Genomic DNA, 257,684 nt, shown 5'->3' with positions numbered 1-257,684 from the left:
AACGAGGCTTCGGTGGCAAACATCTAGGATTTGGTAAAGTTTGCAGAAAATCATTGTCATGTTTTACCAGACAAAGGGCAGGAACCTTCTGGGTATTTGGGAACAGCTGTGTAAATACTGTCATTGCTCAGAATATGGGGAGGGAGGGCGAGTTCTGCACATTAAGGCAAATATTTTAGTAAATGGGTTCCAGCTGGCAGTTTCCCATTCTTTCCATTTGACTTGCTGTGATAAAGCCTGGCATTGTCTGCAGCCCCACAGCCGTGGGGCCTCCAGTTCCCCATGGCTTAGTTCTGACTGTGTGGCTACCATGGGTGGCTGCCGCGTTTCGTGGCCGCGCTCCAAGCATCTCCCACCGCACATCCCTGCCTTCACAGTTGCTTGCTCAAACAGGGCATGCAGAGCAAGTGGTGCAGCCTGCGCTGGTTATGTGGCTGGTCTGTTCGTTTAGCGTTGGAAGTTGCACCCTGGAGGAACGGTTCTTTGTGCAGATGGCAAGAATCCCATTTCTTTGGGGGTGGATCTGGGGGTGGTTTCGTGGTGTTTTGCTTTTGACTGTGCTAGGCATGCAGCTCGCAGTCAGTTCTGCGTTGTCGGGGGCTACCTGCCCTCCGACCAGCCGAGGCTGCTGGCCACCAGGCTTTATTTCTCCTCGTGAAGGTCGCGGGTTGCTGCAGGTGCCTTGCTCCGAGCCTGGCAGAGGCGCCTGCTCGACGCCTTCTCTTTCTGAGAAGCTGCAACCGGTGGAAACCCGATGGAGCTCCTCTGCGGGAGGAGGATGTTGGGGTGCAGGGACAGGTGCTGACAGCTCCTCGCCACCCATCACAGCCTGGCAGCGACCTCGGACGCGGCACAGCGCTCACAAATTTGGGCTACAACCCAGGTAAGGCCTGAGGGAAGGGAAGGGTGCACGCCACGGGCAGCCAGAGCCGGGCCCCTCGGCCCTGCCTTTCCCCTCAGCATCCCCGAGCTGTCCCCGGGCCCCGCGGGTGCCTTTGGGGCGTCCCCGGGTGCCCTTGGGGCGCCCCCGGGTGCCTTTGACTGCCTTTGGGCTGCCCTCTGCGCTGTCCGCCATGACGCCCCGACCTTCCCAACATGGCGCCGCCGCCGGGACGCCCGCCCCCCCCTCCGCCATTGGCCGGCGGCCGCGACGGTGCGCTGCGATTGGCTGCGGGCGGGGGGCGGAGCGCGGCGGGTGTGTGGCGGAAGGCGGCGGGGCGGCCGGGGATGTGGAGAGCGGGCATGGCCGCCGGGGAAGGGCTGGGCCCGGCGCTGCGCGCCGTCACCGAGCGGGTGCAGCAGGCGGCGGCGCGGAGGCCGCAGGTGAGGGGCCGCGGGTCGGGGGGGAAGCGCCCCCCGCCGGGGTAGGCCCGCCCGTCATGGCGGCAAGGCCTCCGTCGCCATGGAGACGGGCCCGCATCGCCGGGGCAGGCCCTGGTTGCCATGGTGACGGGGCCTGCACCTCCACGGGACCCCCCCCCGGGCCTAACGGGACCCCCCCGGGCAGTGACGGGACCCCCGTGCCCCCTCCGCCGTGTCCCCGGGCCCTGGCGGCCTGTCCGTGGGGCTGGGGGCCTGGGGGACAATGTGGGAGGCTCGGGGACCCCCCCTCGCCCTCTGGGACCCCCCCCCCTTACCCCCCGCTCCCCCAGGGCCTCCCGGACGTGCAGCCGCGGCTGGTGGCCGTCAGCAAGACGAAGCCCGCCGAGATGGTGATGGACGCCTACAGCCACGGGCAGCGCAGCTTCGGGGAGAACTACGTGAGTGTGCCGGGCTTCGCTGGGGCCCCGGCGCTGTGCTTGCCGGGGCGCACGCGGCCCCAGGAGCCCCGCTTCCAGCGAGGTTGCTCCTACGGCGTGATCTTCTCTGGTGTGATCTTAACAAGAGGTTGTCTTGGGTTCTCCTAGGTTCAGGAGTTGCTAGAAAAGGCATCGGACTCCAGAGTAAGTTGACAGTTTCTTAAGCATTCTCTCCCCTTGCATAGTTGTGTCCTGAGGGCTGTTCAAAGTCCTGGCTTTTCTTAGGGAGTTTGTTATGGAGGTGGTTTGATCCTGCTGCTGAAAAAACACCGTGCCTAGCAAGGGAAACAAAACCCGTGTCTGGTAAACAAAAGAAGAAGACTGGATGTCTGGTGTTTTGTTTGTGGGCAAACAGGGACTACATAGGGGAAGGGGGAATTGTCATTCAAACCTAACTGTTCCTCTCTGCTTCCAGATTTTATCTTCTTGCCCGGAGATTAAGTGGCACTTTATTGGCCATCTGCAGAAAAATAATGTCAACAAGTTGATCGGTAAGCTCTGTTTATCTCTGTTTGACCCCACAGGCAGTATTCTTCCAACGTTCAAATAATAACCACCTTTCTCACCTATTAGTACTAATGATTGCAAGCTAGCAAGAAACGCCAATTAGCGAATGAAACAATGTGATACTGCCCCATTTTTCAGTCCTGATTCAGTCTGTTTGCTATCTCTTGCTGTAGTCTACTGCTAGCTGTGCACAATTGTAAATACCTTTGCTCGTGTGTCGCACAGGCAGCCCAAAGCCTCTGTGTTTTCTCTGTAGCTGTCCCTAACCTGTTCATGTTGGAAACGGTGGATTCTGTGAAGCTGGCAGACAGAGTCAACAGCTCATGGCAGAAGAAGGGGTCACCTCAGAGGCTGAAAGTCATGGTGCAAGTTAACACTAGTGGAGAGGACAGTAAGTGGCGGACGCTTTTTCTGATGACACACACGTTTGTCTCACTGACTCGATAGAAGAAACAACTTGAGTGAGATTTGTTGGTTTGTGCTCTTAAGGAGTTTCTCTGTGCTAAAATGAAACTTCACCATCAGTTAGCTTCTGCCTGGCTATGGGGAGGGGAGTTTTCTGGCAGAGCTTGGCTCAAATCACCCCACTTTTTGCCAGGTAAGCATGGCCTGCCTCCCAGAGACACCGCAGCCGCTGTGGAGCATGTCATCAACAAGTGTCCAAGCCTGGAATTCGTGGGGCTGATGACAATTGGCAGCGTCGGACATGACCTTAGCAAGGGGCCAAATCCTGACTTCCAGGTAAGATTTTCTAGAAGAAACTGTCAGCTGTTGGCTGGCCTCCCATTACAGTCAGGATACGAGTCTGACTGTAGATTACCGACAGAAATGCACACCTGGCTCAGGGCAGTACAGACCCGTGCAGCGTCAGTGTTAATGAAGGTGTTGGGCTCCTTTCTGCAGAGGTCAAGGTGCATGTTTATTTTTGGTCTCATCTTTTCTGTGAAGCTGTAGCCAGGATATTGGCAGGGGCACATCAGGTGGCAATTTTTATCCTAAATCCTCTGGTCCTGCTTTCAGATGAGGTTTCTGTCAGCCTTTTTTGCACGCTCTGTGTACGGGGCTGCGCCAGGCAGAGGAACTGGGTCTCTGTTCCTTGTCTGTCATGCTGGTGTGATAATTGGTTGTCTTCAAAGGATGTGTAGGCTTGTAGGTGCACACATTGTCAGCAGCGCAGCCTGTAATGGGGAATCTCCGGTGCTCTCTTAGTGCTGCAGAGCACGCCTCAGCAGGAAATGTGGGAACTTTGCCTCCTGTATGAAGGAGACTGCAAAGAAAGCCAGAAATTGTTAGCCGTGAAACCTTGGAACTGAGCTGGTGTGGCTGTCATCAAATGTGTGATCCTGTCTTTCCTCTTTTCTCCCAGGTGCTGCTGTCTTTGCGGCAGGAAGTGTGTGAGAAGCTGAATCTCCCCATTGAGAAGGTGGAGCTGAGCATGGGCATGTCCACAGACTTCCAGCATGCAGTAAGTCCCGCTCCCTTCTGTGCTCCTCTCGGGAGCCAAGCTACCCTCAGCAGCAGCAGGCATCCAGGTGTTCAGCCCAGGCGTCCTCTGCTTGGATGGAGGTCCCGGTGGTGCTGTTCCACGAAGAACAGCTCTCCTGGTCCTGGGATACCTTTCCGGGGATCAGAATAGACCCTGGCTGTAGCTGCAGATGGCGAATACACGGGGAGCTGTCCTTCTGTGGCGTGGGGAGCGTTGAGACTGGTTGCAGACTGCACTGACGGGCGGGTGGCAGCCTGCTCTGAACTCCTCCTTTCTGTCTCCTTTCCTAGATAGAGGTTGGATCCACAAACGTCAGGATTGGAAGCACTATTTTTGGAGAGCGAGATTATTCCAACAAAGCAGATGGTGGCAAGGCCCCGGGTGAAACTAAAGGAAAAACAGAGGCCTCAGCAGCACAGGGCCGCTAGGTGGGAAAGTGGCCTCGACAGAGGACAGATGATCAGAGACCTCACACTATGCATTCTTACCTCCCTCCTCGTCAGCACCTGATCGTGACGGTGAGAGGGAATTCCTCATAGCAGAACAGAGGCCAGAAATGCCTCGTAACTTATTGTGATTATAGAGTACCCATAGAAACTGGAAATTTTTATTACCGACAAATGATAAGAAAATTGAAGGTTGAAAGTGACTGTGTAGTATCTTGGCTACTTCGGGCTCCTTTTGGATAACTAGGTTGAAGAAACTAAATATTTGTCAGGATGGAGATGCTAATGAGCAAGACGTATCCGCAGCAGCGTCAGTGATTTCGTTGTTGCTGAGGACTAAATTCTTCGTTAAGCAAATTGCAGTGTTGCGAGAGACCTATAAATGTTTCCTCACCCCCAGTAAAAGTTTTGCACGTGGTTGCTATTGAGCAATGCTTGCAGAGGAACTACGTGACAGAGACATGCCGTAACACTTAGTGGCACTGAGTGATGCCGGAGAGATGACATCCATTTAAACGGCAGATGAACAACAAGCACATGTGGATGGAGGAAGAATGCAGTCGCCAGCGTGAGTTCATGGCCTCATGTTTTGGACGCAGATTGCGACCGTCTTCTCGTCTGACGTTCGTATTTGTTCTCTCAGACTGACACTGCTAACTCTTCCCGTCAGTTACATGTCTGCTCAGACCTTCTGGGATGCTTTCAACCTTTCCCTTCCCCCTCGTGAAGTGTGGCTGGGAGTTATTTTCGTCCTGCGTAGTAGTTCTTGACACCGTGTGTTCTGTTTGGTCAAAGCGGGGCTTTTCTACGAGCTCCTTGGTCTCCTGGCTTGCTGTTGCTTCCCAAGGCAAGTCACGTAACCATTTGGTGCCACCGCCACCCCGTCCACATCTGTGTGAGGACAGCAACAGCCTGCTCATCTGAGGGCAGCAGCGAGGTTTGCTAGAAGTCCTTTGGGAAAGGTACTTCAGAAAGTAAAGTAGTAGTATTCCGCTGGGTTCTGGGTTCCTGAAATAAATCCTCTCACCGCCGACAGTTTCTAGACCACATCTTACTGCGTGAAGTGCTGGTCTGGCCTTCGCGTCTCCTGGAGGAGGGGACAGGGCTCTCCTCGTAACCGTTTCTTCAAGGTGTGAGTAGAAGCTCCTGCATTATGTCACGTGCTGTTTGGCCAGCGGTGGCTGCGGCAAGTCTCTTGTAACGTGTGTTACAACTACATTTTCTGGGCTTTTGTGTACTGCCAAGAGGAGGAGACTTTGGTTGCCAGCAGAAACATCCTTCCCAGGCTTATCTGTGTGTGTGTGTGTGGTTAAAGCTAGCTGTTGGGTTTTACTTTGACTATAAATGCTGAATGTAAATGAACAGAGTAAAGCACCAACCTGTCACGGCCACACGGCTTAGCAGCCACATGCGGCTGGAGCTGCCCTCCGTGGAACTGCGCCATGTGTTGTCTCATAGCTTGTTAATAAAAAGTGGTGAGTTTGAATACCATCTGTGCCAACTATAAAGCTATTAAAGATGCTATTTTTACGTTCTGGCGTGGTGAATAAATGCCCCGAGAGTTGCTGAAGCCTTGCCCTAACCTGGAGTTACTGTCTGGTGAGACTCGGTTGTCTCCGGAGGGAGGGAGGGAGGGCGGTGGATTGAACGACAGCTGGAACAGAGCTGGCAAAGGGAGGGGAGGCTGATCTGGAGGGGAAAACATTGCTGTGCTGGGCGAGAGGCGAGATGCAGTGAGCTGTTTCTGGAGGAGCCCTCTGGGTGGCACTGCTCCCCAGCACCGGGGCACCGCGCCGGGTCCACCGAGCCAGGGCCAGCAGCTGCTCTCCTCGTGGGGCAGGTACGGCTCGGTAATTAGCCTTCCAATTAACCATTTTCCATCTGACGGTTGAATTTAATCCCTTCCTCTTCCAATTAACCATTTTCCGTCTGACGGTTGAATTTAATCCCTTCCTCTTCCACCTCTTTCTCTGCGGAATTTCAGCACGGGTGAAGCACGCTGGCCAGAGGTCTGCCCGCAAACTTCACAGCATTAAAAGCTTTGTTTGTTTTGCAGAATGAGCTCAGGATACGCGTTCTTCCATCCGAATTTGACTGAACTGTGCACAGACAGCCAGTGTCCCTGCAGCGTTTGTTTGCTAGAGAAGCGCTACTTTTAAGGCGTTGGCTAAACAAGAGGGCTTCACCGTGACAGTTCTTCCTGCTGGAGCGCAGAAGAGTGGGATGGTTTTATGCAGAACATCTGTGGGAACTGTCTGGTTTATGGCTCAGCCTCCTGCTTTTCCTCTCTCAGGCGTTTTGTGCTTATTTCCTGAGCTGAAACTGAACACCAGCCACGCTTAATGAAGTAGTTAAGGTAAGCGTTCACGGGTGGCTGTGTGGCAGGGCAGGATTTGTCCTGGCTTCCGTGCCCTGGAGGTCCGACAGCCCAGCGGTTCTGTAGGAGCAGGCCGGCTCTCAGAAGTGTGTGGTCCTCTGCTTTTCCCATCCGTTACGTGCCGTCTGCTAAAGACGTCGAGAGCTCCCCCGGGCTTTGATGCTGGCCTCCTGCACAAGCCCTCTGCGGCTCCCGAGAGCCGTGCCGCGCGGTGCTGTGAGGCTCCCAGCTGCGGGACGTCCCCTCTCCTGCAGCCGGGCTGCGCAGGTGGCCAGCGGGACGGGGCTGGGTGCACTGCCCCAACAGCCGCGCCGGCTGCAGCTGCAGCGCTCCGACAAGGCGCTGAGGAGGAGAGGAGCACGGCGCAGCTTCTGCTGCCTCGCTCTGCAGCTGTTTCTCTCGCCCCATCCCACTTCCAGCAGGCCTTTTTTTTTTTTTTTTCTGAGCACGTCACGTCTGAGAGCTTTGCCTCGCTCCTCGTGTGGCCAAGCCTCGCTGAGGTAGGTGCAGCAGCCGCAGGTGCCTTCTGCGCCTCCTCCGTCCTCAGCGCCCGCCTGCACTCCCGCTCGCCCTCCTCGGGCACGCGGTGCCTGCCCACGAGGGCACGGAGCCACGGTGCTGGTGCCACCAGATGCCCACCAGGGCAGCACAGGGCACAGACCCCCCCACTCCTCCTGCAGAGGTCACCCAGCAGCTGGTCACGGGAGCAGAGCCAGCAAGGTGCAGATTCAGGCTCCCAGCCCGTTATTGAGCGGCTCCCCGGCTCGTAGGGGCAACGTCACTGTCAAAGTTTGCCTCGGAAGAACACGTCCAGAAGGCAAAGGCTCGGTTGTGGCCGGAGGGACCCCTCCTCGTGACTTCGCAGCCACCGCAGCGGGCAGAGAACCTGGCCGTGCCCAGCCCCTGCAGTGCCGGGTGGGCTGGGGGCCGGCCGCGCGCCCCCGAGGGTCCCCAGCACCGCGGGGCAGCGCCGGCAGGCGAGCAGGACTGCACATCTGCTGGGGAGGAACTCATCCCCGGGGATTTGAGGAACATCTGTGCGTTGGCTGCCTCTAAAAGGAATAAAGCTGCAGATGATCCTGGGCCGGGGCAGCGCGCGGCCGCTTCTCCTTTCATGGCTCTCAGTGAGCTGAGCGTCTGAGGCCGGCCGCGGGGAAGCGGCGGTGCCGCAGCAGCAGCCCCCCCCTGCTAGAGGCAGGAGGTAAGAGTCCCGGCACTGTTCGCTTCCCCTCTTCCACCGAGCCAGCCGTGATTTATTTTTTACCGGATAACATCTCATGTGCCGCAGAGGATCTGGCCGGGAGCTGCCCTCCCTGCCGAGCAGCGGGCTGCGCCTCCCGCAGCAGATGCGCAGGGGAAGCGCTGGGTGCGAGGCCAGCTCCGCGAGGGGAGGGCCTGGAGGTGCATGCGAGCTGTCTGCTCGCCCTGTGCGGCGCTCGATGCGATGGCCAGGCCCGCTCGGGGACCTGCAAATCCCCGCGTGACGGCCGAGCACCGCGTCGCCATGCCCCTGCTGTCTCTCCGCTCCTGCTGCGATTTGGGGTGCGCTGGCCCCGAGCTCGCTTCCAGGGACGGCGCTGCTGGAACTCGCACCCTGCGGCTACCCCGTGGCTGGGAGAAGGAGCCAGGGCTCCTCGAGCTCGTCGCTGCCCCATCTCCCGCGCAGCTTTGGCCCAGGGGAGCTCTGGGCCACAGGGCTGCACCCAAAGGAGCACCCACTGGGGCTGTCCTGGGCAGGTGAGGGTCCGGAGGCGTCTGGGAGCCGCTCGCGTCCCGGCCCCGCAGCCCGCTGCAGCCCTTCAAAGTGGGAAGCGTGTTTATTTCTTGGATATCGGGTTTCCGGCAGGAAGGCCGGCAACTGCCAAGGTTTTTATTGGATCCCAGTGAAAGGAATTTCGAGCCCCGTGCTTGTTGTCTTTCCCCGCGCCTGCGGTGGACGGGGAGCGTTTCTGCCCCCCGAGCGGGAGCCAGGGGTGCGGGGTTTGGCACCGGCACGTCCTTAACGTTGGGTTGGAATCGGATGCCGCCTCGTCTCCCTGGCAGGAGGCGTCGGAAGGGATCGGGGCTGGGGGGCTCCGGGGAGGCGTCGAGAGGGGCTGGAAGGGGTTGAAAGAACCCGAGCTCCGTAGGGCCCGAGCCACGTGGGACGCGTTGCTTGAGCTCAGCGGCGATGGGGCTGAGCATTTCGCATTTGTTATTGGTTTGGACAAGGTTTTGACTGTTCTTGGAGGTAACTTTATAGGGGATTAAGATTCTGAGGACCACGTACAGTGGCTTGATTGCTTCAATGTGCTGTGGAGACAGCTCCAGAGCCCTGATTGTCCTCGGATGCTTCCAGCACTGACCAGTATCCTGCCGGGCTCGAGATCTGTGCCAAGTCCCGTCCCGTCCACGCACAAGGAACTCTTAGATTAATGCCGGGGTTTTCCAGGGCCCTTCCAGCCACGGTTATGGAGTCCCTGCCCTCAGAAAGGGGCACGAGGCCTGCTCTGGGTCTGGGTCAGAGCTGCGCTCGGTGAGAGCAGGCGTGCAAGTCCCGGCCTCGCTGCGGAGGAGCCACGTGCGAGCTGCTGCGGTCTCGCTCGGCCCGTCTCGCAAAGAGGCGCAGAAATTTGGGGTCCTGCTGCCAGCCCCGTGCCCTGGTGGGTGCCGAGGCGGCTCTGTGCGGTGCCTCCCGGGGCCGTCGCGCACGCTGCAGTTCCCGGAGAGAAGCGTCTCTCCTTGCGGGGCTCGCTGCAGCGGCAGAATGTCGCCCGGGACTGCAGCCCACTGTGTTGGGATCTGGTGCACGCGGACGGGGTGCAGCAGCCTCTGTCCCGCGGTGGGGACACCCAGGGAGCGGGCTTCAGACCCCGGGCTGGTCTGCTGCGGGAGGAGGAGGGAAGGGCCCGGTGCCTTCTGCGGGGTTTGAGCGGGAGGCAGGACGAGGCAGGGCTCCCTGTTTTTGGGGGGAGTCAAGAGAAAGAGACTATTCCTCCTGTTCGCCGCAGCCAGCTCCGCACACGCACAGGATCCCGGGGCGGATGCTGGGCGCAGGCGGTTTCCTGTTGCTCTTCCAGTTTCAGCTGCAGGGTCCGGGACCAGCATCCTGCGGCGCTCAGCACCGCAGGGTCATTTCTGCGGTGGAAATTCTGCTCAGTGGAAAGAAAACAAAAGGGAGGGGGGAGGGACACGTGGGTCCGCTGCGCGGTTCTGCTTTACCGGCGAGTCGGTGCCAAGCTCCCACAGCCGGGGCTCGCGTTGTGCTCTCGGGGGGACCCGAGGAGCCTCCGCTCGCCGCTGCCGTGCGGGAGGCGCTGGGGCAGGGCTGAGCGTGGCTACGGGCGGGTTGGGAAAACGAGGCCACCGCTGGCTAAACCGCTCGCGAACTGCGCAGGAACCTCGACTGCTCATGCTCCCAAAAACAAAAACGCATGTGGAAGCAGCTTGGGAGTGTGTGCTGACGAGCATCTCCTCTTCCCACCGCCCACCGCCGCAGCAAGACGTATTTATTTAGAGAAAGGAGTCGATTTCTCTTCTCACTCAGGAACTGTTGGTCCTGGAGAGAAACTGCATTCCCCGAGCCCCGTCCTGTCTTCTTTCCATGACCCTCTTCCTCTGCTCCCTGGCGCGGGTGTCCCGAAGGCTTCATCGCGTGCTTTTGATCCCTTCTCATTAAAACTGCAGCGAGCCGTGTCCGGGGAGGAGATGGGCCCTGGGAGGAGAGGGAGCTGGGGGCAGAGCAAGAGGCAGCGGGGACAGGGGAGGGGGAGCAGGAAGGAAAATATTGAGCTTAGCGTGAAAACCACCGGAGCAAGCAGAGCCTTAAAGCAAGCGGGGCCGAGCGTTCGCCGCAGAGCGGGGCCAGGAGGGAGGCACACGCGGTGTCTGCAGGACTTCGGGCAGGGGCGACCGGGGTAGTGCAGGGGTCGGGGGGCTGGCGAGGGGGGTCGCAGAGCCCCCCCCGGGCAGGGGGACGAGTGGGGCTGCAGCACCCTGTGCTCGTCACCCCTGGGTCACAGCAGGGGCTGTACGGACAGGGGGGGGCTCTGTGTGCCCAGGGCTCCAGCTGTCCCTTCCCCACCCTGCCCAGGGCTCCAGCCCTGTCCCTCCCCACCAGTACCCAGCTCTCCAGCTCCGTCCCCTCCCCACCGGTACCCAGGGCTCCAGCCCTGTCCCCTCCCCACCACCGCCCGAGGCTCCAGCTCTGTCCCTTCCCCACTGCTTCCCGGTGCTCTGACTCTGTCCTTCCCCACTGCTGCCCAGGGCTCCGGCTCCATCCCTTCCCTACCCTGCCCAGGGCTCCAGCCCTGTCCCTCCCCACCGGTACCCAGGGCTCCAGTCCTGCCCCTCCCCACCACCGCCCGAGGCTCCAGCTCTGTCCCTTCCCCACTGCTTCCCGGTGCTCTGACTCTGTCCTTCCCCACTGCTGCCCAGGGCTCCGGCTCCATCCCTTCCCCACCCTGCCCAGGTCTCCAGCCCTGTCCCTCCCCACCGGTACCCAGGGCTCCAGCCCTGCCCCTCCCCACCCTGCCCAGGGCTCCGTCTCTCTCTTCGGAGCGCCCCTCGCCCTCCGGGCGCAGGACGAGGACGGGGCTCTCCCCTCTTCCCCCCGGCCCCCATCCCCGCTCCCCCCCGGGGCTCCGGGCGCCCTCCCGGCTCCGCGGCCGGGGCGGGCCGGGGGCGGCGCGGGGGCGGGCCGGGGGAGGCGCCGGGGCCGGCGGCGGAGGGCGGCGAGCGGGGGAGGCGCCGCCGGAGCCGCCCCGGGGAGCGGGGCGGCGGCGGCGGCGGGCGCGGAACCGGAGCCCGGTGCCCGGTGCCGGGGCCATGCGGGGCCGGTGGAGGGGGACGGCGGCGGCGGCGCTGGCGCTGCTGCTGCTGCTGGCGGCGGGCGGTGGGGGGCCGGCGGCGGCGTCGCGGGGCTGTCCGGTGCAGAGCCTGGGCTGCAAGTGCGCGGCGGAGCGGCACAAGGCGAGCGGCCCCCCCGCGCCCCGCCGCCGGGTGCTGTGCAGCGGAGGGGGGCTCCCGGCGCCGCCCGAGCCGCGGCTCCTGCCCGACGGCACCGCCACGCTGTGAGTACCGGGGGGAAAAGGGGCGCCGGGTCCCCGCGGGGGGGGGAGGGAGGAGGGGGGGACCCCCGGAGCGACCCCCGGAGCTGCCCCGCCCGGTGCCCCGGGGTGGATGCTGGGGGGGAAGGAAGAAGAGGAGGAGGAGGGGGACGAAGGGAGCGGAGCGGGGGCCAGGCGCGGGGGCACCCCGAGCCGTGGGGTGCCCGTGGCCCCCCACCCGTGGCCCCCCGAGTCCCGGCCGCGTCCGCCCCCTCGTGCGCCCACCCTCGCCCCGCGGCGCCGCGCTGCGCTCCTGCCCTGCTGCCCTCCTGCTCTCCTCCTCTGCCTCCCTGCTGGCTCCCTGCTGCCCTCCTTGCCCAGATGTGCCCCGACAGAAGCCCTTTTTCCTGCCCCGGGTAGCCCCGGGCTCGCGGCACCGCGAGCTCCGAGGGGAGCCGGGCCGGGCGGGGGGCTCCCGCCGCTCCCCTGCGCAGCGCTGGCTGCTTCGAGCTCCGGGGGAGGATGTTGTTGTTTGAAAGCGGCTGCTTTTGCTGGAAACGTTTGCTGAGAAGCAGCGAGGGGGCTCTGGCTTTGTGCAGGGGTCTGCAGCCGTCGCCTGCTTCCTAAAAACTCAGCGCGGGGAGCTTTGGGGCTCTGGGCAGGCGCTGGCAGCCTGCGCGCCTCCTCGCTGCGGCGGCGGGTCACGGTGTTTATTTATAACTCCAGAGGAGATGTTTGAATTAAAATCTGGCTTGGAGGGCAGGGACGGCACAGCCGCTGCAGAGGGGGACGTCGCTTTTGCCCAGAGCCTTGTCCCTGGGGGAGCCGGGGCTCCGGCTGCCACCTCCTGCCCCTCGGCAGGGTCTGGGGAGCACTGCGGTGCGGTGAGCTCGGGGCCGGGAGCTGCGGTGCTCGTGGTCCCGTCCGCTCTCGCACCCCCTTGGCCACGTTTTTGTCCCATCAGAGCCGGGCGCTCCCGGTTTCAAGGAGGCTCCTGGTCCCACGTGTGCCACTGGAGAGGCTTCGCTTTGGGGCGGCGATGTTCGTTTTGTGACCGTCGGGGGGCCGTGATGGTGACCCACCGCAGCGCACGTGCAGCGTGGTTGTGAAACGCGGCTGTGCCGTGCGGGCACCGTGAGCGTGCTCTGAAACACAACAGTCGTAATAAAAGCGTGAGGCATCCCGAAGCGGCAGGAGTGACGTTCGTGCAGGGCCTCGCCTTCGTGCTGGGAGGCTGCAGGGGCGCGTGGAGGCTGGGCTCCGTGCTCGTGCTCTCTCTCGCGCTGGCTCTGCTCTGCATTTCTCTCTCCCTAGGGCCCTCTGACGTGTCGGCCTATTGGAAATACCTGTGGGCACTTCAGAGCCCTTTGCCAGCTCGTGTTTGGGAAAAGTGTCTGCCTCGGTGCCTGCTCTTGGGCTTTCTTCAGCGGGAGCGAACGCGATGGCACTGCCCAGCGCGAGTCCAGTGCCTGGCGTGGCTCCCGGTGGGCGCTGCGGGCTGCACCCTGCGGCGTTGGGGCCGAGAGGGAAGGGGATTTTTGGAGGCGCCGTGCCAGGAGGGCGGTCACGGGGCTGGGGTGACAGTGCAGCAGCATTAGGGCATTACACGATCCCACTAAAACGTGACATGAAACCTACAGGCGTAGGCAGAAACCTACAAATATGTGGTGACCCTGGGCTCTGCTCTCTCGCAGTAAACATGATTTATTCTAAACCCTTTCCAGATGGGACAATCAAAACCAGAGGCTCCGGGTTCGCGAGTGTCTCCTGGAGCCACTGGGGTGCGGGCAGGAGAGGAGGAGGCGGCGTGGCCCGGGCTGCACGCGCCTCGGGGACGTCCTGCCGGGGACAGCCGCCTCCCGCGACCCCGGCTCCGAGCAGGGCTCCCGCGCGCCCCAGGGATGCTCGGCGTCGGCGCTGCCCCGGCCACGGGCAGCACACCCGGGCATGTTCGGTGCAGGGTAATGCTCCGGAACAGCCCCGGCTCCAGGCTTCATCCGGTCCGGCCTGGAAGCAGGAATGCGTCCGCGCTAATGAGCGGCGCTAATTCCGCGCGCGAGAGGAGGACGTTCCCGGCGGGAGGAGGTCTGCGCCGCGCATCTCTCGCTCTGCCTCGCTTTTGTTTTTTTTCCCACACTCTCGGTTTACTTCTTTATTTATCTTTGATTATTAGGCCTGCCCTGAGGAATCCAAGGCTGCCTCAGCGGCAGCTGCTGCTGATTTACCCCCCTGTGACCGAGAAGCGCTGGCTGGCAGCGCGGCCAGCACGGGGCGGGGGGCGCTGGGCACGGCCACGGCTCCGCTGATGGTTTCGCTCCCGCTCCGGCCTCTCCTGTGCTGCCCTGGTTGGGGACGTGGCTGTTTTCCAGTCACCGCTCCTTGTCCCTTCCCTCGGCCCCTCGTGGGGGTGTCTGCTTTGCAGGGAGGTAAAACCAGAGATGCTGGGCTGGAGAATTAACTCCGTGTGGGGCAGCCGTGGTGGCAGGAGCCCTGCCTGGGTGCCCCAGGGGCTGCACCGGCCTGGGAGCAGGGTGCTGGGCACCGGCTGCCCTCATCCATCCCAGCTGTGGGTGCCTAACAAGACAGGACGCTGCGCTTCTTGCCTAAACGTCAGCAGGCAGCGCCCCACAGGTCTGCAGTCTTACCAAGAAACACCTCGGGGATGGGATGCTGCAGGTACGGAGCCCCCTGCCCACACCGTTACAGGGAAGAGGCCTCCCTCGTGGCCGGGCTGCTGCTTTGCTCCGGTGCTCCCCGGGAACACGTGTGGGGTTCAGCAGGCGGGATGTTCTTCATCCTGACGCCCCCGTGCAACCTGAGCAAACGTGCGTGTGCTCTGCCACCCGGGGAGGAGGGAACGGCGCCGACCTCCCCAGCTCGTCCCCTTTGTGACTTGGTGCCCGCGGAGCTGCGTGCGGCTGTGCCGGCCTCGGACCTGCCTCCATCCCGTCGTGGTGCTCCCTGCGCATCCCGCTCCGTCGGGGCCCCCAGTTTGGGGCCGGGGCATTTGGCATCCCGGGGCGCTGCGGTGGCCGCACATCATGCCCTGCAGCCCCGGACGTCCCTGCGGTGTGGCAGCAAGGGGCTGGGGCTGTGCAGACGTGCACTAACGAGGTTTAACGCCCTCCCCCCGGCTGACCCCGTGCTAATAGCCTCATGGAAAGAGCGCCGCGTCCCTCCCCAGGCCCAGATAGCCGCCCGGGCCACGGCCAGCCCCGCTGTCACACGGGCAGGAGCCCAAACCTCTTCCAGATGTGGAATCCCAGCACAGGCCTCATTTATGTGCACAGCTTGATTGCACTAAATTACAGATTGTCTGCAGGGAATAGAGGGCTTTGACTTACGACCAATTTCCAGTTCTACTTGAACTCCCCTCTCCAAGGCCTGTTTGTCCTGAGCCCCGCAGATGGTTTCTTTCTGAAACCTTTTTCAGCCGTTTATTCGATATTTATTGGGCAGGTTTTTTGTTTTTTTTTTCTTCCTTCCTCCCCCCCCAAATTTTTGTTGCCCTCCTTGAAGCGGTGGGGGCCTGGGGGACCCCACGGTGTCCGTGCAGGTGACGGCGAGGGGAGCTGCCCAGCGCCTCGCAGCATCCCAGCCCTGCCGCTGCCGGCGAGTCCAGGCTCTGCTGCAGCCTCGATTCACTGGGAGGGGGAAAGAAAAAAAAAAAAAGAAAAAGAGGGAGGCTTCTGGCATTTGCAATGTGGAGAGGGCTTGGAGACGTGAACCGCGGAGGCGCAGATGCTCCCATGGCTGCGAGCAGGGAGGTTGGAGGGAGCTGCCCCTCGCCGGAGCGCGTCGGGCTGCTTCAGGGGGCTCAGTGCAGGCTCTCGCCCTCCCCGTGTGCCCCCCGCCCCGCAGGCCGCACTCACACCGCTCCAGCTCTGGCTGCTTCACCCTCTGGGGCTTATTTTTCCTGCGCTAACAAAAGCCGAGGGTTGGGACAATAATTTTCACCGTCCGAAATAGCCCGGCGTGACGTTGCAGGGAGGGAAGAGCACCTCGCCGGCCGGGGGCCCCCGCTCCGCTCCTCCTGAAATCCCTGCGAACGCCGAGCTCTGCGCAGGGCACAGCCTCCGCCGTATCTGCTGCGAGCATATGCTTTAAATTAATGCACTCGGAGAGCAAAGCATAGCTGGCCCTCCCCGCCCCCACGGCCGTCACCCCGTTATTAACCTCCGCGCCGCTCGCGTTTCCCTCTCTGCTGCGCGCCCGGCCGCGGGGAGCGACGTCTCCTGCCTCCTTTTTTGGTTGGGTACATAGGAAGTTTATTGTTTCAGCAGCCCAGTTTCTGGAGCCATTATTTATCCAAGTGGATTCCAGCACGCTTGAAAAAACAATCTTATTTTTTTCGCTTTTGGCTCCTCTTTTTGAGATGAGGGGGGGAGAAAAAAAAAAAAAAAGAAGGAAGAAGGAAGAGGGCTTCCTCCATCGCCGCGCCTGCGGGCTCTGGGTGCCCCCAACACCCAGCGGGCTGGGGACAGGATGCGGGACCCCGGGCGGAGGCTGAGCCCCTCGGGGGTGGGAGGGTGCTCCCCAGTGGGACCCCGCCGCCCCCTCCCTGCTCTTTGCGTTTGACTCCACGCCCTGGTTTGTAATCCCCGCATTGTCCAGGGGGCTTTTCCAGCCGCCGCTCAATTAGCCGATTATTGTGCCCCTTGGCAGGGTGTCCCACGTCGGTGTGGGGTCGTCCCACGTCGGTGTGGGGTCGTCCCACGTCGGTGGTGTGTTTCGGGGCACGATGCAGCCGTTCAGCTGCGGAGCCACTGGTGCTGCCGCGGAGGGATGGGGACTGCAGCCTTTGGGGCAGGAGGATGCTGGAGAGGCGCGAGGGCGTTAAGGTTTTTGTGTGAGCACGATGTGCCCGGTGCTTTGCATCGCTCCTGTGCTGGGCACGTGGCTGCGGTGCGCTCAGAGCTGTTTAAGCCCAGGTTTCGGGGTGTCTCCTGCCTCGGCGTCTGCCTGCGCGCCCTGCTCGGAGGTGAAGAGTCCCAGCCTGGGCTGGAGCCAACGCAAAGCTCTTGAGGAGCAAAGCTGTGCTTTCATGGCCTGCCAAGCCCCGCAGACAGCTGGGACATGGGGGGACCGTGTCCCCCCTGCGCCGCTGGCCACGAGGAACTCGGCGAGCATCGGCCGCGGGGCGGGGGGATTGCCCCAAATCCCGTGCCAGGGCTGGGCCCCCCCCCCGGTGCCGTCAGCCGCAGGGCGAGCGCTCCAACGGGTCACCCGCTGCTTCGCCCTCCCGCCGCCTCCTCCCCTCGCTGGAATAAGGAGGGGAATTTCTTGCAGCCAAACAAACCCAGGAACATCTGTAGCGCTCCGCGTCCTGCCTCCAGACAGCAGCGGAAACCCTGAAATAGCCCTCGGCCCGGCACCCTCCTGCCGGCCTCGTGCGCCTTCGTCCCATCGCGTCCGGGGGGGGTCTCGGTTAATGTGGTGCCACCGGGTGCTGCGGGGACCCCCGCACGCTGCTGTGTCACCGCAAACGTGGGGGCCACGGGGTGCCCTGGAGCCTGGTGGGGCTCCCTGAGCAAAACCAAACCGTCGCAGAGCACAATATCTGCAAAAATCAGTGAAAGCAAAATAAAAGCGCGTTTGCGGACGTCGGTTGTAGCAGGGCAGCACAACTGGGCTGGCTTCTGCGGGACAGGGAAAACAAGAACGAGGGTGGCTAGCCGGAAAATTTTCCTCAGGAAGCAAGTTTTCAATCAAATCGTTATTATAATTGCAAATTTCATGCGCCAAATATTCAGTTTGGTCGAGGGCCTCGTTTCCTTCACGAAGCGAGGACAATGCGCCCAGCAGCAGAGCGCCCAGCCTGGTGTTTGTGTTCGGACCCCTGGGTTTTGGGGAGGGGTTTGGGCTTGTTTTAGTGGTTTCCCTTCATCGTGGGAGAGCTGAGACTCTGCTTCTGTGGCAGCCCCGGCTCCGAGCAGGTGTCGGGGGTCTCGTGCGGGCAGGGGGCGAGTGCCCGCGGTGCGGGGAGATCATCGTGCCGTGCCCACGTCCCCCCGTTACTCATCGGCTGCGTTTTGGGGACTCTTCTGCTCCGTGACTCTGGTCTCACGCATAGGTGCTGGTGGATGTGTTTCATGCCCAGGGAACCCAGCTGAAGGGTGGGGGGTCCCCAAATGCGCTCGCTCCACCGGGCAGAGCCTGGTGGGCGAGGGGAGGGCGCCCCCGCCCCACCTCTGCCTTCCCGGCCGTGAGCGCAGCCGGCCCGCAGCCTGGCTGCAGATCACACAGGATGCTGATTTCATCTTGGCCTGCCTGCGCCTCGCCTTTTAAGGAGGGGAGTTTTGTTTTTATGGCAGAAGCCTCGAAGGTCCCAGGGGTCCGGAGAACAAAGCGAGCATCTCCTGGCGCGGGGGCTCTCTCCGGGGGGCTGCGTTGGCCCGGGTGGGCTCGGGTCCTGCCTGGGGCTGTGTTCCCAGCGGTGCTGAGCTCCCACTGTGCAGGCACCCGTCCTCCTGCTCCCCGTGCTTCAGCCCTGGTTGTAACCCCTGGCCAAAGCTGCGCCCTCGGGACGTGGAGCACGCGGCAGAGGGGACCTGAGCCCCGGGGTGCTGGTGCACGCACAGTGTGTTTCAGCAGGGCTGGTCCTGAGCGGGGGATATCTGCTGCCCCATCCCTGCTTTATCGGGCAGCCCCCGAGACGTCCCCATGCGCACAGCCCGCGGAGGCTTTGCTGGGTTGTGAAATCCGCTACTGCTGGAATTAAAACCTTCTGGAGCCGCTGGGGCCAGCCCGTCCCTGAGCAACAGCCCCTGGCTGACGTTGTGGCGAGGGGCTGCGGCGCGCCGTGCCCCGGGAGCGGTGCTGCTGGTCCCTCTGCCAGCCCATCTGGCCGGTTTTCTGGGGCTACCAGTGTGGACTGGAACCAGTGCTGGCGGCTGCTGCAGGGGCTCTGCTGGGGGGAGCTGGGCACAGGGGCACGGGGCTGGGCACCGCGTGGGTGCTTGGGGCTGCAGTGCTGGGGAGGAGATGGTGAGATGTGGCCCCATCGCTGCCACGTGTGGAAGCAATTTGGTGGCCCAGGACGGCCGGACGCTTCCTCTCCCCACGGCCGGCAGGGTCACGGGGCCCTGCGGACACGGCGGTGCCCGGTGGCAGCTCCTCCTTAGCGCAGGATGCGGCCCCATCCCGCCGTGCGCTGCAGGGCAGGGAGTGGGATGGGGGCTGAGCCTGAGGGGGGTTTCAACAACGGCCCCCCGGGAGCTGGGGAGCCTCAGGGTCCTGGCCACAACGTGGGAACGGGGCCAAGGAAACCCGGATGCCGGCGTCCGCCCGCTCGCTGGGTTTTTGGAGGAGGGCGGCCGGAGCACGGGGCCAGGCCTGCCCGCAGCACACAGCCGCCATTCAGCCCCGCTGCAGAAACCGCCCGTGTGTAAACAGCCCCGGCGCGGCCGTCAATGAGCCCTTTTTCCTGCTCCTCTCCCCCGGACGCCGTGTCCAGGGCGCCCTCCCCGCCGCGTTTTTCTCCCTCTGCCTCTCACCGGTGCGCGCCGCGGGGCTGGCGGGGAGCGAGGCGCGGGGCAGCGGGGTCGGGGGTGCCCGGCGCCATCCGAGCACCTCAGTGAGCTCCGAGTGCTCGTGGGGAAGAGCTGGGGGAGCCCCAGGGGGTCCCCTGCAGGCCCTCGGTGCAGGTTTTGGGGGGATCACCCCCATGTGCAGGTCCATGCGCAGGAGGCCAGGCAGGTGATGGGAGCGAAGCGGCAAGAGCCGGCACGGCCCTGGGGACCTCCAGCCCGGTGCCACCATGGCGCAGACCACGGCACGGTGTCCCCACGAGGGTGCAGGGCTGTTGTGTCACCAGCTGGCCCTAAAAAACCTGTCCCCGAGTCACCAGCACCTTACCATGGGTCCATTTTTTCCCGCTCCCCCCCCCAACCCGCGGGCGCTCGGCACGCGCGGCGGCTCTGTGGCAGGTCGAATAACGGCACCGTCCCTGTCCCCCTCCCTGTGCTCTCTTCCCCACAGGCTCTTGAGCAACAACAAGATCACGGTGCTGGAGAACGGCTCCTTCTTCGGGCTGCGGGCTCTGGAGAAGCTGTGAGTGCCCGGGGGGCTGGGGCAGGACGGGGGGGTGGGCCGAGGGCGGGCAGGAGCCTGGTGCCAGCAGCGCAGCTTGGGCCACGCTCCCAAAATCGCTGCGGGACGCTCCCGGGGTGCTCCGGTGGGGCCGGGCGCTGCCCCCCCGGGCGCTGGGTTTGCCACCGGCACCCGCGGGCGTCCCCGGGTCCCTGGGAGCTGCGTCGGGGCGGGAGGCACCGGGGGGGGGGGGGGGGGGGGCACGCTCTGTGGGGGCCGGTATGAAAAGCGGCATTGTCCCCCCGAACAAAGTCAACTTTCTTATCTCTCCATGAAAGGCATCTCTATGGTGGGAGCCGTAATAAGGGGAGATTTATGGCCCCCATATGGATTTGATCTGTAGGTATGCAGAAGGGACGGGCGCACTGAGGGCGTTTTGTTCCCCGCAGCGGCCCGTCGAGGGGCTCGCGCATTCCCGAGCCAAATGGGGCCCGCGGGGCTGGGGTGGCCCCGGGTCCGGGGGGGGCTCCTGCTCTGGGGACAGCTCAAGGGTCCCTGTCCCTTCACGGGAGGGTGGTGGCCCCGCTGCCGGGTCCCTGCGGGGCATCGTGCCCCCGTCATCCCTGGGGATGTGCCCTACAGCACGCGGTGCCAGGGACGTCCCCCTCCCCATGCGGCTCCTTTGGGGAGCCACCCGAGGGTCTCGCCGGGGCGGCGGCAGCTCCCCAGGGACCAGCACAGCCTGGATCTCGTTAGCCTGAACAAGGAAGCATTTATTAACGTGAATCTTGTTCGAGTTACACGGCGTGCACCTGCCCCAGCCAGCAGCAGAGCCCAGCTGCTTCGCCAGGGCGCGGGGGCACGATGCGTGGCACTGGGGTGAGCTGTGCCTTTGGGCTGCGTTAGGGTGCGTGCGTGGTGCCTGGTGCTGGGGCCCATACGGGATTTTTAAAGCCACGGAAATCCCCACGGCGCTGTTCTGGGGCTTAGTCCGAAGCAGTTGGTTTGGGGACCCACGTTTCCCTGCCTGAGTCCCTGTAATCCCCCACAGCCGAGTCCCCCCCCCCGCTGTGGTTCGAAGCGTGGGGTCACATCCTTCCTCCCTCCCTCCCTCCCTCCTCCTGGCACCGAGCTCTCATTAACGGGCGGATTAACGTGCGCGGGCAGGGAGCAGCCCAGGCCGCTGCGGGCACGGTGCGCCCCAGGAGGGGACGTGGCAGGGCCGGGGGCAGCTCCCCGTGGGGACCCCAGCTCTGCAGCCCCTGGGCACCGGAGGGCTCCTCAACACCTCCGTGCTCCGGGAGCCCCGAGCAAGCAGCCAGCCCGGTGTAACCTCCCCTCGCCTCCGCTGCACCAAACCCTGCTCGGAGCGGGGTGGGTTGGCCGAGGGCCGCGCTCCCCCCGTCCCTCGGGCCGGCCAGCGTCACGCCGCGCCTCGCCTGATTGCCCCCGACAGCAGCCCTAATTGTTCTCATCGGGTCGGTGCGGGGCCGCGGCACAGACGTGCCCCGTGGAGGGGCTGCGCTGGCACGGCGGGGACGTGGTGGGGGCTCCAGGGGTCCCCCCCCACTTTGCTCCTGGGGCTCCGGGGCCCCGTGCCCGCTGCTGGGACCTGGTGCGATGCGGCCGTCGGGGCCGAGCTGTTCCCAGGGTCCCCGAGCCGCCTCCGCGGCATGCAGGGGAGCCCCACGGGCAGCGCCCCTCGGGGCTGGCAGCTCGGCATCTCCACTGATGTGTAACGGCCTAATGAGATTAATGAGGGCGAGCGGGGCCGGTATGCAGCCGGGGCCGCCCTCATTAGCGCAGCCCCGCTTGGGAGCGCCCTGCCCCACGCCGGGGCCGCTGCTTTCCCCGCGCAGGGCTTGGGGCTGGGCCAGGATGGGTCCCTTGCCTGCCCCATCCCGGGCTGCGGCTTTTGGGGTGGCCCCGAGCTCGGCCGGGTGACAGCAGCCACCACGGCGACGGCAGCCCCGGGGGGAAGGCAGCCAGGAGAGGTGGGCGCTGCTGGGGGCGAGCCCCTCTCCTGCGCTGAGCGGCTCTGGAGCGAGGGGCGCCCAGGAGCAAAGTGGCTTTCAGGGTAAATCAATCCCGTGCTCTGTAAACAGCAGCTGGGGAGCACGGCTGAAAGCCGCTATTAACGTCCCGTGCATGAAAGCACCGGGAAAGGTCCAAGAAATCCTAAGGTGCTGCACAGACGCGGCATGCGGGGAGGAGAAACAGGACCCAGCTCTGCTTGGTGCCGCAAGCACGGGGCCGTGGGCCCGGGGGGATTCCCGGGGTGTCGGTGCTGTGGGGAGGGAGTCTGTCCGTCCGTCCGTCTGCACGGGGCTGCGAGCAGCCCTCTGTTTGTGCTGTGCCGCCTGTGCAGCTGCGGGCTCAGCCCCGTGCTCACACAGCAGTGGGGGTCCTGGCGCACACACGGCGATGGGGTCCCGGTGCACGCGTGGTGCCGCTCCCAGCTCTCGCGCCTTCAGCCCGTCTCCGTGCCGGGCAGGGGGAGGAAGGGGCTCAGGACCAGCGGGAATGCCAAGGCAAACAAACGCGGTGCGGGGAGAGGATTTGCAGATTATCGCAAATCTGCAGCAGCAGCCCAGGGCCTGGCCAGCGGGGATGAAGAGGAGGAGGGCTCCCTGACGGGCCGGCTGCAAGCCCCGGTCCCTGCTGGGTGCCGTCCCTCACCGGGGGGGGCCCCGGCTGCATGCTGGCCAGAGCTGGGGCTGCTTCATTTTGGCAGTGTTTGGGGCCGGCCTGCTGCGTCCCCCCTGCTGCTGCGGGCTGTGCCTGGCTGGCTGTGTGGGGCCGGTGTCCTGGGGTCGGGCGGCTGGGGTGTGTTTGGGGACGGGCGCGGGCGGCGGTGCAGGTGAGGGGAGCTGTTCCTTCAGCACCTGCCTCACCTGAGCCGCCCTGCACGCCCCTGAACTCCTCTCGCATGCTCCTGCACACCCCTTACACTCCCCTGGCACCCATCCTGCAGCCAGTCGGAGCTGGGCCGACGTCCCCGCACGCCGGTGGGACGCTTTTGTTCACGCCAGGCTGGGGGTGCCGCGGCCGAGCGTGCCACCCCACCGCTGGGTCCCCGCCGCGGGGGCAGCCGCCCCGTGCCGGCGCACGCCTGGAACGTGTCTGATCAGATGCACGCCTCCAATCAGGCCCACGACCCAAACGAGCTTCCTCGGGGCTGCGGAGCCCGGGTGAGGCCGTGCAGACAGTGCGGCGTGCGCTCATCCCGCGTGCGGGCGATAACGCGCCCGGGATAAGGCTGCTCCGGAGACAGCTCTGCGGGAGGGGACGGCGGCCGTGGGGCGTGTGGGGCTCCGTTGCGTCCCCCCGAGGAGCCCCTCTCTGCTCCGGGAGGGTGGCGGCAGCAGCAGCGTGGCCGTGGTGTGGTGACAGCAGCGTGGCCGTGCCGGCAGCTCGCGTGGCCGTGTTCTCCGGGCGGTAATTCCCTTGCAATGCGAACCCAGCGACGCTTTCCTCCTGGCCGTGGCTCCCGGCCGGGAGCGGAGCTGCGGGGCCGCTCTGGAGGCTGCTGGCGGGAGCCAGGGCTGTGCCGGGCGCGAGGCCAGGCGGGCAGGAGGAAGAGGAGGGGTTTGGCGAGCGCTGCTGGAGGAACGGGACGTGCTCACACTCCACAGAGCTGCGCGGGGATGGGGCAGGATGATGGCACAGGTCCCCCCCAGCCACGCACCCTGAGGCCTGTGCCCGTCTCCCCGCAGGGACCTCAAGAACAACCTGATCAGCACGGTGCAGCCCGGCGCCTTCCTCGGCCTCCCCGAGCTCAAGCGCCTGTAAGTGCCTGCGAGGGCTGCCCAGGGGGGCCGGGGGCAGCGGGGTGTCCCCAGCGCTGATGTCCCCTCTGCTTGCCTTGCAGGGACCTCTCCAACAACCGCATCGGCTGCCTGAGCGCCAGCGTCTTCCAGGGGCTCTCCAGCCTCCTGCGGCTGTAAGTGGCACCCTGGGGCTCCCGGCCAGCCCCGTTCCTCGCTCTCTGAGAGGCCACCGAGTGCCAGCCGAAAGCCACCGTGCCCTCTGCGCTGGGCATCGGGTGGTGGGGGCCCCGTGTCAGCGGGCTGTGGCAGGGGGCTCAGACTCCTGGGTCCCCTCCCGGTGTCTGGGGCACAGCCCAGAGCCCCGCCTGGAGCAGTGGGTGACACCAGGAGCCTCAGCCCATGGCGAGGGGCCTGGGTTTCCAGAGGTGTCCATGGGGTCCCGGTGCCCTCCACGCCACCTTCCTTTCCTGTCTTGCAGCAACATGTCAGGGAACATTTTCTCCAGCCTCCCACCCGGTGTCTTCGACGAGCTCCCCTCGCTGAAAGTCGTGTGAGTACGCAGCCCGTGCCACCACATCCGTCCCCGTGCCCAGGTGCACACCCAGCACCGGCCGCGAGCGCAGGGTGCATCCCCTCCTCCTGCCGCGTGCACGGCCGCGCCGCCGCCGCCGCCTCCAGCCGGGGCGCCCGTGACGCCGGCCCTTGCAGGGACTTCGCCACCGAGTACCTGACGTGCGACTGCAACCTGCGCTGGGTGCTGCCCTGGGCCCGCAACCGCTCGGCGCAGATCTCGGACCGCACGCTGTGCGTCTACCCCCGGCACGTGCACGCGGTCCCGCTGCGCGGCGCGCGCGACAGCCAGCTGCGCTGCGGTGAGCGGGGGCCGGGGCGCGGGCGGGCGGCGCGGCCGGGGCTTGGGGGGGGGGGCTCACCCGGCCGCCTGTGTCCCCCCCGCAGCGGGCGCCCCGGAGCTGCACACCCACCACCTCATCCCGTCGCTGCGCCAGGTGGTTTTCCAGGGCGACCGGCTGCCCTTCCAGTGCACCGCCACCTACCTGGACAACAGCACCCAGATCCGCTGGTACCACAACCGCGAGCCAGTGGAGGAGGACGAGCGCACGGGCGTCATCGTGGAGGAGAGCCTCATCCACGACTGCACCTTCATCACCAGGTCGGGACGGGGATGGGGGCACCGGAGGTGGGGGGGGGGGCTCGCTGGTTTGAGGGTGCCGAGCGCCGTGGGTGGGACATGGGTGGCACGTCCCCTCTGCCCGCAGCGAGCTCATCCTCTCCAACATCCACGTCTCCGCCAACGGCGAGTGGGAGTGCGCCGTCTCCACCTCCCAGGGCAACGTCAGCAAGAAGGTGGAGATCGTGGTGCTGGAGACCTCCGCGTCCTACTGCCCGGCCGAGAGGGTCACCAACAACCGCGGGGACTTCAGGTAGGGACCGGCGGCGGCGTGGCCACGGGGGACGGGGCTGTGTGTCGCGCAGAGCCTCCCTGTCCCCCTGTGTGCGGTGCGTGCCGGGGCAGGGGGCTCGCCGCGGGCAGGGGCCCGCAGGTGACCGGGCGTCTGGTAGCAATTAGCGGCCGCGGGGAGCGCGAGCGCCTTTGAAGGGCTTCCCGTGCCGGCAGCGCAGCCCGGCTCCAGCAGCAGAGGTGTTGGAATTTCTCTGGCACGAGACGAAAGGCTCCGGGCGCCCGCCGTAACCTCAGCGGGGCCGTTACGGAATATAAATTACTGGTACAGTCAATGTGGCTTAAATTAACGGTGCCCCCCCCCGCCTTTTCTGTGCCGAGCCGAGCAGGATTTGGGATTAGGGGGGACGGCAGCTTTCTGGGGAGCGTCGCCCCGCAGTCACGGTGTCTCTGCGTGTCCAGGTGGCCCCGCACCTTGGCGGGCATCACCGCCTACCAGTCGTGCCTGCAGTACCCCTTCGCCTCGGGGCCGGCCAGCGGGGGCCCGGCGGCGGAGAAGCAGGCGTCCCGGCGCTGCGACCGCGCGGGGCGCTGGGAGGAGGGCGACTACTCCCACTGCCTCTACACCAACGACATCACCCGCGTGCTCTACACTTTCGTGCTGGTGAGCCGGGGGCTCGGACCCGCGGTGTTTGCCCGGGGATGGGTCGGGCACAGCCGGTGACCGTTTCCCCCCCCCCCCCCCGCAGATGCCCATCAACGCCTCCAACGCCCTGACCCTGGCCCACCAGCTGCGCGTCTACACGGCCGAGGCTGCCAACTTCTCGGACATGGTTGATGTCCTCTACGTGGCCCAGATGATAGAGAAGTTTATTGGCTACGTGGACCAGATCAAGCAGGTAACGCCGCTCCTGTCCCCTGCCTTCCCCAGCCCTGCTGGGTGCTTTTTTGGGGGGGGGTAAAAGCGTGAATTGGGGTGTTTGCTGCTGGGGATGGCTGAACGGGAGCGAACCGCGGCTGATGCCGCCCGCTCTCCTCGCAGCTCACGGACGTGATCGTGGAGATGGCCAGCAACATCATGCTGGTGGACGACCACATCCTGTGGATGTCGCAGAAGGAGGAGAAGGCGTGCACCAGCATCGTGCGCTCCCTGGAGAAGATCGCCGCGCACACGCTCAGCAGCAACTCCCAGCACATGGCGGTGGTGAGCCTGGCCGGAGTGCGGGCGGGGGGCTCTGCCCGTGCCGGGGGGGGGGGGGTCTCTGCCCGTGCCGGGGCTGACGGCTGCCCTGTGCCCGGCAGAACTCACGCAACATCGCCTTCGAGGCGTACGTGGTGAAGCCCGAGAGCTACGTGGGGCTGAGCTGCGTGGCTTTCCAGCGGCAGGACGGGGGTCCCGCCGGGCGCAGCCCCCCGGCTGAGCGGGTGGCCGAGCCCCAGCCCGACCAGCAGCTGCGGCTGCGCTGCACCACGGGGCGCCCCAACGTCTCCCTGACCAGCTTCCACATCAAGGTACGGGTCACCTGGGGGCCGGGGGGGGGGGCGGGCCTCGGGAGGGGCTGGCCGGTGCTCACCGGTGCCCGTGCGCCCCGCAGAACAGCATCGCCCTGGCCTCCATCCAGCTGCCGCCCAGCCTCTTCGCCAGCCCCGTCCCGCCGGCCCCGCTGGCCGACTGCAAGCTGCAGCTGCTGGTCTTCCGCAACGGGAAGCTCTTCTGCAGCACCGGCAACTCCTCACGCCTGGCGGACGACGGCAAGCGCCGCAGCGTGGCCACGCCGGTCATCTATGCCGGGACGTGTAAGGGCCGCGCGTCAATGGGGCTGCGGGTCGCTGGGATGGGGGCTCCTGGGGTGCTTTCCCTGCTGCTCCTGCAGAGCAGAGCCATCTCTGGGGGGCGGCTGCGCTCCTGAAGGGGGTCCTCCTGGGGAGGTGGTGACAACAGAGGGGTGGCAACGTGCCCGCGTGGTGGTCCCCAGTGTCCGTCCCTTGGGGTGCAGGCAGAGGGGTGTCTGGTGCTTCTTGTCCTGCTCACTCTGTTCCTCCCCCATCGCAGACGGCTGCGGCGTCGGAAACCTGACGGAGCCGGTGGCCGTGTCGCTGCGGCACCCCGGGGAGGGCGCGGACCCCGTGGCCGCCTACTGGAACTTCGAGGTGCTGGGGGGCATGGGGGGCTGGAGCGCCGAGGGCTGCCAGCTGGCCGCCCGGGAGCCCAACGTCACCTCCCTGCACTGCCGGCACCTCAGCAACGTGGCCGTGCTCATGGTAGGTGGGGGAGAAGGGGGCTGGGGCCGGGGCCGCGCGGAGCGGGATCTGACGGGCTGCGGGGCGCCCTGCAGGAGCTGAGCGGTTTCCCCAGCGAGGCGCGGGGCCCCGTGGAGGTGCTGCACCCGGCCATGTACACCTGCACGGCCGTGCTGCTGCTCTGCCTCTTCACCACCATCATCACCTACATCGTCAACCACGGGTGAGCGTTTGGAGCCGGCCTCGGCCACGAGTGGCGGGGCCGTGCCTGCGTGGGCAGCCGGGGCGGGGGGGCTCCCTGCTCCCTGCTGGTGTGTGCAGCGCCTGCCCAGCCCGCTGGGGACAGCCTCTCCAGCCTCACCGCTGCCCTTCTGCTCTCTTCCAGCACCATCCACATCACGCGCAAGTGCTGGCACATGCTGCTTAACCTCTGCTTCCACATCGCCATGACGTCCGCCGTGTTCGCGGGGGGCATCACCCTCACCGGCTACCTGATCGTCTGCCAGGCGGTACGTGCCTCCGCGACGGGCTCACCGCAGGGGAACACGGGCACATCCGCAGCGTCCCCCCCCTCCCCGTGCCGACCGTAGCGCCTCGTCCCGCAGGTCGGCATCATTTTGCACTACTCCTCCCTGTCCACGCTGCTGTGGATGGCGGTGAAGGCCCGGGTGCTGTACAAGGAGGTGACCTGGAGGGCGCCCCGGCAGCCGGACGGGGACGCGGCGCAGCCGGCCCCTCGGCCCATGCTACGGTACCGATGTCCCCTTGCCCCAGCCTTGCGGGGCAGCAGCAGCAGCAGCGCTGCCCCTGCCCCTGTCCCGACCGCCTGCTGGGACCCCCGGGCTGGGCAGGATCGGCTCCTGTTTGTCCAGAAGCCGCCGCCCAGCCCGCGTCCCCATGCCCGGTGCCGGTGTGCGGTGACCTCCTCCCTCCCCTCGCAGGTTCTACCTGATCGCCGGCGGCATCCCGCTCATCATCTGCGGCATCACGGCAGCCGTCAACATCCACAACTACCACGACAACAACCCCTAGTAGGTGGCCTGCCGCTCCCCGCCTTCCTCCCTCGCGCTGGGCGAGGGGAGCCGGCGGCGCGGGGAACCTGGGCACGTTTGGGAGGGGTTGGTGGGGTCTTCCCTGGGGGCTCTCCATTTATTGGGAAAATTATTGAGACGTGGAGGCAGGTCTCGGGGCACGGCTGCAGCCACCACGAGGAGGGTGCTGAGCACCGAGGTGCCGCGGTGCACGGCCACAGCTCTGCTGACGGAAAACCCTTCTCTCCCTCACAGCTGCTGGCTGGTGTGGCGGCCCAGCCTGGGCGCTTTCTACGTCCCCGTGGCCTTCATTCTGCTCGTCACCTGGATGTATTTCCTCTGCGCCGGGCTCAACCTCCAGTGCCGGCCTTCCCCCGAGAAAGAAGTCCCCGAGCCGCTGGAGACGCCGCCGAGGCTGGGGGGCGGTGGTGGCGACCTCCTGACGGACTCGGGGTCCATCTCGGTCACGCTGAACTCGGGGCCCTCCTGCCCCGAGGCGGACGGCGTCTACTCCTTGAAAGTGCAGCTCTGGGCGCTGGTCACCACGCACGCCTTGTACGTCGCCCTGTGGACGTTCGGGGCCGTGGCCGTGTCCCAGCGCTGGTACCTGAACGTCATCTTCAGCTGCCTCTACGGGGTCACGGCCGTGGCGCTGGGGCTCTTCATCTTCGTCCACCACTGCGTGCGGCGCCGGGACGTGCTCAGCTCCTGGTTCTCCTGCTGCCCCTCCTACAGGGACGCGCTGCCCATGCAGGCGTACGTCCACCCCGGCGCGGCGGCGGCCTTGGGCGGCTCGCAGGTCTTCATCGGGTGCGACCCGGAGGCGGCCCGCTCCGCAGGGTCGTCCTCCTCGCCCAGCAGCGCCGGCTCGGCCGCGGGCCGCTGCAAGCTCACCAACCTGCACGCGGCCCAGAGCCAGGCCGAGGCCCGGCCGGCCTCCTACGAGGAGCCGGAGCCCGACGGCAAGAGCGGTGCGGCGGGCCGGCACGCCAGCAACCTCCACGGGCGCAGGAACCACAAGGGCAGAACTAAGCAGTACCGGGAAGGGAAGCACCACCGCTTGAAAATGCTGCGGGGCCCTTCCTCGGAGCAGCCCTCCAGCGAGAGCGGGAGCATCCACAACAGCCACTCGGAGAGCTACCACAGCAGCAGGAACAGCCCCCTGAACGTCGGCCGCGCGGGGCCGCGGCCCCCGGCCCCCCAGGAAGGGGAGACGGCGCCGAGCCAGTCAGAAGGCAGCGACGGCGGGCGGCGGGCCCCCGACTTCGCCGAGGCGCGGCGGAGGAGCGCCAGCAGGGACAACCTGCGGCAGGCCGGCGCCGTGGAGAAGGAGGCGAAGCGGCGGTCCTACCCGCTCAACGTGGCCAGCCACAACGGCGGCCTCAAGGGCAGCAAGTACGACGTCAACCTCGCCAGCGCCGACAGCGTGGCCGGGATGAGGACCGGCCTCTGGAAGAGCGAAACCACGGTGTAAGGGAGGGGAAGGACCCGACGGCCGCGGCGCTGGAGCGCGTTCCTCCTCGGGCGGCTCCGGGAACCGCGGCCGGAGCTGCCGGGGGCGTCCTCGCGGGGCTGCGAGCGTCGCCACGTGCACTACGCGGGACCGGGCGCGCGGCCCACGGCTCTCGCTCGCCCGCCGGGCGGAGGGCGACGCCGGGCCCATCCGTCCCAGGGAGGCCCCGGCCTTCCGCAGCACTGGTCTCGAGGTGAAAGGCAAGCGTTGCTCTTCAGCAGCCTGAATGGCAGCCGTGCCTTCATCGCTCCTGCAAGTCACTTCGGACTGACCCTAAATGCTATTTTATAATATACAGAGGAAACAAATGTCTATTTTTCAAATTTCTATATTATTGAATGTATATATGTATAGACAGAGCCGTAACTGACGCGAGTGCCTCTGTGTTACCTACCAGTGTTCTCCATGGGGCGAGCGTGCCCCCGGGGGTTTTGGCAATAGTCCGCTCGTGCCACGACTGCAATATTCCCACCGGGGCCGAGGGGACCACGCCAGGGGCCCTTTACGTAAGACGCCATCCTGCAGACGCTTGCACGGCCCCAGCCTAGGCGAGCTTTGTTCCGAACGAGTCAGCTAGAAGCATCTCAGTTGGAAATGTTTTTACCTGCAATCCTTTTTATCCGTGTGTTCTTAAGAGACAGTATTTAGCCCTGTGGGTTACTCAGTTGCCAAAGTGAAAGCCATATTTCAAAGCAAGCACAAGGTAAGAGAAGCCGCCGTTCCAAGAAAAGGCAGTACCTGCACAGTTTGGATGCCAGACGTGAAAATCACTGCAAGGAAGTGCCCCCAGCCCCTCCCAGGGGTAACCTGTGCAAAGTGGGGGCTGGTGGAGCAGCACCACTGCCCAGCCGCCAGACGAACGCGGCTCCTCCGTCGCCTCCAGCAAACCAAAGAGCCCAACCCTGGGCACAGACACCAGAGCAGGTCCTCAGCCTTACCCCAGCTGTGCACACGCGGAAGATACCATGCTCTGCTCTTACGTAGCCAAAAAAAAAAACCCAGGCAGCCCCATAATTAACGGCCTCGCAGTCTGTCCTGTGTAAGACAGGAGGAAAGAGCGCTGCGGAGGCAGGGGCTGCTCCTGGGAGAGGCGGGAGAGCGATGCCCGTGGTGGTGGCAGGGAGAGGTTAGTGAGGGAGATGTTTCGGTGGTGGTCGGGCCCTTCCTGTGGACCACTGGCGTGGGATGTCCAAAGGGCCGGGACTTGGCTGAGCACTTACTTTTCCCCATTTGAGAACAAGTCCCCCTTTCCTAGCATGCAAACAGAAGAGCCGTACTTGCTGCAGGAGGCTCTAGGAGCGTTCCCACATCACGTCTGGGGTTGCTTACGGGTGTCCTAGAAGGAGAGGAGGCGGTTTACCCCGCAGCCAGGCCGGCAGCCCCCACGCCTGCTCTAGCGCAGCGCGGGCACCAGCAGAGCCTTACCGCAGGGCTGAGCCGGGGCCGTGCTGCACCCGCACGGTGCTGAGCCCAGTCGCCGTGCGACCTGTGCCATCTGCAGCCTCCCTGTGCCTCAGTCTTTGTGCATGCAGATGGGTTTAACGATCTTTGCCTACCTCCCACGGGGTCACAGGGATCAGCAAGGGACTGAGAAGCGCTTAGGAGGCGCACAGGCCAGTCCTCCGTGTACACCGGGGGCAAGGGGACCGCGGGATCCGGAAGGTGGTGGAGTCAAAAGCACTTACTGGCAGAATTTTCTCCCCTTCAGAACTAGCTCCTCTCTCGTTGGACCCCCTCGTCCCGCAGGGCTGGATTACCGCTGGGTTCGCTGCAGTTCTGCCACACTTCTCTGACCAACCGCCTGCTTAAAAACATGTTTTATTGTGCCTGGTATTTAATACAATTTAAATCCTTATGTCAATACGCAGCCTACATGGTCTTGCTGATGCTGAGTTGTTATATACGCTTGCTGCACTGTGACAGTATTATATAAAAAGCTTTGTATTATTAATTACACTTTTTTTTTGTCTGTTTACATTACAAGCAAATGACATATCAACAGAGAGCTTCCTGCAATATACGTGGGGGAGGGAGGGGAAAATATGCCAAAGAAATGTCTTTAAAGGGGTCTTTTGCATTTTTATATAAATAGAATGTTTCTGGCAGATATGTTTTGTTTAATATATTAAAGATTTGCAAACCTGCCAAGATTTACTGTTATTTCTCGCAGCCTTTGCGTTCAAACACAAAACAGCCCGCTAGGCACACAGGGGTCACCGTTCCACCGGGTTGTGCAATGCTTCGAAATGAACAGCCAGCATCGTTCCACTCACACGATCCAGAGCTCTACCTTTGCCACAGATTTCCAGCAGCTTCCCGCTGCTTATTGAGCCGAGGCTGGGTAGTTTTTCCCTGACGCGAGCCAGGCTGAGTTTCCCAGGGGATGGCTGTAATCCCTAAACCTGGCAGTCCCAGAAAGCCCCAAGAGCCTCCTTGCGCGGCTCCGTGCAGACCCCGGGCAAGCGCCGCACGCTGTTTGGCAAGGGGGGCGCCGTGCTCAGAGCTGCGTTAGCCTGGGAGCGTGGGGCAGCAAAGGAAGCGAGCCCCTCCGCCTGCTCCCAAACCCTGCCTGCCATCGGCTGAAGGAGGTGAAGCACAGAACCTGAGACCACCCCTGGAAAAGCTGGAGCAAAGCTCCAGAAACCCACGGAAAAGCTCCGGAAACCCACTGCTAACCGCGGTGCTGGAAACCTCCACCTCACCCTGCACGTCGCGCCCGCTGTGACCGAGGGACGGGCAGCACCTCTCTCTCTCTGCCCGCCAAAGCACAAAAATCACCGCAGCAGCTTCACACTGCCACCGACAGGCACGAATGGGGCAGAGACCGACTGCCGCACCGGGTCCTCCTCACCCCGACTGCTGCGGGGCCTGGGACGTGCAAGCCAAAGCCACTGGCTCCAAGCACATCCGCTAGCTCCGGCCACATATCAGCGAGGAACCAAAAAACAGGCGGCCAACTTCAGGACGAATCCAGCTGCAGCACGACTCGGGAGCGAGCCTGTCCCTCCGAGGACCAGCCCAGCAGCCGCCAGCCCTCGCTGCCGTGCTCCCTGCAAAGCCAAGGGGCTGCCTGCCCACCTGCTTCTGCAGGAAGGACGCGGGGCTGGGCTGGGCTGGGCCAGGCTGGGCTGGGCTGGCTCTCCCCGGCACGCCAACATCACCTCCTTACCTCTGTGTTAGCGCACACTCACCCGTGGCACCTGCCCCACAACACCTGGATTAACCAAAACGCATTTTACCAGAGGCTACAAAGAGAGAGAGAGTCAAGAACCCATTCCTTGCACCTGTACTTCTGTATTTAACAAAATATAACAAAACCCAAAGCAGGAGGAGCTCTTTAAAAGACCCGTTTTGGTCCGGAACACAATCAGGACACACCCTGCTCCCCCCAGTCCACAGACAATTGTCCCTGCAGCGTACGGCGGCGCTCTTACCACCAGGTTTTATGGTTTGGTCCCAGCCATGGTGCTCTGGTGGCACTGTCCTCCAGGCCGTCCCGGTGACGGCCGTCCTCACTGCCACGCCTTGGCCTTCCTGAAGGCACGGATCTCCTGCGGGCCCCTCAGGTACTGCTCTATCTCGCTGTCAGAGATGGGCTCGTCCCCAGTGAGGGCAGCGTCCGACTCGCTCGGGGCTGCTGTCCGCAGCCTCTTCCTTGGCTTGATGAGGCAGGGCGGCAGCAAGGGCCTCCGGCTGCTGTCACACTTGTGTTTCCCTCCCGAAGGGCAGCCTTCCTCCTCCTGTCCTGCCCCCGCTGCTGCTGGAGGAGGGCCAGTGGATCCCTCGCCCCGGGCTTCCACGCGCTGCTCCTCTGCACCCTCCAGGCAGAAGGCGTTTTTCAGCAGGACAAGCCGGTGCTGCAGCAGGTCCCCGAGGTGCTTGACCACCGTCCTCTTGTCCAAGCCGAACACCCTCAGCCAAGCGAGCTGGGACGCCATCCTCAGGAGGATCTCGTGGAGCTCCTTCAGCCTCAGGTGCGCGGGCGGAGGCAGGTCGGTGCCCGCCACCTTGCAGAAGCGCGCCAAGGTGCAGGCGAGGCGGGCGGCGGGCCGCAGCGACTGCCACGACAGGAACGCCGCGGCCGTGATGATGGGCACGGGGTGCCGGCCCGTGACCAGCCACGTCTCGCTGGCCAGCTCCACCACCTGCAGCGTCCGGGCCACCATCCGCTCCTTGTCCTCCGCAAACGGGGCAGGGACGTCCTCCACGCGCTGGAACAGGCGGAAGCTGGAAGAGGACGGAGCCCACCGCTAGCACCAGCGCAGGGAAGCCTCAGACCTGGCCGCAGCGCCAAGGCTCGGGTGGTGCCTGACTCCCAGGGCCGGGAGCAGGCCAAGGGAATGCTTTTTCACAAGCCCCGCGTAACGGGACAGGTCGCCCTGTGTCTGACTACAGCCTTCCACCCCCGGCTGCATTTTAGAGGCTTTTGCACGCCATCGGTGTCAAATGCCCAATGCTGAACTGGCAGGATGGCAGGGCCCCCGTTACCTGCTGAGGTGCGTCTTCACCAGATCCGCCAGGCTCAGCGCTGGCACGGAGATGCCGAGCTCCTTCTGCACGCTCAGGTAGACGCTGGCGAACAGCTCCTGCTTGGCGTAAAGCAGGGAGCAGATCGTGCCCATCGTCAGCGGCCAGCTGTGCTGCCGGCAGGTCACGAAGACGCAGCAGCCCCCCAGGAGCTCCTTCTTCTCCAGGCTGACCAGGTGGAAGGCGGGGTGCTGCAGCGCTCTCTGGAAGTATGACACGGCCGTTTCCTCAAACACTGACGGGAGCTGGAGGACTTTACAGAGATCCTGGACCCGCCGGATCCCTGCGAGGAGACACCGCTTTTACGATCAGCTCATGCAGCTCCTTACCTGCGTATTCATCCCTCCTCAACATTACTGTGCAACCGGTATTCACCCGGCCCCAGGCAAGGACACGAGGACTTTTCCCCCTGACCCCGAGTGCAGGTACAGCGGTTTGCTTCAGGCAGGCACCAGCCGGACGCAGAACTAACTGCTGCCCTCGTTTAGTGCCAGTCCCCACAGGCTCTTACCATTCCAGAGAGCAACAGAAATGCATTGACAAACTGCAGCAAAGCAGAAAGCAGCAAAAGAGAATCAACGTGTACGAATGAAGCCGACCGGCACGCTCTTACCTCGCTGCATGCAGCGGCTCAGCTCCTCTTTCTGGCCGGTGCTCTGGGAATAGGCCACCTCTGAAAAACAGCAACTGTTAGGGCAGATAAACTGGACGGCCACAGTGCCAGATTTCAATTTTCACAATCAACAATCCTTTGAGGCCACTAAACAAGACCTGGTGGCAGAGGTTGAATGACGTTAAGGAGCAGGATCCCCTTTAGGCCACTGCCCCTCTACAACAGCAGCAGCAAACGGCCTGGTGGCTACGCCAGGGCACTTACAGGTGGTTCGGATGCCAAAAAGCCGCACACCGTGCGTGTTCGTGTGCGTTCCGCGTGTCCCGGGCCCAGCACCTGACCCCAAAGTCCCCTTAATCTTAATTTTTAACAAGAAAACCTGGCGCTGGTCTCTGGCTTGGGGAGGGAGGGGGGAAGCTGGGCTTAATCCTGGCAGCACCCAGCGCAGCTCCTGCCAGGCAGGGCACCGAGAGCGCTGGAACTGCGCGGGTTACATTGCACGGAATCATTAAACAGCACGGAGCAATTCAATCGCAGGGGGCACAGAGGCAGCCGCCGCCGCTGTCAACGCCAGGGGCTGTTCGGGCAGCGCCCCGCTGCCGGGCCCGGCCGAGGACGGCCCCGAGCGGCCTCCCCGGGGGCTCGCAGGCCCCGCAGCGCCCGGGACCGGGCCTGGCGGGGCCGGGCCGCACCTCGCAGGTGCTGCTCCTCGGTGTAGGTGGTGGTGAGCAGCCCCTCGGCCAGCACGCAGCCGCAGGCGGCGCACACCAGCTGCTGCTGGGCGTAGTGCGCGTCCTCCACCAGCGCGGCCGAGCCGCACTCGGGGCACCGGCCCCGGCCCCGCTCCGCCATGGCCCCGCCGCCGCCGCCGCCTCCGCCGCCTCCGCCCGGGTCCGTCCCGCCGCCGGCCCCGGCGCCCGCCCGGCCCCGCTCCGCGCGTTCCGGCCCCGAGCGTTCCGCCCGCAGGGAGGGGGCCGTGAGGGGGGGGGGGGCTGACAGGGCGGGAAGCCAAAACCCGTGAATAAACACAAAAAAACAGCACAATAAACACACACGCAGACAAAAACACACACGCAAAAACACACACAACATCACCAACCCCCCCCAAAAAAACACAAAACACCCCAGAAAGCACCCCCCAAAAAACCACAAAACACCCCAGAAAGCACCCCCCAAAAAAACACAAAACACCCCAAAAAGCACCCCAAAAAAAAACACAAAAAACACCACAAAAAATCACAAAAAAACACAAAGAACACACCCCCCCAAAAAAAAACACAACCCCAAAAACACACATCCCCCCAAAAAACACACAACAAAACCCACCAAGACCTTCCCCACCAAGGCCTCGTCACCCACAACTCATCGTTTGTGGGGCTCCAGGGGCACGAGGCGCTGCCTTCTCCTCCTCTGGCCCCCAGCCCCTCAGACAGGGGCTCCCCCATGGCCGAGGCCCTCCGTGTCCCCCCCCCACCTTTCATCATGGCCCCAGAACGGGCGCGAGGCCACTCAGGGCTCCTGAGCGCAGGTCTCAGGGTAAATGGCCCTCGAGACAGCGGGAGGCTGATTACCACCAGGTCTCTCTCCATCAGGGCCCGCAATTGCGGGGCCATTACAATTAGGGGCCGCATTGTTGGCACTGGGGCAATTTACCAGGCTGCCGGCCAAGAACCTTTTGCACATTTTTTGCTTCACAGAAAGTCTCAATTCGCGTGATGGCGATGAGCTTGTCGATCAGGTTCCCCCGCCCCATGAGGTGTTTACCATGAACTTCCTGCACAGATAGCTCACAGGGATGGAGCTAGCCCCAAAATACCTGGAGGGTGAGGAGTTTCGGGCAGCAGAGCTTGTCACGAGGAAAGGGTGAGGTCCTGGGGCTGCAGCACCGAGGACTAGTTTCATTTTGCAGGTCACTGATGCACAACCACTGCATTTTCAACCTGTTCTCCATACACACAATGTGCTCCAAAGCACATCCACCCGCCCCACACTTCTGCGAGTTACTGTGGAGGTCAAAGCAGCCCACAGCGTGCACAGAAAACCACAAGCATCTCGCACTTCAGTTAGAAGTTACCAAGAGATCAGACAACTGAGGGGCACAAATAAAACCCTCAGGAAGGCTGCAAGAGGCAAAGGCACCTACTGAGCAGCACCCAGACATCCCCCAGCTCTCCGTGTTTCAGTACTCTTTGACACTGCTGTTTGAGGAAACAAAGTGATCAGGACACTGGAATTAAGATATCTTTTATTTTAGTGTTCCATGAAACCAAAGGGCATTTAAAAACAAACAGCAACCCAGGCTAAAAGCAGACAGTATTATGAACAGGGAAAAAATATATTCAAATCCTTCAATAATAAAATAATAAAACAATACACTTGATTCTTAGGCCCCTTAAAAGTCAGCGTGAAGCACCCTGCTGAACATAAAATGCCTGTCCCCTTATGCCAAAGAAAGGCTTTAAATAGTATTTAATAGTATTGCTGATAAAAGACTGAGGTACGAGATTTGTGCTGTGTTTTCACAGCTCTGGAAGTAGAAGCGTGGCTTGCACAGGACCGCCACCCTGCAGCAAGGCCTGCGACCACAGGAGATAACCACCCAAGGTGCAAAAGCCAGACAACCCGAGGCCCACCTTAATGGACAAAGTTGAAACTAGCAAAAGGCTACTGAGAGAGGATATTACAAGTTTTAAGGCTCCGTCTCTAAGGAGACTATTATTAGCATATCTTACCATTTTGTCTGTGTGTATACAACCTCGAGATACATATTCTTGCCAAAAGGAATGCATGTAATCAATCCACCGTAAGAACTTCATGAGATCCGTACTCCAAGAGCATTATACGCAGCATCACAGTGACTTCAGCAGCCACACGGTAGTACCCTTATTCTTTTAAAAGAAGGACAGCAAAAACCAAGCCAAGTCTTCCTTAACATGTGTCCAGTTATGACTACCAGTAATACCATTTTTGATTTTGAACTTTATGCCACTGTTCAAAGGCACTACTGGTTTTTCTGATTGAAGTAGAAAACCAGAAAGTTGTGGAAAAAAGTCTAGAAGACAAATTTATTCATGAGGTATAGGCAACCACTTCTTTCCAGAGATCCACTGAGGCACAAGGAAGAAACTGAAATTATTTCTTCATCTTCCTCATTATTTCAAGGCACGAGAAGCAGCATCAATTTCCAGTAATGCCAACCAGCACCGCTCAAAATTAAAACCATCACTCAAGACCTGAAGATGCCACTAAGAATTTGTTTCAGACCCTTCATTCACAGAAGAGGGTACAGTAAAGAAGTACCTGAAGTCTTAAAAGACTCCTAACACTTAAACCAAAAAGGCTTGTTTCAAATCGAGCTTCCCATGAAGGAGAGCTCTGTCAGAAAAGATTCAATTGCTAGGCCAGACTTTGGTAGTTAGCCAGTTTACAGTAACAAAATGTAATTAACGGCATTTTTTGAATTTTCCAATAAATGTGTACATCTCTAGGCAAATATATTAAACTACTCTTCACTACAAAAACACAGTATTTAAGAAGTCTCCAGTAGTTTTCAGTGTTTTATGAAACCAGTAAGAAGACTACCACTAAGAGGTTAATAGTTAATCCAGCTAGTCCCTCATTAAAGTGCTTTACTGTAGGAAAATTGCCTTAGAAACTCACCCCTTTCGAGCTACGTCTGGAGTGACTAAATAGATTACCTCAATTTCAGAAGGCAGAAGCATTTACTTTGGTTCTCTGCTGCTCACTCTTTTGATATTTCAACTTTCTTCTAAACTTCTCATGGACTCTCACAACCCTGATTGATCTAAGAGCTGCAAAGACACATCTGACTTGTTATCTTTGGCAAGAGCTCGCCACAAAAAGGCCACATTTAACTTTCAGTGGAGGAAGCCTGTTGTGGCTGCTTGACAGTGCTATGCTGTTATTTTCTGCCTGATGAGATGGGGAGAACATACCTGTCTCTACTGAGCTGCAAAGAAGCCACAAACTAAGGAAGCAGACCGAGGTATCTGATTGTCTTGCAAAACCAGTACTCTTTTTCAGCTACATAAATTTTCATGCCATTGCGAGCTTCAAGTCACAAAGAAAACCAAATCAGATTTGAGCACTAGAATTTTAACTGTTCCCGTCCCAAGGGGAGGGCAATTTGGTTCTTTTGATAGCTGCGTAACAAATATAAGAAAGCGTTAAGACTGATCACCTCAGAAGGTTGTTCCAAGGTAAGCACCAGCTCCAAAATCCAAGGCACTTAGATTCACTAAACTGCAACAGTATAATACCAAAATTATCACTGAGCTTTCATACAGCAAGTGACACAGGCCACACACGTGTACAGTGAAATCCATCCCTATTTAAGAATAGGGAACAGAAACCAGATGTACCTTTGCCTTCTTCCTTCTCTGAACAAGCTTTGAATCGGGAATTTGAAGCCTCTAGGAGAACAACTTCCAATTTAAGGTACCTTCAGCCCAAATGCACTACTACTACTTATTCCTATGGTAGATAAACTACCATGACATCTCAGTGTTTCCTTGACCAAAAACCACCTGTAAACCTTCCCCTTGGAGAACTGCTTTGAAACCATATTTACATTGTGTCATTAATTTAGCTTTGTTCCTTACTTTCCAGTCCATGGTTTAAATTGCATTCCACTTTTAGGGCCTTAATTGCTTTTAAAGTACAGCTCACGCAGCCCTGTTCTGAGGCTTACATCTTTGGACTTCTCCAGTGTAGTTATTCAAAACAAAGAAAAAAAAATCAAATCCTCAAGCTCTACTGTACAAGATTTTATATTGCACTATAACTTAAGACGTGGACAGAGGAGTAATTGATCTATCAAAGCAGCTACAAAACTGAACTATGAAAAAATCTTCATAAAGGATCAGCAATGCCGGCAAGGAAAACATATCAAAGAAAACCTTCTTCCTTCCTATCGCAATCATCCTTTGGACTAGATGCCTGAACAAATCTTCCCAAATAATGGAAAAAGACCAAAAAAAATAAATATGGTAAGTTGATTCTACTTCTGGACTCCCTGTAGAAGACCTGATGTAACCACTAACCAAAGCGATAGTTGCTCAAGGCAGAAACAGGAAAGAGGTCATTTTGTGTGGGCAGCACAACCGGTACCACCTACTTCACATTGTCTCCTTATTAATCAAACTCTGCTGGCGGGAATTCAGTTCTTTGTTCAACGTCCAGAGAGCTTTTACATCTTTCCAGCTTTTCTGTTTCCCGAAGTTGAAACACGAAGAATGTTTGGGGTTTCTTCCATGACTCTGACAAGCAAGTTATCGATGTAGTCTTCAAGCTCCCGCACCTGGAGATCCTTCTTGCTAATCGTATCCTTCTGTTTCAAGACCAGCTGGATCAGCTCATCGTGTGTAAGCTGAGCATAAGCATAGGCAGGATCTGAAGGATCGTATTTCTTCAAGAGAAGAAAGGCAGGGTTATTACAGATATACAGGCATTGCAAACTAGCAACTGAATGCTATCTGGTAGCTGGTGTGGGGAGCTGAGGCACCAATGAACAGTTACGCACAGCATTTGCAGAAACACAGCTGCTTCTCAGAAGAATTACTGTGCTTTTTAAAGGTAAGCTCCATCCAAATGGCATTTCAGAACATTGATCATTAAGCTTTATGACTGCGCAGAGCAGGCTGCCCAGACCCAAGCCGTGAAAAAACATGAGGCTGGCAGGCAAGGCCAGGCCAGACGAGCTCTCTGCAATAAAGCACCGTCGGGCCATTATCAAACCCAGCCCAGAGAACTTCACACACAACACTGTACATTCATGCACTTGCAGAACGCAGAACAGCTTTTTAATCTTTTTTGGGGGAAAGAGAACAAGTACTTTGGAGTAGGTGCGTAATACTTCACTTACAGCACAGAGCCAATTTACAGAGCCTACCAAGTCTCCTCCAAAACAGAAGGCAGGCTCAGAGAGTGTCAGCCGTTACAGAAAGCAACCGGGCAATTGCTTTTAGCATAAAGGCTTTGCATAATGTCAGTTCTATAATTCAACTCTCTGCTGCAATTTATGCTGAAAGAATGTCATGCTGACTCTAGGCAACAGCCCATCCAGCTTAGTGAAGGTGCACGGAAGTTAGAGCCATGCACCACCAACTACAAGAAAAAGCATTTTGACAAGCACGGGGAGAGCTACTGTTTAAAATCTAGCTAAGACTTGGGCAGTCAAATTCAGGTTAAAGAGCACAAGCCACCCAGTTAGGTCTTGCCATTTCACTCTTATTGTAGAGAACACATCACAAACAGCTTCTCTGAGAAGTCTGCTTCTAACTCTTAAGCAAACTAGACAAATACTTGGCAGCTTCTGCCAATTCAGTCCAAACAGTCTCTGATGCAAGACCAGCCCAGACGTTTCTGTTGCAGGGAGTACTCATTCAACAGGCTCCAGTGACTGCAACGTTGAGCCTAACTTCGTTTGCGGAAGCAGAGCACCAGACCAGAATACCAGCCACAAGTTTTCAATTCAATGAAAACAGCAACACGTCAGTTTAAATTGTGCAAATAAAACCTGTTCTTCTTTTCCACTTAACACCAGAAGGAGGCACTACAGCATTCGCTTCAGAGGTCTCCTGAGACAAAGATTATGCAAAAAATCACTTTAAATCCGAGTGATTATGCAAGCTGCACAGCTCTGCTTTTAGGAACCAGCCCTGCTCCAACAGCAGGCACCTGGTCTCGCAAAGGGCACAGGGTATTCACGCAACACGCTGCAAGGCAACAGCCACCCTGAGGGTACTTTTTCCCTCCTCCTCAGCTTTAAGAGCCACATACTTACTTTGGGGTGAAAAGAAGCTTTGGGGACTAATCAGGCTTGCATACAAACAGTGACTAATTTGTCCAATCTTTCTGGCTGATCCGAGTTACGCAGCTCCTACACGTCACGAACACGACTACGTGCCAAGGTAGCGCAGGCAGTGAGTCACCCGTCCCTCCTCCTGCAGCGACCGCATCGCTCAGACACATCCCGCTCGCCTCTGGGGAGTCGGACAGCACCCCTAAATCCTCTCCACGGAGAAACCCCCACTCAAACAAGAGCTGCCGATTCTAGCACTGACAAGTTCGCAAGCACAAAGACTGTCCCCACCCCTGGGGACCGCTAAAAGGAAACTTCGTGTTCCCCATGTCTGAGCACAACCACTCTTCTGCTTGGGACACACGACAGGAGCCCAGAGAAACTATCCTGAATCTGAAACTCTGATCAGTTTGCTGCTTAAACTTGGGTTTGAAGCGCCACGTTCCTCCATACCTTTACGTTCATCTCAATCAGCTTTTCATTCATAGTGCTGATGACATTCAGGTTTTTACTTTGAGACTTATTTGCCGTGGCATTCATTGGCTTCACAGGATGGAGTCTGTAACATGAAAAAGGCTCACGTTATTCAGGCAGTAGGTATAATACTAGCACTACACAGATCTGCAGAGGCAAAACAAATACAGCAAGAAATCAGGGAAAATTCCTACCCTACTCAGTCTCTAAGATAAGGCATTTCTGTCTCAGCCGAAGGTGTTTTATAAGTACACTCCAGTTCCTTCTGTTATCTTTATTGACTTAAGGCATTGGAGATAAAGAAACAGTAACAAGGGAAAAAATATCTTGAACAGTGTCATAAAAGAAAAGCAAGGTCAGTCTGCACGAGCAGGCAGTGCACAGCAGCGGTTATTCTGCTCTGTTGTGCACTGGCATTTGAGCCTGGCATTCTTACCGAGAACATAGTCACGGTTCTTGCAAAATATCAAATGCTTCTACTACCCTGTGACGAGCACGTCACATCTTATCCAATCTTAGTTTGCGCCATAAGCTGCCAAAATGTGTCATCCTCAATTGCTCAAGCAGGATTCATTTTGCCAGCTTTAACAGAGGAAGAAAATTGTACTTTGTATCTCAGCACGTGCCAACCCAGAAGCGTCCTACGCTCTAGACGGAGCTCTGCAGATGAAAGCACCGAGGGCTGACAGGGCAGCAGCGCGATTCCTCGGGCAGCAGCACCCCAACCCACGGGAGGAGCAGCTCCGGGAAGCAGCCACATGCTCCTGGGAGCTGGGTTTTAGCTGCATCGCTGGCTGCAATTTACTTTGGGGCTCAGGAGCCCGATTCCAATATACGAGAGAGTATCCCAGTTTATCAGGCTTCCTGCAACTGCTCTCCCATTTCTGAAAAGGATCATTCCCAGTCTGTTTCTCAAATTTGGTTAAACGACCCCATTTCTTAAAACGTGACCGTGTTTCCCCAGCAGTTTTCCTGCGGGGCAGCACTGTTACGAACGGCAGGCCCCCTCAAGTGCTGTCAGCATCCTCCATGGACGCTCCGAGTTTTCTGGTGCCGTCTGCTAAGTTACAGCAACGACCCTACGCTAGCACCGCAGGGCTCAGGCACCGACAACCCACGGGACAGAGGTTCAGGCTGCACAATGCTATGTCACTAAAAAGAACAATGATTTCTGCAGCTGGAGAGACAGAGCTGTGCCGACAAAAGCAAGGCTCACACCAGCACTGAGATACTTTCTGCGCGTTTCCCATATTCTCACCTGTGCTTAGGAGACACGGTTTCACCACCCTGCTGAGTTTGGTTAGGATACGTTTCAGAGGGTGAAACCCATGCCTGAAGAAGCTTCTTCTTGCCAGAAATTCCTGCTTTATCTGCGAAGCCCTCTGCTGTTGGCTTTTTCGGAGACTCTGCTCTATGACTTGGGGTGTCAGAGGAGAAGGAGCGAAAGGCAGAGCAGGGCTGTGAAGAACTTGACAGAGAGGAAGAGGAAACAGAAGGCTCAGAGAAGTCACTCTCCGCACGCTCCTCAGCATCAGCACCTATTTTTAACTCCTGTGTCTCAAAACAACCACTGCGCTCCCTGGAATGAGATGCCGTACGTAGGCCTGAGTCAGCTCTCTGGTTATTGACACCGCGCACATGCACCCTCGCAGGTGGCGTACAAACACCAGGAGCATTTCCTCCTCCCGGAGCCGCCAGCGTTGCTGCGGCTGCAGCAGAAGTACCAGGGCTCTCTTTCAGTTCCTCGTGCAGAGGCACTGCACCTACAGACAGCTTCCCAGCCTCCAGACCATTTTCATCACCTGCAGCAACACCGCAGTTCCCCTGACAGTCACCCAGCAGCTCGTCATCGGAGCCTCCCTCTGGGATAACTGGAAGACTGGGCAGCTTCACACCATGGTCTGCAGTAACCGGAACAGCAGACCTCAGATTTGTGAGACGGTCGAATAAATCATCCTCACCCTCGGTTTTTAAACGCCTGTTACTGCTGTCAGCTCTGAGCTTTAGTGCTGGAGTAAGAGCTGTCAGTGAGCCACTCGGGGGGAGGCATCCACGAGCATCTGAGGGTTTCTCGTTATGCAATGAGAGCCCACGCACGGATTGCACACCCTCAGCTGACGAAGGCACGTCACTTAACTCATCGGTTTGAGAAACCGGTGGGCACTTCTTCAGTGTTAAAGACAGCCGTGGTGCTGGCTTCGGTGTGACCGACGCCTCGCTGCCAGCCCTTCCCGCATCGGCCTCCCGAAGGGGCTGCGTGCAAGCTCCCGGGGCTGGTTTCGTACGTTCTGCTTGAGAAAATGAGTCATTTTGGTCAAATGGAGACGCCCGGGGCTCTAACGTGGGTGTGCATTCCTCCCTTCTCTTTTCACTTAAGATCTCCTGCTTCTCATTTAGCTCTCTCGCAGAGGAAGGCGGCCGTTCAGCTCCGTTCCCTGGTAAGAGGCTCTTACTACACTCTGAGAGAGATGCGGAGCGTTTGCCACCCTTCGGGCAGGGCTCGGTATTCGCACTGCCTATTTCCACACCGTCCTGAGCAGCGGCCTCGCTGTTCTGGATGGGATTTGTGCTGCCCCTAGAGAGCTTTGACGATGGGCAGCTCTCTGCCCCCAGCCTGTCAGCAAGCCCTGCTCCGCTCCCTGCAGTGTCTGCGTCTGTGGGTAGCACCCCCCTGGGATCAGAGGGCTGCTTCTCGTGGTGCTGCCCACCCAAACCCTCGTCCCCTGTCGGAACGGGCTGCGACTCCCCGAGCAGAAAGGACACGCATTTCCTAGCCACTACGTCTGCCTGGACCTGCGTGGAATCACACTGCTTCTCTGGAGCCAGACCGGGACCGACAGAGAGAGCGCCGAGAGGATTTGACACAGCCCTTACGTTACTAGTCACAGCCGCGTCTGAAGAGCCCCCTGAAGCGGTAAGCACAGAGCGTTTCAGATCAGCGGGGTGCGCAGCGGAGGAACGGCCTGCGTCACGGGGAGGGCAGAAAGGGGGAGAACCGGCCACAGCTCGGGAACCTGGCACGCCTGGTCCCCCTCCTCCAAGCTGGGACACAAAGGGGTTATGGCCATTGAGGTGGCGACCCGAAGGGAGGGAAGGCGCAGGCGGAGAAGAGGCAGCCCAGGAAGCAGGCGTAGCAGAGCTTTCGGGACCCTGCCCCCAGTCAGAAGCGAAAGGATTATTGCCACTACCAGACGCCTGCCTGGGAAGGGGAGCTTTGGGAACGGGGGCTGCGGGACGGTGCGGCAAATGGGCAGCGTGCTCCGAGTCCAGCGCCGGGGACGCCCTCTCCCAGGTGGGGCTGAAGGGGTTCTTGCCACTCAAAAGCTCTGCAGTGAGAGGAGGAGGGAGAGATGCAGAAGAACCAGTAATGCTTCCAGAGCCTGGCACGGTGACTTTCTGTCCCGTTTTAGAAATAAAGGGATTATTTTCACTACTGATACGGTGTACAGAAAGAAAAGCGGGAAGGGAGTCAGGTGCAAGAGTAGGAAGCGTGGCTTTGGTTTCCTCCTGTGCGGGCACGCCCAGTCTGCAAAAGGGACAAAAAACTCGCATGTACGTCACTCGCAGATGCAACACGAGGCGGGAGCAGACAAGCTTTAGCACCAGCCTCCATCAACGCCTAACACTGGAGACAAATTACACTGCAAGAGACTTAAGAGCCTGCCTAATAGACTTAACATACTTGAATGCACCTTCGCAAAACGCTCCATTATGTCGGAACACTTCTGCTGTAGTTTGCACAAGCAGCGCTGCGAAGCAGACATCGCAGCAATGATCTCATCTGATGCACCCCAAGCAATTTTGTTAGTAGGGCACTTCATATGCAAGATGCTTAAGCGTGAAGCAGCACTGAAGATAGGGTGGGAGGAGGACGCAGAACAGCCTTATTAGTAAAATGAATACATTTACACACGTATTTAGACATATATATATAAATATATATATGAAACCACATACATAATTACACGAGCAGAATTTCCGAAAAAGCCTTGTGTATAAATGCCACAAACGTACTTCGTGTTGCTGTGAACAACGCCAAAAGCAGAAGGGCTCCAAGGTTAACTCCTCTGAAGATCGTAGCAAAACAGAAGGGAGAAGTAGAGATGTTAGAACTGGTATTTCAGCCCCTGGGTATGTTTCAAGCCACACAGCTCTGAGAGAAGAATGTTAGTTTGTGCAAGAGATCCAGCAAGAAGAATTACCCCTGCAGCATCTGAAAAGATGCCTGCACCCAGAAAACCAGCATTTTTGGCGTTGCTTAAAGGGAACAGCCCTACATCATCCACTTTTCGTACTGAGAAAGACCTCAAAGTTATTATTTGGGTCCGGCACCTAGCTCAAAGCCATCGGGTACCCCCAGAGTAACACAGTTCTGCTGCGTGCAGCACACCAAGTCCCCAGGTGCTGCTCTGCGGTAGGAAGCTGTCTAGTTAAAGCCTACAACCACTGCGCGCTGCTATCGATAGCAACATCTGAGGCAAGCACGACTGACCTGGGTTTCACAGCTTTGGTCTTCGCTGGTGCAGCAGCCTTTTCAGGTTTCGGCTCTTCCTCAAAAGGGTTGAGTGGTTGTTTATTCGTGGGGACTTCTTCTAGGTGACTGTCTTCTGGAGGATTTCCTCTGCTTAAGTCTGCTGAAAACTCAAGACGTTTGGCCTCCTGTTCACTTTTCTCTTCTGCAGCCTTGGTTTCCTCTTCCTTCGGAGTCCTCTCTGGAATTCTTTCAGCGTCACTGGTTTTCACTGCTTCCTTCTTCCCTGTGACCAGGGAAAGCAAGGCAGACTTTTTGTGGTCCGTTTTTTTGGTCTCTTTAATGATCTCGACGGTCAGGGGAGTGCTGGTTTCCAGGTTCTCTTCACTGCTAAGCAATTTGTACGACGGCAAAGTCATGGATTTAAAGGTCTCCAGGGATGCAGACCCAGACAAAGCATTGCTGGGAGACGTTCTGCCCACCTCTTCAGGTCCTTTAGCAGACCTGGAAGACAGGTTCTCTTCTGAAGCAAAGAGCTGCTTCCTCCTGAAGTTGAGAGGAGAGGGGGAAGACGCTGGAGTGTTGTCCTTCAGTGCGCTCTCCTCCATATAAACGTGACTGCCATTGATACACAGGCTGGACTTGGAGACCGGATCGTTTTTGGATTTAAGGCCACTGAATAAGGAGAGCCCTTCTTTCTTGGTGTTGCTAGTGGTTATTTGGTTTAGTTGCCTGTTGTCCAAAGTTGCTGTTTTACGAGATTTAAATACTGGAGAAGGGGACTTCTCTTCCAGGGCATTTCCAAAGGCTCCTGCAAAACAACAATGGGGAGAAATTCAAGATCTAAGAACACCTCTTACGCTGCCTGCCGACAGCCTCAGTGCTTCACAGCTCACTAACTGGGCACAGCAACAGACACCAGTGTGACTACACTGCTGCTTCCACGTCCCCCAGGTCCCTTAGCACCGTCCGCCCTCGGCAGGCAGGATCACACGAGCCTTCCAGTGGCCCAAAAACACTGCAGATGCTTACTACCGAACGCTTTGCCCACGGTTTCTAAGCTACCCCAAGGTAAGCTCAGCTGTCCGTGTCTAGCATCCTGTACACTTACACACCACCGTGGGCAGAAGTGACTTGCTATGGATTTGTTCATTACGAACGCTCTGAGGAGCGTGAAAAGTGCAAGCAAGCCTTTGGGGAAAGGCCTCACGCTTCATCTACTCACTTTCTGAGGTTGGAGAGGTCTCCGATTCCTCGTCATCCCACTGCGACTGAAAGTCGCTGGGCCGCAGCCTGACCCGCTCGGCCCCGGGCTGAGGCGTAGGCAGGACGGACATGGACTGGGAGAGGGAAGTCTTCTTCAGGCCAGGTTTGGAAAACAGGGTTTTGAACTTTGATTTCTTCTTCTCCTTCTCGGCTGACTCATCTTCGCTATCAGCTGGGGAGTGAGTCGTGCTGGGAACGATCTCCGATGCCGTGTCAGAGAGCCCGCTGCTCCTCTTCCCCTTGAGCTTGTCTTTGATCTTGCCAAACGGAGAGCGAGACTTGTCTTTCATGGACAAATCAAACATGCTGGCTGTCATGTTGCTCCTCATGAACTGGATATCCACTTCAATCTCCCCTCTCTCCTTTTCCTTTTTCCCCGGTTTGGAGCGAAGCTTGTACCACCTGCCAAACCAAGGAGATCTGTTTTAGCAACAAGCTCTCGAGACTCACAAATAGTTTAAAACAACAGAGGACGTCCATGTTTTAAGAACCTGAAATGTCTACGTGTAGAGAAAAAGAAAAACCTTTAATCTTACAACTACGTCACAGTCCTATAACCCCAGATACCACAGGAAAACAGTTCTTACTGCAAACAGAAAAAGCGAAATCTGTGATATTAGTGAAATTTGTTTTAATAAACTAAAACCAGAAAGGGTTAAAAACCCACACAACATGGAATTCACGTAGGTCAGCTCAGCCACTTTTTTTTTTTTTGTACTTTCCTCTGCCTTCCTGAAATTCACAGAGATTAAAGCTTTGAAGTGGGTGCTACAGGAGCCTCAGAGAGGTGACACTGGTACCAGAGAGCTTACGCACACAGCCCACACCCTCATACCTTTCATTCCAACTTCGTCTCAGCTGCTATCTTAATGCTTCTTAAGCTAAGGAACCCCTAATCAACGCAACGAGAACCAAAACAAGCATTACAGAACTTCTGGGGATTTCCACAACTCCGCGGCAGCAATTGCATTGAACCAGCCAGGTTTGCTACGGACGGAGCCTTATCCCTTTCTGACACCGAGCCTGGAACAGGAACGCACCGCGAGCGGCGAGCGCTCAGGGAAACCAGGCTGCCAAACCAGCGCCTGCCTGCCACGACTCCGGTTGCTCAATTACCGCCCCGTACGTCCTCCTCAGCGACATCCATGGCATGTTAGTGCCAGGGAAGAAATATTATCAGCTGCATACCAACGTGGGGGGGGTTGTTGGTTTTGGTTTGGTTTTTTGCCTGTTCCAAGAGCCACAGACTTGCTGACTCCACCGGCCTGATAGGGAAGGACGCGTGGAAAACGCTGGCTTCGACTCCACACAGCTGGTAAATGGAAACGAAGGAACAGAACCGGATCGTGCAACCCGGCCTCTCCAGCAAATTTGCACTTCAAAACCCTGATTGTGCGCTGGAAGCAACGAAAGAGAACGGGAAAAAGCCATTTTCTTCAGAAAAAAGAGACCAGAAGGGCGTTAGCTGAAGAGGGGCTCAGAAGCCTGCTGCGGAGGACGGCGTGAGAGGGACGCGGAGGCGCGAGCAGCACGCGCGGTCAGTGCTCAGACTCCAGGGTACAGGACAGCAGCAGCGGCACCACGCAGTGCTATGAGGGTTGGGTTTCCAGAAAATGTGATGTTTTTTCAGGTTCATCCTGCCCCAAGTCCCGCAGCGACGGCTGGCGCCTTCCTATCAGCACCAGCCTGGCAACTGCCGCGCTCGATCCAGGCACAGCAGGGCACGCACGAGCCTTTTGCCCTCCACACGAGCCGTGGCTGGGCCCTTTTGTCCTGCCTCGCGATCTTTCCAGGCGCACGCCTGCGTTTCTACAGCGCCCGTGCTGTCCTGCGCAGCCTCCCAGGGGCAACGAGGGCCCTGTCTGAAAGGCAAACAAAGGGAAAACTACGTGCTCAGCAAAAGGCAGCCCAACGCGCCGCTGTTCCTGAGGAGCACGCCACCACATCCACTTCAGTTTGAGCAGGGAGAGTAAATCATTTACCGGCAAACCCACCCAAAACCAGAGGCAAACTTTAACTTCTCACTCTAGCTGCAAACAGCCAACATTTTCAAGCCTCGGCACACAAGGAGGGACCACCCCACGTGCTGCGAGTAAACCCTGCGTTCACAGCAGGGCGTAAGCTTCTCTCAGCCCCCAGGCAAAGAGAACCGGCGTAATTCACGTAGCAAAGCTCTGCCTGAGCTGTCTGCTGCGTTTCGGCTCCTCTTCAGTAGCGCTAGGAGTGGCTTTTGGATTGAAAGTCTGATTAACCGCATTTAGGACATTAGTGCCCACCTTTCCATCACCACGCTTCATTTCCAGAAGACACCAGCCCTTCGCTGCTGCATGTCACCACAGCATCGAAGTGATGATGGAAGAAACGAGCTTCACGCAGGAAACTGAGGGCAGGGGGGAGGCTAACGACTGGAAACACCGCAAGTTTCCCCAGAAGCACCGAAGTTACACCTTTCCACAATTCTCCTTGGGCCCAGACGTGAAGGAACCAGCCTGAGAGAACCCCCTCGCTGACCCCTGGTGACTGCGGGCACCCAGCCTCGCAGCGTAAACACATCAGGGCTTGACACCAGCCCCACAGCCCTTAATGACAGCCACGCTGTAATTAGGGCTTCACAAGCGGCCACGGCTTTGTTAAGAAGCAGATCCTGGCTTCGGTAGCGAATAAACACCAAACACCGGCTCCTCGGGTGGGTGAGGAGGTGGGGGTGACTCACGGGCTGCCTCCCGGCGCTGCCGGCTCCCGGCGCGGCGCTCTCGGTGAGCACCCCGGGGATTTCAGGGCACCACACCACTGTTTATGTTCCAAGGTGCAAGCGCGACACGGGTCTGGCACTCGGTGTTCAAGGAGAAGTCTTCCAGCTCGGTGCCTTGCAGCCAGCGGGGAAATGAACCCAAACAGCGCCGAGCTACCTGCTCCTACACGCCACCAGGCTCCGCTAAGCATTTATTAAGAAAAATACGCAAACGGTTGGCAGCGCAGGGCTCTCATTCTCTGCCCGAGCAAGGGGGCATTTCAAACACATTAAGCTTCCTCAGACAACTTCATTGGCCCCAGCGTAAATCGCTCGCACCGGCACGTAAATATTTAAAAAGGAGAAACCTGAGCACGGGGCAGCAGCGCCTGGAAAGGCACCGGGAGCCTTCCCCTGGGCCAAACCCCCACCTGGGGGTCACCCTGTGCAGGGCATGAGGGGCTCCCCCCCGAGCCCCCGCTGCTCCCCGCCTCTCTGTTCTGGGACCACCACCCACAGCCTGCTCCCCTAAGGTCCCCAAAGCCCCTCAGGGCCTACTGAGGGCCCCCCTCAACCTCTGGGAGCCCCCAGCTCCCCTCCAGGACCTCCCAAACCCCCCTTCCCAACCCCTCAGGGCCCCCTAAAGCCCCCCCACCAAACCCTTATCGGGCTCCTCAGCCCCACTGAGGCCCCCTAAAGTCCCTCCCCAACCCCTCAGGGTCCCCCCAGCTCTGCTCAGGGTCCCCCAAAGCCCCCCCTAATCCCTCAGCTCTGCTCAGGGCCCCCCAAAGTCCTCCTCCAACCCCCCAGAGCTCTGCAAAGCCCCCCTCTCAACCCCTCAGGACCCCCCAGCTTTGCTCAGGGCCCCTCAAAGCCCCCTCAGGCCCCCCCCAAAGTTCTCCCTCAAGCCCCCAGAGCCCCCTCAAGTCCCCCCCAACCCCTCAGGACCCCCCCATGTCCCCTCAGGGGCTCCTCAGCTCCACTGAGGCCCCCCAAAGCCCCTCCCCAACCCCTCATGACCCCCCAGCTCCTCTCAGGACCCCCCCATGTCCCCTCAGGAACCCCCCCAACCCCTCAGGAACCCCCCAGCTCCCATCAGGACCCCTCCCCCCCCAATCCCTCAGGGGCTCCTCAGCTCCACTGACGTCCCCCCAAAGCCCCTCCCCAACCCCCCAGGACCCCTCCATGTCCCCTCAGGACCCCCCCCATGTCACCTCAGGACCCACAAAGTCCCTCCCCAACCCCTCATAACCCCCCAGCTCTACTCAGGACCCCCCCATGTCCCCTCAGGAACCCCCCCAGCTCCCATCAAGACCCCCCCCCCCCAATCCCTCAGGACACCCCCCAACCCTTCAGGGGCTCCTCAGCTCCACGGAGGCCCCCCAAAGTCCCTCCCCAACCCCTCAGCCCCCCTCCATCTCCCCTCAGGCCCCCCCAGCTCCTCTCAGGACCCACCCCAACCCCTCAGGACCCCCCCATCTCCCCTCAGGGGCTCCTCAGCTCCACGGAGGCCCCCCCAAAGCCCCTCCCCAACCCCTCAGGACCCCTCCATGTCCCCTCAGGCCCCCCCCCATCTCCCCACCTGGTGTGCCGGCGGCCGCCGTCCCCCCGGAGCGCCGCCAGGTCGACCTCGGCGCGGCCCAGGAACTTGTCGACGCCGACGAGGGCGCGGTGCAGCACGGTGAGGCGCAGGGCGGCGGCGGCGGCGGCCCGCGGCGGCAGCTCGAAGGTGGCCTCCTGGCGCCACTCGGGCCGGCCCTGGCAGCGCTCGGCCACCGACGTGGAGAACTTGTCCCGGCCCAGCGCCATCACCGCGTACGCGTCGCTGCCGCCCGCCGCCGCCTTGGCCCGCAGCCCCCGCGCCCGCAGCACCGTCACCTGCACGTGCGTGGGCGCCCAGCCCGGCGCCGCCATGGTGAGGGGAGAGGGGCCGGGGGGGGAGCCGGCGGGGAGCGGGGGGACCGGGATGGGGGGGGGGGGGGCGGGGGGGGAACCGGGAGCGGGGGGACCGGGAGCGAGCGGCGCCGCCGGAGCCGCCCCGAGCGCTGCCGGCCCCGCCCCGCCCCTCTCGCGAGAGGGAATGGAGGGGGCGGGGCGGAGGGGGCGGGGTTTGGGATGGGTGGGCGGGGCTTGGGGAGTGGGCGGGGCCTGGGAGTGGGCGGGGCCTGGGGAGTGGGCGGGGCCTGGGGAGTGGGCGGGGCCTGGGGAGGGGGCGGGGCCTGGGGAGGGGGCGGGGCCTGGGGAGGGGGCGGGAAGGGGAGGGGGGAGTGAGTGTGAGTACGGGGGGGGTGTACGGGGGGGGTGTGAATGCACGTGTGCACAAGTGTGTGTGCACGTGTGTGTGTGCACAGGTGAGTGTGAGTACGGGGGGGTGTGTACAGGTGTGTGTGTGTGTACGGGGGGGTGTGTACAGGTGAGCGTGAGTACGGGGGGGTGTGAATGCACGTGTGCAGGTGTGCACAAGTGTGTTTGCACAGGTGTGTGTGCACAGGTGTGTGTGTGTGTACGGGGGGGTATACAGGTGAGCGTGAGTACAGGGGGGGTGTGAATGCACGTGTGCACGTGTGCACAAGTGTGTGTGCACAGGTGTGTGTACACAGGTGTGTGTGTGTACGGCGGGGTGTACAGGTGAGTGTGAGTACGGGGGGGTGTGAATGCACGTGTGCAGGTGTGCACGTGTGTGTGTGCACAGGTAGGGCTGTGCAAGCGTGCGTGCGTGTGCATGGGGCTGTGTATGTACAGGTCTGGGTGTGGACAGGTGTGCACATGTACAGGGGTGTGCACGGGGGGTGTGTGTACAGGTGAGGATGAGTACATGTGTGTGTGCAGGTGTGTGTGTGTGCAGGTGTGTGTGTGTGTGCAGGTGTGTGTACAGGTGTGCGTGCATGCACATCTGAATGTACGCACAAGTGTGAGTATGTGTGCGCGTGTAGGGGTGTGTGTGTGTGTGCGTGCACGGGGCTGTGTATGTACAGGTGTGGGTGTGCACACGTACAGGGGTGTGCACAGGGGCGTGCATGTGTGTGCGTGCAGGGCTGCGAGTGTGTGCACACCGGGGTGCTTGGGTGGGAAGCACACCTGGGTGTGCACAGGGGTGGGCGTGCAGCGGTGTGTGCCTGTACAGATTTGTGTGTGTGCGCGTACAGGCACAGGTGTGCACAGGTCACATCTGTTCACACATCTGTGTACCGGTGTGTGTGTGCTGTCCCCCCCCCACCCCCCCCCCACCTCTGCCACCCCTGCTGCCAGGAGAGGCTCAGGCTGAGCCCCCCCCTCCTCCTCCTCCCCCTCCCCACCCATGGGTGCAGACCCCCACCTACGTCCCCAGCCCACCCCCCACCCCCAGGGCCTCACCCCTCCATCCCAGCCCCCCTCCCCCCCCCCGGCATTCCCCTGTGCCCCCCCCCGGCTGCACCCACGGCCCCCTGCCCGCACCCAGGGGGGACGGGCGCTGGGGACCCCCCCCCTGCACCACCCCACTGCTGGGGGTGGGCACGGCACGGTGGGGGCAGTCGGTGTGGAAAGGGGCTGTGGGGGGCTGCTGGGGGCTGTGGGGGCTGTGGGGGCTGCGGGGGGCTGCTGGGGGCTACGGGGGGCTGTGGGGGGCTGCAGGGGGCTGCGGGGGGCTGCTGGGGGCTGTGGGGGGGGCTGAGGGGTCCATCAGCGATAAGAGGCGCGGGCACACGATGCGCCATCACCGCGCTGCCGATGAGGCCGGGCGCACGCGGACACGCAGCAGATCGCACCCGGGGGGCGGTGGGCGAAGGGGGGGTGGGGGGAGGCAGGAGGAGGTCGGCGTGCCTTGGGGGGGGGGGAACGGGGCTCAGCCCGCTTCCCAGAACCGGCCGTGGGTTAACCCGGGTGTGCTTAACGTGGGGCAGCGGGTGGGGGGGGGACCCCCGGTGTCCCCTCCGGCAGCAAAGGGCAGAGCCGGGGGGGCTCCCAGCACAGCCCCCGGGGCGGGGGGGGGGGGGCTCCAAGCTCCGGCTGGGTCACCCCGTTGCTGTCTCCTGGCCCGCTTTGAGGTTACCCGAAAAGCACGGGCGTCCCTCGGAAAACAATCTCGCAGGAGAATTTCCGTTTCCAGCGCCCGGAACGGATTTAATGCAGGCCACGCGACGCGCCTGACGGGGGGCACCGAACCGCCGCCCCCGGAGCTCGCCGCAGCTGGATGCGGGCCCCATTTTCTTGGTTAATTCACAATAATGACGTGCTTGCGGCCCCAAAGCCAAGCACGAAGCTCCCCGGGCACTTTGTCCTGCCGGAGCCCCGTTGCCCACCCCAGCCCCGTCCCCCCCCTATTTCCCCGGGTACCCCGCAGCCACCGGGACCGGACTCCCCGGCGCTGGGCGCACAGACCTTGGGGCGGCACCGGCGGAGATCCCGGGCGCACGGGGGTTGGGGGGGGAGCCGTGCCAGGGGTGACACCTCGCCCCCACCACGGGGAAGGATCGGTCCCCACGCGGACGGGACGGGACGAGCGTCGGGGACCCCACGGCAGCGCATCGGCGGGGAAACCTCTGGTGGACGCGGCGACGGGTGGGGGCGCGGGGGGCGGCCGGGGCGCGGGCCCTCAGAGCACGACGCTGGCGGCCGCGCAGTTGTTGGCGGGGAGGATGCGGTGCTCGCAGGCGAACATCTTCCTGAGCTCGCCACGGAAGCGGTCGTGCAGCCAGGCGTAGAGGAAGGGGTTGCAGCAGGAGGAGCTCATGGCGAACCAGTGGCACAGCAGCTGGATGAGCAGGAAGTAGTGCTTGTCGATGAGGCTGATGTCGATGTCCCGGATGACGTTGAAGACGTGGATGGGCAGCCAGCAGACCCCGAAGGCCGCCACCACCAGCACGATGAGGCGGAAGATCTTCCTCTTCCTCAGGCGGTCGAACTCGGCCTGGCTCTGCGTGGGGTGCCCGGGCACCACGCGGTTCCTCAGCTTCACCGAGATGCACAGGTAGGAGAGGGAGACGGCGGAGAGCGGCAGGATGTAGGTGAGGATCAGGGTGCTGTAGGCGTAGGCCAGGCGCTGCGCCTCCTTCTCCATCCAGAACTCCTCGCAGATGGCGAAGCCCTGCTGCCGGAACTCCACGTGGTAGGTGTGCGCCACCGCCGGGGCCACCAGCGCGCAGGACAGCAGCCAGATGCCCCCCACCACGTAGACGCAGCTGGTGACCGAGATGCGCTTCTTCAGGGGGTGCACGGTGGCGTAGTACCTGTGGGGACGGGGGGGGGGGAGCCCCCCCCCAACCACTCGTGGGATGGGGCTGGATGGGGCCGGGGGCGGCGGCGTCCCCCTGCCCTGCCAAGGGTGGCTCGTGTGGTTTTGGGGGAGCAGGGCTCAGCACCCCAGCACCCCTCCCATAGAGCGTCTCTGGCTGCAGGGCTGCAGGTGGCACCAAGCAAATAACCCCCCCAATTAATCCCCTTCTTCCCCCTCCCCTGCGCGCCCCCCACTCCTCTCCCGAGTGCCTGCATTCGGGGAGCTCCCCGCTCACTGCACTCGGCAGCAATAATGGGATTTCACAGCTCCCTCGCTCTGCCCTTGGTAGCAGCCCCGCATCTGCGAGTCCTGGTGATGCCGAGACCGAACCCCTCAGCTGGACGCAGCGCTGAGCACCGGGGACACAGCGCTGAGCACCGGGGGCACAGAGCTGAGCACCGGGGCTGTGCCCCACAGGAGCTCAGCAGAGCCCGGCGGAGCTGCGGCAAAGCCGAGCCACAGCCGGAGGGCTTGGGCCGAAACCATCGCTTGGTGTAAATGCCAAGGCTGCTGTACGAAGGGGGTGAGGGCGGTGTGATTTCGTGGGTGCCTGTTTAGTGGGAAAAACACCGGCGAATTGGTCTTCTCACCCCAAAAAAAAGCAGCTTTGTTGAAGCGTAAAAGAACAGTGCAAACACTCCTGGCCGCTTAACACCACCACCAAGGGAAGCTTAGCTCACAAACACTCAAAGTTTTCTCGGCTATTCTAGCTGAATCTCCCCTGCTTTCGCCTTCCCCACTTCAGCCCCTTCTCGCCCTCCAGCCAGCAGCAGGGGAATCCTCCTGAAGGGCTCCGAGCCTCTCCTGGTGCTGCCGCTCCGGGCTCTGCCTGCCTCGCTCCGTCCCCGCAGGGCCTGAGGCTGCTTTTATGGCACGACGTATCTATGGAAACTCCGGTTTTCTAAAACAGCCCCCCTGCCACGTCCTGCCCATGCCCATTGCCGGAGGCACAAGCGCTCTCCATCCAGCTGCCAGGCCACGAGGTAATCCTGACGCAAATTTACACAGCGTAGTATGAAAACCTGGGAGAAAAACCGCGGCGGGGGAGGCAGGAGGCTCGCGTTTCCAAACCCAGGCACCCCAGGGAAGGCAGCGCCCAGCCTGAGCCCGCAGCAGGGGCAGGGTTTGTCCAGACAGAGCCCCCCGGATGCCAACCCCCAGGAAAGGTGTGCGTAGTCCGGTAAAGCTTGCCCACTGCCTGATGCGGACCAGCGGAGGAGCTGGAACGTCCCCGGCGGAGTTAATACCACAAGTGTGAACGCACCAAACTTCAGCAGGCTGCCGCGGGACCTGCCAGAGCCCGGACCCCCCCCTCGCCGCCCCCTGCGCCCACCTCACCTGTCCACCGCGATGGCCGTGAGCGTGAAGACGGAGACGTAGACGGTCATGGGCTGCATGAGGAACACGAAGTAGCACAAAAACTTCCCGAAGACCCAGCCCTGGGGGTTGAAGGCGTAGGCCAGGGTGAAGGGCACGCAGGTGGCGCACATCAGCATGTCCGAGAAGGCCAGGTTCCCGATGAAGAAGTTGGTGACGTTGTGCATCTTCTTGGACTTGCAGATGACGTAGAGGAGCAGGTAGTTGCCGAAGATGCCGACGAGGACGACGAGGGCGTAGCAGGGGATGATGAGGGGCTTGAAGGACTGGATGAGCTGCACCCCGGTGAACTGCGCGCTGGCGTTGGGGCGGTTCTGCAGGACGAGCTCGTAGGCGGTGGCGTTGGCCCCGTCCCCGCTGGCCTCCATGGCCCCTTCGACCCTAACCAGCTCCCTGGGACGTCCTGGCCCCCCAAAAGCCGGCGGTCGCAGGGTTCAGGTGGCCGTGGGGCGCATCCTGCTCCTCATCACGGCCGTGCCACCCCGCAGGATCCTGCCCCACGCCAGGGTGGGAGCCGGGGGGCTCCCCGGGGCGGTGGCTCCTCGCTGCAGCTCCCTGGAAAATCGGAAACGAGGGTCAGAAAAGAGGCGACGCCGGCAAACAGCCCCCTAGGAGAGGCAGCACAGGGTTAAACAGCGCCCACGGCTCTGTGGAGAGAAGGGAAAGGGGGAAAAGCGGCAGGTCCGGCCCCGAGGAGGCACTCACCTGCAGCCGGCTCAGCAGCAGCCCTGCAGACGGAGCGTCGCGGCGAGCCTGCCTCTGCTGCGCCCAGCCGCTGCGCAGGGGCAGCTCCTGGCAGAAGCAAAGGGAAGCGGCAGGCGAGCCAGAGAGTCGCTCCTAACGTCTCTGGAAATCGCAGAGGACGTTAATGGGTAACTGAATAAGGATGCTCTGCTACTTTTGCACTGACCAAAGCCTCGTGCGCCTGCACTCCGCGGTCTGCCCCTAACGAGATTAGCCGCGCTCTCCTACGAGGTCGGCGCTGGCAGCAGCCCGAGAGCAGCGCCGCGCTTTCGTTTCATCAGCTGCGAAGATGGGGCAGGGGGCGAGGAGGAAACTCGAGGCAAAAATCCGGGGCAAAAAGCAGAGCGGTGGCAGGCAGAGCCCGGGAGGAGCGGGGTCCCGGTGCGCCCCAGGCGCAGCCCTGCCTCCCGCACGCGTCGCCTCCCTCCCCTGCTGCCCACTGAATCATCTCCGAACGCGCTGCAGGCAAACTTTAATTTCCTGAGCTATTTCCATGTATTATCTCCCACTCTCACAGCGCAGGACTCGTAGCCGTGTTCCTTTCTCTCTGTACCAGCCCTCGTTTTACTCCTAAGCCCTTACGTGCCAAACTTCCCCAAGGCAAACCCCACTGCGGGTTTTGAGTCTCCAGTGGAAACGAATGGAGAACTGCAGCCAGCCTCAGAGCTTTGCAGCGCCGCTCAGAAGCCCCCCGCAAGCTCGGCAGCCCGAATTTGCGTTAATTGTGGGTTTAGATCAGCTCCTGTGCGCCCTGCCTGCTTCGCCCCGCGCCCTGGTAGGGCACCCCGCCACGAAGGACGCATCTGGAGCCGGAGCAACAGGCAGCCCTGCTCCCTGCACCGGTGGCAATGCCTCGCACCGCGGGCTCCTCTGCTGTTTTGGGGCACCACAAGCTGTTCCCATCAGTTTCAGAGCAGCTTTTACCCCAAACGGAGCATCTTCTGCATTAAAATTTCACTCTTACTGTCCCATTCCCTGCCAGAAGTACTGTCCCTCGTTCTCCACAGAAAGTCTTTAACCCCCCAGCACTCGGAACATAAGATCCTGGTTTTGTATCACGGGCTGGCATTAATTTAATGAAAATTAAATCTCTGTCTTGGGCATTAATGGTACGGAGAGCTGGGGGCTGCCCCTTCGTGCCAGACCTGTCACTGGTGCCCAGGGGACGTGGGGGCAGCGCACACGGAGCCGGTTTTGGGGCAGGGCAGGTGGAGCCCTGCGGGCCACATCCTGCACCGGGGGGGGCAGGGAGGCGTGCAGCCCAGCGCCCGCGCGCGCTGTTTGCTCCTGGATTGTTCCCATGACATTGAGAGCCGTCTGTTAATTACCTGGCAGTTGCCATGGTTATGCCAAAGCCCTCCACGAGATGCTGCCGTGCAGGACGCGGCGAGCGCTCCGCAGCCGCGGGGAGGGGGTGAAGGCAGCGCCCAAGCACAGCCCCCCCCGTGCAGAGAGGCTGCGAGCGCCCCGGGGACCCACACAGCCGGGGCTGTCGGGGCTGTGCCGCAGAGCTGGGGTCAGAAGGGCTCGTGGTCTGCATGGGGTCGTGGTCTGCATGGGGTGAGGGCTCCGTCCCCGCGCACCCACACCCAGCGAGCTCTGCAAGTTGGCCCCTGCAAGGTGCCGCATCGCCCCTGGCATGCCCTTCGCCCACCCGCCTCTCCTGCCAGCACACAACGGGGGAAATTTTCACCTTTTAATTGACTTTTCAAAGCAGCAGGGACGTCACTCGCACTGGGCTGGGGAACTAAACCCAGGGCAGGGAGTTTGCATGGGGCAGCCAAGGGCTGGCATGGGCAGCATCGCCGCGGGGTGCAGCATCGCCGCAGGGTGCAGGACGCCAGGAGAGGAGCAGCCTCGTGCTGCTGTCCCCAGGGCTCCCACGGCTCTTTTGGGAGGCTCCTGGCTCGAGGGTGGGCAGCTCGGCCAGCACCACCTCAGCTGCTTGTGCACTTCACCGCCGGGCACCTCCCTGACAAGCACGGGGCTTTGGAGAGGCCACTGTGCAAATTCAGCGGCACCGACCTGAGTCCACTTTGTGTTTCTTTTCTTCCTGGATTTCTTTATGTGGCTTAATCTGCACCCAGCGAGATGTCTGAATGCGGCTGCTGGATCACACCGCGCGGCTGGCGTTCAGCAAGACTTCCAATTAACGATGCATTTAATTCCTGCCTGAGGAATCAGGAGCCACGAATTCACCAGGGCTGCTGAGGCAGGGGCTCGCTGGGACAGCAAGGGGCTGCCGGCCAGGCAGGATCAGTCCCACCACAGCCTCCCTTGGCCCCCACCCAGTGCCACGATCCCAGAGCCCCAACTGAGTCGGTAAATGCAAGCATGGGGACACAAAAGTGGCACGGTTACAGGGGGCGACGAGAGCGGACGTGCCAAGCTTCGTCCCCGGCGCTTGCTGCTGCCTCAGCAGGCACCCAGCCCAGCAGAGCGCACACGTGGGCACTCGAAGAAAGGTGGTGGCTGGAGGAGAGCAGAGGCCGCGCCGTCTGGTGCCACTTTGCCTTCAGTTCGCACTAAATCCCCCCCCCCAGGCTGCTCGCAAAGGAGAGCGGAGCTCAGCCACAGCCACCTGCTGGTGACGCTGCCCTGCCAGAGCCACACACGGGGCGCAGCCCCACGCCACGGCGCTGTGCCGGACACAGCCACGCGATGCTGAGCCCAGCAGGATGGGTTCGTCCGTCCGTCCCACTCCTGCTCAACCCAGCGGGGCACCCACACCGTGCCCCTGCTCCCTTCCCACCCCCCCAAGCAGGTTCAGGGCTCCCCTTCGGAGACAAACCCCCTGCCAGCTAACGTCACACACGTGATGGATTGGGGCAATTTTCCTCCACGAGGGGCTTTAATTGAATTATTCCGGCAGCTGCTGGTTCTGAGCAGCCTTTGGCTGCGTTCCCCGGGGCCGCTGCGCAGACGGCAGCGTGCTGCTGCTGGGTTCAGCTGAGCAGGCACCCGGCGGAGCGATGCCCCTCGGAGGGAGGGGGGCGAGAGCAGCCCCCAGGGCAGTGCGGGGAGGTGGGGGTGACCCCAGCCTGTCCCCCTGGGGCTGCTCATGGGGACACCCCAGCACCAGGGGTCGGTGGCGTGATGTCCCCGTGGTAGCGTGCTTGGTGCAAGCGTTGCTGAGATGAGGCTGGGAGCAGGCAGCGGTGGCAGGGAAGGCAGGACAAGAGCAGCAGCAGGCTGGTGTGGGCACCATGGAGCACAGTGCAGCCTAGCCCCGGGATATTTGCTCTTTCCCGTAGCGATTGCACTAAAATATTGGGGGGAGGAGTGGTAGGAAGGGGGAGCATTTCTCAGAACACGTTATGAACAGAGCGGGCAGGGAGAGGAGGAAAGGGCGGTATGCAAAGCAGAGGCAGTTTGTAACCCTGGGCAAGGACCTGGCCCCGTCAGTGCCAGGCACCTGCAGCCCCCGACAGGGAACAGCCCTGCCACGGCCCTGCCATCAGCTGGCGGCACTCCCAGGACGCAGAAATCCTCCCCAAACTGTGGCTACTCCCCGTCCTGCGCTGCTCTGGCACCGTCCTCATCGCCTGCATCTTCCTCTGCCAGCTCTTCCTCGTGGGCTCCGTACCTGCGGTCATCCTCCACTAGGAAAAGGAGACGCTGCTGCACGGGGGGGAGCTGCCTCTAAAGCCCCCGCGGGACTCAGAGAGCGCCCCCGGTGCCACCCCGGCCCCGCTCCCCATGCGGGACTCACGGGTGACGTGCTGCCCGCTGAGATAGACCGGCCCAGCTCCACACTCCAGCACGAAGGTGACCGGAGGGACAAACTCCAGGCCTTTGAGGCTGATCTGCAAAAAAACAGAGCTCGGAGCACCCCCAGCCCATCCCCAGCCCGACCCCATCCCCAGCACAGAGCGAACCCTGCAACAGCCGCAGGACGGGGGCTCCTCTGCCCCATCTCGTTCGGGCAGAGCAGAGGGGTTTGCAGGCACAGCCAAAAAAAAAAAAAGCCCCCAGCACTGCCTGGAGACCCCTGTGCAGCCCCCACGCCGAGGCCGGGTGATTCCCAGGCGAGGCTTCCCCCCCGGCCCCTCGCTGCCCTGCCCTTACCATGGGGAGCACCGAGCCGCGCAGCGACGCGATGGGCACCGGCTTGCAGCCTCCGTACGTGTTCTTCGACTCCACGGCCACCACGTGCAGCTCGTCCCTGGCGCCAGCCCCCAGGGAGACCTGCGGAGCCCGGCAGAGCCCCGTGGCACGAGGAGCCCGGCGCGGCCGAGCGGGCCCCAAGCCGTGCCGCGCGCCTTACCGTCCTCAGCAGGACCAGGTGCTCCAGGCAGTCGTCGTCCTCCTGCAGCACGCAGCGCCGCGTGCCCGTGCCCAGCTCGCAGCCTGCGGACACACAGCCTCGTCCCTGCACGCAGGAGCTGCTCCCCCAACAAGCCCCAGGTGTGGGGAAAGCAAAGGGGGGTGCCCCCGGGTGTCCCCACGGTGCCCCCGCAGGGCTGGCACGTCCCTGGGCCGTGGGGTGTCCCTGTGCCATGGGGTGTCCCTGTGCCATGGGGTGTCCCTCAGCCCCCCCAGGGGTTTCTGCAGCAAGGGGAGTGCAGGCGGCTGCGGTGCAGAGGGAAATTGCCCTCAAAGGGAGCAGAGCAGCCGGGATTGAGGGGTGGGGGGAAGCTGGGGCGGGGGCTGCCGCTGCTCACCCCACAGGGCGGTGACCGGCCTCTCCTCCGACAGCGACCTGGAGATGAGAGAAGAGCTGCTCATCCTCCACGGCTGGTCCAGCACCGGGAGCTGGCTCCTGTGAAATAAAGGGGGGAGAAAACAGTGAAACAGAGAAACCAGTCTGCAACAGCGACACGTGGAAGAAATGTGGCTTAGGAGCGCTCAGAGCAAACTCCCAAGCCCCCAGACCCCAGGCAGCTCGCAGCAGCACGGTTTGCCTTCTGCAAGAGGTGAAGGCAGCTGGACCAGCACCCCCCCGGCTAGGGGAGCAGGGCTAAGTGAGGAATAAAGCCACCCAGCTGCTTGGGCATCCCCTGGGGAAAGGAAGAGCCGGTGAGGTGCCTGCACAGGCAAAACCAGCTCCGAGGACCAGCAGCCTCCCCATGGGGTGCTCGGTGCGCCCCCAGCACGGGGCGACTCCCGCTGACCAGAGCGGCCCCTTGCCCAAGCCTCCAGCACCGGGAGCACCCCGCAGCCTCGGCTGGCACCCCGCGGCCTCGATTTTCACCCAGCACCAAGCATTTCCTTAGGGTCAACGTTTGAAGCAGCAGCACAACCCAGAGGTCTCGGAGGGAGCTGCCCCCCCCACACACAGCAGCACCCACAGGGGACAGCAGGACACGTCCCTTCCTCCAGCAGCAAGCCCAAGCAGCCCCTGCCTGCTGCAAATAAAGAGCAGGGGGCCCGGCAGAGGGGCAATTTGGGAACGCAGCCCAGGTGCTTGGCAGCTCTCCCCAGGTGCCATCAATGCGCCCCCCCAGAGCTCCGGGGGCTGCTGGAGCGGGGGCGCTGCCCCCGGTGCTGCCCCATCCCTCCCAGCACTGCCCCTGTGCTCTGCCTCTCCCCAGCCCAGCCCCTCCCAAATCATCTGTACGAATTCCCAAATGATGGTGGGATGGGGGTGGCTGTTTTCTGGCTGCTTTTCCAGGCTGACAGCCCCCCAGGAGGGGGCACAAAGCCCCCCGGTGGGAGCACAACCACTGCAGAGGCTGTGCCCGGCCCCATCCCTCTGCTTGTCACGGACCCGAAGGCATCACGGGGGGGTTTCCAAGATTTATTTCACACAGCAGGGGGGGGGAAACAAGGCAGAAAAACCTCACAGTCACCACGACGCATTTACAGCTGACTGCCCGGCGTTGCGGCCGGCGGGGTGGCACAGGCACCTAGAGGTGCCCTCTGCGCACACCCTGCGTGGGTGCTGCCACCTCCTGCCGCCCTCCTGGCCACGCACGGCGGCTTTAAAACAAGAGCACAGCACCGCTGCCCTCGCCCCCCGCATCTGCAACAACCACGGTGTGACCCCCCCATCCTGCAGGGCTCCCCACCCCTGCCCAGCCCCGGCTGCTCTGGGCCATGCTCCGCTCACCCCCGGGGTTTCGGGGTGCGTGGCACGGCCCCGTGGCGTTCACCCCTCCACCGCTGGGTGGGAAGTAGCAGAAACAACCCGGCTGTGTCCCTGAGGTTGGCAGCGGCTCTGCGCGTTGCTGGTGGAAGCCGCACGGTGGTCCCGGTGCGGCAAAGCGGCGCTGCTCCCGCAGGCTTCGCCCGACACCCCCCCTCCCGACCCCAACCCCGCGAACCTGGAGATCCACCCAGAATAAACACGACATCGGATGAGAGCACAGTTCGCACGTTTTGCCCGGTGCCCCCAAGCCCGGAGATCCCCTCGCTCCCTGCGTTCCCCAGCTGACGGCGTCGCTGCAGCTCCCAGCACCGCGGCAGCCCCGGGAAGTTCACCGCCGCGGCGGGGGCACGACCCGGTGAGGATCACGGCCGGGTCTCATTTGCAGGGCACCCTCCTTCCCTTCGCTGCGGGGCTGCCCCCACACGGCCGGGAAGTCAGGGTCCTGCGGGGGGGCAGAGCTGCTGGCCACCGCGTCCCAGCACCAGCCACGTCAGGGGGCACGCGGGCAGCTTCCCCCCGTCCCTGGCGGCCGTGCTGCTGTGGGGAGCCTCAGCGCAGGAGGCTCGGGAGCTTTTCCCTGCTGGCTTCAGCTCTCCGGCACCGGAGGAGCCCAGTGCACTCCCCGAGGGGGAGCCCCCTTCCTCTCCGGGGGTCCTTCCAGCGCCGCCACCCCCCGTGCTGCTCCTCCGTCCCCACGCAGTGTCCCCGTCTTAGCGCCCGGCCCTGCAAGGAGACAGCAGGAGATGGCGGGGTGCGGGGACGCATCCCTCACAGCACCCCCATCCCGTGGGGCTCACAACCAACCCCCCCCCCCCCCAAAGGGAAGCGTGCAAAGAGGGGGTCCTGCCCTGAAGCCAGCCCCAAAGCGCAGTCCCTACGCGGCCAGCACCGCCGAGCCCGCTGCTCCGAGGGGGGTTAAAGCACCCCGGACGGTCAGCAGATGCCTGCGTCAGGCGCACGTGCCCCAAGTGGCACATGCCTGCGGGCCAGCCAAGGGCCGCGCTCCCCCAGGGAAGGGGACGGCCAAGCTGGTCAGAGGAGACTGCTGCAGGGACGAGGGGCGGCCGCGTCCACGCCCGGGGGGCCCCCACGGCACGGCTGCCCCCCGGGAAGGCGAAGCGCACTTACTGTCCTGCCTCCTCTGCTCGGCTCCCGGTCACACCGAAGGACCTGCTGGCGTCTCTCTGCCGGTAAACCTTCAACGGGAGAGCACAGAGCGTGAAGAGCCCCCGACCTTCCCCAGGAGCTGCCGCCCCGGCTCCGCGGGGTCCGATCCTTTCCTGAAACGCACCCCCCGAAATCCTCCCCACGGCTCCTTCCGCACCCCCCCCCCGGCAGCGGCTCTGCCTGCGCGCTGCCAGCAGCCTCCCTGCCCGCAGGTGTCGGGAGCGGTTTCTGGCCGAAGGGAGCCAGCTGAAATCCCCCGCACCGAAAAATATTCGCGTTTCGTAACGCTAATAAAAAGCTCGGGGGGGAAACCACGCCGTATTTCTGCAGGCAGGGCAGAGCCCCGCACGGGCTGCTGGCTGCAGGGACGGGGGGGACCGGATAAATTCCCCTCCCAAACTGCAGCCACCAGGGGACAAAGGGACACACCGAGCCCAGACCGGCAGCCAGAGACCCCCCCCCCAGCCCGCCCTGCCACAGGGGGGGCTCCCTGAAAGAAATCGGCAGTGGGGGGAGACGGGACAAAACGCCAGGGTTTGGGACGCTCCTGCCTGGCTGCCTTTCTTTCTTATTTACAGCCAGCGTTATCTCTGAGAGAATGAATTATTCTGGTGGCGGGGGCACTCCCCGGGAAGGGACAAGGCGGGACAGGGCGGGGGGGGCACCGAGGACCCCAGTTTTGCTGCCCAGCGGAGGGGCTGGGGCTTAGGGAACCCTAAAAGCAGAGAGCAGCGGCTCTCAGCCCGCACCCAGCCCCCCCCAGAACCTCCTGCTCCCCCTCTCCGTGCCCACCAGACCGCTCTCCCGTGGGACCACCGCCCCCCCCGTGCCGCCCCCCCCGCAGCACAGGCAGGTACTCACTCGTCCAGCCGCTCACACAGCGTGCCCTGCGTGCCCTGCGGCCAGCGCTCGCCCAGGGGCCACGGCTGGTGGGCGCTGGCGTGGGACGGGGCCGTCTCCTCCGTCCCGCCGGCACCCCGAGCCTCGCCGTCCTCCCCGCGCCGCAGGGGGGCTGCCTTGCTGTGCCCCGAGGGGCCCCCCCGGGGGCTGAAGGCGCAGGGGCAGTGCCGCGGGTCCTGCGAGACGGCGTGGAGCCGGCGGTCGGCGCGGCGCGGGCAGCACAGCAGCTTGCGGAAGGCGCTCCTGAAGTCGGGGCTGCGGCAGTAGATGATGGGGTTGAAGGCTGAGTTCACGTAGCCCAGCCAGTTGAGGAAGAGGAAGAGCTGATCCGGCACCAGCGGCCGGCAGAAGACCTTGATGATGTTGGCCACGAAGAAGGGCAGCCAGCAGAGCGTGAAGGTGCCCATGATGATGCCCAGGGTCTTGAGCGCCTTGTGCTCCTTGATGGCCAGCAGGCGGGAGGGTCGCCTCCGCCGGCCGCCCCTGGAGCCGGGGCTGGGGGGCTCCTGCAGGAACCTCACCTTGTCCTTGCCGATGAGCTGCACGTGCCGCGTGGCCACAGCGAAGACGCGGACGTAGACGAAGATCATGACGAGCAGGGGCACGTAGAAGGAGATGGTGGAGGAGACGATGGCGTAGGTCATGTTGGTGACAAAGTCGCAGCAGCGCGGGTCGTCGTAGCAGCGCACCGCCTGCTCGTCGGCGCCGTCCCGCCACCAGTGGTTCATGATGGGCAGGAAGGAGATGAAGGCGGAGATGGCCCACACCAGGCACACCACGGCCCGCGCCCTGCCCTTGGTCACCAGCGCCTCGTACTGCAGCGGCGACGTGATGGCGAGGTAGCGATCCACGGCGATGGCGCACAGCGTCTCGATGCTGGCCGTCACGCACAGCACGTCCAGCGAGGTCCACAGCTCGCACACCACCGTGCCGTAGGGCCAGTGGCCGCTCAGCAGGATGGTGGCCCCCGGCGGCACCACCAGCAGGCCCATGATGAGGTCGGCGCAGGCCAGCGAGGTGACGAAGACGTTGGTCATGGTCTGCAGCCGCGGCGTCTTGGCGATGGCCACGATCACCAGCAGGTTCCCGGCCACGATCACCAGCACGGTGAGGCTCAGGGCGGCCCCCACCGCCCACTGCCGGCTCAGGCTGGCGGCCCCGCTGCAGTTGGGGCCGGGGCCCGGGGCTGCCGCCCCCCAGGCGCTGCCGTTGCCGACGGGGAGCGGGCTCATCGCCGCCGGGCCGCGCCGGGCAGGGCCGGGCAGGGCGCGCCGCGCTCCCGCTGCCGCTGCTCCGCGCTCCCGAGCCGGGCGCGCCCCGTCGGGGGGTCGGGCTCGGGGGGTCGGGGCCGGGGGGTCGGGGGGTCGGGGCCGGGCTCGGGGCCGGCGCGGGGCTGGGGGCTCCCCGCACCGCACCGGCCGTCGGGGCTGCACCCGCGCCGGGCTCCCCTCGGCGGCGCTCCCGGGGCCGCCGCTCGGGGAGGAGCCTTTAAAGGCTCGGGGCGGCCCCCGGGCTCCCGCGGCGCTCCCGGGATCAACGGACGGGGAGCGGGAGCCGGCACCGCCTCCCCGCCGCCCCCCGGCCCCGCCGCGCGCCCCCCGGGCGGGGGGGGCTGGCCCCGGTGCGGCACCGGCCCCCGGCGGGGAGGGGGGGGCCGGGCGGCTGCAGAGGGGTGCCGAAGCGCCGGCCCCGCTCCAAAGGAGCCCACCCGCGGCCGCTTTTTCGCCCCCAAGTGAATCCCGCGACCCCCTCCCCGGCTGAGGACGGAGACCCCCGCTGCTGCCCTCCCGCCCTCGGGTGGGTGCCGGTGTTTGGAGGCCCCCGGACGCTTCCTCCCCCGGGACGCGTCGGGCTGGAAGGCACCGGGCCACCCAAGTCCCTGCTCCAGAGCCCGAGCAGCCGCGGCCCCATCGCCGTCCCCAGCCCTGCTCCTCCTGAAGGCCCCTGGGCAGGCTCCAGGGCGGGTAATTTTTTCACTATCAGCTATTTATACAAATACCGGGACTTCTAAGACAGGCGCTCTCCAAATACGGCATTTGAAGTTTCAGCCAAATGGGGGAATGTTGACAAAGACGAAAAAAAATGTGTAAAAAATTATCCAGTTGGCATTTCTGCCCATTCATGAGCTAGCAAAACAGAGACCGCTTTTTACGAGCTTGATCTTTACAAGACTGTTTTGGTTTTTCAAAGCGGTCAGATGAGCGCTTGATGCAACCCCTCTCAGCTCCCAGCTCTTACGTTAATTGCTGGCTCGGGCCGAGTCTTGAGCGTATTTGCTCCAGGGAAGATCGTCACTTTGCCTGAATGGACCCGGCGTGAACAAAACGTGCACACGTCCGAGGCTGCGGTGTCGCTGCACACGCAACCCCCGTGCGTCCTGGTGCACGGAGCCACAGCTCGATGTCGCCCCAAGAAAAGTAAAGCCGGGGTATCGCGGGGAGGCCAAGGGTAACAAAATGAGGGTGGTGGGCTCTGGAGGGGCTCTTTGCAGGACAAAGCCTGGGTGTTTTACAACAAACCCTCCTGCCGACGGCCCTTGGTGGCACCCTCGGACCACCTCCACGTTGCCGTGCCCCGGAGGGAGCACTCCCGCCGTGCTCAGAGGCAGGAACGGTGAGACACTGCCCACAGCGAGACAAGTGGCCGGCCTTCCTCCGGGGTGCAGCCAGAGCCCTGCTCCCGGAGCCCTCTCTCTGGCACCGAACCGAGATCCTTCCTCTCTCCCCCCCACAGCCAGGGCCCGGAGCCCTCCCTTCCAGCCAGATGACTTTAACGGGGAGAGGAAGGGAGAGTCCCAGTCCTTTTATTGCGGCAGGGGAAGTAACGTGGTTCTGTATCTTTGCCCCAGTTTTCCAGCTGGGAAAGCTGAAGCAGAGGTGCTGGGTCCTGCACAGAGCCACACGACGTCCATCCTCCTGCTCCAGCCGTGGGCCTTGCCCCGAGCCCTCGAGGTGCCGGGGATCGGGCTGCACCCCCAGCCCGGGGAGATGTCCCCGCTCCCCCAGGGCAGCATCCGGCTCATGGCAGCAGGCAGGAACACCCCTGAAGCAGCTGGAAACGCCTCCTGTGAGGCTCTTTGTCGCCTTCTCCTCCTGCCCCGTTTTGCTCCCCCTTCCCTGCCGCCCCCCCCTCCCAGCCCAGCAGCCTGGGAGCCACCCCGGGACGTGTCCCCGTCGCCTGCCCCGTGCCAGCACCACCTGAGCAGCCCCGGACAAACTCCACTGCCCCAGGAAAGAGAAGGCAGGAGCCCAGCCCAGCCCCGCAGACCCTGCAGGGAGCGCTGGCCAGTGGGTCAGGCGGCTGTTTAGAAAACTCTGGGAAAATATGTTTATGCCATGGATCGGAGCCACTCCTTTGGCTGTTGCTACAGAATAAACAATGGGCATTTAAAAATACATCTTTATATATAGAGGCAGGATGGATTAGAGAAGATCCCTACTGGGGGAGAGCTGGGGTACGAGAGGAGGACGCAGAGCAGCGCAGCTCCTTGCTCCTGGAGCTCCAGCACCCGGGGGTGCCCGGAGAGAGGGAACAGACGTCGGAGCTGGCCTCAGGCAGCAGCCCAGGGGCTCAGCGTCTGCCCGGGAGCTGGAGGGGCGAGGTGGCTCAGAAAGCAGCAGCTGTGGTCCTCCTCTTCCTCTAGGGCGCTTGGCAGCTCCCGGAGGATGCCTCGTCACGGGGCATTTCTCATTTCCAACAGCCCAGCAGTGCAGCAAGATGCCTGCACGGTCCCAGATCCCCCCCCCCCCAAAAAAACGAGGCCCGCACTCTCCCACCCCACGCAGGGCAAGGAGAGCCTTGGTTTGTCCGCCGGGCAGTGCTGAGCCCGCACTAGGTGTAAATCTCCCTCGCCCGATCCGCACAGCGTTCCAGCACGCTGGCACTCCTGCCTCAGCGGGTGCAAAATCCCTGCACGTTTAATCCCTGCCCCAAAGCCTTATCCGCCCCGAGCAGGCTGCACGCGCACCGCCCTCATCGGGTCTTTAAGGCCCCCACATAGGGCTCAGGTCCTGTTAATCCCCCGTGCCCAGTGAGCGGATGAGGTGTTATTACAGATAGATAATGGGCAGATAAATCAGCACCTGGCAGTTAGCAGATAGCGGGCAGCTTGTGCCAGCTGAGCTCTGGCCTCCCTTGCACAGCCCAGGGCTGGGGTTTCACTGGGGTTTCACTGGGGCCAGGCAGAGCCCCAGGGCGGCTGGGGGACCCGCAGGGTGCTCGTCCTGCGGCCTGAGAGGGGAAGAGGAGACGTGGACGCGACAGGGACGCAAGTCTTTGGTAGGGAGAGCTATCAGATCCCTGCCCAAGCTCCCATGGCGTGCCACCTCGGGTATTAAGCACGGTTTTGCTCCTCTCTGCCCCATGTTCAATTCCTGGCCACATCTGTGAGCTCACCGGGGCTGGCAGGGCCCCAGGACAACAGGCAGGAGGACAGGGGGACCAGGCAGGGATGGGCAAACGCCGGCTTCTCCTCCCAGCATCATTAAACACAGCACAGCCAAGCCGTGCCAAGACTGAGTCAGGCTGCTGCCACTCTAGGATAAAACAAAACCTTTTTATAGCTGGGAACTCTCGCTGTCCCCCAGCACCCTGTTTGCATACTTACCATTACAGAAAGGGTGATAAACCCAGCGTGACTCTGGCAGCGCTGCCTCTCACTGCGCTCCAGGCCGGGCAGCGCTGCCAGCTCCCAGGCCCCACCGGGGGGAACGAACAGCAGGACCCTGCGTGGAGCTGAGCAGAGAGAGACCCCGCTGCACCCAGCGGGATGCGACCCTCTGCATCTTCCTTCCTCTGAACCTGTGCCGTGGGCACAGCACCGCAGCCTCAGCCCCTCGCTGCTGGGGGGAAAAGAGCTCTCCAAGCAGCCACTCGCCTCGCTCAGGGACGTGGCAGTGCCTCGCTCCTGCGTGGCCCAGCCCGAGCAGCCACTGAAGCTCTCAGAGCCCCAAAACTTGGTTTACCTGCACGGACCCTAGGGAAGCACCGGGTAGGTGCAGTGCCCCGAGAGCTGCTGGTACACAGCACGTAAACGCTGCCAGCCCAGACCCCCCGTGCCCACACTCATATAATAAATTCTGCCAGCCCAGGACCCCCCGTGCCCACATCCACATCAGAACAAGCCCTGCCTGGACCCCCACTGCCCCCACCCCATGGTGCTGCAGGGAGCCCACCCTGGTGGGGCACAAAGCAAGGCCCCAGCCCCGCAAGGACACCCAGCACCCCTACCCAGTACCCCCAGAGCACTGCCTGCTCCCCATCCCCTTTCGTTCCCCCCTCCCTAATCCCCAAATGCCTAGCAGCTGGGGTGGGACCCTGGCTCATCCTTGCCCCCCACCCCATGGCTGGTGGGATGAGGAGGTCCCTGGCTGTGGGAAACCCCTCTGTGCGTTCCCAGGGCCGTGCACACTGAAGCAGGAGCTGCTCGAGGCGCGGGGTTTTGCCCCAAATCCTCCTGGTGCGGCGTGGGGAGGGGGCCCTGGGGTTCGGTGGGTGGGCAGGGGGCCAGGGCGAAGGCACGGCTCTGCAGCGGGTCCTGCTCTGCCTTTTATGTCTGGTAATCGGTCCGGGGCACCGCGCGCCGGGACCTCGGGAATAGTTCCCATATCGGATTCACAAATCTTGCTTTGAAGTTGTTTGGGATTATCTGTCATCGTGTTTCCTTGTCAGCACATAAACACGCCGTGATGGAGCTTTAACCCGCTGGGTACTGCCTGTCCCGGGAGGCCGGAGGAAGCTCGCCATAAACCGCGGGCTCCCCACCAGCCCCCCTCCCGCGGGGCTCCGGGGGCCGTGGCTCCGCGTCCGCCGGGGCCGGGCACAGGAAGCGAAGCGTTCCCTGCACCAGGACAATAAAAAATAACAAAAATGTGCCGTTGACTTCTGTGCAAGCCACCGATTTTAGGGTTCGGGTTGTTGAGCCATGCTCAATACCCACCCGTCCCTGCAGCGGGACGCACGCCATGGCCGTGCCCCTGCCCTTTGCGCCCGTCCCATCGCTGCGGGGCGAGGAGATGCTTCGTGCTCTGCACCTGGGGCAGCTTCGAGCTTTGGTGCTCGCAGTGACCCTGAGCTGCCCCCGTCCTGCCCCTGGCAGCGCTCGGGGGCGATCCCGGCCCCAGGGGCCGTATCTTGGCCCTGGGCAAAGCCATCGGCCACGGGTGAGGGTCAGTCCCGAAGCCTGGGAGCTCCCACGTTTTGGGCAGGCGAGCGGCGACCTCGCACGCTCACATCCTGCTTCCGAGCCAAGCTCCTGGGAGCACCGCAGGGAGAAGGACGAGCGATGCGCAGCGTGCCGCGGGGAGCTCGGAGCCCGCTGCTGGCTGCCCGCACATGGCTGAGGTCCCCGTCGTGCTGCTCGCCAGCCCCTTCCCACAGCCAGCTGCCCACGTCCGTGCAGCCCCCGGGGGGCCGTGCAGGGCCCCCGAGACCCCCGCTCACCAGGGAGGCTCCGGGAGCCTCGGGGCCGGCCCCTGCCCCGCAGCCCGCGCACGGCTGCGGCTCTGCCCAGGCTGCGGCCGCCCTGTGAGAATCAGGGAAAGGGGCACCCGGGGCCTGAAACCCAGCCAGTGTCAAAGGCTGCGCTAAAGCAATCCCAGGTCCTTCTCCTGCCCCCCAAGTCCCTGCGCAATTACGTCTCTGCATTGAAAAAAAGAAAAAAAAAAGGAAGGAAGAAAGAAGGTAATAAAGCTGTTTTCTTTCCCATGTCGCTGCAGGGAAGTCCCAAAGTGGCAAGGAGAGAAATGCCCGCTGGTTTCACAGCACCTTGCAGCAGGGCTTGGGTCTGACATCCCCGTCTTGCCCCCAGCTGTGGGAGAGGGAGTCCTCCCCCTCAGCCCCCCAAAAAAGGCACAGAAAACAGCAAAACCTCATCACAGCCCTATTGCTGCTGCAAAGGGGACAGAAAGGCCGGGAGCCCCCCAGCCCCTGCAGGTGAGGGGCCGGGGGCACAAAGCCCTGAGCTGCTCTGGGGCCAGGCACGGAACAGGGGAGCAAATGGAAGGACTTCCAGGACGTTTCCACCCCCCAGGGCCAAGGGGGTTCGCCTGCCTTTGCCTCATCTGCCGAGGTTTTAGGGCCATGTTCACGAGCGCTCCTCCCTCACTCCGCTAACTGGTTTTCCAGCAGCTATTGCTAAAGAAAAACAGAGGCAGGGGGGAAGGAGGGACAAGTTTGCAATAACACTGACACAAATTTCACAAAAAAAAATGTGGAAACCTCTGAAAAAAAAAAAACAAATGTCAGCAACAAAAATAACATCTGCAAGCAGTTGGGCTCCCCAGACAGAGGTTTTGGGGGGGGGGGGAGAGGAGCATCCTGATGGCCGGCGGGGAGGAAAGGCTGCTCTTCTTCTGCTGGGACAGATCCTGCTGCAGGGGGTGCGAGCGTCCCTGCTGCAAAACGCCGGCCAAGCCGCCACGTGCCTGCTCGCCTCCTGCCTTCGAGGGTCCCCCAGACCTTCAGGGGTCTCCTCCCGTGCAGATACCCCCAGCCCCATCTCCATCCAGCCCCACGTCGCAGCCGGGGCATCCCCCGCGCCCCGCAGCCCCGCCAGGCTCGTGGAATGGGAAACAACAACAACAACAACAAAACAACAGCAGCAGCAGCAGGGACAACGACAGCAGCCACGTCAGACCCGCGGCTCCCATGTCACCAGGGCTATTTTTAACCCGTGCACTCCTCCCGCTCCCCGCTTATTTCTCAGAAACTGCTGGGGGGAGGCAAATGGGGAAAAGGTCCGTTCCCGAGGGCCGCGCCGCCGAGCTCGCGGCCGGGCGCCGGAGAGGGGCAGCTGCCCCCGAAGGACGCCCCGGCAGCGCGGGGGGTCCGGGGGGGTGCGGGCAGGGGGCTCGGGGATGCTGCAGCCGCTGGGCACGGCCCCGCTCACGCCAGCGCGCGCCACCAGTGAAGCCCCGCTGTTCCTCTTGGCGTGCCAAGCAGCCTGGTGTTCTCCTCGGTACATATTTCACATCGTCGTTCCCAGAGCCCCGGTTCTTGCGCTTATGCAATGAGCCCTCCACGTTTGTTTTGCAGGGGGGTGCGGCGTGCCCGAGGCGGGAGGGAGGCGAGCGTGAATCAGGAGGTGCCGGACAGGGAGGTGCAGGGCAGCGAGGAAGAGGAGGAGGAGGAGGCAGGAACCGAGCCAGTTCCCAAACTTTAGCTTTCAGGGGAAGACAGGAATCGTGCTGGAAGCTCAGCCACAGCCCCCCAGGCCAGGGCTCCCCGAGCATCCCCATCCTTACGGCCCCGGCAGCCCCAGCGCCACGGGGCAGGCACAAAGGGAGCTGGGTCCTGAGTGTGGGAGCAGGCTGGGGACCTCTCCCCGCGCTGCGGTGGAGCGATGGCATGGCTGGACGCAAAGGAAAGGTTTTGTAAGAGAGCTCAGCCTGCCAGCAAGGCATTCGGTTGCACCGAGGGAGGACCGAGCCCCCTCTGCAGCCGGGAGAAGCTCCGCTGGCTTTTGGTCTGCCCATCACGCGCGCCTCCTGGCTCGCATCAGCCACCCGAACCGCCAGCAAGGGCAGCAGCAGGAGCCTGGTGTTTTGTTTCTGGGGAAAGAAAGGGCAGCAGAGGTGCTGAGCCCTGCCCTGCGGGGTGACCGAAGGGCTTGCGGGGCCGTCCCCACGCGGGACAGGGCCCGTACAAAACACCAGTGGCAGGCATTTGCCCGTGCCCCCCCCCAGCCTGCAGGGACATCCCTGCCACCGCCGAACTGCCTCGGCAGCAGCAGAACCCAGCAGCGCGTCCCCGGGGGTGCTGTGGGGGTGCTGAGCACCCTCTGCCAGCGCCTGCACCCGCCCGGGGCACGGACCCAGGCCGGGGCTCCCCCCCCACACCCCCCCAGCAGGGCGGCGGCGCTTCCACGCAGGATGGGGTTGTTTACCGGGGGCAACTTTATCTGCAGGAACAGCTCCTGGGCGGGCAGAGGGGATGTGGGCCGCTCGCTATCTGCGCCGGCATCGCAGGGGAATGTAAACACCGGCGGGGAAATGGCACCGGGACATCCCTGCCGCCCGCGCTGCCGGGGGTCGCGGCGGGCACCCAGGGGGGGTTGGGACCCCGGGGGGGGGTTTGGGGACCCTCCGAGGACCGGCCGTGCTCCCCCCGTTGGCGATAGCAGCAGCGAGGGGTCTGATCCGGCGCCAGCGGTGCTCTGCCTGGCCGGGGAGGGCTTCAGAGCCTCGCTGCCTGTTTACACCCCCGGGGGAAGTTTGTCCTCCCCGGGTTTATTTTCTTCCCAGGGACGGGCAGGATCTGCCCCACGCCTGCACCCCCGGGGGTGCTCCCCGCACGCAGGGCGACCAGAAAGGCCGAATAGTTCGTGGGTTGTGGGACGAGTTTTCCAAGAGCCACGGGGGAGTTTTGTCCCGCAGCAGGAGCAGGCGTTTCACAAATGCCCCCCCCCCGGGTCAGCAAGGAGGGATTTGTGCCAGCGGGTCGGGGCCAAACAGGGGCTGCTGGGGAGGGGCGCTGCCACACGGCTCCCCCCGTTCCCGATTTAGAAGGCAGCGAGGTGATAACATGCGTCACATGAGGATGATGAAGGGCTTTGCAGCCCGGGGAGAGAACAGATAAAGCGCCCTGGAGATGAACACGTTGGCACCAGCGGGCGCTGCCAACGCGAGCCCGCGGACAGCGGGGCCAGAAGCCCGCGAGGGGAGGGCAAACCCCCCCCCCCCCAGGAGCACCCCCAGGACCTCCATGGGGGGCTGGGGTCCCCACGCCCCCTCTTCACCCTGATCCGTGGCTTTGGGTGCCGGGCAGCGGGGCAGGCGCCCAGATGAGGTTGGGAACCGCAGCCCCGAGCCCCACCGCGGGCAGGATGTGCCCCGGCAGCCCGACCTCCCGCGGGCGCCCTGACCCCGTCCCCATTCTCTGGGAGCGGGAGGAGGAAACGGCCGGGGGCCTCGTTAAGCGGTGCCTGGGCGCCGCGCTGGGCTGGGGTCACGGCCGGTGTCACCCGGCACGGCCGGATGCGTTGGCTTCCTGCCCAGCGCCCGGTAATCGATTCAGCAGCCGCACCGGGGCAAAGGGGATGGGATGGGGATGGGATGGGGTGGGATTGGGATTGGGATTGGGATGGTTTTTGGGATGGGGATGGGATGGGGATGGGGATTGGAGATGGGATGGGGATGGGATGGGGATGGGATGGGGATGGGGATGGGGTTGGTTTTGGGGATGGGGATGGGGTTGGGATGGGATGGGATGGGGATGGGATGGGGATGGGATGGGGATGGGGTTGGGGATGGGATGGGGATGGGATGGGGATGGGGATGGGGATGGGGATGGGGATGGGGATGGGGATGGGATGGGATGGGGATGGGGATGGGGATGGGGATGGGATGGGGATGGGATGGGGATGGGGATGGGGATGGGGATGGGATGGGATTGGGATGGGATGGGGATGGGGATGGGGATGGGGATGGGGATGTGGATGGGATGGGGATGGGATGGGGATGGGGATGGGGATGGGATGGGGATGGGGATGGGGATGGGGATGGGGATGGGGATGGGGATGGGATGGGGATGGGGATGGGGATGGGGATGGGATGGGATGGGATGGGATGGGATGGGATGGGATGGGGATGGGGACTGGGGATGGGTTGGGATGGGATGGGGATGGGATGGGGATGGGATGGGGATGGGATGGGATGGGGACTGGGGTTGGTTTTGGGGAGCCCCCCCCGCCGGCTCAGCCTAGGCCAAGGGGTGTGCGCAGGCAGTGCTCAGGGCAGCGGGGCAGTGCTCGTAGCTTTTTCTGTGCCGTTTCCAGCCGCAGCCCCCGGCCGGCGGGAGCCGAGCTCCACCTGTCGGCCCCGGGGCGCTGCCAGGGCTCGGCCGCGCTGAGCCCCGCGGGCCGCTGACAGCCGCGGCCCGGCACCGCCGCGGGGCCCCAAATGCCCCTTGGCGGGGGGACGACGGAACGCTGCTGTCACCGCCGGGACGGTGCGCTGGGGGCACTGGGAGCACTGGGAGCACTGGGGGACACTGGGAGCACTGGGGGCACTGGGGGCGCTGGGTGGGCTGGGAGCACTGGGGGGACTGGGAACACTGAGGGAACCGTGGGCACTGTGAGCACTGGGATTACTGGGAGCACTGGGGGCACTGGGAGAACTGGGGGCACTGGGAGCACTGGGATTACTGGGAGCAGTGGGCGCACTGGGGACACTGGGGGACACTGGGAGCACTGTGTACACTGGGGAACTGTGGGCACTGGTAGCACTGTAGGCACTGGGAGCACTGTAGGCACTGGGAGCACTGTAGGCACTGGGGCACTGGGAGCACTGGGGGCACTGGGGGCACTGGGAGCACTGGGAGCACTGGGAGCACTGGGGGCACTGGGTGGGCTGGGAGCACTGGGAGCACTGGGGGCACTGGGTGGGCTGGGGGCACTGGGAGCACTGGGAGCACTGGGGGACACTGGGGGACACTGGGGGCACTGGGAGCACTGGGGGCACTGGGGGCACTGGGAGCACTGGGAGAACTGGCAGCACTGGGGGCACTGGGTGGGCTGGGAGCACTGGGAGCACTGGGGGCACTGGGTGGGCTGGGGGCACTGGGAGCACTGGGAGCACTGGGAGCACTGGGAGCACTGGGGCACTGGGAGCACTGGGAGCACTGGAGGCACTGGGAGCACTGGGGCACTGGGAGCCCCCACCCCCGCGGAGCCCCGGGGCCGGGCACCGTCAGCGGCGGGCACAGGGACCCGGCGGCCCCGGCCGCGCTTGGCCCCGCCCACGGCCCCGCCCACCAGCGTTAGACCACGCCCCCTATGTGCATCCCTAGGCCACACCCCTACTGAGACCCCGCCCCCAGACAGACCACGCCTCTCTCCTCCAGGCCCCGCCCCCTCCGGGCCCCGCCCCTTTCCCGTGCCACCCGCACCGGAAGGGGCGGGCCCCGCGCCGGAAGCGGCGGGCAGGGCGGCGGGGCGGCAGGGTGGCGGCCATGTCGGGGCGCTGCTGCCAGGGGCCGACGCCGAGCCGCGACATCCCGGGGCCCGGCAAGCGCCTCGCCCTGCCCGACGGCGCCCCGCTGCCGCCCGGGGACTACAGCACCACGCCGGGGGGCACCGTCTTCGGGACCACGCCGGGCGGTGAGCGGCAGCGGGGCGGGGGGGGGGGGTTCTTGGGGTCCTCCCCCGTTTTTGGGGAGTACTCCCCCGTTTTTGGGGGGGTCTTCCCCCTTTTTGGGGGGTCTTCCCCCTTTTTGGGGGGTCTTCCCCCTTTTTGGGGGGTCTTCCCCTTTTTTGGGGGGTCTCACCCTTTTTTGGGGGGTTCCCTCTTTTTTTGGGGTCTTCCTCTCTTTGGGTTCTTTTTGGTCCCCTCTGTTTTTGGGGGGGGTCCCCTCTCCTTGGAGGGGGGTTCGGGGGGGGCGCTTTTTTGGGCGAGTGGGTCCCCAGAGGGGTTCTCTTGGGGTTTTTTTGGGGGGGGAGGGGGCTCCCGTTGTGGGGGGGGCTCCGGCTCCGTGGGGGCTGGGGCTGCCTCCCCCATTTGGAGAGGGGCTGCGGCGGGGTAGGGTCCTTGGGGGGCTCTCACCCGGGGTGGGGGGGCTCGGGGGGTGCCTGGGGCCATGCTCCCCTTCCCCTTTTCGGGGGGGGCTGCCTGGAGCTGAGGGCCTCTCTGGGGGGAAGGAGCGGGGGGGTCGTGCTGCCCCACGGGAGGGAGATCCCTGGGGGGGCTCCCGGGGGGGGCCTCCCCTCCCCGCGGCACCGCGTGGAAGGGAACCGTTTATCCCTCCCAACCTCCTGAACTTTTCCTGGCAGCGCCGTGCCCCACGGCCCCAAAACACCGCGGGGGTGCTGCCCCCCCCACCCCCCCCCCCACAGCTCGGGGCAGGGAGCTGCCCCCCGGCCGTGCCCGCTGCCGGCGCTGCTCGCCCCACGCAGCCCGGTTTGGGGCCGTGCTTCGGGGGCACAGCCCTGAGCCCAGCACCCTAAGCTCCCGCTCGGCAGCTCCCCCGTATTTTTTTTTATTTATTTTCCGTGCCCCTGAGGAGCTTTCTCCACGCCGCTGCCGGAGATCGGAGCGGGGAGCAGGAAGGGAGAAACGGTCCCCAAACCATCCCCAGGTTTTTCTCAGCGGCGCTGCGGGCTGGGAGCTGGTGGGGAAGGGGGAAGTCGGCGCCGCTGACGCAGGCGCGCGCTTGGGCTCGTGCAGAAGCCTGGGGCTGGCCGGGGAGCCAAAGCCCTGCCGTTATTTCTGTTGCGCTCTCTCCCTTGAAGGCAGCGGGCAGCCGAGCCCCGCGAGGTGGGGCTGGGAGGAATGCTTCTGGGCGGCGTTCCCGGGCCCGCTCAGCGCCGCCGGCCGCTCGGCGAGCCCTGCGGGGCCGGTGTTTGGGAGCTAGCGAGCGCCCGGCGCAGGGAAGGAGAGCAGCCGGTGTTTGCCGTCAGGGTGTAAGCGCCCGGCAGGGCCCCCAGCGCCCTGTGACCGCGGTGCCTGGGGCCCAGCCCGCCCCGGGGTCAGGGAGCCTCAGCCGGGGGCTGCTGCCATCCTCTGCTCCCCTTTCTGAGAACAATTCCCCCTCCTGCATCGCCACGAGCAGCCCTCGCGGAGACGGCGACCGGCACCTCTCACGCCGAGTCCCCCGCGTGTGCTGGTGTCCTCCTCCGGTCCCCGCAGCGGGGCTGACCCAGGCGAGCTGCCTCGTGCCGGGGCTCCTGGGCTCCCTCATCCCCCCCGGGCAGGCTGGGGGGAGCGAAGGAGCTCCCCGTGGGCACGGGACGGAGCCGGCTCTCCCCGCAGCAGAGGTTAACACGACAGCGGGAAGGAGCAGGGAGCAGGCGAGAGGCGGCGGGTGGCCTTTCAGCAGCACCCGTTCCTTCCGCTGTCCCCTTCGTGCTTGGCCTGGCCCCTCGCCTTTGCTGAGGGCACGCGGTGTGTCTCCCCCCGGGCCCACGTGTGGGGTGACCGCGGAACCCGCCGCGTCTGGGAGCGGGGCAGGGCGTGTTGGGGGGCGCTTCCACCAAGCCTCGTCCCAGGGAAAGCGCCCAAGGCGAGCCGCGTTTCCCTCCGCACCTTCCCCTTGCACGCCGAGGGTTCGGTGTCGAGGCGGGGCTGTCGCGGGCCGTGCTCCCAGCCCTCCGTACCCGAGCTGCAGCTCCAGGAACTGCCGCTGCCCCCAGCGGAGCCGGCGGGGTGCGATCCTGCCCTCCTGGGAGCCAGCCCGGCTGCGCGCAGCTCCAAGTCGTGTCGGTTCTCCCCGGCCTGTGGGGACGGCTCGGGCAAAACCGTGCGGTGAGGGGGGCTTTGTGGTGTCTGGGGAGCCCATCGGCAGCGTGAAACGTTAATATCTGATTGCTCTTTTTTAAGCAGCCCTTCGAAATAACGTGAGCTTGGTGGCCCGGCTGTTAGGGGGAGTTTATTTCCCCACACGGGTTTACCTCTGGCCGGAGCTTTCTGGGGAGCGCCCCAGGAAGGGTTTTGCTCTGGCTGGAGGGGCAGCGGAGCAGCGAGGGCCAGCCGCAGGGCGCAGGTTTGCGGCTCCCCTCTCGGGGAAGGGAACAGCTGCTCGCAGCGCCTCCCGGGTTAAGGCTGCGGGCTGTGTGGAGGGAGCCTTTCTCCGCCCGCGGGTTTGGGCTTTGTCCAGCAGCGGCTCCCTCGCGAGGAACAGAACGCGCTGTTCGGCGTGGCCGTGTTCCTAGAAATCCGCGCGCAGCCCCAGCTCGGCAGCTCCCCCTGAGCCTGCTGCGCTTTGCCGGAGCTGCGGAGCCTGGCCCTCGTGTGCCTCTTCTGACAGCGCTCTCGTCTCTCCAGGTACCAGGATTATTTATGATCGCAAGTTTCTGATGGAGTGCCGCAATTCTCCGGTTGCCAAAACGCCACCTTCTGACCTTCCGGACATTCCAGGCGTTACCAGCCCAAGTGTGGAGGAGGTGAAGGTTGAGAACAACCACGTGCAGAACTACGATGAGAAGCCGAGCGTAGGTGAGCGCGCAGGACCCGAGCCAGGCCCGCTCCTGGTTCCCACGAACACGGCAGCTCTCGCGGAGCGGAGCCGGGAGGTGCCTGCGGGCTGTGGTGAACACTGCTGCTCCCGAGGTGCTGTGGGGCCTGGTCGTTGGGTTCTCATGGCCGCTAGTTTCTGCTGTGGCCCACGGTAATGCGAACATTTCTTGGTTTCCGTGTAATTTGTATCACGTTATCACTTTTCTCATTAATTTGGTGTTTAGGAGAATGCCACTGCACCAATAATCCTGTGGTGAGAGAATGGGAGCAGCTGCTCTCGCCTCTGCCGTTTCGCAGCTGTTTTGCCTTTTCTGAAAACGATCGTGTTACGGTTTAGAGCAGGATTTGCTTGGGAATTCAGTTTTGTTTGAAGCCAACCTGAGATGTAAACTCTCTGACTGTTTGGACATCAGAGCTTCTGGTGTACAAGTGAGCTCAGCTGACTTAGCTGAGGCACGGTGGCTGGTTGCTGTAGGTAAGCTTTCCAGTATCCACCGCTGTCTTGAGCAGCTTCCACAGGAGCTTGCGGGTGTGCATAAGATGGGAAGGTAAAAGTTAGTCCAGAACAGGACAGAGGTCACTGCCCGCTGTGCACAGGAGCACGTCGAAGGCACTGTAGCAGGAAAGAGGCAAGTACTGCTCTCAAACAGTCTAAAAATAAAAAGTTGAGCTCACTTCTTGGAGGAACCTGAAAATGCCACGTATGATCAGCGATCCTGTCCCTAAAAATAAAGCTCTGAATAGCCATCAGCTGGCTGCCCTGCTTACTCCAAGTGAAATCGTTGCAGGGTCAGTATTGCTCAATGCTTTCGTACCCACTGCTGTGACCTTTGGTGTCTCCCTGGATGCTCCGGCAGGCTGAGCCACGGGCTGCGTGCCGGGTGCCAGCCAGGTTGTGACTTCTTTGCAGAGAAGCCCTGTTGTCAGGAATAGATCGTCGCTGTTCTCGCTGGCATCCTATCGAATTGCGTGGGCTGGGGTGGCAGCCACGGAGACACAAGGGTGCAAAAAGCAGATCAGTCTGTCGGTGGTAACAGAAGTCTACACCAGAGATTATCAACGTTATTCTTTGCATTCCTTTTTGTAAGGAATCCCAGGCGCAGGAATTACTCGCAGGGCCTCTCCTCTACCTCTGCTCTTGTCTGTCCGTGTGAATACGATCCTCTCTGAGGACAGAGCTTGCTTTTTTTGCTTGCATGGGCCGTTTTGGTATCAGACTTGGTTCCTGAGTGTGGATTTTAAGTCCAGACAGACACATTTGATGCACAGCTGGATGCTGTTGCTTCAGTACAGTAGTTGGCGTTTAACTTGAAACTCTGAGGACTCATTCAGGTTTTGTCCTTCTCGACAGGTGAAGAAGAACAGTTTGACATGGACATCTAAAGCACATGCCCTGAGAGTGCTCATCCGTGAAGAACCAGGACCTTGTTTTGAGGATTCCCACCAGCCAGGCTTACAGCAGCCCATGCCTTGAGTGCCTTCCTGCTTCCTGGGAAAGGCAGCTTATTCCCTTCCGAGAACAGAGCGTATCCTGTTACAAGGACTGAATCTCAGCCTCTCCGCGTGGGTGTGAATACACAAGTACAGCCCCTGCTGATGGGCCATGGGGTGCCAGGGGAGACGGTCTCAATGATTGTTTTTGTTTCCAGTTTTATGCTTTTGTTAATCATTTTAATACTATAAGAGTTACCGAAATGCAATATGAGGGAGAAATAAATCATTTGGACTCTCCTGGTATGGAGATCAATGCAATAAACTGAGCGTCTGTCCTTTATTCATTCCAGCAGGGAAACGACCAGCCTGTTTCAGAGCTGGTGGGGTGGTTTTGTGTACAGGCTTGAGCTCAGCACCGTGCTTTTGGTTTCCCCCAAAGATGAAAGCTGAGCTGCGTTCGGCCCTCTTTGAAAACATCTGTGTGCACCATGTGGAACACCTGGTCACCGCAGGAAGTCTGCTTCCAGAAATAGTTAACAAACACCGTTTGCCACGTGCTTTCAGATAGTTCCCTTGCTGGGTCATGGCGCAGGTGTCCACAAGCCCTTCTTCTAAAAGCCGGTCTTCAAATCGTCCCCCAGAAGGGGCAGGGCTCAACTGGGCCACAGGTGGAAGCGGCTCAGATGCAGGCAATGGGAGCCACCTGCTGCTGGGCAGCGCAGAGAGGGGCCCCTGGCCCGGCCCTGCCCAGAGCCCGCAGGTTCTGTGCTGCAGCTCCTGCCTTCCAGAGCAGCTGCTCTCTTCCAGCATGCAGGTGAGGTTACTGTTTTGTTGTGATCTGTGCTGAAATTCCTACTTGTCTTTACGCTTTGCTCTCCTTTTTATAATTTAGTGAGCAGGAATTAAAATTTGGGGGGTTAACTGGGAAGCCAAAAGGAAGCTTGCTTGGCTTTGAGGGAGGAAGCTTTGTCTGAGAGGCGTTTTACTGGTCATCTTAGGCCCTCCAAAGAAGGCATTTAAATTCCTAGTCTCAGTACGTTTTAACGAGTGTGTATTGTGTGGCAGTCTCTAACACGCTGCTGTTACTGCTTTAGAGATGGTGCTGATGGTGGTGCCTTGTCCTGTCGATGGCTGCGGAGGTGCCTCAAAGAAAAAGAAAGCGTATTAGGACATGGCCTGAACTTGGGGCTTCCTAACAGACAATAAGTGTCTGTTCGAATCAGTCTTAGCAGATAATACTTAAATACCTGCTAATTAAGCCCAATTGTGACATTATGATATGCAAGCCTTTAATAGTGAGTAACAGAAGAAAGAGTCAAAGCAATCGATGCTGATAAAACTTGCATTTCTAAAGATAAGGTTAAGTGTTTCTCTGAAACCTTAATGGGAACAGATTCAAGCTCACTGCCTCCCAGTGCCACGTTATCAGTCTTGCAGCTCCGTACCAAGTGCTGAGTTTTGGTGTGTGCATTCAGCGAGAAGCTGCTGTCGCTGCTGGAGCATGTGCTGTGAGCTGCAGCTGGCACCGACACCTCTCCAGCTAGATATTTTCAGAAGCAGCACCACCAAACCGCTCGGCTGCTGACAGCAGTGCACAGCGGTTGCAGATTCGTGTGTGCTCGGACCCATCCTGCTTCCTGGTCACTGCAAAATCAGAGCGCTCTGCAGCTGTGCTGTCTGGGGGAGGAAGCAGGAGCCTTGTTTCTGAGAGACCTCACGTTAATTTTTGAAGCTGCTTACTTCAGGGCTAGACCAGAAAAGCCGTGACAGGCTTTTGGGGCGGTAGTTGCAATAACTAAGTTTATGCAGTCAGTGCTGAAGCAAGTTTTCCTGCTCTGTCCTAACCAAACTAATCCGTGCATGAGCCATGTGTTCCGCTGGTGTGCTCCCCAGGGTGGGATTTCGGGCTGGGGCTGTTCTAAAACTGCTGGGATCTGAGCTCCTCACCCGCAGCATCCCCAAAGTGAGAGCCTTGTGATGTCTGGTTTTCTGTCAGTACAAAAGCAACTGTTTGTTGTTTTTTTTTTCTGAGCAAGTGTCAGCTATTGCAAGCAATACCCTTAAATTCTGTTCCACCCCCCTTGCCCAGGGGGGTCACAGAGTATTTTAAGTGCTAAGTGTTTTGTCCATGCCTGCGGCAGCCGTGCATCGGTATCTGCGTGCATATGTACGGCTGGGGAGGGCATCAAAGCTCCGGCTGCCCGCAGCAGCGATTCGTAGCCGATCACCGGGGAAGGAGAAGCACCTGGCCAGGTGTCAAACGGGGTCCATACAGGTCAGGATTCCTGTGGGGTTTGCAGAGGGAGCGCCCTGGGGCCACGGGCACATCAATGCCTTCACCTGGAGAAGCTGTGAGCCCATGACAGATACGTGACCCTGGGGTGCTCTGCTCTGATGCAATCCAGCCCGGGCACGGGCCTTGACCTTGCTGGGGCCATGGGACCACGCAGCTGCAGCCGCCCCTGCTCCCTTTGCAGTTTTCCTCCCTCTATCGCACCCCTGACCAGTGCCACATCTCTCAGCCGGGCTTTTTGGCTCCTGCACCAAGTTTCTAGCAATCCAACCTTGCCTAAGCCGTGTGAAAGAGCAGCTCGGGCTGCCGGGGCAGGTCCCTGCCGTACTGGCATTTGGTCCTCACCCGACACCTTGCGCTCGGAGCCGCCTTTGTCACAGGCCGAGCCCCTGCGCGGGGCCGGCAGCTGTGCCGGTGCAGTTGTGCACACAGCGGGGGGCGAAGCAGCCGTGGGTGGCGGTGCTGCACAGCTGGGGTGCTCCGGGGAGGTCCGGGGGGACAAGTGTTGGCTTTGTCATCGCGTTTTCCCTCCCCTTTTTGTCTGGGGCAAGGCAGAGCAGAGCTCCCGGAGGGCCTCCATCCCGGTCCGTGTCCCGGTCATTGGAGCAATAACGCCTTCTGCCCCGAGTGGTGCCTCACTCGGCCGGCTGGACGGCTGTTACCCGTGCCAGTGATAAGCCCTTGCTCTGTTTGCTCTCACGCGCTCTTTCCTCGTGCGTCCAAAGCAAACCGCGCTTATCTTTGCCTCCTGGAGCACGTGCAGCTCCCGGGGACGCGGGCACCGGCCCACGGGTGGTGGTGGCCGTGCCTTGCACAGCCCTGAGGCTCCCGAGGGCTTCTCTAAGCAGGGAGGTGAGAAGGGTCCGGCTGCACGTGCCCATGGACGGTCCCTGCTCTCCCACCCGTCCCAAGGCCCCGGGGTGCTGAAGGGCCGCTCGTGTCCCCTGAGCCCCGGCCTGGCCCTGCAGGACCCCACAGCAAGCAGGGCCTGGAGCTGCCCCCCCAGCACGACTGCCCCCAGTCTGGGTGTCCCTCTGTCCCACAGCCGATGTGTATTGGGCCGAGCAGGCCCCGTTCCACACGCGGGGCGCCCAGGCAGATACCTGCCTGCCCGACACGTAGCTTTGATGTCTTCCGTCCAGCCTGGGATCAATCTCGGCCCGGCTGCCAGCCCCCCTCCTTCCCCAGGGTCACTTCTGAACCCGCTGCTGGGTTTCAGACACATGATGGAGGGGCCGAGATCTCGAGATAGGGAACTGGGGGGGCCCTGCCGGGGCAGGGGGCTGGTGGGAGAAGGGCAGCAGCCCTCTAGGCTGTGCTTCGTGTGGTAATTTTTAAGAGCGAGCTCCTAGCCCGCGAGGGAAAAGGCAAAAAAATAAATGAAAAATGAAGGGGTTTTATTTCAGAAAGAGCCCCGCTCCCCAGGTGTCTGCCCCCTGCCAGGGGTTAGCAGCAGGGCCGCCCTCTCCCAGCGTTTAACAGCCCCCGCAAATGACCCTCTAATGACGGCTGCAGGGGCGAGGTGCTGGCGGGGATGTGAGCGGGGCTGGCGCAGGGCCGCTGGGGCTGAGAACCAGACGAGCTTTGTTTATCCGCGGCCTGGGATGTGGATTGGGGCCCATCAGGCTGGGCCGGGGATGTGGAGTCGGGGCAGGGGGGTCCTGCCGGGGGGGGGGGGGCCAGGCTCAAACCCAGACCCCCGCTCGCCCCCGCTGCACTGCCGGGGCAGGGACCCCTGGCAGCAGTGCCCAAAAAGCGAGCTGCCTGCTTCAAATTATTGCTGTTAGGGAATGCGGCCCTGCCCTTATCTCCCAGGGGCAAATCAAGGTGGAAATCCACTTAGCCCCTCTCCTTGCTTCAAAGGCCGCAGGTGCTTCCCCAGTTGCTCTTGAGCAACCCACAATCTATATGATCAGGGTGGGAATGGCACCTTCACCATCCCAGGTGAAGTTTCCCATCCCCGGAGCGGGGTTACATCTTTTCCTGCCGCACACCTACAAAGCACGGTGCCCTTTGCACGCTGCATTGACACGGGGGGCTCCCAAATCCCCCCTGTGCCCCGATCTGCCTCGAAATCCCAGGGGAAGCTGCACGAGCAGCCCAGCTCTCCTCGTGGCAGCCAGGCAGGGTGGCCCTGAGCACCCGAGGGTGGCCGGGGTGGGGGGCAGCGTGGGTGCGTTACTCCTGGGGGGTCAGGAAATCCATTTGTACCGACAGGGCACCCCGCAGGTGGGCTGGTGCTTCTGCTCCGGAGCCTTAGCCCTTTATTTTAAGTAGAAGGAGCTGCGGACCGCGGCGTGTTGGTCACATCGGGAGGGGGCTGCCAAGTGCTCGCCGCCCAGCTGCTCACACCAGACCCCAGCTGGAGACGATGGGGGGAGAGCCCCCGGCACCACAATGCATGGAGAGCCGGGGGGTCGCATCCCGAGAGACCACCCAGCAGCAAAAAGGGGGGTGGAAATAGGCAGCATGCAGCAGGCATTTCTTAAATACATAATTTATTGAGGAATGGTACAAACACGGCCCTTTCCCTACTGCCCCATCCAGTGAGTGGTTGAAAAGGTTTGAGCAAGGCTGTGCAGATGAAAGCAGCGCCTGAGCTGAGGTTTTCAGGGCAGGCAGGAGGGCTGGGGGGGGGTTAGACGTACCCTGACAGACCTCAGGGCTGCATTACATCCAGGGGCACCCAGCTTACCCGTGCAAGCTCTTATTAGAAACTTTTAATAGAAATCTGATAGAGTTTTAATAGAAATACAATAGAAAATTTAAGAGAAACGCCCACCCCTCGGGGGACGCTGCAAATCTCAGCCGTTCGGATGCTGAGCGAGGTCGGGTGTTGGTGCTGCAGGTGGCCCTGGGCGAGCCTCCAGCTACTGGGAGTGCTCGGGGCGTGCAAGGGCAGCACCGACACCAAGGAGGGACGCTCCACGAGCGTGAGCGGAGCAGCACCAGCCCAGCAGCCTCCCCATGCGTCGCCTGGGTCTGCCCCTGCCCTGCAGCGCTGCCACTACAGGGGACGTTCCCCCCGTCACCTCCCCGCCACCATCCACCTCCCACAGTTCTGTCCCGGTGCTGTCTCCTCTCTCATGTCCCAAACCCCCGGGCACGAGGGTCCCGGAGGTGGCAGGGTCTCAGAGACGCCCCATCCGTGTTCTGCTCGTGGCTGGCGGCCAGTCCTCGGGGACACGCAGCCCCGCCGTCCCCTCCCCAGCGCGGGAGGAGCTCGCCTCAGTTGCAGCCGCACTCCTCGATGACCATGTCCTCGTGGTGGCGGACGACGATTTCGCCCTTCTCGTAGTAGAGCATGGAGAGGGGGCTCATCCTGACGGGCGAGCAGGCAGGGCACGGCACCTGGTTGGGCTTGTAGAGCTGCAGCAAGCTCTGCGGGGACACGGGAAGGGCACGGCCTCAGCTCCCCGCCTCGCGCCGCCGGGCCGGGCGGCAGGAGCACGGGGCAGCGGTGGCAGCGGGACCCTCTTACCTGTATGTAAGCGTGGTTGGTGGGCTTGAAGGTCTCGTCCACGGGCGACGGGCACTGCCCCTCGCACCGGTAGGCGTTGTACTTCTTGGGGTAGACGATCCAGCTGCCCCAGCCGGTCTGCTCGAAATCCACCATCATGTCCACCCTCCTGCACAAGGACTTGGCGTTGGCGTCCTCCCCCGGGCCGGGAGCAGGAGCGTCGCTCACCTTGATCCTTTGCTTCTCCTTCCTGTTCCTGCGGTGCCGCCGGCTCCCCGGGCCCTTGGGGCCGCTGTCACGCATGACGTGCTTGGAGGTCTCCACTGTCCTGATGAGGCTGTGGTCTCCCGGAGACTTGTCCTTGGAGAAGACAAGCAGCAGGACGCTGTCCGCCAGCTCCTGGGGCACGGCCGGCTCCTCGTGGCCGAGGTCGCTCGTGTCCCACGAGCCCGGCGTGGCGGTGGCCGGGGCAGGCACCGTGCTCGCCTCCCACAGCTCCGTTTCCGCAGGACTCGGGCTGCCAGGAGCCGCGTCCTGGTGGAGCCAGGACCTGAGCGTGCCGGTGAGGTTGAACACCTCCCAGGCGGCCTGGCTATCCGAGGGGCTGCCGGAAAACGTGCCCAGGAAGAGCTCGCGAGGGCAGGTCCTGCCGGCCGGGCACCGCCGCTGGCTGTGGAAGATGTCCAGGGTGACATTGCGGGCCGGGGGCAGCGCGGGCGGGCGGACGCGCAGCTCGGCCAGGCTGACCTCCTGGCTGCCCCACAGGGACGTCATGTCGAAGGAGAGCGCCCAGCGGGAGCCGTTCCGCCGGGAACCTGCGGCAGGAGCGGGGACGTGAGGGTGGCCCCAGGGGTGACGGGGCGCTCGGGGACGGGATGGGGATGGGGACCGGGATGGGGATGCTCAGGGATGGGGCACCCGGGGGCAGAGCTGGTCCCGGGACAGGAGCGCCTGGGGACAGCGCAGTGCTGGGATGGAGATGCGCAAAGGCACCGGGGAACAGTGCCAGTCCCGGGACAGGGATGCTCAGGGACGGGGTACCCGGGGGCAGAGCCGGTCCCGGGACAGGAGCGACTGGGGACGGGGATGCACAAAGGCACCGGGGGCCGGCGCCGGTGCCAGAGACCGGGATGCTCAGGGATGGGGCACCCGGGACAGGAGCTCCCGGGGACAGCGCCGGGACGGGGATGGGGATGCTCAGGGACGGGGCACCCGGGGGCAGAGCCGGGACGGGGATGCTCAGGGACAGGGCACCCGGGACAGGAGCTCCCGGGATAGGAGCGCCCGGGGACAGTGCCGGGACGGGGATGCTCAGGGACGGGGCACCCGGGACAGGGCACCCGGGGGCAGAGCCGGTGCCGGGACGGGGATGCTCAGGGACGGGGCACCCGGGACAGGGCACCCGGGGGCAGCGCGGTGCCGGGCCGGGTCCGCGCAAAGACCCCGGGGGGGGGCCAGCTGCGGGCCGGGGCCCCACTCACCGTGCGGGGCGATGCTGAGCGCGGCGGCGGCGGCGGCGCGGAGCGGGGCGGGGGGGGCGCGGAGCAGCTGCAGCATCAGCGGGGGGCAGCGCGGGGGGGCGCGGGGGGCGCAGCCCAGGCGGAGCAGGGCCAGGGCGCAGAGCGCCAGCGCGGAGCGCAGCGGGGGCCGCATGGCTGCCCCGGGCCGCCCGCCGCCCGCTATTTGTACGGCGGCCCCGAGCGCCGCCCCGAGCGGCCGCGGCCCCCCCCGGCCCCCCGCGGCCCCCTCCCCGCCCGGCCCCCTCCCCCGGCCCCTTCCCCGGCCCTCCCCGCCCGCCCGCCCCCGGTGTGCCCCCTCCCGGCCCTTCTGCCCCCTCCCGGGGGTGCGGGACCCGGGGGACACGGGGGGGGGGGGGGGGCGCGGGGACACGGGGAAGGGATGTGGGGACACCGGGGGGTGGACGGGGACACCGCGGGGATACCCCGGGGACACCCCGGAGAGGGGATGCAGGGATACCGGGGGGACACCGGGAACACCGGGGGAACACCGGGGGGTGGATGGGGACACCGCGGGGATACCCCGGGGACAAAGGGATACCGGGGGGACACCGGGGACACACCGTGGGGTGGATGGGGACACCGCGGGGATACCCCGGGGGCACCCCGGGGAGGGGATGCAGGGATACCGGGGGAACACCGGGAACACCGGGGGGACACCGGGGGGTGGATGGGGACACCGCGAGGATACCCCGGGGAGGACACGGGGGGACCGGAGGGACACCGGGGGGGGGAATGGGGACACCGCGGGAATACCCCAGGTACACCCCGGGGGGGGACACCGGGGGACGCGGGGGGGGGCGCGGGGCGATACCGGGGGGTGGACGGGGACACCGCGGGGATCCCCCGGGGACATCCCGGGGGAGGACACGGAGATACGGGGGGGGACACCGGGACCAGCCCCCCCCCAACCAAGGGAGCGGCCGGGCGGTGCCTGCAGGGCGCCCAGCCCCGTTGCCCCCCCAGCCCCGAGCCCCGCTTCGCCCCCTGGCTGCGTGACGTCACGCCCCACCACGCTGACGTCACGCCCCGCGCGGTGACGCCGCGGCCCCCTCCCCGCCCTCCCCTCCCGCCGCCGGCAGGGGGCGCCGCCAGCCCCTCGCTGTGGGGCCCACCGCGGGCGTCGCCCTTTGAAGCGGCAAGTCTCGCGAGAGCGGCGAGGCCCCGCGAGAGCGGGCGAGTGGCGGCGGCCATGGCGGCGGCGGCGGCGGCGGCGATGGCGGCGCCCGGCGGGGAGGGCGCGGAGGCGGCCCCGGAGCCGCCGCCCCCCGCCGAGACCCCGGCGCCGCCCGAGCCGGGCGCTGCCGACGGCGACAGCGGGTGCGGGACCGGGACCGGGACCGGGGGGGTGCCGGGGGTGCCGGTACCGGGGGTGCCGGCCCCGCGCTCAGGCCCCGTTTGTGCCCTTTCAGGGGAGAGGCGGCGCCGGGGGACGTCGCCGCGGCGCTGGAGGCCGAGTCCGGCAGCGGGAAGGACCCCATGGTACGGGGGGGGGCTGTGGGGCCGTCGGTCCGTCCGTCACCGGGGCCGGTCCGGCGGGGAGCGGAGCCGCGGTTCTGAGCCCGGGGACCTCCGCAAACAGCGGCCGGCTACGGGGGAGCGGGGCGGACCCGTCTCGGGGGGGGGGCCGAGGTAGGACGGGGGCAAGGGGCGTAAGGGGGAGCGTGTAACGGGGGTAAACGGGGCCGCGTAACGGGCGTAAGGGGGTCCCCAAGGGGTTCCGTGGCCGTGTGAGGGACGCTTCGGTGCGGTGCCGGTGGCAGAGCCCTGGGGCGGGCTGCCGGGGAGCCTGCGGAGCCCCCGTTGCAGGTATCCAACCCCCCCCTCCTCGGGACGCCGCCGGGCCCGGGGCGAGCCTGCCCGGCAGGGGTGGGTCGGGCTGGGTGGTCCCCGGAGGTCGCCTCCGACCGAAGCCGTTCTGTGGCTCCGTGATCCCCGCGCCCTGTGGCTCCGTGTGATCCCCGCAGTCGCCCTGTCACGCACCCGATCGGTTCTGCCCAAAGCTACAGAGTGGTTCAGGCTCGCTCGCAGCGTGGCTCGGTATCGGGGCCGTGGTGTGCGAATATTGCTCCAAATTCCGCTGTCTTGACAGCTCCCGCACAAACCTTTGCTGTCTGGTCCGGTCAGCCTCTCGGCCAGCCCCCGTGTGCTGATGTGCTCTGCTTGCAGGAAGGTGCCGGCGATGCCTCGGAGGCCTTGGATGCCCAGGCGGGCTCCGTGGATGAGGAGAACGGACGCCAGCTCGGAGAGATCGAGCTGCAGTGCGGGATCTGTACGAAGTGGTTCACAGCAGACACGTTTGGCATCGATACCACGTATGTAAGCTCTGCGTAATGCTAGGCATGGAGCTTTGGTGTCTCCTTTTATCTGCGCCCCCTGTTCTCTTGAAAACAAAGCAATGTGCCTACATAAATCGGGTGCGGGTTTCACCTTGCGCTGTCCTCGTCCACCTGCTGTAAGCAGTGACAGGCTGCTTGAGGCCGATTAAGAGAAATCAGTGCAGAAGCTACAGCCTGAGGAAGCTAGAAGTTTAATGTCATTAATGTGTTTGGGCAGTCTGAGCACAACATTGTGTGCAGTCATTAACCCTTGGTATTTCTGTACAGTGCTTTAATTAATGGGAAGGTACTGAGTCTGCTGTTAGGTAAAGTTCAATCATTAGTCAAGGAGGTGGTGGAGGAAATAAATTTCTTCACAAAAAGATTCTGATCCGGTCTGCTCAAATCAATGAGTTTTGAAGGGCTGCTACCAGGTATGTTAGGGGCTAAATTTATGGTTGGTTTGTGTAAGAAAAAATGGAAATGTAGAGTGAGATTCTCAAGGACAAGGACTGTGTATTTTGTGCCTAAAAAGTACTCCAGAGTTCCACTTAATTTTAATTGATTAACTCTGGTTGAGCTCCTTGTCTAGAGCTTCTGGGTTGTTGTTTTTCTGCTGGGTGAATTTCAGGACTTGTCTGAAACAAGATGACACTTAGTTTGCTTACAGTGTTCCAATGAGCTTTGTGGCTTTTGTTACTGCTCACGATAAAATTAATTTGATGAAAATATTAGTGAACCTGTAAGACGTTCTTTTTGTAGCGAGAGCATGAGAGTAATTGATTTCTTAACCTGGTGTAAGAGGTGAGGCATGCACCAGAACTCATAAATCGGCGTGCTCTTTTCCAGATCGTGTTTGCCTTTCATGACCAACTACAGTTTCCATTGCAATGTCTGCCATCACAGTGGGAACACGTATTTCTTAAGAAAACAAGCAAGTAAGTGTAAAAGCTCACTCGTTGAAAGTTTGTGCTAGATAATCCTAGGGGCTTCATTGTCTAAAGACTTTGGGAGGTTTCTGCTGGGACTTGCCAAAACTTGAGCAACAAGCATGCACAGCTTTTTCAAAATACGTATTGCCATTTTGCCACTAATTTTGTAAAAGTGAAAACCTGTTCGGTGTGGGGTGGGATGGAACCTGGGACATTTCGCCATTACTCGAGATAGCATGGGTGCTTTGTGTTTTGTTATCACTGCGTGAGTGCTCGTGTGTTTGATCTTCCTCATGGAGTCTGACTCTAGCTTTGGTATATCTTTGTTTTTAAGATCTCAAGGAAATGTGCCTTAGTGCTCTGGCCAACTTGACGTGGCAGTCAAGGACACAAGATGAGCACCCAAAAACTATGTTCTCAAAAGATAAGGTAAGGCTGTTAGAAAAATTATCAGAGATTAAAGTAATTTATGATGTCACTAAAGAGCAAGTTCAAACAAATAGGGCAGTGTGACTTTCAGATCTGTGTTGTTAACTGTTGCTGATTGGATTTGTTGTTTTTTAACAGGATATTATCCCATTTATTGATAAATACTGGGAGTGTATGACAACAAGACAGAGACCTGGGAAAATGACTTGGCCTAATAATATTGTCAAAACCATGGTACGTAATTGGAGTTAAGTTCACGGAGGATTTTCTGTGAATGATAAAGTTGTCTGACATTCATCTTTGAGGTCTAGACATAGAGCTAACTGGTGAAGATTGTAATGCTTCTTCCTGCGGCTTCTTATGTAGTTGGTACTGGTAGGACATGTTAATAGTACGTGTTTTGACTTAAGCATTTGTTAATGAATTTGCTGTGATTGTATCCCTTGTTTTCTGTTTTAGTGTAAAGAAAGAGATGTGTTCTTAGTGAAAGAGCATCCAGACCCAGGGAGTAAAGATCCAGAAGAAGACTACCCAAAATTTGGACTTCTAGACCAAGTACGTAATTAGAGCTGGAACGAAAATGCCCTGTTGGGAGGGAAGGGAGGGGTGTTATTTTTGCTGATAGCTTATGCTCAGTCAAATAAGCAAAAATTATCCAAGACAGCGTAAGCCAGTGCTGCGCCCAGTGATGTGCTGGAATTAATTCTCCAGCACATGGAAGTGCCGTGTTTGGACTTGGAATGGTAAGTTTGTCTGAGTCTGTACTTCAGCTCTTTCTTTCCTTCCTTTTCCAGGATCTTGCCAATATTGGTCCTGCGTACGATAACCAGAAGCAGAACAACGCTGTATCCACAAGTGGAAGCTTAAATGGCAAGTTCTTTAACTCTTCTTTTTTTCCAGTATTTGGTTCGAAGCTGCGTTTTCCCAGTCCTGTAGCGTAGAGTGAGTGCAGTTACATCAGCTGAGATGTGACCGTTAAACCTGTTGTGTGGACTGAGGTTGTGTTTATGATGTTCGAAACACGTCAAGCCAGTCTCACCATCCCTTTCCATAGGGATTAACTTACTGTAAAGGTTCAGCTTTCTTCTTCGTGGTGGCCAGCTAATTCAAGGTGCTTCCAAGAAAGCTGAGCTCCATGGTTTCCTTCCATAATTGTTTTAATTTACATACTTGTATTACTCAGATTTCCTGTTCTCCTCACTCTTGAGATTTGCAAGTAGTAAGGGAAGGTATAAGTAATGTGTTTCCTTATGATCACTGTTTGTGTTTTACTGTTATTCCTTTTTGTGGGATGACAGCTGTGCAAAGGAAGAACTTTCCCTAGCTCATCACGAGTAATTTTAGCGATCTTATTGAAGTAGTATTAAGAGCTGGTGACATTACCTTGTACCATTCCATGTGAAACATGCTGAATTATTACCTAGCAGGAGGTGATTCGGGCTTTTAAAAATAGGATTTAAGGCTGCATTGTCTCCGTTTCGTGCACTGGTTGTTTTTTTCTTTAACTATTGGAAGTTTCTCAAATATGTGGTGCCACTTCTGTTCTTACAGGTGGAGCCTCTTTGGGTGGTGAATATTTACCTTTCAGCTTCTAAAACTTAAGTATTATTGTGGTTTGGAAAGCTTTTTTGCTCAGTTATCTTAGAAGCTATATTCAATTTAAAAATCAAAAGTGCGCCCTGACATGATTGCAAGAATATTTTAATACAAACCAACAATTTCACCTTTTAATGTTTAGCAATTAGAAGCTTTAAATTCATCATATTCTGCCCCGCCTGACTGGTTTAAAGTTTTATTTTCAGTTAAGATTATTTTTAAGTCTGTGGGATTCAACCTGATATTTTTGTGATTTAAAATCGTAATGCCTAAATAAGAGGTCTGAGTCTGTGACATTCTGGTTGCTTAGTTAAATAAGTGGTGGCAACCTGGGGAGTCTCAATATCCGCACTAAAGCTAGCAAGTGCGGTTCAGATCACGTCACGTGTGTGCAGAATATGGTAACCCTTCAGCGGTCTGAACCCCTCACACTGCCAGGGGAGTGCTGATAATTTAAAGCTTGCTGTGTTTCTAGTTACAACCCAGTTTGTGGTTCTTAAAGGTGTTTATCTGCAGTCCAGAGAAATTGTGGTTTTCCTTGTAAATCAATAGTAATGCTTTTTGAAATAGCGTAATGGTAAAATGCATACGCAATTTAACGTATTGAAATATTCATACTGATAGTAGTTTGATAAAATTTGACACGTAGCTTTTCCTGTAACACAGTTACATTTATCACTAGAAGTTGGGTGCCATAATGTGAAATGACGTGCTTTAATCGTAGTACTAATTTCGGTAATACTGAAGAGAAACACCTCTAGTGCTTTTCATTTCTACCCAACTTCGGTGTATTTTATTTTATAGATTAAAATACATTGGTAAGTGCTTACTGCGTGTGCAGGTATTGGTGTCAGAGTGTTTCTCCAGCATTGTGTGTCACTGGGCTGACAACTTTGCTTACAATCAGATAGCGTGTGCTGTAGGTTGGGTTTTCTGCTGCTTTTGCAGAAACAAATTTGCATTATGTGACTGGAATCTCCATGAAAACAAATAATAATGCTTTCAGACAGGAACCTACTGCTGCTGGCTGGAGATCTTTCTGTGAGAGAAAAGATTTTTAATTCTCATTGTAAAAACTGGAGTGGAGCTCGTTTTATTGGTAAATCTCATTTCACTTCCACTCTAAGTTACGACGCTTGAAAAGTTGACTGCAACCTACGAAAAGTTCTGGGTTTTTCTGTGCTCAGTGCAGTTCGTTTCAAGTGTAGCTGTGTGGAAGAAGGCACATAAGCTAATGAACAGATGTGAGCTTGGCTGCTTCTGCCTCTGCTGTTCATGGAGATTCCACGCTCACAGGCTCTCTCTGATCGCCGGTTGCTTAACATGCTGTGATTTCTCTCTGAAGGGGGAATTGCCGCAGGAGGCAGTGGGAAGGGACGGGGAGCAAAACGCAAGCAGCAGGACGGAGGGACCACAGGGACGGCCAAGAAAACCAGAAGGTAAGAGGAAAGAGGACAAAGTGGCATGGTGATGAGCATCTTTAGCAAGTCATACGTTGGACAGAGGGACGGCTGCAGTTTCGATGCCCTAGGCTGCCTCCCATCTGTCTCTGTCTGCCCTTATTTAGGGGGAGTCATGCCATAACCCTGAGATGTTATTTGTGCGTCACCTGCTAGAAAGTATTTGAAGTAGCTGAGTACGTGCTCATTTCACGCCAGCTCTTTTGAGAGCAAAGTGCTGTGCAGGCTGTGACGCTGCAGGTACTGCTCTGTAAGAGGTGGTACTGGGCTGACCTGTAGCTGGACTGCAGCCACTTTGAGATGCCAACCTGTAGTTTTTGTGCTTCACAGCGACCCGTTGTTCTCTGCGCAGCGGTTACCGCCCCATGGCTATCCTCTGGAGCACCCCTTTAATAAAGATGGATATCGTTACATCTTGGCTGAGCCTGACCCCCACGCGCCTGACCCAGAGAAGTTGGAGCTGGACTGCTGGGCAGGGAAGCCTATTCCTGGGGACCTCTACAGAGCCTGCCTGTACGAACGAGTCCTCCTAGCCCTGCACGACCGAGGTACGCAGCTTGCTGATCGTACACGTTATGTAGCCAGCTCTTCTTACCAGGGGCCATCGTCTCTAACCTCATGTTACAAGTTACTGAGGTTGCACATGTTATTGCTTTAAGAGGTGCGAATGTTAAATCCACTTCTGTATGGTCACTTGTGCAGTGATATCAAAAGGCATTAGAAATTGCAAATGAATTGTGAACGTGCTCTTATCTGCTGCAGCTCCTCAGTTGAAGATTTCGGATGACAGACTGACTGTCGTCGGCGAGAAGGGCTATTCAATGGTACGAGCCTCACACGGGGTGCGGAAAGGAGCGTGGTACTTTGAAATATCCATGGATGAGATGCCTCCGGACACAGCTGCCAGATTAGGCTGGTCGCAGCCATTGGGTAAATAATTTTACCAAGTATTTGTAGCAGGCATTGGTTTCTAACTAGTTCCTACTTTTTGTTATTGTTTTTCCCAGTAATTTAAACCTCAGAAGAGGAACTAGTGTTGAGCTTGCCTATTTTGTCACTGCTTTACCAAGGGATAAACTCTTTCAGTAGGTGCTCTGAGCTGTGCAGAACTGCAGTACTGGCAGCTCCTTTATGCTGCTGCATGCGTGGCCTTGCTTAATGCTTTAGTCACCATATTTGTGCTAATGACAGTTATATTTATTAACTGAATGTAATTATTAGCCCAAAACATGAAGGGGCGTACATATAGAGGTGTTCCTGATACAATTTGAATGTTGATCAAGAAGCGTTGGTTTCTGCAGGGAACCTCCAGGCACCTCTGGGCTACGACAAGTTCAGTTACTCCTGGCGCAGCAAGAAGGGAACCAAGTTCCATCAGTCAATAGGGAAGCACTATTCATCTGGCTACGGACAGGGAGATATACTGGGCTTTTACATCTGTCTTCCAGAAGATACTGAGACTGCCAAATCGCTGCCTGATACTTACAAAGATAAGGTGAGATGTGGGCTTCATTAACTGAAGTGGTGACTGTGGGGACTAGTGGGAAACTGCTCAGCCTCGTTTTTCCTCTCTCTGAGTGTGACCTTCCCAGCCTACCTCTGGGTGTCACTCTGGTTCACAGCAGAGAAGTCTGAAGGGTTGACTTCAAGAAAACAAAATACCCCCACCCAGAGGCTCTGCCGGGGAACACTGCGTGTGAACTACTGAATGAGATTTCCCACATCTCGTTTCATCTACTCTTCCCCTCCTGGTTCTCAAATATTTGAGCTGTGTGAATCACTCTTCATGGGTACTCTTGACACAATAGGCGCGCCTTTCCCAGAGCAGGGCTCCTGTAGGCCTGCCGTTCTTTAATATGTCACTGTAGGTAACAGATTTTCGGATTATTTCTGAAGTGGGTGTTTCCTAATATTTCAGGCTTTGATCAAATTTAAAAGCTACTTGTACTTTGAAGAGAAGGACTTTGTGGACAAAGCAGAGAAGAGCCTAAAGCAAGCACCTGGAAGCCAGGTAAGTTAAGCATTGGTAGGTGGCGTGGAAGGATGCAGAACTTAAGAGTGGTGAGCCTGCTGAGACTGTTTTCTGTGTATGTTAGTCACGTCTATTTAATGACCACAAAGGGAGGCTGAGCATCAAAAAGAATACAGGTGAACTGACCAAACCAGCTGCACCCTTTGCTTGTAGTGTTCTTGCTGTCACTTAAGTATGTTAAAAATGTCTGGCATCAGGCAGAAGGGGAGTCACTGATAAGCTGCCTTTTGACAATTACTTTGTGGATCACAAGTAAGGTCCTGAAAGTTAGCATCAGTGGAAAAAAAAAACTTTTCATTTTACTTTTCAGATAATATTCTTCAAGAACGGTGTCAGCCAAGGTGTTGCTTTTAAAGACATTTTTGAAGGCGTTTATTTTCCTGCTATTTCTTTGTACAAAGGCTGCACAGTAAGTAACATACTGTCAAAGATAATGCCTAAGTCCAGCCGTAGCTTTATTAATGCATAGAGTGGACGTGCTGGGAGGGTGTCAAGCAAGCCCAGTTAAGTGAGCAAAGATGGGGAGTTGTCTTATTAAAACTAGTCTAGAGCAATGCAGCTGTTCACGTGTGGGATTTAACTTCCTCAGAGTACTGAGTGAATGCTGTCCTTTGGTGCAGGGCTGTATGTTCACATGTTCTTGCACAGGGTGCAGTTAAGCTCAGGAGTGTAAGAGGGTGAGGCCTGAAGAATTTTTGCCTTTTTTTTCTAATGCAAATGTCTTCCATAGGTTTCTATAAACTTTGGACCGTATTTCAAGTACCCACCCAGAGATATCACTTACCGTCCAGTAAGTAATGACTGACGTTCTGCCCCCCCCCACTTTATTTAAATACCTTGCGGCTATCACAAAATGTGGTTGAAAATTTGCTATGGTGGGGAGGAGTAGATTTATAGCAAGCCTGTATCTGGCCTCTTCAGGTTTTGTACTTGTAGCTTGATCATGCAGCTGAAAGGAATGTATTTAAAAATCTTGAAGGACAAAGAGCATTAAAAAAAAACAACTTTGAATAACTCTTTCCTCTTGACAAAGACACCTTTCATTTTAATTAAATATTTGATGCAGCCTATTAGGGCCCTGATTATGCCTGTGATAGCTTTTTAATATAAGGCCTGACTTGCTGTTTAAGGAAATGGCAGTATTTTTATCTCTGCTAATGTTTTCAGGAGGGACAGTCCTCGAGTACAGGCACAGGGGTGGCATTACCCCAAGTGCTACACAAACAGTGGTGGCCAGCAGGGCTTGTCCCTCTGTCCTGAGCCTGTGCGTTGTGCATCAAGCTAACTGCCTTTCGCTCCCCTTGCAGATGAGTGACATGGGCTGGGGTGCTGTCGTAGAGCACACGCTGGCAGATGTTCTGTACCACGTAGAGACGGAAGTTGATGGAAGACGAAGCCCACCCTGGGAGCCTTAAAAGAAGTAGGTGCAGCATAACAGACCAAGGACACGGTGGCTATCAAATCAAGTGGGTTTTATTCTGGGAGAATGGGCATCACTCAGAACAATCTGTCAATGAACAAACATGATGAAGCCAATGCAGCTCTTGGTGGCAGGCGTTTTTGTATGTATATTTGTTACCTGCTGAAGATTCATGCGCTACCCCTCTGCTGGAGTCTAAGTGAATGCAGTTCTAGTATGTATTGTGCTATTTGTGAGCATCTCTCGGAGTCTTCAGTAACTTACGGCGTAGCTAGCTGAAGAAGCAACTATTGTGTTGAGATACTTCTCACCTGATGTACTGGGGTTGTAACAGTCATTTTTCAGTGAGAGCAGGCTGCAGTTGGACCTACCTGCTGTATGTATACGTGCAGAAGCAACATTGACACTTCTGCTCACCTGTGTTTGGCTAATTGTAAACAGCTTCCATCCAGAAGGATTGTGTTGTAGCAAGACTACTGCATGTAAGACTGAAATTTGGGCTTCTGCCCAAACTGTATTTTTTTTTACATAAACTGGCAGCCAGTTTAAAAATAAACCTTTCTTTAAACTCTTATATTTTTGTCTTGTGATTCTTTTTTTGTTTAGATATCTAGTTTCATTCGTAACCTGTAAACTCAAAGTAGCTACTTTAAATCTGAAGCTCTCCTCCAGCTAACTGTATGAAAGCACTGACTATCTTTACAGGGACTCCTGCCAATGACCATCATTACAGAGCTTTGAATAAATAATTTTCCTGTACAGACATGCATAATTATAATCAAATAAGTTAGAGCTGCTTCACTGGGGGAAAGGAGGGGAATGAATTTTAGGTTAAGTCCTGTGTTTGCACACTGAGCAGGTGCTGGCTGGCCCCGCCTTCTGAATCAGGCTCCTGGGACCGCCCTAATAACTAATTAGCCAAGGCTTTTAATAGCAGACATTACTAATAAAGCTTTAACTGATGCAGAAGGCTGGGCCAGCACATGCTGTATGTGCAAACACAATACCTGAAGGGAGTAAAATTTCAGGTTGTCCTGCACGTGCACTCTGAGCATGTGCTGGCTGGGCTCGCCTCCTAAATCAGGCTCCTAGGAGCTCCCAGCTAATTAGTTAAAGCTTTATTAGTAATGTCTGCTATTAAAGGCCTGGCTTGTTAGAACAGGCTGGAGTTAAACTGTGTCTGACTTACCTAATTACCAAGATCCCTACTTTTACCCCTGAACAAAGCATTAAATACTAGTCCGTGCAGGAGGGCAGGTGCTGCCTCGGGGCCGGGCGCAGTCAGCAGCTCACGGCCACCGTGCGGGCCAGGCGCTCCCGGAGGTGGTTGGCGAAGTCCACCTGCGTCTGGGACAGAACCTGGTTGATGATCGTCTTCGGCAGCCAGCCCTAGAGAGGAGCAGATGACAGCCCGTGAGTGGAACTCGCCGCGGATGTAACCCTTGCTTTTCGTGTGAAATAATTCACTGTGGAGCTTACCTTCAGGTCAATGCTAAGAAGCCATGTCAACTTGGTTTGCGAAGGGTCGCCAGCCACCGGGCGCAGGATCATGCACGTGGGACCGTTCTCAGCTCTGTACAAGGGCAGGAGTGCGTGTTAAAAAGCAACATCTGACTTAACCTCAAAAAGCACTGAAGCACTTTATGAGTTAGGGTTTCCTTCGCAATTTCTTCCCCAAAACACAAAACTCACTCTGCTACTGAAACAAACAGCACAGTAACGCTGAGCCTATGCTAAAAGCCAGGACGTCAATCTGACATTGACTAAGCGCCCCTCTATGCCCGCTAAGTGAACACAAGAGGCCGTTACCTTACAAAGCCCTGCTGTTCTGGCATGGCCCCGTACTTGGTGGCCATGCCGGCCAGGACGCAGGTGGAGCCGCGCCGCTTAGCGCACCGGACGCTGACAAAGTCCCGCGGTCCAACAATGTTTCCGGGGGTAGCAGCCGCCTTCTCGTGGGTGATCACCGTGTCTTTTCCAATCTTCTGCAGAATCTGGACGGTACAAATTGTAATGTGAGGCATTTATTGCAAAAACGGCTACAATCAGTTAAAAGCTAGCTTTTGATCACTGCTTGTAACCAGATGCATGCTCTCACAGTAGCTCATCTTACAATTTCTCTCAATATAAGCATTTTCTGCATTATCCTGGAATGCAGAACATCATTTCCAGATTTCAATACCCGAAAAAGGAAGGCACGTCTCTTAATGCTTTCAGACAAGCTGCAGAACAGCAAGGTGCTCGTCCCTACTGTTGGGTACTGCTATTTCTTCTCCACTAACACCACAAACCACAAGAGAGCTGGACTGCTGCCATGCAGCAAAGAGCAAGTGCATTTCGTGCAGAATCGGTAACAATCAGCCCTCCCTCCGCAGACAGGCTGCTCTTCTGAAATAGCAGAACAGGCTTTATGCCTGTAGTGGGAAACATCCAAAATAAAAGTCCATTCCCCAAGGAATGGGCGGAAAAATCCCCATGCCCTGCTGCGATGTGCAAAGTGATTCCCCGGCCCCTGTAACGCCACGTGGAGCAGCGGATGCATCTGAGGCAGGTCAGATCCCCCCGCGCAGGCACTCCCTACCTTGACCTCTTTGACGCTGGGGTTCCACTCTCCCATCTGCTCCATGTTGTCCACCAGCTCGCTGTACACCGCGTCCAGGGGCTGGTCCACCACCACCTCGAGGCGGAACACCTTGCCCACGTCAGGCAGCACCTTGCTCTGCACTTTGTCTCCGTTATCCTGGCGAGGGAAGGCAGGATCAGCACCACAGACGCTTGCAGCAGGACCACGTCAGCCTGCCGCAGAGCAGAGCTTACCACCAGCGTCTCTGTCTTCCAGCCGTCCTGATCCCCGAGGATGCTGAGCGATTTCTGGAGGGCTTCCTCTCCTTGCTTGATGTAAGACATCTCCACCTCGCTGAAGGGCTTCTCCTCCAGCCTCGAGCCTGGAAGGCATTGGACAAAAGCAGGAGCGAGCGTAAGAACATTACAATCGGCTAACACGTCGTAATACCAGATAAGCTCTACATCAAATAGATGTAGAACCCAGGGGCTCAGGAGTTGAGCTCAGCTCCCACTGCTAGCCTGCGCTTGCCGTTTGCTTAGCAGAAGCACGACTACACACGAGCGGCTTTCCTCCAGCCGGTCCCTGAGCACTGACCCGTGAGGGCCGGCACACGGCGCGATGAGGCAGGTCCCCACCCGCCTGTCACTTACTGAGCAGGGAGCTCCTTCGGCGGACCTGGTTAATCCACGTGCTGGGCCCCGCGCTGCGGCAGGCCAGCCTGCTCAGCTCCTGGCTGATGGCGACGGCGGCTTGTCGTCGGAGACCTGGAGCAGAGAGCGCGTCACTCAGCAGAACCACGCGGGGCATTCGTCAGGCTTTGCTTTTTTTCCTTTAGACATAGATCACTGAGAACCCTCGGCGTGCCTCCTTTTACCCCCCACCACCGCTGCAGGGAGCAGCTTACTGCCCTCGTGCTACGGGAGGACAGAAGCTGGGCGGTCTCGCTCTGAGCCCAAGCCGTGCACGGGGAGCTGAGGGCAGCCCCGCAGCAGCTGAGGGCAGTCGCCCGCCTCTGCCTCTGCACGAGCAGGTGCCCAGGAAAGGCTGTAGGAAATGGAACCCGAGTACGAGATCCTGACAGCCAAGGGGACGTCATCTACGGCTCCTCCTGGGGCTCCAGAGCAAGAAGCCTGCAGCGACCTTTGTAGCGTGGGATAAATGCTCTCCTGCAGCGCTCCAGCAGAGCAGGGGCGCAGCCACGCTGGAAACGGGGCACAGCCCTCCTCCCTCGGCCCCAGAAATACATCCAGCAGCACAAAGGGGTCCTGGGGACCAAAATGCAACACCCGGGGACCGCAGCCCCCCAGCAGCAGCCCCACACCCCCGTGCCCTCACCGGTCATGTTGCGCAGGTGGCGGTAGGAGATGGCAGCGCACAGCTTGAAGGTGGCGGGCAGCATCTCCCCGGTCGGCAGCAGTCGGGGCTGGCGTCTGTGCAGCGAGAGCTCCTCTGCCCCAGCCCTGCGGGTGCTCGGCCTTAAATACGCCCGCTGAAGGATGCTGGCATGTCAGCAGGGAGATAAGAGCCGTCACTTACGGCAGGGCCCCAGGGGCCAAGGCCAGCCCCCTCCCCGCGCAGCTGCCGGGGGCCGCAGATCGCCCGCGGTCCGGGCACCGGGCGCACGCTCGCGGCCTCGTGCAGCCAGCCCCAGCCTGAGCCGCGGGACAGACCCTGCTGTGCCCAGCCCCCCGACACGGGACGGGCACCTCACGCCCGTTACTGGGACCAGAGCTTGTGGGACTGCTGCTGAGGGGTCTGCGTGCGGAGCAGCAGGCACCCCCCGGGCTCCGGCACCCCGCGGGGCTCCAAGCCGGGCACAGCCCAGCAAGCTCGGAGCCCCCGAGCAGCCCCGAGCCCCCTGCCCACACCGGGCTGCATCGAGGGGCAGCCCCGAGTCCCCCCGGGGCCGGTTATCTGCGGGTGGGCAACGGCGGAGCAGCGATAACACTCAAGGATGAAATGACATTTCTGGGATGAGTTACGGCCCCGGAGACGAGCGCTCCCGAGAACCCGTGAATCACCAGCTGCTTCCTTTGACGTCAACTCCTGCACCCTCCTGCGGGGAACCTGACCTTCCTCCTCCTCGCTGTTGCAACAGCTTGGCCAAGGGGGAGGTCAGCCGCTCGCTGCGCCAGCAAAGGACACCCCGAGCCCCCTGTGCTGGGCTGGGGGCACCTGGGGAGCCCCAGGCAGAGCCCCCAGCGTGGTCGGCCCTACTGGTCCCCCTACCTGCGCTGGGTACGGCCCCGCTGCTCCGGGACAGCTGCTCTCCATCACCACGTGCGGAGCACGGCCACCACCTGCACGCAGGAGTGAACAAATTCGCTTTCCACCGCACGCTACGCGAGGCGTTTTGCATTCGTGTAACTGGATGGAGGCACTGGTGGGACTGGGAGGAAGCCAGAAGCCGTGCGTCTCCCTCCCGAATCACTGCACCGTGAGGCAGAACCGTTGGGGAGCGGCAGCCCCCTTAGCTGGGGACCAGCAGGGAGCCCTCCACGCCAGGAGCCAGCAGGGGCTGTTGTTATCCCAGCCCGAGCAGCCGCTCCCGCACACAAGGCCTCAGCACAAGGACGCGCTCTTGTTTTTGAGAGGAGCCAAAACAGAGCCCGGGCAGAGCCACCCCTTCGGCTCCGGGGCGCCTGGTCCCCCACGGCTGTGCCAGGAGGGCACCGCCGGGCCCTTGGGGGGGGGGAGCCTGGAAAATGGGGACGTCCCCGGGCTGCTCACCCGCTCCCCGATGCCGTGTCACCATCTCCTCCGGCCGTCCCCCGGGGGTCCCACGGTGTCGCTGTGCCGTGGGTCAGTGGAGCCTGCAGGAGGGGACAGGGACCCGCAGCCCCCCTGCGCCCCAGGGGCACCGGGACAGAAAAGCCCCCGGGGTGCCGTGGGGAAGGGGAGCAGCGGGGCCAGGCTTCGTGCCTGCTGCGCCCCAGCACCTACCTCCGTCGGGGCAGGAGGAGCAGAGCTGCTCTGCCCGCGCAGGATGCGGCCCCAGCCACAGCGCGACCTGCCCGGGCCCCCGGCTGGCGATGCCGGGCCGGACCCTGCGAACCGGGGGTGCAGGGACACATCCTGCACTGGGAAAAGCACCCGGATCCCCCCCCAAACCCCTGCGGGGCGCAGGAAAAAGGGGACAAAGCACTCGTGGAGCTGGGCCGCAGGGCAGCCGCCCGTGAGCAGCCAGCTGGGTGCCCCCACCCCAGGGACAGGGGGCTTCGCTCGCCCCCCCCCCCCGACACCACCACACAACGGCACCACGCGGCTCGGATCGCAGCTTGTAGCTTAAAAACGCACGTCCAGGCGCTCACCGTACAAATATTTACAGCTGTTTACAAATGTACAAAACCCAAACCGAACGCGCTGGAACCAGGGGGCGTACAGCTCTGCAAGGGACCGAGGGCCCCGCCGCGCGCACCGTACAAAAATAAAGGACGTCTCTGCTGGGGGGCTCGGCTCTGCACGGGGTCCTGGCCCCCCCCAGCGCCGTGGGGCCCAGCCCCACGTTGCCAGCACACCCCCCCACACGTGCTGCTGCCCCTCGCGCGAAAATTCCCTTTTCTGAGCCCATTTCACATTCTGGCGGCCGTCAGTGGCTCAAGCAAGGGGGGGAACGAGGCTGTGCCCCCCCCCGGGCAGGTCCCTCCCCACGTCCCCAGCCCGTGCAGGACCCCGGGGCGCTCCCAGCCCCCCCGCTCCAAGGCTGCTTTGTTTCTATTTGGAGAGCGCAGATAAACCCGCGGCCCCCCCGCGCCCGCAGAGGTCACGCTCGGAGCTGGCGATAAGATAACGCCGGCACTGCCCAGGCTCAAACACAGCAAAAATGGGTGCTGCCGGCCGCAGCACCCGAACCCAGCCCTGGGGTGGGGGGAGAGGAGTCCCCAGGGTGCCCTCGGCAGGTGCTGACCCCCAAAACAGGCAGCTGGGGGGCTGGGGAGAGGGGCCGGGGCGCTGTGGGGTCACAGCGGGATGGGGACGGGATCTGCTTCCCCCCCTGCGCCCCTCCGCCACCGCGCACACCAGCCCCTGCCGGCCTTCGTCCCACCTCGCCTCCACGAGACCCCGGCCCCGGCAGCACCCGCTGCAGTCCAAGATGGCCCTGAGACGGCGAGGAGGGGGCTCGGGGCTGCCCCGGCTCCCCGGGGACGGAGGAGCAGGGTCAGGACGGTGCCGGTGCCGTGCTCCGGGCTTGGCAGGCGGCGCCGGCCGCGGGAAGGTGCGAGTTCGTGGCTGCCGGCTGCGGGGACGGCACGTTGGCACCGATGGTGTAGTCGGCCGGCTGGAGGGACAGAGGGACAGACAGACGGTGAGCGACGAGATGGAAGGAGAGCCGCGGCGCAGCCCCAAGACCCCGGCGCTTACGTGGCGGCGGAAGAGGCGCTGCAGAAGGCTGCGCTTGGGGGGCTCGGGCAGCTGCCTCCAGTCCAGGTCCGGGGAGCGGGTCCCGTTGGGTCCGAAGACGTTGAGGTCCTTGAAGCACTCGGTCTCGATCATCTGGGGGGGGCAGAGCGGGGCTCAGCGGGGCCGTGGAGCCGGAGCTGAGCCCCCGTTCGATGAGGACGCCCCCGCACCTCGTTCTGCCAGGGGATGGAGACGCTGCCGGTGGCAAACTTGGCGTAGAAATCGTTGTCGGCTTGGTCCAGGTTGACGCCTTTCACGGTGGAGAACTGCTCGATGTCCAGCACGTCCTTGCAATACACGGCCCGGGGCTGGGGGGGCCCAAAGTGCCATCAGCTGGGGGTCTCGTCCCCCCCCATTCCATGGCACCTGCGCGGCCTCGCGCCTTACATCCGGCACGAACGAGGGCTTCGTGATGCCGGCCTCCAGGCGCTTGAAGTTGATGGCCCTGAAGAAGGGATGGCGCTTCACCTCGGCGGCCCCGTCCGCCCCGCAGCCCAGCCGCTGCTGGGGGTCCTTGGCCAGGAGCTGGGGAGGGGGGCGGGCGGTCAGGGGGGTGGCGGAGAGCCCCCAGCCCCACGGGGACCAGCGTGCCCCCAGCTCACCAGCGTGCAGATGGCCCGGGCGTCCTCGCTGAACTTGTCCGAGTAGTGCTCCTGCTGCTCCTGCACCCGCTTCTCCACCTCCTCCCGCTTCACCCGCTCCTTGCGGGCGCGGAAGGGCGACTGCCCCGCGATCATCTCGTACACCAGGCAGCCCAGGCCCCACCAGTCGGGGCTGAAGGCGTAGCGCTCGTTGTTGATCACCTCGGGGGCTGCAAGGCACGGCCGCGGCCCCGCACCCTCAGCGGCCGCGCGCAGCCGCCGGCCCCCCCGCGCCCACCACGGCCCCACACCTCACCCATGTAGCCCACGGTGCCCACGCGGCCCCGGATCGTCTCGCCCTCGGGGATCTTGATCGCCAGCCCCAGGTCGGAGATCCTGATGTGGCCTGCGGCAGGGAGGGGTTGGGGGGCCCCATCCCCGAGCCCCCACGCGCCCTCCCCAGAAACACACCCAGTGGCCCCCAAGTTGCCTCCTCGGGGGCGCACGGAGACCCGGCCCCAAAGCCAGGAGCGCAGGCACGGCCCGACCCCGCGGGTCTCCTCCTCACCATCGTCATCCAGTAGGATGTTCTCTGGCTTCAGGTCCCTGCAGGACGGACAGACAGACGGCTCAGCACTGAGCAGCCCCGGCCAGCCAGCCCCGCGTCCCCCCCCCCGCCGCCCCCACCTGTACACGATGCCCTCCTGGTGCAGGTGCTGGAGGCCGCAGCAGATCTCGGCCGCGTAGAAGACCACGCGCTCGTCCTCGAAGCCGGGGTTGCCCATGTTGTAGATGTGGAACTTGAGGTCGCCGCCGTTCATGATGGTCAGCACCAGGCACAGCGCGTCCTTGGTCTCGTAGGCGTACGCCAGGCTCACCTGCGCGCCACCGTCAGCCCCGGCCCCGCCGAGCCGCCCCGCGCCCCGGGGCGCCGCACTCACCACGAAGCGGCTGTTGACCTTCTCCAGGATCTGCTTCTCGTTCAGGGCCATCGCCTCCCCTTTCCGCTTCTTGATCCGCTTCTTCTCCAGCTTCTTGCAGGCGTACATCTTCCCCGTGGCGCGCACTTGGCAGGCGCACACCTGGGCAGGGCGCGGGGTCAGCACCCCGGGGACCCGGCCCCGCGCCCTCCTCCCGCCGCGGCCGTACCTCTCCGAAGCCGCCTTTGCCCAGGATCCTGTACTGCCGAAACGTGTCCTTGGTGACCGACTGCCTGCAACACAGCCCCGCACGTCAGCCCCGCTCAGCACCCGGCCCCTCGCCCCCCTGGGCCCCCCCCGCCCACCTCTCCAGGTACTTCCACTGCAGGAAGCGGTCGAAGTACATGCTGTCCAGGTAGTCGGCGAAGGGCGCCCTGCTCAGGTACTGGCGCAGGGGGCTGCGGGGACACAAGGGACGCTCAGCAGCCCCTGCAGGGATGCCCACCCCAGGGCCGGTCCCCGAGCCGGAGGCAGGAGGGCGCAGCGGGGCTGGGGACTCACTGCAGGCAGCTGCTGAAGAGCTCTTTGCAGGGGCTTTTCTGCAGCTCCTCCAGGCACTGGCTGACGTGGGCCTGGCTGATCTCGGGCAGGTAATCGGGGGACTGCGGGGAGCAGACGGAGCTGGGGTGGGCGGGCACGCAGCCAGCGGGGGACACGCGGCCCAGCTCCCGGCCCCTGCTCACCCGTCCCACGCCCGGGCACCCCCCTGGGCTCACCTCCTGCCGCAGGAACCTGTGGATGATCTCCTCGCCCATCTCCTTGCGCTTCTCATCCGGGGCCAGCTCGTAGTCCGCCTGGGGAGGAGGGCATTGGGGATGGGCAGCATCAGGTATGGCCTCGCCGAGCCGAGACCCCAGCGCCCCGGTCCTGCCAACCCCGGCACAACCCCGGGACAAGCGACCCCACTGCACGCACCCACCGCCCGCACAAACAGCCCACTAATGGGGACCACAGCTCGTTTGGCGAGGCTCCTCTTTCTGATTCCCCAGCACCTGAAGTCGCCTCCTGGCATCGCTTCCAGCCCCGCAGTGTCCCCAGGTCCCCTCCCGCGGGCTCCTTACCGCGGCGTCCAGGAAGCGAATGCAGCGCAGGAGCTCCGGCCGCGTCTCGCAGAACTGTCGGAAGAGCAGCCGCCCGATGGGCTGCTTCTCGCACAGGCTGCCGTAGTCCGGCTCTGCAAGGGACGGCGGGGACGTGCCACGACCACACGGTGCCAGCGCCGCTCCCTGACCTCGCACCGTGCCCCCCCCTCATCCGGCACAGTTGCGACCCAGCGTTGTGCCGCTGCTTTTGGGGACACCCACCCCATTGCCTCGCCCTCGCGGGGACAGCTCCGTGCCGAGCCCCGGGAGCGGCCAGCCCCAGCACCCCTGGGAGCTCACCCAGGCCTCGCCGCAGCTCGTTGCACTGGCTGATGTGCGGGAACCGCAGGATCTCCCTCCACTTCTTGCTCCGGCCTTTCCGCTTGCCGCCGCCACCTGCGGATGGATGGGAGGGGGAGAGGAGGTGATGCTGGGGGGCACGGGCACCATTTTGGGGTCTTCCCTCCTTCCTGCTGCTGCTGCGCCCTGGAGACTCGGGGGACACAAAGCCCTGTTGCTCTCACACTTAGCAAAAGCCGCACGCTATCTAAAGTCACGCAGAAAAACAAAACTTCGGGCTCTACCGGGGACACGGAGAGGGCTCCAACCGCAGCAGAGAACCCCGGTCCTGTTCCTGGCCCCTGCCCAGTTTGGGGCCCCGTGCCCACCTCGGTGGGGCGGGCAGGGCCCGGAGGGGCGCAGGCTTCCTCCCTGAACAATGCCGCGTCCCGCGCGGGCTCCCTCCCGTAAACATCTGGTTTCCTTCTCTCCCCACCGCGCCGACTGGTCTGCGCGCGGGGCCTGCGAGCGCCCGGCCAGATCACGCTCTGTCCCCAGTGGGGACGGGGACAGGGACGAGGAGGGGGCAACGGCACGGCCCCGCTGCAGCCGCTCCTCCCGGGCAGATACTTGGCGCGTGAAGTCATCCCTGCAGGGACCTGACATCAGCACGGCTCCGAGCTGGTGGCCGGCCAGCGCCGCCCGCCCCGGTGACGCCGAGGCGAGCCCGCGGGACGCCGCTGCGCTGGGCTCCGGCATTTCGGCGGCCCCGGGGAGGCGGCCGGGCAGAGCTTCCTGCTGTAATCAGCGCGCTTCCTCCGGCAGGAATCGCCCCGCGTCAGCCAGCGGCAAGCGGGCAGCCGACGCCGCGCACCCAGCGCATCCCCGCGGGCTCTGCGGTGCCGGCGCAGCTCCTGCGGCCCCAAACCGAGCCAGCGCTCGTGGGGGGGAAGCCAGGGCCAGGAGGGGAGACAAACGCCGTAAGCCCTGGGCAGAATGTGGGTGCCTCATCTCGTAATAGTTACGTTATTCCACGTGTTTTGGGTGTATTTGGAACGGGAAAGGCTGCACGGCGCACACCTGCCCTGCCGGTGTGCACACCAGACTGTGTCCAGCCGGGTGGCCTCAGGAGGGGGACACGCGCAGTGTGCCGGGCACGCCGCGGCCAGGGCGCACGTGGAGAGCCCCACGTCCAACAGAACCGCAGCCACAGCAACAGAACGGCACCGGGGCAGAGCCACCCCAATTCCCACCAGGGCAAGCAGCCCAAAGGGGCTGCAATCGGCCCTGCATGCCTGTAGGATCCAGCAGCCAGGCAGGTGGCGAGGTGGCCCTGGGTACACCCCACATCCCGCTCAGCGGGGACGTCCCAGGGTGGAGGTGCCCGACCCCGGTGCTGCACGGGGACCTCCTCGGCTGGCAGCGGAGATAAGAGGAGAAATCAGCACCGGGCACACGAGAAACCCCACAAGGAGCCTCTCTGCTGCCAAGCTGACCTCTGCAATCTGAAAAGCTGTTGAAAGCAAAATAAAACTGTTCCCCTGCGGAAAGGAGCCCACGTACCACATGGCGAGGCATACGCACGGGGAGGTGTGTTACACCAACAAAGCTGCCGGCAGGGAAAGCCCCAACCGGCCCCGCGCTCGCGGTCCTGAAGCTCTCGGCCCCTGCCAGAGCAGCCCCAGGGGCTCGGGGTCCCTCCCCGGGCACCCCGCTGCCCGGCACCCCCAGGAGCACGCAGCTCGGCCGCAGCCTCCCGCGTCGCTGCTCCTCTGCATTTCGGCAGCGGCTCCGACCTCCTCCACCAAGGGACTCCGCACGCAGGACGTCGCCGGCTCGGGGCGAGCCATAAAGAGTTACTCACTGCTCTGTTATCTCCTCGCTGCTTACAAACTCCTCGATTATTTACCCCGGGCACTTCCGCGGGCGGCCAAGCCTGCGGTTCAGAGGAACTCCTCCTGGCGCTGGGAGCCTCCGGGGACTTCGGCTCTGCTCGGTGGCAGGAGGGCCACGAGGCCAACCCAAACCTACAGCACGGCGGGGCCGGGGCAGGTCCAGCCGTCCCCATCCGCTGGCCCTTTGGAGGTGCGGAGGTGCCCCCAGGGCCGCAGCCCACCCCGCCGCTGGTCCCCGTGCCCGCTTGCAGCCCCCAGCCCGCCGAGCCCCCTCCCCAGCAGCGCCCACCCGGGGGACGGAGCAATTCCATCGGGTGATCGCTGCCGGGATGAAACCCGCTGGGGCGTGGGGAGGCGCGGGGCAAGGGGACCCCGGCACCTTCCAGCCCCCGGGGCGCACGGGCCCCGTTTCCCCCTCCAGCGGCTCAGCCCCCCCCGAGCACCGTGCGAGCCACCCGGCCCGGCGCCGGAGCCGCCTCCCGGCGCCTTTCACCGCCGGTTTCCCCGACGTGAACCCGGGGCGCTCCCGAGGGGCCGAGCCCCGCTCGCAGCCGCCCCCCGGGGCCGCTGGCGCCGCCTCGCCGAGCGCGGTCCCCGGTCCCCCCCCGCGACCCGACGGGACCGGGCTGCGCCGAGCCAGGGCGGCGGCGCTCGTGCGCCCCGGGGGCCGAGCCCGGTACGGCACGGCACAACCCGGCCCGGTACGGCACGGCCCGGCCCCGGCCCTCGCCCCCCGGGTGTGGGGCCGCCCCCCAGAGGGACCCAAAAGCGGCCGGGGGCCGCGCAGTTCCCCCGCCCCGGGGGGGGGGGTTCGGGCACCCGCCGCCCCCTGCACGGCGCCAGGCGCGCCCTGCCGGCCCGGACCCACCGACGGAGCGGCCCCGGCCGCCCTGAGCCCGGGGGGGAGACCGGGAAGAAGCGGCGGGGAAGCACCGGAGCGCTCCAAGAGCCCCTGCCCCGGGAGCTGCCGGGCCGGCAGACGGCCGGCCGGACCCACGGACACGCGCGGCCGGACCCACGGACGCGCCCCCGGCCCCGCCGCCGCCTCCCCCCGCCCGCAGCGGAGCGGAGGGGCCGGACCGGGGCGGGGCGGGGGGGACCCGGGGGGGCCGGGACTGGGACCGGGGGGACCCGGGGGGGGGTCGGGCCCGCCCCGCGCTACCTTCGCGGGCCTTCAGCAGCACGGTGTTGGCCACGATGTTCTCCAGCTCCATGGCGCGGCGGGGGGCGGCGGAGCCCCCGAGCTCCAGCCCCGGCCCCGGCGGCGCGGGGCGGGCCGGGCGCCTCCCGCCGCCCCCGGGCTGCGTCACGGCCGTGACGTCACGGGCCGCCCCTTGGCGTCACGCCTTATGTAAGGGCAGCGCCGCCCCCCCCCGGGACCCCCCGGCACCGGGGCCCCGCCGCAGCCCGGGGACCCCCCCCCCCGGGGGGCTGCCGCAGCCCGGGGACCCCCCCCCCCGGGGGGCTGCCGCTGCCCTCGCCCCCCCCGCCCCAAAGCCCCCCCCCCCGGGCACGGCGACCCCCCCCCGGCAGCCGCAGCACCGAACGGCGGGGCCGGGGCGGCTGTAACGGAGCCCAACGCCCCCCCCCCCCCCCCCGGGCCGGTCCCGTCCCCGAGCGGAGCTCCGGGAGCCCCGGCAGCCGCACGCCGCCTCCGGGTTTGTTTTCTTTCCGTCCAGCCCTCGCGTTTCCGCGTTTGCGCCTTTCCCCGGGCCGAGCTCCCGCGGCTCCCCCCGCAGCCCTCGGAGCACGGCCCCGGCCTTGGCCCCGGCCCCCGGGGTGCGAACGGCCTCTGGGGGGGGGTCCTGCCCGGGAAGGGCCGGCCCAGCCCCGGCCCCATCGGTGGTGGCTGTTCGCTTTTCCAGCCAGACCCGTTTGTGCCAGCGCTCACACCCCTGGGGAAGGAATTGGCTGGTTTAGGAGAAATCTGCTCCCCCAGACCCCGTCCCCCCCCCCATTTTCCCCCAGAGCATTTCAGCCTCGCAGGGGGACGAAGCAGCTCCCCTCGCCCCCAGCTTTGCTTCTCCCTGCCCGCACAGAGCAAAGCACCCGGCTGCTGCCCAAAACCTGCCGCTGCCACCCGCCCTGGGGAGGGCGCTGCCTTACCCCCAGGCACCCAAAAGCACCCAATTCAGCTCGACCCGCACGTCTCCTACCTGCCCGAGCCGTGCCAGCTTCACCAAGGCACCGAATTTTGGAGATACCTCGGGAGGAAGAGGGACTGATGGTGCTGGGATGGTGCTGGGGGGCGGGGGCAGCCCAGGTGAGGCGGCTCTGCCATTAGCAGGGAATTAACGGCAGCTGCTGGGAAGGAGCCGCACCTGGGGAGCAGGGGCAGAGCCCTCAGGGTGCAGGGGTGCTGCCCCCAGGGTTCTCACCTGGAGCTTCCAACACACCAGAAGCAGGGGTCCCCTCGCTGCCCCGGCACCCCGCGGGGTGGGGACCACGTTCAAGGTCAGCACAGGGCAGGTCCCACGTGCCAGCATCCAAAAAAAAATCAAGGAATGCACCAAATCCCAAGCACAGCCCAAACTGCTGCTGTTGAGATCAAGGATTTATTTACACATCAAGGGGAACTCTTGCCCAGAGTCACATGAGGAAAAAGCAAACAAGAAGACCCAAGGGATTTGCCTTGGAACAAAAACTCTCTCGCTCACCAGAGCATTCGTTACCTCAACAGGCAGCCCAACGCCATTGCTCCTCCTTTTCCACACGGAGGAACCGAAACCATGATTTTTTAGTTGCCTGCGCCACAGAAAACACAATCGTGAGATAAAGGCAGCCTTCCCGGGGAGCTCCGTCAGCACGTGGGCAGGCAGCACCCCAGCCCCGCCACGGGGGACGTGTCCGTGGCGGCACCGCTAGTACTCATCCAGGGTGTCCGCCCGCGGGACCGAGAGGCCCCGCTCCTTCAGCGCCTGCACCTTCAGCTTCTCCGACTCCTGCTTGGCCTGCAGCTCCAGCCGCTGCTCCTCCAGGATCTCCTCGATGGAGACCTGCTGCAGCGGCGTGTCGCTCTCCTTCTCCAGGTCCTGCAACACAAACAGCGGGGTCGGCGTCGCCGGCGGGGACACAGACACCGACTGCCCCTTGTGGCTTCGGTGACACCGAGCGCTTCCTGCGGGCACCGGGCTCCGCGCTCCCGGGAGCACGGGCGCTGCTGCGCCGAGGACAGCTTGCTGCATCTCGTGCCCAAGTCCCTGGAGCCCCGTGTGGGCTCCGTGGTGGGTCCCCCTCAGTCCCCTGCTGGCTCCCGACCACCGATTTGATGCGCAGGGCAAAGTCACCCCCACGCGAGCCCCTGATGTGCCTGGAGGGGGTGAAGCTGGGGCAGCCCCTACCCACGTGTCCTCGGCAGGTCCGAAGGCAGAGACGATGCCAAGCAGGTGCTGGAGGCACCGCCAGGGTGGGGGCATGCAGGGACCCACCCCCAGCGACACCAAGTGTCCAGGTGGGACACCTGGAAACAGGCGTTTTGGGGCAGGCTCCCGGGGAGCAGCCGAGCACAACACGGACGGACAAACTGACACCAGACGTGACAGCAGCCAGCTCCCCCCAGCACCCCTCGGGGCTCCCCGCAGTTCGGAGCCAGCAGGGAGGTGACCGCTGCAGCCAGGCGCAATGCCACGTGCAGGCCTGGGCCTCCCCACACCTCCACCCTCCCCTTGTCACCCCACAAATCGCCCCAGGCACGCTGCAGCCCCAGGGACAGCTCACACCGAGCCCCCCTCCAGCACCCCGGGCACCGTCCCACAGCTGGGGCTGCACCGGGGGCAGAGGCGCCGTGGCAGCACGCGGCTGCTGCTTGGCCGTGGAATCGTTTCAGCCACAAACGCCGCCCGGGATTTGGTCCCGGAGCTGCTGCCCCCGGCCAGCAGCGGCAGGCGGCCAGGCAGAAGGCGTCACTTACTTATTACTTACTATTTCCCCCAGCAGGACGACGTTCTCGCCTCGCACGACGAAGATGCCTCGGGGGATGTCCCCATACTTCTTGCCCACGTGGATACGCTCCACGGTCTGGTGCAGCACCAAGTTTGCTGCAGCGATGAAGAGGAAGAAGCCCACCCCTCAGCGCACTTCGCGGCTGGGAAGGGCAACCCCGGGCAGCGAACCCTCTGGGCTCCGCGGCCGCGGGAGCCGCCTCTGCCCAGGTGCCGGGGGAGGACGGGGGCATCCCCGGTGCCGCAGGCTCTGGGGCCGAGGCCCGGGGCGTCTGCCCGTGGGCACGGCCGTCGAGGGCAGGGACAGCGGAGGCCGCCCAGCTTTACGGGGAGCCCCCCAAAGCCCCGGGCCGCAGCAGCCGGGGGTTGCGCGGGCTGGCAGGGAAGGAAGGGGCGACCCCGCGGCGGGCAGCCCCGGCCGGGTACAGGAACGGTGAACCCGGGGAGGACGAGACCGGGTGCCCCCCCCCCCCCCCCGGTGACCGACACGGCCCCCCCCGAGCCCCCCCCGTACCGAACTGGTCGATGCTGCGCAGGAACCCGATCAGCGTCCGGCCGTCGCGCAGCAGCACCAGGTGCTTCTCTGCGGGAAACGGGCGTCAGGCGGCGCCGCGGCACCGGGGGGGGGCCGGGGCCGGGCACGGCGGGGGTCGGTGCCCGGTGCCCAGCCCCGGGACCCCCCCGGGGGATGGGGATGGGGGCAGGGACCCGGCCGCCCCCACGGGGCGCGGTGCCTATGGGGGAATGGGGGCAGCCACCCGGGGACGGGGGCACCGGGGGGTTACCGGGGGGGGTTACCGGGGGGGGGTTACCGGGGGGGGGTTACCGGGGGGGGGTTACCGGGGGGGGGTTACCAAGGCCCGCTCCCGGGCGGCACTCACTGTCGATGTCCTGGATGAGGCTGGCCGTGCCCGGCATGTAGTTCATGGTGCCGGTACCGCCGCGCCGAGCGGAAGCGCCGCCATGCGCCGCGGGGACCGCCCCGGAACCGCCCCGCGGCGGGGAGGGTGAGGGGGGGGGGCGGCGCCGAGCCGGGGCGCTGCGCCTTTAAGAGAGCCGCGCCGGCCGTGCGCGCGGGGAGGCCGCCCATTGGCTGAGCCGCGGGGGCGCCGCCGCCCATTGGCTGAGCCGCGGGGGCGCCGCCGCCCATTGGCTGAGCCGCGGGGCGGGGCGGGGCCGGGCGGCGGACATGGAGCCCCGAGGTAGCGCCGCGCCCTGGGCCCCGGGGCCGCCGGCGGGGCAGGTACGGGGGGGGCGGGGCCGGCACCGGGGGGGCGGGGCCGGGCCGGGGGCCGGGGTGGGGGGTCCCGGGCCGGGGGGGGCGGGGGGGGCCGGGGGAGGCTGGGGGGTCCCGTCCTGTCCCGGTGCCCGCTGTCCCCGGGGCGCCGCCGGTGCTCGGTGCCGGGCCGGGCGGTGCCGGGGCGGCGCCAGCCCCAAGGGCCCCGCGGGACCCGGGACCCGCCCCGGGGGCACGGCGCGGACGGGCCCCCACGGCCGCCCCCGGCCCCGCTGCGGCGCTGCTGGGGGTCCCCGCGGGGCTCAGCGCCACCGGGCCGAGCTCACGGCGGCTGTCCCGGGAAGGAACGGGGCGGAACGGGGCACGGCCGGGGTCAGCTCCGCGCAGGAGGAGCCACCCGCCGCCTCCGGCATGCCCGGTGGGGAATCAGAGCCTTACCGGGCCGTGCCCCCGTTACCGGGCCGTGGCCCCCGGTACCGGGCCGTGCCCCCCGGTACCGGGCCGTGCCCCGCTGCCCGGGTCCCGAGGCTCCCGCCGTGCCTCCGTTACGATCTCCCCTGCAGCTCCGCTCCCCGGGCCCGCCTGGCCGAGCCCCGCTCTCCCGTCCCACCGGGACCCCCCCCCCGCGCCGGGCCCCCAACGGCTTCCACCGGGGCCGCTTCCTTCCCCGAGGGCTGCGCTTTGCGCTGCTCCCGCGGCACGGGCGGCCCCGAGCCAGCTCCGTCGTCCCGGCGGGAGCGGGGGACGCGGCCGCTCCTCCGCGGAACGGCTCGCGGGCAGGACGTTGTCACCCGGGGCCGCCGGGGAGCTGCCGAGCCCCCGCCGGGCGGCTGCCTCTGCCTAGCGGGCAGCTCGCCCCGGGCGCCCGCCGACGGCTCGCAGGAGCCCCGGTGAGTTGGGGCGAACGCTGCGGGCACGCGGCCCCCCCGGTACCGGCATCCGCACGGCGGACTGCCCGCGGGCGCGGCGGTGACTGCGGCCCCGCCGCCCGCGTGCCCGGCTCCTCGGGCTCCGGAACTGGTAGATCTGGTCGTCTCACGGCGTTTCTGTTTGCAGGCTGGAAGAGGAAACGAACTTCCCTGGGGTGTTTTTCACCCACCGGTTTCAGTCGCGGGCTGACCTGACTTGGCTGAGCCTCCCGGCAGCTCCTTGCTGCGCTTCAGCCAAGCTTTGCTCTGCTTCTCCCCTCTCCTCCTTCCCAGGGCATGGATTCTCCCTACACGAACGGAGCCTACAGCGCCCCGTACCCTCCGGCCGCCCCGCACTACACCGGCCTGCCGCAGACTCGAGGTTACTACTCCTCCGGGCCCCCCCGCAGCCCCTACCCCGCGGAGACCACGGGCATGTACCGGCCTCCGTCACCTGCTCCTCCCTGGGGCTACGGCACGCCGGACTGCCTGGAAGGGTCCTCGCTCCGGCGGCAGCAGGTCCCCGGGTACTCCCCCCCGCAGGTAAGAGCGCAGCCCTGACCGCGGCTTCGAGTGCTTGGGTCGTGCGTGGTGGGCGAGAAGTCTTGTGGGGCGCCGGCGGAGGGAAGGGAAGGCCCCCAGCAGCCCCTCTGATGGGACTTTGGGTCCTAAGTGGCTTTTATGTCCTCAGCCGCTCGCCCCGCTCGTCCCTATAAGAACCTGTAGCCCCCCCTTCCCCCACTCACCCCACGCCTGGGGGCTGTAGAGCAGAAAGCAGGTGGCAATCCCGACGCTGCGGCTCACCAGAGGTGCGGTGGGGCTGAGAACGCGGCCGCTGGCAGCGGGAGCGACTCGGGGTAACGCCTGTCCCCCTCCTCCCGCAGACCCCGGGGATGCCCGTCCCGCAGTACCCGTACGGAGACAACCACCTCGGGGCCGCCCCGCAGGGGCCGCAGCCCAGGCCCCAGGAGGACGCCTGGGCTCCCTCCGCCGTCTACGGGGTGCAGCCGCGGTACGCCTGGCCCGCGGCCTCGGCGCACGGGAGCCCCTTTGTCACCGACCCGCACCCTGCCTGGAGCGGCAGCGGGGCCGCGTCCTACCCGCCCGCCCGGGACTCCAAGGTACGGGTGATGCTTCGATCGCGCCGCTCGCGCCGGGTCCCGGTTGGGGTCGGACCCCTCAGGTCCTGCTGCCTGCCCCAAAACCTGCCCCTGCCTCCCGGGATGAGCGTTTCTCCAAGCACAGCTGGCTTCTGCGTAGAAGCGAAGGTAGAAACAAAGCAGCAGTTCTCCTGAGTGCTGCCGGCACGATCTCCTGTTCGTGTATCAAAGTCCAGGGCTGTAATTCCAGAAAGTACTGAGGATAGCAGGTCTCTGGGGGCAGGTCTTGAAATGGGTCGGATCTCATCTCACACTCCTCTCTGGCGCAGCTAACGGTGTCAGACGCAGCTAACAGCCGGCGAAGAGTGGGGGCTACCCTCTGGGTCAGTTTGCAGGCTCCAGCGTCCCTCTGCAAGTGTTTTTCTTGGGGGTGGGGGGCACAGTCATCCTCTGCTAAGAAATCGTTGGAGCAGAACACACACGGAAACGATGCAGCTGGCGGGGTCTGTCACCTCCGATGGCTCTGGGTTTGACCAAGAGTGAAGTGACTTCCCAGAGGCTGGCACGCGCGGCAGCAGCCCTGTGGGGGATCGGGGCTGCTGGCGTTTGGGAACAGTTCAGCGCTGCGCTACCCGGAGAGAAGAATCTTCTCCGGTATGTGCAGGTGGGACCTTGCTGACGTCCGTTCGGCGTTCACCCTCTCTGGGTGTAACGAGAGCTCAGTGACTCACCCCGCTCCTTCCGGGCGCGTGCCTTCCTCCTGCCAGGGGACCTGCTCTGTGCGGGCCGGGGGCTGGACCACGGTCCCCGTGCTCCTTTATGGGACTCGTGCTGGTGGCAGGCGGCGTGCACGGCAGGACCCGGGGTGCCAGGCTGCCGGGACGTGGCGTGGTGTGGTGTGTGCCATCACGCGTGTGGCAGTGTGACGCTGCCTGGGCCCCCGGTAACGCCCCGCAGTTCTGCCCTGCCCTAGGCGGGCTCGCCTCACAGCAGTCGCAGTGGGCCTGCTTCCACCCCCTCGGGCACGCTTGCCTGCCTTTCTAGAACAAGGTGAGAGACCAAAAACCTGGCATTAAGGGAAATATGCCTAAAGATTTTCTTAAATTTATTTATTTCCCCCTCTGGTTGTAGGAAACTGCTTATGACAAACCCGAGCCAAGTGCAAACCAACACAACTACTGCTCCGACGTCAATCACCAGCAGCCTGGGACAGCGACTGACCACAAGGCCCCCCCTCCACTCAGCGCCAAGCCGTCCCTCTCAAACCCCAAGGTGCAGTACAGCGCACAGCCCCAGATGTACGACACTGCGACTCGGAAGCTTTTGGCTGGGAACCAGGAGGCAGGCTTCAGAGCCGGTGACCAGGCTGCAGCGAACGCTGCAGCCACCCAGCCAGAGATTCAGAGAATCCTGCACATTACCAGGGCGGCTGTACAGCTGGAACAAGAGGTGGATGAGTTTGTAGGGAAAAAGACAGATAAATCCTACCGGCTTCTGGAGGAAATGTTGACCAAGCTGCTGTTAGAACTGGATTCCATTGAGACTGGTGGCCAGGACAGCGTTCGGCAGGCCAGGAAAGAAGCTGTCCACAGAATTCAGGCCATTCTGGAAATACTGGAAAGAAAGGGATTGTGAAAGCCTGTCAGCCACAACACGCAGCCTGTTGTTGAGGTTCCAAAGAGTTTTAGTTCTGCTAAATGTCAGCTCTTTCTGCTAAGCACTATTGACAATGAAAAGCAATAAGCCCTGATTTAAAAAACAAAACAAAACCACAGAAAAGCCCAGCCCCACTAGATAACTTGGCAATGGACAAATCAAGAGAAGATGGAAGCAGCAAAATAAATTGTTTGTTCCAGGCTTTGGAAAAGCAGCACCACCTGGGGTACTTACCACTGCACAGGACCCTGGCGGGTCTGCGTCCTCTTAACAAGAAGAAAATCACTGCACAAAGTTCCCCAAGCCAGGCCCATCCATAGGTACCTCCTGGAGCCACAGCTCTGGAGACAGCTGGAATACCTGTCCGGTTTTGTCACAAAGGCATTGCAACACGCAGCCATGAACCGAGACCCCGGGCTTGTCAATCACTGCGTGTACTTTCAGCTTCAGATTCCTTGCCATAAAAGCTGGTGCGTGTCGTCGGGGGTTCTGCTTGTTTTTAGTGCACTCAAGCAGCCACAGCGCCGTGCTGCAGGGCGTGACCCTGCTGGCAGCCCGGTCAGCGCAGCAGCACAAGCGAACGTCGCGTCACGCCGTTACTGCTGCCGTGCAGAGCTGTTCCGCGATGTCTTGCGTGGCTGCGGGAACACAACCCGGAGCCCTCTGCGTTCTGCAGCTGGAAAAGACGGGCACGGTCAGAAGAAGCGTCGTAGCGGGGCAGCCCTGGACAGAGGGATGCGTAGGAATGCTTTTCAGGTCACTCGGGTAAAAATCCACTTTTTAATCGTAACGTCCTTTCACGTACTGCGAGTTCTGTATTCCACTGCAAACCCCCTGCTCCGTGGCACCGTTCAGTACGGAGGGAAGGGAGGAGCTCAGCCTACCACTAACCTTCCGGTTACACCACGTTAAGTGAATCATTACTGCGTGTAACGAGATAATAAACCCTGACAACTTTTAAACGTTGTTTTGTAATTAAGATCTCTTAAAGTCTCTTCTTTTAAAGGGAAGTCGTGTGCACGGTTGCATAACTGAGACCTGCCTACGACCAAAATACCGGTCGGCTTGTCTCAGCAGCTGAAGGTTAGGGATGAACGCAGCTCATCAGCAGCACCGAGGGTGCTTGTTTAGGGGGGTGTTGGGGTTAGGGGGCCCCCATCCGCTCCCAAGCAGAGGCTCCAGGAGCCCTCGCCTTGCTCCAGGGGTGGTGGCCGTGTTTCGGAAGGGATCTGGAAGGGAACTCAGCCTGCCTGAAGCCAGGAGCCCCAGCCTTGTGCTCCGCAGGCTGGCGGCCAGCTGCTGTCCCCAAGGAGCCCGGCAGATGCCACGTCAGTGACGGAGCGGGCTGCGCGCACGGGACTGACCTTTGCAGCTCTTTGGATGCGTCTGGGATCACGTGTGGTGGTCAGCCCACAAAAATGGCCCGGTCGGAGGTAAGCCAGGAAAAAGCCGAATGTCCTGGGACTGGTAAATGCCTGGCGGCTATTTTGTTCCGTCCTCTTGTCAGGCAGAGGGCAGCCAGGCCAAGCCATCTGTGCTTCATCGTGAACCGGGAGGATCGGTGGCTCTGCGGGGAGAGAAAGCAGACCACGATCAGCAGAGTGATGCCCTGTGGCGGCACCGAGGACGGGGTGCTGGCTGGCGGCTGCACGCAGAAAGCAAGGGCCCAGCCCCAGTGAACGCCCCCCTTCTTCCCTGCTAAAGCCAGCAGTGTCTGCAGCTTCTCCAGGCATTAATCTGTGCTTTCGGTGGGTGATTCTTTTTGTGAGATTATTTGTGGTAGGGATGATTTCCGCACAACCCCCAGAGGAACGAAGAGCAGCACTGCGGTGTCATTACCCTTATCGTTCCATCTTATGGCTGAAAGTCTTGTTAAACGCTGCCTCTGATGGCCCAAAGTCTTTCCCAAGAGCCTGCTGCAGGCTCGCTGAATTAGCTTGATACAGCAGTAACTTTATTTATAGTTTTCTAAAAGGGAACAGGGGCAACAACATCGTCACCCGGCGTCCCGGAGTTATTAGATCAGAGGTGGCCAACCAGAGGCTGCACGGAGGCGAGTTCCCTTCCCACCCCGCCCTAACAGTAAGATTTACGGCAGAACTTGGACCGAGAGGCCCAGCCTGCAAGGTGGCGAGGTGGGAGGCTGACACAGAAGTGCTCTGCAGCAGGGGGGATGAGGGTTTGCCTCCAAGAAGTGGTTGCACATCACCGACAGCCCCAAAGGCTGCCCCTTGCTGATGCTCTGCAGCAGCTTGCTCGCCTTCAGTCATCGTCAGCAGCTCAAGTACGCTACTGTGCGTCGAGGTGGATAGCTGTAGGAAGAGCAGATCCCCTGAGCAAAGGTCAGAAGTTTTTGGAAATCCCTCCCCAGCACAGCCCACGGAGCTTTCCTGGCAATTGAGGACACATGGGTGAGCCACCGGGCGAGCTGGCGGAGCAGGCCGAGCTGCCGCGCTCGCAGCGGGCGGGCAGCACCGTACCGCACGCTGCTTCAGGCAAGGGCTGCAGCAGAGCCCTGCTCTCCCGCAGGGAGGAAAGCTTGGAAGGAGAGCACGAGCGGTGCAGGTGGGAGGGCAGGACGATGAAGAACAGCCTCTGCTGCCTCTTCCCTTCCTGCTCGGGGCATTACGGAGGGGAGAAAACAACCGTGTCTGCTGGAAGGGAGCGGAGCCGGCCCTAACGAAGGCTGCCCCCGGTGCGGGACGCAGCAGCCCCTCTGGCTTCATGCTTCAGCGTGGCCACCTCACCCTGCTGCTTCTCGCTTCTGCCCTCCCACGTTCGGCTCCACGTCCAGGCCAAGGCCGCACAGTGCCAGTGCTCTCCAAGGAGTTTCCAAAGAGCTCGTTTCTCCCCGTTACCACATTCGTTTTCTATTTCATTGGCGTGGATGTCGAAACAAAGGTTTGGATTCCCTTCGAGCAGGATCCAGCCACGGTCTGGAATTTGTTCTCGCAAGAGGCGGTGTGTGTAAGTCACGCTTCGGCAGAGGAAAGAAAGTGAAATCACTCAGTCCTTGGACCGGTGCCTCGTACAGCACAGACAGCTGCCACGGCTGCGAGGGTGCCCGCAGCCTTCCTCCACCCAGCCCCTAATAGCAGGGTCTGCCCCCGCGTTGCTCAATCAGCCCCTACAAAACATACCGAGAGGAGCGGGCAGAACTGAAGCCTCACCTTAACCCAGAACACGTCCTTGTTATAGGCCAAACGTGGCCGCCAGCCCTAGGGAGGTCTCCCCCCGCTAGCGATGAGCTTTCACAGCTCGCTTTGCCACTGTCACTTGAGTAACGTGGCCACAGACAGGCGGCTGATGTGTCAGCGCTGCCGCGTTCTGGAGGACACGGCGTCACCGGCAGAAGCGCTGCAGCAAGTCACCACCTGAAGGTTCGTGCAGGGGAGAAGCTATCAGCCAGATGCAGTCAGCCTGGAATCCCTGGAGCTGGCTGGAACTTTGTTTTCTATGTTGGTTTCACTTCCAGCAGCCAGATTTGCATCAATAACAAAGCTGCTTTGTTTACTGCATCCTGTTTGCTCTCCTACTCACGTCTCTCCCCTGGTGGTTGCCAGCCAGAAGAGGTAGGTCAGTTCCACCTGTGCAAGGAGGCACGTGGAGCGATCCTGGTTATCTTGCAACCTCTCGAACACTGCAATGCAGTCAGCTAGGAGAGGAGAAAAAACTGAACACGCAGCTGCTGTATCACCAGTGCTCTGTGGACTGGTGCAAAGGTTTCCTGCTGCGGAGACGTGGTAGGAATGATAACTTTATCTACTCATAAGAAAAAACGTAGGTATGTGCGTGGCATACGAGCAGACAAAGTCTGGAGGGGGGGAGGTGTTTTTCATTTTTGGTGTTTTGGTGCCGAACCCATCAAGGTAACAAATTCCTTCACTCCTCTTCCGGAGTTTAAGTCCCCGCATATGGGAAGGACTTGGCAGGGGATTATGTAAGCCCCTATTTAAAATCACATGAAATAAAATTGGAAAGCGGGCTGAAATGGCAGGTTGTCATTTCGGCAGGGCTGGTTATTTGAGCAGGTCTGTGAGAAGACGCGACTCCGGATTACGCTTCCAGCCGAGCAGCAGCTCGCGTGCCCCTCGGACAGATGGGGTTGGCTTGTTTTCCCTGAAGCCCTGCTGAGCGGGGGGCAGTGACGGGATCAGGGCGCACCTGCGGTGCCGCAGCCTGCAGAAAGCTCCTGCTGACGTACCCGCGGGGTTCCCGGTGCCTTCCGTCCCCCTCGGAGCAGGGCCCAGGCTGCTCCCCGACGGGCTGGGCTCGCTGCAGCAGTCGGGCAGCAGCGCCCCGTGGGCGCCCAGCTGGCGCTGGCCTGCGGAGGAGCGGCTGCACGGGCGACGCTTGCAGCCATTTGCTCTGCGGATGGAAAAACGAGGGTCTGAGGGTTTCGGCACTTGCGGCTGCCCCGTGCTCCCGGTAAGGGGCCGTGCTGGAGCTGAGCACCGATGTCCCGGTGAGCACCGATGTCCCGGTACCCACGACGGCCGTTCCTGGCCTGATCCCACAGCACCCACCCCACTGCGGGGTCCAACCCCAAGCGTCGTTCTGTGCTCCGTGAGGCTGGGCTCTGTAGGAACCGAGCCTCTCCCCGGGCACCGACCAAACCTCTCCCCAGGCACCGAGCCCCTTTCCCCGTGCCCCTCACACCCGCACCCCCCGCCACTACGCGGGGTTCCCGTGAGCTGGTCCCGCGGGGCAGGGGGGCCCCGCACAGGCCCGGTACCGCAGCGCAGGGCCCACCGGGTACCGGGTACCGGGCTGCGGTGGGGCCGGGCCCGCTGAGCCGGGGGAAGGGGGGGCCGCCTTTGTGGGGCCGACCCCGGCCCCAGCCCCGTCCCGGGGGCCCGGCAGCGCCGCGGCGGGCGGGGCCGGCCGGGGAGCGCCGCCCCGGGCTGGGCCGGGCCGGGAGCGGGGCCGGGCCGGGCCTGCGCCGCCGGAGGAGCCGCCTCGGTAACGGGGGCGGCGGGGGGCGACAGCAGCCGGGCCCGGCCCGCGCCCTTCGGCCCCGTAGACGCGCGGCCGAGCCGAGCCCGGCGCCCGGTTCCCGGTTCCGCCGCGGCACCCGGCGCCCGGTTCCAGCGCCGCCCATGGCCGGCCGGGAGCAGCCCCCGGAGCAGCCGCCGCCGCCGGCCCCCGGCCCCGCCGAGCCCCGCTACGAGGCGGTGGCCCCGCACTGGTTCTACCGCAAGGCCGGCGAGCCCCGGGAGCGCTGGGTGCCCTTCAGCGCGCAGGACTCGGCGAGGCTGGAGGAGGCGCACGGCGCAGGTACGGGGGGGGCTCCGCCGCTCTGCTCCGAGCCGCCGGGCTCCAGCCGGCCCCGGCCCCGGCCCGGCTCCCGGGAGGGCGGCGGGGGGGAGCCCGAGGCTGCCGCCGGGGACGCAGCGCTGCCCCGGGGGAACTGCCGGCGGGGACTGCGCTGGCAGCACGCCTCCACCTCGGGCTGGGAGCGCGTCAGCAGCCGGGGCCGGCTGGGCGCATCGCGTGCTCCGACCTCGTTCGGTGGGCACGTGCTCGAAGTTATTTATAATCACAGCGCGAAGGCCCTTCCCGTGGGGGCGGCCAGCACGAATGTCACCGGGGAGATGCCTCCCGCGCGGACGTGTGCCGCCTCACACGGACACGCGGCGGTGCCTGGCCCCACTTGGGCCAAGGCCTCGTGCTGCGAGCGGCCGCCGGCAGCTCAGTGCTCTCACCTCACCTTCTGCCTCTGGGGGAGGTCTGACCTGGGGCATCTCCCTCCTCGGATGCTCCCCGACACCGTTCTCAGTGCTCGAGTGCAGAGAACACGGGTGTTTGTCCCCGCTGCTCGTTCGCGGTGTTCGTGTGCTGCCCGCGGAAGGTGCTCCGGTCTCAGCCCTCCGATGGTGCGCAGTGCACAGCTTTCTGGTAGCGTGCCTCTGTGGTCCTCTCGTGAGTAATTTCGGGCTTTGGTTCCTGCAGGAAGAGAGAAAGAAGACGTGGTTGTCCCGACGTCGGGGGGTAGGTACGACGTTCACCTGAAGCAGAGGCAGCGCGTCGCAGTGTACTGGGAGGAGGAGGTCTCCGAGGTGCGTCGCTGCACCTGGTTTTACAAGGGAGACAAGGACAACAAGTACATTCCCTACTCGGAGACCTTCAGTGAGGAGCTGGAGGTAAACACGCCTTGCCTGATAGCATCCATCTTGCCCTCTAATTGTCAAACGCTGGCCCTGACATCCCAAACTCCATATGGGGCTACTGGCACCGCAGGCACGCCTGAGGACATGAACTCAAAAGAGGCTTTGGCATGACATTTTCACATCTGATTAACATAACTGTAAATACTGCCACTGTCTCCCTTCCAGCCTGCTGGAGCTAGGCGGCCTCCCCTTCCTCCTGCCCCCCCCCAGCAGCATCCTGCATCTTTCTCCTCAAGAGCCCGGTTGTTCTCCGCGAGCCATGCAGCCCGGGCCTTGCTTGCAGCCTCTCCCTAGCATCTTTGTTCTTTTTTTTTTCTCCTGACCCTGCCTGTTACAACTCCTGCAGTTTGATTCTCCCTGTGAGAATCATCCTCACCACGCTCATAGTTTCACCAAACCCAAACCCGAAGGAGTTGTAAGAGTATTTATCGTTACAGGGACCCGCCGAATGCTGTGTAGTGTTACACTCCCGCTGGTCTATACTGTTAGTGGCTGGGGGCTTTTCTTTGCAGACACATGCACTTATTCACAATCATCGGTATCCTGATGTGCCAAAAACGCAGTTCTGAATTGATTCTGATGGGGAAGTCTGTTGCTGCCATTGAAATGGGGGCGTTTTAGAAACTTCCTAGGAGGTGATATTTAGATAATCCTGCTGCTTCCCCAATTTGACCGAGCTGATTTCTATTCCTCTTTCACAAAGTGATGCCTTAAAATGGATGGGAAACGTCTCAAGTGGTTGAATATTTGTGGGCATACCTTCAGCTGACTCACGGGGGCATTCTTTTCCTCAGGAAGCTTACATGATTGCTGTAACCCTGGATGAGTGGAAGAAGAAACTGGAGTCCCCTAGCAGGGAGATCATCATCTTGCACAACCCAAAGGTGAGGAGAGTGATCTCTCTGTGGGCTGGCAAGGACATTCCTCAGTGATGGGGGAAAGCCATCACGTGCCTCCCTTTAGTTCTCTTGAGAGCCTGTCTACATTCTGCTTTTACGCGGTTTCTTTTAACCACCTCTGCCTAGAAATCAGTTTTGTCTAAATGCCATTCCCCTCTCCTACCTGCTGTAGAGCCGAGGGCGGTGCCGGCGGTGTTTCACACTGTAGCGTTTCTCTCCAAGCACCTTTCACTCCGTGCAAAGGGCTCGTAGCAGCTCGGTTACAACAGCATGGTCTGGAGCCTCTCCATACCTCACGTATCAGCCGTTGTAGCGAAACGTCTCCTCTGCTTAACCACAGCGTGCGCTGCAGCTTAATGACAGGCTCGTGTTGTTTACAGCTGATGGTGCACTACCATCCGGTTGCCACCTCTGATGACTGGGGCTCAACTCCTACAGAACAAGGTCGACCTCGGACCGTGAAGAGAGGAGTAGAAAACATCGCCGTTGAGATCCCCAATGGTGAGCTTGCTTCTCCCTCCCTTAGGCCCAACCAAAGCTAGAGAGTCTGTTCTCCACACAGTTTCTCAAAAAGACCGTCAGAAGCATCCATAGTCCTTATCCATGAAGGGCACGTCTAAAAGTTTTGTGCCAAACGGAAATGAAAGGTTTTCAGAAACCTTCGTAGTGCCAGAGAGCCCCCAGTGCACATCGGTGCAGAGAGGAGGCAGGCACGTGGGAAGAGAGGTGCTTCCAGCGCCTGCGCTCTGAAACCAGAGCTGCTGAGAGCGCCAGGGTGCCTGAAATTACTCCTGAGGTTTTGGCATGTGTGTTCTTAAAGGAAGGGAGTTTCCTTCCGTGCTGGGGACACCGGAGCTTACCACTCAGCCTTCCGTGCTGGCATCTGTCTCCTGTGCTCTCCCCATCTCTGCAGCCGCGGATCAGCTCTGAGCTGCCGTCAGGCTGCATGACTTGTCCTGTTGGTGAGGACGGGCATTTTTTCCCATCTAACGCCTTTGTTTTCCATGCGCATATGCCTTTGGGAAAGCACTTATGCAAACTACAGTGTGTGGGAAGTCGGGACCAAAATGCAACTGCTCCTGCTGCCTGCTTGAGAGAGGCAGCTCCTGCCGGAGCGCTGAGCCTCGGCCGTGCTCGGGCTGGGTGACTCGAGGCTGTGCACAGGGCAGCTGCAACAAGTCCTCTGGGTCGTGCCCTCTCCCTGTGCCAAACGTGGACAGTGACAGCATGGGTGAAGCTCCTCGAGCCACCTCACCTTCCTGCGCTGTCCCCTCGATCTGGACCCATCCCAGGTGGGAAGGTGAATTCAGCAGGACAGAACTCAGCAGGACAAGCAGGTCAGAAACTCGAGAAGTGCCACTGCCTTAAGGTACAGACTCGGGGCACCAACTCACTTTTTTTTTTTTTTTTTTTTTCACCTGGACTGAGATGAGGATGGGAGGCTGGCACTGTCCTGCGGAGCACGTGGTTTCACTGGGTCGGTTCCTCCTTCAGTGGTGGTCCCTGGCAGGGTCTGTGTTCTGACCTCTTCTTTTTATCCGCAGGAGAACCTCTGCAAATCGATCACCTGGTGTTCGTCGTGCACGGCATCGGCCCAGCGTGCGACATTCGGTTCAGAAGCATTGTCCAGTGTGGTAGGTGGCGAGCCAGGCCGGGCAGCTCTTTCCATACGCTGCGTTTAGCAGAGCGAGTAAACCCTCCTCTGCACGGACAGTGGGAAACGCTGTCAAAGCGCATTCATACCATCCTGACGCTCGTCTTGGCAAGCTGCACAGCTGAATTTGCAGACTGCAATGGGGAGTGCGAATACAATGCTTGCTAATCCATTAAATCCTACCATCTGGAAAGGTTTGGGCAACCACTTTTCATCATTGCATTCTGCTGCTGCTCAGAATAGTGAGCTTCCCAAACTGGATACAGATTTTCCAACTGTCTAAACCTGCTAAACTAATTAGTAACCTGCTCAGTCTATTGCTCCAGGTTAATCTCGCTGGGTGTAACACCAACCCGGCAGCCTCTGGCATGATTTTGGACAGAAACCCAGGGACGCTGCTTCCGGCTCAGGAAATCCCTGAAGTGCAAATCCCTGGAGGCTAGGGGAGTGTGAGAGGAAGTTGTTGGCTGCTGTTGTCATGCACTCCTCTACACATCCACCACTGATCAGTACCGGAGACAGGACTCTAAGCAGAATGAACTCCAGTCTGACCTGTTTCTTAGTAGTTGTGGAGACCTTCGGTTCTGATGAGAGGTCGTCACCAAAACTGCCTGGAAGCCCAACATCACTTAACTTGTAGAACTCAAGGGAGCTGGGATTTTTCATAGCAGGCTGTCTTTAATGCAGTCTGTTCTTCTATAAGTTCATCCAATGAAACTATTTCCAAGGCTGCTCATTGGAAATCAGGGAAATCAGCCTCTCACCCTCCTCAAAACAGTAATTTCAAGTTCATCTCCTCCCTTAGGATTCTCCTTCTAACGTATGCATCTTCACAATGGTTTCTTTTTTCTTCTAAATTCTTTAAAAGTACCTTCCTTATTTTGACTGCCACGTTAAAGCCCTGCACACGTGGAAAGGAGGCTTGTTACAGATGGGGCAGCAAAATCCAGTAAACACACATGTAAGGACATGGAGCCTTCCCTTGATCTTGTAGTTAAAGATTCAAGGTCTTAGGGTAGCAGCAGCAGCTTAAAGACCCTGGTGGGATTTCCCCTGGTAATGATCTTTTCTTTTATCTTATTAAGTGTTGTTGATGCAGCAGGCTTGCCCTATAGCCCTGCTGCTCTTGATAAGAGTTCACGTTTTTTTCCAGTGAACGACTTCAGGAACGTTTCCCTGAGCATGCTGCAGGCACACTTCAAGAAAGCCCAGGAGCAGGAGCAGATCGGCCGCGTGGAGTTCCTGCCCGTGAACTGGCACAGCTCCCTCCACTCCACCGGGGTGGACGTGTAAGTGTCCGCAGCCAGCCTCCTCCCACGTAAATGCTGCTTTTTGTAGCAACCGCTGGAGACGAAGGGAAAGCCATGAGTGTCCGGGGCTGTGAGTGTGCACGGGTGACCAGGACAGACGGGGAGCACCCCGTGCACACCCCGCACCCCTCTGCCCAGCCCTGCTTTGCAGAGCACAGCAGGTGTCTGATCTGATCAGCACGCAGCCGGAGGGAAGAAGCTTCTGCCTTTTCTTAGCTAAGATTAGAAGGGACCACGGGCATCCACATCTAATTAAACAGGACCTCTGGAAACGGAATACCCCGTTTCAGCACTTACACATCGCTCTGCAGTGCCCTAGGAGGGGGAGAAAGCAGGTTGGGTTCCTGGGGAAGGAAGGACAGGCTCTTACACTCCTGCCTAGAGAGGTTCCTGGGTGCTCTGTGAGAGCAGAGGCTGTGCTCCAGATTTAGTCTCTGCTAAAGAACCTGGATTACAACAGCACATCCTTTGAGACGGTGGCAGTCCTTCCCTCAACTTAAGTTTTGCCTTAGAAATGTGTTAGGGTTCATGGGCACCTCTAACAGCAGTTTCCTCTCCTCTTTTTGGCCCCTGCAGGGACCTGGAGCGAATCACTCTGCCAAGCATCAATCGCCTGCGTCACTTCATAAACGACACCATCCTGGACGTTTTCTTCTACAACAGCTCCACCTATTGCCAGACCATTGTGGATACGGTGGCGTCCGAAATGAACCGCCTGTACCAGCTCTTCCTGCAGAGGAACCCACACTTCAAAGGGGGGGTCTCCATCGCGGGTCACAGCTTGGGTAAGGAACTTCCCTGCGGTCCCAGGGAAGCGGCTGTCACCACGGTGTCCCCGTAGCGTGGGAGCAGGGAGGGCACCGGTCTTTCCAGCCCAGAAGGGAGATGGCTCGGGGTTTTTCCCTGAGGAGATGCTGATGCTCTATCCATCTGTGCTTCGTTTCTAGGGTCACTAATCCTGTTTGATCTCCTGACGAACCAGAAGGCTGCTCCCGAGGAGGACGAGCAGAGCAGAGAGGTACGAGCTCGCTGGCTGAGCAGGGAGCCAGGGCATTCCCGCAGCACCCGCGTGGGGAGCTGTGCTGGGGTGGGGGAAGGAGGAGAAGGTCCAAAATGCACAGAAAGAAAATAAGTGAGCAGAAAGCACAGTCCCTGATGGCTCTCTTCACAGGGCTCCAGGACAGCTTCAAGCAACACAGGCGTTGAAGAATTAAAAGAAATTCTGAAGAAGCTGGAGCTGTCTGAATACTGCGATGTTTTTGAGAAGGAGAAAATGGACAGGGAAGCACTGGTAAGAAGCTCTTGGTTTTTTTTGCCATCTCTTGTATTTCTCCTTTGTTTTTCTTCCCAGTCCTACCCCCGGGGAAATCTTCCTGGTACTGAGTCACTTGCACATGAAACGTCTCTTTGGAGTGCGGCAGGAACAGAATGATAGAGAACAGTAGTACATAACTGCAGACACCGCTCTGCTCCTGGGCTAATAGCGGTGTTGCTTATTTTCTAGTTCTTGTGCACAGAGGAAAACCTTAAAGAAGTGGGAATTCCCTTAGGACCAAGAATGAAGATCCTCAATTACATCAGCTCCAAGAAGGAGATGCAGGTATGTCTTCTGGGCGGCTTATCTTCATCCAGGCCACCTCACTTTGCTCAGACAAGGACCAGCGTCACCGCTTACGATCGCGGTACGCAGGACGCGAGGTGTCAGTCCCTGAGCAGCCTGAACGCCTCATTCCTGGCCATTCCTGTTTAGACAGCTTTCAGGGGCTCACCTTTGGAGCTAGTGTTATGGATGTTGCCCTCCCACAGGGTCTCTATCCCGTAGCCAGGAAGGGTGACCCCAGAGCAGGATGCTGTGTCCGTGGTGGCAGAGACCGAAGCAAGCGGCGCCCGCTAGAGCGGTGCTCAGCGCTGGGGAAGGATAGCGTTGCCTCAAACACAGTGAAAGTGCTCAGGAGGAGTTTCTCACCTTGACCACCGCCAGACCTGGTTCTGGAGGGGTAGGGGTGACGGCAGCTCACTGCCTCGCACCCTTGCGCAGGGGCCGTGGCGCGGACTCGCTGCAGGATCTGCCCCTGCAGGGTTCCCTTTGTGTTGCTGCAGGGCGTCAGCGAGCGGAGCGCAGCAGCTCCCGGGCACAGCGGGCAGACTGGCCCCGATGGCACAAGCGACAGCAGGGACTGCCAGTACCGGGACATTGGCTTAGGACAGGTAACTGCTGAGCCCGTCACCGTCCTTGAGCAACGAAGCGTCGGCAGCACCAGCATGGAGCCTGTCTCACGAAACAAACCCAAATCTCTCTCTCCTAGGTCTCGGCGAACTACCCTCAGCTGATCTACAAGCCCACCATATTCTTTGCTTTCGGGTCTCCCATTGGGATGTTTCTCACAGTGCGAGGAGTGAAGAGGATCAACCCCAACTACAGCCTGCCCACCTGCAAAGGCTTCTTCAACATCTTCCACCCTGTAGGTATAAGAGCCAGAGCCCTCCTGTGTGAGAGGCACAGCGTGCACCCTGCTCACTGCCCTCCTCCTCCGCACAGTTTGACCCCGTGGCGTACAGGATCGAGCCCATGATTGTCCCGGACGTGGAGTTTGAGCCCATGCTGCTGCCTCACCACAAAGGCAGGAAGAGGATGCACCTAGGTAAGGGGCACGGCCGCCGTCTCAGCCGGCCGCAGCTGCAGCCCCGGGCCTGATGCTGAGCCCCTGCCTTTCAGAGCTGAAAGAAGGGCTGACGCGCATGAGCGTGGACCTGAAGAACAACCTGCTGGGGTCCCTGCGGGTGGCCTGGCAATCCTTCACCCGCGCCCCGCTGCCAGCGGTGGAGGCCGGGAGCACCGACGTGGAGGCAGAGGCTGAGGCCGAGGCCAGCGTGGAGAAGCAGACAGGTCCGCCGCCAGGTTGGTGGGGTGCGCGGGGCGGTGGGGGGCGAGGGATGCGGCATCGCCACCAGCCCCCTGAGAGGCTCCTTCAGGCTGCCTGTTACCCATCCTGGTGTCAAAGCCGGGTGCTGCTGCCGTCTTCTGCACTCAGCAAAGGGCTTGCCTTCAAGCTGCACCCATGGTAGTCTCTGCAAATGCTGTGACCTTCTGTCATTACTGCCTGATGAAGGGGGAGATGAATTTGGCACTTCTACCGTGCACTTGGCAGGCTGGCTGGTCAGGAAAGGTCTCCTGGGAGTCGTGGCACACCACAGCACCTTGTGGGACTGCCAGGCCGTTGCCCTCCTCTCGCTGTCTCCTGCAGTCCTGTTCTCCAAGAGTCAGAGCGCCCTGGGGGAGAGGCACCGGGCACGTCAGCAGCCTCTCGTCTGCAGGAGTCCAGAGGGAGAGCTGGCCTCTCCCTCCTCCTGTCCGTGGGGCAAGGGAGGGCACGGCTTTGGGCTGCACTTTCCTGGGTGCTGGTGCCCCGTGGCTGAACCACACTCCTCTTCGTTCCTCCAGATGTAAAGCCAGAAGAGCCCCCCCCAGCAGCGAAGGAGGAGGCCTCCCCCATTAACGTGGGGAGGCTGAACGGAGGGAATCGCATAGACTACGTGCTACAGGAGAAGCCAATCGAGAGCTTTAACGAATATTTATTCGCACTACAAGGGCACCTCTGCTATTGGTAAGCTTCTGCATAGCTGTCAAGCTTCAAATTTGTCTGATACCGGCCGAATAGTGTCATTTTTAAAGCCAATGTAAAAGAAAAGCTTAAACTGAGTAAGCAAGGTACGCTGCTGTCTGATACCGACGCAGGATGGGGGTGGGTGGGAAGGAGGCTGGCGTCGTTCTTGCCTGGTACGGGTGGCACTGGCAGAGGCTGCGCCTACCCCACAGCCATCACGGATGTCCTGAGAGCGGAGGGAAGTGTCCCCCTCTAATGCCCACGTCCCCCTCCTCCAGGGAGTCAGAGGACACGGTTCTGCTGGTTCTGAAGGAGATCTACCAGACACAAGGCATTACACTGGATCAGCCTCTGCCCGGAAGCCAATGACCTACCTGGGCTGTTCTGGCCGCCTGACGTAAGTCACCTTGCCTGTGCTCTTCTGCCAGATTTCCTGGGAGACCTCAGAGGACATATGGTCCATCTGAGGGAACGATGTGCCTTACCTACAGCCCTGCATCCAAGGCAAAGATTTGTGTTGGGCTTCTCTTTGTCCTGACAGCATGTTTGGTGGAAAGACCTCTTACCCCGCACACAAGCACCATCAGCCACCAGGAGCTTATTCCTGTGTTCTGTTTGCTTTTTTAGATATGATTCAACGGAGTACTCACCAGGAAAGTCCAGACTTCTTCTCTGCCTTCCTCTCTCCTCTGCTGCTGTGTCCCGCATGCTGCTTCCCCAGTACTTGCTGCTACCTGGAGATAAGGACGATTTTCCTCCATTTTGGGTAGGGTGAAAAAAAATAATTAAAGGAAACCACTTCTGCTAACACACACACACAAACGCACGGCACTTGCACTGTGACTCCCTGTGCAATAAGCACGTCTCAGCCCTGAGCTCCGTCTGCCCACGCTGTAGGTTATCACACCAGCTTTGCAGCACTGATGCAGACCGGTTGCCTGGGCTAGGAATTGACATAGGAGGGCCTGAACTCTGCTGCGGGCTTAGCGACACAACTCACAGCTTGCGACCCTGAGAAATAAAAGCCTTAAACACGCAGCACGGAGAGAGCTATAGCAGCCTTGCCGAGGGAAGGAGATGCTGACTTCTCCTGGGAGAAGGATGAGGCGCTGCCTTTCTCCCTGCCGCAGCACAGGGCACTAGGCTCGCGCTGCAGCCTTGGGGCGGTGCAGACGAGGAGCACGGGCATCAGGTAAGCAGGCAGGCGTTTGTGGACCAGCCGTCCTCATCCCCTTGCCACTGATGCTGTTTGTGCACCCGTGGGCCGTGCCCGGTGGGATTGCCCCATAAACATCTGGCGAGAGTGGCATGGCTGTGAGTACGTGACCTCCTGCCTGCTGTAGCACGGCGGCAGTGACCGCTCAGCACCCGCAGCTCCCAGCCCACGAAGGGTTCCCCCCCCCCAGCACTGCGTGCGTTTCCCACAGGACCATAGCTAGCAGCTAGGTATAACCATGCATGAGGAAAGTTTTACCTCCAGATCCAAACTACAGCTAGGCTGGGGGAAAGCAGCTGCCCCAGGCAACGCAGAGGCCTGGAGGGACAGCTCCCTGCCGTGCTTTGCAGGGGCACCCGGCAGTGCTGCTGTCCTGCCGCGTGGCTTTCAAGGTGGCCACAGGGATCTCATGCCAGCCAGGCTCCTGTCGTTGTTTTTGTTTGCAAATACACAAAACTGAAGAAACGAGAGCAGCTTTGCGTGCAGCGCAGGCTGCAGCTTGCTGTTCTCTGTTAGCTCTGCTCCAAGGGCGGCGGGGCCGGAGAGCCCCAGGTGATCCACCCCTTGTGACCAAAACCATCCAGGCTGACTCACTGCCTCCACTGAAGCTGGAGCACCAGAGCAGGGCAGAGGCAGACGTTTCGGTGATGTGTAAGGCTGCTGCTTTGATAATATGGGACAGCCCTTGGAAAGAGCCAAGCCACCTTCCCTCCCCCTGACTTTTGCCCTGCATGGGGTAATAAGCCTTGTTTCCACAGCCTCAGTTTGTTTGTCCTCTGTTGTACTACGTTATTTGCACTATCTGAAAGGTGTTGTTTGCAGCCTACAACCTCCTCCCACCCCAAAGGAACTGAAGCTGTTCTTTTACCTGACTGCAGAAACAGACATGCTGCTCAGTCGGAGCCTGAATTACTGATTGCTAAAGCGTCTCCTACAAGAGTAGGAAAAGGAACAGTCTTAACATAGGACATTCAATTCATGATCAGCTTTTTAAGTTATGCACTTTGTTAAAAAAAAAAGAGAAAGAAAGAAAAAAAGAATTTTAAATGTTATTTAATGTCTTTTCCAGTAAAAGCCAAAATAAATAAATAGATGACTCTGTTGTGTTCATGTTTGGAGGAGAGGGAGTGGGTTGAAGAACTTACATTTGCAAAATCTTAAAGGAAAGTTAAGCTATTTCTGTAACTTTTACTAAAGCTGCAGGGTCATACAGGGCTTCTGTGGCTCAAGCTGACGATACAGGGGCAGTGTGTTCGTTATTGTCATTCTCTGGGCTTGGCAGAGGCACAGGTGCCTCGCTGTGCTGCAGTCTCACCCTTGCTGTGTGCACGTGTATACACATGACAAAGAACACACTCATCTGTGTAAAACTAGTGAGAAACAGCCACGTACGACAGTCCTGCCATACAGCTGTACCTTGGGTTTCTCAGCAGCGCTCTGCCTTTCCTCTGAGAAAGCAAACCATGGTTTGCTCTAAGACGCTATTGCATTTTCTGCTGATTGTCATCTCTTTACAACTCTATTAAAGCCACAAAGAAAGAGAAATATCCACCTAGAAACCCACGCAGACATACCACAGTAAATGGTTTGTTTATACAGCCATAAACCCAGCCACTGAAGTGAAGTTTTCAGTACCACAGCTCGTTTGAAAAATTAAACTCCTTTATTTGCCAAATTAGAGGAAAAAAAAAAAAACAGGGCTAGCACAGTAACGCACAGAACAATCACGCTAGCTGCATCTTCTCTCTCTCCCCCACTTGGTTAAAGGCTGCAGCCTCGCGCTTATTACTCTAAATGAGTTCAGCTCCGACTGAAAAGACGCACGTCACCCCGGCACCAGACAGGCCCTGCGCTCACTACGACACAGTTCCCGTGAGGAGTGGGACAGCGCGGCCGGGTTGAAGGGAGACATCTGGCCGAGCTGTCCGGCCCAGACCCAACACCACCCCCCAGACACGGCACAACACAGTCACACTGTTCCAGTTTTCAGCTTCAGGACCTTCCATAGCCGGGCTGTCCTGCTGCAGGCTTGCACACTGGCTGCTCAACTCGCTTTGCATTGGGTCCAGAGGAAGGGACGCCTACAAAACTCACAAACACTGAACACAGGCCCCCTGAACAGCACAACTTACCAACGCTGCAGAGAAGAGTTCCCGTTTGGTTTTCAGGCTCATTTCAGGCCCTTTTGAGACAATTCTTGTGGGCCGGGACCAACCTCCTCCAGCCTCCCCTGCCCCGTCACCCAAGGAGCGGAAGGAAAGGCGCCAGCAGGACAGAGCCCCTCGTTATATGTCCAGGTGAAAGCTGGAAGTCGCAGACTTTTCTTGGTGCGCTGGCAGCTGTTTGGATTTAGACAGAGACGGTTTGTGGCACATGGAGTCCGTCAGAGGAGGGTAATACTGCCTGTAGCAGAGGTACGCAAGCACGAAGCCAATCGCCGAGCCGACCAGCACATCTGCAAGGCAAGACCAGGAAAGCGTTAGCTTCCTTTTACCCTCACGAGCCTCGGCAATGTTTTCCAGCACGCTGCTTTTCAGCTCGGGGCACCCGGCGGTGCCTGCCCCGTCCACGCCTGCAGCCGACCCACCCTGCCAGTGGTGCTTGTAGTCGCAGGTGCGGGACAAGGCGATGAGGGTGGCGATGAACAGGGGGAGGAGGAAGGCGCAGAGCCGCAGAGCCGTGCCACGCTGGCCGGGAGCAAAGCAGTGCAGCTTCCCGGCCAGGTAGAAGGCAGAGAAGGCGAGACCAGCAAAGGCAACTGGAAGAGAACGATTTGCTTCAGGAACGGCGCCGGGCTCTGCTGTGCACCCTCAGCCAACCTGTGCCCTCGCCCCTGCGGAAGCAGAAGGGCTGGCGGAGGACGCCTGCCCTGCTCATGGAAGCCAAGGGAAGCGGCGGCTCCTGAGCGAGGGGGGAGCCCCAGCAGCCGGTGCTTGGCAAGCATCCCTCCTCCCAGGAGTTACACACAGCTTCAGATTACCTTTTAGGAAGCCAATGAATGCAGACAGAGCTGTGGGGTGCACGAAACCAACCCCCTCTCCCCAGGTTTCTGCTCACCATGCTTCGTTGCCTGGGGATGCCGAGGACTTACAAGAAGCGTGGCCGCTGGGGAAGCTTTTGCGTCCCTCAGCCACGATGCTGGGGTCGCCTGTGCACGCCAGCTCCGCGTTCGCTCGTCCGTCCGGGAAGCATCGATAGAAGAAGTCTGGCCGCGGCCTGGGGCAGAGAAGCAAAGCACGTAGCCCCTGCGCTCCCAGAGGACGCTCGGGAGGCCTCGATGTGCCCCCTCGCGCAGCCTGAGGAACGCCACGCAGCACGGGTGGCTTTGTGCCATCCTGCCAGGCGGCCCAGAGGGGTGCAACCACCCCATCTCCTCCTCGTACGTGCGCCAGCGCGCTCCTCCCTGGTGCAGGCCTCTACCTGCCCATTTAAATGATGCTCAGAGGACAGCAGATCCCTGCCAATATCTGTTCTAATACTAAATTATCCTTACAGCTGGAAAAACACACGTTTGTTTCTCGGCTGAGCATGTCCAGCTTCAGTTTCTAGCCCCCACTCCCACTTCCCAGCTCTGCCATCGTGCAGGCACACCTCCCAGCCCGGCTCCGCGCAGCCAGGAGCGGGACAACCGTCTCACCTGCCCACCACGAGCTTCAGGGTGTTGGTGAAAACCCCGTTGAGGACGAGAGCGAGGCTGGCAGCTAGGAGAGAGCAGAGAGCTCACGTCAGTGCCGCACAAACCCCGCCTCGGCGCAGGGGAGCCCCGCAGGCGGAGCTGCCGGTGCTGCCACGCTTCCGGATTCGGCCCCCGGCTCTGGCTTGCTCCGGCCGAGCTTCGCCTTGCCCCTGCGGCGAGGAACAAGGGCCTGTCGCCCTGGGACAGGGGCTGCAAGGAGGCTGAGCGCAGCCCAGCCGTGCTGGGAAGGACACCGCCCCGAGCCTGACAGCTCCGCGAGCACAGCCCGTGCCCCTGCCCGATGTGCTGCGATGCTGCAAAGGCCGGCAGGAGCCTCGCAGCTCGGCCTTAACGCCCCCAGCACGGTGTCTGCGCCCTGGCAAGAGCCACGGGCTCGTCTGCGACACCACAGCCCCGGGGTCGCAGCGGGAGGGCAGGGGGGAGGCGAGCAGCTCACCCAGGCAGGCCTCCCGCGTGTCGTCTTGGTCAGCGCCCAGGGACAGCCTGGCCAGGACAATCAGCAGTAAGGGCGAGAGGAAGGCGATGAACTGCCGCAAAACCAAAGCGAGGTCCGTTAGCGACGCGGATTTCAAGGGGACTCAAGGGACCTGCACGCCGCGGGCCCTGTGACCGGGACGCGAGGCCGGTAACGAGCACTAACAGCGGTAAGCTCGGTGAGGCCCCGGCAGCGCTACACAGACGCCAGCCCCCACCGCGCCCGGTGCCTCCCACGAAGGACCCCGGGCGCTGGGGGTGCTTCTGGCCCCCGGGCCCTGCCTCGGAGCCCGCGGCCCGGCCGACTTACGAACATGGGCACGGCGGGGACGCGCTCGGCCTCCACGAAGGGGTTCCTGTAGAGCCACAGCTCCTCGGCCTGCACCACGCGCTCGAAGGGCGGCAGCGCCTCCAGCACCCTGCGGGGGCACCGGGGCGGCTCGGGGCGGCTCGGGTGGGGCCCCCCCGGCGTCCCGGTCCCCCCCCTCCGGTCCCCCCCCCCCCCCCGGACTCACACGAGGGCGGCCGCCAGCAGCCCCCTGACCGCCGCCTCCGCCGCCAGCCCCGCCGCGCCCGCCCGCATGGCGCCGGCCCCGGCCCCGCCTCAGCCCGGGGCGGAGCGGCCCCGGCCCCCCCGGTCCCCTCCCGGTCCCCCCCCCGCATCGGGAAGCGGCCGGGCCTTGGAACATTCAGAACGATTTATTGAAGTCAACCTCAAGCAAAATTTCAGATCAGTGGAATGTCGTTAAAAACCTTTCCAAATGAATCCTCACGGAAGCAAAAACCACATCCGAATTCCAAAGTATTTGTAAAATAAAAAAAGGCAACATCTCAGTAAATAGAATGTACAAAAATTATATGGTCCTACCATCACACACATTCAGTAAGAAGCTAAAATATTACAGGCAATTCTAAGTACGCTATACCTAGTGGACAGTAAGCTATCTATGTACAGGTTAACCAAGCTTTACAGGTTTCACACTATGCAAGAGAACGTAGGCCGAACAACAAAACCCCCCAAAATATCGTATATCTCAAAGTCTATGCGGCAACATCAAGTCATAATACAGTAATGCCCCAGTGGAACATCGCCAGGGAAATTGAACACTACTTCGTTAGTGTCGAGAGCTTCTAGTCAGCTTCCAAAAACTCTTACTATTGACTTCAGTGAATAGTGATGCGTTGCTAGTAAAGACTCAAGTGATTTCGTTAAAATAACATTTCACAGAATCTACAAAGTTTGGTACAGATAAACAAAGTCTACAGAAATAACGACTCTACAAAGGTCATCGTTACAGATAGTACATGGAAATGGAGACGGAGCCTGCAGGTGTCTGCGTTGTGCACCCACCGCAGCCCTCGGGGCCAGGCAGCTAACGGCACCTAGCACCGCGTTCTGTGGCAACATGATCGGGTTAAAAAGGAAAAGCGACACCAGAGTGAGATACAGTCCGACCAAGGAACGTGAAGCTCTTTCATCCAGTCCGTTTACAAAGCAAAGTGACCGAGGAGTCCCCAAAGCACCCGGCGCGAGGCCGTGCGAGGTGCCTGCGAGGGCCGCGCACGGAAAGCCCCCGTGCACTCAGTACCGCAGGAGAAACAGCGGGTGGGTGAATGGCTTTGGCAAATTCCTGTGCGATTTCCCTTTTTGTTTGCCCATTAATTACCAAAGTCTCCTGCGCCAAGCGCAGCTGGCCTTCCAGCTTCACGATTCCCCACTCCCGAGCAGTGAGAGCCCCTCACGGGGCAGCAAGGACCTGAGCTCGCCGCTCAGGAATAGAACAGAATAGGGATTTTTTTTTTTTCTTTTTTCTTTTTTCTCAGAACAACATTGTGAATACATCCAACATATAGGAGTGTATCGTAAGTGCAAATGGTTTTGCTACACAAAGATAATGGCGGGGGGAAGCTGATGTAAAACTGAAAGCAAACGGACAGCGTTACCCAAGGGTTGCCATGTCTCATGCACTACACGTCCTGAACACACAGGTCTGAGACATCTGCTCTGAAAAACTCTCCCGTTTGCCATAGATTCACTGTACACTGGGAGCAGAAAGTAACTGCAGGAAAGTTAAAGACATTTTCAATGTAGTATACAAAAAAGTCGTGTATAAATTAAAAAAAAAAAAAAAGCTGTATAAGGAACTGCAGAGCTTCAAGTACATTAAACCCTGAATTCAATGAGGCAGAGGTTTCAATGTTAAAGTGACTACTTCGTACCAGCGTTGGACATCCCCCTCCCACCCTCCTCCCCCACCCCACCCAAATATTTCTGTAAAGTTTCAATATATACAGATTTTATGCTCATTGTTAATTACGTCTAGTAATTGTGTCTTTCCCATTCTATCCTGAAATTAAGATAACAAGTTTTTAGAAGAAAGGCCAAAATTAACATTCCAGCCCTATTACTCCATTCTAACAGATTCTCTAAGACCATGGTGGTGACCAGAGAAGGTAATTTGCCCAAAAATTGCCTTTAATGTCATCCTTCCTGAGCTGCAAATGCCTTCAATTCTTACAGTCTATCGATAAGACAAATCTATACTAATAATTGGAAAACTACGATAACTAATGCTTGCACCATGTATTTATAAAACTGTAGTAACTAGCCATTGCACCGTTTGGCCATGGTCTGCAGAGCATCTGCACTGTGCTAAGGTGCGTACTGTAGAGTAAAAGCTCCAGTAAACAACAAAGTCCCGTTAACTTTGCAGAGCAGCTCAGATACTGCATACTATACAGAGAGCACAGGCTACTGATCTAGAGACAGGTGTTCACCAGAAGCACGGTACTACCTCAAAATTTAAGACAAAAGTAAGGGAAAAGTGTGATTGTGTGTTCCAGCTAAGGAACAACGGAGTTCGGAACAGAAGATTCGACTTTGCTCATCTCAATCCTAAAGATTTTTGAAAGGTTCACCTTAACTCCAGCAGTGTGAAATCCAGTTCAGACTTTTTGTTCATAAATTGTACAAGCTTATAAACCAATCTCCTGTTTTCCCTTTTGAGTTCAAGCCCACCTGTTGGCTATTATTATTTTTTGGTGGAAAAAGGAGCACCTGTAAGAAGTTTGAAAACAAAGTTAACCAAGACATCAAGTGGCATGGCACAAGAGTAGCAGCAGGCCTCAATTCACAGCATTTCAGAAATTTTTAAAAGCCTTTTGCAAACCTTCACATGTTCTGTACTATTCAGCATACCGGCTCGTCACAGCAATCCGTCTCACGTGGCAGCTAACGCTCACTAACTGCTGCCTGCTCTCTGCTGCTTCACACGGTTGTGAAGGCGTCCTGGCACCACCGCGCCATCTCCTCCAGCCGGAAAGCTGCCACGGACACAGAACTAGAGAAGCACGTAGGTACACTCACACTACATCATATCTGCAATATTCAGAATGCTCTGACTTCCCAAGAGAAAATCATTTGAACGTTACCAAGCCTAATAAATAACATAAAGTAAACACATCAGGCCTTACAGACATCGTAGCAAGAGCTATGTTTGGAATTTCTGAAAGGTTAAACACCCCCAGTAAGAGCTTAAAAAGAGACATTTGTCACACAAAATGTTAAGAAAAATAAAATCCTTCTTGGAAATTTTTTTTTTGTAAAAAATACCAAAAAATAGCACTGCTTTCAAGCAAGATTAGTGTTTCAGACATTCACTGTAGTATGGACCACTAGACGAAGTGCTTTGTATCTCCCATTAGCCTTCTGTACCATAAGTTGACCCAAGAAATATCTGCACAGTTTCGCCCCCAAGACACCCTCGAGTCTGTAGGAAAGGCATCTGCAGGCTGTTCTGAAGATGAACTGCCAGATCAGCTAAATGGCACAGCAGCTGCTTAAAGAGACTGTAGTGTATTTTGTAATTTTACAATTGCACACAATTTTTCCCCTGCACATAAATTTGAGAATGAGAAGGTCACCAGCCACAAGCAAGGCATGTTCCAAAATCCCACATGAACTTTTCCAGCCTACTGCTTTCTTGAGCTGAGAAGTCACCATGTTCCTTAGGCTTATGTGAGCACTTTTCCAGAGAGAGGGTTCTTGAGAATTAATTCAAAGGCTTAATTTAGCCAGATACCAGCAACACTTAACATTAATTCTTTTCATTCAGGGTTATTTTCAACACCCATTAGCAAAAAGCGACCCTGAAGTTGGCCAGTATCAGCGTACAAACCAAAAGGATGCTGTAACCATACCAGGGCAGACGCACAGGGCTTTAAGACTGCAGGCTAGGGGAGGAGATTGGCCAAAGACTAACTTCAGCCTGGGGACACTAATCCCCCTAAGCTCCTTGTGCAAGGATTGCAGGATAGGACAGGTTTCCAAAGCAAAATCTGGAGCAGGAGCCTACCTAAGCCACTTCAAAAGCCTCACTGAAGCAGCCCGTCCGTCCCTCTACAGATCAACAAAAGAAATACAACTCACGAGGCTGAAGTTGGCTGCTCTGAATACATCCCATTACCTAGAAAGGGCAAATACCCTGCGCACCGAAGAGGTGCTGTAGGGGACTAACATCCTTCTCAGCTCCAATAGCAACGAACATTAAAGTTAAAAGCTCTCTCTCCCCAGAAGTAAAAACCCTAAATGTTCAATCAAAAAGCCCGTGAATATGGGCTGGATTCCTTAAGCACTCAAATTTCCTTTAAAGCTAAAGGGTGTCTGAAAAGAAGGCAATAGAGATTCACAGAAATACAACTGCCATGAAATTAGTGCAGACTTGGCAGATCGCAAATACATACTCACAGAACAATCCTTCACCTAAAGAAGCCAAAGAGAGTGCAGGATTCAGGCTTCAGGTCTGCGTGTGCTGCAGTGCGTGACCAAGGCCAGGACGCTCCCCTAACTAGGAAGGTTTTCCAAATTAGGCAGGATAAAGAAATAACCATTGTGAAATTAAGCTCTTTCTGAAATTCCACCTGTCTGCAGACACCACCCATTATAGCTCTCAAGCAAGGAACCATGATTTCTTCCCTTAAAATATTAGATCTTGTGCTACAAGCACTTCCAAAGAATCATACACCTGATTTCTCATAGGAAAAGCTTTACAATAATATTCACAAGTTAACATGATACATAACCTACCTTCTCAAAATGCCTTTAAAAATAAGTACTGGAATGGAGGCATTTCACCGTCACCTGGTCTGAAACCCACATTCGCCTTTACGGTATCTGAATGTTACACAGAGTGAGGAGGGTTTATTCTTTCCATAAACTAGACATAAAAGTTACATTGGCTTTGCTGTTTTTAAAGACACGTTGAATGATCAAAACCAGATCTTCAACACCCTTTAAAAATTAAATAAATAAATATGTTGCTATGCTTTGCTTTCTACACTCAAAGAACGTATTTTAAACAGAATATTCTTTTCACTGTCAAAAGGTCTACTTTTTTCTTTAGAAGGCCGAGACACTTCTGTTTTCCAACAGTAAGAGCTGCTGTAGCACATTCAAGGGTAAAAGAAAGACCAAACAATAAAAAAACAAACGCCACTGCCTGCTCCTGTTGTTGAGATTAAATGGTCCCATTCCCAGTTCACACAAGACGGCTCCGATGATAAAGACTGAATGCGTCGTAGCAGTCTCTTCAAGTTCATCGCCTATTTGCCCATCTTCTCTCCCTTGTTTTCTAACCAAATTTATTCCTTTGCTTCTTCTACAGGATTCTGAAGTTCCAATTTGCATTTTATCTTGTTCCAGTACTCAGGTGCCACAGGAGATTTGGGGTCATGTGTGGAGCAGCAGAGACGGCCATCCAAAGCTGACGCCACCAAGGCTCCCTTCTCATGATCTTTACAGAACGAATGAGGGCAAAACTCACAGAATGAAACTGCAGGATTGCTACAGATGTCACACTGATGCCACGGACATTCCCACTTTCCTGAAGGTGGAAGGGAGAAGAGAGAGACAGGAGGCTGAAATTAGTGCATTTTAGGGACAGCACTGGGCTTCAGTCCTTATTCCATGTAATAACTGTTCAGATGAATGCAAGGAAAGTTCAGAAAAACAACAACAACAAAACCCCACACTGAAAACTCTCGCTCAGGTTGCTCCGGTGATAAGATGCCGTCACTTCTTTCTCCAGCCAATAAGCTGTTTTGGGGAACGCTTCTAATACGGCAAAAAGGCACGTGACATATTCAGCTTTGCTTATGGCAGCCTTCTGCTTAATTCAATCGTAGACTAATCTGGACTTCCAATCATTTTCATTGAAGGCTTTGGGATCAGGAAGATTAAAGAGATAAGGATTTCTACAAAATCTCGCAATTGGATTAAGATGTTGTGTTACTGAATAATTTGAACCCTGGCTACAAAAAGCTATGCCTTAACATAGAAACAGCCAAATGGAAGATACGTGCATCAGGATACCACAGATAATTTAAATACATTTTCTGATTGAGCCCTAATATGTTGTGCTCAGTATTGTCAACAGTTTGAACTATCAGGCAATTGTGCTTGACAAGCTTGGCACATCAAGATGATGCCTGCATTTCAATTAAAATAAAAGAAAGAAAGTTATCCAAGGAACAGAAACATCAAGAAGAATGTTAGAAAGCATTACAATGCCTCTTCTCCGCAGGTTCCCATTCAGGAACACTGCTACTCAATATATTTCTAGAAACAGGTGGTACTCCAAAAGCAAATACGCTGGTTTTAGTGTAAACGGATGCTATGGTTCAGCTCAAACATTGTCTTACTGAAGGAAGGAAAAGGAATCTATATGAAAGCTCTTACCAAAAGGTGGTTGAGTCAGGTTAAGGCATAGGAGGTGGTATGCTTTGGGACAGTCCTTTTTATCACACATAACCAGTTCTCCCCCGTCTCCACACTGGAAGCAGTTGTCTTCATGCATCTGCTTCTGTTCTGTTTTTATTTTCCGTTTCTTCTGCTTTAATTTTGCATTCTTCACCTTCTCTTCATTTGCTGTTGCAAATGCTGTCTAGCAATTACAAAGGATAACAGCAGTCACTTTATAAATCTCTTGCATTAAAATAAATTTAATCAACTTTGGTTTGTTATTTGCACAAATTATGTTTAAGTTTGCTCAAATAAGTTTTTAAGCTTTAAGAGCCAGGAATGCACATTCACATAAATTTGAAGTAACCACCTGGTAAATTAACTTTAACCTAGAGACAGCAGCTCTACGTTTCACAACTGAAGTCTCTGGACACTTTCAAGGGAGGAAAGTATTACATAGACTAAAGTAAGAAGTTAAATAAAACAAAAGCCTCTCTTTGCCCTACTCTCAATAGATCTCTGGACCTGGGAGAAGAAGCTTCAGTTTTCATCCACGTACCTTTGGACGCACTCCTAGGAAACCACTGCAGTTTTCTGCTCCACAATGACATTCGGTCCTACCATTGCCAAGGCAATCCAAATTATAATTGAATGTTAACTCCATTCCTAAAATGAAAAGAAAAACAATTCACCCACACATACATCGAGGAAGACAGGCTTGTGACAATGACATTTTATTAGCATTTCTCTCTTCGTAGTCTGTGAGAATTAGCAGCAATATGTTTCAAAAGGGCAAGCTTGAAATAGTGCACTGATTTAAAAAAAATTTCAAAGTAGCAAATTCTACCCAGATCAGACTTAACTAGCAGCTGTTATGCTATCATACAGACTCGGTTAAAATGACAATTCAGGTAAAAACACTTAACAGAGAAACCTACTACCGACCAGGCAGGTACAGGTGAAAGGATCAATACTGTAAGTGTTTACACAACACAGAATTAACGTTGTACTTAGTAGCAAACCCTGTATTCAGCTTTAACAGAAACAGTTTGAAGCTGGAAGCTACTAGCTATATGATCCCTGCTAAAACTAGAACTCAAATAATTGTCTCCGCCCCGACAAATGACAGAAGTTCCAATAAACGTCACTTGTATTAAGTAGCTTCAGAAAAAAGAACCTGGGTAAGTTAGGAATTTTGCCATGGTAAGAGAAGCCCATACACACAAGTTAGTGCCATCTTTTTACCTGCAGGAATATCACAAAGAGCAAATAGTCCAACTCTAATGTCACCATTCACCGTCCATTTCTGTGTTTCACAGTTTGGATTACAACTATGGTTCATAAAGCGAGAATAATTCCCCTTTGGACCAGCGTCTATTATCCGATCCTTCAAATAAAGAGAGAGGGACATATCATAGGTATCACAGATCATACTTAACACTTAGAAACAAACAGATGTTTCCTGCTGACATGTGACTAGTTGTGGCTAAGGCAGGAAAAAAAAAAACGCTCATTTTAAATTAATGAAAATAAGGAACTTTTCCCTACAGGGTTAGTCTTAAGCAGAAGCATCTGAAAACTCGTGCTTACGGAAGTGAAATAGGCACAGAATGAATAACCTATGATACAGGTTTCATCTCTTTACCCATTCTATTTGAGAAAAATAGAGATGTTATCCTCCTACCAGCACCCAAGTGCCAGCTGGAAATAAGTTGACATTGCTATGAACTCCTAACGGTTGCCTACATCCCACTATACATCTTACTGAAGAGCTCTGCAAAGACATTACGAACAGGCCACACATTCATTTTTCCACTCCACGCAAAACTAACACCACTAAATCAAAATTGATGCAAATTGAAGCCATAAATTATGCACTCTACAAACAGAAGACTTGGAAACCTTTTGCCTGAACCGAATCGCACGAGCTCTCCTTCTCACATGTATAGAAATTGAGCTATGCGCGTTGAACACAGAATGATGATTCCTCCATCACTTTGCATTCAGCTGCAAACAAACAGTTTATAGTGAATGAAACCATATTTACCTTTGTAACAGTTAACATATAAAAATTGGTCACGCTGTTTTCATGAGCACGTTTAATCCGCAATCTGCACTCTTCTTCGTCAATTAGCTCGCCAACATATTCGTTCACAAATTCACCCTGAAAAATAAAAATAAGAAATCCATGCTTATTGCTTCTTACTAAGACAAAGGATCTCTTGAGTGGATTATCCTAAACACTACCTACGTACAACAGTTAAAAACCACACTGCTTAATGGCAAAAGAATCAATTTAGAATCTCTCTGCTTTCCTGATTACATTCTGATTACACTGGAAGCTAAACATGCCACCCCACGGGGACCCATCCAATGCAAAACGTCACAGCTGAACTTCCAGGCTGGTAGAGCAGCCAGTTTCTGTTGAGACGTGCAGTGCCATCCTTACATCAAGTTAAAAGTCCACCAAAACTACGGCCTGTTTCCTTGGGACGAGAAACTCCAGGATACTGTTGCTACTCAGATGAGTGCAAATTCAAATTGAAGAAAATAAGAAGGCAACCAAGAACAAGAGAGTTCTCTAGAGCAGAGTCTTGAGGACGTGGGTGACATGACAAAAATAACTTGTCCTGAAGTCTTAAAGCGTCCCTTTCCATCTGTGGCCACACTTGCATCTTCTGCTCTCCAGGTGCGCTCAGCCATCGTGTTCAGAAACAACAAAGCCTGCATGAGTAAGAGCAAACATACATCCATCCGTCCATCAGATCCCATCCTCTGTCTGGTAAGTTAAAGCAGACATGAAATCCAGGCCCATCGTCCTCATGCTTGCCTCGAAGTACAGCAAGACTGCAATCCAGGTAGAAGAGGATTCTCACACTTTGGTATTCAGGCGCAGTATTTTGCTTTTCCCGTACCAGCAGTCTCATATCCCACCTGAACCACAGAACGGTGCCCCCAGCAACAGTGTTCAGTGATACAGCGTAAAGGAAAACCAGAGTGATCCATATCCAAAGACCTCCTGGCAGGGAAAAACAGCATCATTTCCATCAACAGAAATCTCTTATCTTCATTGTTCTTCTCTGCCTTCTTGAACTTCTAAGAACCTTTAATGTTTGTTGTCCAGTGTAGTCTGATCACCTCAAGCCTTCATTAATTCCCCGCGAGTTCTTCTGAAATAAATCCGGGCTGCAGAGCTGAGCGCCAAGGAGGATGAGAGCTGACTTGTTTCCAGACATCCATATGAGCAATACTGCAAACTGGACCCCCCACACAACCAGCTAACAGGAAAATGCCGTCAGCATGTCACTGTGTAACAGCTTAAAAAGCAAAGGCAAGACTTATGAAAAAGTCGCCCTTGAGAAGGGGGCTCGCAATTCCAGTCGCCTCCATCCACTCTTTGAACTTCCCTTGTATTTTGCGATTGTCATTTGCTGTGCTTATAGTAAGGAAGAGGGGAAGAAAAGAAGAAAAAAAAAAAACCAGGTGTCTTATTTTGCCAGGCCTCTAAGACTTCCAAGATTTCATCACCTTCAGTGGTCTTACCAGGAAAAGAAACCATCATTCAGACTACTCTTCTCCAGACTGCTCTCTCCCTTTTTGCCCAGTAGTCAGTGAGAAAACACACACACACTCTTTCCTCCCAGAAGTACGAGACAGTCACCTCTTCCCCTCCACCAATAGAATTCAAATTCACAGTCACCTGAAGCTAACTTTTGCTCTGTGAGTAAAGATCAAGGTTATGACACTTCCGTCAAAACATCTAAACAGATTTCACCATTAATGCTGCACCTACAGAAGTCTCAAGCCTTTTTAATACAAAACATTTACTGGAGAGTGCTGAAATTTTAATATGCGTTTGCTTAAGGTGCACCAAGTTGCAGTGTTTTCACATTAGGCCATACTGATGGCCATCACAGCCTTTGTTTGTTGTAATTCTACCTTTTTAATGTTCCGTTTTGTCCTGAGACCCCATCCACGTCGATCCGTTTTTATGATTTCAGCATCAGGGTAGAGTCTTTTGGTGAAGCACTGGTTCTGACATCGCTCTCCCGCTGGGCACACCTGGGGGTGGCACTCGTACTGGAGCATCCTGTTCAGACACTCTGACTCTAGGCCACAGGGGTTCTCATCAGATGGCTTGCAGTTACAGCGAGGGATTTCTGACAGATCAGCTACCTGAATCTGAACCTTCCCTATCACCTTGTTGGACTGTAGAACAAAGGGAAAAGAAAGAATAAAAGATGAGGACAGCGTACAAAGATTCTGAACAACTTCATTTGAAGCCCATCATCAACTGATGTGAGAAGGCTCTATAGGTCTTCAGTAGGCAGAGCAGTCTGTATCATATTAACATTGAGTTAAGTAAACTACGTTTTAATAGCCAGTATGTATCTAAGAGAGATGAGACCAGCTTGCAATCAGCAAAGTTCTGCCTTAGGTTGATCTTACTCTCTTTTGCTGATACTCTGCTAAACCAATGTTTTATGGTACCAGAAGACAGAACTAAAGATTCTTGAAAAGAAAAGCAAAATGATTTATTTGAATTTTGCTAAGCTTGAATTGTTGCAAACACTGGTTGTTTAAATACATAGCTTACTTATACTAAAAAAAAAAAGGAAAAGAAAGAAGCCAACTCACTTTAATGTGTTTATAAGGTGGAGGTTTCCTTGAATTCCTTTCAATTTCTAATGCTTCTTTACTTTCTCTTTGTGCTTTCAGCTCCTGGAAGCGCTTTGCCGCTTCTTCAAGTGCTGTGCAAGGGAGTTCAAAATAGAAAGCAATTAGCACCAGCTGCTGCTAATCAAATACATACATGTATTTACATTTTTTATTTTTTAAAGCTAGGAATAGAACTCTATAAAAAAAATACAAGCTAAGATGAGTTATTACAGTACATCATGAATCTATTTCATCAGATACTTTTCAGTAGGTACTGAGATGTTGAACAATGATCCCATGCAGCAGAGCCCAAGCACCATCTTAACATTTCCCAGTTTGTGGAAGAAGTGAACTTGCCCACAACAATACACAATGAGTAGGCACTTAAAGATATCTTTATCTGCAGTCAAGGGATCTACGTAATGTTTGCAATTTTATGTGAACACAGAACACTAGCCATATAATATTCCCATGCAGGTTAAGTGGTGATGGAGACACAAACACGTGGAATTTTTGTCATAAACCACTATAAACTTTGTTTGATTTTACCTTTCTTGAAGGTCTTGTTAATACTAGTTTGCCCCTCAGCAAAGCTTTTATCTCCTTCAACATAAGGGAAAACTCTGCCCTGGTGTACCCAATAGTAGTCATGTGAACCAAAGAAAAATACTGGGAAGTCCCCGATATCATGTTTGAGGCCCTGTATGTTGAGAGGCACAGACCTGGGATTGCAGATCTCTGCTGGCCACCACCTGAAAGCAGAAAAAAAGGAAGCACGTAAGTTCTGTGAGCCACAGCCTTAGCTTCTGCATTTGCTTAGCTTGACTCAGAAATAAACGGTAGTTTTCCTTTCTCAAAGAAATGAACTCCTCCCTTACGCAATCGAGGCTCCTTCTGGCAATACTTGGGAAGTACCACGCAAAACACAAGCAGCCCTTCGTTCTCAGTGTTCTTACTCCTTATTTTGGAAAAGCCTCGTGAGAACACGGCACAAGAGTGGATTTCTAAGATCACCTACAGAGGCTTGTGTTCCTGCAGGTGACCCACAGCAAACACAAGCTAGGACATCGTGGCTCTCTAAGACAGCCCCTGGTTTTCCATACAGCTATTGCATTCTACAGAGCCAGCGTAAGTGCAATCAAGTATCCAGCAGTGCCTGGAAAAAGCAGGAGAATTTAATTTGAAAGGCAACATCAATGTCTGACACAAAGTAAACAAATTACCAGATTTCTAGTTCTTGTTTACTGAGACTGAGCTGCTTTGAGTTATCTTCCTGTAATTCTACAGTACATTAAAAGCAGCTAAAGTATTAAAAACCAAAAAGACAGCGAACTTGCCTGTAATTTCCAAGCTTGACCCAAACAATCTGCTTGTAACGTAGCTTCTTGCCAGCTTTACAGTCATTGCAATTCCAGCATCCTTCAGGCATTTCTATGTTGAGACACTCAGGGTGAAAGGAAGCTGGGCACGATTCACAGCACAACAGTTTTCCACCTTAAACAAAGAAACCCTGCTTGGTTTATAGAAGTAAGGATTTGCTTCCCCCTGCGCATAGCAATCAATATTAATTTTAAGTCATACATTCTACACCTCGGTTTGTTTCACAGCAAAAATACGGCAAAAGAAAGGGATCAAGCCAAAATTACAATGCTGGATTAAAAAAAGACTGCAGCGCACTTTTCCAGTGTGCAAGTTGTGGCTCAACTGCATCAGCAATATACTAAAAAGCAAATAGTATTTTTTCAACAAGAGCAAAGTTGGCAGTAGATGCAATATTCCCAAATGAAGCGCTACATACGAAAGCAGTGCTCTTAGCTTTAATTTCTTTGGGGATGACCAAACGTTTGATTATGACAAATAACCAAATTTTAAGAGACACTTTTTAAATCAACATTGTTATGACTGAATCCCTTAGCAATCAGTTAGTGTGCATAAAAAATAAAACCCACAGCCTATAGGTTGATCAATACTTTTCTGTAGTAACAGCGTTATAAAAGAATTCTGATGATCAATACATGATCAATGTGTTTCTTTCACCAAAAAAAGAAATTTACCTCTGTGAGCAACGTGAATTCAGCTATATAATGAAGAATGAGACACCACACAAGTTGTCCCCATCCCAAAAGTTTCCTCTGCGCACAAAGGAAATCTTAGTGCAGGGTGGCTGAAGTTTACACTTACTTGGAGGGAAGTTGCTCTGGCTGGCTTATGTTCTGGTAGATGTATTAAATGTGGAGAACCACATCGCATCTCTAAGCCACCCTCAGCAAACAAAGCCACTCGTACAATAAGACTTGTTAAAATATACATGCTGTAATATTTTATACAATATATATATTCAAATATATATATATATATATGTATATATATATCAACGTATGTGAATTAAAGAGCAAGAACAACAACAACAAATCATCAAATTTTTGGGTGCCAGACTGAAAATCCAGGAGGTATTTGAGGTGATTGAAAGCAGTTTTCAATCACAGTATCAAAAGAAATGCGAATGATAACTTTCAAACATGTATCAGAAAATCTTGTCCACCTATAGACTTTCAAATACGTCATTGCGTTAATTGATAGTTGAATGTTGCAATAAGCATTCCACAAATCATTTACACAACCAATACTGTATTTCCTCCGCTAAAATCAGTAAAATCCAACCATATGGACTTTCCAGAGTTCCCCAAACCCATAGTAAAATTTTAACTTTTAAATTAATTTTTGCAAATGTTGTTTCAGAGGAAATACAGACCCAATGTAAATTACCAAAGCATCATCCAACATGGTAAAATGCCAAGAGATGCAAAAATCAAAACAAAATCAAACATAAAACTTTCAGTGCTAAGCAAGAAACAAAATTGCTCTCGGGATGCATTAGTTAGATATTGCTCAAGCTAAGCAGAGGGCTCAAAATAATTTTTGTTTTCAGGACTTACAGAAACTACTGAAAGCCATCAACATTGAAAATAACCTAACTTTGGCATGGTTAATGGGGCACCATTTCTGAACACTCTCGGGAAATCAAATTTCTGCGAAGAATAAAATGTTACGCCTGAGCATTTTACAGAGCCAACCGTTGTCTCCCCACAAGGCATCCTGAGATGCTACGGCACTACCACACCGCCGTGAAACGAGCTCCCTCTCCTGCAAAGAACTCCTCTGTTCCCTCCTGGCCAGCGGGGTTTTCTTCTCGGGACAGAACCCCCCTCCCTCAGGACCCAGCACCTCCTGCCGCTCCTGCCCCGAGCAGCACCAGCCGCGGGAGGAGAGGGAGGAGCGCGGGCTGTCCCCGAGGAACGGAAGCAGAACGCGAGGCCCAAGGGCTGCAGCAGACACGTACGGGCAACACCTCACACCGCCTTCCCCCTCCGGGCCTCCTCTGGAACGGCGACAGTACCCACCAGCGTCCGACCTGGAAAATCGGTTGTTGCTTTGGGCTTGGCATCAGCTACCCGTAAGATCTGAAACAGACACCCCCTCTTCTTCTGCTCCTAAAATCAATTTAAGAAGCCGTTGCCTTTACGTCGTCGAGGTATGCCCTGAACTGCGACAGTACTGAGCTCTATTTGCCACCTCTTCCTATTCCGTGCAAGCGCTTCCCTGAAGCTGGAATAGCCAGGTACTAAATGACTTAGCCTCCTTCACGGAGAATTTAGTGACAGCAATTATTTTAAGCCCTTTTATAAAAAAAAAAATAATTGCCAACAACATGAACACGCTCACAATAATCAATGAGTGAAGTTTACTGAAAAGCAGTAAGTGATGCTTGACAAGCACACATTCCTTGTTCGATTTAAAGATAAAGAAATAATAGAAAAAGCAAAAGTAAATTAAAGAGAAAGAAACTATTTTGGTTACCTTTCTCACATTTCTTTTTGGAAGCTGACGAAGGAGGAGGAATCATAGGTAATTTCATCAACTCAGCACGATTTGATTCATTCAGTAGGTAGTGGGACTTATAGGCATATGAACTGAACAGGGGGTCTGAATGATCCTGCACTACCAACCCTATACGAAACAAACAGAAAGAGATGAGTTGCAATGAAACTACCCATGATTCCGTAAGGAGAAAATAAAATAAACCAAATGAACACCTATAATGCATATATGTGTGAATGAAAAAAAGATAAAATGAAGAAAAAGAAAAGTCTGACAAAGTTTCTTCACTAAGAGAGAGGTTATGTGTCAGAGAGACTAAATTCAATTGTAACTGGAAAATCCTACAATGAATAAGCTGTTTCTAGGTGGAATTTCAATAGTGCTTTTACTCTTAATTTGTGCGTTTACAGGAAAGCACAAGAAAAGCAACCAATTTTAATCCTGTTCAAACCACCCTCCCTCCCAAATGAAAAAAAAGCAAGCGAATTTGAAAAGTTGGGTGATGACAGTCAGTGCTTCAGAGGTACTGCTAGGGGTACAGGCTGGAAGAACAGACGCCGTATCCGTGGCCCCGCACGGTGCAGAGCCCGCCATCCCACTCACTAGAAGTCCAAGATCTTACCTACGGAAGCGTTTTGCCTTCATGACTGCATTAGAAAAATGTAACAAGGGGCCAGCGATTCTGCAAGGCACCAGGGGAGAAAGAACGGATGGAAACAGTGCCCTACGCCCTCTGTGGCGAGCAGAGCTGCACCAGCGCGGCCGCTCCGCAGCTCCCAAATGAGACACTTCGGAGCAGTTAAGCACTCTGTCCTGCCATACGTTTGCCTTTATTTCAAATGGCGCGTGCTTGTTTTCCTCCGTCCTTCTCCACTAAGAAGAGTTTCTCCGCACTGCTCCAACGAGTCAGGCAGCGGAGGTCAGAGAGCCCCAGCTACAGATGAGAAGCACGTGGCCAGGAATTCATGGGAACAGAAGAGACCCAAAGAAGCAGGGAAGATGAGCTACCAAGACAGCCACAAATTCTTTCCCCGGAGAGAGGCACACAAAATTGAGTGCTGCAAAGAAGCTTTTGAACTGGGGTGCCTAAAAAACCTCATGTAAGCAGAACAGCATCAGTCTACCTGAAACGTGTGTCCTCAAAAAGAATTCATAAACCAAGAACGACCTACACACATGCAGTTACGTGAGCTATAAAGCGCGTAACGCAGACATCTTCCAGAAAGCGAGTATCTACCTCATGATAAGCAACTTTTAATATTCTATAGATAATCTGGTATTGCATTTTCTCACGTCAGTAACGCTCTGCACCTAAATACAAAGTCTCTCCTTCCTACCATCAACTAAAACAAAGTAAGGAACCGTTCTCACATCCAGATGCCCAAGTATTTCTACAGCATCCAGGTCCCTTCTCTCTGGGCAGGTGTTGCCGGTGCTCCTGCCACAGAGGCTGACCTCGCCGTACGCCCCTCATGCTGCCCACATACGACTAGACAGGACTGACTCCAGCCATCCGGGCAGCTTGCTAACTGTAAACCCTGCACGACCTTTCTTCGGTGAAGCTTCACTGGCTCCTGGCTCCAGCTATGCCTAGCAGAAACAAACCCCACAAAAATTTCCTAGAGCAAGTACGTAGCTGCTACCAAACGCAGGGTTCGGTCAGCGGCAGCAGGTTTGTAGCTTTTAAAGTTCTCCTAAGATTCGGTGAACACACAGGACAGGAAATTCCGTCTGCTGGGCTTGAGGTTACTTATATTGCCAGGAGAAAGTACAGACTGCTGTAATTTCATCTCTATACCTGAAGCTAGTGTCAAACGGAATTATTAAAACAACGTCAAAAAAAAGTAACTCATGAACATCATCTTCTGCACTTCACTTACTTTTTAGAAATAAATGCAGGTCTGCATCTACAGGAAGTGTAAGACTTCTTCACTATGCAGCCAGACAACTGTAATTCAGTCTTCTAAATCCTACTCCTAAATTCTAATATCTGTGCCATATATATGAAAAATATATTTTTATACACATATTGGAAAAAAAGATGGATATCAAATAGCAGGTATTCATGTTCATGAAGCTTTTAAATGGGGCCTACCCAAGAGAAGTACAAGGCCTCTGTTATTTTTTGCCTTTACAGCCAAGTACATAGCCAAAGCACAGAGAGAGATTAACCCTTGTATGCATCTAAAACAAGCCAGTGCAGATTGCTAGTAGGCTCTTCTGTGATATTCCAATCTTGTCAGCTTCAGTCATCTGCAGAAGCTGCCCAGAGGGTAATGAAATGCAACTTCAAAGAAACTTATTTAACAGCTTTACATCACATAACGTACTTAATTACCAGAGCTTACTAGTGCTTTGAAATTGATAGAAAAAACTGTTTAGGATAAACCCAACTCTAGCAGACTGTCAGTGCTGTAAATTCATATTGTAGTACAAACACGGCTTTCATAATTAACACAGCGACCCTCACATCAATGCAGTTCTCTAAGGGCTAAGATCCAACGACCGACCTCGTGTAGGAGCAGAGCAGGACAAGACACATTCCTACCACTGAGCATTCTTCACATTAATACCCACAGGGCAGATTAAGCCACTGCTGGACCTCGCCAGGAGGCATTTCTAATCTGACCGCCAAACCAGGGAAAATCCACAGAAATTCATCTGTCATAAACTTGTACCTGACCCCGGTACCAGACTGACCCTGGATAACTGAGATAAAAAATAAAACCGAACTGCCGCAGGTATTACGGAACTGCTCTACCTACCACAGAAGTTTGGTTTTAGTAATTCTACTCCAGCCCTAGAAAACAAACAGCCTCTTTCCCCATATTTATCTTGGGTATTTCGATGTAGTTGTTGGTTAAATTAATGCTGGTGAAGAAGAGATTCATTTTTCTCAGACAGCATTAGATGCTTTCAAGCATTCTGTATCAGATGCTCTCTGCTAACAGCACGCTATGCCATGCATTCTCAGCTAGCTCTACTTCAAAGACACAGCAACTGGCTAGGTATCGTTCAGATTGGGCATTTGTACATATTAAATCAAATTAATCTTAAAACATACATAACACTACCTAAAAACCTAAAACAAAAGATACACAACATGTCATATTTGCTTGTGTGAATTTAAGCAATGCCACTGTGACTCACAGCACGTGTATCTGGTTTTGGGTGCCCGCGATGTGTTTGAGTAAGTCCACAAGAGGGAAAATACTGAACCACGTAAACACCTTTCTACACATTCTGAGGAACTTCTCTAAGACTCATTCTAAAACTTACTGTTCCTCTTTGAGTTTCTGGCTACCGTTTCTCTGGAAAAAAAATACATTTTTATTGAAGATTTATTTTTTTTTAAACTTGATCCTTTGTGATGGCTCTTAAACTACTTGGAAATGAGGAAAGGGGAAGAAAGGAGAGAGGTGGAAAAGAAATGACTCTGGCACTATTCTTCCCTTCCCATTCAGAGATCTTTAATTACTACTCTGCTGCTGCAAAGTCAAGACAACCTTTCCCGTACTAAACCAACAACTGAATGAACACGTGCAAAAACAAGTGGATCCAGGATTTCTGTCACATTTCCTTTTCTGTAACCTTCAAAGCTATGTTGGATATATTCTTTTCAACAAACTTTTGAAACACTGTATAAGTTATGTATTACTATTATGCAAACACCTAATATTGACAGTTTGATTCATCTGAGAAAATAACGATGTTTTTGAGTTGTGTGAGTAATTGGTGCAGCGAAACTTTTCAACCTGCTATCTGGCACAAGTCAGGTGACTGGAGAGCCCTAAGAATAACAAGTGGAAAGAAAGGAAGAAAGGAAGAAAGAAAGTAAAAAGAAAAAAAGAAAAGTTTGGCACATGGAAAATCCTACCATGAAACTTGTTTGCATGGTATTGTAAATGTTTTCCTTTCAAAGTTCTCAGATGTGATGGCAGTTAAAAATTAAAATGAATTTTTCTAGCTCATGAGTAAATCCTGCTTTCTAGCCTTACTTTAAATAGTTTTAAGTTTGTGAGGTGTGAAGGAATCCCCTTCTGCTTAACAGACTGAATAACAACACTACATTCATTCTCAGATTGCAATGGCAGGAACTGGGGGCTCAGCATCCGTTTTTCCTACTGGCAACACAAGCATGCCTTCCGAGTAGCTATAGCTGAATATTTCTGAATATTGAATATTAAGGCCAAAAATAGCACACGGAAAGCTTAATGAGAACTGCTGACTAAACCAAAAATCACAGGAAGCATTAAAATCCTTCAGAGCCCTAAGAGATGTTTTTCTTTAATGAAATACATTACTTTTATCACTACGCTGCACACGTGACAATAGAAGAACTATAAAACAGAAGGGGGAAAAAAACAAGTGTGCTCACCTCTTGCACAAACGAAACAAAAGCCTACATTTACAGCTGATGAGGAGTGATTCCTTTTGGAATGGTTACTACAGATGAGAATGTGGGATGACACAAACAAGCTTCCTGCAGCAATACAGCCATCTCCTGAGTGATAGGCAATGGGACATCTGAAACATCTCACCATGCGACCTGTTTAATATAAATGCAGAAAAATGCACCGTGTCACCCTGTAGTCAGGATATGGTAGAAGACACCATAGACAGATGCAGGACTGATTTTTATTCCAGAGCGCTAGATTAGAGAGACATTTACATCTTTTCAGAGTTTCACAAAAGTTAATGCAACTTTCACTTCAAAGCTCTGTTAAGAAAAAAAAATATGGTTTAATCATTCTAGAGTCAACTGTTTTGTTAAAATTTTTTGGTTCATTTCTAAAAATGAAACCCTTGTTTCTTGCTGCATGCTGCATTACCAAGAGTAGAGTTACACTCGCTGTTATTGTGATGACGCGTTTGAGCTTCCTCCTCCTGTTCAGAGCCAGCTCTGTTCTCACCTTTGCTTGCCTTATGGATATCCTTATCCACTGAGCAGGCCGTACAGCAATGCTGCGGGCAACGAAATCCTCGCGACTCAAAGAGAGCGGTGGCAAACTTGCGAACACAGGCCTCGTGGTAAAATTTACCACATGCGTTGACTGAACAGCGCTTCACATCTTTGCCAGGAAGTTTGCATGAGAAGCACGTGTGTTCTCCTTGTAAGAGAAGAAAAAGAAGCTTAAATGTAACTGCCAATACTTGGCGATACGGATGCTGTTAAAAAAGAATTCTGAAGTGAACAGAGCTACATCACTCTGAGAAACACAGGCTCCCTGCCTTAAAACAGGTCAGTCAGTCACTAGAATTCACAGTAACCACTTGATTGCTGTCAACCTAAAATTGCTTTGTGCTGAGCGTACCCTGAATGGTTTGCTACTTTTTCTCTTATCAAGTACTTGCTAACTGGAACATGAGAATCTGGCCTGAGAAGTTAAAAAAAAAGTAATAGAATAGCACAAATGCACTTCTAAAACCTATGATCTTTCTATCTCAGCTTGGCCTGACCATCCTATGGCACCTCAGCAGAGCAGGAAATCCTTCCCCATTTCCCGGGCATGGGAGCACACTCACCATTTTTACACTCCGTGCAGAAAAACTTCTCATCTGGCATCGACTTCAGGCCCAGACACTCCATATGAAAGACGCTGCAGCACTCGCCCTCGCAGGGCACCAGAGACTCGCCAGAGCTTTCGCAGATCTTAAACGAGCAGACAGCCAGTCAGAGAACAAAGGGTATCTGACATAAACACAACTGACTACGAGATGTTGAAAGGGAATAGAAATGGGCAGAAATCTCTTCATAGCTACAATAAGCCAGGAGAACTGCCCTACATCCCACAGCAGACCTGACAAAACCTAGGAGCTGGAGACAATCCCAGCGGTTACCATTAGCAAGTACGGGTTAGATACTACACCTGAGCTTTCTAGCATGGAGGAGAGCTTATGAATTATTTCCAGAGTACGGAGTCCTAAAAGCCTCGATATTCTGAGATGTCTAATTATGAGACATGATGAAAACAAACCAGTCTGATTTAATAAATTTACAATCTCAAATTAACAGAAACTATCGATACATCTTTAGCATTCATTTCTTTACAGTACCGTCATTTACCTGACAAACAGTGTCTTTTTTATTTGTTCCAGTTCCTCTCCTGGATAAGCTAGAGTCTACTGACTGCACATCAGAAGCATCAGCATCGGCAGTAGCTGACGGGCTGTCTGAACGTTTTCCAAAACTACCCTACAAAGAGGAAAAATCCAAGACACTCAAACAAGACACTTTCAAAGGACAACCACATTGTGAAAAAAAATATTTACATCAACACTGATTAAAAGATCAGTCAACATGCCAAGAGATACAAATATCCTTGGAAGACGCTGGACTTCGCTGCAATGATACAAGAACTGCTACCTTCTTGACATATCTTTTACCTGTACAAGCAAAAAAAAGTTGTCTATTTTACTCTTTCCAGACACCTCTTAGTTTCACACCAACTAGCATCCCCAAATTCCCAAGGAATCTAATAGCTTTTCAAAGAGCAAAATGAGTCAGTGACCTAAACCAGTGTTTTGTCAAAGTATAAATATTTGTTTTAAAAAAAAAAAAGTATCTTATTTACATCGATATAATGTGAGAGGTTAGAATTAAGATCACAAGTTATTTCTCAGACAGTAAAAAATACAAGATTTGTAGAAAATACAGCATTCACGTATTTAGTAACAGACAATTGAAGAGTCTATTATACTGATCAATTAAAAACCAGGTATCCGTGAGCAACAATTTGCCTTTACCTGTAAATCATTAAGTCCTCTTGAATCAGAGTCAGATGTATCTCTGTAAGCTGAGCTAGTCAGTTCTACATCAGTTGAGGCACGACTCCTCTTCTTTAAAGGTTTACAAGAATCTGAAATCTCGCTGGCACCTTAACACAACATACTAAAATTAGTCTTAACGTACATTCTTTTTTCTTTTTTTTTTTTTTTTGCTTGAAATTAGTAAAGGAACAACAAAGATGAGACAGCCTGAAACTGGACTTTATTTGCTAGCCTTAATTTTCAGTTTGCAACTTACATACTAAATTAACTTTTAATAGAGAATTAAATAACTGAAAATCACCTTAGAAAGTCCTTTTGACAAATTCTGAATATGCTGACATAGTAGAGGAAGCTACTAAATTGTCTATAACAGAGGATAAGCCGTTAGGAGATTACCTCTTCATCGTCCCTATTTAAAATACATCTGGTCAAAGATACCATCTTATATTTTACTATGTACTTACAGCATATGAACAACACAGGCTATCCTTCCAACTAGCAGCGCAAAAAACCCAAACCAAAACCAAAAAAAAAAAAAGACACCTTCATCACCAGAAAGTTTCAAGATCTCTGTAGTTCACACAGAATGAAAACCATTGCCAATGTGTGCAGAGCCAGAAACTTTCAATAACGTGTGTTTTGGTGCGTAACTCACCTTTCTGCAGTCCTGTCTTCACTGCTGTCAGTGGAACCATTTCAACCTGTTTGAATAGGAAAACCCATAGTTAAAAACAGATGAACTTTTCCCCTAGTATTAAAAAGAAAACATTAACGTTTAAGCGATTAGCATCTCTGAACTCAGATGTAGTCTGTCATCCCCTTCTTAGCGCGAGCCTTCTCGTCGTGCTGGGATTTATCCTAGCTGCCTACGCTGAGTGCCACGAGACAAGGCAGCCACAGGCTCACTAGCAAGGTCCTTCCCAATCGCTCCCTTTGGGCACGAAGATGACAGGAAAACTTTAGCCGTGTCCAGCAGGCAGGAGCGGGGTTCAGTTGGGCAGCCAACCCTGACGCCTTTGTAGAACCCCACACCTGTGTAAGCACAAGTTTACCTTAACAGGCACGACACTCAGGTTAGAGACACTTAATGCATCGCCATTGTAAGGCACATCCACCAAGCATGCACTCCCGAGCTCCTGGGAACACAGACTTTTTCTCTGTATAGAGTGCTGCAAGGCCACGGGGATGGAGGTACGGGCTTCGCACGGAGCGTTGCAGAGCTCTATACAGCTGGAAACTCAATGCCAGTACACACTTAAGCAGACAAGCTTACAATCTTGCAAAAGCACTTCAAGTCCTCGATCCTACAGCAGAAGGGCAAGTTTAGAAACTGTTCTGCCAATGTGCGTGTAACGTGAGAATTTGGCGAATGTATAATAATTAGAGAAGAAAGTTGTTGCCTAAAGTCCTGTTTTTAAGGTTAAGAATTACAAGTTATTTCTTTACAATGTGGTTACATATGCATGTAGAAACACATTTAGTAAATATTTAAGGATTATTCTATAATTTTTTTAAAAAATATTTTATTTTGTTGTACAATAGGTAAAAACATACAATAGAAGGATTTGTATAGGATACATTTCGTAATACAAATATAAAATCTAAACAATCACTTTTATTTCTCCACTAGTCACTGTAACAGTAGCATTAACATTTTGTTTTTCCCATTAATTGTACTCGTTCCAGTTATAATTTTATACCAAGTTGTTGCAGACTAATTTGGGAATCAGTTGCAAGAAAACTTGACTTTGGGTAACAAATATTGTTGCATAATTGTAAGGAGTTAGTAAGTTTTTCTTTTTTTAATATAACTTAATACATTCAAGGTTATGCGCATTACAGTGCATCTGTGTTTAATTTTCAGTCATATACTTTTCCTGAGAAAAGCACTTTGATGTTCATAGTCTTAGTTAGCTAAATAATATAAGCAAGCAAAGCTAACTGGGATCCATGAAGTTCATATTGTTGGTTCTTATACCTTAGTTAATTTAAGAAGCATTTACAAACATAAAATAACTCATCTGAAAACATGGAGGCTGCAACACCCCATGGCAAGGGGTTTAGGGTCTATGTCAGGTCACTCACGCCCAACATTTAAGTCGCTTTCAAGTTTCTCGCTGAAACTTCCTAGAGTTAGAACATTCTTCTGCTGAATACAGATGTAAATGCTATGGCATCAAAAGAAAATGTGAAAAAAAGCAACTGGGTCTACTATCAACCTCTGAAATGAATGAAGTGCAAAACAAAGTGTAACGGGCAAAGAATAAATTAGAATAAAAGAGATAAAAACAAAATTTTCCCCTTCCCATATAAAATCTTTAACCTGACTGTCCCTTTTTAAAAACCCTCATCGAAAAAAGCTATCCTATGAAACATTGTATATAAAATTATCAGGTTTCAAGTGGAAAGGCCCTTGGAGAGTGAAAATTGACCACATAAGGAAAAGAACCAACAACTTTGACAAACTTGTTAAAAAGTGTATTCAGTTTTTAATATTAAAGTATGTCCAGCCACTGAACTTTCCTACTCATTTCCACGTGGAATTCTTTTTTTGTTTTAAAGCAACAACATTTGTCTCTCTGACATCCAGATTAAAGGAATGCCCTGTACACGTTAGATCTACTTAAGAAAAAAAAAACGTATATCCCAGAAGACCTGTTTTGCTGATGTCTGCCAACATAAAGTCTGACTATTCATCGTTAACTTAAATCATTCTCAGAGTCCATTTTCAGAAGTGGTCAGATTAATCAGTCTAACTTCATTTGAAAAACAAAACCTCAATACAAACCAGCAGCTAAATCAAGAGCAAAAGGAAGGAACCTGGTGGCAATTCCATCAAATAGAAGTTACTGAAACAAAATCACTTTGCTCATAACAGAAATCTCATAGCAAACATGGCAGGTTCATTAGGAGTCTTGCATCATTGAGTTCCCATTTTCCATAGCCTGACTGATACTGTGAAGATGCCAGTAGCAGAGTCACAGCAATGGTATTGACAAGGGGATTTCATGAAGGATAGTCCAAAACGAAACCCGATGGGGAAAAATGGAGAAAAATAAAAAGGCACCAATATAAGCCACAACATTTATGAATACAATATATTTTAACTCTCTACATGGAGGAAGCCAACCTGCTCCTTTTTGATCTTCTTCTTTGGCACAACTTCAGTGGATTTCTCAGACTCTGAGCGGGTTCGAATCGATCTTCTCTGTTGCTTCTTTTCTAAAGAACCTGAAGAAGGAAAAGGGTTTCTATTATATGGTTCCTTATATTTCTGAGCTACAGAAAGATGTTCAACACCAAATCAACAGGTAAAGTAACGAAACCAAGACTTTTTCCTCTTTTGAATGTTTTATTTTAAAATTCAGTTCCAAGCTGTTTGCCAACTGGTGCTATGGTTTGCAGATAACATGTTCTGAGTCCATAGACAGAGGGAGCAGCTTCAGAAAAAGACACCAGTAATAGTACAAAACAAAAAGCTGGAATCCAGTTTAGGGCAAATGGGTTTTCACAACACACCTCTCAATCACAGTCTTCGCTTTGGTTTATTTTTAACCAAACAGTCCATCTTTGGTGCTTATGGGGAGGTATCCACAATGAACTTCTTGAACTAAAACAAGCTAGAAATTCGAGACGCAAAACAGAGCTTCCCCGTTTTCACTCCCAGTGAAAAAGCCAGCACGGTGCCCCAGCTCTGCAGGGAGGATTGGTCTTCCTTCGCAACTCTGGCTACCGCAAAAATTTCAAGCAAGAGCCCCGCTACAACACGTGCCATCAGTATGAAATCTAAATGGGCAACTAAAGATTTTGAGAGTTGGAGAAAACAGAAAGCACAAACAGAAGCAGTGATTGTGATGCATTATTATAATTAACGTGAAAAACAAGTTTTTAAAAATGTTACCATGGAAAAGAAACTCAGATTAATGAAGATTATGTTATTTCAAGAGAGAAAGTATGAATTGTTTTTTTTTTTTTTGACGAGTAAGGTTGGCACAATCGGAAGGTCCCTCTGTGCTACAGTATCTGCCAAAAGGCCCTACTGAGAAGCGTGTCCTGAACACCACACCACGTGCAAGTTTTGAAACAAGGCACGTGCCTAGAGCTGTACTGGCAGAAAGCTGAAGTTTGAAGTTTCACAATTATCTATTGTGCAGAATTACTCTTTTCTTCAGTTTTGGGTGTTTTACCTAAAGACAACGTGAATGTAAGATACTCGGTACCCTTCCAAGTAAAACTACAAACTGTTGGACCAGGGATGAAGTTATTAATTAAGTAATTAAGATAGATACAGCGTTGGAAGTCGTAAGCCTACAGCTTCTTGTTAGGAGATAAAATATCTAGAGAGGGACAGGCGTCAATCAGACACTGAAAGAAAGCCTCTCAACAGGTCTCCAGAAAAATAAACTTCATTAATTGGACAAGCTTTTTTTTTTTTTTTTTTTTTTTTTGAGGCTGCACGTAGCATGCCGTGGCTCTGGAATACCTTAGTAAGTTAACTTTCTAGTTGAAAAAGTTGTTTGTTTTTACAAAAACTGTGTTTCTGGAAGAAAATAATGTTTTCCTTTGAGGGAAACAAGTTTTGCAGCAAATTAAGTAATAGTAGCAAGGAGCTGTTAATAATTTATCAGTGACTCAGCTCAACATCCTTCATGTTAGAAGCTGTGTAACTTTTGGCTCTAACAAGCTACACCCACCAATACACACAAAATTATCGTGGATCTCAGCACGAAAGCTAGAGGCCATCTTTTGTCACCTTTGTGTTCAGCTGAAATTCTCTGAAGCAGCTAAAAGTCAATTTGGGCAACGGTGACCAGAAAGTTAATTTAATCAATAACGTATTTCCTCCCCACACTGCCTCACTGTCCTAATGGAATTAAGATAAAGCCCTATGTCAGAGGAGAAACTCTCAAATTAGTACATCTAATATTGGCTGAAAGCAGTTTCTTTTAATATAATGGGCACTTTTTCCTCTTCCTGCTCTCCGAGGATCCAGCGCATCACCTCCACAATGCTCCTATCCCATCTTCACGAGTATTTTGATCCGGTTTCAGGACAGATTTCAGACCAGCAATCTACCTCCCTACTGGCCAGGCCAGGTCAGGTCAATCCTGTTTCGGCTGTGTGGGGAAACCAGAGGCACTCTGAATTCTCATAGCTGTTCTCCTATTACCAGATTTCAAGTTACAGAATTCTTTTCCCGGCATCATGGACCTGTGTATATCTAGCTGCAGGTTATTAATAAGGACTCCCAGAGTCATTCTGTAAAATACTTTACCGTAAAGGTATTCTGAAGTTCCGGTGACCTTAAATTTGAAAAAAGGACTTCGCAGTTATGTTCCATGAGAGGGGATCAATAACTGTCTGGACTTTGGAAATGGCTTTGAAAGTGACTGTTTGGAGTGTATACTGAAGTAAAGCTCATGCACTGTATAGGGTGTTATCAGGTGGAGTTTTACGTATCCAAAAAACCTAAGAAAATGAAAAAAGAGAGGCTCAGAATTCTCACCCCCTACATCTGAAGAGCCATTGTGAAGGTGAAGCCTTTAGTTCCCAGGTGAGAAAGGAAAAAAAAAAACAACAAAAAACCAGAGATCACCTCTCCTGCTGCAAGGCAATTAAAGTAACAACTGTTTGAAAAAGCTGAAGTAACTATAGCGACTCAGATTGGAAAAAAGAACCACTGTCGACAGCAGCAGAGGAAACCCCGCTTGCATCAGGAAACCCCACTCGCACCAGAACATCCGGACTACTCAGCCTGCATTGTAAAGTCCCGAAATAGTCCAGAAAATAGTGTATAAGAAAGCCTACCTAAAAGCTATACAAGTGCAGAAACTGAAGCGAGTTTGCAGAGGAGAGTGTTCCCACCCATGTTGACTGAGGTTTTTGACTTGGAGTCTCATTTATTTTATGCCCAGAAAGGGAGAAATAACAAAACAGTTAAAGCAGAAGTGACACTTAGTAACTTCATAAGATTTTCTCAAGAAAAGACGTTGCGGTTTGGGTTTTTTTTTTGGCATGCTAACTGTAATGAGCCTTCCATTTTTATTTTTTTCCCTTCCATACCAGGAGCACTTGCTCATCCTGCTATGAGAGAAAATCACTGTTGTGTTCTCCAACCTAAGATTTACTTCTACATACCCAACGTAAAACGAAGTACTTATGTTTGGGGCTATACCAAGGATATTATTACCAGCACATTAACAAACACACAACAGTTAATGATTTTTACACGGACTGTAGAAAATCTGCGGCTGAGATATAGAAGGCCCTATAGTGACAGGAGGGACTTGAAAATCTCTTGGTTTAGGATGACTCAAAACTGCCTCTTTTCAGGAACCTCCATCCTTCCCCCAGAGGGGTACGTCTCCTTCTGGGGGTGCTGAGAGAACACACTGCAGAAGGAAATTTCTGCTGGTGGGGAGATCAATCCATTTGGAAGAATTCCCATTAGCAATTTATCAGAATCAAAACATGAAAAAAGCATTGGTTTTCTGTTCCAAGTCTAGAAAGCACTCAAGCCGTTTTCCTTTCTCATTCTTCCCTACTACTGTACTACCAATTAACTTCAAATAGCTTATCCCAGGCCTTCCCTTTCCAGTCTCAAGCTCCATTATTTGCTTCAGTGGTTCTCCCTCAGACAGTACTTCAAAACTCAGTGTTTTATGATAGGGCCCCTAGAACAACTTCAGAATCAAGCATTACATCACTTTGTTGATAGAGTGATCAGAGGCAGTTAAAAAAATAAATCACTGCCCTCTACAAAGGTCATACTGGAATTCATCAACAAACTTTGGTCAAGCACCCATCACGGCTCAGATCCATTCCTCACTATCCCACTTCCAGACTCTCTTCCTTTGATCTCAGCCACCATGCTTTACATTTGGTGCCAAAAGCCTTTACAGTACTCTGCTAACATATGTCCGCTACGTTGTCTTCTAAAACAACTTGCCATCTGCTCTCCACAAGGCACCCATCCTTCTCATAAGACGACTTGGATCCTGCAAGTTGCAGACGCTAAAAGTTCAGAGGCCAAACCAGTTAAATGCCATCACAAAGACATCCTGTGTTTCTCAAACATCTGGGCTCATCACGTGCTTATCAGCCAGGTTTGGTACAGCTGTTATGTAAACACAAATACGTTCATAATCCTTTTTACCTAATGAGAAAACGCCAGTTTTGATATTTGAGTTTAAACGCTAGGTTGTTACAGTGCAGACACCCTGCAATTTTGCCTACCTGTTGACCCAGGAGTCGTTTCAGGAGAGGACGCGTTTTGCACTGTTGCTTTTTCATTTCTCTGATTTGATGAAGAATTAAGTTTTTCTTGTCCTTTGACGCTTATTTCCGTTTTGTTACCGACTCCCTTAAAAAGAAAAAAAGATTGCGTGAGCCTATTTATACGTTATTGCTAACAGGCATACCAATCTACTCCTCAGCCTCAGAACGGAAACCTTCAATACAACACATACACGTGATGGTCTGTGCTACTGAGCCGCTTCTTTGCACAACTTTCCATCCCTCTCAATCTCCCCTTATATACAAGGAAAAAAAAAATATTCCAGTGACTTTTCTAAACATTACCTTCTCTATAATGCTTAGGATGAAATAAATACTCTCCAGGTAGAGAGGCAGAAGAAGGAGGCAGAGAAATAGTCCTAAACCTTTTCCTTACACTGACTGTGAGAAGCTGCTGCGCACCTGAAGGAAGCTAGGAGGCAGAACTCATTTTAGAAGTCTTACGCAAAATGCAGTTATTTTTCAATATATTATTAACAATTTTGTCATCTTATCTGTTTCCCACAAATAAACTGCTTTTAAGATTTTCAGAGATTTGCTCAATTATTTTAACTAGGAGGTTGGAATTAAACAACTTTGGTATTTTGAACACGTTATTAGCAAAAGTATGACCATCTGTAGGGAGCTCCTTGGCCGACAGTCAAAGTAGTTACTACCAGAGACTTTGGGACGCACTGAAATTAGAGGTTTAATACAATGGAAGATTGTTATCATAGCCTGGCTTTTGTTAGATCTCTCCACTGAAAGAAACATGTACTGTAAAAGCACAGCGGACACAAGTTTAAGCTCCACAGTACGTCAGACTTGGGATAACGATGAACAAGAGGAGTCACTACACAAAGCACGTACCTTAGTAGAATAAACAAATTGATCGATGAGTTTTCCATCCCCAGCAGCATTCTGAAGGGCAAAAACCTGTTCAATTTTAACAACTGGAGACATGTTACATTTTTGAAGATCCAAGTTGTGCATGGTTATTGAAGCTGGTAAGGATTTTCTAGCTGCAGCAGTTTTCCATGCAATTTTCACAGGAGGGGGCTCCTCCTCTTCCACACTTGACTGCCTCCGCTGGCTTTGTCTTCGCAACTCCGCACTGGAAGGCGATGCTGCTACCACGTTGGCATGCTCTGGCTGGGCGTTCAGTGCTGGCTTTGGACGTCGGTTCTTCTTGGTCTCTGACTTAGAAGCAGCAGTCTTTTTGCCTTTTGACAAAACCTCCTCTGGCTCTTTGTCTATATAAATGAAGGTGTATTGTTCTACCCTTTCTTCCCGAGTCATTTTCAATGCTTTCTCAGCATGGGCAATACCAATATCCCACTGAGCACGCTCTCTTTGCGGCCTTGGTTTGCGAATCTTAAGGAACAAAGACAAGCAGCTAATTACACTGAAGAATCCCGAGGCTCTTCAAATCTCTCAGGCAGCAAATTTAAATTTACTCTCCATTTACAGTGCATTTTTGAAAGGTAGATTGTGAATTCCCCCACTCGGGGCACAAGCAGACACTCTAGCTAGATTGTACGACCATTACCATTAAAAGCGTCTGCCCTAAATTACAAATTCACTAAAGACAAGAGCAGGCAGTAATCAAGCCCACGATTCTGCTAGGGGATACAGAATGAAACCTGATTCACCTACTTTTAAATCCTCCACGTTTTTCCATAAACATCCTTTCCTTTCCACATCAATATTTTGATTAGCATAAATATTGACTCAAGTAGTCCATCTACACAGAAAATAATTGCTGTAACTAACACTTCATTTCAAATACAGCAATGGAGAAGGACATATGCACTAGTAGCAGGGGCTGGACAAGTGTCCTTTAAATTATGTATTTTCCAAAGAACTGGTTAATAGTGAACACACAGACGTTGTTTTTATTTAATTTTCCGACAGAGATGTAAAATTATCTCCAATGCCCAGGATGACAACTGTCATGATGAACAGACAAAGTCAAGTTACCAAAATTTCACATGGAAAAGGAGGAGCATGGAAACATTTTAGGTATCTTCGTGAGTGCAGACAACCCTTCACATAGCAAAGTACTGCTGTGTTTCAGAACTGCACCCATTTGAGTTTCACTTTCACAGGCACCGTAAATGTTCTTCTACAGTTTGTGTTCATCATACCTTCTGTTTCTCAGAGTGGTTGCTGGCTTGCTTAGCAGCCTCTGCCAATAACTGCTCATACTGTTTGTGTCCTTTGTACTCTCGAACCCTCTTCTCGTGCACCCACGCCCGCTCTGGCTGGTTGCTAAAAAACTGAACATGGTATTCACGGGCACCTGAAATTGAGAAATTCTAGTCAGCAGTTTTATTAACACCACTTTTTGTGTTTAGCTTACACTCTCCTACTCCACATCACTCCGCTGCTGCAGTTGGAAATACCTAGCTACGTCTAGAAGTACGACAGGCCCAGATTCAGAGCAGCTTAAGACGGGAAGTCGAGTGTACCTTGCCCACCCCGAATGCGCTCACACTTACTAGCGTCTTCTTGTAACACACTGACTTGGGAAACGTGCACCAGCACGGTTTGCACAGGCTCGTTTGCAGAGGTAACTTAAAAAGCGCTAGTTTTGTGCATTGCAGTAACAGTCCGGTTCAGAATACAAACAAGCAGAATCCATCCCACGAATGGAGTTCAAAGACGAGATTTTTAATAAAGGAGCAACTACAGATACCTGATGTACTCTAGCAGTGATCTTCCTCCCTTACCTCTTGTGTTAATTTTGGTATGAACATCAAGCTGTGGATCACATGAAACCATGCAAGGCCACCATGGGTACGTTCCCACCTTGGACCAAACCAGATCGCCAACCTGAAACTTGATGTCATGGGCGACTTGCGTTGGAAGAGAAGGCAAGAACTGCTGGACCTACAAAGAACAACGCAAGCTTAGCAGCCACGGAAGACAACTTGATGCACTTGCAGATATACACACGCTATCCACAGGGGTTTGTTATTTTTCTCTTGGGTATCACTGGGGTTTGATAATCTAATGTGAGACAGATATTTCTGAAAAACACGACACAAAGGACTTGCATACAGCTAGGATTTACACACGATAGTCACCAACAAACCAAACCACAACAGCCCGCCACAAAAAACAACCTAAAAAACAAAGCAAAACAAGACAGACCAAACAAAAAATAAAAAATAAGTTTCTGCTTTGTAAGTTGACTGTGAATGTCGCTTTTAGAATAAAATGATCAATACAGTACAAGAGACGTTTTGTTGCAGTAGTGATTAACAAGCATTTAAAAAAATGGCCGCTGATTTATTTGACAAATTAAAGTACCCATATCGTAACTGGAACAAAAATAGTAACACAGTGGAAGTTCAGAAAGTGTTAATTAGTATGTGTACTAACCGGGGTTTCCTCCAACAGTGCATCTTCTCTTGGTCTGTCTGCTAGCATGCTAAGCCTCTCATTTGATCTCTAGGACATGGGTAACAACGAGGAGGAAAAAAGGAAAATAAACACAAACAAGATAAGGGGGCAGTAAAACCAAAAAAAGCATACTAATGAAACCAAACTAAAAATAAATAGCAAAGAGAAAAGCAACTGTGAACCCAGAAAACAGAAGTATGACGATTCCTTATTCCCAGTTCAAAACAAAAGCAGCATCACAACCAAACGCCTCTTCCCCTCTCCGCTATTTACATCGCCATCACACCTCCATAGAACAGTGCTCTGCTGGACCAGGTGACAGAAAAACACTCAGGGGTAGCAAACCCAGCTAACTTCCCACCTAAACGAATGTACCAGCTCGAAGCAGCAGAGAAGGACAGATGAAGGAGATCCACAGGGACACGGCGAGTCTCACCGCGCACCAGTTGTTTGCAAAAAGCGTGTTACAAAAATCGTATTAAAGATACGATACGGAAGCTGAAAAATCTCTGTTGGACTGCATGCGGTTGACGAGGGTTTGGGGGATCAGAGAACGGCGACAAAAGACCTATGAGGGCGTTTACAAGCCAGGCTGAGGAGCACGTGCCCTCCGTGAGGTGGGCTGCCACCGCCCAACGGGACAGAGAGCAGGCAGCAGAGATGTTAGCCAGAGGCATTAGACGTTAGCCAAAGGGCTCAGAGAAAAGCAGAAAGAAGAGCCGGAGTCATGCAGCGGGAAACAAGCGGTGCTGCTAATCCAAACTACACCTAGCTCGTGTAAAGCCGAGACCCCACGTTCGGCACCACCGCTCGCTTCGGCTCGGCCAGGAAACGCGTCAGCAGCGGGACGACTCGGGTCGGCTCTGGCACGGGTCGGAATGCCATTCAGAGCCCACAGCAGACAATCGTTCAGACCAAGCACACTGAATTTGCTGGGCAGAAATCGCTCCTGCCCTCCTTCCCCTGCCGCGAGCTCGTGGAAACCTCGCCTCCGCCAGAAGAGCTGGGCTGGCCGCGCAGGAAGCCCGCACAACGCGCCGCGAGCTTCCGGCTGCTCGCGGAACAACTTCTCCTTAGAACAAATGCTCACGGCTTAAAGTTCAGCAATGTTTGCATAACATTTTCATTTCCAATCAGCATTCCCAGTGCAAACGCTCTCCCACAATCAGCGGGTTTGCACCGAGATTGCAGCACCAGGAGGAGGAAACAACTGCACGCCAGCCTGCTTTCAGCCAACTGCTGACCCCAAAGCACGGAGCGGCGAAGGCTCCAGCAGGAGTTGTTTGTCCCTACCACGATGATTTTAACTTACGAGTCTCACGCCATCGATACCAAACGATCACGCGAGTATACATCAGGAACGTGCACGAAGACAAAATCACACAGCGTGAAACAAAATGGTGGGAGGACGAAACTGGGCCTGCACGAGGACAACTGGCTGCAAACCACCTGCACAGAGCCCTGCTCACACCGAGCCGCGCTGCGATCCCTCCGGCCGTCCGAAACCCAGGCGAGTAACACGAGAGAGCAGCAGTGCCTCTAGGAAGGGAAACAGAAGCCTCCAGACGGACAAAAGCACGGCTCGGATTTTTGTGAGTCCGGGATGACACAGAGAGCACACAGCCAGGAGCTGGGAATTTTAGGGAGGCAAAGGCTTAGTTCGGCCTGGGGAAGTCAGCACGGCAAGACCGAAGATGACGCCCTGATCACGCCCTCTGCGCCAACCCCGCTTGCGGACTACGAGAAGAGCAGCCAAAGGGATGTACAAGAGCAGAGCCCGTCCCCGGTAAGAGGCAGAGCAGAAGAGGGCAGAGCCGACAGCCCGACGCGGGGACGGCTGAAGCCCGGAGGAGAGGGCAGAAAGCCGGGGTAACAGCCTGCCTCCGACTCCCCTCCAGAAGAACCGCGCTCACCCAGGCTCAAGCCAAAGTTCTGTGGGGGGCAGCGCGCCATCGCAGCAGCAAAGCGCAGGCAGGCAAGCGGCGCAGGAACGGAAAGGGGCTCCGCAGGGTGCCGAGAGCTGGCTGTGGGACCGGGCCCCCTCCTACCTCCGTGCAGGTGCGAGGCCGGGGCTGCTGGAGGGGAGCTGCCACCCCGCCGCCGGTACAGCCCCCAGACAGGGCCCTCGGCACCACTTCCACAGCGAGGAGGTCGCAAACGCAGTCCGGGAGGACTTGCTTGCATTTCAGTTGGACAGCCCATTTCCAATTCGGATCGCTTTATTTATTTGTTTGTTGGTTTATTTTTAAATCTCACTCAACTTCACCAGGCTCAAATAAACCAGAAGCTCGAGGCCCTGCTACAGCACCCAGCTGACCCCTGGAAGAGCTCTGCCTACCTGCTCAGCAGCTCTAAATCTGCAAATATTCCTGGCGAGAGAGGGGCCAAATCAGCAGGTCTTCCATTAAAATAAACACGTTTAAAAGTAAATAACAGTAAATCAAGCGTATAAACCTGCTATACCAGACCAGAGCCCCGACCCGGAGCGCGGGATCTCCTCCCAAGCCTACCGAAAGCAGCCGGCATTTCCAGGCTGGGACACAGAAACCGGCGTCACGGAGCTAGCAGCAATGAGCAAGAGGAAAGGGAACAGAAGCAATGAAGTGGCTTAAGAGACTGAGGAAAAGAAAAAGGCCGGGAGGACCAAAGAGCGGTGGCCCGTGCCTCTGCCTCCTGGAATCGAAGCTGGAACACCCCCCTACACCCCCCCCCCCCGTACGAACATCCCTATCACAAACACGGCAGCGTACATTGCCACCAACGTTTCTGAAAGTTTGCTGAGGCAACCGGTATTTCTGATCTGCCTGGAGCACCAACTTCTACTGACTTCCGCATACGCTACATCAACAGCTCTGCATTGACACATCTACCAAAAAATTCATGTCCGTGGCCAACACCAGTCACACACAAAGCACGGTCAGATACCGCACAAACCCAGGGAGTATCTACGGTGCTCTAGGGTGGATTTGCATATTTGTGTTTTGGAGAAGCAGGTGATTGTTTCCTCTGGGAAATCAGACTGCTCCTACGACATCTGAAAGCTGCGGTGATGAATAAACACTCCGGTAACCTGAATTTCCACAGAACCACCCAGCTTTACTTCGAAAGGCAGCTTTAGGAACTGCGCATACCTGTGTGCTTTGGGTCAAAAACTCCAACCTCCGGTACTGTCCACAGCGTAGCCAGCTCTGAACATGCTAAAGGACTAATACTAAAAAGCATTAAATAAACTTTTCTAATGTTTATTTTTCATTCGTAGGCTTCTCGCCACAACTCTGTTGCTCTACAGACACGGTTCCTAGCAACCTAACATAGAGCTTCTGACACGTAAGCACGGCCTCACGACTTTCAGTACACATATACCTAGAAGCAAGGAAAAACACTGCTCGAGATGCACACTCCATCAACAGTACCAGGTACACAGACGTCTGAAACTCTTTTTCCACTTACATTTTGTTCCTCTGGTTCTAGTTTTGGAATTTTGTGCGACTTGCGCTCTTCCGACCGGGAAGAGTCATGCTTGCTACTTTTTTTCCTTTTCTCTTTTCTCCCTTCATGTTTCGCCTTAGCATACTCACTCGCTTGTACTTCATTTAAAAGGTCCCCACAAAGAGAGGACTCAAACAATTCCCTGCCGTTCTGGATAGTTTTGGTTATTTTCAGTTTGATCTCTGGTGAGCCAGTCTTCTTTGGAATCCCCGTCTGTGAAACCGAAGGTGGCGGCGGAGGTGGCGGCTGGGGAGGGGGAGGTTTTTCCAGAACTTCATGCGGCCTCGCGTTCGAGTTTTCCATTTGGTAGTACTCCGGGGGACTAAAGTTTCTGACTGTACCGAAGCCGTTGGCCGAGCCATTGGGATACTGGCTGTACGCCTGGTACTTGGCTTGAGGCTCGTACACGTTGATGGCAGGGGGATAGCCGTTCGTGAGGGGCGGGAGCTCCTCCGCCGTGGGCGTCGGGTACGGGAAGCCTTGCTGCAGGGCGCTCTCGTACGGCGTCTGCCCACCATCTTCAGCAATGTCGCTGCTGGCATCAAAGGCATCCTCCTGGCGGATGTTGGCTGAGTCAATGAGCTGAGGTGGCTGCTGAATTGTGTTTCCCATGATCCCTTGCATGAAAGAGAAAGAGAAATCCATTGTTCTGCTCCAGCATCCTCAGCTTTCCCTTCTTCTCATAGGGCCTGCAGGCAGGGAGAAGGGAAATAGGAAGTCGGCGTTAGAAGGCAGCAACCAAGCGGACTGCGGCGCTGAAAAAAGCAACCCGAAGACCAGGCTCCCCCCTCCCTCCAGAAGCAAGCTGCTCCTGCCCTCAGAGGACTGATACTACCGAAAAAGGGCCCCCTGAGCATCTCTGCAGAGCAGCTTTTTCACATACCCGCTTCCTTCTTTTCCAAGACAATTTAAGAAATGATATAAGCACCTACAAATGCTTAAGAACTCCGAGCCCAGCTGTTACGAAGCCAGAACAATGGTGCTCAAATTCAAACCACTCTGCAGAGCCCTCCTAGCGTGCCGCTGGGAAGCGTTACTGTACCACAAAGCGGCAGGACAAGGGCTTCGATCCGGCCTCAGACGCGCAGAAGACACCATGTTCTCTCGACACCACAGTCGCTGCAAGCTGAACGTGCCAGGAAAGACACAAAGATCACCCAAACGACGGAGGAACAATTTCTCTTCCTCCCTGCCAGAATCCGGGGCTGGGGAGCAGCCCTTCGGAGGGCAGGAGGCCTACGCCAGGGCCTTTTCTCAGCGCCGGCACCCCCGCAGGGAACGTCGTTCCACCTCGGCTGCCGGGAGACGCAGCTCAGAGGGAACGGCGGCCGCAGGTGGGGCTCCCCCCTCGCTTCCCTCGCCAAAAAGCAGAGCGGAGCGTGCCCCGCTTGGCTCCGAACAGGCGGAGGGGAGGGCTGCTCTCCTCGCCCCCCCTCGTCATTTTAACACCGAACACCCCGAGCTGAGACACTGTGACCGAGGGGCAGCAGCCCCAGCACAAAGGATCCCCAAACCCGCCGTTAGTCACCGAGTTATTACAGGCGGGGCAGACGCCCCTCTCCTTCCATTTGCCATTTCTTATTAAAACCCCAAAACCCCAAAGTCAGACTAAACCAAAGTTAGATTTCCAAACCTCAACCGCAGGCTCAGAACAAGCTTTTTGCCTGTGTCAATATTTTTTACACAGCGCTCACCTAACTGATCTCAACGCTCAGTAGGAAGAAACGCACAGCGACCCAAAGCACAGGTAAGAAACACCAGTTTGCAAGGTCAGTTTAGCCCTCCCAAAGTAAATATAGCTCTGCAGTATTTATTCTGCCCGGCGCGGGCACAAAGGAGGGTTACCGTGCCCTTTTGGCCAGGGTTTGACGTGACACGAACACATCCCACTGCTCATAACAGGAACCTACACGGCCCCCTGCCCCCGTGGCGGTCTCGCCCTCCCGACGCGCCCCCATCCCCTACCTCTTCGTTGTCGGACGAGGTTTTGTTTTCAGCACTGCCCTCCTCAGAGGCTGCCGAGAGAAACCGCAGTTACAGCGGCAACAAGAACTTGACCAGAATTTTGTTGCGCGTCCTGCCAGCTTCGCCCCCGGGTTATATCCACGTTGTACTCATCCCTCCTGCCCGGTGCAATCAACCGGGGGCGCATCCGTCACCGTAATTAAGCAACTTCGGGGAGCAACCTAACAGCACACTGCCGCGCAGCAGGATCTGCTAAGCGCAGTAACTCTCAAATCTCGTGGCAGTGAAACCACGGCAGCCGCAAGAGCCCCCGACAGGAGCGTTGCTGCTGACGGCAGGGACGGCTCACGCAGCGAGAGCGCTGCCTATCGAGGTCAAAGCACCCCAGAGCACCCCAAGCCCCCGCCCGTTCCAGGAAGAGGAAGAGGAACTGCCTGCGCTAGCTGCAAATCAATTGCTGCTTCACGCCTGCCAAAGCGACGAGCGACCAGATTTCTCCCACTAGCAAGAGGTTTCACCCTCGGCCGTTGTTATTTGTTGCTAAAAACAGAACCAACCCATTGTGCTCAACGCTCCAAAAGGGAGCCGCGGCTTACGGACCCGCGGCGGCGCTCACCCGCTGCTGGCCGGGCAGGGACAAAGCAGGAACAGCGTGAGAAATGTTACAACTGCCCAACCTGGCACTTTGGGTTTTAAACGGGAACTCGATCCCTTCCTTTACCCGGCGCTCTGACGGTAGGCCCGCCCGTTGAGCTCAGCACCAGCCCCCCGGAGCGCAGCCCTAAGCTGTTCTCCCCGACCCTGAACTTCGGCAGGGGCGTCCCAGAGCTAGGGCAGGCGATGAGCACCGCCCTGCAGAGCTCAGCCCCCGAGAGCCCGCAGCTATGCCGTGCTCTGCGCTGCGTTAGAAGCCTGAGGCTGCTCACGCCGCGTGCCGTTTGAACAATTACGCTTCGTGTTCTCCTGCTCCGAGTCCGACCAAGGGTGGCAACGAGTTCTGGGTCCTGCGGCACGACTCCCATCCGCCCTGACAACGCGACAAGGAGGAGAAGGGATCCCAACTCCTTTAACAGACGTTTTTGCCCAGTGCAGGTTCTCCGGCCTTGCAACATCCAGCACGAGGCAGGCCGCTCGCTTCACCCCGCAGAACGGCCTCTCTGAGGAGCACATACCCACGGAGCACGAGGGGAAAACCAAACAGAAAAACCTCGCTGCCAGGACCAGAACAACCAGCCCTCACCTGGCCGACACCGTCGGGCGCAGAAACCTCCACAAACCCTCGTCTTCGAGGGTTACTGACGCCCAGAAGCCACCTGTGCAGCTGAACCTCTGCATAGCCATCTTCCAGACGGGACAGGGCCTCTCGCCCAGCTCCCCGAGCGCTCCCTGCGCTGCACGGAGCTCGTGCCTCAGGGCTCGCACCGGGGCAGGAACAGCAGGAGCCGCGCGTACGGCCCGCAGCCGCCTCGCTCCGAGCAGCACCAACGCCGCGCAGCAGCCGAAGCAAAAGGCTTCCGCCCCGAGACACAGTACCCTTCCCCGCGTCTTTTACGTAGGAACCAACTTTAATTTCATTTCTATTACGCCGGCAACCCTAAACCTTCCACGCTAAGATGCGGGATACAAAGCAGGCTGTTCCCTGCAGCGTTTCAGCGGGACACCTTGCTTTGTCTATCCTCCGGGGCGTTACACGCGGCGACAGGACAAACCGCTGCTCACGGGGCTGGAGCACCAAGCCACGGCAACGCTCCGGGGCTACAGAGAGACGCGACGCTCCTTCCCCGCACGCGGTCAGAGCGCTCTCGCCAGGACAGCTCGGGAGGGCTGACGTATGGGATGGCAGCAAAAACGGCGCTTCGGCAGCGGGGAGCAGCGGCCGCTCCCTGCGCAGCCCCCGGCACAACGGCAGCACCCGAGCGCCGCCCGGGAGACCCGGACGCAGCACGGGCACGGCCGGGGCTGCTCCTCCTCAGCCCTCGCAGCGAGTCTCGAGCTGGAACAGGCCCCGGGGCTGCCCGGGCACCCGCGGGCACAGGCTGACGGGGGTGTGGAGGGAGGCTGTCAGCCTCCTTTATCTGGTGACGTGAAAACACCTGCGGATTAGCAAACTTCACATCGCTGTTTAAATTGGACTGAGAGCTGGCAGTTAAACAAAATCGCTTTGATTTTTTAATTAATCCCTTTCCAGAGCCGACCTGGACAGAACAGGCCCCGAAGCCGGCCCGCGCTTCTCAGCTTCCGACCCGCTCCGGCATCTGCCTGCGCAGGCGGCAGCAGCAAGGGCCGACGCTTCCCTGAAGGGCTGCTCTCAGCGGCCCTCAAGCACAAGGCGCCGTTCTCCTCCGGCAGAGCTCGTGTCATCAAGAGCTGCTTCCGTCCGAGCCCTGCGCTGCCGCTGCGGTTCGTACGCCTGGATTTCGCACCCCGCTTTCGCACCCTTCTTCCTTTTCCAAAACCGGCTCGGTCTGCTCCTGCGTGAGCCGCGCGCGGTACTGGGGGAACCGACGCACGGCGCGACGGATCCCCGCCAGGCGGGGCTCTCGGAACGTACACCCAAGGCAGGATTGCTCTGTGAAAGCCTCTCAAGTTCTAACACAGAATACGTCCACTGGAACACCAAGGACAGGCTCCTGCCCAACCCAGCCCGCCCTGCCAGAGGGACGCCACCTACGAGCGCAAGCGGAAGCCACTCGCAGCGCTCCGTGCTGGGCGCACAGCACAGCGCTTCGAGCAGCTCCCGCTGCCCTTGCTCCCACAGCCACTACTGCTAAGTTACAGCGTCAGACCCCCCCGGTGAGCATTCAGCTTCCAGATACGGCCTGCAACAGACATGGCCCTGCTACGACACTGGAACTCACCCAAAAGATAGAGAGAGAAGGAGTGCAATTTCATTATTTCAAGTACAGGAAATTATTCCAAGTAATTTAGGTATGAAATTGACACTTTTTAGCAGTATTGGGAAACAACGCGGGCACAAAGATACCTTGAAAACCCCAGCTGAATTTCCTACCAAGAGAAAGAGGAGTTTGCCCTCTAGCACTGCCGCCAGCAACCTGCACTGGGCCCTTCCCGCTGCCGGAGGATCTCCCGGCCAGGAGGGAAAGCAGGACCCGAACCTGACAGGGGAACTACAGGGCCTGTTTGCAAACACAGCTCTGCACATGGACACCGCCGACGCAAACGGTTCCGTGCCGCCCCCAGGAGTCACACCTCAAGGTATCAGAGGGAAGAGGTAAATGAGACAAACCGGGAGGAACGAGCTCTGCTGGGGGCAGGACCCAGCTGGCCCCGGGCTGAGCCCGAGCACAGGTAACAGCCGCTGACAAAACCTGCGCAGCACGCAAATATTTTAAACCCAGCTTCCATAAAACCTTTTGGAACGAATTTTACCTCTTCTCCTTGCCCGCTGACAACCGCCACGTGCGTGACCTACAGCGGCTCAGCACTTGTTGGATTGGAGGCGTCTGACACAGCCGCAGAGAGCAGAAGCTGCCCCGCTGGCAGCGCTCCGAGGCCGTGCTTTGAGTCAGCCGCCCGTGCTCAGCCGGGCTCCCCCTGCCCGGTCCCTGGTCCCCGGCCATCCTGCACAGGCAGGCCTGCGACAGCCCAGCTGCCCTTCACGCAGACCTTCCTCCAAGCGGGCCGCTGCCGCCCCGTACATTTCGCTGGCGCCCTGCGCGCTGCCAGGCAGCAGCCGCCCCCAAACCCAGGGGTGTCTGGCTCCAGCAGGCCGGGCTAGCTCTGAAATGACGCGACCGATCTCCGTCGCGCTTCCACTCTTCCTTTCAAAACCTGACGGCCGCCCAACTGAGCGCACCTGACAGCTACGGGCTGCTTTCCGCCGGAGCTCAGCACTGACACCTGACAGCAAACCCTGCGCTAGAATCGAACATGCCCCTGCTTCCTCTACGGTCACGTCAAAACCACCTGGACAGCCACTCACCGGGCACAACAGCCTCCTGCGCTACCGAAATCACATCAGCAATAGGCAGGAGTACAACAACCGTCTGTATTTACTTCTGCATTCGGTATTCGTAGGCTGCTTGTCTCGTTTTGCTCTGGACACCTGTAAGAACTCACGCACATATTTTCACTTCTACACCCTGGGCCAGCGCCCGGCTTTCCAGCCGCACGTAGGTTCATTAGCAAAAATAAATTGCAGCCTGTGGATTTGTACCGACTTCAGCCGGCCTGAGCAGCCTCTTCCAGCAGACACCGAAGGTGAATCAGAGGCCTCTCCACAAACTTTTCTCAACGTTTTAAAGCTTGTGGTGAGGCTGGTCACTTCCCTGCACACCTTTTTAAAGGCTCCAAGTGCCAGAAGGAATAGTCACGGCTGTCAGATGGTTTCGATAAGGCCACTTTTAACAAGCTTCCCACGGGGGAATGGAAGGAACCATCTCACACAGCAGCAACAAAAACGCCGTGCGTTTAGAAACAGAAGGGGTGACCTGAGCGCGGAGCGCTCGTTTGTTTCTGAGAGCCTCAGAACTCGAGCGAGAGACACGCAGGAAATTCTTTTGCTCTCTGGGGAGGCTCAGAGGCCTTTCACACAAAACCAGGAGTCAGACCTCTGGCAATACCCAGTACCGCGTGAATCACGGCCCGCCTGCACATGCCGAGCCCGGGGTAACAGCGACAGCGCGCCTCCCGCACCGCTTCCGACCCAGGCGGAGCTGCGGGGCCGAAAATGCCCAACGGCCGCGAGAAAGCAGCGCGGGGCCTCCAACCGCCGCTCCGCTTGCGGCGGGCTGCTTCCGAGCAGCTCCCCGAGGAGCCCGGGGACCCGAACAGCCCCCGGGAGCCCCCGGGCCGGGCCAGGCCGCGGCTGTGCCTCCCCTCGGCGACCCCGCAGCCGCCTTCACGCCGCCGCCGGTGCGGGACGAGGCCGTGCCCAGGCCGCTCCGCGCAGCGAGCCCCAGGGGCGCGGCAGGCCCGGACGGGGACGGGGCCACGGGGACACAGGGACGGGGACACGCGGACACACGGCCAAGGCCGAGCCACCGGAGGCAGCCGAGGCACGGAGCCGGGGCACGGAGCGGCGCCGCGGGCAGGCTCCGGCCGCGGCCCTGCGGCCCCGAAGCCGAGCGCCGTGCCGGGCCGGGCCGCTCCGTGCCGGGCCGGGCCGTTCCGTGCCGCGCCGCCCCGCCGCCCCCCGGCCGTGCCCGCTCCGCCGCCGCGAACATGGCGCCGCCGCCCCCCGCTGCCCGCCGCGCCGCCCCCGCCCTCACCTTCCGTCAGTTCCATTCTAACCGCCCCCGCCGCGTCCGCCGAGCCCCGCGGAGACAAAGGCCGGCGGCGGGGGCGGCGGGGCCCGGCCGCCCGTCCCGTCGCGCCGCTGCAGGCCGCGCCGCAGCCCCGGCCTCGAGTTCCGCGCCCCCGCCGCTGCCGCCGCCGCCGCCGGGCCCCGCCCCGGGAGGCCGCCCGGCCCCCTGCGCGGCCGCGGGGAGGCGCCGGGCGGGCGGCGGGGGAAGGCGGGCGGGCGGCGAGGCGCTGCGCTGCGCTGCGGGGCCGCCCCGGGCCCGCCCCGCGCCGCTCCGTGCCCCCGGCCCCGCTCCCGGCCCGGCCCCGGCCCCGGCCCCGCTCCCGCGCCGCCGCCTCCGCCCCCCCCCGCCGCCGCCGCGTCCCGCGCCTGCGCGCGCCGCCGCGCCCCATTGGCCGCCCGGGAGGAGCCCGCCGCGGGGCACGCTGGGGGATGTAGTCCTGCGGGAGGACAGGGGCGTGGGGTCGCATCCTGCCCCTGCGGTGGTGCCGGGCGGGGGCGCAGGCGGCGAGCGGGGCCTGGGGGCACCGCCTGCAGCGGGTCGGGGAACACATCGTCCTCCGGCTAAGGGTCCCCCCCGGCTGGCAAGCAAGGCACGGAAATGCTCGCAATGAAGCCCCCTCTAAAAGCCGCCTCCTGTGGGCGAAAACCCAACGCAACGCGTCCTTCCTGCAGCAAAACAGCACCGTGCGAGGAAAGGAAGAGGAAAACATAATAAAATGGAAACAAGAGAAGCGCAGGAGCACGGGGAGTAACCACGACGGGGAGACAACGTGATGCCTGCTGCGGGGAGCTGGATAATCACAGAACCACAGAATGTCCCCGCTTGGAAGGGACCCGCAGGGATCATCGAGTCCAACCCCTGATGAACTGGGACGGCTGGGGAGCGAGGGACGGGACCCAACGGGGAGGAGGAGACCGGGGGGTGCTGAGCTCCGCGAGCCGCCGAGGAAACACCGAGCGACGATTCCCAAGGCACGGCACGTCCCGCTGCCCAGCGGCTCAGCACCCACGGCCACCAGGCGCTGTCCTCGTGCGGGGCAGGGGCTGCGAGTGCTGCAAATAAAGGGAATTAAAAAAGCAATTCTCCTCCTCCCTAATGCTATAACCATCCAACATGGAGGTGACCTAGAAAGGCTTGCTCTTCCCCTCTTCCCCTTCCTCTCCCTGCTGTAGAGGTTCAGCCCCAAGTGCTCGGTGTTCCTGGGCTGGTGCTGATGTTCTCGCGGCTGAGGGATGGGAATGCATCTTCTGCTTCCTGCTGACTCCTCCTGACAGCCCACCAACGTGCTGGCAGCAGTTCTCGTCTTCCTCCATTTTTCTCCTCTTCAGCTTTCTTTCACACCACTTGTGCCTCTTCCCAACAGTTTTTACGTGAAATGGCCGCTTGGTTGGGAAGCTGTGCCCAGAGCTAACGCTGAGTCCACAGCACGGAAGCTCCGCGGCAGCACCTTGACCTTCCTCAGCCCCCGAGGGAGGCTGGACAACCCGTGCAGTGCCCAGCACGAAACATGGAACGAGGGGGGAAAAACGCCCTTCTGCCTGTTCCCTGGGACGGGTAAAGAAAACATTTGGCCTTTGAAAAGTATCCAGCTTCTCAAGGAAAAAGGGTTTGGCACAAAGGAAGTTTTTAACTCATTAACATCTAGGTGAAAGCGAAAGTTAGCGGGCAGAGGTTACTGCCTGCTCTCGCATAAGACGTTTATCAGAAAACAACGAGTGCTGACGTGTTGCTTCAGCACACCGGCCCTTTACTAATGCTGTCTGCAGGGACCAGGAGAACAAAGTAAACAGCTCCCAGGGGAACGTGCACGCACACGTAACCAGTGATCCTTACCAGGATCACCACGCAGCCTGCGCTAATCCGGGACACTGCTCCCACAGCGGCGCTCTGACCGCGCGCCTGGTGGCTCCGCAGGCCCCTGGGGAGCTGGGGGCTCTGCCTCCCCACCCCACGGCACGCTTCGGCTCGCAGGGATCCTCCCGAGCAGTTCGAGCCAAATCCCCACCGAACTGCTTCTGATGAGCCAAAACGAGCTCTGCCAGGCTCCTGAAAGGCAGAGTGCTTGCACAGCACCACAAATCTTCACTGCCGCACGGTGAGCAAGGGGTACCTTCCTGCGCTGGCCACAGGACAGGAGCGTGCGTGCGTTTGCCAATTCATCCACTTTTCGTTTCCTATTCCGTTACTTCCTCAAGCAAGAACCTCTCCTAAGGAAAAAAATCCCACGCGAGCAGGATGGACGTTAGCAGGACAAGGCACTGAGGGACAAAGCCGTACTGTTGCATAGCCCGCATTAACAACCCACAAACGTTTCGGACCGTAAAAACCGATTCGGATGGACGGCGGGGAGTTTTTTTTCCCAGAAGTTAGAGGACCCGGAGACCGGCCCCCGGTGGAAATCGCGCTCAACTCCTCAACCGCTGGGACGCGCAGCGAGAGACCTCTGGCGGCCGGCCTCGGGAGCTCTCCGCCTCCCTCACCCGCGTTTCCCAGCTCCTTTTCCGTTTGTTTTTAACGCTGCCCGGCCGACCGAGCACCCACGGGGCCCTTCCCTCCCGTTACAACGCTGCGGCTGACGCGACGCGTTGCCCTGGGCCCTCTCCGCCCTGCCAGCCTCCTGCCGGCCCCCGGGCACGGCTCCCGCCGCTCCCAGCCGCCCCCTCCCGCAGCCGCCTCCCCGCGGGCCGTGCCCCAGGCGCGAGCCCTGCTCGGGCGCGTCCCGCTCCCGCTCCCGCTCCTGCCCCGCACGCGGGCACCTCGCGGGGCCTCCGGGGCTGAGCGGGGCCTGTTCCGCGCGGGGCCGTGCGGGGCTCCAGCGGCTTCGCCGGCCGCAGCTCGGGGCCTGACGGGGCCTGAACGGGGCCTGAAGGGGACGTAAACAGGGCTTTATGGGGCCTAACGGGGCCTGAACGGGGCCCAACTGGGCCTGAACGGGGCATAACAGGGCCTAACGGGGCTTTACGGGGCCTTACCGGGCCTTACGGGGCATGTGGGGACTTACGGCACCCGAAGGGGGCCGAAGGGGGCCGAAGGGGGCCGAAGGGGGCCGAAGGGGGCCGAAGGGGGCCGAAGGGGGCCGAAGGGGGCCGAACGGGGCCGAACGGGGCCGAACGGGGCCGAACGGGGCCGAACGGGGCCGAACGGGGCCGAACGGGGCCGAACGGGGCCGAACGGGGCCGAACGGGGCCGAACGGGGCCTCACCGCCCCGCCCACCTCCCGCCGCTCCTCGCGCTGGCGTCACTCACCGCCTCGTGACGACACCCCCCTACTCCCACCCCCTAGCGCGTCGCCACCAATGAGCGCCCTTCCCTACGGGGCACCTCGGGTCCCGCCCCGCCCCGCCCTGCTCCCATTGGCTATCCGCCGGCAGGGCCGCGGCTGCGCCTCCCGATTGGTTCCCGCCGAAGCGGCCGTGACGTGTGATGCGGGGGAGAACCATAGAGCGCCGCTCCCGGGCTAGAGCGGCCGGCGCAGGGCGCGATGGGATGGCGGTGGCGGACCGGGCCCGGGCCCGGTACCGGTACCGGTACCGGAGGCCTCGGGGCAGGCCCCGGCGGCAGCTCGCGGCCGGGGCGCTGCTGGGGGCGGCGGGGGCCTCTCGGGAGCCTCCCGGTGCCTCCCGGTGCTCGCCGTGAGCCGCCGCCCCGCGCTGCTGAGGGCCCGGCCCGGCCCGCGGGCGCTGCACAATTCTCTTCCTCTGTGCACCAGGTAAAGCGGGCTGTACTGGGAGTGACAGCAGCCGTACGTACACCAGTTTTAGTGCTCTTTTGGGGCAGTTAGAGTGGGAATTTTTCAGAGACTGTAAAGAGCTTTGACAGCACAGAGGTGCCCTTTCAGGTACCTATTGTTAGCTGTGCCCCCTGGCAGCTAACACCCTAGTCAAGCTAGCTTGTAACCGTCTGTCAGAGCGAACTGCAGACAAGCATTTTCATCCTGGAACAACAGTTCTCAGGGTGACCTAGCGCTGAGTGAATTCTTCAAACCTGTAGGATCACATTTAAAAATGAAGTTCTTGGTACTTAAATACACGGACCAGTTTTCCATCCTGTGTAGCTGAATGCTGTCATTTTTCAAGGACAGAATGAATTAGCTCAAGTCAGTTCTGTCTTGTCTTTGCAATGATTTTATGCACATTTGTCTAAACGGACGTTTCTTTGGCCACAAGCTTATCAAGTACATCAAGGTTTTGGCTTGTTGTATGCCTAGGTAGGAACATTTCTTCTCATTTGAGATGATTGCCAAGGAAGGAGTCAATGGCTTAAGTGTGTCTGAACCGCAGAGTGCGTGCAGAGCCAGAGGAGTGCAATTGTTGGGCCTCTCGGAGGAACAGCTGAAGGACCAGCTCGGACAGGCGAGTGTGCTCTGGTCTGGTGGTTTGGGAAGGTTTCTCCCCGGAGAAGTGGTGCACAGTGTTCAGATAAAAGAGGCAGAGGTTTCACAAGGAATTCCTGCAATTGTTTTTAGCCTGATCCTGGCCAGCATAGCTGAGCTTTAGTAATTACTTACATCTCAGACTAAAGAGTCAACCAAATAAGCACCAGGTCTGCTTAGAAGCAAGATGAAGAGGGGTGAAAAAAATGGTTTAAGCTTCTAAAGTAGTCAAAACTTAAAGTAGAGCCACCGCTAATCTTTTATAATTATTCAAACAGATTACTTCTGTTTTATTATTCAGATTACTTGTAAACTTCCTCTTTAGTGTTCATTCTATAGGTATTCTCTTCAAAGCTATTTCTTCTCGTTGTGGTAACGTAAAACTATTAACCAAACTCAAGATAGCTTTTAAGATCTTGTAAGGACAAGGTGTGCTGTATAAGTAAGTACTGACTTAGAGCTGATATTAAATAACTTCTTTTTTTTTTTCTTCTGATAGTGGCTAGATCTGCATTTAAAAGAGAATGTTCCACCTTCTCTGCTCCTACTTTCCCGTACCTTGTACTTAATAGATTTAAAGCCACAGCCTGTACCAGAAAATAAGGTGAGTTATTTGAATAAAGCTCTATGGTTAATAGTTTAACCATTACACATTATAAAAGTGAAGCACTGTGACATGAGTCTTGTTCTTTTGATCCTCCAAGTGGACTGAATTTCTAACTGTACTGAACTGTGTATTCTTCCTTAGGTAGGTGAAGCTAAGGAAGTGATGACATCCGTTCATGAGCACCAAGAAACTCTGGTGGATCCTGCCCCCGCTGTACAGGGAAGAAAGGTTAGAAAGTAGCGGCCTGCAAGTAGGAAAATGTAGTGTTGTGGTCTTAGGGAATAGCTTGTGAACAACACTTTTGAAAGCAAGGAGGGGGAAAAAAAGGAGTTTGGCAGAATTGCACAGAGTACATGAGCAATGTAGGTTCTTGTATTGCGTACGTGTTTTAGCCTGAGAACCTCAGCTGCGTAGTCTGTCTTGAGAGGTAATGAAAGCACAAAGAGATGAGCTAGCACATCTTGCCCTGTTGCTTGAGACGGCTGGTTATTCAAAAGAGAGTTCTTATATTAGTCCAATCTGATAAAAGCAACAATAGAAAATTAAAGAAGAAAACTGTGTCAACAGCTAGAATTATTTCAAAATAGTCCCGTTAAGTAGTGCGGGAGAAATTATGGAAATGCTAACATAGCTTTCACAAACGTGCATGGCAGCAAACAGCCTTGTTCGGATAAGGAAAGGGACTGTATGGAGTCTAGCTAGAGCTTTGTTTTCTGAGAAGGTCTGGGACTTAAAGCTATTTTTTCCTTAAAGAATGAAGAATTTATATCTCAGCCAACAGAGAAATTGCCAGTGTCAGAAGTGCCAGTTAAGCCTCCCCCACGAGAGGTAAGCTTTTCAAAATGTTTAGACTTTCCAGAGGAGATTGTTCTTCACACAACTTACAGTCAAGCTGTGGAAATTCATGCTACAAGATGTTGTGAATGTTAAGGTCAAGGAGTGACTGGAGAAATTGTGGACCAGAACTGCACTGAGGGCTGCTGAATACAAAAATAGACATGGGGAGGTTGCGGGGCGTTGCAGGGAGTTATCAGCATGCTCTTTCTTTGTCTCTTCTTTAATAATCTGCTTAGGACCACTAGGACAGACCAGCCTTCTGTCAGAACCAGTGCAGTGTTAAGTGCCATTTTGTATCTTAAAAAAAAAAAAAGTGTCTACAGTGACTAGCCTTTTCCCTTGACCATTTCCTTTCTGTGAATACTTGATTTAAATGGTGCTGCTTACATCTAGATCTAGGATGCCCACTTCAGGCAAGTTTGGAAGTCCAGACAGTTTTATTGCCAGTAGAATGCGCCTTAACTCCGAAGAACTTTGATCTCACTTAAATGTTACTCTCAGAGTGGCTTTCCTTATTAAAATGTGAAGGGATTTTCTTCAGGAGAAGATAAAAAAAAAGGATTTTAAGAAGCATTTGCATTGGTACTGTCTAAAATCTGCAACTTTTACACTTAGACGAAACTGGAAGCATCTCAGAGCAGCAAGGCTGGTGCCAGCGGAGTCTAGCCTGAAGCCAGCAAGGACAATCTACCGCTGGAAGAGAAAAGCTTTCATCTCTCCACCTCCTTAAAAGGGAAGAATGATTTTCCAGCTGGCTGCTTTTACACAGAAACATGTCAGTAGTCCTAAGGGGCTCTCTCCCTCTCTTCCAAGCTTATTAGCAGTCAGGCAGTGCTAAGGCTCTCCAGATGACACCAGCTTCTCATTTGTACTCCATTCCCTCTACCCCCCCCCACCATTTTAACTTACGTTGTAAATATGTTGATACTTGCACTACTGTCTGTGCTGTTACTTACTGAACAGGTGCTTGTGCTCGTGAACCTTAGGAAAGGCTGCTTTTCATTCTCACAAAGGTCTGGGCACACAATGAACTAGGCTAGAAGCCCAGTAAAGCCTGTTCTGCGATTTGAAATCCCATGCAAGATCACAGCCACGTATCCAGGGCTTGCAGCTTGTCCTGCTGCTGCAGCTTTCTTGGTTCGAGCCCTTGATCCTAGGTAGTGTGGTTTAACTGATAAAAAGTGCGCAGTGGCCTAGGTGGCCACTGCATGTAACTCCCATTTGTACTGAAGAGAATAACCACAGCAAGGGAAAGGAGGACCAGCGCTCTCATCGTTGGTATCACTGAGCTTTTCAGAAAGACTTAAAAACTTGCTGTAGAGGAGTAGCATGGGAGAAGACAACTCCCCCTGTATGAGCGTTTGCATTTGTCAGTAACAGCTGCATCACGGGCACGCCCAGGTGCCAGACACTCTTACAGAAAACAGAGGCTTGCATTTTTCAGGATCCCCCCCAGGTCTTGTGAGGCAACAACCTGGGGACCCACACATTTCCCACGTAGAGAGCAGGTTAACCCCTATCAGGCACAGAACTGCACAGCAGTGAGTTCTCTCAGATTTACTACTTTATAAATGATTCTTCGTACACTCCAGTGTCAACAGTTTTTTAGTAGACTGTAGAGGAAGGTACTGAAAAGCTGTTTTTAGCATTTATTTTTTTTTTGGCCTATGTAAATATTCAGAGACTACTTTATGGACAGTAGATACGCGTATTTATACTTACTGTAAAATTAAAATTAGACTTGGTGCTAAGTAGAATGAAAGGTCCTTTCTAGAGGTCAGACAGCCTTTAGGGCAGTCAGACTCAAAAAAGTCATCTCAAGGTCAGGTGTTACCAGCGCTTTAAACGTGTGACTTCAGGCTCTTGCTACCACTACAGAAACACCTTGCAGAAGGCAGCTCCCATTGTACCGTGTTCCTAGCTCCGTACCTGCACCTCTGCCTCGTTAGTAACCAGTATGCAATGCTGAATATCGGTATTTAATTGGTGGTCAGTAAATGAGAGCAAACATGACTTCAATAAAAGAACCCCATTGCTGAAGCGTCGCTCCTGCCTCACTGCGGCGTGGACGAGGTGTCGCCAGCAGCAGCCTTTGAGTACTTGTCCGTTCAGCAGAACACCTCGCCTCCCTGAAAGCACTGACAGCCGCTGATCTGCCAGTGGAGCTGTGACCTAACATCTGCAGGGCCTGCTTCTTCTGAAGAAGCATTTTCTTCCCTAAAGAGCTGAGCACAAGCATTCAGTGCAGTATTTCAGTGGTGCTGAGAACAGAGGTTAACGTGCGGAAGTAGAAGAATGGAAGTAATTTCTGTGTTCTGGCTAAAGCAGGTAAATAGGTACAATTCCCGAATTTATAGGTACAATTCCTGAACTTGAGGTTAGTGGGAAGAGCCGTACAAGACAAAAGTGTCTTCAGAGCACACAAACTGGGCTCGCAGAGTCAGCTAGCTCACTAAACCATGTCAAAGCAAGAACATCAGTCAGGAGGAAAGCTGCCATTTTTGAGAACGTGAACAGGGTCAGTAACTTCGGATAGGTTTTCCTGAAGTGCAGAAGTTCTGGTCTGCCGCAGAGCCAGGGTTGAGACCTCAGATCTGTTTGCACCTCGTGGTGGATAACTGCAGCCTGAGCGCCATCTCTGCAGGACAGATAGTTTCGCTAATACTAATGCAATTTGAGGGAAGTGATCCCTGTCCCACAGCAGCAGGTACATACAAAAATTCCGTTAATATTGACGACTTTTTCCGGCTCTGCTACGCTGCCCAAACTCCCCCTCTTTGCCAGCAGTCACCAGTTTACATCGCTATTATCGAGGGACGTGTTTGTCCAGTGCAAGGCAGAGGGGCCACGCGGTAACTGCTGCGTGCACGACTCGCACAAATGAGCCTCAACCAACGTTTCCTCTGTGCTGGAACCGCTGCTGGTGCTCAAACAAGGCCGGGCTGTGCCTGGCTCCTGGGGGGCTCCGCGAGCAGCATCGCGGCGGCCGTGCGGTGACCGAGGAAGCAGCGGGTGCCCCTCGCTGCCCCGGGGGGCTCAGCCACAAAACCCGGCGGAGTGCAGGCGAAGGGGGCTCTGGCTCTCCTCCTGCCTCCCCAAAGCCCCTCCGAGCCGCGCAGCGCGCCCCAGCCTCGCGCTCAGCCCCGGCTTTGGGGCTCCCCGGCCGGGCAGGACGCGGCTCCAGTGCCGCTTCCCACCGGCAGGTAGCAGCAGCCCTCAGGGTTTGCTCCGAGCTCGGCTGCCTCTGGGGAGCTTCTGAGCCCCGCTCCAAAGCTCTGTGCCTGCCTCAGCCCCCCTCGCCCTCAGCCCCTCGCTCCCCGGCAGCGCAGGGCAGCGCCGGCCGCCAGGGCTGGGGGCTGGAGCCGAGGCGTCGCGGGGCCGGGCACGGGGGGCGAGAGCCGAGCGTGGCGCTGCCGAAGCCTTCAGGAGCAGGAGCGAAACCTCGCACGGCCCGGGTTCGCGTGCCGGGATGCCCTTTCCATTTGGGCCGTGCTCCCGTCCGCCAGGCACGAGGCACGCTCGGCACCCAGCGCGAGACGCTCGGGCCCCGCAAAGTCCAGCCGCGCGGGGTTGGAGCTGCGGCTCTCCTCTCCCCGCAGCACGTAAAAGCCACATGCACGAGACGCGTTTGCTAGCCCGTTCTCATTTTAAAGAGCTGGCTGCAGCCCTACAACAACAGAGCAGCACGCGGAGTCTGCTCCTTGCACGCAACCCTGCAATAACAAGCCAGCATCTGTCAGGAAAGGCAAAATTTGGTTGAGGAATTGTTTTTATTTCCAGGGGCAATTTAGAGCCCTAGGAGGGAACATTACCCAGAAATACCCTCTTGGCAGAGCCCTTCTGAAGGCACCCATCATGGCTGAAGAATTTCAAATTCACAGAATAAGCCATTCATTAGCGCGGCGTAATGAAGTGTTTTCAGCACCCACCAGACTTCAAAGGTTCTGGTTTCTCCACGCCTGCAGCAACAGCTGAGCTTCAAAGCCCGGGCTGGTGCTGCGCTTCAACCAGCTCCAGCCCGTGGAGGGGATCTCAATTGCTTGAGCCTGCAGCGCCGGCCCCACCTGCGGCCGCGTTTTGCAGACAGAATGGGGGACCCGTGGGTGCAGAGCAGGGCCCGGGGGTCCCTGGGCTGCGAGCAGGACGCGTGTCCCCAGCCCTCTGGGCTCTCCGCTGCACCGAGCCACGGCAGGTCTCGCCCAGGGGCACACGCGGCGTTATCCTGCCAGCCTGCAAATTCTTCCGGGCGCTCGAAGAATTTGGAGTTGAATTTCAAGTTGCTGGGGGCTTTTCTGATTTCGGTGCAGGAGGTGGGCAGAAAATTACCCAGATAACATCCTCAATTTCCTGCAAGTGGGTAATGTTCCCTTGGAAGACTGCCGCTCTGACAGCCTTTAAATACACCTTAGGAGAACGTCGTATGTACCACCTGGTGTGGGATAATGGCACCAGTCGTGCTCTGCAGCCTGGTGTTCTGCAGCCCGCGCCTGCTCCAGCTTCTGGTCCCGCCCGCGCTCTCCGTGGCAGGGCTGGCAGCTGGCAAGGGGCAGCTGAAGCTTCCTGAGAGTCCCTCGGCCGAGTCGGCCCCAGGTGGGAGCAGCAGGTTCATCCAAGGGGGATCCGGCCAGCCGGGGAGCACCCGGCACTGTCAGGGGAGCCTCCTGGCCGGGGACGTGGCCGCGAGCCGGGTCAGCGCCCCCCCGGCTCTGCAGCGCCTTTGAGCCCGGCGCGAGGGAGCAGCTCCTTCCTCTGCTGGGGGGTTTGCAGGCGGAGAGAGGAGAGGAGAGGAGAGGGGCTGGCAGGGAGCCCCCCAGCGCGGCTGGCACTGCCTGCGCCCCCTGCTCCTGGCTGCTCTCTGGGCCAGGCTGGTGTGCGCTGGGGGCAGCTTCCCCTTCGGTTTCCTCCTGGATTTTTAATTTAGAAGGAGCTGGAAGCTGGGGCCTGCTCCTGTTGGGTTTTGCTGTGGTTGCCTCCAGCCACGCAGCGGGACTGCCAGCTTTGGCTCCTAACCCACGAGCACCGAATCACCGGCCCAAAGCAGCCTCGTGCCGCTTGTGCTGCTCCGAACAAACCCGTTCCCAGACCCCAAATCCCTGCCGCTTCCCAGCCCCACAGGGTCCAGGGGGGCAGAGCCCAACCTCCCCCGGCTCAGCTCAGCTCTGCGCCAGCCGCGCGTCCTCGGCCAGGGCTCCGCAGCTTCCTGCGCCCCCCCTGCTCCCCAAGCACAAAATGGGGGAAAGTCAGCGTTTTCGCTACGCGACCCACCGAGATTGCGGAAGAAACGAACCCAGCAGAGCCCCATAAATTACTGGATTCTGTTCTGCAACATCGGGCAAATTAAACGTTGCAGAGCTCCAAGGCCGTGTGTGCTTTGGCGTGGGGAGAGCTTTTCCAGCCCCGCCGGTGCCAAACACCTTTCAGCCCTCCCCTTGGCTCCCGAGAGCCGGCTCGCGGGGCTTTGTCCTTCCCCTGGGCATCCCCACGGTCACCGCTCGGTGCGGGGCCGGCGATGCTCACGCTGGCAGGGGAGGGCTCGGTCCTGAGCGACCCCAAACCCGCAGCTCCGAACCCCTTCTGCCTCCGTCCCACCGCGGCCGTGCTGCCAGGGGGGCAGCGGCTCGGCCCCGATGCTGGGGGTTTCTGCTGAGACGTCCCCCGTGCCACGGCCGTCCCCGGCCTTACATCAGCTTCTCCCCTGAAGGCTGCTGGGGAAAGATGCACCGGTCAGCACTTTTATAGTGGATTAATATTCAGAGGGAGCAGCGCTGATTTAGTGAGGCCCAAGCACAACAAAGGCTGAGATTTATAGCCCTCGGTATTAGAGCATTACATTCCTAGCAGGCTTTCTGTCTCTGTTATAAATTTGTAACAAAGACGACCGAGGCTTACACCAGCTTAAAATAATGTAGAACAAGGGCTCGAGAGCCAAACCTTGCAAGGAGAGGAACCGGGAGAGTTACGGGGTGCGGACGGCAGGGATCCCCCGGGATCAGCCAGGGCTCTTCCCTCCCCACCTCGCACCGGCTGCACCCGGTGGCCCCGGGATGCACGGGGAGGGCGGGGGGTGCTCGCGGGTGCTGTTCCCCGGTGGTGCTGGGCAGGTGGGTGCTGAGAGGGGCTCTGCCCGCTGCAGCTGGCGGCCGGGATTTCAGCGAGCCCCAGCACCGTGCTGCAGGACCAGCGGGGAGCAGGGGGCGCAGGATCCCTCCTGAGCCCTCCGCACAGTGGCAGGGCTTTGACAGGAGCGGGAATTATCTGCAGCTGCCCCGGTTCATAACCGATGTTTTGTTTGGATGAAATCAAGCCGATCCGTGGTGTTTGACAGTGTCTGGTGCGCGGGCTGTCAGGGGAAGTGATGTACAGCAGGAGAGCCCCGCCGAGCGCTCTGCCAAGTTCCTGCTGCGGGAGGGCCCGGGCGCGCGCTGCGGCCGTCCCGCGTGCTCGGTGCGGGGCTGGGACGCGCGCCAGGGGCTGACACCCCTCACACCCGCCTCGGGCTCGGGCAGGGGCGCAGAGCCCCGCGTGCGAGCGGCCGCATCCAGACCTCCTCTCCTCCGCCCTCGTGCTCCCGCACCAGTGCTGCCGGCACGCCAAGCGCCTGTCCCGTGGTGATGCAGGAGGAGGGGGAAAGGGCTCCCCCTCCAGCCCCCAGCCCTGCCCGGGGATTTCGAGCCACGCGGGCAGATGCTTCCACTCCATTTCCTGCGCGCTCTGCTCGGCCGCCTCTCGGGGTGGGGGTTATTTCCTCCCAAGGAAACGGTTTATGGCTGGAAAGCTGCCCCCGGCCGCAGGGCCATCGGCCACCCGCGGGATGCGTGTGCGCTTGGCACGGGGTGGGAGCAGGCAAAGCCCTGCCCGGGACAACCCCGGCCCCGCTCCCACCCCCCGGCCATGCTCACGGACCTGCACGCACGGAGCATCAAGGTGGGACTGCAAACAAGGCTTCCTGACGCCGCTGGCAGCGAGACAAAGCCCAGCTCCGAGCTGCGCAGAGCAGCCAGATCCTGGGCCGGGGCCAGGAGATTGTCTAGGTCCTGCACAGCCGGAGGGCTTTAAAAGGAGAGAAGGAGGAAGGCGAGGAGTGGAAGAGACAAAGGACGCTGCAGGAGCCAAACATGCGGCCAGGGGCTGAGCGCTCGGCGGCCACCAGTGCCCCCGGTGCTGCTGGCCATGCGCTCGGGGTGCGGCTGCGGGCCGGGGCTCCGGTTGGGGTGTCTCCATCTCGGGGTTTGGGTGTCTGTCTCCTGAGTTTGAAGAGGACGCCTTCCAGGAAGGGCAGAGAGGATCAGAATTTCCCTGCTCCGTGCCCGGCAGCTGCCCCGTGCCCGTCCCTGACCAAGCAGCACGGTCCCTGCAGCCTCCAGGCTTCGGTGTGATGGCAGGCACCAGCGGCGCTGCTGGAGTCGCTCTGCTTATTATCATATTTAATTGCCCTCCTGGTAACCCCAGGAAATGAGCAGAAGATTGTGATAGCAGCAGTTTCTGATGATGTAAACACGAGCTCCATCTCTCCCCGCCGCCTTGCCAAGCCGGTCCCAAGGAGAGCGGTGATTTATGGATGCCCCCAGCCCCGCTCCCCCCCCTCCTGGCTGCCTGGGCTGCGAGTTTAATCTAGGACTGTGAATTCAACATAAATCACTTGATTAAAAGCTCTACTTAATTTAGGAGGGGAGGGGGCGAGAGCGCAGCTGATCGATTTAATTTACACATGGAAATAGCAACAAGCAGATGCTTTTAAAAGGGCCGGGGAGACAGGGAGCACCGTGAGCCTGCAGCCGCTGCGCCTTAACCATTTCATGGCTACGGAGAGCGGCCGGCGGCCCCTCGCCCTTGTGGGGGGTGAGTCAGGACCCAGCCACGCTGCCGGCCCCGGGGTGCAGGGGACACCCCCACCACGTCCCCCCCAGGGCCCCCGGTGATGCCCGTAACCGCTCGGTGCTCCTCGGGAGCCGCAACGCCTTTCCCAGGGCCGGCGCGGTTTCTGCGGGCAGCGGGTCAAATCTAAATGCAAACAGCCTGGAGCTGGCACCGGCTCCATCCTCGGAGGAGGAGGAGAGGACGGCAAAAGTGCAGGGATCGACTCGGGGCTGACGTCAGGGCCGAGGGAGGGCTGCCCGCGGCCGCCCAGCTGCAGAGATCCCCAGCACCTTCGGGCAGGGGGGGCCCAAAGACACAAACCTCTCCCCCGGGCCTCCAAAGAGCCGCCCAGCTGCCGACCCTGGGGCTCAGCCTCCTCTTCCTCGCGGGGTCCCAGCACCCCGGGGCGCAGCTCCCGAAGGGTGGCAGGGAGGGGGTTAAGGGTCCCTCAGTCATCTCCAGCGCTCGAGGCTTGAGCCCAGCTGGCCTCGCGCACGGAGCTTTTGGCGAGGACGGCAGCGCGCACGCGGCTGCCAGAACATCTGGCTGCACCCCTGGCCGAGCCCCCTGCTCTGGGAGGGGGCTCCCTGCCCGGGGACGGAGCGGCCGGGGCGGGGGGAACGGCCGGGGGGGGGTCCAGCCTGCGGGAGGGAAACGCGTGGGGGGTGACGCCGCCGCCGTCATGGGCACCGCGCGCTGGTGGCGGAGAGGAGGCGAAGGTCGCTGAACGGGGTGGTATTCATACAGGGAATTTCGAAGTCAGGAAAAACAGAGTTCCCACAAGAACAGCCTGTGTTCTTCGTGAGCCTTTGAACTCTTCCTTCCCAAACAGGCAGCCCGGAGGAGCCGAGGGCCCGCGGCGCCTCCCAGCACTTGGGGCCAGGACCCGGCCGCACGCGGGACTGGCAAAACTCGTCTCCGCCACGGCTTGGTTAAAGTCTTTAATAATTACAAGAATTCCAGATTCATTACAGAAGAGTTTACAACAAATAATATTTCTCCATACAAAGGCAAAATAAACTTTTCAAGTAACAGCGCCCTGGCTCTGCGGTCCCGACGCCGGTGCCGGGGAGGGACGGGGACGCGCGCCCCCCACCAAGGCACCGCGGCGCCCTCCCCGCCGAGCAGCTCCGCGGGCTGGGCACCGGCACCGCCGGGCAAGGCAGGGCCCGGGGAGCGGTGCCCGGCACGAGGACGCTCCCCGCGGCGCCGCTAAGGCACAGGCGGGCATGGCCCGGGAGCGGGGTCCGTGCTGTGCCAGCGCCCCGGTGCCTGGTGGCAGCTCCCGGTGGCAGCCGGGGGCACCGGGCAGCACCCGCACAGCGCCGGGGGGCTGCACCCGGCCCAGCACCGCCGGAGACCCCGGGAGCCAGGGGGAGGAAAGGCCATTTACACCATGACAACGTGCTCCCAAAAGGCATCGACACATAATTATTATTGTTTAATACAACCCCATATAAAACTGAAGCAGCAGCAGCAATTCTTATTGAGGGACCTAAACTGAAATAGGTTTAGAACATAATTTAAAAAAATAAAAACAGCAAAAGTAGCAAAATATATGATTTTTTTTTTTATAGCAACTGATATCTACCAGCCACTAGTACCTTACTACCAAACTGGTATATCTCTGGTAACAACCCTTTTAAAAAGACATGTAAATATATATTCATATTTATACATATTTTTAGCTATGTACACAGGACTTTTGTTTTCAGCACTGGCTGTTGGCTGCCTCTGCCACCGGTGCTGAGCCGATGCACGCGTGGCGTCTCCCTTCCAAGGTCCCAAGGGTTTGGTCAGCGAAGCGAGTTGGTACTGGCACCGGCGAGCTGGCGGGCCAGCCTTACAGCGCCGCACACCGCGAGCTCCGTGCCGCGGGGACTCCTGCGCCAGGTCGGGATCACACGCGGCGCACGCCCGGCTCCCCGTTTCCCCCCAGGACATCGCGTCCCAGGAGGGGCGGCCGCCCCCCGGCAGGGCGCTGGCCCCGGAGGAGGATTTAGGCTTAACCAAGTGGAGAGATTCAAGCGCAGACCTCACGGAAGAGTTTAAAGGAAACAAAACAACCGACACCCAAAACACCAAGCGAAACCTTTGGGCTGCAGAGTTCACAACGGAGGCGGCAGGAGAAGCTGGCAGGAGACGGGGGTGGTTCTGGCGCCGGGATGCTGCGGCCGTGTCTCCGAGGCCCTCACGCAGCTCGGCACGGCCGGGCTGCGCGGCGGCACCCCCCCCGGCACCGCGGCACGCGCGGGCGTCCGGTCCCTCGCTGGCCGTGCCAGCCTCAGTGTCGCTTCAGTCCGCCGTTGGTGTGCTGGGGGGGGTACTTGGGAAGGCACGGCTCGTCCGGCAGAGGGTCGTGAGAAAACACAGAGTCCTCCCCCGAGGAGCAGGTGGAGCTGCGGGTGTCCGGGAAGCCGGGTGAGTACTGGTCCAGCGGCACCGAGAGGTCCAGGTACTCCTGCAAGGGACGGGGCTCAGGCGGGGACGGCGCAGCCCCGGGGGGGGCTCCTGGATGGGGTGGGCGCACGGGGGCTCCCCTACCTGGTTGGAGGTCATGGCCACGATCCTGTCCAGGTCCTCCACCAGCTGCTTGAAGGTGGGGCGCTGCGAGGGGACGGCGTGCCAGCAGTCTCGCATCATCATGTACCTGGGGGCGAAGGGGCGAGAGCTGAGCCGGGTCCCGCGGGCGCACGGGGAGCTCTGCACCGCGGGCTGGCACCATCAGCCAGCAGAGGTGGGATTTCGGGGAGATTGTGCTATTTTGTGCTAATCTCCTGTGTGGGAGGAAGGGAATGCCCCCGCCGTGGGCACGGGGAAGGACACGGGGCTGTTTTGGTAGGACCTAACCAAAACTGAGCTAGTCCCTGCTCTGGGGTCATTCTGGGATTCACTCCTGCTGAGGAATAACAAAGGAAGATGTTGATTATTGCAAACAGATTGAGCTGATGTTTTCGCAGGGCCGGGAACTGCTGGAAAAGTAACTCTGAACATCTGCCTTCCCCAGCGAGCACCTGCCTGCGCTCCGGGACGGGAGCACGAGGTTTGCCTGAGGTTTGCACGGGCGGCCCCGAGGTGCATCGAGGGCAGCGGCACCGGCGGGGCGCAGCGCGCGGCCACCCTCTGGTCCCCAGCCCGGCGCGGCACTCACAGCTCGTTGGTGCAATTGCTGGGCTTGTCCATCCTGTGGCCTTCCTTCAGCAGCTTGAAGAGCTCCTCCACCGGCACGCCGGGGTACGGCGAGCCGCCCAGCGTGAAGATCTCCCAGAGCAGCACGCCGAAGGACCACCTGCCGGGCGAGCACGCGGGGGCACCGTGAGCCCGCTGCGCCGAGCGGGGGCCGCACCGGAGAGCTTTGGGTGTGTGCACAGAAATTGGTTTGTTTGCTGCCGGGCCGTGCCCAGGGTACTCACACATCGCTCTGATGAGTGTATATTCGGTCGAACAGGGCCTCTGGGGCCATCCACTTCACTGGCAGGCGACCCTGGGACAGAAGAAAATCCCCCATCAGCCCAGTGCCCCAGGGCAGCCCGTGGATCCGGAGGGGATAACTGGGAACCTGCTGGGACGGGCTGGGGCACCCCTGCGCACGGAGCCTGCCGCTCTCTGAGCGCTGCCTCCCCCTGCCTCCGCAAAGCCCCTCGCCCGCGGCACTCACGTTTGTCGTCTTCTTGTAGTAATCTATGTGGTGGATGTCACGGGCCAGCCCGAAGTCAGCGATCTTCATCACGTTGTCCTCGGTCACCAGGACGTTCCTGGCCGCCAGGTCCCTGTGGATGCACTGGGCAGAGCGCGGGGCCGTGAGCTGGTCCCGAAACCCCGGCGGCCCCCCCCCATGGCGACGCGGGCTCGGAGAAGGGGACGCACGGCCCCTTCCCACAGCCCGGCCACCGGGGTCCCCATCCCGTCCCCACCGCGGGGCGTGCGGGGCCCTCACCTTCTTGGAGGCCAGGTACTCCATGCCCCGCGCCACCTGGTAGGCGCAGGACACCAGGTCCTTGAAGGAGAGCTGCTCCTCGGGGACGCGGGCGGGGTTGTAGCAGTACTCCATGCCGGGGGGGCGCCGCGCCTGCAGGTACTCGCGCAGGTTGCCCTTGCTCGCGTACTCCACGATGACGTAGAGGGGGCCTGCGGGCAGCGGGGCTGAGCGGTGCTGAGCGGGACCCCAGCCCCTGCTCTGCCCCCGGGGGCCGTCCTCGCCCCCGCAGCAGCCGGGACGCCCCCTCCCCGCCCACGCGCTCACCGTCCTGCGTGCAGGCCCCCAGCAGGTTGATGATGTTCTTGTGCTTGCCGATCATCTTCATCATCTCCATCTCGGAGATGAGGTCGGACAAATCCTTCTCCGTGGCGTCGGCTGCAGCAGCAGAGGCGCCGGTCGGGGCGGGGGCCAGGCTGGGTCCCCCCCGCACCGTGCACGCCTGGCCCCAGGCACCGTGCGGGCCCCCCCCCCCAGCTCCCACCACCGCTTACACTTGAGCATCTTCACGGCCACTTTGGTGACGCGGTTTGGCTTGTCCTTGTCGAGGCCGATGGCCTCCGCCAGCACCACCTGCCCGAAGCACCCTTCTCCCAGGGGCTTGCCCAGGATCAGCCTGCCGGGAGGACAGACAGACGGCCTGACGCCAGGGGAAGGAGAGCGGCACGGCGCCCGGCACCCACCGGCGATCCCACCGCCCGGCCCTGCTCCCACCCCGCGGCACCCTCACCTGTCCCGGGGCAGCTCCCAGCGCGGGTCCTCGGGGAGCTCGTACTCGGAGACGCCGGCCAGCATGGGGGTGCCGCTGGAGGAGAGCCGCGAGGGCCGCACCAGCATCACGCCCGAGTTCATGGAGGAGCTGGAGTCGGCCGACACCTGCAGCGGGGCCGTGGGTTACCTTCTCGCAGCGCCTGGGGCCGCGGCCGGCTGCCCCCGCCGGGGGGAAGGCTCTGACCGGGGCCCTTCGCCCCCCGGCCCTGCCCAGATCCCGAACGCTGTCTGCGGGCACGGGGCCCCTGCAGCGCCGCTTCCCGGTTGGAGCGCGACTGAATTATTTTTAATTAATTTCCTGCTTGCTGATACCGCAAAATACACAGCCTGGGGGTCCTCCCGTCTCCTCGGTGGGTAAAACAGGCTCTTGTGCTCAAACATTAGATTGCTTTAAATCCTTCCGGCCCTCCTCACTACCCACGGGGACGGTCCCCACCCTGCATGGCACCGTGGGTGGGCACAGGGCTGCACAGGGTCTGCACGCAGCGTGGTGGGGGGCGGCCCTGGTGTCCCCCCAACCCCAATCCAGGGCAAGGGCGAGTCCCCGGGGGGAGCAGTAGGTGCAAACAAACCCCCTCTCTACTTTCTGTTACCTGTCTGCGCAGCGGGATGCTCTTGGCCAGCTTGTGCACGGCCAGCTGGCTGTTGAAGTCCGTCTTCTTGGTGGTGCTCTTCATCTTGTAGATGATGACGGTCACCACCATGCAGGAGATGAGGAAGGCGCCCGTGCAGTAGATGATGATCTCCAGGTAGAGGGGGGACGTCATCATGGCCGGCGTGTCCTCAATAGCTGGGTCGGCATGGGGAGGGCGTTAGCAGGAGCCCGCCCCGCGGTGCTGGGGAGACCCCGGCGCCTCTCCTCGCTCGGGGTCAGCCCGGCCTGGGGCGCAGCAGGGACCAGGGAGGCTGTGGGGAAGCCGCACGGGGACCCCTGGGCCGCATCCGCAGGCAGGCACCTGGGGCAGGGGGAGGCGGGATGGGGCCCCAGGCTGGGTCAGCTGAGAGAGGTGTGAAATGGGGGGGGACGGTGCCTGTCCCCACTCCGCATGGGATGGGATCGCGCCGGTGGCACCGTATGGCCGAGCTTGCCCACGGGTTTGTGCTGGGGATGCTCCCCCGCAGCGCCCCGCGGGGTCCCCGCCCCGCTGCTGAGCTGTGCCCGCGTTCGGAGCCGGGCGTCCCCCGGGGCCTGCGCATACGGCGCGGCGGAGGGGGCCACGCAGCAGCGCCAGCTCTGCGGGGGTCCGGGTGTTACTGGTAACAGACGACACCGGGGCAGCTCAAGCGGAGCAGCCAGAAGCGCCTCCAGCGGCAGCAGCCTGCTGGGCCCCCGGGCTGCTGGGGAGGGGTCCCAGCGCCGCCTCGGTGGCTCCAGCAGCACAGGAGGCGGCAGGCCGGGGCAGCCACAAACCACGTATTGGCAGCGGGGGAGCTGCTGTTGCCCCCCTCACAGCACCCCCGACCTGACCCCCAGAGAACAGAGCCTCAGAGAGAGGTGGAAGAGTGGAAACCTCCTGTCCCTGCAGCCACCACCTCCGAGCACGCCCGGCTGGCCAAGCGGCGGCTGATAACGGGGAAAGTTTTTGGCTGGAAAGCGAGGAGCAGGCGGCGCCCCAAAAACTTTCCCTGGCTGCTGTTATCAGCCGTGGGGCCGGGCAGCATCGATGGCCGGGAGCAGCATCAATGCGCCCGGACACAGCAAAGCGACACAGCCCCGGCGCGCTCCCACACCGCGGGGCAAGGCCAGCTCCTCGCACACGGAGCCGGGCAGCACCCCCGGCGCCCCCCCAACCCCCCCGCTGCTGGCGTGTGCCCGGGATGCTGGCCTGGCCCCGGGTCCAACCCGGGTTAAAAGCAGGCGGGTATGCATCGCCGGGCAGGGGAGGGCTGCGCGTCCCTTCCCCTACCCACCAGGGAAGCGCCCTGCCCCGGACCGCAATGCATACGACACGTGGAAACGAGGGAGGAAAGGGACAGGAAAAGGAGTATATACCTTCGAGAACTGTCAACCATGCAGAGTGATGGGAGATCCCAATAGAATTACCCGCCAAACATGTATACTCCCCAGCATCCTCAAAAGAGACATTCCTTAAGTGAAGGACTTCCATTTCTTTGTCTGTCGTGTTAACGCCAGCCGTCTAGAAGGAAAAATGGAAGCAAAAAACGGAGAAGCAAACGACATGAGATCTTCTGGGAAGCGGGCCAGAGAGGAGGGAGCACAGGCTCATTTGCCAGACCCCCGGGAGCAGACAGAGACCACTGCAGACCTGTTAAAGAGACCCTCAGGATGACCACTCATCCAGCGGCCCTAAGGAGATGCCGGTTAAAAACCCTTCACCAAACTGAGTGTCCTGCCCATCTGAACATGCTGGCAATGGGCTACATGGAAAAATAGACCTCAGGGAGAGCCGGCCGGCTGAGTGTCAGGACGTGGGGGGCACGAGGACGGAGACAGGAGGGAGGGCAGGGACAGCAGCACAGACCCGGCACAGCTCCAGTGGCTGCGCAGTGGGGTGGGAAGCACATGGGGGGGGGGGAGGACAGCACAAAACCTAGCCGGCCTCGCTGGGTATTTTTCCATGGCTTTTTGCACCAGAAATACAGCAGAAACAAGAGAGCCCAGAGTTTTGTTCTCCACCGCTGGGGACGGACTGTCCAAGGAAGCATCCCACTGGGCGTCCTTCCGATTACCTTTTGCCAGAGGTCTGGTGACAGTGAGCCACGCAGACTGGTTGGCCTCGCCAATATAATTGGAAACCTTACAAACATACTCCCCGCTCTCCGCCTCTGTCACATTATACAGGGTCAGCACCTCCGCATCAGAGCTATTAATTCCCGAGTGCTGGAACAGACCAACAACAGAGGAGTCACATTGACGGCGTCAAAACTCGCGGCGCCCGGAGCATCGGCGCCCGCTCCGCCAGCACGGCGAGCCGGGGGCTGCCCCCAGCCGGCACCGCCGCGGGCGGCAGGGCTGGGGGGCACGGCGAGCCGGGCAGGGGGGGCAGCAGGCGAGGGACCGCAGCGCTGCTCCCTGCTGCATCGCCTCCAGGGGCACGGGCAGGGACAGCCATGCGCCCCGGGGTCCGGGGCGTGGATGGGGACAGGCGAGCACCCCGGGGTGCCGAGCGGCTGGTGCACGGAGGGCGCTGCTCCTGCCTGGATGGAGCAGGGCGCAGCCATCCGCCCCCGTGCTGGCTCCCAGGGCCCCCCCAGCCCCACGGCGTGCACCTTTGGGGCACCACAAGGATTAACGCGCCCTCTGCGCGCTGCCCTCCCTGCTCCCTGCCCACCTCCCACCCCCGGAGCGCAGCACGCAGGGCTGGGGGTGGCCCTGGGGCTCCGGCAGCCTCGGTGCCACCTGGTGGGGTCCCCGGCTCTGTGGGACCCCGGCTGTGCCCGGCGGGGACCCCGCAGGGAGCTGGGCTGGGGCAGCCCTGCGTGCGGCTTTACCTTCAGGATCTGCACGTAGGGCAAGTTGTCGGGGCCGATCTTGCTGCCGTTCACCTCGATGTGCTTCAGCCACTGGATGTGGGGCTGGGGGTCGCTGTAGACCTTGCAGACAAACTCCACGTTGCTGCCCAGGGCCACCGTCTTGTTGGCAGGGAGCCCTGCCTGCAGGATGGGCCGGTGCGGGGAGCGCTCTGCAGGGGCCGGAGGGACGGGGCCGCCTTACCACGGGGCACCCCGCAGCCCCCCGCACGGGGACCCCCGCTCGGGGGGGGCTGTGACTCCCCTGTCCCCAGGGGTCTCCTCCCGCAGCCCCAGGGCGCGGGGACGGGTGACATCCCGGTAGGTGACACTCCGGTGCGGGGACTTGGCTACCTATTGGGGGGTCAGAGGTCAAACAAACCTAACGAGGGCCCCGGCCGTTAACAAAGCGGCTGCCACTGTGGTGAGTCAGCATTAACAAACCCCTTTGTTCACCTCGCTGACTGTTCCCTTCAGTTTGCTCAGTGTAATCAAATTAAATCACATTTTTAATGGTTCATTTACTGGCATTTAGAGCAGCTCCACATGTGGAACTGCTCAGACCAGCCTTCCCAGCTGGGAATTATGGCTAATAAGGCGATTAGAAAAAGTTTCTGTCTGCTCTATGAAATTATTTCCACCACAATTAAAAGCCCCCAGAACGGTTCGGGGTGACCCTTCCGCCTCGCCTGTTCTGCACCGGGGGGCACCCAGCGCGTCCCCTCCCCGTGTCCCCGTCCCGTGCTGGGGACAGGCGGCTGGGGTGGGCGCAGCACCCACCCGGCTCGGGGAAGATGAGCAAGGGGCGGGCGTGGGGCTGGGGCCGGTTCGGGAGCAGCACTTGGACCAGCACAGCCCAGCAGCAGCAGCCGGGCCTGCGTTGCCCCCCCAGCGCCATCCTCACCCACGACATCCAGCTGGTAGGTGTGGTTGATGCTCCCGTATTTGTTCTCCACGATGCACGTGTAGTTGCCCTTATCGGACGGCACCACCGAGTCCATGATGATGCTCCAGGTCGCGTAGCGGACCTGGGGGCGGGGGGGGGGGGGGGGGGCCACGTTAGGTGCGAGGCGCCGGGCGTGCGTGTCAGAGCCGGCCCAGCCCCCCGGCCCCCGCCTCGCCGGCACGACATAAATCTGGGTTCGAGGTCACCTTTCCCCTCTGCTACAGAGGGGCCGTAATTGCTCCCAGCTGCCCCAGGACAGCCTCGCCACGGAGCCGAGCAGCAGATGCTGTGAGCTGAGCGCGCCGGGCTCGCCGGGCGCAGGGACGCCCGCCCCGAGGGAACAGAGCGGCGTTGTTCTGCCCCCCCGGGGGGACACCGCGCCGGGTCAGCGGGCAGGGCGCAGCGCATCCCGGGGCGGCCTGGGTGCTGCTGACCAAGCGTTTTTCCTCCCGGCCCGTCCGGGCGCTCAGCTGGGTCCCCGGGTGGCTCAGCCGGGCTGCGAGCGCTCCCGGGTCCCCCCTGGCCGTGGGGCGCAGGGATCGGCCTCCTGCACCCATCCCCTGCCGCTCCCGGGCTCCGGCTGCTTCTGCTGCACACGGGGCTGCCGCATTCCTCCCCCCGAGCTGGGACCTGGTGATGCCCACAGCCCAGCACTTCGGCCCCAGCAGCCATCCCGGGCGCCGTGCCGCCACCTTCCAGCTGAGCTGCTTCGCACAGACGGGGACGCACTGCCCCGGGGTGCAGCGCTGAGCCCCGCATCCCAAACGCTGAGCCCCTGCACCCCCCCACTTCTCCCATTTCCCCTCCCCAGCCCGATGGAAAGCTGCCTTCACGGGCTGTGCCTGGCGCCCCGAGCTGCAGCCCAGCTCCAAAACCAAACGGAGCAACCAGAGGCTTCCAGAGCAGCAGCCCCCGTGGAATATTGAAGGGATGAAGAGAGGGGATGGTGCCCCCCGGCAGGGCAGCTGCAGGGTGCCGGGGCTGGAGGCGGCCCAGGATGCTGGAGGAGCACCCGGGATGCTGGAGGAGCACCCGGGATGCTGGAGGAGCATCCCAGGGCGGACGCTCCGCAGGGGGATTAGCGAGGCCGGCCAAGGCTGGCTGGTTTCATCCTTCCCCCTCCCCCAAAGGTTGAGGCTGGTGCAAACATGACCCAGAAGCAGGTCACTGCCGTGGGTCTCTTTTGCAACAGGAATGTCAGGGGGCCCATCTGCCCCTCTGGAGGCCCGGGGCTGTGCGAACAGGCGGCTCCGTGCCTCTTAAGCCGCAGAGCCCATTCATTTTCCCCCTCCTCCCCGCGCCGCCCCAGAGCGAGCCCCCAGCCCGGCCCCTCGAGGTGCTCACGGAGCCCGGACCCGTCAGGATGGAGCCCGCGCAGCCGCACAAGCACCCACATGTGGGTGCTGCCCCAGCCCGCACCCGTACCTTGTATCCCCCAATGCGGTGGTCGGGCTTGAATTCCTTGCCGTTCTTCAGCCAGCGCAGCGTTGGGTTGGGCGTCCCGCCCGACGGGCACTTGAATTTCACCGTTTTGGCGGCGGGGACCGCGTGGAGCTTCTTCTCCATCTTCTCGGGATAGGTCCAGTAGGGAGCTACGGCCTCTGGGGAGCCAGAGCGGTGGGCTCAGCGCGGCGGGCGCAGGGCACCGGGCAAACGGCGGGGGTTTGGGCACTGGGAGGGCCAGCGTTCGCTCGTGGTTCAATGCTGGGGATGCCCGGGGCAGGACGGGGGCGAGGCGCACGCCCAGCCCGGCCGCAGCAGCAGCCTCCCCATCACAACCCAGTGCTGCTGTGCCCCGGGGCAGCCGGGGCTGCTCCCCCATCGAGCCCTCGCTGACACCAGGTGCCCTGGGCTGGAGCAGGGCCCTGCCCACCCTCTCCTGCCCACCCTCTCCTGCCCACCCTCTCCTCGGTCCCTGCGTGATGCCCACGTGTATGCCCGGCTTCCCCTCACTCCCACCCCAACAGCCAGGACAGAGAGGAGGAAGGGCAAAGGAGCATTGGGGCAAACCCATCCGGCAAACGTACGGTTCGGCTTGGTGTTATCCGCCTCCTTCTCCTCTGAGGAGGAATCGTCTTCGTCGTCGTCATCCTCTGCAGAGGGGAGCGCATCTGCAAGAGAAGAGACGCCCAGCTGAGTGCCCGCCCGCGGACCTGCCCTTCCTCCTGCACGGGGCCCGACACCTGGGCAGCACCGAGGCACGGCGGGGAGGTGCGAGGCTCCTCCTGCACAGCCAGCAGGGCCCCAGCTAGCACTGCCCGCTGTCCAAGCGCAATTTGCCCCCAGAGGCTGATTTTGGGGCTCCGGATGGCAGCACCCCATGCTGCGCCTCCAGGCACCGCGCCTTGCCCGTGCCTGGCGACACCAATCCATCCAGGGGGCAGCTGAGCCCCCAGGGCTCAGCCGACAGCTCCCGACCCGCAGCATTCACCTCCACCATCGTGCCTCAACAACACCAAAGCGAACCTCGGCCTGAGCCCAGCGCGTGCTCGTTGTGGCGGTCGGATGTGCAGCCCTGCCAGCCCGTGCAGACGCACACACGTGTTCCCACGCATGCACCCCGTGGGCTCGCAGGGGCAGCGAGGGCGTCGGACACCATCCGTGCTCCCCACTGGGAGCCTCAGCCTCCCCCTGCCCCGCGGGGCCGGCAGGAACACCCGGCGGTGCCTGCCCTTCCGCAGAGGTCTCTGTGCACCACGGTCCTTGCCAGCCTGTGCCCCGCGTGGACCCAGCGGGCGCGACAACCCCGGCTGCCCTCCAGGCACGGCAGAGAGCCCTCGCGCCAAGCCGGCGGCTCCCCCAGGCACCCCGCAGCGCGGGTCCCAGCTCCGCAGCCGGGCTCTGTGGCCGTGCCACGCGTGGGGAGCACGGTGCTGCCACGGGCAGTGCGGGGCCGGGACCCTCGGCCAGCGCCTGGAGTCGCTGCGCTGCCGCCGAACAAACCTGCGCGTGGCGGCGGGCATGCAAACGCGTGCGCACGGGCACTCCGCTCCTCGCTCCGCCTGGGCTGCCCCTTCCCTGCGCCGCTACGAACCTGAGACGTTCACGGAGAAGTAGGTGGTCTCGCTCCCCGAGGGGCTGTTGGTCATGCAGGCATAGAGCCCCGAGTCCTCGGGCACAGCGTCCCTGACCTCTACCTCCTCCCCGGTAATGCGTGTCCGGTTGTTCTCGGCCAGCTGGACGCCGTCTCGCACCCAGTTGATGCTCTGGACGTCATCCCGCAGCCGGCAGCGCAGCTGGAGGAGGTCCCCGGGGTGGGCCGAGTAGGACTCCACTTCGATTTTCGCTTTGGGCAGAACTGGAGGAGTTAGGGGAGAGAGAGAGAGAGAAGGGAAAAAAAAGAAGGAGAAAAGAACTAGAGACAAAAGGACACCAAGCTGCTGAGGGGCTGTGTTAATCAGGCAACATGCGCTGCTGGGACGTGCCGGGGGCCCCGCGGCCAGCTGTCTCCAAGCGCGGCCACGCAGCCCGCGGGGCGCAGGGGAAGCAGAGGCAGAGGCTGAAAGCGGCCGAAGCAGCACCAAGCGCCTGGCCCCACGGCACGGCGAGGCAGCAGCCGGGGAGCTGAAAACCACCAAGTGCCCTCGGTCTCTGCCTGGCCCGGTCCCTCGCAGGGGGAGAGTGCTGTGGCAGGGATTTAAAATGGGGGAGAAATGGGCAACCCGAGACGAGCCCTGCTGAGCTCTGCAGTGGCTCTGCCCCGCTGCAGCGCACAGGTCCCGGGGTGCCCCCTGCCCAGGAGCGGTCTCAGCCAGCGAAGCAGGCCCCGGGGTCCCCATGCTGCAGGGAGCCCCGCTCCGGTCAGAGCGCCTCGGGGAAGGGCAGAAGGCCGGGTCAATTAGGGGGGGCAGCAGGCGGGGTGCGAGGCTTGGCAAGAGCGGCAGCACTGGGAAAACTCAGTCCGGGGGAGCTCCGGCCAAGCAGGGCCGGCAGGGCGCTCCTCGCTTGCAGCCACCCTGAGATGTTCATGCGAGCAGCACAAAGACCCTGTCCGTCCATCCTGGTGCTACGCGGGCTGCTCCCTCCTGGTCCCTGGTGTCGCAGACGGGGGCCGTATCCCCCAGTGCTGCCCTCGGCCGGCAGTGCCGGTGCACAAAGCTGTTGGTGCCCGGGTCCTGGGCTCGGCGCAGATGTCCGGGTTTCAAACAATCTCTTCCAGTTTCGTGGCCCAAGGACGGGCTCAGCCAGGTGCAGCTCTGGCTTCCCTTCCAGTGCCAGCACCACAGGTTTTCTTGCAGATCTCCGTCACCATCTCCGCAGGCGCTGAGGGTCCCCGTGAGGGTGCAGGGCGGGTGCAGCCGCGTTCCTACAGCATCTTCCTGGTCCTCGCTGCTCTCTGGGCAGTGGCCGGCCAGCTGCAGGCTGGCTGAGAGCAACAGCCATCCCCTTCCGCTCGCTCCAGCTCAGCACAGAGCCTTTTCACAAGGGAGCCCCAAAGCAAATCCTCGGGAACATTTTCTGCATGTGCCAAGGTTCGGAACGGCTTCCAGAGGTCCCTTCCAACTGTGACCGCTCATTGATCCTGGGATTCCCTCGCAAGAGCCCTCGGGACTGCCCGGCTGCCAGCACCCCGGCAGAAGCACGTGCCAAACCTTCCTGGGCAAGCCCAGCAGGTGCCCATCGCCCGGACCGGGAGGCTCCGCTCCCCCCTGCTGCTGGAAACGAGAGCTCGGGCTTCCAGCGACTCATTCACCGAGCCATGCTCCGCGCTCTGCCTTCTGGCCACTTCTGTCCTCGCACATCCGAGAGGCTTCAGGGGAAAACCATCTAGGAACAGCTTGAGAGCTTCTCTCTTTTGCTTAATGCCTAAACGAAAACAGCTTGCTGGGGAAGAGTTCAGCGCTTTCCTCGACTGCGAGAGGACCAAAAGCCAGGCTCCCGATCTAGCAGCGAGGTTACGCAGCGCTGCGGCGTGGAAGATGGAGGCTGGCGGAGTCCCGTAGCTGCTGGGGGACGAGCCTTGCTTTCGCAACCGTTTTCCCTGTGTTTTCCTCCCGCAGCCACACAGGACGGGCACTCCTAGCAGCTCTGATTTGTGTTTCAAAGGATTAGTCACAGGCAGCACCCAACGCACACAATGCAGCAGCTCTGTCCCGTCTGTCGGAGCGGCACGGCACAACACCACCGCATCCTCCTGCCCGTCCCGCCCGCCTCTCAAACACGGCAAGGTCAGCCAGCGAAAAACAGCCACGAAAACCCAAAAGAAAACCGGGAGCAGCAGCCGGAGCTGTCTGTCCCTTGTTTCATGCCCTCCAGCACCTGCTTTGGGCTCGGGTCTGAACTCCTGCAGCCCCCAAACACCTCCCAGCTGGACCCACAGAGAGGCTCAGGGGGAGAAAAGCTCTTTGGAGGCGGGGAGAGCTTGGAGACCCCCACCTGCTGCTGGGGCTCGGGGGGCAGAGCCCAGGCTCACGGGGGTGCTGCCCACACCGGTGTGCCTTTCAGTTGGTGCCCCCAGCCCGGCCCTGCGAGCCCGGGGCTGTTTTGCACCAGCAGGGTGACCGGGGAGGCGCAGGGGCGTGATGGACGGGGCGCTCCCCTGACGGAGAGGGGAGGCGGAGGGCGAGGCAGGATCCTGCCCTTCGGTAACCCAAAGCACATCTCTGGCACTCGGGGATAAGGCGGAAAACGCGGCATGGTGGGAACGGCCTGAAAACGAATTCACAGGCTAATGAGCATGTCCAGGTTAGCTCCCCCCCGGGCGGCAGCGGGACAATGCGGCTGCCGGGGCGGCCCTGGCAGGCGGACAGCGCCGCGGCCCGCTGGGACGGCCCGGCTGGCACCACCGCAGCCGATGTGCGCCGTGCCCGGGCAGCCCCTGCGAAAACACGGGCACGCTCCGGGCAGCGCGGTGCCCCCAGCCGCACAGCGCCCGCGGCGGGGACGGGCTTGCCCCCACGTATGGTAATTAGGGTGAGCCCGTTTGATCGCTGGACTCCATCGGCCTGAAACGTCTCTTTCATACGCTCTGCTTTCCTGTAACTTAAACCAAGCCAGCAGGTGCAGCTCCTCCGGAGGGCAGCCGGCTGCTCCGAGCGGGGTGCTAGCAAGCCCGAGGCAGGCCCCGCTAGCGAAAGCTTAATCGGCCGGACAAACGGTTGGCTCTGCTCGGGCCTGGCCCGTCCCGTTACTGCTTGGCAGGGAAGCCAAGCGCAGGGAGCAGAGCACGGCGCTGCTCGCCCGGCCCTCACGGGGTGCACGGGGGGTGCTGCTCCTGCTGGGGGCTCCGTGCCTGCCCCCAGCTGCAGCGGGGGGGGCTCCGGCTCCCTCCACCCCCCTTGTCTGCCAGCTGCTCTGCACGGGGAGGAGAAACACCCACCCAAAACATAAATAAGGCGTAAGGGAACACATGCAGCCTCCCCGCAAAGGTTCCCTGCTGCTCCCTGCGGCCCCAGGGCCCCGGGTACCCGTGTGCCTGCCATCCCAGCACTGCTTTGCCCCACTCCCAGCCTGAGCCTTCCCAAAGCGCCCAGCCCCACGTGGCTGTGGCCCCCTTGCAGGCAGCACTGCAGGAAAGAGGAGGAATTTGGGTCCCCGGGGACACCGGGGAACCCCCAGAACAACTCCAGGAGTGGGCATTCTCCGCAGGGCTGAGGATGGGGCCTTCAGCTGAGAGATTCTGGTTGTGTTTTTTTTTTTGTTTTTTTTTTTTGCTGTGGGTTTTAAGGCAAAGCCGCCAGCTCCAGCATCACTGCACAGGCCTGGAGAAGCCAGCACAACGCATGTTAAATCTGGCACATTTGAGCTATCCGCCGTGCCCTTTTCAACCTGAATTCTTCAGCCTGGGGAGGAATCCTGAGCTTCCCGCTGCAGAGGGGGCTGGTGGAGCCCCGTCCCGTCCCGTCCCGTCCCACAGGGGAAGGGAGCGCCCACAGCCCGTGGGGGGGCCCCCACGTCCCACGCAAGGAGGGGCGATCCCGGCCCCGGAGGAACGCGCCTTCGCCTTGAAACGGGCCCGAGAAGTGGATGCGCGATGTAACGAACGGCAGGGCCGCCGGCAGCCGTTTCATTGCCTTATTCCAGCTTCGAAACGGAACCGAGCGCGGAGTTCAGCGCGGCGAGCGCGAGCCAGATGGAGAGTGTCAGCGGGTTCCTGGAACTGCCGCCGCTCCCCCAGGCATGGCCCCTGCCGGGGACGGGGACGGCCGGGGCAGCGGGCCGGGGCCTCCGGGGTGGCGCAGATTAACCTTTCCCCCTGCTCCCAGCGCAGCCCGGCCGCTCGCCCGCCCGCCTTCCTTCCCCCTCGAAAGGATTTTGCATGCAAGTGGCCCCGCGCCAGAGCCGGGCCGCCAGAATGCAGAAGTTCTGCATTCAGCCCTGACAAAACAGCGCGAACCGCTGTGTTTGCCAGAGCGAGCGCAATAAAGCGGCCAACAAAGCGGCGCAGGAACAATCCGGGCTGAATGGCCGCGAGCAGCGGGTCCGGCCGCCGGTTGCCCTGGAAACCCCACCAGGGCTCACTGAAGGTATTTCCTGAAGAAAAAGCACACACATGCCCCACAGCTCTGCTAATCCCAACAGGAAGCGCTTACCGGGACGTGGGGATTGGCTTCTTTCTTATTTAAAAAGTGCCTCTCCCTGCTCGCCCCCGCAGCTGCCCCTGGGCGCGCACGGAGGTGGCCAAGCGGCCCCCGTGGCATCCCCCGGGCTGGGGGTCCCGTCACCCCTGCCCAGGGGGTCCCGCCACCGCTGCCCGGTGAGCAGGGAGACGCCGCAGGGCACACGTAGAAACACGACCGGTTCCTTCCCTCGGCCCTTGCCCCGTGCCCTCTCCCACCCGGCTCTCCAGCAGCAGAGGCACATCGCCGCGCAGCCCCGGGCACGCTGCTCGGCCGAGCCAGGAGTGAGGTGCAGCAGCGTGAGGTGCAGCAGTGAGGTGCAGCAGTGTGAGGTGCAGCAGTGTGAGGTGCAGCAGTGAGGTGCAGCAGTGAGGTGCAGCAGTGTGAGGTGCAGCAGTGAGGTGCAGCAGTGAGGTGCAGCAGTGTGAGATGCAGCAGTGAGGTGCAGCAGTGAGATGCAGCAGTGAGGTGCAGCAGTGTGAGGTGCAGCAGTGTGAGGTGCAGCAGTGAGGTGCAGCAGTGAGGTGCAGCAGTGTGAGGTGCAGCAGTGAGGTGCAGCAGTGTGAGGTGCAGCAATGAGGTGCAGCAGTGTGAGGTGCAGCAGCGTGAGGTGCAGCAGTGTGAGGTGCAGCAGTGAGATGCAGCAGTGAGGTGCAGCAGTGTGAGGTGCAGCAGTGAGGTGCAGCAGTGAGGTGCAGCAGTGAGATGCAGCAGTGTGAGGTGCAGCAGTGAGGTGCAGCAGTGAGGTGCAGCAGTGTGAGATGCAGCAGTGTGAGGTGCAGCAGTGAGGTGCAGCAGTGAGGTGCAGCAGTGAGGTGCAGCAGTGAGATGCAGCAGTGTGAGGTGCAGCAGTGAGGTGCAGCAGTGAGGTGCAGCAGTGAGGTGCAGCAGTGAGATGCAGCAGTGTGAGGTGCAGCAGTGTGAGGTGCAGCAGTGTGAGGTGCAGCAGTGTGAGGTGCAGCAGTGTGAGATGCAGCAGTGTGAGGTGCAGCAGCGTGAGGTGCAGCAGTGTGAGGTGCAGCAGCGTGAGGTGCAGCAGTGTGAGGTGCAGCAGTGAGATGCAGCAGTGTGAGGTGCAGCAGGGTGAGGTGCAGCAGTGAGGTGCAGCAGCAGTGAGATGCAGCAGTGTGAGGTGCAGCAGTGAGGTGCAGCAGTGAGGTGCAGCAGTGAGGTGCAGCAGCGTGAGGTGCAGCAGTGTGAGGTGCAGCAGTGTGAGATGCAGCAGTGAGGTGCAGCAGTGTGAGATGCAGCAGTGAGGTGCAGCAGTGAGGTGCAGCAGTGTGAGGTGCAGCAGTGTGAGATGCAGCAGTGAGGTGCAGCAGTGAGGTGCAGCAGCGTGAGGTGCAGCAGTGTGAGGTGCAGCAGTGTGAGATGCAGCAGTGAGGTGCAGCAGTGTGAGATGCAGCAGTGAGGTGCAGCAGTGAGGTGCAGCAGTGTGAGGTGCAGCAGGGTGAGGTGCAGCAGTGAGGTGCAGCAGCAGTGAGATGCAGCAGTGTGAGGTGCAGCAGTGAGGTGCAGCAGTGAGGTGCAGCAGTGAGGTGCAGCAGTGAGGTGCAGCAGTGAGGTGCAGCAGTGAGATGCAGCAGTGAGGTGCAGCAGTGTGAGATGCAGCAGTGAGGTGCAGCAGTGTGAGATGCAGCAGTGAGGTGCAGCAGCAGTGAGATGCAGCAGTGTGAGGTGCAGCAGTGAGGTGCAGCAGTGTGAGATGCAGCAGTGAGGTGCAGCAGTGTGAGATGCAGCAGTGAGGTGCAGCAGTGTTTCAATACCGGGCACACCAGCAGCTTGTGAGGCCACCGGGGTGAATGCTCACCTGCCCCCCGGGACACCCCGGGAGCCAAGGAGCCTGCGGGGTGGCAGCTCGGGGCAGCCGGGGGTCCCGCACATCCCCGGGGACCCACACACGTGCCCGTGGCTTTTTGCAGTAAGCGAGGGGTTTGCCGGGGCCCCTGCTCGCTGCCCAGAGGGAGCTAACGCCGTGGGGATCCCGCTCCTCTCCCCCGGAGCTGCAGGAGGGGATGCAGCAGCGCCTCGTGCACCCTGGGCACTGCGCGATCCCACGGGGGCAGCGGCCAGCCCCACGCACATGGGGCAAGGCACAGGGCAGCTCCGCAGCCTGGGCTGCGGCCGAGCGCCGCTGCCTTTCCCAAAGACTCATATTTCTTTTTTTTTTTTTTCCCTCCTCAATTAAGGGCTGGAGTGACAGCATCCGAGTGGAAAGGCGGGAGGCGGGGAACAATGCCTGCTCGACAGGCTGGGAGGGGAAGGGAGCAGCGTGATGCCCCAGCGGACACGGCGGTGCCCCGGGGACCGAGTGGCTGCAGCAATGGGGGGCCGGGGCAGACGGACCCCCCCCCAGCCAGTGGGCTCACTGGTGCAGGTGGGGGCTGCTGGCCACCACCCCAAGCTCCAGAATCGATCCTGGGCTGCCACCATCAGCAGAAGTGCAGGAGGTTTCTGAGCCTTCGCAGCTCTGTCCCTTTGGGTCCGGAGCAAGCCCCCCGGGGACGAGGCGGCCACAACAAAGCCCTGTGGCCTGGGAGCAGGGCCCCCGCGGGCTGGGGGATAAGCCTGCAGCCAGCTGGGCCAGCGTCTGTGCCGGGAAATGGGGCAGAGCCCAGCACCGCGGCCCCAGGGGACCGGGGAGGGGGCTCGGAGCCGCTGGGGAGCTGCAGCCCCCGGCTCTGCCCCTGCCCACGGGGCTCCCCTTCACCACACCTTGCCCCCGATCGCCCTTCCCCAGGGGGGGACGCGTCCCCCCAAAGGCATCTGCTGCAGCGGGGCAGCCTCCAGGGATCGGAGCACCCCAAAACGTGCTGCTCCCCAAACGGGGCCCAGCAGCACCCGGCTCCCCGCGGAAACCTGCTCGGGTGCTTCATGCCGCTGGCATCCCCTGCACGCAGGGATGAGGCAGACCCGGAGCAGTGGAAAAGCCCCGACAGCGGAGAGGACAATAGCAGACAAGGAGAGAGGGGAAAAAAAATCCCCTCTGCAATTTTCTGCAGGTTTCTGTTTAACCTGAAGACAAAGACTGGCTTTGTGAGGGAGGGAGACGGAGGTTGCTCATGGAAATTTCTTGGCTTTTTCCCTTAACTTTCTTTTTTTTTTTTTTTCCACCTCCAAATTTAGGTAACTATAAAATGCAGTAAGTGCCCATTAATATTTTATTTGCTGCAGATTTTTCAATCACAGGAGCAAGTCCCTGACAAAGGCAGGGTTTCCAAGCCCCCTCCCCAGGCCACGAGGAGGAGGCGGGCCGGCGGTTTGAAATCCTCCTTTGCAGCTAAGGCAGGGGCCGCTCGCCCTGCGCGAGCGAGCGTGGGGGATTACTCGCTCCCCGGGAAGGGAGCTTAGCCGCCTCAAAACCAGGAGTAAACTGAAACCCCATAAACATCTAGAACAAAGTCCGGAAAAGCTGCTGCCTCCGCCACGGAGGGGACGGGAGCGCGGCCGCAGCCGCCCGCGGGGCGATGCTCGTGCGGGCGATGCGGGGAAGGACGGCGCGCCAGCCCCGGGGTGGGATGCAGGTGCCCCACACACAGCCCCCACGGGACCCCAAACCCCCCAGGGCCGGATCCGGAGCCTGCCCTCGCAGGTGAAGCTCCGGGTGCTGCCGCGGGTCCTGGCCCGGGCCCGGCCTTTTCCCTCCCGGCCCGGTGCGGAGGCGCGCGCCACGCCGGGAACATTTCGTTCCCAGCAGCCGGCTCCGGAGCCAAAGGGGCCGGACTCTGCCCCAGCCGGGCTCCTGCTGTGGCACTAATTGGGCCGCCCTGGTGGGAGCCGTGTCGGGGAGCGCTTCCAGAGTTATTGTTAGCCCTGCCATGGGGCTGGCGAGGGCCCAGCTCCCTCCTCTCATCCACCACCAGCACCAGCGGCCTGACGCTGCTCCCTCCAGGGCTCCCCAGGGCTCCCCAAACCCAGCTCGGCTCACACCAGCCTTCAGCCCGAGCACCCGGGCAGCTTTCCCCGGGTGGCAGCAGGGTGAGCAGAGCACAGCACCTCCACGAGCCCAGGGAGCTGCTGTGCACCCGCACAGCACCGAGCCCGGGTGCGCCATCGCCGCCCTCCCAGGGCCATCGTTCCCCCAGGCGCTGCCACGAAACCTCTTCCAGGGGAAGCAACCTCCCGAGAAAAACATGTTTACTGCTGTCAACCGCGTTATTTACAGAAACAGGCAGTGAACGTGCCAGTGGAAAAGTCTCGGGGAAGGTCGCTTGTGAGCGATGCTCTGCCCAGGCACTGCTCGGGAGTGGCAGCAGCCTGCAGCTCCCCGGGGACGCGCACAGCTCCAGATATCGCAGCGGCCGCATCCGTCATGGGGTCCTGCTGCCCCCTGACCCCGGACACTGCATGCCCCGCAGTCAGCTCAGGGACCCCAGCCGAAGCGGGGTTTGCTCGCTGGTGTGCCTGCTGCCACGGGGTACACGCTCCTGTCTCAGGTCCTGAGCCACCAAGGGCCCCCAGGCACGGGGAGCGCCACTGTTCCCTGGGCAGCCCCACGTCCGTCCACGTTTTGGGGTTTTGGTGGGAGGAGGAGGGAAGGAGGAGCGAGCCTTAAAAAGTAAAGTCGTACCCCACAGCCCAGACATTCTCGGGTAATTAAAACCAAAAGGCAGCCAGTCAGAAGTCCCGGGCGGCGGTGGCTGGTCTGTTTATTCTCTGCCTCACCAAGGGAAGGCCGTGCTTTGAAATGCTATAGCGTCCTCCCTGCGCGGGGCCGGCCCTCTCTGGGGCCCGGTGACCCACGGAGCCCCATCCACCGCGTCTCAAGGTGCCACCAGGGTCCGGAGCCTTGCGGGGCCGTCGGAGCGAGTTCCTGCGGCCCTTGGCCCCAGCCCCGGTGCTTTTGGAGAAGGCAGCCCGAACTCCCAGCCTCTGCCAGGTCTTTAGGGGCTGTATCCTCCTCCAAACCGTTGTTTGGTTTCGCCACCATTTCGCTCCTGGTTTACACCACCCACAGGCGACGCTGGAAGCGTGCACGCGCTTTTCATGCCCGTGCAACTCGCTCTGTGCAGACGACGCTCGCCGCGTCCCTCCTGGCACCAGCCCGTGGCCCCAGGGCACCCGGCAGCCGCACGCGGCAGCGGTCGTGCCCTCGCACACGCTGCGGCTCCGCGGGCAACAGCCCCGCGCTGGACCTCAGCCCAGCCTCTGCCTCTTTTGCAAGGCGGGAGAGATAGCGGTATCTTATCGCCCCAAGAGGAACACAAAGAACGAGCCGGCGCGGCGGCTGCGCTCGCCTTACCTTGGTCGGGCAGGGTGGGGGCCGGCCTGGCAGCAGACAGCGCGGCTGTGACCAGCACAGCCCAAAGGATGAGGCACCTCCAGGTAAACATCCCACTGCTGCGGCTACTGCTCGGCGACTGGGCTCCGCAGCTCCCACTCCATGGGGGCCCCGGGTGGGTCGGCCGGCGGGGGCACTGGGGGGGTCTCCGCCGGGCCGTCGGCCGCTGCGAGCTGCGGAGGACGAAAGCAGAGTCAGGACAGGGCGCACAGCAGCCCCACGCCCCGCAGCCCCTTCCCCTTCGCGCCCCTTTGGCAGCAGAGGGGAGCCCCCACCAACAGCCCCGCGGCGCAGGCATGGTGGTGCCCCATGGGCACCGCGCTGGGACGTGCTCGCCACGGCAAGTGACACACTTCGTGTCCCCAGCCCAGCGGGAGGCACCTTCAGAGCCACCCCGACCCGCACGGACCTCCCGCAGCCTCCAGCAACCCAGCGCTCAGATCGGCAGGGTGAGGTTTTTCTGAAAAAAACAACCAAAAAAACGAACAGGCCGATGCGCTGAGAGCAAAATTGCTGGCAAAGCAGAACCGAGTAAAGCAGAATTTCCCAGAATGGTGGGAGAAATTGTCAAATGCTGTTTAAAAGAGGGGAGGTTTCTGCTCGACTCCCTTCCTTCTCCTTCACATAGTTGGCACCAAAAAAGCAAGTCTAATACAGATCGAAATGTTGTAAAATTTTTGCAACAACAACAGAAAAATCTCCCTTTATTCTAGCCAGATCTTCAGGACTTGGCAGAAGCCTTTTAGTTTTCTTTAACTCTGCCCATATGCAAAACGGAGAAGTCTCAAGATCCAAAAGTCCTGTGGGACCAGAGAGGTGTTCCCGTTGGGCTCTGGAAGCCAGGCCACTTCCCTCCCGCACACACATGCCTGCAGGCATGACGTTTGCAAATGCCCGCCTGCCTCTCTTCCTTGTTTTCACTGCATCTTCTGCTACAAACATCCCAGGCAGCTCCCAGACCGCGCCGAGCCCAGGACACAGCCCCGGGGACGCAGCAGGTGCCGGTGTGGTTAATCCAAGCCGGGTGCTCCCCAAGCCGTTTCGGGATGTCAGGGCTGCAGGGAGGCGAGGCAGATTGCGCCCAAATGGCAGGGGTCTCGCTGCAGACCTCCTGCTGGGCAAGTCCCCCATGCCCGGACCAAAATACGGCGTTATCTGTGTCACCACGCACCCTCGGCACGGCAGATCCTGCCGCAACCCCCAGCCCCTCCATCTCCCACGGGATCTGTAGTGCACACAGAGCTCCCTCCGCTGAGGAACCTTTCCGGGTGGCTGCTGTGCCGCAGCCGAAGGGATGTGGCCTCCATCTGTGCCCCTCCAGCCCTCCGTCCTTCCCGGTGGCGGGGCCGAGCCTCCCTCAGCCACGTGGGAAGAAGCACGAGCGAACCCTGCTCGGGGCGGGCGGCTGGAGCCAGAGCCCGGACGCCCTCAGCTGTCCCCAGCCAGCCGCTTGCTTCCCCAGGGAGCCGCGCGCGAAGCACCGCGCTCCATCCTCCACAACATCTGCGACATCGCAAAGCCTCCGACTGAGGTCCTGACACCAGCAGCCATTAATTGTTCCCCCGGGCTTTACCGCAGGGCTCGCGCACGAGCTCCCTGCCCCGTTAATTGCATAACCCCAGCCCGGCTGCGCTGGCCGGGGTGGTGGCGGCGGGCGCTCCGGGAGCAGGCGCATGGGGACGGCACCGGGCCCCGCATCTGGGCCACCGTTCCCTTTTCCCAAAGCATCGCCTCTCCCAGGGGGCAGGCAGGGCAGCTGCCCCTGCCGTCCCTGAAGGACCCACGTTTAACACTGCGTGCTGCCTGGGGGGCTCGCACAGAGCTCCAGCAGGTTTGGGGGCTCCAGCTGCCCCTTCCCCACCAGCGCTGGAGCGTTTGGGACCCCAAATATCGACACGAGGCCGGGCAGGGAAAAGCAGCACCCAGCAAACACCGGCATTATCTCCGAGCCCCAGCGCTCCCAGGCGCCAGGCAGCGCACTTCAGAGCAGTGATTGAATGTTAGCAATTTATCAGGGTTTGGAAGGGGGAGGTGGAAAAAAAAAGTCTGTCGGTATTTCTGGAAATTATTTTCTGTCTCTAAGCGGTTTTGTTTATCGACAGCACATGCTCCCCGGAACATGCCCTAATGCGGAGCGTCTGCGTGGGCCCCCGGGCGGCTCCGTGCCGAGGGGCGGGCGGGGGGCGCGCTGCACCTCGGCGAGCGGCAGTTCCTGACAAGTGAGTCAGTGCTGGCTCGGCGCGCAGCAAAGCCCTTCCTTCGCCAGATCCACCTCGGAGCGGGCCCGGCCGGCTGATTCAGGGGCTCGACAGCAGCCTCTTTCCACTGCTCGCGGGTCTCTCAGCGGCGACGAGCTGCCCCCACGGCGGGGAGAGTCACGGGGGGGAAAGGGGAGGGAGCCGCGTGCCAGGACGCAGGGAGCGGGGGCTCAGCTCGGTGCTCAGCTCCCAGCACAGGCAGGCGGCAGCTACGGCCCCGCTGGAAAGCAGAGGGGCAGGACGGGGACCTGCCCTGCACGTGGGGACAAAGCGGGGGCTCCCCCAGCTTCCCCTCGGCTGCAGCCCGGGGACACTGGTGTGCAGCGAGGAGCTGCTGCCGGTGGAAGGGGCAGCCGGGGGCCCTCTGCAAGGAGCTGGGGTAGCAGGAGAGGGCTCCTACCTGCGCAGACAAAGGCATGGCTCTGCTCCGCTCAGCTTTTATATGAATCCCAACAGGAAATCGCTTGCTCTGAAGGGCTGCAGCCCAGGCAGGGAGGGTCTCTGGCTCCTTCCAGGCACGAGCCTCAGAGAGCATCTTCCCCGCTCCCGCACGGCCCCAGCACGCTGCAATTTGCTGCTTGGGGTGGATTCAAACAACTAAAAATGGAAGCAGCGAGAGGAACCAGGGCTAAGTGCCCCTTAGAGACCTGCCTGCCGAGGCTGCAATTATAGCTGGCCATTACACCCACGGAGCTATTTAGGAGCGCCGGCAGGAACACCCCCGTGCCCGCCTACCCCGCGCCCCAGCCCAGCCTTTGCACACCCGCGTGCCCCCGAGGAGCAGCCCCGTGCAACCTGTCGCTTGTGCTGCCCTCGGCACGACCGGGGGCCGGACTTTCGCCCTCTGCTCTCCCACGCCGTGAGTCAGGGCTGAGCTGTCGGCACACACGCAGCACAAGCAGGGCCCTTCCCCTCCCCGTCAGCGGCTCCGATGAGCGTTTCTGAGCTGAGTGTGGCGGGGAAGCCCCTTCCCGGCTCGTGGCTCATCCCTGGGAACGCATCCAAGGTGCCAGAAGCAGGAGCGTGGCCGCTCGGCTGGGGCACCCTGGGCTGGGAGCAGGGGCTGGGGGCACCCAACCCTCCCCGAGCTCGCCCCCCAGGAGCAGGCTGCATGTGCCCGGCCGCGAAGAAGAGAGAAGGATATTTTTCTCCGAGCCCCAACACAAGCAGCCCCTCCGAGCTCCCTTGGGACAGAAGGGCACGGCAAAGGCAAAGCTCTCGGGGGACGCGGAGAACCTTCCCCTCACCCAGCACTCCTTGCCCCGGCCTCAGGTCGGGAACCAAGTATTTGCTGAAATAAAAAGCAAACACAACTGCAAATGTAACTACAGGGAAAAACTGTAATGCTTAAAGCAGACGCATGCTTGGAAAAATAAATATCCAACTGTGCAGCACACATACAGCGTTAACCCTTCCCAGCCATACGCGTTACAGCCTGCTGCAAGCTACCAGGAGTGTCTCCAGCGCCAAGTTCACCGCACACTGTGTGTGGTGTGAGCAGGGGTCTGGCGCATGGGGCAGGAAGGACGGGGAAATGCCCAGCCTCACCCCCAGGTCTCTGTAAAACCAGTTCAGGTTTAGAAGCATCCCCAAATCCAGGACCCCGTACCTCAGGGCTCAGTTTTCAGATCTGCAGAGCATCCATCGGTACCCAAAAACCTCCCCAGGCTGGTCCCGCTGACTGCTCTGCCGAGGAGCGCTCCAGGATGAGGACACCAGGACGCAGCCGCAGCCTCTGGAAGAGGCAGAGGCCGGTTATCCAGCCCGAGAGGCGGCTGGAGCTTGGATGGGGCTTCCCTGCACTCAGCTCCTCCCAGGAAAGCTGCTGGGAGCGGAAGGACACGCACTTCTCCGGCAAACGTATCCCCTACTGTTCACATTTGCCTTCATCCCCAGAAGCAGGAGGTCCCCGACGGGGAGAAAGCCAAATTGTGGGATGAGCATCTGCGATCCAGCCCGGGCCTGGAGAGCACAGCACCAGGGTGAAATCAGCTGGGGCTGGAGGCAATGCAGCTCCCAGTCCAGTTTACATTTTCAGGCAGATAAATAAACAGGGAGCTCCAGTTTGCCCCTGCAAGCGACCTGGGCTCCTGCCCAGCACAGCTGCAGCAGCCAGGTGCCTCGCACACAGCGAAGCCCCGCGCCCGGCGCTGCTCCTGCCCTCAGCCTGCCGGGGCAGGGACTGTGCTCATTTGTTTTAATCCCCTCTAAGCAACACAAGAAGGCAACAGTGCACGCCAGCCACCGCAGAGATTAGGGGAGGAAGTGCTCCCGTGCGGGGAAAATGGCTGCTAGCCAGAGAGGTGCATGGGGTCCGCGCCCCTGCTCCTGCAGCACCCCCAGGCTGCGCAGGGTCGCTGCTGCCCACAGGGAGCTGGGTGGCACCCCAAGACCTCTGGGGAGAGCAAACCGCTGCCGCTGCCTGCTCACGGCTGGACACGAATCCCAGTTCCACTCCATCTGGGACCCCGACAAACCAGCAACCTCCGAATCCGTCTGTTTTATTAACGCAAGCAGTTTTATTAACGGGCGAGCCGTGCCGTGAAGGTTTAAACATTCACCGCAAAGCAGCCGCGGCGGCCAGCCGCAGCACGCGAGGCAGCACGCAGTTACCCAACGACCCGGCGCAGGGGGGAAATCGCGAGGCGGCTTCAGCGCTTCTCGGTGGAACCTGAACGCGTTAGGAACGGGCCCGCAGCCCCCGGCCCCGCTGCCCACGCCCGTGGGCCGGCCGGCTGCCCTCGCCAGGCAGCGCCAGCCCCATCCAGCGCCGGCTGCGCTCGGCAGGCTGCGGACACCCAGCAGGTAACGGCACCGCCACGCCGCGCTCCCCGAGCCTCCGCCACGCACCGCCGGGAGCGATCCCCGGGCAGAGTCTTTGGGTGGAGGGCGAGGCGAGCCCCCCACCTCCGAGCCGCCCAGCTCCCCTCGAGCGGCTCCCCAACACCGGAGGCGACACAAAGCCCAAGCCGGACTTTGGAGCACGTCGGTGCGCAGCTCCTGCCGAACCGCCCCGACACCTCGCGCCCCAGACGAAACAAAACCCGGCTCCTCTCCCACCTCTCCCACCCCCTCCCGGGGGCCGCCGGGCTCCCGCTCGCGAACTTGTGGCGCACGGGGCCCGCGCAGCGCCGCCGAGCCCGGCGCGGAGCCTGCGGGGCGCCGGGGGGGGGGGGGTCCCGGCGCCCAGCTCCGGCCCCAGCGGCGGGCGCCGAGCGGCGGCGAAGCGGAGCCCCCCCCGCCCACGGGCACCGCACCCGCCAGCAAGAGCTCGGCCGGCGCTCGCCGAGCCCCGGCCGCCGCCAGGCCGGGCCCGCGGTGCCCGCACGCCGCAGCCCCCCCCGGTGCCCCGAGCCGGGAGCCCCGTCGAGCCGCCCGGCGGCGGGCGAGGAGCGCGGCGGAGGGGCCGCGGTCCCGATCGGGCCCCCCCCCCCCCCGGGACACAAAGCGAGCTCCCGCCGCCCCGCTCCCCCTCCCGCCCCCGCCGCGGTGCCGGTGCCGGTGCGCGCCCCCGCTACTCACCGGAGCCCCTCGGGGCGGCGGCGGCGGCGCGGTGCCCGCCGCTCCCGGGAACAATGGAGGGGAGCCCCGGCCGGGGCGAGAGGCGCAGCCCCGCCGCCGCCGCGCTCACAGCGGCCGCCCCATGGCGGGGCCGGCCCCGAGGTGGCGGCGGGAGGCGCTCCCGGGAGCCGCGGCCGCCCCGACGGCCGCCACTGGCGCTGCGCTGCCGCTGCCGCCGCGTCCCCGCCGCGCGCCCGCCGCCGCCGGACTGAGCCGCTCCCGCGGCACCCCGCCGCCTGCCCCCGGCTCCTCCCCCGCCTTCCTCGCAGCCCTCCTCCTCCTCCTCAGCGGCCTGATGGGGCTTGTAGTCGCCGCCGGGCCGCCCCCCTCGGCGCCCCCCGGGCCGCGCTCCCCCCCCCTCCGGGGCAGCCCCCGGGGCAGCCACCCCCCGGCCGCCGGGGGAGGCCCCGCGCCGGCAGCGGTGCGGTTGCGGCGGGGGCGGCGGCCGGGCCGAGCGGCGCCGCCGCGTTTGAACCGATCGCCGGGCGTCCGCCTCCGGCGGCAGCCGTGCGGAGGGCGCTGTGCCGAGCCCCGGTGCCCTTCCAGGCTGACTTCCAGGAGGTGCGGACGGGGGGAGGGAGGGGAAGGCGACGTGCCCGCCGGGACGCTCCCCCGGCGAACCGAGCACGGGAGAGTTTAGCCGAGAGCAGGGAGCGCGGGGACAGCAGAGCCACCCCGGACTTTGTGCCAGACTCGTTGGTGTTGGCCCTGAACGGATCCTCCAGGGCTGCGCTGTAACACCTCCCCGCGATGGAAAGGCAAAGGGACCGTGCCTCTGCTGCTCCCGGTCCTTGGTTATGGTTTTCTGCTCGCTCCATCACCGGGAGGCTCGGATGGGGAAAACCGTCCCTGCTCCAGGGAGGCTCAGGGGTCCGCCTGCATCCCCGGCCCCAGCATCGCATCGGGGCTCAGCAAGGGAGTGGCCACAAGTTGTCACCATCTGGTGGCACAACTGGAGTATGAACAGGTCCTGCTGGACGGAGAGGGAGACTTGGGGAGCACTCCCCAAGGGTGGCCTCGGGCTGCCCAGAGCCCTGGCTGGGGTCCCGAGGAGCAACGGGGCCCCGGGGGCTGAGCTGGGGCTCGCTGCCTGCTGGGGACAGGTGGAGGGCCAGGGAATGAGGACTCAGCCGCAGCAGGGAAGCGCCAGCCCCTGCCCACCCATGGGCATCCTCCCTGCCCCTGCCCACCCGTGGGCATCCTCCCTGCCTCGGGCGCGATGTGCTGGGCTCCTCCACACGCGCGTTTGTGATGCGACTTCAAGGCAATGCAGATGCTAATTTCACATGAACCTGGGCTCGTTTCAGTCTAACTGCCCTTAATCAAGAACAGGATTAAGATAAACTGGAAGTAGGTCTTGGCTCCCACAACAGCTGAGCAGCTTGCCGTGTGTCGGGCAGGTCCTGTGGCAGCCCGCGGGCAGCAGCTGGAGGGAGCAGCGCAGGTTCAGCTCAGCAGAGGCTCACCGTGCCGGGACACGCTCAGGCCCCTCTCCTGCTCGCACTGCTGCTCCTCCGGAACATGTTCTCCTGTGCTCCTGCTGTGGGACCAGCGGGTCCTGAATTAAAGGTGCTGGGAACCCGCGCCGTGCCGGGGAGTCCCGCCTATCCGCATCCCCACACAGGGGCACGCTGCAGGCTCCACACGTGCCCATCAGCACGCACAGCACCGCCAGGCTGCCCACCCCCTCGAGGCCGTGGGGTGCCCCCCGCCACCCGCACGCTCCCATGTGGCACCGACACCATCCACGGGTGAACCCACACCATCGCTGCCATCGGACGCAGGAACACCAGGCACGGTGTGGGCACCAACGCAGCCCCGGCTGGGGAGCACCCAGTGCAGCCTGCCCAGTTGTTTCCCTGTGTCTCCGGACTGGTTATAGTGGGAACCAGAGTGAGCGGGGGGGGGGACACCAGAAGGGCTGAGCTGGGAGGAGGAGAGCTGCGGCACAATAGAGCGGTTCCCCCCTGACCTTAGGTTTCCCAGTTAAAGATCTGCAGCTCTCCCCTCCTCCCCACTACAAAGGGAGCCTTTTCAGTCCCTAATTCTGCATTTAGAAAACAAAAGCAGATGCATCTAGTTTGGCTTTGGAGAGGGGGAGGCAGGAGCAAGTGCTGAAGAACAAAGAGCTTTCCCTGAAAGATCTGACGGGACAAAGACTTTGTCAGCTTCATCTCTCCCTGAAAAGGCCGGAGCCCATCAGGGTGCGGGCAGCTGCCTGGCTCGTGGGTCCCAGCCCGCAGGAGGGGCCGGGCAGGCTGCCGGGGGCTGGCTGCACACACGTGTGCCGCTCCGCTGTGTGGGTGCTCGAGGCTGGACGGGCACCGGCCCCGCTGCAGGACGCCTGCGCCCAGGGCAGCGGGCGCACCGGGGGGCGCAGCCCGGTCCCGTGGCTCGGGCAGGAGACCTGAACCACGCCGTGAAGGCGGCCGGCGCCGATGCCCGTCCCTGTCGTCATTTCTCTGCTTCCCCCGCGCTGCGGAGGCTGCCAGGTGTGCTGGCTGACCTTGGCAAGCGGCTCCCCACCGGGGGAACATCTGAATCACGCCGAGCGGCTCAGGCACGCTGTCCCAAGGCCGGGGCTCTCCGAGCTGCGGTCTGTGGTGCGGAGGAGCCTGCTGCAGGTCTGCTGGAGCCATCTCGGAGAGCAACCGAGCCCCTCTCGAGCTCCCGGCCTCGGCCTCCAGCGGGTGCGCCACGGAGAGCTCGCCCGGCAGCTTGCAGAACACCAGCTTTCCCAAGAAAATGTGACGCAGGAAAATCAGCAGCGACGGGAAGCAAACATTAGCTCCCGGGCGTGATTTAGAAGCTAAGTACAGCCTTTACAGGAAGCCCCCTCTCTCGCCTCTCCGCTCCGGCTCAATAAAGCCTTATTGGCGGCTCTGGCTGCAGCCACAGGCACTCAGCTGGGCCTCGGCTGCCCGCGGCCCCGGTCTGGCCCACACTGGTGCTGGGATGCGGCTGTCCTGGGGTGAAGAGCTGGCTGCGGGGCCACAGGATTGCAGCTCAGCTCGCTGGCCCAAGCACGCTCCTCACTCTGAGGTTTTTCTGCTATTTTCATCGACCCAAACCAGCTTTTTCCTTCCTTGGTTGCATCTTAGCAGCACCGTAACACCCTCCATCTGGTGCCGCTCGGCTGCTTTTCTGACGGCGAGGAAGGGAAACGGATCCTTCGGATGCCCCTGGCTGCCAGTCAGCCCGGGCATCACCTCACCAGCCAGAGGAGAGACCAGCTCCAGGACCAGGGGTGCTCAGGGATCCCTCGGGATCACGCTGGGTCACAGACGTGGCATTCAGGAGGCCGAGCAGGAGCTGCAGCGAGCAAGCACAGCCGGGGAGAGCAAAGCACTGAAGCCATCCTGCCTTGCCTTCAAAGGACATGAGCCCAGCTTTTCTTTTTTTTTTTTCCCCGCCGTCGCCAAGTACCAAGGGGCTCATTAAGCCATCACATGATATTTTATTGTCTGCAGACAACAGTTGGGGCAGCCAGTTGCGGGGCAGTGCTAGCAGCCAGGCCAGCATTCGGCACCCCCGCAGCCCGACGGCCCCACAGGCTCCGGTCCCACCCCGCGCCGTGCCGGGGGCTCTGCTCCTGCCCCGTGCAGGGCCCAGACACCTGCCCCGGCCTGGGCCCTGCGCTGCTTTCTGCAGCAGCTAAGGCACGGCGAGGGCTCCGCGAGCTCCTCTCACCTCCAGCCCCGGGGAGGTTTCGTTCGCCGGGAGGTGAGCAGCGCGCGGCCGTCAGGAGGATTATTCACCGCCGTGTACCTTCGGTACGAGGCGGGCTTGACTTCTGGCCCCCGATCGATTTGCAGAGGGAAATTAATGATGTTTGCTTGACGTTGCCCCCTCACGCCGCAGCTGAGCTGTTATGGATGTCACGCTGCTCCAGCCAGGCTCTCGCAGGGCTGCGACGTCTAATTAGCCGTCCCAGGGGACATCCAGCGCTTTTCATTAGCTGCGCTGGTGCTCCACACGTCCCACGCTCCTCAGGCCCCTCTGGAGAGCCCAGGCAGGCTCAGGGCCCTGGGACGGAGCGGGCCAGCCCCCGGAGGACTCCCCCCAAGATGCCAGGAGCACAGCAGCCGCTGTCCCAAGGGCTGGGGCAAGACGCTTTCTGCCGGGCACTGCCCATCCTCCTGGCTCCCCCCCGGAGGGGCTCCTGTGGCTGCAGGATCTAGGCCCGCAGAGATTTCCAGGGGTAAATGGAGGTGCAAAAGCCTATCAGAGCACTAACAGCAGCTGCCGCTGGCTGTTGCCTTAGCCTAGCAGAGGAGGAAGCTCCAGATAACAAATGCCCGCAATTTACAGCTTTTACCATGACACAGGCAAAGAGCAAAAGACAAATCACTCGCGCAGATCTCCTCCGGCCCACGAGGGCACGATCTGACCCCCTTATCACATCCGCTCAGCCCCATCCGCAGTGCCCAGCCCCTGGGGCTGCTGCACCCCGTCCCTGCTGGGAACGGGGGGCGCAGGGACGGCCCCCCCGGCTGGCAGCACCATGCAGGCTGCTGGGGCAGCCAGGAGGATTTGGGTACGGGGGTGCAGGGGGTGTGTGGTCTTCTCCTCCCCAGGCCAGCTCCCGTGTGCACCAGCAGCCTTTGGGGCCGGGAGGGCGACGGCCTCGCCTCCTGCCCGGCCGGAGGAGCGGAGGGAGCGCTTTGCCTCCTTGTTGCTGCAAAGATTCCGCCACTCAGATAATCTGATAATAGCGTTTTCTGCACGCTGTCATTTAGGAGTCCAATGGCAGCTTCTTTCATCAGGACAAAGGCTGCAATTATGTGTCATTACCCATGGGCTATGATTTTTCTCCCACTACCTAGAGTGGTGTTTTTTTCCCTTCTTCTTTCTTTCAAGCAACGCTCGGATATTTATAGCGAAAAAAAAGCCACAGCCAGCAACAAAACAACCAGGGAGATGTCTTTCCCCTGCAAGGGTATAAAATGAAAGCAAAGACAACGCTAAACAGGTTCCCAGCCTGGGGGGAAGGAGGGCGACCCCCGGGGCCGAGCAGTGTCGCTCAGCGCCGATGGACGGGCGCTGCGTGGCCGCGCTGCCTCCCCGATCCAGGCGAGGAGCGGGGCATGAGGTCCTTGGTGCTCGGCTTTGCCCACCCCCAGGAAAGGGAAGGGAGGGTTTTTGGAGCCCAAGGAGTCTCCGTCCATGCGCCCAGCCCAGCGGTCACCCCGCTCACAGGGCCCGTGCCCCATTCAGAGGAGCTCCCCGCACACATCTGGGTATCTGGGGGGGATTTCCCCGGGCTCCCAGCACGGGCTGCCGGTCCCCTTTAACATGGGGAGTTTTCTCCCCGTTCGCAGGCTGGCTTCCTGTCTAGACAGCCCCGAAGAAGCCGCTGTATTTATAGACCAGGGCAGAGAGCTTTGCCCGCTTATTTTGCCAAACCCACACAAGGCTGCTGCTGCTGCTGAGGCCGGAACGAAGCTGTCTCCCACACGCTGGAAGAGGGGAGGAGGAGGAAGGCAAAGCAAACCACAGGCAGACCCTAAACTCCCTAACCCCCTCCAGATTGCCAGCGGCTCCTTTCACCTTCCCTCGTGGGATCACCGGGCTCCTCCGGCCCTCTCCCTGCTCCTGCAGACACTCAAGCTGCCCCAGCCCCCCCTGTAAGAGGGGCTCTCCCAGCGCAGAGGCAGTGTTCCCATCACCCCGACACACACACACACACACCGCCCAGGCACCCCCCCCAGACACCACCGGAGCTCACACGTCCCCCCCAGCCACGGCCAACCCTCGCTGGACTGCCCTGCACCAGCCCTCAGCCCCAGGGCTGGGGATGCTTCTGCAGGGCTCTGGAAGTCTCCCTGGGCATCTGGGGAACGTAACTTGGGCCGAAGGCCCTCTCCTAAGGGTGTCTCCATCGAGGAAGAACACTTCATCCCTGCCCTTTGACAAGCAGTAAGATGGAAGGAGCGCGGCGTTACTACATTTAGTTTCGTCCAGCTCATTTCTTCCACCACCCACTTTCAGAGCCCTTCCTGCCTTGCTCGCCCTGCCCAGACACATCCCCTCCAACATCCCGTCCGCCCGGCACCTTCTCCAGCCCCTCAGAGATCTCCCCAGAGGGACGAGAGCCACCGGGCACGGCCACAGCGCGGGGCTCCCCCCGGCCCCACACCAGGACCTGGCCGCACTGGGAGCCAGGGACGCTCCGCAGCCGCCAGCGCATCCCACCAGGGCCGGAGCAGTCCCGGTGGCTGCGGCCTCGGCTTGTCATCAGCCGGGTTTCCTGGGGGCATCATGGGGCCGGTGCTTCGGGATCACATTTCCCATTGACACAGGAATGCAAACCCGGCAGAGGGGGGGGTTAACCCCTCCGTAGGGGCAGCGCCCGCGAGGGTGCAGCGCCTGCGCCCTGGGACACGGCCCCAGCCCTGGGGGTGCCCCGCTGCTGTGCCCCCGCTGTCCCCGGGGACGGGCAGGGAATGGGGCTCACAGCACGGGTGGGAAGAGCTTGGCCCGGCACCACACCCCCAGCCAGAGATAAGAGATAAGCGGCCACCAGGGCTCCCCAGTGCCTCGTCCTCGGCTGCGTGTGAGAGCACCTGCAGTGCAGGGCTGGGCAAGTGGTACAGAGAGAGCGCGACAGCGGCCCAGGTGCGTAAAAGCTTCTTAAATTAGATTCTTATTGATTAATTCCTTAGGGATTAATCTGCGGGTCTAGGAAACATCCTGCGGCATGCTTGTCCTCCGATATTTGACTTGAACGCGTTTACCCTTCTCCTTGCCGATGGACAGTGATTTCCAAGAAGGCTTTAAAGCCTGCTCTATCTGCTTGGTGCTCAGGGACGGAAGGGCGCAGCATGGTGTGGAGAATGGCCCCAGCAGAGGTTTCTGGCTGGCTCTCGGGGAGCTGCCGGGACTTGGTGCCCAAGGGCAGCTCCAGCCCCCGCTGCTGGGCACCGGGGAGGTGCCGTGAGCAGGGCTGCGGGCTGCGAAGGTGTGAGGCCCCTCCAGCGTGTCCCGACGGTGGCAGGGTGTCCGTGCACGAAGAATTAGAGGAACAGGAGCTTCCAGGAAGTTTCCCCATGATGGATTTATAGGGACGGTGCCCTTTTTACAGGAGTTCATGCTGAAAACAAGCTGCAGATGCTCTCCTTGGGGTCTCCAGCAACGAGCCCAGATTTACTGCTGCTGTCTAGCACTCGAGCAGTGAGCGCAGGACGGCAGCTGCGCTCCCGGCCTGGGGGCAGTGGCTGCGCGTGGCCCCCGCAGTGCTGCAGCTACCGGGGGGGCTTGGCAGAGGCTGCCACCCCACAGCCCCTGCTGACAGCACCGCGGGGCAGCCCCCAGCCCCTCTCGTTAGCTGTGATAGCTGCAGCACGTGATGCTGCCGAGCCGCTGCCGCCGGGTCTGGGCACGGTGGGGAGCACAAGGGTCCCTCTGTGCTGTGCGGGGGGCAGAGGTCATCCCTGTTATTCCTGGGAGACCTGGGGGTCAGGCGCTCGCAGGGGCAGCGTGCCGGCTGGCTGCTGGGGCGCGCCGGGCGCACGGAGCGGGGCCCTTCGCCCCGGTATGGCCGTGGGGCTGCGGCCAGGCTGCACCCAGCGCCGTGCTGGCATGTCCCTGCTCCATCAGCGTCCTGCCACAGCTCTCCTCGTCTGCCACAGGGCTTAGAAATCTCAGCTCTGGTGCTATCCTGTGGCTTGCACGGCCCTCGTTCCAGCTGAGCAGCCCTTACCCAGAGCAGAACGCCTCTCCGGTCCTTGGCTCTGCCGTGGCACTTGGTGCTCATTCCCCTGCCCCTGGCAGGGCTGTGAAAGCCTGCCGTCGAGCGGTCTTAGTGACATGGGCCAGCGCTGAGGAGGGCGATGGCCTTGCAGGAAACACCTGCCCAATTCCCCGGGGAGCTGGGCAGCCCCGGGAGCCAGCAGCCGGCGCGGCGGGGAGACGGCACTGCTCGGGGCGCTGCATGCAGAGAGGCGGGTCATGCCCCAGCCTTTCAAAATGCAAAGCACCCCGCTGCCAGCAGCCTGAGTGGCAGCGAGGTGACCCCACCGCCGCAGGGCAGCAGCCGCAGCCGCCAGCCGCTGACCCGCTCCGGCCTCGTCTCCGGAGCTCTGCCGGGCTGCGGCACCGGCTCGTCGGGAGCGGTGACTGCTGGATGTGCCCTGCGCTGTAACGAAGGCAAATTGATGCAGAATAATCATGCAAATCCTTCACCCAGGAGCGAGGGTGCCAACGTGCTTGCTCCAGCTGACAGGGTTTGCTGGGCAAAACTGTTCCTACCCTTGAGCTAGGCAAGTCCTAGCCCAGACAGTTGCCTTTGTGTTCATGCAATGAAGTGCCCTCCACGGGGTTTTGGGTGGGCTCTGGGGGTGGGTGCCGTGCACGTGTGGACCCCGAATGTTTGAAGCTCCCGCCTGAAACGCCGGGGTACGTGCTGCGTCCCAAGCAGATAACTGCTGCTTGTGGCCATGCGGTCAGCAGCTGCAGCCCCAGGCAGGAGGAAATGCTGAGCCTCTGGCAACTCTCTGAAATCCCAAATGTGCTGCTCTGCCCGGCTGGGACAGGCAGAAGGCAGCTCAGGGAGGGGAGAAGCCACCAAAAGGGTCAGGGCTGTGGCAGCAGCCAAGTGCTGGGGCAGGGGCTGCAAAGTTCAGCTCCATCACTTCCACCACCACCCAGCAAGCTGCCAAGCTGGGCAAGGAAGGGAAGAGCCCAGGACCCTGCCCTGCCTGCCACGGGGAGCTGCCTGCAGGCTCTCAAACTAAGAAGATTAACGCTGGGATTGGAGCGGGTGTGAAAAATGACTCCCGTTTTGAACGGATAAAGCTGCTTTTCTCTCCTGTGCGCTGGGACCGCGGAAGCAGAATCAAAGTTTAATCCCTTCCGCCTGATCCTTCTCGTTAGACATAATGTAATTAACGGGATGGCGAGGAGCTGCAAAGCTGTTTGTGCTCCAGGGTCACACACGAGAACAACAGGGCACCAACTGATGCCGGGGCAGGCCAGACGGCGAAGGAATTCGGGGGAATTTCGCACACACAAGAGGCTCTGCACGGAGAGGGCACCCAGCACCGCAGGCAGCGACCGCAGCAGTGCCTGCCGAGAGCTGCCAGAGCTGAGCGTGGCGCTGAGCCGGGGCTCCTTAGGAGGAGGACGTGGGGTTGATTCTGCGGGATCTCAGCGTGCACGGGGGGCTCTGTGCACCCCTGCCTGTGCCCAGCCTGCTGCCCTGGGCGAGCTCCTTCCTGCGCTTCAACGACCGGGGCTGTGTCACCACCGGCAGCGCACTGGCGTGTGCCTGGGCTCGTGCCAGCTGCCTCTGCCCTCATCCGCGGTATTTATAGCTGGGGACCTCAACATCTCCGGCGTCCCACGGCACAGAGGTGGTGGGGGGGGGGGGTCCCGCTGCCACCCGCCAGGAAGAGGAGCCCAACAGCATCGCCCACCCGAGCCGCCCAGACCAAGCACCCCAACGCATCCCCGCTGCAGCAGGGTGAGGAGCTCACTGCGGGACCCCAGCCCTCCCGGGGCTGTGCCGGGGGCCCCTGGGGGCACAAAGTGACCCCTCAATGAAATGGGTTTGGAGAGGTGCGGACTTGGAAGGGAGCCCCCGGCCCCCCCGTGCCCGGCCCCTTTGGGTGCCCCCGGCCCCTCCCCACCTGTCACCGCTGGCTCCTCGGCCCCGCTGCAATAAAAGGGCCCATTTATGTGGGGCTGCCAAACAACCGCGCGCGGCCCCCGTGGCCTGGCTGAAGACACCCCTGGCTGTCCTTGGGAATGCTCCCGAGTGCCAGCTCCAAAGGCAGCTGTGGTGGGCCTTAGATCTTTATGGCCAGTAAAGGGGTCCATGGCTAATTTATGCCCCTCCTATAATTTACAGCCTCTTTACAGCTGCTGTAAAATGACCTATAAATCATGGGCAACATCATAGGCCAGAGACAAAGCCCCCGCATCGTCACCTGCCAGCTGGCCCCGAGCAGGGGCGGTGGCTGTGCGGGGACGGAGCCAGCAGCAGGTACCCCCACGGGGCGGCTGTGCCAGAAGCACTGCTCGGGGTGTGAGGAGGAGGATGCCCAGAGCGATCGCAGCACGGACAGCCCCAGGTCTTGTCCTCCTGCAAGGTACTGTTGTGCGGGGTACCTGCTGCCCCTGGAGGCTGCATGACCCCCCAGCCTCCCCACGGGTCCTGGGGAAGGAGAACCAAACCAGACCCCACGGCGAGGAGAGCCTTTCCCGCCTGGCCCCATGCAGCAGGCTTCCCATCCTTGGCTCCTGGAGGTGGCTGCTCATTAGCGCCGCTCCTAATTTGCCCAGATGTTGTGCTGGCTGGGGGCCAGCAGCTCTCCCGCCCTGGGCACGCCGTCCCTGGCACCGAGAGGGGCAGATGAGACCTTGCTGGTCTCCTGAGCACGCATCCCCGCAGCACGGTCGGGATGGGGCTGTCTGGGAATGCATGGCAGAGGGGTGTCCCGCACCCAGCGATGTCTGTCCCCACGGCAGCAGCACCTCCCTGCCCCAAAATGCAGCACCTTCGCCCTCAGCTCCCAGACAGAGCTGCCCAGCAGCGATGCCCCCATGTGGGTGCAGCCCTGAGGTGGCTCCAAGGGGCGCGGGGCCATGGCGGGTTTGGGGGTGCAGCGTCACCCCAGCCCTGCTGCTGGCCCCGGGGCTGCCCCGTGCCCAGGGCTGGTGGCAGTGCTTGGCCCAAAGGGAAGCTCCAGTGCTCTGCCTCTCGCAGGGGCTTTTGTTCCCACTGTGCCGCAGAAAGGGCTGACTCAAACGATCGTGGGGAGGAAGCAAAAACCCCCAAAGCCACTGCATCCGAGCTGGCAGGAGGTGGTTTGTGTTTGGGCCGGAGCAACCGCTCTGAACTCCGCTCCGCGCCTTCCCCGGCCGGCAGCAGCCTCTGTTGGCTTTGGCAGGGGCCTGGGGTTTCTGTTGCGCAAATCCCCGGCGGCCGGGCTCAGCTGGCCGGTGTCGGGTTCCCGGCACAGTGGCTGCCTTTGTGCCCAGGTGCGAGGGCAGAGCAGGTGCTGGGCGGCCAGGGCAGCGCCGGCTGCGCCATCGGCACCCGCGCCCCGCGCCCCGCGGCTGTCCCGGGGCGCCGCGCTCCTGGGGTGCCGCGGGGCTGAGCCGGGGCCGCACCGCACGCTGCTGCCCCTCGGCGGGGCAGGTGCCGCCCCCGGTGTTTGTTTAAACTTCCTCCAACCCCTACTTACGGTCCTATTTTTGCCAGTCCGTGACCCCGCAGCACAGGCGCTGGGGTGGATGCGTGTCCTCGGCTTGCACCCGTTTCCTAAGCACTGGGCTCGACGTTGGTCCTCCTCCTTGCCTGGGCTTTAAATAGCTCTCCTGGTCAGCTGTGCGTGTATATATACATACGTATGTATTTATATGCACCGATTACAAACTGCCCCACTGTGCAGGAAAACACAGGTGGCATTTTTAGGTGACAAAAGACCCACAGGGGCAGCGGCCCAAGCGTACATCTGGTGCGACACAGCTGGAGGCGCCTGCTGTGGCCTCACCCACAGGCTTGCGGCGAGGCTGAGGGTGGCGGGGGGCAGGCACCGGGGGTCTGGGGGCAGCAGGAGCCCGAGGTGAGACCTGCCTGCCCCTCCTGCCAGGACACGCACACGCTGCGCAAGTGTCGGAGCTTGCAGGGCTTGATGGAGGATCCTGCCGAGCCTTAATGTAATTACCAGCGACATGCGCGAGCACTAAAGCTATTACCGAGCTGCAGCGTGCGTGCTTTGCTGGCTGGGGAGCAGCAATTAGGCCAGGAATAGCACCGCTACTGAGGGGGTGGCAAGGACCCTGGATGCATCCTCTGCGTCCTGGGCAGCGTCCCCTGCTCGTCCCTCACCCTGCACGTCCCGGACACTGCTCCTGCAGGGAGCTGCAGCCCCGGCACCGGCGCACGTCCCCGTGCTGGCACGAGCCGCCTGCTCTGGAAGCGGTACCAAAACCAGCGCGGGCAGGAAGGGAAGAGCAATTTTGCTCTCAATTGCAAGACCGTGGAAACATCGGGTCGGCAGGAAGCAACTGCCCAGGGGCGAGGCCGGGGTCCTGGGGCCGGCCGGCAGCAGACCGCGGTCGCATCCTGCGCGCGGTGCCCGGCTGTGCCCTCGCATCTGCGCCGCGGGATGCGGTGGGGAGGAGCGGCCCCGGGAGCCGTGCTGCTGGGACGGGGATGCTTGTAGGCATGTGGGGCTGGGCTACGGAGCGCATTTCTGAGATGCTTTAGGTTATTTTGGTTTTAAAGAAAAAAAACAGAAAGTGAAATTTTATCTGCAAGAGAGAATGTGAGGTTTCAGTGAAAAAAACCCTCCAGATTTTCTGTCCTGCTTTGTTTTGACGAAAAGGCCGGCTCCGTGTGAGAACCTCTCCGGGCCCCTCGCTGCTGGTTCACTGGCACAGCCTGCGGGGGGGTCCCCATGCACACATGCCCGTGGTGCCCATGTCCTTGCTCCTGGCAGGACAGGGACAGTTGCCACTTGTGCCGGGGCTCTCCCCTCCTGCCCTGCAGTCTGGAAATGGATTTCGCAGGCCCTCCGTTAGCGAGATTTATTGAAGGCTGCGCACAAACCGCTGCTGCTGCCGAGGGGGCCGGAGGAGCCAAGGCCCAGCTCCAAGGCTGCAGATGGAGGAGTCGGTGATGGATGGGCAAGGAGATTTTACAGAGGCTGGCATTTCATTTTACCGGGCTGCCAGCTGCTAAGCCTCAGTGTCCCGGGTATTTCTCTGCGGGAGGAACCTGCCACCCCTCAGCCCTGCCCTGCTCCGCTAGCACACAGGCAGCAGCCCCCATTCTCCTGCAGGGCTTTTTTTTCTGACAGATGCGGGTGCTTTGCCATTTCCCTCTGTAGGACAAAGGCTCCTGCGGTTCCAAGGCCGCCTCCGCAGATGTTGCTGCTGCCCGGGCACTGGGAAGCGGCCACTTGGCTCCAGAGCCGGGCAGTTACGGGACCGGGAAGCTGCCGGCCAAGTGCATTCCTGGCACGGCCGCGGGGTCTCTGCCAGGGGACGGGGCGGCTGCAAGGGCCGGGATGTGCCGCTGCTGCTGCTGCTGCTGCTGCTGCTGCGTGGCACGGGGCGGGCGATCCCCATCGCACCGCAGTTCCCTCGCGGGAAGCCCTGCTGTGGCCAGACCCGCTGCGAGGAGCTGGAAGTGTAGGGCCCCGTGTTCCTGTCTCGGAGCTGGAAATCCCACTGCACGGGGGGAGGACGAGGCGCAGGGACACAGCAGTCCCGTGCCCCGCGCACACGCATCTGTGCTGCAGTCCTGCACCAGGCGGCTGCCAGCTGGGACGGGGCAGCTCCCGCGGGCTGCAGCCCTCCTGCACGCCGTTTCGTGGGCAGGATAGGGCCCCCCTGCTCTGATTTATGCCAGGGAGGAAGAAGCGTGTGCAGGGCACTCATTGCAGGGCTGTGCTTTCAGAGCGAAGCTCCTAATTACGAGGGCCGCTCTGCACTGTAATTTCAGACGAGCTCAACAGACACGTCTCATTTGTGGTCTGAGACAGATTTAACCTGCGCGAGGGGTGCCAGGAACCTGCCGGCCGTGCCCCCGGGCAATTTCTGGATGCAGATTCACCCAGCCGTGGAGGGGAGCCAGTGCCCAGGCTGGCACCTGCGGGTGGGGGCCGGGGCTCCCCCGTCGCCCCCGGTGAGGACCCCAGGGTGCAGCCGAGGGGCTGTGCGGGCACCCAGCGGCCCTGGCTGGGGGACCCCCCCCCACACCGTGGTCTGAAATAGGGACGAGCAGGAGGGGCAGAAGGGGAAGCGGTGTCCCAGGGGTTGCTGGAGGGACGGAGGGAAAATCAACAGGCGTGTTCTTGGGAGCGAAGCCACCCGGAGTTTTCCAAGCCGCTCTTGCCAACAGAGAGCTCGCTGCAGAGTAGAAGCCGTGCTGCATCTCTGGGGTCTGCCTGCGTATTTACTCTGCTGGGCTGCTCTTTCACTTGCTTTTGTTTGGCCCGTTCTGATGAATTATTTAGCAATTACGCTCTCTGTCGCTCTGACACCTCCGGTACATGCAGAGTCTCTGGCAGATGGGCGCTGATGAGCTGACGTGTCCTGGTCCCTGGGCTAGAAGGTCGTGGTTTCCAAAAGCAGAACCTGTTTGCTCTTCTCTGCTTTCTCACTAGCAGAAAACCAAAACCACCGTGTTTTTCTCAGAGTGTGACCCACAGTTCTGGGAACTTCTGCGTTCCCCCGGTGAAGCCTCGCTTGTTTTGCACAGCAGGGACTCTCTGGGTGCGCAGCAAGGGCCGTGTCCGGCCTGGGGAAGGGCCAGGACCGGGACAGGGCACGCTCGGGGCTCCTCAGGGACGTTTTGCTCCCCGGGGAGAGGGCAGAGCTGCCTGGGGGGACTCTTGCAGGAGCCTGCAGCTGTGGTGCACAGAGCTAGGCTGCTCCCAATGGGATAATCTCTCACTAATGCGCAGGGCGCACTGAGAAAGGCATCATCTCTGATATTTACCAGCTCATTAAATAGGAAAGAGGAAATTAAGAGTAAAAAGCAGAGTTAGTGGGAAGGAAGGAGCCCAAGGGAAGGGGAGATGCTGCGCCTCTGCCCCCAGGAGCAGTCGCTGAGGGAGCAGCAGCTGGCTCAGCAGCCTGGCAGGAACACAAAACGGTTCGCTGTGTTTTCAGGCTCCTGTAAGTGCAAACTAATGCATTATTTACAAGACACAAGTAAGCAGCCTCTCACACCTCTCCTCCCTTTCCAGCACCGGGACGCCGGGGTTCCTGTTTCCCTGGAGGTGCGCCGTGGGCTCGGGGCTGCGGCGCTGGGCTGGGGAGGCAGCTCTGGGGAGCCAAGAGCCTGTCTTGGAAAGCCTGAAGGAAATAGCATGAAAAAAGGGGGCTCGGAGGGAAAAAAATCCGCCTGAGTGCACCTCAAAAGCCGCAGGGCAGCCAGTGTTGTCCCTGATGGGGCTCGGAGTGCCCGCGGTGTGCAGCTCCCTGCAGCAGGGACGGCGCTGCTCTGGGCGTGCAGGCGTGTGTTTGCAAAGCCCGTCCATAAACCGACGTGAAGGTGTTTAATTGCCTCCTTTTAACAGGTGCTAACAGTGCAAAGGTTAATATGAACTGTGAAACTCTCAGGTTTGTGCTGCCTTTTCTCGACGGACGATGCCGGCCCCAGGAGCTGCTGCCCATCATTTCAGACGCGCGCAGGGTGGGAGAGTGCGGGGCCGGGGGCATCCCCACAGCCCCTCTGGTGCCGTCCTGCAGCTGGCGAATGGCCCAGGGGCTGGGCACGCTGCAGCCGTGCAGGAGAGGTGAGAGGTGCCGGGCGTGGGGAATTTCCACCTTCCAGGGCCAGGCCGGCAGCCACGCAGTCCCCATCCTGCGTCTGTCCTGCAGGCGCTCAGCTCTGGCCCTCGTCCAGAGAAGCACTTAAGAGCATCTCTCTCTTTAAATACAGGAAATTCTTTGAAAACACATAAAGCCCATGGATTCGAAGGCCAGAAGGAGCCCCAAGGCCGGTGTGCCCAAGCCGGGCAGGTCTCCTGCAGCCCCCGGGAAGGATGGAGATGACGCAGCCCCCCCTGTCCTCCCCTCATCATCCTCGCTGGTCCCCGTGCACGCCCTGAGCGCACCCGGCTCTCGCTGTGCCATCTTCTGCACGATTTGATTGAAGAGCTCTCCAGTACCTGGCATTTGCTGCCCGCGCAGGTACTTAGTCACCGTAATCAAGGCAGCACTCAGCCTCCCTTGATTAGCTTGAGCAGACTTTGCTCTGCAGCCCTCCCGGGGCAGGGAGGTGCTGGGCTCATCAGGCTGTGCCGGCCCCCCGCGGGGAAGCCGCGGTGCCGGGGCTGCTCTCCTGCTCCCTCCCTGCGGTGGGGACCTTTGCCAGGCGCTCTCCCCAGCCGAGCTCCCTCCTCGCAGTGCCCTGCACCACCTCCCCAGCACCTCTGCCCCATGCCCCCGTGTCCCCAGCAGGGCGCGGGGACCTGCGGCTTCCTTGGCTTTGTGGGCGCCGTGGGGGCTTTGCCCCGGGACTGCTTGCCTCCTGGGGCAGGGCAGAGAGCAGACACATTCGTTCTCCCTGTGAAAGTGTACACCATCATGAAAGGCACTGTATGTTTTCTTCTTTCATCTGGTAGGGCACCAAAGCTGTGTGTCTTGCCCCGAGCCCCCCAGGAGCCGGCCAGCCCTCCCCCAGCCGGGGCTGCCTTCTGCCCCTCGCACTTCTTGCCGGCGGCAGGGAAGGAGCTGGAGGCAGCTTGAAACCACCAGTTTCTCCCAACCAGAATTACTAAAAAGCAGCCGAGTTTCAAGCTCTTTTCTTGGAACAAATGCAGGAGGCCTCCAGGTGCCTCCGAGACACGTTGCCTATAAATCAGGGTGATTAGTGGGTTTATAACGGCGGGAGCATTGATCCGGGCTGGCGTGCAGAGCCACCGCGCCGTGCAGCCGCCCCATCGAGCAGCCGAGGAGCCGCGTGCTGGCCTAATGGGCAGTGATGTATTTGCAGAAACATCTTATTGGATTGTTGCTGGGTATTTTTTTTTCTTTTTCCAGAATTGTTCAATCAATGGCCTTGCTCAGGCCGGAGGCTGTTTCAGGCAAACACTCAGGGCTCCGTCACGTAGGCTGCGTGTGCAGCTTGCCCATGGCAGTGGGAGCATAAGGCTTCCTGCCCTGCCAGGCTCCAGCACCAGCCCCAGCATTCCCAGTGCTCCCAGTGCTCCCAGACCCAGAGCCACACGCTGCCCCTTCCCTCCCCAGCCAGAGCTGCAGCAGCTGGTTTGGGGAATGGCTACTTCTCACCAAATAACGGGAAATGTAGGTTTTTTGTGCTTTCCCTCTGATGGTTTAGGTCTTTGCTTGAATGTTAGATTAGCTGCTGGCTGGGAATGGCGGCGAGGGAGGGGGCAATGGCAGAAGACCGGGCATCGCACCCTCACGAGCTTGGGAAGACACGGGTATGGAAGTCAGGCTCCCTTCTGGTAAAGGGCTTTTCCCATGGTGACGGGGCAGTTTTTCAGGGAAAAAAACAAGTGGACAGATGGCCCTCTGGGGGGATGCTACTCAGCGCTGCAATACAATATTTTCTGGAGGGTTTATCCAGCCCTTCAGCATGTCCCAGGCGGGGATGCGTGTGAGCTGATCTGCCTGCCTGGGGCTGGGGATGCTTCACCCCCAGCTGCAGCCCCATCCTCAGGGCGAGGTGTTGCGGCCGCCTCCCTGTAGGTGCCACCAAGGCAGCGTCACTCTTGTCCCCAGGGCCAGCAGCAGCCTGTGGCAGAGCTGGGATTGAGTCCAAGCCCCTTGGCTCTGCTCCAGCTCCTTCCATCTGAAACCATCCTCCCCCACCCGAGCATCGCCGGCTCCGTGCACCAGCGAGGATCCCAGGCGCGGGGTTTGCCCGTGCCCACCGTCGCTGCCGCCTTCCCCCGGGCAGGGAGCTCTGCTCTCCGAGGTGTTTCTTGTTTGAAAACCATTTTCCCAGTGTGCATTCTGCCCGTGTGCCAGGTTGCAAGGAAACGTTCCTTTCCTGCATCCCTGCTGAAAGCCCTCAATAGGGCTTTTGTCACCGGGGCAGCGTCCCCTCCGCGCTCCCGACCGCAGAGCCCAGGAGAGCCGAGCAGGGACGCTCTGCGCGGCTGAAATCTGTCAAAGCTCTGAGCAATGGCTGGGACCCTTTAGTGAGCAGTGCGTGCATTACCTTAGCAGCACTATTTCCTTTCCTGAGGCCTAATTAGGGTCTGAAATCAAAAGCATAACAACCCTATTTCCTCTCGCTCAATGGAGCTGTGAGAAGTAAGAAAGGAGCCTTCTGGTTAAATGGCCTCAGTAAGTAAAGCACGTAAAAATGTCAGCAGAAATGCTGCTGCACGGCTCTCGGTGCAGTGCTGCTGGGGCTCGCTGTGCCAGGGCACTTTCAAGCGGGATTTTCAGCACGGTTCTGTTTGGACGCCTAAATAAGGACCAGGTTTCCCAACACGATTTGGGTTGCTGTTGCTCCGGGTTGGAAGGAAGTGGGGAAATTCTCCATTGCTGCTCTCAATGGGAACTGTTGTGTACTAATCTTGTGCTGGAAACCTGAACCCATGTGACCAGGAATTTGCTGGCAATGGCATAAAACAAAGGCTCTGTCCTGGGAAGTCAAAATGCCTGCGGAATTATTTATATGAGTGCTTCAGATTGCCTTAAAGAGAGACACTTTGCAGAGACAGCTCCAGCAGCTTATGCAAAGGAGCCATGCAAATCAGGCTGATAAATATTTAATAGGAGGGAAACGCAACAAAAGGTGTTTGTGTTCTGCCCTCGGGGTGTGAGCGCAGCACCAGCATATGGTGCGTGCGGGGTGTACGGTGCGTGCGGTGCATGCGGTGCGTGCAGTCTGCCCGCGGGGACTGGCGCCGGCTGCAGCTGCGGGTGCCGCAGGGTGCTGCAGGGCGCTGCAGGGCTCCTCTGCTCCCCGCGGGAATGAGCCTCTTGTGCTGCCCAGGGATGTCTGGGGGGGGACACAAGTGCCTGCAGGGCTGCTCCAGGTCCCTTTCTCATGGGGCATCCACAGCCCGACAAATGTCCCTGCTGTTTCCAGTGGTGCGAGCGTTTTGCAAAGTGCTGGGGGTGGTGAAAGGCAGGCGACAAGTGCTGGGCACCAGTCCTTCGGTAGCTGTGGGGCAGCTGCTCAGGATGCATCAAAGCCACCGAAGGCCCCAAGCTGGCCGGGCACTGCGGCACTTGGCCCCGCGATCAGCCTGCACTTAGCGCTGCACGTTGCCAGGGGAGCCCGCAGTTTGCTGAAGGTTGCGAGGAGGAACAATTCTCTGGAAGGCGCCCATCCCTGGAATAGAAAGCCGTAAGTGCCTGCTGCCCAGAGGCTCGGGATGTTGCTGCAGGAGATCTGCCCTGCCTAGAAACCCCACCTCACGTTCCTGCACACGAAAACGTCTGTCCAGAACCAGCTGGGGGTGGAGGAAAAAATTAGGCAAACCTTGACTGGATGCTGCGAGAGGATGCGGCAGCCGGCTAAGAATAGAAATGCCTCCCCCGGCTTCCAGTCTGGCCAGTGCAGGAGGCCAATGCTGCCCGCAGCAGGGCACTTCTTCACTTAATGCGTCCGCAGGGAGCAATCGCGCGGGGAGTGGCGGAGCGCTGGGAGGAAGCGCGCCGCGGGCTGAGCCGAGCAATGCCAGGTTTCGTTCTTTATTCTTTCCAGTAATCTGTTAAAATAACTGGAATGAATCAATAACTGCATGCTTAATTCCCTTCTCGCTCTGCAGAGCTCCCGTGGCCGGTGTGGTCCCTGCAGGCTGAGCCGTGGCTCCGAGGGGCTGCGGGAGGTGCCACCCCCAGCCGCCCCCCCCCGGGCTCTCCGGGCGCTGCTGCGAGGGGCTCCGCGCTCCTCCGGTGCAACGGCACTTTTTCATGCAAGTCATTTCCTTGTGTCATAAGGCTCTTCAGGGGAAAAAAAGCCTCTCAAGAACTGATTTTATGGGTGGTTTCCAGAGGGCACAGAAAGCAAAACAAGGCACTAGCCTGGGGTCACTCAGCAAATTAGACCCGAGCCGGGAAGGGAGCCCAAGAGCCCACGCTCCCACCACCCTCTTTTACCCTCCAGGGTAAAAAAAAAACCCTTCCTGCCCACGGCTGCGGCCGGTGCCTGGCGCTGCTGCATGGCGGGTGCAGAGGACCCGGTCGGCTCCTGCCAAAGTCAGTAAAGGTTTCTCATGCATGGAGCTGAAATTCATGCGCATCCACAAGGTTTCCCCTTTTTTTTTTCTATCTTGGAAATGCCTTGTAAATCCTAATGCAACTTGGCAGAAATAAGATCGTGTTTTGTTGTGCTACACCCCAGCATCTTCCTGGGAATGGGAGCGCTCAGGACAGCTGGCGCATCGCCTTTGCTTGTGACAATGGGCACCAATCTGCTGGTGTCAGCAGCCCCTTTCCTTCCATGCCCGTCCATGTTCTCCTTGCACTGCGCGAGGAACGGGAAGTTTTGAGGACTGGGGGTGGGACACACGTGGTTTTGTTTTGAGCTCCAAGCAGCGAATGACTTACAAGCACCGCGGGTACGTCGTGTCCCGTGCTGCAATACCCTGGTGTGCTCGGAGGGGTCTGGTCGGACCTCGCAGCCAGTAACTTTTGAACTCCTCCTAGACAGGGTAAATTATGATTTAAAGATGTGCTAGCTGAACTCTTGGCTCCTCTCAAGGGCTCTTTTCGGCTGATGGATGTGATTCCGATCTGCAGCTTCCTCCCTCTGTGTCCGGGCTGGGAGCATATCGGAGCCGTGCGGGGGGATGCTCCCCTCCCTGCCGGGCGCCGTGTTCGGGCACGGCCCCGGGGTTTGCTGCCTGCATCCGAGCCCTGCTGTGCCTGGGTGCGGGCAGGATCAGCCCCTGCCCACTGGTCTGGTCTGAGGGTGTCTGCCTCCCCATAGGAGACTGAGGTCCCAAACCTCAGCACCGGGCTCACAAAGCTCCTGCCATGGCACGGGGCTGGGGGGGCCGGGAGGATGGCAGGCGGGGGCACGGGATGCGGCCCCTCAGGGGAGCAGACGCTGCACCAGGAGCAAACCCCACGGCCCAGCAAGCTCAGGCTCAGCACGTCCTCCATCCATCAGAGGTGCGGGCAGTCGACACTGAAAAGAGCCGGGAGGCTGCGAGGTGGTGAGGGAGGAGGCAGGAGGAGGCCAGGGCAGGGGAGGGGAGGCAAGGGGGGCTGTGGGAGCCTGAGCACCGCTGTGCTCACACGAACTACGGGGGCTGGAGTTCCAGAGACAGACCCCGAGGACACCTCTTGGTCTTTACTGAAACGAGAGCTTTACGGAGGAGAAAAATCCGAGCTGCGTCGGACTGCGCTGCTGTTCAAGGGGAGCTCGGGGCGCGTTTCCCCAGCACTTCTCCAGGGGCAGGCAGTGCTGCGGGGCCGCGCAGCCCTGAGCCTGGCTGCCTCCCCGTCTGTGCTCTCCTCTTAATTGGGAAAGGGCTTTTGTTCCATTTGCCCTGCCTCGTTTCACTGTCTTTGTTTTTCTTGCAAAGCCAGAGTTCCTGATTCATGCTAAATTCAGCTGGCCGGGTAATAACATGTGTGTTTGCATAAGTTATCACCTCCCAGTCTCTCACACCCCGAGGGGCTGGGAGCTCAGGAAGGCTCGGGGCTCAAAGCAGCCCCCGGCCCTGCAGCGCTCCACAAAAAACACATCTCCCTCTCCGGAGAGCGGCGGCGTTGGCAGGTTTGGCTGCTCGTAAATCAGAATTTCCTCAGCAGTCGCCCATCTGGTAGGTGGCACGTATTCCCACGGGTGCGGAGCCCCGAGGGAGCTCGGCAGGGCTCCGCTGCGGGCGCGGGGAGCCTGGGTGCGCAGCCAGCACCCCTGGCCTGGCCCTGGCGCCCTTCTGCAGTGCCCCTCTCTGTGCCACGGTGCTTGGGGAGGTCCCGAGACGGCTTCGGGAGCACGTCTGGCCTCTGGATGTTTCTGCTACGTGTACGGATGCAGCCAGCCTTGCTGATACCTTGGGTGGAAAGGGCGAAGCACGAGAGCGGCTCCCAGCCGTCTCCCCTCCTCCCTGGGCTGGGCAGCAGCCAGGGTCATTTTCCCCTCGGTGTTTCCTCCCCATAATTCACGGCTGGCTTGCGGTTTTTGACACTCAGATCACTCCAGATAAGAATTCCCCACCATTATCATGCAGATGGGCTTTATGAAAGCCCCTAAGTGCTTCTTGCCTCTGCAGTGAGGGGCTTAGAACAATGCGGCGTTTATTTGTCAGACGCTGGGCAAATGCTGAGTGGCAGCACCGGGGAGAGCATCTCCACATGCCCAAGCACCACCACAGCACGAGAACACCTTTCTGCTCCCTCCCAGCTTCTAGAATAGAATAGAATAGAATAGAATAGAATAGAATAGAATAGAACAGAACAGAACAGAACAGAAGCTTTTCCCAGAGGTGTTTGCAGCCGTGGGGAAGGGGCTGTACAGCAAAGCACCCCTCCCACGCGTCCCACGCCAGCCCCCTGCAGACACGCGGATGGGCGCCGAGCTGAATTTATGGTCCGGAGAATCCAGGGTGAGATGGATGGGCCAAGAGATGAACATGACTGTTTCCTCCTCACCGGCGCAGCCCTGTCTTTGCATTTACAGGGAACACCTTCGCTGCTGATAAATAAAAGAGAAATATGCTTCCTGCTCGGCCGCGGTGATTGCAGCATACATCAGGATTACAGCGCTGCTGGCAGGCTGTGCAGAGCACGGCGCTGACAGATCCCCGCGTGGAGACGGATGGGACAGCCGGGCACTTTATTCAGGAAAGATGGAAGAAGTGAAAGATGTGTTAAATGGCAATAACCCCTCGATGAAGTATTTCACCATGTCAGACACCAGTAAATGATGGCAGCTGTATCCAGCCTTGATTATTTCATGTCTATTTGCAACCTTCCATTAAAAAATGTACATGCTCTCTAATTTAGCCACCCTTCCCATATATTACCTGCGTGGTCGATGTTCTACACAAATGCCTCAGATAATGAAATTATAAGCAGGAGGAAATCACATTTTAATAGAAATCCTATCGGGCAACATGCCACGCCAAAATCGCATTAACAGGGCAAATTTTGTAGGGTGAGTTAATTCCTCGTATTAAACCAGCTAGCTGGAAAAAAACCAGCCGCACCTTCCGGGGCACCTGCCTTTCCTCAGGCCGGCAGCAGCGGCCGTGGCGACGTGTGGGAGCAAGGCGGGATGCTCGCTGCGGGGTGGTGCGGGCGCCCGGCCCCGTGCCCTGCCCCACTGCCCTGCAGCAGCCCCACGAGGTGCAGGGCTAAATTCCACTTCCGAGGGTTTTTCCTTTGTTGCCACCTCCAAAGCCGAGTCATTTTCGTGGAAAGCTGTGTTGCGATACATGCATTCTTCTGAAGCCAATCTGGGTCTTTTTTCCAATTTTCCATAGAAAAATAGGGCTGTTTTTTCAAACAGAACAAAGCCAATTTCCAAGCAAATGTGGGTTAGGCTTTGGCCTGTTTTCTAAGCAAATTTTTTTTTTTTTTTTGGCCTCAAAAACATGCCAAAAGGTTGCTTTCTCAAGTTTTTCTTTCTGTGTGAAAATCACGGTTTCACTGGAACTGGAGGAAGCAGGGAGTTGAAACCCTCACCATGGGCACCAGGGAGAGGGCTCAAGGGCTGGTCCCGGCAGTGCGGCACTGGAGCTGTAACCACAGGGGAGATTTTCGTGGTCCTGTGGGAGTCAGATGGTCCAGAGCAAGGAGGAAAGAGAGGGTAGAGGGGCCCATTGTATTTGCACAAAAAGCTTTTATTTCGTAAGATTTTTTTATTGATTTCAAGCACAGCGGTGTCAGAGATTGAGCCAGCACTAACTCCTGCTGTTGTTCAGTGCAGCCCCCGGCGCAGACCACGGCTCCTCGTCCTCGCAGAGCCCCCCAGGCCACCCGTGCCACCCCTGCTGGCCCATCCCCACCCCAGCAGTGCCAGGAGGGGTTGGGACTTCCCACGGGGCTGCCCGAGGAACTGCAGAAAAATAGCTGGGGACGGGCATCCTGCCGCGTGGTGTGCATCAGCCGCTGGCTAGTGGGGATCACGATGAATTTTTATGGTAGATTATTCTGTAATTCCAGGATCGCTCGACTTGCCGAAACATCCAGCCTGGCCGCAGGGGCGGGTGGGGTGTGGGATCACGTTGGACCCCATCTTGCTCCTTGGGCACCTCCACGAGGCATCACCAGCTCCGGTGCCCTGCAGCCCCGCCGGGCTTTGCACCCGGATGGTGCCGCACACGGCGCTGGCTCCGGGACGCCGAGCACCCACTGTCCGCAGGGGAAACCCAAAGTTTTGTCGGGCTGCAGAGAGCAGTTGACAGCAGAAGTACTTGTCTGACAGGAAAAGCAAAGCTCGGCTGCATTTCAATGTGCTATTAATAACGGGCTGCTGCAGAAAGCGCTTGGCAAGTGGCAGCAGCTCTGAATTACGATGAAAACTACTGATAATAACAACCACCTGACTACAATTGGCTCCAGTCGCTGAGCCTTTCTTAGGGACCTCCGACAAGCTCACGTGTAACCCAGGGGGTCAGGCTCCTGGGGAGCGCGGCCTGGGCAGGGCAGCAGCGGGGGCTGCGGCGGCAGGGCACTGCGGGGCTGCGTGGGTGTCCCCGGGGGCTGGGGGCTGCAGGAAGGGACGGCCCTGGCCCTGCGTGCTCGGCTGGTGTGGCTGCTTTGTCACCTCGTGCCCTGTGTGGCTGCTTTGTCACCTCGTGCCCTGTGTGGCTGCCAAGGTGGGACATGGGATCCTCATCCCCTGGCTCGCGCACCCCGGTGCAAAGCCTCCCCGAGCAGCCCTAGCTCGAGCTGGGCTGCTCGTCCCTGCCCGTCTCCGTCTCCATCCCCATCCCCGGGGGTTTCTGCTCCCCTCGCCCCCTGCTCCCCGGCCAGCTGCGGGCTGCAAGGGGGCCGAGCAGCAGCCTGCAGCCCCGGTGCGCTCGTGGCTCTTGCAACTCGGGAACAGATGTGGAGTTGAAGGAAAGGATTTGGCAGCCGAGAGCTCTGTAATGAGGACTAAATGCTTCGCTGTTCCTTAACAAACTGAAAACAACGCGGGGCTGGCGGGGGGGCTGCTCGCCCTGCGCGGGGGCACGGCGCGGGCGGCTGCTGCGCGGGGGCTCGCAGGCTGCCTGCCAGCCCCCCGAAGGGCCGGCTCCAGGAGGATGCTCCTCCGCTTGCTTTGATTCCTCTGAGGAGTCCAAGCAGAGATGCTCCCTCGGGGCCCCGAGCTCCCCTACAGCGCCGGAGTTGAAAGGGACGGGGGCCTTGGCTGCCTTCGGTGGCTCCGTTTTCCCAGCGAAGCGTTTAACGTGGGAAGAGCTCCGCAGCAGAGCGAGGGGACCTCGCGCTAATGGGAACCAGCAACCGAGCTCCAGCCCCGCGATCAGGCGCAGCTGAGACGAGGGAGGGAGCAGCGCCGTGGCTGCGGGGCTCTCCTCTTCCCTCGGTGCCCCGAAGCGTGCATCTCCATCGGGAGGGACAGCCTGGGGGAGGACAGAGGGGCTGTGCTGGGGTCCTGCACGGGCATTACCCCCTCCCCAGTGCAGAGCCAGGCTGGGAGCAGCTCTTCCCACGTGTTCGTTTTGCTCACGGACGTTTGGAGGCTCACCTGAGCCCCGTGGTCCTGCCCCACAGCTGCCGGAGGGGCCGGGGATGCTGCTCCGGCTGCGACGCCTCCTCCCGCACGACCTGCCCCGGGGCCGCCTGTGTGGCCTTTGCAGCCCGTGACCGCTGGCAGCCGCGGGCTTTCATCCCGGGCAGGAATGCCAATTAAACGTCGGCTTTCTTGGTGTCGCTTACCCAAGAGCTCAACTCTAACCCTTCGCCTCTCGTATTGAAAACCAAGCCCCGCAACGCCTGTTAACATCTGCACAGATGTTCAGGGAGGGAACTCAATATTACCCCACCGCAGGGCGGGAGCAGAGCCTTAGCACGGCTTGCTGGATGAAGCAGTGGTTACGGGGGCATTGCTGCTCCCACCAGGGAGGGGGGATCCCCGGGGATGTGTCCCTGCAGAGCCTCAGGCTGCCGCTTGTGCGTCCCGGGCACGACGGCGCCAGGCAGCGGCAGCGCCCCGAGCAGAGCGCGGCAGCAGCCAGGTTGTTGCAGCAGCTCTCCTGGAATTCCTCAGTTCTTGCACCTCTCCTGCCTTTATCTCTTGAAATCTTAATGGAGCAGATGTTGTGTGCACGACCATACAGCAGAAATTCTCTGCCTGGATCTGCAGCCTGAGTTTAATTAGCCACCTGAGCCCCATTCTTCCTCTTGGCAGCAGACGTGCACTTTAATTAATCATCTCGTTTCATTTACAGTGAGAACACGCGCTCTGCCTCTGCCCTGCCTGCATCTCAAGCCCTGTCTGCTTTTATGGCCAGGGCGATCCGTAAGCATGACCTCGGTCCAGGTCCGGCCAGGAGGAGCCCGCGGGGCTGCCCAGGCACTGCTGCTGCAGGGTCTCGAAGAAGCTGCTCTCAGCCCAGGCTCCAGTTTGCCATTCCGCAGGAGCTAAAGCCCTCCTAACTTGGCTGGTGTGGCGCTGAGCTCCAGGGAACAGGGCAAAGGAATGTGTTTGCCAGCAAAATGTCCTGAGGACGCATCCAAACAAGTCCAGGCTCTCCAAAGGACAGGACGCGCAGCTGGCTCCAGCAGGTAGCACCGACAGTCTCAGTCTCTAAAAAAATAGAAAAAACAAAACAAAACAAAACAAAACCAAAACCACAGTAGATTGGTCTCTAAACACAAAGATTTAACAGTGGGGCCATGGGTGAGCTCAGATATGTCAGCGATGTGGAAAAGTGGAATCTTGTCTCCTTGTTTTCTTTGGAAAAGGTGAACACAGGCTCAGGTCAGTGAATCCAGAGCCAGCGATCCCGGCACACCGGTGGTTTTTGTTCCGACCCAGTGATCCCAGCCTGCAGGTCGCAGGATGGCTGCGCGGGGAGGCAGCGCGGTGCAGGGGGTGTTGGGGTGCTCAGCGGGGCGCCAGCTCCCCGCCGCCTCCTGCCCCCTGCCGTGGCCACAGGCACGAGCCCTCCTCTGTTCACGTTCTGTGCACAAGCGGAGAGAGAGCCTCCCTGCCCGTGAAATCCCCGGGTAACTGGCAAAGCACAAGTGCAGGGAGGGAAATGGCGATGTCCAGCGCAATTGTAGTGAGTCTGGGCTGACTTCAGCGAGCTGGGAGGTTTTGGTCGCGCTCCAGGTCCATATCAGAGCAGCCCAGGGCACAGCACCATGCCAGGAACCCCCTCAGTGAGGACGAGGAGTGCCAGAAACTGGGGACCCGTGGTAGCGTAATCAGAGCTGCTCCCACCCCCCCAGCCCTTCTTTCTGCTTGTGGCTCCTGCTGGCCGTGGGCACCGTGACGGTGACTTGCACGGGTCCGCAGGACGAGAGGTGACTGCAAGAGGAGATGGATGGGCCGTGGGCTCTGTGCGGGAGGGGACCGTGCAGGGCAGCCTCTGAAAGGCTTTGGGTGCTCTCCCGTGGACGCAGGCTTGAAAGACCGTGGAGGGGAGAGCGGAGGAACGATGCGGGAATAATGTTGGGAGTGTAGAAAAAGAAAGGAAAGGGTTGCAGAAAGATGATTATAAAAACATAACCCGTTCCATATGTAGCCAGCCGAAAACCCACCCAGTGACTGCACGGGGAGGCGGGTCTGGCACGGCGGCCGCGCTGCCGCTGACTGCTCAGCCATGGCACGCAGCCGCCGAGCCGCTGGCACCGGCCAGCAAAACAAACACGGCGCGGAGGGCTGCTCCAAGGAGACCTGGCTGCCCCCGCGCCTGGCCCCAGCCCCAGGCATTTTCCAGCTGCAGAACTTTCCATGACAAAGAAGGGTTTCAGGAGAAGAGCCTCGGTGCACCGGGAGGAGGAGAACGGGAGCCGGGAAGCGGAGGAAGGCTGGCTGCTGCACGGGCAAGGGACGGGGACGGTGGCTGGGGCGGGTGACCTGGGCTTGTGCCATCGCCTCCCAGCCCTCCCTCCCTCCCTCCCATTGCCCGGGAAATGTCGAGGGGGGCAAAGCAGCAGCAAGCAGGGGGCACCGCTCAGCTCAGCCCTGCGCAGGGCTCCAGGGGCTGCGTGACCCTGGCTATAGCACGTGGCATCGCATCACGCCCCGCTAGCAAGACCCTGGCACGCAGGTGGCGATGTTTTGGCCATGAAAGTCTGAAGTCATTTTTTCTTGACCCGCCCTGTATCTGGTACCCAGCGGGCAAGCAGCAAAACGCTGTTGCACAGGTCGCTCCTGTGTCCCCCCAGCCTCGTCAAGGTGCCCTCGCTCTGCCCAGGAGCCCCTCAGGGTGGCACCGAGCGGGTCCCAGCCCTTCCCGGTGCCTTGTCTGTGGCAGGGCAGGTACAGCTCGGCCCTCAGAGCAGAGCTGGCCAGGTCTGAGCACGGGAGGCAGAGCTGGCTGGGCTTGCAGGTGGCTTTCTGGGTCAGATCCTGTGCCAGGCCTTCCAAAAATAGATCCTCTATTTTAATCCGTTCGTTATTTCTTCACGGTTTCCACAAAGCACTCGTTATTTCTGTGTCCTATGCCATTTGTCTTCCCCTTCCAAGCATTCCCGCTGCCAGACGATGGTCCGTGGTGGCTGCTGCAGGCGTTTGATGGCACGCTGCTCAGAGCTGGCCCTGGGAGCACCTCACCAGCGATAGCATTTTAAATATCTGCTGTTTTTTTTTTCCTTCCTATTTCAGTCTTTTTTCCCCCTCCACTAAATCTTAACAGCCGAAAGCGCAGGGCAGAGAAGCAGCAGCTCTGCTCTCACCTCCTCTGCTCTCCCGGCAGCCTCCCAGCTGCCCGCGAGGTGCAGCAAGAGCCCCTGCCCAGCACACGGGGATGCTCTGGGAGATGGGCGAGGCGAGCGTGGGGTGGTGAGGACGAGCTCGGGGCTGCCAGCAGGGGCGGCACAATTCAGGGACACGTAAGGGACACGTCCCTGCAGAGGCCCGCGGCTGCTGCTGCAGTTCTGGTGCCCACCAGGCGCCCTCTCCCCCAGCCCAGCTCTGCAGCCCCTCCTCAAGGATTTTATTAGGGCCTGGTACAGACTCCGGCCTGCTGCGTTTGCCAGATTGTCAGGCTGCTCATAAAGCAGCATGATTTAGAAATAACTAAGGCTGAAACCATTCCATATCATAAAGAAACAAGTGCCCCTTCCCCTGCCAGAAAGGCTGCGCGGTGCCGGCGCTCCCGAGACCTTGTGAGCTGCAGGGAGCAGGGGGCAGCTCACGAAATGGGAAGGCGTCCCCGGCCCGCAGAGCAGCTCGCGGCCGCAGAGAGGGGCGCAGCGCGGTGCCGCTGCCTGCAGCGGGCAGGGCTCTGCCTCGGGGTGCTCTGGCACAGAGCTCGGGGGGTGCACAGATGGTGGTGCCTGGCAGGGAGGGGGCCAGGACCCCCGGCGCTGCCCCTTCCACCATCCTGCCCGCTCCGCACGGGCGCGTCCTCTCCCCGGGGTGTCGCCGGGTGCACCCCTTGGCGCGAGGCAGGCGAGGGCTCAGCCCCGTGCCTGTTCCCAGCCATGCGCTGGCGCCGGGGCGCGCTGCCCTTCCTGGGAGGGGCTCGGCACCCAGCGGGACCCGGCTGGCGGCGGGGATGCTGCCGCTCTCCTCATCTGTTCGGGATTGAGGGAGGCAGCGCGGGTTGGAAGAGGCTGCTCGGGCGCGGCATCGTGTTCTGTGCTCCGCGGTGCAGTATCTCCTTGAAGCGTGACAGCTGCGATTGCTTCCAGATGCGCGCCTCCTCGCTTCCAGCCGGCTGGGGTGGATGTGGTAAACTCCGCGATGGAAACCAAAACCCGGACCAGATGTACCGTGTCAGCGGCAGCACCGCGCACATCTGGCCGCGACGCGCGGGCACCGCCGCAGCCCATGGCCGTCGTCACTCCTCCTGCGCCGGGAGCCGCGGGCTCAGCGCCGCAGGGCACGAGCTGGGGCTGCTGGTGCGCGGGGGGCGGCCAGCACCGCCCGTCCCACCGCACGGTGACCAGCACCCCCGGCACCGCGCCAGGGATGTGGGGAAGGAGGACCCCACTCCTGGCCCCTGACATCACTGGTGATGTCAGGAAGGACCGGGATTGGTGACTTCACGGGATAAATCGGGAGGGAGGAGGGTCTGCTGCCTGCACACGCGGCTCTTGGCAGGCGGCGGCGATGAGGGAAGAGCAGCGGGAGGCTGACGGCAAGCCCAGCGCTCTTCAAAGGGAAGAGGCTCAGAGGCAGGGGTGGGGACCGGCACCCAGGGCTCCGGCTCTGCCCTCACACCATGCCACGGGCCGGGGCTTTCCCTTAGGGAGCCGCAGGAGCATCTTTTAGGGACAGACCTGGCTGTGGCCCCAGGTGGGACCCCTACAGCTCACCCCTGCCAAGTGCTCATTGCCGCAGCAAGCCCGATGCAGTCCCCTGCTTCCACCCCAGACCCTGCTCCGCACCTCGGACCCCGCGCCAGTAACAATTATCCCAATGCACCTCCTTCTCAGAGGACTTGAGAGAAGCAATTAATCTCAGTAACAGGCTTTGAAGAGAAGAAGTGCTGTCTAAGCACTGCGCTCGTATCCTTTTGATGGGGTTAGCTGCGCTGGAATATGAGCGAAGACATTTGGAGTAAATTAATAACGAGTTTAATGGCATCCAAAAGTTAGGGAGATGAAGCATTCGAAAGGGGTTTACAGCTTTACGGGGAGGGAACAGCAAAGTGAAGGGCATGTTTTCTTCATCAGGCCTGCTCCCCGGGCTCCGGCAGGGCTGAGCCTCCAGCCTTTGTGCCTCTCGCCCGCGGCCGGGCGCAGCGCCGTGCCAAGCCCCTGCCCGCAGCCGGCGAGCACGGGGCACAAACACCAGGAGCAGGGGGCTTTCCCCCGGCCCCCAGCCCAGCACTTTCTCCGCACGGAGCCGGCGCTCTGCGGGTGTGCGAGCGGCTCCTCGTGCCCACGCCGCCTCTCCCAGCGCGGAGGTGGGGAGGTCGGGGCACTGCAGCATCCCTGCAGGTGACGGGGAAGAACCCCTGAGATGCAGCGGGTGCCTTGGGCTGTTTTGCCATGGAAGTGCCATGGGAGCGAAGCGCTCCAGAGATCGTGCATTTTCCTAGAGGTGTATTTATGGCAGAGTTGAGATATGAGCGGTTGGCCCAGCTCCCAGCGCGAGCATCTGATGCCGTGCACCCCATAGCTGGTGTTTTTCTTGTTGTTTTTGTGTTTTCGGCCTGATTAATACCCCTGCGGTGGCTGGAGCGTGGAGACCGCTTTATGTTTTGCCAGCAGGCTCCAACTCTAACGTAATTTCCACAGCCGAGCTGGGGCTGGGAGGCAGCGACACGTAAGAAAACATTTTTCACCAGCTCCCTCAGCATCGTCCCGCCGGCCTGGCCCTGCCCGTTCCCCGGGGTCAGCCAGCCTGCCGGGACAGGACGGCTCCCAGCCCTTCCAAGAAGAGCCCTTCGCTCGCAGTCCCGGAGGGGCTCGAGGCCAGGAAGGCTCAGCGAGGGGCGGTGGGCTGCCAGGGGACCCCTGCCCCATACGTGGAGCTACCGGGAAGGGACAGGAGACGCGCCCTGGCTCCCGGTGGTGGCTGCGGGAGGTGCTCCGGGTGCCTGCCCAAGCGCACAGACGTTGACAGCTCTTCTCTAGACCTCAGCACGGAGAAAAATCAACCCCATAGTCAGGAACGCATGCCTAGGGAGTGACCAGATTAGCTTTTGCAATGGTGCTAATTACTCTGAATTAATTAGCAATCAGTTAACTCTAGGTTATAAAAGCCCCTAGTGAAAGAGAAGGCCTAGCTAGAGGGCTCTGAGGGCTGGGAAGAGTGCTTTGTGCAGCTTTTATTCCCCCCCCCCCTTTTTTTTTTTTGCCTTTCTTTCTGCTCTGTTGGGGAAGGGGAAAGGCACAGAGGGAATATAAGGACTCAATGTGATCCCAGCTGCAATCAGACGAACGAGTGGCAAAGAGAAATGTTGCCATGGTGTGTTTGGGGATGGTGGCTGCAGGCGAGGCAGAACGCGGCTTCCTGGAGAACGCAGCCAGCTCCCAGCAGCAGATTGAGAGGGAAGCAGCCTCAGGAGGAGAAATGGAGATGTGAGTGATCTGCAACGGCTCCAGGGGCTGCTGAGGAACGAGTTTCTGCTCCCCGGCTCAGCCTTCTGCGTAACGTGCTCAGGAGCAGAAGTGGCTGCGGCATCTCGGGGCTAGATGTGACTTCCAGCAAAATTACAGCCCACGGGCTGCAAATTCCTGCTGCTGGTGCTCTGAAACCAGCCTGCGTCTCACGTCTGCAGCGAGTGCGTGAGGTATGTGCATCCTACAAGCACACACAAATGTGTGTGCACGTGTATCTTCCAAGGCCTGTGGTTTTCTCTGTGTCCTGTGCCAGGAGAGGTCGATGTGCAGGTTGTTTGCGATGAACCCTTAGCAGGAAGCAGGGGGAAATGAATGTGCTTGCTGGCACGAAGTGGCAAGAACCGCTGGGAGCTGGGCTGGCGGGGGCAGAGCTCCCCTTGCCAGTCAGGGAGCTGCAGCAAGACGTTTCCTTTAGTTCTGTGTGGTTGTTGGCACCCGACACGGTGATTAACGCTGCCGGACCATGGCTGCCGGTGGCACACATACGTGGAGAGCACATCACTTTTTCCAGTGGCCTCTGCCTAAATGCTTTCAGCCAAAGGATCTGGGAAGCTTTCCAAAAGCAACCAGGCTTTCTGCAGGCAGAGCACCACCGAGTGCCCAGAGGCCCTATTAAGGCTGCCGTGAGCTCTGCAGCCCTGCCCTGCCGGCGGGGCTGGGACCCAAAAACGTGGCCCGTTCCTGGAGGGGCAGGAGGAGCGCGTCCTGCCCCATCCCATCCCTGCCGGCAGGGCTGCGGCGGCTCTGCACAGGGGCCCGGTTTTCTGAAAAATGGAAAATGGGGATGGGGCTGGTGGGGGGGAAGCTGCAGTGGGGGCTGTGCCTGCCCGGGGACGAGGCCATGCTGAGGAGCCCTGAGCTCCGCTGGGTAGGAGGGAGAAGGACGTGCCTCGCGGGGGAATGGTACAGCACGCTGCACAGCACAGCTGGTTAGCTATTTGTTTAAAAACAAGCAGGAATATTTAAAAAGCACATCTCTATAATGTGTGTGAGTGTACAGATGTGCTTGGACATACACATACATACGCCTTTGTTGAAAGAGTCCTATCATCCTTTTAGCAGGGAAGACATCTGTCTTCACTTGGGCTGGATCGTTACCACGTTACTCCTGCCCTGAGTTCCGCAACACCTCCCCAGGCCTGGCTCCCGCTGGGCTCTGAAGGCTTCCTGGGGGGGGGGTTTGGGTGCTGGGGCCTGGCCGTCGGCCCCCAGCGCTGCTCCTGTCCCCAGGACGTGCCCGGTGCTGGCTGCGCCCCTGTCCCGTGGCACCGCCACCGCTGCTTCGTGCGGAGGCGCGGGTCAGAGCTTGGCTCCTGCTCCCCCGAGTTCCTCAACGTGCGTGTGTCGTGCGAGCGCTTGCGGGAAGAGGTCGCTGCCCGGGCTGGGCACAGCTCCCCACCGCTGGCCCAAACCCAGCCAACAGCTCGAGGAGGGGACGGTGCCCAGCCCAGCGCGGGGAGGAGCAGGCAGCGGGGCGCCGGTGCCCGTGCGGAGCTTTCCAGCGGGTGGGAGGGGGGCCAAGCATCCCCTCGCCCTCCCCAGGCTCCTCTCCTGG

General features: G+C 59.2%; 18 protein-coding genes and 1 long non-coding RNA gene across 56 annotated transcripts; 7 read left to right on the top strand and 12 right to left on the bottom strand.

The window, feature by feature from the left end:
* The first annotated feature begins 1,166 nt into the window (after positions 1 to 1,166).
* PLPBP (pyridoxal phosphate binding protein) lies at positions 1,167 to 5,768 on the top strand. Its single transcript, XM_083812023.1, has 8 exons — positions 1,167 to 1,323; positions 1,653 to 1,760; positions 1,908 to 1,943; positions 2,215 to 2,290; positions 2,563 to 2,697; positions 2,905 to 3,047; positions 3,673 to 3,771; positions 4,083 to 5,768. The coding sequence occupies exons 1-8, from the start codon at positions 1,228 to 1,230 to the stop codon at positions 4,218 to 4,220; spliced, it is 831 nt and encodes a 276-aa protein (XP_083668149.1). The 5' UTR covers positions 1,167 to 1,227; the 3' UTR covers positions 4,221 to 5,768.
* A 5,605-nt stretch (positions 5,769 to 11,373) lies between these two features.
* Positions 11,374 to 31,794, top strand: ADGRA2 (adhesion G protein-coupled receptor A2). Of its 2 annotated transcripts, none has more exons than XM_083812011.1 (19): positions 11,374 to 11,666; positions 19,623 to 19,694; positions 23,390 to 23,461; positions 23,545 to 23,616; positions 23,922 to 23,993; positions 24,152 to 24,315; positions 24,401 to 24,614; positions 24,721 to 24,885; positions 25,326 to 25,527; positions 25,613 to 25,762; positions 25,906 to 26,067; positions 26,166 to 26,375; positions 26,486 to 26,660; positions 26,917 to 27,125; positions 27,200 to 27,327; positions 27,490 to 27,613; positions 27,710 to 27,855; positions 28,046 to 28,135; positions 28,391 to 31,794. In XM_083812011.1, the coding sequence occupies exons 1-19, from the start codon at positions 11,422 to 11,424 to the stop codon at positions 29,607 to 29,609; spliced, it is 3,891 nt and encodes a 1,296-aa protein (XP_083668137.1). In that variant the 5' UTR covers positions 11,374 to 11,421; the 3' UTR covers positions 29,610 to 31,794. The 2 variants fall into 2 exon arrangements, with proteins under 2 accessions (XP_083668137.1, XP_083668136.1); XM_083812010.1 differs by having other exon boundaries at positions 11,375 to 11,666; positions 26,459 to 26,660.
* On the bottom strand, positions 31,451 to 35,707 carry BRF2 (BRF2 general transcription factor IIIB subunit). Of its 2 annotated transcripts, none has more exons than XM_083812012.1 (4): positions 35,481 to 35,707; positions 34,789 to 34,848; positions 34,137 to 34,458; positions 31,451 to 33,875 (listed from the first exon to the last, which is right to left on the bottom strand). In XM_083812012.1, the coding sequence occupies exons 1-4, from the start codon at positions 35,638 to 35,640 to the stop codon at positions 33,161 to 33,163; spliced, it is 1,257 nt and encodes a 418-aa protein (XP_083668138.1). In that variant the 5' UTR covers positions 35,641 to 35,707; the 3' UTR covers positions 31,451 to 33,160. The 2 variants fall into 2 exon arrangements, with proteins under 2 accessions (XP_083668138.1, XP_083668139.1); XM_083812013.1 differs by lacking the exon at positions 35,481 to 35,707 and adding an exon at positions 35,053 to 35,171.
* A 1,309-nt stretch (positions 35,708 to 37,016) lies between these two features.
* Positions 37,017 to 52,613, bottom strand: RAB11FIP1 (RAB11 family interacting protein 1). 5 transcript variants are annotated; one of them, XR_014575497.1, is made up of 7 exons: positions 52,136 to 52,539; positions 47,782 to 48,224; positions 46,578 to 47,367; positions 46,100 to 46,152; positions 43,344 to 43,553; positions 42,065 to 42,170; positions 37,017 to 40,216 (listed from the first exon to the last, which is right to left on the bottom strand). XR_014575497.1 is itself a non-coding variant. In XM_083812006.1 (6 exons), exons 1-6 carry the CDS (start codon positions 52,465 to 52,467, stop codon positions 39,998 to 40,000), a joined length of 4,158 nt encoding a protein of 1,385 aa, XP_083668132.1. In that variant the 5' UTR covers positions 52,468 to 52,545; the 3' UTR covers positions 37,017 to 39,997. The 5 variants fall into 5 exon arrangements, 4 of the variants coding, with proteins under 4 accessions (XP_083668132.1, XP_083668133.1, XP_083668134.1 ...); XM_083812006.1 differs by lacking the exon at positions 46,100 to 46,152 and having other exon boundaries at positions 43,344 to 45,611; positions 52,136 to 52,545; XM_083812007.1 differs by lacking the exon at positions 46,100 to 46,152 and having other exon boundaries at positions 52,136 to 52,538.
* Positions 52,614 to 54,941: 2,328 nt separating this feature from the next.
* On the bottom strand, positions 54,942 to 59,145 carry LOC310886852 (prolactin-releasing peptide receptor-like). Its single transcript, XM_083812004.1, has 3 exons — positions 57,890 to 59,145; positions 57,146 to 57,739; positions 54,942 to 55,760 (listed from the first exon to the last, which is right to left on the bottom strand). Exons 2-3 carry the CDS (start codon positions 57,550 to 57,552, stop codon positions 55,127 to 55,129), a joined length of 1,041 nt encoding a protein of 346 aa, XP_083668130.1. The 5' UTR covers positions 57,553 to 57,739; positions 57,890 to 59,145; the 3' UTR covers positions 54,942 to 55,126.
* A 469-nt stretch (positions 59,146 to 59,614) lies between these two features.
* On the bottom strand, positions 59,615 to 67,394 carry ADRB3 (adrenoceptor beta 3). The gene is made up of 6 exons (XM_083812005.1): positions 66,048 to 67,394; positions 62,593 to 62,690; positions 62,196 to 62,278; positions 61,997 to 62,116; positions 61,641 to 61,734; positions 59,615 to 61,530 (listed from the first exon to the last, which is right to left on the bottom strand). Exons 1-6 carry the CDS (start codon positions 67,316 to 67,318, stop codon positions 61,433 to 61,435), a joined length of 1,764 nt encoding a protein of 587 aa, XP_083668131.1. The 5' UTR covers positions 67,319 to 67,394; the 3' UTR covers positions 59,615 to 61,432.
* Positions 67,395 to 77,982: 10,588 nt separating this feature from the next.
* Positions 77,983 to 82,790, top strand: EIF4EBP1 (eukaryotic translation initiation factor 4E binding protein 1). Its single transcript, XM_083812003.1, has 3 exons — positions 77,983 to 78,183; positions 80,843 to 81,013; positions 82,386 to 82,790. The coding sequence occupies exons 1-3, from the start codon at positions 78,036 to 78,038 to the stop codon at positions 82,415 to 82,417; spliced, it is 351 nt and encodes a 116-aa protein (XP_083668129.1). The 5' UTR covers positions 77,983 to 78,035; the 3' UTR covers positions 82,418 to 82,790.
* A 4,452-nt stretch (positions 82,791 to 87,242) lies between these two features.
* NODAL (nodal growth differentiation factor) lies at positions 87,243 to 89,920 on the bottom strand. Of its 2 annotated transcripts, XM_083811991.1 has the most exons (3): positions 89,703 to 89,911; positions 88,243 to 89,036; positions 87,847 to 88,142 (listed from the first exon to the last, which is right to left on the bottom strand). In XM_083811991.1, exons 1-3 carry the CDS (start codon positions 89,872 to 89,874, stop codon positions 87,990 to 87,992), a joined length of 1,119 nt encoding a protein of 372 aa, XP_083668117.1. In that variant the 5' UTR covers positions 89,875 to 89,911; the 3' UTR covers positions 87,847 to 87,989. The 2 variants fall into 2 exon arrangements, with proteins under 2 accessions (XP_083668116.1, XP_083668117.1); XM_083811990.1 differs by having other exon boundaries at positions 87,243 to 89,036; positions 89,703 to 89,920.
* Positions 89,921 to 90,900: 980 nt separating this feature from the next.
* Positions 90,901 to 100,499, top strand: ASH2L (ASH2 like, histone lysine methyltransferase complex subunit). 2 transcript variants are annotated; one of them, XM_083811988.1, is made up of 17 exons: positions 90,901 to 91,058; positions 91,151 to 91,220; positions 91,908 to 92,053; positions 92,906 to 92,994; positions 93,323 to 93,417; positions 93,556 to 93,651; positions 93,877 to 93,972; positions 94,212 to 94,287; positions 94,969 to 94,986; positions 96,359 to 96,452; positions 96,804 to 97,021; positions 97,236 to 97,403; positions 97,775 to 97,968; positions 98,392 to 98,484; positions 98,816 to 98,914; positions 99,236 to 99,295; positions 99,813 to 100,499. In XM_083811988.1, the coding sequence occupies exons 1-17, from the start codon at positions 90,931 to 90,933 to the stop codon at positions 99,918 to 99,920; spliced, it is 1,848 nt and encodes a 615-aa protein (XP_083668114.1). In that variant the 5' UTR covers positions 90,901 to 90,930; the 3' UTR covers positions 99,921 to 100,499. The 2 variants fall into 2 exon arrangements, with proteins under 2 accessions (XP_083668114.1, XP_083668115.1); XM_083811989.1 differs by lacking the exon at positions 94,969 to 94,986 and having other exon boundaries at positions 90,902 to 91,058.
* STAR (steroidogenic acute regulatory protein) lies at positions 99,961 to 104,616 on the bottom strand. Its single transcript, XM_083811995.1, has 7 exons — positions 103,827 to 104,616; positions 103,142 to 103,255; positions 102,743 to 102,870; positions 102,507 to 102,665; positions 101,735 to 101,919; positions 101,405 to 101,498; positions 99,961 to 101,314 (listed from the first exon to the last, which is right to left on the bottom strand). Exons 1-7 carry the CDS (start codon positions 103,888 to 103,890, stop codon positions 101,207 to 101,209), a joined length of 852 nt encoding a protein of 283 aa, XP_083668121.1. The 5' UTR covers positions 103,891 to 104,616; the 3' UTR covers positions 99,961 to 101,206.
* Positions 104,617 to 105,758: 1,142 nt separating this feature from the next.
* Positions 105,759 to 114,218, bottom strand: LOC310886839 (G protein-coupled receptor kinase 5-like). Of its 10 annotated transcripts, XM_083811978.1 has the most exons (17): positions 114,088 to 114,218; positions 113,866 to 113,983; positions 109,836 to 109,931; positions 109,515 to 109,627; positions 109,170 to 109,247; positions 108,955 to 109,055; positions 108,759 to 108,851; positions 108,623 to 108,686; positions 108,415 to 108,555; positions 108,161 to 108,351; positions 108,042 to 108,079; positions 107,790 to 107,928; positions 107,495 to 107,703; positions 107,280 to 107,417; positions 107,063 to 107,200; positions 106,854 to 106,985; positions 105,759 to 106,770 (listed from the first exon to the last, which is right to left on the bottom strand). In XM_083811978.1, exons 1-17 carry the CDS (start codon positions 114,193 to 114,195, stop codon positions 106,451 to 106,453), a joined length of 2,217 nt encoding a protein of 738 aa, XP_083668104.1. In that variant the 5' UTR covers positions 114,196 to 114,218; the 3' UTR covers positions 105,759 to 106,450. The 10 variants fall into 10 exon arrangements, with proteins under 10 accessions (XP_083668104.1, XP_083668110.1, XP_083668103.1 ...); XM_083811984.1 differs by lacking the exons at positions 113,866 to 113,983; positions 114,088 to 114,218 and adding an exon at positions 112,872 to 113,028; XM_083811977.1 differs by lacking the exons at positions 113,866 to 113,983; positions 114,088 to 114,218 and adding an exon at positions 112,872 to 113,028 and having other exon boundaries at positions 107,790 to 107,879.
* A 32-nt stretch (positions 114,219 to 114,250) lies between these two features.
* LSM1 (LSM1 homolog, mRNA degradation associated) lies at positions 114,251 to 116,686 on the bottom strand. Of its 3 annotated transcripts, none has more exons than XM_083812000.1 (4): positions 116,532 to 116,685; positions 116,165 to 116,233; positions 115,631 to 115,746; positions 114,251 to 114,741 (listed from the first exon to the last, which is right to left on the bottom strand). In XM_083812000.1, the coding sequence occupies exons 1-4, from the start codon at positions 116,575 to 116,577 to the stop codon at positions 114,571 to 114,573; spliced, it is 402 nt and encodes a 133-aa protein (XP_083668126.1). In that variant the 5' UTR covers positions 116,578 to 116,685; the 3' UTR covers positions 114,251 to 114,570. The 3 variants fall into 3 exon arrangements, with proteins under 3 accessions (XP_083668126.1, XP_083668128.1, XP_083668127.1); XM_083812001.1 differs by having other exon boundaries at positions 114,602 to 114,741; positions 115,620 to 115,746; positions 116,532 to 116,686; XM_083812002.1 differs by lacking the exon at positions 116,165 to 116,233 and having other exon boundaries at positions 116,532 to 116,663.
* A 68-nt stretch (positions 116,687 to 116,754) lies between these two features.
* Positions 116,755 to 121,513, top strand: BAG4 (BAG cochaperone 4). Of its 3 annotated transcripts, none has more exons than XM_083811992.1 (4): positions 116,755 to 116,893; positions 118,090 to 118,338; positions 118,680 to 118,916; positions 120,027 to 121,513. In XM_083811992.1, the coding sequence occupies exons 1-4, from the start codon at positions 116,840 to 116,842 to the stop codon at positions 120,528 to 120,530; spliced, it is 1,044 nt and encodes a 347-aa protein (XP_083668118.1). In that variant the 5' UTR covers positions 116,755 to 116,839; the 3' UTR covers positions 120,531 to 121,513. The 3 variants fall into 3 exon arrangements, with proteins under 3 accessions (XP_083668118.1, XP_083668119.1, XP_083668120.1); XM_083811993.1 differs by having other exon boundaries at positions 116,762 to 116,893; positions 117,944 to 118,338; XM_083811994.1 differs by lacking the exon at positions 116,755 to 116,893 and adding an exon at positions 117,019 to 117,777 and having other exon boundaries at positions 117,944 to 118,338.
* Positions 121,514 to 121,656: 143 nt separating this feature from the next.
* Positions 121,657 to 127,994, bottom strand: LOC310886850. 2 transcript variants are annotated; one of them, XR_014575495.1, is made up of 3 exons: positions 127,784 to 127,994; positions 126,257 to 126,497; positions 121,657 to 124,919 (listed from the first exon to the last, which is right to left on the bottom strand). It is a non-coding gene; the product is annotated as an uncharacterized lncRNA (long non-coding RNA). The 2 variants fall into 2 exon arrangements; XR_014575496.1 differs by having other exon boundaries at positions 126,262 to 126,497.
* DDHD2 (DDHD domain containing 2) lies at positions 125,459 to 136,162 on the top strand. The gene is made up of 17 exons (XM_083811987.1): positions 125,459 to 125,828; positions 126,504 to 126,694; positions 127,516 to 127,605; positions 128,001 to 128,121; positions 129,165 to 129,254; positions 130,428 to 130,563; positions 131,161 to 131,369; positions 131,532 to 131,602; positions 131,756 to 131,875; positions 132,089 to 132,184; positions 132,685 to 132,792; positions 132,891 to 133,046; positions 133,124 to 133,226; positions 133,301 to 133,483; positions 134,027 to 134,189; positions 134,468 to 134,586; positions 134,817 to 136,162. The coding sequence occupies exons 1-16, from the start codon at positions 125,651 to 125,653 to the stop codon at positions 134,556 to 134,558; spliced, it is 2,106 nt and encodes a 701-aa protein (XP_083668113.1). The 5' UTR covers positions 125,459 to 125,650; the 3' UTR covers positions 134,559 to 134,586; positions 134,817 to 136,162.
* An 884-nt stretch (positions 136,163 to 137,046) lies between these two features.
* On the bottom strand, positions 137,047 to 140,200 carry PLPP5 (phospholipid phosphatase 5). 2 transcript variants are annotated; one of them, XM_083811997.1, is made up of 7 exons: positions 140,092 to 140,200; positions 139,887 to 139,995; positions 139,539 to 139,629; positions 139,043 to 139,106; positions 138,463 to 138,621; positions 137,993 to 138,163; positions 137,047 to 137,860 (listed from the first exon to the last, which is right to left on the bottom strand). In XM_083811997.1, the coding sequence occupies exons 1-7, from the start codon at positions 140,157 to 140,159 to the stop codon at positions 137,755 to 137,757; spliced, it is 768 nt and encodes a 255-aa protein (XP_083668123.1). In that variant the 5' UTR covers positions 140,160 to 140,200; the 3' UTR covers positions 137,047 to 137,754. The 2 variants fall into 2 exon arrangements, with proteins under 2 accessions (XP_083668123.1, XP_083668122.1); XM_083811996.1 differs by having other exon boundaries at positions 138,497 to 138,621.
* Positions 140,201 to 140,256: 56 nt separating this feature from the next.
* Positions 140,257 to 186,107, bottom strand: NSD3 (nuclear receptor binding SET domain protein 3). Of its 7 annotated transcripts, none has more exons than XM_083811951.1 (24): positions 186,001 to 186,107; positions 175,758 to 176,485; positions 172,287 to 172,355; positions 171,632 to 171,791; positions 171,047 to 171,201; positions 169,770 to 170,273; positions 168,861 to 168,987; positions 164,755 to 164,855; positions 162,280 to 162,325; positions 161,601 to 161,731; positions 160,921 to 161,049; positions 160,380 to 160,506; positions 159,767 to 159,964; positions 159,232 to 159,402; positions 154,833 to 154,982; positions 152,312 to 152,468; positions 151,524 to 151,726; positions 150,954 to 151,066; positions 150,255 to 150,524; positions 148,363 to 148,479; positions 147,561 to 147,702; positions 146,875 to 146,981; positions 146,313 to 146,517; positions 140,257 to 145,458 (listed from the first exon to the last, which is right to left on the bottom strand). In XM_083811951.1, the coding sequence occupies exons 2-24, from the start codon at positions 176,439 to 176,441 to the stop codon at positions 145,217 to 145,219; spliced, it is 4,308 nt and encodes a 1,435-aa protein (XP_083668077.1). In that variant the 5' UTR covers positions 176,442 to 176,485; positions 186,001 to 186,107; the 3' UTR covers positions 140,257 to 145,216. The 7 variants fall into 7 exon arrangements, with proteins under 7 accessions (XP_083668077.1, XP_083668075.1, XP_083668076.1 ...); XM_083811949.1 differs by lacking the exon at positions 186,001 to 186,107 and adding an exon at positions 182,993 to 183,174; XM_083811950.1 differs by lacking the exon at positions 186,001 to 186,107 and adding an exon at positions 177,762 to 182,833.
* A 258-nt stretch (positions 186,108 to 186,365) lies between these two features.
* Positions 186,366 to 190,884, top strand: LETM2 (leucine zipper and EF-hand containing transmembrane protein 2). 5 transcript variants are annotated; one of them, XM_083811971.1, is made up of 6 exons: positions 186,366 to 186,737; positions 187,309 to 187,380; positions 187,900 to 188,004; positions 188,149 to 188,235; positions 188,782 to 188,835; positions 189,460 to 190,884. In XM_083811971.1, the coding sequence occupies exons 1-6, from the start codon at positions 186,510 to 186,512 to the stop codon at positions 189,508 to 189,510; spliced, it is 597 nt and encodes a 198-aa protein (XP_083668097.1). In that variant the 5' UTR covers positions 186,366 to 186,509; the 3' UTR covers positions 189,511 to 190,884. The 5 variants fall into 5 exon arrangements, with proteins under 5 accessions (XP_083668097.1, XP_083668096.1, XP_083668099.1 ...); XM_083811970.1 differs by having other exon boundaries at positions 188,761 to 188,835; XM_083811973.1 differs by lacking the exon at positions 189,460 to 190,884 and adding an exon at positions 189,238 to 189,453.
* A 6,745-nt stretch (positions 190,885 to 197,629) lies between these two features.
* Positions 197,630 to 224,729, bottom strand: FGFR1 (fibroblast growth factor receptor 1). 5 transcript variants are annotated; one of them, XM_083811957.1, is made up of 18 exons: positions 224,486 to 224,729; positions 218,667 to 218,878; positions 208,900 to 209,163; positions 207,893 to 207,976; positions 207,291 to 207,466; positions 205,824 to 205,947; positions 204,902 to 205,092; positions 203,442 to 203,586; positions 202,036 to 202,238; positions 201,408 to 201,553; positions 201,172 to 201,293; positions 200,945 to 201,055; positions 200,639 to 200,829; positions 200,360 to 200,482; positions 200,115 to 200,185; positions 199,853 to 199,990; positions 199,246 to 199,351; positions 197,630 to 199,162 (listed from the first exon to the last, which is right to left on the bottom strand). In XM_083811957.1, exons 2-18 carry the CDS (start codon positions 218,755 to 218,757, stop codon positions 198,986 to 198,988), a joined length of 2,463 nt encoding a protein of 820 aa, XP_083668083.1. In that variant the 5' UTR covers positions 218,758 to 218,878; positions 224,486 to 224,729; the 3' UTR covers positions 197,630 to 198,985. The 5 variants fall into 5 exon arrangements, with proteins under 5 accessions (XP_083668083.1, XP_083668084.1, XP_083668082.1 ...); XM_083811958.1 differs by lacking the exon at positions 224,486 to 224,729 and adding an exon at positions 222,573 to 222,756; XM_083811956.1 differs by lacking the exon at positions 224,486 to 224,729 and having other exon boundaries at positions 202,042 to 202,238.
* Positions 224,730 to 257,684: the final 32,955 nt, after the last annotated feature.

The sequence above is a fragment of the Anser anser genome (genome assembly GCF_964211835.1).
Source record: "Anser anser genome assembly, chromosome: 26".
Taxonomy (NCBI): Eukaryota; Metazoa; Chordata; class Aves; order Anseriformes; family Anatidae; genus Anser; species Anser anser.
This window is presented reverse-complemented; position numbering and strand designations above follow the sequence as displayed.

Coding starts and splice junctions, on each gene's coding strand:
- LOC310886852 (XM_083812004.1), bottom strand. CDS start 57,552: ATGGAGGCCAGCGGGGACGGGGCCAACGCCACCGCCTACGAGCTCGTC. Junction 55,761..57,145: donor ACGGCCATCGCGGTGGACAG/GTGAGGTGGGCG, acceptor CCGTCCCCACAG/GTACTACGCCACCGTGCACC.
- NODAL (XM_083811990.1), bottom strand. CDS start 89,874: ATGCGGCCCCCGCTGCGCTCCGCGCTGGCGCTCTGCGCCCTGGCCCTG. Junction 89,037..89,702: donor GCTCAGCATCGCCCCGCACG/GTGAGTGGGGCC, acceptor CTCCTGCCGCAG/GTTCCCGGCGGAACGGCTCC.
- PLPP5 (XM_083811996.1), bottom strand. CDS start 140,159: ATGCGGGCGGGCGCGGCGGGGCTGGCGGCGGAGGCGGCGGTCAGGGGG. Junction 139,630..139,886: donor TCCCCGCCGTGCCCATGTTC/GTAAGTCGGCCG, acceptor GTTTTGCGGCAG/TTCATCGCCTTCCTCTCGCC. Junction 137,861..137,992: donor CTACAAGCACCACTGGCAGG/GTGGGTCGGCTG, acceptor CTTGCCTTGCAG/ATGTGCTGGTCGGCTCGGCG.
- BAG4 (XM_083811992.1), top strand. CDS start 116,840: ATGGAGCCCCGAGGTAGCGCCGCGCCCTGGGCCCCGGGGCCGCCGGCG. Junction 116,894..118,089: donor CGGGGCCGCCGGCGGGGCAG/GTACGGGGGGGG, acceptor CCTCCTTCCCAG/GGCATGGATTCTCCCTACAC. Junction 118,339..118,679: donor CCGGGTACTCCCCCCCGCAG/GTAAGAGCGCAG, acceptor CTCCTCCCGCAG/ACCCCGGGGATGCCCGTCCC.
- STAR (XM_083811995.1), bottom strand. CDS start 103,890: ATGCTGCCCGCCACCTTCAAGCTGTGCGCTGCCATCTCCTACCGCCAC. Junction 102,666..102,742: donor GGAAGACAGAGACGCTGGTG/GTAAGCTCTGCT, acceptor TTCCCTCGCCAG/GATAACGGAGACAAAGTGCA. Junction 101,920..102,506: donor CCAGCGTCAAAGAGGTCAAG/GTAGGGAGTGCC, acceptor TGTACCGTCCAG/ATTCTGCAGAAGATTGGAAA.
- BRF2 (XM_083812012.1), bottom strand. CDS start 35,640: ATGGCGGAGCGGGGCCGGGGCCGGTGCCCCGAGTGCGGCTCGGCCGCG. Junction 34,849..35,480: donor CGAGGAGCAGCACCTGCGAG/GTGCGGCCCGGC, acceptor GCTGTTTTTCAG/AGGTGGCCTATTCCCAGAGC. Junction 33,876..34,136: donor GTGAAGACGCACCTCAGCAG/GTAACGGGGGCC, acceptor GTCCTCTTCCAG/CTTCCGCCTGTTCCAGCGCG.
- NSD3 (XM_083811951.1), bottom strand. CDS start 176,441: ATGGATTTCTCTTTCTCTTTCATGCAAGGGATCATGGGAAACACAATT. Junction 164,856..168,860: donor AACGACTCCTGGGTCAACAG/GTAGGCAAAATT, acceptor TTCCTTCTTCAG/GTTCTTTAGAAAAGAAGCAA. Junction 162,326..164,754: donor AGAAGATCAAAAAGGAGCAG/GTTGGCTTCCTC, acceptor CTATTCAAACAG/GTTGAAATGGTTCCACTGAC.
- DDHD2 (XM_083811987.1), top strand. CDS start 125,651: ATGGCCGGCCGGGAGCAGCCCCCGGAGCAGCCGCCGCCGCCGGCCCCC. Junction 128,122..129,164: donor CGCCGTTGAGATCCCCAATG/GTGAGCTTGCTT, acceptor TTTTATCCGCAG/GAGAACCTCTGCAAATCGAT. Junction 131,876..132,088: donor AAATGGACAGGGAAGCACTG/GTAAGAAGCTCT, acceptor CTTATTTTCTAG/TTCTTGTGCACAGAGGAAAA.
- LSM1 (XM_083812000.1), bottom strand. CDS start 116,577: ATGAACTACATGCCGGGCACGGCCAGCCTCATCCAGGACATCGACA. Junction 116,234..116,531: donor CCTCATCCAGGACATCGACA/GTGAGTGCCGCC, acceptor CGTTTCCCGCAG/AGAAGCACCTGGTGCTGCTG. Junction 114,742..115,630: donor TCGTCCTGCTGGGGGAAATA/GTAAGTAATAAG, acceptor TTTGTGTTGCAG/GACCTGGAGAAGGAGAGCGA.
- ASH2L (XM_083811988.1), top strand. CDS start 90,931: ATGGCGGCGGCGGCGGCGGCGGCGATGGCGGCGCCCGGCGGGGAGGGC. Junction 93,973..94,211: donor AATTTGGACTTCTAGACCAA/GTACGTAATTAG, acceptor TTCCTTTTCCAG/GATCTTGCCAATATTGGTCC. Junction 97,969..98,391: donor CTGATACTTACAAAGATAAG/GTGAGATGTGGG, acceptor CTAATATTTCAG/GCTTTGATCAAATTTAAAAG.
- EIF4EBP1 (XM_083812003.1), top strand. CDS start 78,036: ATGTCGGGGCGCTGCTGCCAGGGGCCGACGCCGAGCCGCGACATCCCG. Junction 78,184..80,842: donor CTTCGGGACCACGCCGGGCG/GTGAGCGGCAGC, acceptor TCGTCTCTCCAG/GTACCAGGATTATTTATGAT. Junction 81,014..82,385: donor CGATGAGAAGCCGAGCGTAG/GTGAGCGCGCAG, acceptor CCTTCTCGACAG/GTGAAGAAGAACAGTTTGAC.
- ADRB3 (XM_083812005.1), bottom strand. CDS start 67,318: ATGAGCCCGCTCCCCGTCGGCAACGGCAGCGCCTGGGGGGCGGCAGCC. Junction 62,691..66,047: donor CTGTGTGAGCGGCTGGACGA/GTGAGTACCTGC, acceptor TTTATTTCACAG/GAGCCAGCTCCCGGTGCTGG. Junction 61,735..61,996: donor GCGGCTCGGTGCTCCCCATG/GTAAGGGCAGGG, acceptor GTTTTTTTGCAG/ATCAGCCTCAAAGGCCTGGA.
- ADGRA2 (XM_083812010.1), top strand. CDS start 11,422: ATGCGGGGCCGGTGGAGGGGGACGGCGGCGGCGGCGCTGGCGCTGCTG. Junction 24,316..24,400: donor CGACAGCCAGCTGCGCTGCG/GTGAGCGGGGGC, acceptor TCCCCCCCGCAG/CGGGCGCCCCGGAGCTGCAC. Junction 26,661..26,916: donor GGTCATCTATGCCGGGACGT/GTAAGGGCCGCG, acceptor CCCCCATCGCAG/ACGGCTGCGGCGTCGGAAAC.
- LOC310886839 (XM_083811976.1), bottom strand. CDS start 110,573: ATGCCGGAGCCCAGCGCAGCGGCGTCCCGCGGGCTCGCCTCGGCGTCA. Junction 109,248..109,514: donor TTCGCTTCCTGGACGCCGCG/GTAAGGAGCCCG, acceptor CCTCCTCCCCAG/GCGGACTACGAGCTGGCCCC. Junction 107,201..107,279: donor AGCCCTCGTTCGTGCCGGAT/GTAAGGCGCGAG, acceptor GGGCCCCCCCAG/CCCCGGGCCGTGTATTGCAA.
- FGFR1 (XM_083811957.1), bottom strand. CDS start 218,757: ATGTTTACCTGGAGGTGCCTCATCCTTTGGGCTGTGCTGGTCACAGCC. Junction 202,239..203,441: donor ATGGTTGACAGTTCTCGAAG/GTATATACTCCT, acceptor ATGCCGACCCAG/CTATTGAGGACACGCCGGCC. Junction 200,830..200,944: donor GGGGGCCTGCACGCAGGACG/GTGAGCGCGTGG, acceptor CGCTGCCCGCAG/GCCCCCTCTACGTCATCGTG.
- PLPBP (XM_083812023.1), top strand. CDS start 1,228: ATGTGGAGAGCGGGCATGGCCGCCGGGGAAGGGCTGGGCCCGGCGCTG. Junction 1,944..2,214: donor AAAAGGCATCGGACTCCAGA/GTAAGTTGACAG, acceptor CTCTGCTTCCAG/ATTTTATCTTCTTGCCCGGA. Junction 2,698..2,904: donor TAACACTAGTGGAGAGGACA/GTAAGTGGCGGA, acceptor ACTTTTTGCCAG/GTAAGCATGGCCTGCCTCCC.
- RAB11FIP1 (XM_083812006.1), bottom strand. CDS start 52,467: ATGGCGGCGCCGGGCTGGGCGCCCACGCACGTGCAGGTGACGGTGCTG. Junction 45,612..46,577: donor ACCAAAGCTGTGAAACCCAG/GTCAGTCGTGCT, acceptor TCCCTTTTGCAG/ACTGGGCGTGCCCGCACAGG. Junction 42,171..43,343: donor ACCGTGTCTCCTAAGCACAG/GTGAGAATATGG, acceptor TTCATGTTACAG/ACTCCATCCTGTGAAGCCAA.
- LETM2 (XM_083811970.1), top strand. CDS start 186,510: ATGGGATGGCGGTGGCGGACCGGGCCCGGGCCCGGTACCGGTACCGGT. Junction 188,005..188,148: donor AGCCTGTACCAGAAAATAAG/GTGAGTTATTTG, acceptor ATTCTTCCTTAG/GTAGGTGAAGCTAAGGAAGT. Junction 188,836..189,459: donor TTAAGCCTCCCCCACGAGAG/GTAAGCTTTTCA, acceptor TTTTACACTTAG/ACGAAACTGGAAGCATCTCA.